We start from the raw sequence: 288,358 nt of genomic DNA on the forward strand, positions 1-288,358 counted from the left end.
ATCCCATCATCTTCCGCTTATCCGGGGGTCGGGTCGCGGGGGCAGCAACCTAAGCAGGGAGGCCCAGACTTCCCTCTCCCCGGCCACTTCCACTAGCTCTTCCTGGGGGACCCCGAGGCGTTCCCAGGCCAGCCAAGATGCATAGTCCCTCCAGCGTGTCCTGGGTCTTCCCCGGGGCCTCTTCCCAGTGGGACGTGCCCAGAACACCTCACCAGGGAGGCGTCCAGGATGCATCCTTATCAGATGCCCGAGCCACCTCAACTGGCCCCTCTCGACGCGGAGGAGCAGCGGTTCTACTCTGAGCCCCTCCCGGATGACCGAGCTTCTCACCCTATCTCTAAGGGAGAGCCCGGGCACCCTGCGGAGAAAACTCATTTTGGCCGCTTGTATTCGCGATCTCGTTCTTTCGGTCACTACCCACAGTTCGTGACCATAGGTGAGGGTAGGAACGTAGATCGACTGGAAAATAGAGAGCTTCGCCTTTCGACTCAGCTCCTTCTTCACCACGACGGACCGATGCAGAGCCCGCATCACTGCGGACGCCGCACCGTTCCGCCTGTCGATCTCACGCTCCATCCGTCCCTCACTCGTGAACAAGACCCCAAGATACTTGAACTCCTCCGCTTGGGACAAGATCTCCTCCCCGACCCGGAGATTGCACTCCACCCTTTTCCGGTCGATAACCATGGCCTCAGATTTGGAGGTGCTGATTCCCATCCCAGCCGCTTTGCATTCGGTTGCGAACCGCTCCAGTGAGAGCTGAAGGTCACGGCCCGATGAAGCCAACAGGACCACATCATCTGCAAAAAGCAGAGACCCGATCCTGAGGTCACCGAACCGGACCCGCTCAACGCCCTGGCTGCGCCTAGAAATTCTGTCCATATAAGTTATGAACAAAATCGGTGACAAAGGGCAGCCCTGGCGGAGTCCAACCCTCACCGGGAATAAGTTCGACTTACTACCGGCAATGTGGACCAAACTCTGGCACCGGTCGTACAGGGACCGAACAGCCCCGATCAGGGAGTCCGGTACCCCGTACTCCCGGAGCACCCCCCACATGAGCCCCCGAGGGACACGGTCGAACGCCTTTTCCAAATCCACAAAACATGTGTAGACTGGTTGGGCGAACTCCCATGCACCCTCCAGAACCCTGCCGAGGGTATAGAGCTGGTCCACAGTTCCACGGCCAGGACGAAAACCACATTGCTCCTCCTGAATCCAAGGTTCGACAATCCGACGGACCCTCCTCTCCAGAACCCCTGAATAGACTTTCCCAGGGAGGCTGAGGAGTGTGATCCCCCTAAAGTTGGAGCACACCCTCCGGTCCCCCTTTTGAAAGAGGGGAACCACCACCCCGGTCTGCCAGTCCAGAGGCACTGTCCCCGATGTCCACGCGATGTTGCAGAGTCGTGTCAACCAAGACAGCCCTACAACATCCAGAGCCTTAAGGAACTCCGGGCAGACCTCATCCACCCCAGGGGCCCTGCCACCGCGGAGCTTTTTAACCACCTCGGCGACCTCAGCCCCAGAGATAGAAGGGCCCCCCCCCAATGTCCCCAGACTCTGCCTCCACGTCGGAACGCGTGTTGGTGGGATTAAGGAGGTCTTCAAAGTATTCCTTCCACCGATCCAGGACGTCCCCCATCGAGGTCAGCAGCGCACCATCCCCACCATATACAGCGTTGACAGTACACTGCTTCCCCCTCCTGAGTCGCCGGATGGTGGTCCAGAACCTTTTCGAAGCCGTTCGGAAGTCATTCTCCATGGCCTCGCCGAACTCCTCCCACGCTCAGGTTTTTGCCTCCGCGACCGCCAAAGCCGCATTCCGCTTGGCCTGCCGGTACACATCAGCTGCCTCTGGAGTCCTACCAGCCAACAAAGTCCGATAGGCCTCCTTCTTCAGCTTGACGGCTTCCCTCACCTCCGGCGGACTTTTAATATACACCTCGAAAAAAAATACAGAGATCCAGGCCTCTGTGTCCTCAAGGTGAATACAGCCATGATAACAATGGACGCGTCCTGGCATTCGAACGGCATTATGACATCAGACCAGAACATTTTTGGCTGCCGGACCGTTTTTGGCATGACAGCACTGTTATATGAGGTGGGTAGGGGGGATGTTCCTTGTAGGATGGGTATATAATTATATATAACCTCCGGCGATGGGTGGGAAGAACCCAGGGACATGGGTAACATAGATTTTAAGTCACGTACAAGAGGCTGGAACATATTCCTAGTGACACTGCGAGTGTAGTGGGTTTATATTGGTCCAACAACCAAAACTATGCCCCTAGATCTAAAGGAAAAGGTGTAAGCTGGACAGTGTATTAATAACAACCAGTGTGCGAAATACCGGGGGGGCTCGACCCCCCCCCCTCCCCCGATAAACCCATGAGCCCCCCTGAAAGCCTCAAAAGCAACATTTGAAGGGGGTCTAAAAACAAATCGAAATAAATAAATATGGTCACTAAAATGTTTTTAAGCTCACCATGTCCAGTATTCATAAATCAAAACATTTATTCACCATTTTTTTTGCCAAGCGGAGCCAGCCAGTCCTGTGCACCAAACAGAAACGTTGAGAAGTCAATGGCTAGCAAGCGAAAGCTAACCAGAGTGTATCATTCACATACTTTGGGTTCACATCCAAAAAGGTGGCACTCAGAGATGGAGAGGCACCGAATGACAATGCTGTTGCAGCTAGCACAGTGGGCCCACTACCAGAACAGAGGATCCTCTCCCACCCAGTGAGTCCCCAGAAGAAACGAGGCCGAGTGCTCCGAAGACTCAGCAGGTGCTGAGGTAACGTTAGCTGCCACTGCTGCTAGCACAAGTAACTTGCCGGCTGGTTGGTCAACGAAGCAGGTGGGCGCATGGAAAGACCGCCCTGTCTCCGATAGGCTATACCTGGCATTTATTCAGTTAATTGCTCTTGTAAGTGCGCCAGATTGGTGCCAATCATTAGATGTGTTCGACTTCATGCAGCACCGGCGGCGCCGACAGCCGGCTGCCTTGAAGTTGAGAATGCCATTGGCTGCTTCATGTCAGCCGGGTTGCAGGTGGCTGCGGGCGACGCCCGCGCTGCATGAAGTCGAACGCACCTATTGTCATGTCTGCATTGTAATGCACAACTTTGCCTCCTTGTTGCAACGTGCATTCAAACAACTTTAGCCAATGCAACCTCTTATGTCAGTGTTGCTTTACGAATACTAGCCTACTATATACAATAATAGTAGAATACTAGAATAATAGCATATCGGATTATCAAAAATGGTTAAGTGTGTGCATGTGTGTGTTGTCATGTAGGCTATACACTGATGTCTTGGCTTGCATCCATAAAATAGTTACTGTAAGGTTATACCTACTGCCAGTAGCAGACTGACCATCGGTAGCGCCATGTTTATTTTACATAAAGCTCCAAAAACAATTTTGGTCTGGAGAACGATTTGGTGTGAACTTGAAATGCAGCGTTTCTGCAAATGTTGTTGTGTTTTGTGCTAATGCTGCGGTGTTCTCGGCTAATGCTGTTGTGTTCTTGACTAATGCTGTTGTGTTCTCGGCTGATGTTGGTGGTGTGAACCAATGCTGTTGTGTTGTAAGTAGTAGATTGTTTTTTGAAATGTAGCGTTTTTATAAATGTTTCGTTTTTGTTAATGTCGTTGTGTTTTCAACTTTTGTTTGCTTCGCTAATGTTGCTGTGGTGTGCACCCGTGGGCCACCGTAGAACTCCCTACTAGCATCACATCAAACCCAGAATGTGCATGCATTAGCAGGGCACTTTGGTGGCGTATACAGGGCCAGTTCTGGTGGGCCTGGATCAAAGTCCAAGGCCTATTTTTACTTCCAGTCCGTCCCTGCCTACTGCATATTGAGCAAATTTAGATCGGTATTGCGCAACAATCGAGAGATCGGGCCCCCCCGAATATTGACGGGTATTTCGCACACTGATAACAACCTAATATGCTGGAATTTGACTACATGGGTTAAATCTGAGCAAGGATGGTCAAAGTAAAGTTCAATCAAATTTATATTTAATAACATTACAAATGAATTAAATCAATTATAAGGCAAACATGTTAGGTTTGACACTTTACAAGGTTTACAAGGCAAACATGAAGATTTTAAATCTTACCTACTCTGCCATGGTTATTGTAAATCAGAGAGAGAAAGTAAGAGGAGAGCAGTAGAAGATGATTTCATCTCTCCATGGATTAGCACAACCATACCTCTCTGGTATCCTTGCACCCTATCACCCCATAAGGACACTGAGATCCCAAGATGCCGGCTACCTGGTGGTTCCCAAAATTAATTTAAAAAACTGATGGAGGCAGGGCGTTCTCTTCTCTGGAACAGGGCGTTCTCTTCTCTGGAACAAATTACCTGTCTCAATTAAGGACGCTGATACCGTTTTGACATTCAAAGTTAGGTTAAAAACCTTTTTGTTTAGTCAGTTCTACGGCTGCTAAAGTGTGTGTGTGTACTTTTACTGCATACCTGAAGTGTGTGTCTTTCTGTATATGTATCATATATAACTTTTAAATGACAAATAAAGCATTTATATGTCTGCATAGGTATCATATAACTTGAATTTACAAATAAAGTAAACCTGTTACTGTGTATTGTTACTGTTATTGTTTCTGTTGCTAGTTGGAGACGACGAGGGACGGGGCATTTCTCTTCCCTGGTACAAATTTCATGTTTCAACTGAGGGGGGTTGGCGCTGTCTTAGTGTCTAGGGCTGCATCAAATACCCTTTTTGATCTGCTAAATTGCTGCACTAGTCCACACTTGACCCGTTGGGGACCTCGTTCTTCATATTATTGTAACTGTGTGTTCTCCTTGCATTCTCTAATTCCTACTCTCTCTCTCTGCCCTCCGTCCAGTAACTACACAAGCAGTACCAGTTCAGTGCCAGTTGGCACTGAAGTGTTTGTGCATGAAAGCCTCCTCTGTCCCATGTGAAAGAATCCTCTCCAACAGGAGAAATGGACGAAACCATAACCCAGGAAGTTTATTTATTCAAAATAAAAATGCAAAAAAACATTTACAAATGTAAATACATTCATGAAGAATAACAATGAATGTACAATAAAACCTTCATTTTAAATATAAAAACGAAGCATTGTTTTGTATGATGTTTTATAGACAAACTGGTTTGTTAAACTGCAGTGGTTATGCAGAATGCTGCTCCTCCATTCAACCCTTCTCTCCCACTTTTTCCATCCTCAGCTACTTTCTCTGTACCTCCCACCTTCATGTCTTCACCATTGTTCTGTTCTTTCTCATTTTCAGAGTTAGTTTTGGAGGGCAAGAGAGTAGCCTCCTCTTTCTGAGTAGCCCCTGTCTCCCTCTTCACATCTTCGTCGATGTACAACAGTGGTGCCTCGTCCTCCCATCGTTGGGCCTCTACTGACCCAGGTCCTCCTATCCCACCATCAGGCCCTCCCCTCCCTCCGTCAGTCTCATTAGCGATAAACGTGCTGAGAACCACCTCTGTCACATTGGTCTCCCTGTGATTGTCCTCCAGCTTTCCTCCCTCCTCCACACCATCGCATTCCTCTCCTTCTCCGTTCCCCAGGTTCACTGGTCCTGCCCATGCATCCTCCTCTGCCATTTTCTTGCGCTTGGACCTATGCCCATTCTGTAGGTTGGAGCCAAAGTGCTTGGCCCGTTTACGTCTTTTCAAGTTAACGAACAGGCAGAGACACATAACTCCAGCCACAACTATCACACCAACCAGAGTGGTGACAATAATTGACCATAATAAGCTTGGTTTTAAGGGATCTTCAATTAGGACTGAATCCAGCAATGATCTAGAGGTGTCTGTGGTGCTGGGCTTAGAGAACCAGCCTGTAAGCATACGCATCCCAATGGGGGTAGTTGATTCTGTTAACAGTGTAGGGGAGCCCTCTGCGTAAGGAGTGGTGGTTTGAGAAGACCATGCAGTGAGGTAATTAGTCAACGGCTTCTGATAAGTGGTTGGGAGTAGGGAAACCACAGTCAAAACGTCTTGGAGCGTAGTGGGTTCAAGTGGAGTGGTTGTGTCCAATGCAGGGCCCTCTGTTGCAATGTGGGTAGCTTCCGTTGTAATTTTCACTGAAAAAGTTGTGGACACTTTAGAGACTGGCACCAAAATAGTGGTGCTTTTAGCATCAATTGAGCTCACTGGGATAAACACATGGGTGGTGGTTGCTTCCCAATTAGTTTCGTACATTTTCTCATTTGGCACTGTTGTGGTCTTCTCAGGAGTAGGTGCTGCTGTGGTTGATATTGTAGATGCAGGTGATGTCATCACAGGGGGTTCAGTAAGTACCGTTGCTGAGGTAACATCTGACGGTGTAAATGTTGTCCTGTTGTCAAACATCAATGTGATCTTGACCGAAGAGTCTACAGTTATGGGAGCTGTCATGGTGGCACCCATAACTGTGGTGCTTTCAATGTCTTGGGCATGGAGATCAGGTAAAATTAGGAAAAGAATGACCCATTGTGCCATAATGTACAAGGATAGTAAGGGTTCACAAAAGGTCAGAGAGCATAAAGTTCCTTCGAAGTTATGATTTTTTCTTTCGTATTCTCTGTAATACTCTCTCCCTCTCTTCCACTTGGAAGTATGAGAGGGGTATTGTTGGTGAAAATATGTTTTCACTGTGCCTGAACACAAGGGAACTTCAGTGTAAATCCCTTATCTTCTTCTCAGCTCAGTTTCATTCAAGTTATGTATTTGTGAGCAGATTCTTTAGGCCAGAAAACTGCAACCCTTCGCTTCCTCTTTCCCCACCTTTGTTCTTTTCTCATCCCACACTGTGCCGAGCAAGTGATTGCAGTATAAGTTGTTCAAACAGGAATATGACTGAAAGAGAACAGGATGAAGAGGAGAGGGAGACATGAAAGGTTAATCAATGAAAACGATTCCTCACTTTTGTCACTGGCTGGCCTCTTTAAAGGTCACATGACATGCTGTTTTGGATGCTTTTATATAGGCCTTAGTGGTCCCCTAATACTGTATCTGAAGTCTCTTTCCCGAAATTAAGCCTTGGTGCATAATTACAGCCACTACGAGCAGTCCCACAATGAGCTTTCCTCAAGACGCGCTGTTTCTGTGTCTGTAGCTTTAAATGCTAATGAGAAGGAGAGGGGCGGCACCATGCGCTAATGTTTACAATGGATGTATTGTAGCCCCTTTGCTGTAAGATGCCTCGAATTTGCCCATTCTCATCTGATCACCCTGGTTTGCAGAGGTGCACACTCATAGTCATTTCAATGACGGGAAAGGCGGATATCACGCGCGCCATAACACCAACAGCAGAACGGTTATCCAAATAACAAAGAAGTGTACAACACTCGTGTTACAGCATGTGTATTCACACACATACTTGATGCTATCTACCTTTACATTAGCGACAGTAACTCAGCTGTTAGCTGCAGAGCTAATGTTACAGCCACATTGTAAGGGTAGCAAGCTAGGTAACCATATACAGTAAAGCAACAAAATTATATAGCGTTGGTTAACTACTTGTCCGAGGTTTGTAGCTGGACCAAGGAGAGTTAGTACTGATCCAGAATTTAATTTCAGCAAGGCCAGCTTTGTATTGTCCCGAGTTGTGGAAACAGTTGTCGCTGAAATGTTTGGCGCAGACATGCAAAACTTTGGGAAGTTGTGTCGGCGCATTTCCAGCGAAAATAAAATTAAGATACTGGTTGTGCAGAGGCTCGGATGAAGGAATTAAAAAAAGACTCTTTTTTTTTCATTTGTACATCCAAGCACTGAGCAACTGTTATGCTTCGTTCGTTTGCTCGCTCCAGGAAAAACCGATATCACACTCGCCCTTGCACGGTCGTAGCTCAGTTTCTCATGGGCGGGCCAGATTATCTGGACGGGCAAAGCAGAGAGAGGGGAGGTAACCTTCCTCCTTGTGACGTCACAAGGAGGAGATTTTCAAACAGAGCAATTGAGCCTTCATTTTCTCAAAGGCGGAGAAGAACACCCAGGGCTTGGTTTACACCTATCGAAAATGTGACCTTTAAACTATCTGTGTTGTTGTACAGATGCTAAATGCTTATTTGCACCACAAATGTAAGGAAGTAACTACTAGTGCCTATTACTTACAATTACCTTAGATATTTACTAGACATTAAAATGGAACACAAAACCTTCAATTACTTAAGTCTTAAGGTATGGCCTTAACATAATGATCATTTAAGAATGAAGGCAGTGAAAGACCACGTGAAGTGAAAATCGTACTCATGGCGCTACCCAAATGTTTTAAAACAGCAACCCAGCTTTCTCCACTTTTCTTCCTATGATTGAATATCCACATCCATCCATCAAAGCCATAAGAATTAATATTCAATTATTTTGAAGTGTCTGCAAAGCTGAAAGACTGTTCACACAATTCACTTACCAGTGTCTTCAAAAGACGAACAGTTAAAGTTTCAAACGTGCTGAAAAGCTTTTTTGTCTCTCTTCTTGGTATCTGTCCCCATTTTTTGTAAGTTGTCTGTCTTCTCAGTCCTGTTTTTGCAACTGCAATACCAAGATAGGTGTGGTTGGGGAGGTGCCAAGTAACTGTGCCTAAATACGTTTGTGCTTATTTCTAGTAGGATGCATGTTTCATGCAAGCTCAGCACATGAATAAATGCGTATGTATGTATGTGCGTCTGTGCTTTTCTAAATGTATTTGTCTATGCTTGTATGTATCTCTGTGTGTGTGTGTGTGTGTTTGTGTGTCTGTTATTGCTACAAAGGGCGGAGGCCATTTGAAAGTGTGAGAATGTGAAGGAAGTCCTTAAATGTCACATGGCAGTTTATTATCTATCACACGTTGTCAATGCGTTTGTAGCCAGTCACCAGTTAGTCAGAATGTTATACTTGTGACATCCAATGTGCCTTTACGGCACTAATCCGCACTGTACATACATATCATTTCTGATCGATTTCTACTCCAAGTCAAGACCATAGGTGCACTTTTGTAGCTGCAGACCTATGACAATGAAAAATTATAAAAATGAACATTCCGGATCAATGGCATATCTATAAATGCCTAAAATGAAGGACACTTTCAGACATCAGAATTGCAATAAATAACGTGTTTAATAGAAACTACTTCATGGTTTAGCAGGTAAACGTTGACTGGAGATCAATATAATTCCTCAGTTATAATTTCTAAGCATAGGTTTGCTAGGTTGTGTCTGGATTTGCTTCAGCAAAGTACAGAACAATTTTAAAAACTCATGAGTTTGTTATCCAGTTGAATTGACTTTAAAATGTTATGTTAAGCCTAACATGTATAGCAGTATGTATTAAGAGATCTTGAAATGATATCAGCTTTATCAGCTTAATGACATTTAATAGCTAGAGGCCAAAAATGGAATGCTATTGAAAGAACTATGTTTAAATTAAGACTAAGATGGCATTTTCAAAGATCATAGAGCAAACACTAGACTTTACTCCTGCAGTCTAAGCATCTAGACTTTGGCGTTATGTTCACTATACAAGCTCCCATGTACACCATACGTATGCCATTTAATTTGACTGCGACTTCCTTTATGTTTGGCTAAAAATAGGTTATGTTTTGTATTGATTTGTATTTCATTCTTATTACAAATTGGTTATTTTACGATTCAGATGGTTACAAGTTACTGGTTCTCTTTGTACGTGTATTACACACACTTGTGTAATAATACACTGAGCAAGAATACACTGGGCTATCAACTGAACATCAACCTAACATATGCTTTTGAACTAGGACCAAGTGGGGCCTCTGAGTCACTATTTAAGTAGGGCTTGCAATGCAATGGGCATGCCATTCTACACCTAGCATCTGGGGGTCAGTTTTGTATACTTTATTACAGGTACTTGTATATGCACATTTCACAGTCGGAGTTAGATTAGTTTATTCCCAGATTCATATCAGTTCCCTTACATGGTGTTCCAGTACAAAACATCAAAAAATAAAACTTCTAATAATATTTACAAGATGGCTTTGGTAATATCTGGTTTCAATGAAGTAGCACACTACAAGAATTCACAAGAAATCTGAACTCTACTCTTTCATTGTCCGTGCAGACACACCACAGTACTGCAGTCTTCTTCATTTTCACAGTGAGTCTATACCTGTGTCTCAGGTAATGCCATCCCATTCACATACCAAAATTCTGTAATGTCATCCAGTGTCACTTTAGGCTGAGCCCAAAAGCCCTCACCCTCTCCCCCTCTCCCATTTTCCTTTTTTCTGCCCTTCTCACTGTCTTTCCCCCTGTTGTCAAATTCCATTGTTGCTCCATTGGCATACCAAAATTCCACTCTCTCCTCCACGGATGACTTCTGGGCCACCCACAAACACCCGCATCTCCACACCTTTAGCAGTTTCTCCTAGTCTACCACTTCCCCTCCGACCCCTCTTCTTCTGGACAGACAAGCACACCGACAGAAAGATAGTCAGACCGAGAAAGACAGCAGCGGTCACTCCGAGGGCCAACAGAACAATAAAACAGATCAGCCTAGAGGATCGAAGAGGTGAGGATGTTCCATTTACATCTTTGCAATTAGGTACAGTACTTTGAGGGGGTAGGATTCCCTTAGCATTTTTGGCTTTCAGAAGCAAAGTCATGTTGTCAGCTCTTCTGTTCTCCTCTGAAACCCTAAGTGTTTCTGTTTGTGTGTTCTGGACAATGTCCCGAAATTTGTATTTTATTTGTGAGTGTGGCTGAGGATGGTTACTTAAATTAAATGAATCCTGATTAGAATGTGTGACGATGCTGCTATATAGCAGTGCATCTGTATTGGTGTCAGGGTCATTATCTTTGTTTAGGTGCTTTACTGCACCATCTAACTGTAACCCATTCACATGAGCACTTACTTTAACATGGTCCTTGAGGTATTGTAATTTGATAGTTGTCCTTTCTGCTCCTGTCATTAGATCTAAAGTGTTTGTAGCTGTCACTATACTGGAGGGTGAGACCCCCTCCATGTTGTTGCTTAACCCAATATCTGTGTCTTTGTTCAGACCTGTCTCTATGTTTGTTGATGTTTTTGTGTTGATCTGTGTCCAGTTGGTATCCTCTGGGATACGATCCACCGCAGGCATACTTCCCAAGTCTGCAGTGGTGTGATGGGCTACTCCTGTTGGAAAAAAGTTAATTTCAATCTCTGATTTTTTTTTCTTTAAAGGTGTGTGTTCATTGCTCGCTAGAACAGTTGAAAAAGCATTGGTTTCGGTTCCTCCAATGTCTTCATGAGTTGTGTCGTCTAAATTGATGTCAGTTGCTAAACTGGTGGCGAACCTCTCTTGAGTACTGAACATGTCCCTCTGGGTATTTAAGTAGTCAGCAGTTGACTGGGATGAGGGTAGATGTTGTTCTGTGTAAGCATAGCTCCCAAGTTCTGATGATTGTGTGGCTTCTGTCTTATTGGGGGTTTCTGAGAAGGGACTAAGAGTGGCAAGGAGGTGTGGAAGGCACAGCAGCAGAACATTCTGAAACATTCTCATTATCTGTCTTTTAAGGGGAAATGGAAAGGCAGAGGAAGAGAGAAATCAAAAGTTAGAACACAAAACAAATGGACACTATCTAAATCCTCAAAATATTTTTTTTACTTATGATGTCAAATGTACAATTGTCCATTTAGAAGTTAAGCATTTACTGTTTGACTGTTTGTATTGTTGTAAGAATGTATCCATAACATGAACAACAAAAGAACACAACACTGATAACAAATCTTCACAATAAACAAAATGAAAAAACATACCTATTGGCCCAATATTGTCATCTCACTGCATCTTCTTCTTTCCCAAGTGATTTCCTCTTTAATGTTATTGGCAAAACCCCCTGTTGCTTCATGGGATACCTCCAACAACCAGCCACATATCACGGTTCTGATGAGGAAGAAGTTTGACTGCAACGTGACACAGTTGGCTGGTAAGGGCAGGATGTGGTTTGTGACACCGCCCTCAACCTCCGCTGCAAATCCTCTGAGGCGTCAGTACGGGCTGCAAAAAAACAACACAACTTCTTGGTGATTCTTTATATTCAAAGATTTGACTGCTGATATGAAGACATGACACTTGGTTGTGATGATGTGACTAGTGTGAAATAAATGTTGGGCCTATGTACAATGAATGTGTTTTAAAAGAAGTTTACAGTTGGATAAAAAGCTTGATACAATGAATGTTGATTCAACTCCATTTGGCAGAGATGCCACCTGCAGTTTTATGACACCTAACTAGGAGACATGAAGTCTAGAGACGTGAAGTCTGGGTGACCTGGGAGAGTATTGTCTTATGTTTGTGTGTTGATTATGTTATGTTGATAACGCTATTATGTTTACGTCATACGTCAAATAAACATTAAAGGGGTGATTGACTGTTTTTTGGGGGTATTTCACACTGTTCCTTAAGGTCTCCGAATAAGGTAGGTAACATTGGTTGGGCTGAAAATTGTGTGCTGTTCTATGCCCCCTGATACATCCAGTGAAATTTTCCTGGGCAAAAACGCTAGGTTTTCTCCTTTTATGGTGTGCTCATGAATATATAGATGAGCTGCGCGCTGATTGGTTGGTCTACAACGAGTGAAGCTGCGAAGCAAAGACGCAACACGGCCAACACTCACTGAAACATCGAAGGCGGAGACTTGAAATAAAAACGTACAAATAAATCTATTGTGTCTACACAACACTGTTTTGAACAGATTGACTAGATATTATTTGAAATGATTACGTTAGTTGTTCGTATTGTTAGTTGTCCACTTCTGTTGTCGAAGCAAACAGGATCGACTTAGGTGGGTAACGTTAGCACTACAGCTTAGCAAACAAACTATCGTGATTCAACTCAGCTTCAGTTAGCTCTAGCTATCTTGTTGAAAAATAGATTTGGACAAACATGCATCTTGAATTGTAGATTTACATGACAACAGGGGTTATTTATTTGAATGAAACACAGTCAGGAACATGAAATAACGTTAGCCCCATTGCCAATAAACTAGGCTAAATCATCACACATTCAACCTATGCTCTTGCATTAGCAAGCTAAACTAGTTTACATGCCTACAGTCTAGGTGTTTTCGCTATCTAGCTGTTCTTGCATTTCTTGCAAATCACCGTTAATAAAAAGCAGATGAGCTAGAGTCTAGTTAACATTGACTAGACGGGCATGGCTGATGTTTGTCTATACCGTAGCGTAGAAGATCTCTGTGCAGTTCAACCCTGGACACATTTGCGCGAACCATTTCACCAAGGACTGTATGTAGCACCTGCCTTTTTCCAGTTCTTTCGAATAGATAATCTAGACAATCTAGACACTTAGCAATAGGCTAGACTGCTATTCGTTTTCTGGCTATTTTTTCGGAAGCTTCCCTTCTAATGCCGACTACAGCTAGTCTAGTCTAGCTACAGTCATTTAAGTAAGGTATGTTGATGTGTTTAGAAACGTATTTAGCATTCTATCTATCCTAGATACAGGAGATGTTAGCATTGCTAATAGGCTAACTGTTAGCGACAAAATCATATTTACAGCTTGCGTTGTGATGAGCAACAGCACCTCTTTTCAGCAACAGCCGCTTAGCAAATCCTTCTTTACATTGTCCAAGGTTATCATTCAAAACTGTCTTTGGTGAAATGGTTCGAGCAAATGAATAATTGAGTGTCAAACTCCACAGGGATCTTCTCATAGAAAAACATCAGCCATGCCCGTCGAGTGTCTGGTTCCTTGGGAAGATTATGAAAAGTGTCAGCATTCCCAGTACAGCCTGGAACACTGCATTTACGAGGGTCAATTTTCAATATACTTTAAAAACATTAAAACTTTCTCCTTTGTTTTCGCGTGGAAGTACACAGAGCAGCGCGTAGCTAAACTAGTGTCTGAGATCCAGGACGAGAACACCAGAGGGCTGGTCTGTATAAATTTTGGGGCGTGACAAAGTTGATGCTATATTTGTGATGTCACAAATACAGCTTTTTCAAAACCGATCGTTTTACAGCTGTAGTTTAAAGTTGTGAGATTTAGATAGGAAAGAGGTGTTAATGGACTTTAAGGTTCACTGTATGTCCATTTTACCCACCGAACTGTCGTTATTCAACTATGACAAGGTAAAATCGGTTTTGCAATCAATGACCCCTTTAACTCTGTACTTCACCCGACTTCAGCTTAAACGATTGATTCTCTCAGAAACTTCCACGACACTAGACAACAGTAGATACCAGTGGCAACTGGTGACTCTAATGTACATTTATATAAATACTTATTTTCAAGTTATGTTATGTCCTTTTGTTCAAATGTAACAAGAATCGAACTAGCAACCTAATACAAACTGACAATATACAACTAAGGTAAGGTAAAACACACAAAATGTATCACTATCTCCTATAACAAACACAACATCTCCCACAACAAACACAAAGAATGAATATAAAAGGGGGCCAGGTAAAGACACATTTTATCACTGCGAGCTTTGGATGTAAATAAACCTTGTGTGTGCATAAAGTGTCACTAGAAGCCAGTCAGTCCAACAAGCTAACTTCTGTTGGTGAATGCAAGTAGCTAGTTATTGCTCGATGAAAACAGGGAAACGTAAATCATAAAAAAGTCCTAAGTCCTAAATGAAATTTAATCTTTTGATGTGTATAAATTTTCATGTGTAATCTAATACTACATTGTATGACTCTCTCTCATCTATTGCTTTACCATCAATTTGTAACACTCACGTAAAATACAGTGGTAGAAAATGTATGAGATTTGGAAAATGAAGTCTCATTAAGTAAATTAAATTGATGTATTGATGTCCTGCCCTTAAGAGGACATTAAGAGCCCATCCTCCTATGCCCTCCACATTCCACCACCACATGGACTGCTCTTTCCCTTCTTGCCTGCCCTGCTGGTGTCGCTGTAGAATTTTTTTATTCAAAGATTCAATTGTGGGTTTTTTTCCATAAAAGAGCGAATATTTGTAACTTAAATTATACTGAAATCTGGTAATGGTTTATTTCAACCAATGACTGTTTTTTATACTTTTATCTCCCTCCTGCCTCTCACAAATAGAGGAGAAGTAACCTCCCCTGCCTCTATGCACCAGCCCCCACTGGTAGATCGTCAAAGCAGTGTTTGAAACCAAGAACTGTAACAGTGGTCTCTCAGTTCAATTGGTTTATCTTTTTATATGTTATATAGGTGTAATACAACATTTCCAACAGTAGAATGCCAACCAAGCTGACATTTATACTATGCTAAATATTTAGATGGACCCTCCCTGGACCCTTTTACAGTGACACCAAAAGTTCATAGTTGTCTGTAAGATCTATACATTTGTTAGGCAAGTGCAGGGATTTAGCCATCAATTTGAGAGAAGTTGTAGGAAAGACATCATACTCAGAGTGTGAAGGATTAAGGAACATAAAATAAAACTGAAAACAGTCAAAAACATATGCATGCATATAATAGATGATGCTTACTGTCAGGAATATTAATCTATCAAGCATTGCACAGTCAGTCGGTGAACAAGTTAAGAAAGCTTTATTGCTTGCGGCCGCAAGGAGACAAAACATCACATCATTGTGCTACAAGTTTGTCTGCTAGCATGTTGTGCTAGCTACCTAAACAGACGCGCTCTTTACAGTCATTGGTTAAAACAAAGGCATGCAAATGTCCCATGGCTCTTCTTTCATTGGCTCCCTTGCATAGACCTGGCGTGTGCGTGTTTACGACATCAACCCTGATTGAAACACAACAACAGGTCCTGATGTCGTAAACGCTTCTTCACATAGGTGTCAAGCAAATGGTCTAACCTTGCGTCTCCACCTATAGTCCGTGTCACACAGTATTAAGGGTCTTGTATGTTTACCCAGAGTTCAGATTTGGGGGTAGCCCTCTCTTTGCACCCAAGGAATACTGAACTAATAATAAAGAATCATTCTTATACAGGATAACAGTTACATCTTCAACTTTTCTAACACTTACTAAATGGTGCCCTCTGGCGATGACTAAATGGCAATGTGCTGTTTCTTTATTTTGTTGTTTCAGAGACACATGAATCAAGTTGTCTGCTTAGCCAGTTTCATGCTGTTAAAGGTGTGTGCTGCATATGAAGAGTTGGCAATTTATCAAATGAAAGAGTTGTGATACAATTCTCTTCTTCCTCTCATTTTGATTACATCTCATCCTCGTAAACATCCTCAACTTATTTTTACTCACACAATTTACATTTACGCAGACGCTCTTATCCAGAGCGACTTACAGTAAGTACAGGGACATTCCCCTGAAGCAAGTAGGGTGAAGTGCCTTGCCCAAGGACACAACGTCATTAGTTTTAAACTTCAACAGAGTACCCGCCTTCAAGGAAGTTAACGCTTGTCAATGGATCGAGCCCAGATGCTGAATACTGTTAGGGGTTGTGACTTCACATTTGAGGCCTGAGGAATTTACATGGGCAGCTGTGGGGGTCACAAGAATCAACAAACTCTCCAATCAAGGAAACACTAAAACTGTTGTGTCCACCGGTGACATCATTGTTTCTTGCATCAACAAGATCAGAAGAGAGTTTTTACTTTCTGTCTTTCAAAGACAAAACAGTAGGTGGGGTTAGAACAATTTTGGAATGACTAGGATCCAAACCATTTGACTCCAACTGCATAGAACTGGCAGTCAGTCACACAGTGTTGTTCTGAGAAGATCTTCACTTGCATCCACATCAATTTAAAACTCTCTTTTAATGCGTTTCACAATTTTACATAATATAATGTTCACTGTATTCAAATGTACTTTCATCAAATGCACATATTAATCCACAGATCTGCCTTCTGTCTTCTCTTTCCCATCTCAGGTTCACTAGTCAGCCAGCTGATCTACCTTACATGAAGCAGATTCCATGTTCTATGTTAGCAGTTTACTGTATTTATTCCTAATACAAATCTGTGTGTATGTGCTGTCATGAGGGAGTGTGCTTATAACTTAAGGAGCAAGCTAAGGGGGTGGGCTATCCATGCAGTAACTGCATCCTCTCTATTGATTGATACAGAAGGCTATGACCATGCCCTATCCCTTGAGACACATTGGTCTGGAGGAAAAACCCACAGGACAATTGCCATTAGACTGTGTAGCAAACCAGGGGAATCAGACCAGCCAATCCGGCACAGAAGGCGTGTTCATAGGCTTAGATTAGGGGAGGTGATAGAGGGTGTCTATCTGCCTGTTGAAATGCTGCAGCCACTTGGCACATGGCACTGGTCACACCTGCAGCCCATCAGGTGATCTGGGGAGTACATAAAGGGAGCCAGCCCAAGGCCACAGGGGGAGAAAAAGGACCAGAGAGACAACCTTGGAGGAGTGTTGTTCAGCAAAGACTGACCTCTCGCTCTGCTTTTAACCCCCACAGGACCACACCCCATGAAGGCCAACAGACCCCGGACGGGAAGAATCCAGATTTTTTCCCACTACCCTTACCCTGAGATCCGTTATTAAAGGACAATTTATGTTAAACGCCAAATGTCTATGAGTCCTATTTCATTGTAAATCGGGCCTTCAAGTCCCCTGGGTTGCTACAACATTTACAGTCAAACAGATCTGTAGAAATTCAAACTGCTTCAAGGACTCTTTTTATGCTTCACCATCAAATCATTTGTATATTTATTGTAATATTTTATGGAGGCAACTCAGTTGTAAAGGTTTGCTGTTAGGAGTGAAAACTGGAGGTTTGGTGAGATGTAAAGTTGTTAGAATCAAGTTTTTTTTGTTTGATCATAATGTGTTGTAGGTGGCTTGTGATTACTGCAGCAGCACTTAATTTTACTGTTTGTCTGGGTTTGTGTGCTCCAACGTCAGTCCAGTATTCCCGTGGAGTGGTGAGTGGACATTAATTACTTTAAAACAAATTGTGTACTTATTTACTTTTCAACCAAATTGTATACTTTACAGCTGTCATGAAGTCATTAATTATCCATCTACACTTATGATCTGTAGGCATTTACCCTTATGCAAGTTACTTGTGCACATACAGGTGGAATCAGCTGGCTTTTTAGACACAATTTACGAGGTGGTGTTTATCTTATTCCACAAGCAGTTTCCCAGGAAATATTGACCTATTCAGCTATGTGTGCATGTATGTGCGTGTTTGTGTGTGAGAGAAATGGAGAGAAAGACCTAAATGGTCAAATAAGTCGTCAAAATAAGTAATAGACTGTCCTGTGAACTTTTGTTGATTTTGTTTGTCTGTGGAGGACTGGTTGAGTCGGTATGGGTACCTTCCACCTCCAGACCCCCGCACAGGAAAGCTCCAGACCAGGGAGGGTATTCAGAGAGCTCTACGACAGATGCAGATGTTTGCTGGGCTAGAGGAGACCGGAACACTTGGTAAATGATAACCATTTTGGGCCAATATTGGGCAAACATTTGTCACACTGTGGTTTAGGTTAATACATCATCTCTCCCATTCATGTCTCTGGTTGTACATCAAATGACCTTCACATAAAGTACAGTTTTTGCAGTGTACAGTATTTTATATGTGTTGGCTATATTAATTTTGAAAGGTGATGTCCATGATGGTGTTGATCATTTAATCAGGTTACACTTTATTTTGCAAGTCTGTTGTAGACCATTAGATGCTAATGCCATCAAGAAGATATGAACAGATTGTCAACTACAGCTCTTCTGATGTTCAACAACTGGTTAGGGTTAGTTAATAGTAATTTAAATCAACCATTTGTTGATAGTTTACTGCGTATCTATTCAGCATTTATAGATAATAGTCATCATCGACTCTCAATCAAATCAAGTAACCTTTTATTGTGTGACAATTCATTTTCTGTGTCTCTTTCTTTGTATCCATGTTAAACTTACTCTTCTTGTCACTCCTCTCTCTTCCAGACAGTTCCACCCTCGCTCTGATGGAGGCCCCTCGCTGCTCTCTGCCTGACATCATCGGCACAGAGCACCTGTTGAAAATGAGGAAAAAGAAGAGTGGAAGGAGATACACTCTGACTGGCCTGAGCTGGCAAAAGATTGACATCTACTGGAGGTTGATTACTGCTTAACTTGATGAAGCTCTTGCATATCTAGAAGATCCTGAGAATAAGAATTGATACTACTGCATATGATGTGTTTGTGGATCAAAATTATGATTATTGATTATAGGGTTTATGCTATTGTGGTGGCTAGCTTTCTAGCGGAACAGGTTGCAAAATAAAGCGCAGGGGAGTCTGGTTCAAGTTCAGATGCAAAGGTTGTTTATTGATCAAGACAGGGAACACATTCGGTTAGGTCTCTCAGCACCAGAGACAGCCTAACCTAATCATGAAAACAGACAGTATTTATAGTTGATAGGCAGTCCCATAATTCGTACCTTGAACCTGCCTGTGTGAATAACTTTTAGTTATCAATCTAAACAGTGTATGTCAGTTCGCCCTATAAAAGATGGTCCTCCGGCTTTCCCAACGGAGAGAGACATGATTGAGACCTAAGCCTGGTGTTGTGTTGTCATTTATTGTCAGAGGTATGGTTTTCTCTCCCAATCTGCAGATTGATAAATACGTATTAAAATACAGAACTCAACTGAACTTAGTCACTCCGTTTATGAAGAGACACACAAAACACTTTCTTCATCAGTCCACACCCAAAAATGTTTAAAAATTAAAAGAAACAAACTGAAAAATAATAAACAGGAATTTCAACAGTCTCAACCTATAGTAAAACACATAAATCGTTATGCATTTAAATGCTAACCTGGTTAGCTACAATTTATAGACTGCTAGTGTATATAACTGAGCCTAGTGGTCCAAATTTGTGTAATGTGACAAGATATCTATTTGATGGTACCTCGGTTCAATGCTACTTGCCCTTGTAGTTTAAGGGTTATGTGGTTTACAAGCTATAATAATAAAATGATACATTTATAAATGCCACTTCAATCCTTATTTCTCACACAGACCAATACACAGTCTAAAATTCCTTAAATGCCTTTATGAGGCTTGTACATAAACCCAGTATCTTATACTTCTTTCTTAAAAACACGTTTTAAATGACCAACACCTCCACTACCCCCCCAAGGTTCCAATAACCTTGTGTATGAGCATAGAGATGTTGTCCAATGTTACAACCTTCCAACAGTCTTAGTTCAAGATCCTGGATTAAAACTCCCCCTGGCTTCAGGCCCTTGTTTTTGGAGGAGAAACCATGAATCATAACACATAATTAACACATAAACAATGTTTTGGAAGGGCAGTCCTTCCACATTTTTACAACATTTTGTTTGTTTCCCCCCCAAAAAGAATTCTTAAAAATTTCAACAAAATAAATCAAAAACTCAACTTATTCTTATCGTAGTGACTTCCCTCCAAGACCGGGTATGGGATGGCCTGGATTTGTTTGTCAGTCGTCATGACCCGCTCTCCTCATCCCTTCCCGGACCCACTCTGACACTGGATACAATTTGGGACAGGAGGATCCCTTTGTGAGCAAAGAGATTTTGGCAGGTTAACGAACCATTTCTCTTAGTGCTTACAACCGCCATGGGGGAGGCGAAGTAGGATACCACTTGAGACTGGAGAATGGCATGTAAAAGCAGACAATGACCCCTTAGGATAACAAGTGTCACTAGCTATTGAAGGATTCAAAAATGTTGTGTCTATTCCAATATGTAATGATGGTATTCAATGACACAAATCTGTGTTCTAGAAAGAGTGGTCTGGAGTCGCAGAGGTCCCATAATATCAGCTTTAATGCAGCAGTTGGAATTCAACAAGTACAGAGCTCTGGGGTTGTCTACGTTTCCCTACCCGCAACAGAGTTTGGGCTGGTTCACGAAGTCCAACTGGCCATCTTTCCCTGCCCCAGCATATTATATACAATGCAATTGAAACACAAGTATCAAAAAGGGTTCAGCTTGTTCTCTCGTGCGTCAGGGAGTTGTTCTTGCCTACGCGTCCCACCTGCTCGGGTGCCATCTCCACCCAGTTTCAAGGTTGTTTCTGAAAATGAAGAGATAGAGACACAAAGAACAGCCTGCTTCCCACACTCAGTGTGAGACCCAATGTTTAAGCCTGAGCACACTTCTAAGTTCATAAGACATAACTTTACTAAGCACAATACATAACTTTACTAAGCACAATATATTCTTTAATCCCTCTTTTGATCTCTGAAAACACCAGAGATCAATCAACATAGCCCGGACCAACCACCGCCTCCTCGTCCTGGTCAGCCAGCCCCAGCAACGGCATTTGGAACCCCGTCTTCGGGTTCTCCACAGCCGAGACAATGATCTGGTTGCACAGGGACCTGATACAAGGGATAGAGCAACAATCATGTTGATATTGATATAGCCCACTCTTAAGTAAAATAGCTGAAACCTTCTTAGTCCAGTACAATTCTAGTATGGTCAAGCAGTATCACTCTTGACCTAGTCGTAACCCTCTTTTCCGGACTCTCACAATCGTAGCAATAGCAAACGGTTCACTGCCCCTCCTGGCCCTTCTCCACCAACTCCTGCAACGTATGACTGGATTCTGGAGCAGCACAACACATGCTCCAGTGGTACCACGTACTTCCTTTCCCCAGCACCCTTATGGTGTGCGAGGTTCTCTCGATGACCTTGAATGGTCCTGTCCATAAATGTACAACAGGCTTCCCCGAACATCTGATGATGTATTGGGGCAGGTGGGGCAGGGTTTTCAAGGGGAAGGGGGGGGGGGGGCAGACCACTCCTAGGTCGGATGAGGCATAGGGGCAGATGGGGCAGGGTCTCCAAGGGGAAGGGGTAGATCATCCAGTGAGAAAGGGGGGGAACAGGGTCTCCAGGGGAATGGGGCCTTAGAACAGGGGTTGTATATCCAAAGGTAGTCAGACCCGCCGGTCTGACTCGTCCTGAAGCAGAAAAGAGTTACAGTCCCAGCATCACCTTATCTCCCATGATCAAGCAGTAACTGAGACAAATGAGATGCGAACAGTCGAACACCAATGATTAAACACAGATATTGAAATCAAGAACCCATTCGAGGATTTAAAGTGGATATTTTCATATAACATATACAAGTTCAAATAAATCCCTCCTTTCACACCCTTTTAGGGTGTGACAACAAACACAAATAAAAAAATATCCCATTACTGATTACACAATGTTGACATACAAATCAACAATAATGATGAGACTATGCAGCATTATGGCCAAGTGGTGAGGACACACTGGACACAGTGGGAAAACCCTAATGATGTTATAGGGGAAAACCCACCGTCACTCCGCAGAGTGGACATTCGACATCCATGTATCCACGGCAGACCTGAACATACTCACAGGCCCCCTTCACCACATACATACAACTTTAGCCAAGCTTTTAGAATTGTAATAAAATAAAATAAATTCAAAAAAAAAAAAGAAAAACCAGAAATTAGACAGGATATTTTAAAGTTTTCATAAGATCCCTCCTTTCATTGATAACTTAAATCATTACCCAATCTCCTCGTTTGACTCCTCCACTCTTTGGTTTACTGCTTCACCTGGAACAGAATTTAGCAGAAGACATCTCTTTTCTCGTGAGCATTAGGTTTAAGTTGTGGAATTATGATCTTCCATAATTCAATTCAAATGTTGTTAATGCATCTGGTACAGGACTGGGAAAGACTTCAATCCATTGTAAACATATCTATAATTACCAGGCAGTATTGACCCTTCAGTTTTCTTATTGTTGAGCAAACACATGTAACAGCATCTAATAAGACAATACATCATCATTTGATATTCAACTCCTATTAGTCATGCCTAGAAATGACAATCTGTTTCTTTGTTCCCTTCTTTAGAAAATCAACTGTTAGTCTAATTTCTTTCCCTACAAAAAACCTTTTCTGTCTTTTAAAACAGTCAAGTTTAAGACCAATATTGTTTTAGATTCTCTATTTTACCAAATCACACCTCTTTTTATCAAAGATATGATAAAAGCAATTTTCATTATGCCAAACCAGAATCCGTACACTGTAAAAAATTGTCCTGTAAAATAACAGTAAAGAGCAGGCAGCAGAGACGCCAGCAGTATACCGTTATTTTTACGGTATACATACGTAAATAATTTTACGGTAGTAGTCTGTAAACAAGAAAAACTGTATATTTCTGTATTTCTATTATTTACAGTAAAGAGCTGGCAGAAAAGACGCCAGTAGTGTACCGTTATTTTTACGGTTTACATACGTAAAATATGTTATGGTAGTAGTATGTAAACCAGAAAAACTGTATATTTCTGTATTCACACTGTTAAATGATTTCAGTCTAATACAGTAAAAACATTAATGCTGCATATTTCTGTGATTATTTGAAAATTACAATAATATTCTGTTAAGGTTGTTACTTTAACTTCTCACAGTTTACTGCAGGCACAATATAATACAATAACTACATTTAGCAGTTTCCTAAAATATCAGTCTTCATTGCAATCAATATTGATTGCAATGAACTTCATTATTCTCAGGGCTATAGACAATTGCTTAAGATATGCATTATTGTGAATGTTATGCAAATTAAGAAATAACAACTTCAGAATCAAATACCTTTATTTCAAAGGCAATGTTACAGTAATATGATGGCCGCTACTTTCACAAAATGTAAACAAAGAAAAATAAACCCTGTTTGATGACGCTGATCCTTCTTACAGGAAGGTAGGAACATGTATATGTAGGCCTACATACATGTATCAAAACATGATACATCATGTATAAAAGTCAATTTAAAAGATTTACATAGGTCATCTGCAATGTATTCTCTGCTGTCTGTAAAAATGTATACTTTCATAATAAAATTGTGGACATGCAGAATTGGCAACATTTGGACAAATTTAAGAACATTTTGAAAATGTGCATTATTACCATTTTGACAATATGCATCAATAACATTAAGATCAACATTAACATTTAGGGATGAAGCTGTAATCCTTTGAGGTAGCCACTGTTCCTCTGTGGCATTATTCCAGTGTTGCCACTGTCAAACAACAACAAACAATCATTATCACAATAATAAATAAACTATATAACCAGGAATGTACAGTATACACTCCAAGGTAATGCGTATAAAGTTAATAATACCAGTTCTCTTGTGGCTTAATGTGGCAATGCCAGACTGTAGGGGAGTCAGATGGCTGAGCGGTTAGGGAATCGAGCTAGTAATCAGAAGGTTGCTGGTCCGATTCCCGGCTGTGCAAACCAAATGACGTTGTGTCCTTGGGCAAGGCACTTCACCCTACTTGCTTCGGGGGAATGTCCCTGTACTTACTGTACTGTAAGTCGCTCTGGATAAGAGCGTCTGCTAAATGACTAAATGTAAATATGAATGTAAAACAAAGAGAGCGAGATTAAAGAGCTCACCGAACTATATGAAGTTCCATTCAATGTCGAGGAGATTCTTCAGCAGCATGGCGACGTGTGTATTTACTGTAGAAGACTTCTTCTGCACCATCACACCTTTTTTCTTGGAGACAACCTTTCCCCTTTTGGCCTTTGTCCCTCTCTCTGGGTTTATCCCAATGAAGCGCCTGAAATCAAAATAGTCTAAGATCAGAGTGGGATTGCAACAACATACCGTTTTGTGTACATTCAATTAATTGCAATTAATTGTTTTTTTGCCTTTCTTCATTGCACAAATCGAGTGGACTTGAATGACATATAGAAGTGACATCAAATGGAATTATAATAAAGCCTATAGTCCAACAAAATACCCAGTCTGTGCATGTGTGTGTGTAGGTGTGTGTGTGTTGTGGCTTGAAATTTACAGTTAATCCCCTTTTATCAAACACATTAATTTAATTGTATATATCCATATAATAATGACAAGGAATGAAGGGGTTTTACCTCTGAATGAATTCCAGAGTGCAGGCTGCCTCATCTTGATACTCAAGGTTGAATATGTAATACATTGCAAACACAGCAGCAAGTCCTGTTGCAAATGTTGGTGTGATGCCTTCAGAAATGACACGGCCCTCAAAGGTGATCATCCAACGTGTAACTGTGTCTTGCCCTGTTGCACCTGAAACTTGTCATAGCAACATGGGAATGATGTTACCTTGTGTAAACATTTGTAAACTCAAGATGAATGGCTGATATGATATATAATGTGTCTATCAATTAATCAAAATGAAATGTATACCAGGCAGTATCAGGCGAGGACTTGCAGGAAGACTGAGAGTTGTCTCCACGTCAGCTGCAGTGGCAGACACCTGTAGGGAACAAATACATTATGGCTTACCATAAGAAGATTTTTAAGAAGAAAAATTCTAATAAGGTCAATAATTAGTAAACACTAGTCAGAGTAACCTAGAGGCGAATGAGGTAGGCTTCTGAACTACAGTCAAACTGCTAAATAGATTTGGCATTATATGTAGTAGTACTCCACTAAACTAGTACATATATTAGGTGTCTGGACACTTACGACTGGTGGAGGCACCCTTTAAAACACAGGGTTAGAAAGAAAAAAGAAAACGTACATCTGTAAGTAGGATCAGCCCGGTTATGTCCTCTCCAAAGTGTGCCATGAGCAGCTGCACTACACGAAGTGCCGTCACATTATCTTTACCATTGGAGAGGATATCCTTGATTTTCTGGTTGGTAGGTTTTGCCCTGAAGTAGTTTGTGATGACACTTCCACATTCTTCCATGTTGAGTTGCAAGCTATGAAGCACATTGACGTCTGTGAGCAAATCAAAATGTGCGTACCTTGGCGTGAAAAGAAAAGGCCATTTGCTTTTCCCATCTTCAATGTCAGGTGGTGGAAGTGTATTTATATGGCGACGTTGTAGAGAGAATGTAAGCTCCATTAGATGTTTAACTTCTGCTCTTTCTGCTCCACCTGCACCCTCCTGTCTGTAGATCTCAGCCAGTCTCTGGCGGTGCTGCTCCACAGTGTTTTCAGTTTCTTCTGGGGGTAGCTCTGGCTGAAATCGTTTACATCCATATGTGTCAGTTGGACCCCTCTTGCCTGTAGAGGATCGGTGGCTTGAGAAGCTTCCGTCACGGTTCACATTTTCAATGCGGTTTTTCACTTGAATCAAAAGTGATGTATAACCTCCACCCAGAAGTGACCCATCTGGTGCAATATCAGCAAAAGTCTTTGGGTACTTCCTGATGATATTTCGAACCACAGTTAGGCACTGTGCACGAGTCGGGTTAGCTTCATACTTTCTCATTTAATCCGCGAGTACTCGTATCATCTGGCATCGCTCCACTGGTTTAGGTCTCTTGCCATCCGCAATTGCAGAACGAATTTCCGGGGGCATTTGTTCCCAAGGGACCTGGAATGTTTCTGGCCATGTTTTCGGTATCAGAGATGTTTGAGGAGAGGAGGGGAGAGGTATGTTGCTTGGCTCGCTGTTTCTTGCCTGGCTTGAACATGATGAAATGGGCGATAGCTGTGGTGAGCTAGAATTAAGCTGAGTGCGTAATGTTGGTGATGAAGTCCCAGACACCGACCAATCAGTACTCAGTGGTGACGAATTTGGAATGACTTGAAAATCCAATGAAACTGTCTCAGTTTCTAAAAAACAAACAAAAAACAAACAAACAAAGAATTAGGGCACATAACCAATAATCAGAGTCACTGCAGACATTTGGCCAAAAGTCTAATTACCTCTCCTTATAGGCATATTTGACAAGTTTAAAGGTGCATTAAGTAGTTTGGGAAAAAATAAATTCCACAACTAAATAAACAAGAGAATATAACAAGAGCACGCCACACTAAATTAACCATACATTACCTAATTTGAATGCATCCAGTAGTTTTCAGCACTGGATAACAGGTAACATATCAGCAATGTCTTCCTGTTGTACATATTTTAAGTCTTCTTTTGACTCCAAGCCGGAGCTCTGAAGTTTAGATATTATTTGCCACTGGGTCTCTTCAGACAGATTTGGCAAGGTCTTGCAGATGATCTCTTTGATTTCTTCACTCATGTTCGCCATCATTCTGGACTAGAGGGAACGAATGGTGAAGAATAATCAGTGGTGTGCCATGGACAGTGTACTCAGGCAAGGCATAGTAATCTAGCAGATTCTCTTGATTGATACAACAGTAGCTTCTCTGCATCAGTGTGAGGCTGTAAACACCCATGTCAGGAATACGCAGGGCATGATACTTTTCAGCAATGAAATATACTGCTGAATCCTTATGAACAAGAACCACTTTGATTTTTCCAGTAACAAGCCCCTCATCATCATCATCAATCACAATGAGCATGTTCTTTCTATATTTTGTCCCCTTCACCGTCACTTCATTGGCTATCAGAGTATTTGTGGACTCAAAATTGTAATGTGCAACTGCTTCTTTGATTATATCATTGTAGTCATCTGAGAAAAACTGTGTACCCCTCTCCACTGAAACACCTGGAGGGAAGAAGGTTCCAGCACTCAAAAAGGCCTGCAGAAGCTGATGTCTCTCTGCAAGTGTAGAACATGGATTCTTAAAGTTGCGCAATTTTCTCAAACACTGCTTAAAATATGTGTGTTTGCTCTCGAATCTTAAAGTCCATAGGCGAATAAGTGGCCCAAACTGGATAATGAGCTCAGGATAGTGACTGACATAATGATGTTTGGGCTTCAGTGGGTTGTCAGGGAACGTTTGCATTCGGCAATGTAAATATTCATCGATCAGAACTCGTAAGTAGGCTGTCTGGCCATTTGAAATTGCAGGTGCACAACTAAGGTCCACAACTTCTCTGAGTTGCAAAACCAACTGCCATACTTTGTTGTCACCTGGATTTTTTACTCTGTCTCCGATCAAAAGGGGCAACATTCTCAGCAAACACCAATTCTGCACAGCATGTCCCCCAAGTTTTACACCCTCTTGATTAACCTCACACGGTTTGTCATTAGCATCCCTACCGAGATACTTGAACAGATTTATTTGTTGAACTCAAGATAGCTAAACATTTTATCCACCTTAACAAGATGGTTAATGTACAGTGCCAGATCAGAGGATACAATGCCTTCAAAAAGATCATGGCCAAGACATGGAGGCAACCCTGGCTGACATATATGAAAGTATTTGAGCGTATTAAACACAGAGTCAAATTTAACACCTCCACTAGATCTAGACTGTCCTTCAATGCTCTGAACATGACCACTGTATGACTGCGCTGTGCGTTTTGTGCCCTGGCTAAGAGGATCTGCATGGAATGTTGCTCTGCTGATATCACAATATCTGCAAAAGTGGAAACTCCTGCTAAAGTTCTCCACAAAGCCTCCTATGTTATGTGAGCCAAGGTTGTCGCTTGCAATGGCACACAAAGTTCCCTTGTAGACCTTTGTGACATAGACCTTTGTGACCTTTGTGACCATAGACCTTTCCATCAGACAGGGTAACACCATTGAGCTCAAGATCTTTAAGGTCATTGACGAGGGTGCCCATAACCAAGTCTTGACCAAAATACTTACAGAGAACAGAAAAGAACAAGTTGCATTTGATCAGTGCTGGATCTGTTGTGTGGCATTAAATCTGCAAGTGTTAGATATACTGCAAGTATCTTATGTTTTTTCTTTCCAGATCCCAGTGGGTTTACCACTTCAAATGCATCCTGATACAGGATCAACCTCAGCGATGAGCTCTCCGTCTGGAAGAGCACATTCTCAGCCATATTTTTGCCATCCCATACATCCATAAGAATATCCTTAGAACCAATACTGGAGTGTACTTGGTTGTATTGTTCCTGCACTGATTGGCAATGGAATAGAGAATTGATTGTCTGTTTAATAGGAACATACTGGGCAAAACACTCTTTGCCGGCCTCATTCTGACCTAGACAGATCTGAACTGGCTCAACATAGTTGAAGCTGTTCTTGAAAACTGTTTTTCTTTTCTGATCAGTTTTCAGTGGCTGAATGTTGCAAGTCCTAAAGAGATCCTCAGTTTTCATGACTTCAATCACATTGTTTGTGTCAGATTCAGAAATCCCAAGTGTAATCAACTTCTCTTTTAGTTTGAAAAGCAAATGTGACTGGCTTATATCATGTTTTTCCTGAAAATCTTCAATAATTGTTTGGATGACAGAGGATGGAAGCAAACACTTTGCTTGCAATTTAAAATAAAAAAGGGCTCGATTTTTAAAGAACTGTGATTCATCTGCAATTTCTGGGTAAATATCTTGTTCATCGCCTGCATCACTGGGAGGATCAATCTGCATATCAGACTGATCTTGTTCACTCTCATGGGAAACACCAGGATTCACAACGGACTCTGCCAAATTTTCCTCAGCACCATTTTTAGGTTTCCGACTCATGGGTGATGTGAATGTTGATAAAACTGTAAAGCTCTTGCTACAGTATCTATAAGGACAAGCGACTGTTTTCCCCTCTCTAATGTGTGTTTTCAAATGAGAGTAAAATGCCATCAAAGTCTCACACCTTGCATTGCATAAATCAACATGACATGTTAGTTCAACACCAGACAAAGTAGGCCTAACTACACGTTTGTTATGTCTGTAAGTGTGACACTTAAACGTTGAAAAGTCTGACTGCAAGCTGGCAGAACACACTTAAAAGTTAAATTAGGTGTATTTTTATGAATTCTCATGTGCCTTACATATGACACTATTGTGGCACAGTTAAGAGAACAGATCTGACAGGGGAACATTTTGTTGTTGCCCAATGGTAAGTTCTTTTTCATAAACAAACATGCATTAGTCTTGATTACGGCGGTTGGCTTCTTTTTAGTGACACCGTATCAGTCTTCAGCAGAAATGTTTAACCTTAACCGACATTTACATTTAGTCATTTAGCAGACGCTCTTATCCAGAGCGACTTACAGTAAATACAGGGACATTCTCCCCCGAGGCAAGTAGGGTGAAGTGCCTTGCCCAAGGACACAACGTCAGTCGGCATGACCGGGAATCGAACTGGCAACCTTCGGATTACTAGCCCGATTCCCTCACCACTTAGCCACCTGACTCCCTATGTTAAGATTGTGAAAGAAAACCCACATGATGCAAAACGGTTTGACAAAGCTTATACTCTTGGGAGTTGACAGAAGTAGGCTGTGTGAGACGCGCAGCGACAAATAAATGAACAAAATGCGTTCCAAAAAAATCCAAAAAAGGCTATATTTTCACACCAATTTTCCGTTTAAACAGAAAAAAATCAATGCCTTGAGGATTCAAGTGTCTCTCTTTAACCGAACTACAATTAGCCTAGCTTAATTTTCTTGTTAAAACATTAAAAGTTGACACTAAACAAAATAAAAATCACCAAAACCATCTCGGTTAGCCGATATTCCAATAATCCTATGGTTTGGTTGAAATAAATCCTTAATCACCGAGCAAGATGTAGGATAATTATTCCATTAGCCCAGCTATTTTCCTGCTGCCCCCAACTGCCGATTACCTGTTAACACGAGTTGTTCCTTGGATGTGGACGTTCAGCTAACGTTAGAGCTAGCTACCAAAATTAAGCAAAAAACACCCAAAAGTAATATTGTTTTGGCTATTACAAATCTAAGCCTCAATGACATGTTCAAATCCCTAGCTATACAAGCTCCTGAGCATCAGTTTGATATAAACTTTCTTGGCAATATAAATATGATTTTAATTACCGTTTAATTTGTAGATCTATGCAAGACCCGATGGATGTTAATGAAGAACACCCGATGATGTGTAGCACTTGTCATCTAAATTGTGCGTCCTCTTCTGGAAAATCTTCTATCCAAATGATGGTTCCTGATGTCTCTCCAGGAGTTGTTGGAAAATTATTTCTGTATATTTTTTAAGAAAAATGACCAAAATCAGTAGCCTAGACTAACAGACTAACGTTGTATCAAACTTGCTCCAAATTCCCCAGTCAACACTCAATTTCCCAAAAATACTGTAGTGTCCTGTAATTTAAAACATCAGCATACTGTTTAGGGCCTCTGTCCTGTTTCTCCAAGTTAAGCAGCCCACAATGCATTGCTAATTACAGAACTAAACTGTTTAATAAGAAAACAGTTTTTTAGTGTTGAAAATTGGCTGTAAAATTACAGCAATTGTTTACAGTGTATGCTTCTTAAATGAAATATAGACCAAATAATGTTCTTAATGTAGCTATTAACCAAACATTTTTCCCAAATATATTTTCTATAAAGGTCAGATAGGTAGAACTTCATAACTCGTTTTGCTGCAGTTCAAAACGAGCCAATTAGCTCAAACCATCATAACCACAATTTATCAGACTTGATGAGTCTTCGCAAATAAATCAGAACTGAATGTTATAATAACCCTCTTCATAATACCATTTATTAATACAACATTATCACAGCCTAACTGTTTATCCCAAACAGTATGCCAGGCTCTGATAAAACTCTCAAATAAAACTTAAAACCAAATTACAATTAAACTCCAAATAAAATTTACATTACAGTACATTTAGTTATTTTCTCTTTCTCATTTTTAACCAAATTACATCTATTACCTTTATCAAAACTCTTAAAAACCATAGATTTGACTATTTTGACTTAAAATGTTATCCCATATACCCTCAAAGTATATTCATAGTTTCCTCTTCAAAACATCAGTGTTTAAACCAATCATTTCTTCACATCCACAAAACGTTCTCATGTTTCATTTCATAACCTTCCATGATCCTCTCTAAACCAATCTTTTATGTAACTTTCCAATTTCTTCCTCATAATTCTTCACATACATTTCCTCAAACCATTCTTTGACCAACACAGCTGGTTAGCGTTTACCGTCTTTTCACTTAATTTTGCTCTAGTATAACTCTTCCAATTGTATTAGAACCAATTTATAAACCAGGGGTTACATTTCTGCATTTTTACCGAATACCATCACACATCACAGTTTTTCTGCCTATAAATACAAGTTCTGGTCGGAAAGGCTTAAAAAAAAAAAAAAATCCCTGTTTGGCTAGGAATTATAACAAATGTTGATCACGCATTTGTTAACCACCAAACTTGGAATTCATCTAAACGAACACATCTATCAGCATTAATACTCACATAATTATGCAGAACTATACCCTCTGGGATCACCTTTGTAAGATCTCAAGTAACGGGACTCTTTTAACCCCCACCTTTCTCCATCTCTTCTCTGGATTTCTTTAACTTCTTGGTCAAAGGAAAAAACACACCACACTCCTCTCTATTTTTATTCAACTCAATCTGACTCCACACAAATAGACAGTGTTCAGGGACTCTAACCCTTGGAGAGGACTCTAACCTCCCTCTTGACAAAGACTGTGTTCAGGGACTCAAACCCTTGGAGAGGACTCTAACCTCCCTCTTGATGTGTTCAGGGACTCTAACCCTTGGAGAGGACTCTAACCTCCCTCTTGACGTGTTCAGGGACTCTAAACCCTTGGAGAGGACTCTAACCTCCCTCCTGACGTGTTCAGGGACTCTAACCCTTGGAGAGGACTCTAACCTCCCTCTTGACGTGTTCAGGGACTCTAACCCTTGGAGAGGACTCTAACCTCTGTAGCAGAGCCAACAGACAAACCACGTACCATCACACCTTTCCCCTACCCCCGACAAGGAGAAAGGGGGTTTTCCCCCTTGTCCTTATCTCCAGAGCAGGAGCTTCAAAGCTTCTGGCCCAGCATGGGGTCAGAAGGTAGACCAAAATGGCCTTACAGTATGGAGACAAAGGATTTTAAGGAAGAACTAACTTTTCTGGATTTACAAACATATTCTCAAGGACTACATGGCTCATGGACACTATTTCAATGACAGTAGTTGATGTGTTATAATGTATGCTTTCCCTTTAATGCTGTGTTGATATAATTTGATGTTTTAATGTAACTTCCTTTCCTGTTATGATAAATCAGTCAATCTTGATATCAAAATGATTCGAATCTACAAACTAAACCATTTATTAATGTTGTATTGTTATATTTTGAAGTATAAGCAATACATGGACATTTGAAATAGCTGAACTCTGAAAAGTTAGCAACCACTTCACACCCATACGTCAATCTCAGGATGGACGCCCAGGTGGGAGTAACTGACCAATCAAAGAGTTCACCTCCAAAAGGATACCCCCTTTCGCAAGGATTATAAAACCTCGACGCACAAGCAATCCTGGCTTTTTCGCAAGGATTCACCGGAAGTGTTCGCGACACATCTGACCTATCCTTCTCAATCAGCAACTCACTGGACCACTAGGAACTTGAACGAAAGATTCCTTTGCTCTAACCGTTTGACAACGACGAACGGAACTTTGACTCTTCTTCTTCAAACTGACAACAGTAACTGCGATATTGCTACATTTCTTACTTGTGAACATTGGCATATTGTGATTTAATTTGTTACGTTTGATTTTAGTTTGCAAATGATTTAACCTAACTTTCGTTAGGATTAGTTAACATTCTCTCCCATTGTTCTCCAGAAGCCTATCTCTCTCTCTCTCCCTTCCCACACGCTCTCAACCTACCATCTTGTACCAACCCTCATCATAGTTTAGGACCTACTGTAGTTCAACTCAACTCACTTTCAACTAACCTATAACTTCTCTGGTATTTGTTCATTATAATTACATTTCCTTAAATAAATCATTGTTTATAATACTCGCGTTATCCCTCACGTTATCTGATCTGCTCTACTTTCATAGAAATCCACTACTTAAGATTAGACTGATTATTACGAAGGCTATTATTCAATAAGGTTTCCTCTGTCCCTTTAACAAATAAGAGGTGGTGCCCCTAAGAACTAAATACTTAATTATAAATTAAGTATTGCTAATCTTAAACGAGCAAACCCCGCTACACCTCCCTCTTGACGTGTTCAGGGACTCTAACCCTTGGAGAGGACTCTAACCTCCCTCTTGACGTGTTCAGGGACTCTAACCCTTGGAGAGGACTCTAACCTTTTTATTGGGGCCCCTTAATTCACATTTCTCATCAGTTATCCCATGTACTGGAAGTACTGCACACAGGATCAGATGATTTGTGGTCATGTGGTCCGGACGGACTGGTCTGTATTTTTTATGGGGATAATCACATTTCATTGTTAGTTGGCCAAGGTGTCTGAGACCCCTACCTACTACTTAAAACATGTTTTCTGGGGGTTTACTTTTAAGGTTTGCCTGTGCCTACTTGCCACATTAAATCTGCTACGGAGCATAGGCCCTCTAGCCCAGGGGTTCTCAAACTTTTTGGGGCCAGGGACCCCTTTACAGGGGAGAACATTTTCCAAGGACCCCACCCCCCACCACCACCACCACCAAAACAAAAAACTTTTAACATTGTATCATTATTAGACTATTGAATGAATTAAACAAAATTGACCAGAAACAGGAGTTGTTACTTATTTATTCATTACATATTCATTTATTACTTTTTTGTATTCATTCATTCAGTTTTCAGCGCATTTAGAGGCATCAAACATTTCAATGGAGGGCCCCACTGTACTGATCCGAATGAGGTCCTCGGTGGTGGATGGATTCAAACTACTCATTATGGGAAATTTAGTTTTTATGTTGTAGCTATTCGCACCGGTGTTCATGTAGGGTCGCAACTGCGCTCTTGGTTTTCAGCATGGCTTGCAGCAGGACAGAAGGGGACTCAGTTGGGGGGTTCATTTTGACGGAAGCATTGTTTAAGTTTCTATTGTTGAACTCGTTTGATATGTGTAGTGTTGGATGTTAGTTTGGTTAGTTTGATTGTTCACACTGAGGGTGAAGGTTAGCTATGTAGATCGCTAGCCAGGCTGTTACAACGCAGGACAGATTCAGTAGGTTAACACAGGACGCAGCCTATGAGGTTTATCCGAGTCGCGATTATTAGGTGTTGAAATCTCAGAAAAAATGTTTCCCGTTGCAAATAATGGTTTGAGCATTTTCGGGTTCTATCATTTCTTTTCACGTAACTGACAGCTGCAATAGGTTAAAAACATAACTCGCTCGCACCCGTGCGCCCAAGTACTTTTCCATGCACACATATATTTAAATGGGCACACTGTAGAGCCCTGCCTGTGCTCTTAAATGGACACAATATGCTTATTTTATTGGTGCAAATGGTCACCCACCTGTAGATTATTATATATTTTTTCACTTTTTAATGATACAGCACAATTCTACAATTTAATAATTATTTCGCGGACCCCCTGGCTATGGCTCGCGGACCCCTAGGGGTCCGGGGACCCCACTTTGAGAACCACTGCTCTAGACACCTCGCTCCTATCCATATTAAGGTCACTGCTGTACATCCCATCTCCTAAAACATCTCTTGTTTTCCCACTCACCTCGTGGGGAGTCAGATGGCTGAGTGGTTAGGGAATCGGGCTAGTAATCAGAAGGTTGCTAGTTCGATTCCCGGCTATGCAAACCAAATGACGTTGTGTCCTTGGGCAAGGCACTTCACCCTACTTGCCTCGGGGAGAATGTCCCTGTACTTACTGTAAGTCGCTCTGGATAAGAGCGTCTGGTAAATGACTAAATGTAAAGTAATGTGACCCTCTCCCAGAGAGAGGTTCTGCGGCGTTAGGGTGGGACCTGCCAGGGGCGCCTTGTCCTTCCTCGGCCCCCCTTTTCTGAGAGGCTGCTCAGGTGCTGACGCCGTCAGTTTTACTGGCGGGGTTGGTGTCGGTTTGGGAACCTCGGTTTCCAGCCCCCCGCTCTGACCGTGTCTGGCACGACCTGGACTGGTTCACATTCTCCATCCTGGAATTGGATACACGCCAGGAACAGGATAGCTTCGGTGACCAGGGGAAACGCTAATTCGTTAGATGATCTTGGTGCATTAGTTTGCACTCTATCATCATAGTGGAGGTGAGTTTATAGAAACCGGGACAGGGAGATAGGTATGCAGCAATAACAACTTAGCCCTTGGGTCTTCAGTTTAGTCATAGTTTTTGTGAACCTTTCATCAGAGACAATGTGGTGGGTGTAGTATATACATCACCCATCCCTGCTTTGTTCTGCCAACCGCCAGTCGGTTTTCCATGCCCTGACAGTGGTAGCTGGGAGTTTGTTAGCTCAGAGCCAAATAGAACATTGTTAATGTCATCAACAAACCCTTGGTTCTATCACCTTAACCACGAGGCATATTCGTTAACAATTACTTTGGTTTCACATTTCAAATGACAAAATTGCTGTGCATCCTTCTCTCCCCCAATGTCTCCCTGCGTTTCACTCACTCACCCCTCCCTTCCGCCCACAGTTGGAATGCAACCAGGGAAGGGATTGTTGTCATTTGGCAGTTGAGTTTCTTCAGTTGATCCCTCTCTCGGGAGCAGGTTTGAGTGACTCTTTCGCCGTTGTCCAGGATGGCTTGGTAAGACTTCCAAGCCCTGGACCTTGTCCTTGGTCCTAAGCAATGACCTTGACGTCTGGGGTTCGAGCAGGGAGCTCTCATTCTCAGGCCCAGTCCTAGGACTGAGATTTAAACAACGTCATTTGTGTGCTTTGCTTTAGGACAGCACTGTCCTGTACTGTAACAGGGAGATCAGAGCCAATAGGTGTGACCAAGTCTGATCCGGGATTTTTAACAGTGATTCCAGATGAAACCACATGATTGACTCTTCAAACTGTACTGCGGTCACAGTCGCTCGTGTCCCTGTGCACAGTTTCTACGCGGAGTGTTCCACTTTCTCCGGTAGATTTTAAGAAGATGCGGCCACCAGGCTGGATACTGGTTGTTTCTCCGAGGCTCCTCCTTCTCCTCTCTCCTCCTTCTCCTCCTGCATAAATCTTCCTTGGTGTATCCTAGACACCATGTACTCATACAAAACATCTTCAACAAAAGCTTTTTGGCTCCTGTCCACCACAGAAAATCCTTCAAAACCACTGGATTCCTGAAACAAGATCCGTCCACTGACAGAGTTAGTTCAGTCCTTTCAATAGCTATGTTTCAAATTGGTTCTTAATCTTTACCTGTTCAAATGTCTTGAGCTTCACAATCATGGGGATAACCCCATGCGGCCAAAAAATAGTGTTAGCTGGATTTTACAGTGGTGGATACAGGTATTTCACTTAAGAGCATAACTAATCAAAATGTTAATTGTTATGCAAAACTTTCCATCGTTCAACAAAACCGGCCTCTGGTTGTGTATGTGTTCCTACCTGGGGTCACATAGTGAGGGTGATGCATGTCATGCCTAAGGTGCATCGTAACTAACCCTTGATAGCAGGATGGCAACACTAACTCAACCTGTGGCCGGGCCCACAAATAGTGTGCTCTAGGTTGCTGTCCACAGCCCGTAGTCACTGGGGCTCCGTCTGGGCCTTCATTTTCGGTGGGCATTCACGTTTGAAGTGTCCTGGTTCTCCACATCCCCAGCAAACCCTTTCTTTTCCGTATCTTTGCTGGGTTGGGTTTCCATGCTATCCCCTGGCTCCTCCCCCCACCCTTTGGCCTCCTCTCCCCTCTCCGTACTGGGGCAGCGGATTTGCATAGCGAGTTGGGGGATCGTGTGAGGCAGGGGGCAGGTTAGGGGTTGTTTTTCTTTCTCGCATTTCTTGCGAGATCTTCTTTCTACCTCTGCCACAACCCCCTCAAGCCCCCTCCTTCCCAGCAGATACATGTTTCTGTCATCACGCCCCCCTGGGAGCTTGGTGCACAGCTTATGGAGGATCTGCTTAACGGATATAGAACCGCTGACAAAAGAGGTTATTGGGTGTGCTCAAGCCTTCGAGCCATAGCCAGGGGGTCCGCAAAATAATTTGCCATAAATTATAAAATTGTAGAATTGTGCTGTATCATTAAAAAGTGAAAAAAAAATATATAATCTACAGGTGGGAGAACAAAATAACCTTTGTTCTCTCACATATATATTATTGTTTTCCTGTTTATCTTTATTATTGTGAGAATGCTGAACAGCATTCTCACTATTGTTTTTCCAACTTCTTAGTTCTTCCGCCGTTTTTTGTCCTTTAACCCTCACGCTCTCCTTAGCTGAACGAGTGCTTTCAAAGCTGGGAAAGAAATATGTGACTCCAGTTAGCAGCAACGTAGAATCATGAGGGTAGGCTCATTTGAAAGGCCTGATCTAGGCATTGACGTGTAAGGCCATGCCGACTGGCGCACGTGCATTTCCGCGACGCAGCTAGCGAGACAAAACTGCAAACAGAGCTACCGAAATGGGGATCTTATTTTCGGGTCTAGAAAACCACTCTGCCCTGTGCGCCCTAGTCAAACTTGAATTACAAAAGTGTCCCCAATTGAATCCCCCGTTCGGGCGCATTACTGTGAATTTCAACCCGCACGCTCTCCTTAGCGTCTGTATAGGCAGCAAGTCGTTGTGACCCTGCGGTGGGTCAAAACGACATGGAAACAGCAAGAGAGTGGCATAACAGACTAGGTGCGGTGAGTCTCAACGAACCCAAAGCGGCACGAGAATCACGTAACAGACCACCAGGTAGACAACGGGAGGAATACAAATGTTTCACTTTGGTTATGTTTATTGTATATACAAGTATTCACAACATGATCCAAAGGTAGCACAAGGGTTAAAGTTGACATTGTCAGAATTTAGGACATGTTCAACACCAATACACCACCGTGAGCATGACCACTCTGGGTGACCATATCATACGTAAAGGATCCCATGGAGGTATCCCCATCCTTAGAGGTGAAGACAATTTTGATCTCGGAGCCCAACACTGTAACGGTTTCTGACCATAAGCTGGCTTCGTTTTTTTGGTGTGGGGTTCCGTCGTAGATGACATACGCCGAGGTAGCGACCATCCTTCCGTTGTCTGACACTGTCGCCCAGGGATTGGCACAGTTGATCATGGGAGTCATCATCCTCACCGGCCGAGTGCGGCCGCCGTGACCGGAGGTGTGCGTATCTTTAGCTTTAGGTTCAGACGGAGCTGCCTTCGTGTCGGAAGGCCTTGGAGCCGTCGTATAAACATGGCAACCCGAGGGTCCGACATCGATATTCAGGTCCAGTGAGCCCACGTCCATGATGCTGATGGTCCCCCCGACCACAAGCCCACACTCGTCGGCAGGAGTGAACGATATGGCCTTTGGCTGATCAAAGTTGCTCATACTGCGGCTAGATGTCTCAGCTGACTTGATTTTAAACATCAATGGATGGATACATGCCAAGCACAAAGCTTTATACACCATGCATGCAAATGACCCCTCCCTCATGCTAGAGTTCACTTTACTCAGTTGACAACTCAGACTCACAACTGACAACTCAGGGAGGGCATGTGGGGCAGTATACATGCGAACAGGCTCTGCAGACATACTTCTTACACCTGCGACAAACGGTGGTCGTTTTACTGTCCTTCTTCACCAGGCAGACTTGACATCTCTTCCTCTTACTGACACAAGAGGTGACCGGTGGTGAGGAGGACGGTCCTGCCGATGAGGCGGCTGCTGCGGCTTCGGGGGCTTCGTCGTCCTCGTCGTCAGCCTCTTCAGGTTGCCGTTGAGGAGGTGGATCGTGACAGCTGGTCATCCGGAGACCTCTCACAACCACCGCCGCCGTGTGGGGGACACATTGTCTTCTTTCGATCAGCGGATTCACGAGTGCCCTTCCAAGCTGCTCGAGGAAAAAACGCCTCTTGTTGCGCTTGCCAGGCATCCAGTTGGGGTTGATCTCTCTCCATATCACAAAGGCGTTGTAGGAGGAGACGTCAATCATATTGTCGAAGATGACGAGGGGCCAGCGGGCAGTCTTCCTTTTACAGCTGTAGTAAGTGACGACCTTATCCAGATTGTCCACACCTCCTTTGTGGCGGTTGTAATCTAGGATGATGGTCGGTTTCCCGTCATCTCTGTCGCTGATTTTGGCGTATGTGTGGCGTGTGCTCATGAGTAAAACATTCTTGTTTTTCTTGGCGAGGTAGGAAACTAGAGTGGTGGTGGGCGTGAAGGCAAACTGCGACGACAGCACCCGTCGCCTGTTTGTCGCTAGAAGCTCAGACGGGAGCTCGGACCTGTTCTTTCGGACCGTGCCAACCATGGTCATGTTTCTCGTCGTCATGAGCTCTGGTCCGAGTTCGTAAGTGGTGAAGAAGTTGTCACACGTGACATTGCGATCCTTCAGGCCCTCTGTCATATCGAGCACGACGCGCATCCCCTGGTTCTTCTCCGGGGCTCCGTCGCTCAACTTCCCGGTGTACACTTGCATCTTCCAAGCGTAGCTTGATTTTGCATCGCACGCGACCCACGACTTGATCCCATACTTTGCCGGTTTGCTCGGCATGTACTGCCTGAAAGGACACCGTCCTCTGAACGCGACCAGTTGTTCATCCACGGTCACTTCGGGCCCTGGGTCGTAGAGGCGGGGTAATCTCTCTACCCACATATCCCAGACCTCTCGTATCGCCGCCAACTTGTCCGTGGCGCGTCTCGCCGCTCGTGTCCCACGGTCGTCAAATCGAAGCGTTGACGAGTAAGTGTAAAAGAGTTTGAGCGGCATCGTAGCGCGGAAAATCACTCTGCCGCTTTGCGCATCCCATAGACTAGCGGCCGCTTCGCCTCGGGACTTGTACACCCCCGCCAGGATTAGCAGCCCTATGTAGGCGCGTAGGTCAGTGGCGTCCATGGATTTCCACTCCTCTCCGCGTTTCAGATAGCCAATGCGATTTGTCTTGTCCAAGATCACTCTTTCGATTTGTGGCGTGACAAAGAGTAAAAACGTGGAGACCATGTCATGAGCGTGGGAAACGGCGTAAGCTGTGGGTCCGGGGGGCGCTGCGGAGGCGGCTGCGGAGGCGGCTGCGGCGGAGTCCCATACGGAACCGAAGACCATTGGATTTTGCAGTTTTTTCGCACGAAAGTATCTGGGACTTGGTCCTCGTGAGGATCACTGTTGGCTTTGTCTTCTTCGGGCGCCGACAGGTTGCGGCGTTCTGCGTTGCGCTCTTCTCCGCCTTCTTCTTCTGACACATTCTCTGCGTTGCGCTCTTCGTCGCCTTCTTCTTCTTCTTCTGACACATTCTCTGCATGGCGCTCTTCCGCGTCTTCTTCTTCTGACACATCCTCTGCCTCCTCTTCATTTTCTCCAACCGAGAGACGAGGAAGTGTAGTCCTCCTACCAAGACTTGTATGGGCTCTGGGGGGTGAATGTGAGAGATATTAAACTCCACTGAAGGGAGAAGTGTACTCAGCTCCGCTCAGCAGAGACGACAGAGACCCAGGCTCCGCTCAATCATGTCCTACTATGAGGTATGCGGCAAGGTCTTATTCAGCTTTGTTGTTGTATTTACGTATCTATGATTTGTAGGTGTACATTGAAGGTCATTTTACAACTGCTCCCCAATGGAAGGTCCCACAGTCACAATGTGGCAGGTCTGTCTAGTTCTTTGGAGTCTTTGAAATCTATCTTTAGATAAAGTATATTTATAAAAAGGATAAAGGATCATTATAGTCTGGAAAGTTGGTCTCAGTAAATAGAAAGATGATTGTGCAACTTAAAAAATATACGTTTGGTCAAGAATCTTTTCAGTTCAGTTCAGAACAGTCATCATGTCATCCTTTTTTATCAAGGCAAGTTATGGTGGCTTATGGTGAAACTGCTTAGTCTCTCTCACTTCATCTACTAGTGTCTTTCTATGTATCTCATGACTGTTGCCGTCTCTCTGTCTCTCCCTCCCTACAGCATATTGTGTTTGACTATGACATAAACGACACTGGTTCTGGCGACTTGGGGCTGGCCCTGGAGGATCCGTGTGACCTGGATCAAGTTATAACCCCTGACCTCCAGAGAGTGTTCCTCCCTGTGGTCTACGGCTTCATCTTTGTCCTGGGCATCACTGGGAACGGCCTGGTGTTGATGGTGCTTGGCTGCCAGCGCAGGTGAGAATAAAGAAGACGATGACAAAGATGTTATATTAGTTTAGTCCTTTAGTAAGTTTAGTTAGTTACTTTGTACATTTTAATCTTTTGAAAAAGAAAGAACGAAAGATCCGTACATTCGTTTATTGTATGCACCTTCCTGTCACAGTAAATTCCTTGTTTGTGTTACAACACATTACATGGCGGATAAAACACATTCTGATTCTGATGTAGAAGATGACACACAGAGTGGTTTTATCTGATTGTCCCCAGGTCAAAATTGAGTCTGACAGACCGCTACCGGCTGCACCTCTCTGCTGCCGATCTTCTCTTTGTGCTGACGCTCCCGTTCTGGGCAGCGGATGCCGCACTGACGGACTGGCGTTTCGGATTAGGCACCTGTGTGGCCGTGCACGTCATCTACACGGTGAACCTGTATGGGAGTGTGCTCATCCTGGCCTTCATCAGTCTGGACCGCTACCTAGCCGTGGTCAAAGCAACAGACGCGCACACCTCACGCACGAGACAGCTACTGGCACGGAGACTGGTGTTTGCAGGTGAGCTAGTACGTCTCTAGCCTCATCCCTTATCTCTCTCTCTCTCACGACGTGCCCATGCCTCAGATGTATGTACAGGGGTACATCTTCACTTGTATTCTCCATCTCTTGATCTAACCACCGAATCTCCTCTTTGTCTCCCCTCACCCCCTCTCCTTTTCCAGGAGCCTGGTCGCCTGCGGCTCTCTTGGCAGTGTCAGACATAGTGTTTGCCAGGACTTGGGAAGCAGGAGATGGGATGATTGTGTGCCAGAGCATATACCAGCTGACAACACTCCTCTCTGGGTGTTCCACCTGCAGCTGGTGGGCTTGCTGGTACCGGGCCTAGTTTTGCTGGCGTGTTACTTTGTCATCGTGTCCTGGCTGACCCGCAGCGGGCCTCTGCAGGGGCAGAGACAGAAGCGCAGAGCTGTCAGGACCACTGTGGCGTTGATCCTCTGCTTCTTCCTGTGTTGGCTCCCGTATGGTGCTGGCATCACTGTGGATGCCCTCATGCGCCTACAGGTCCTTCCCAGGGGCTGCAGTCTGGAGGTGGTGCTGAGTGTGTGGCTGGCAGTGGCTGAACACATGGCATTTGCCCACTGCTGTCTAAACCCGCTGCTGTAAGCCTTCCTGGGGGCGGACTTCAAGAGGTCCGCCAGACAGGAGGACTCAACACTCGGTCGCCTCATCTCCAGTCTGACGAGTCCACATCCTAGACGCCCAGGAACCTCTACTACCACAGAGTCTGAGTCATTTAGTCTACACTCCAGCTAACAGAATATGGGTGTGGATGTAGGTGTGGGTTGGATGAGGGTGTAAATGCTTTGTCCTATATATGAGAAGAGGGTAGTCTGCTGATCCATGACTTTGTCCCTTGTCTGAAAGATAAACTTTTCTGTAAATAGGGTTTGTGGGTCACTGATGTTGTTGTTTTTAAGTTTGTTTATATACAATAACATTTTGAAATGAAATGTTCTCACTTTTTGTCTTACTCTTCCTGTCTCAGAGTTGTCAGTGTGTGTGTGTTAGTTTTAATTATTTTGGAGGTGTTCACCCCTCCCTCCCTCCCTCCCAGTTAGTGCTGGTAGTCTTGGATGTGTCTATATCACTGTCATCATCATCACACACCAACTATGACTCAACTTTGACTCATGATGGTTCTAAACAAACGCATGTCAAAAGCACTGAAACATTATATTGAGAATGAAACTAGGTTTCAGACTAGTGGCTTGGACCAGGTGTATGCTTCCTCCTCCTTATTTTAGAATATACAAGGAGCAAAACACATTATTACAATGCCACATTAGTGCATGGAGGTCACAAGGACCCGGAGATAGCGCGAGGGTGATGTAATAGACAACATAGCTGTGGGTCAAAACAACCCCGATACCGCGCGAAGGATAGAGAAAATGTTTCACCTGCATACTTTCACCGATTCCTACAATTTTTGTATCAAAACGTTCAGCTCTTTCAGGAGATGTGTGCTATGACTTTTCTAATTTCTCACTTTTATACTTTTTTATGTATTAAGGTTTTTGTGCAAATTATTCTCCCATTAACCTCTGTTGTCAATATCGCCAATAAAAAGTAAATACTCTTCAGTTACAAAGCATTTGTTTGTAGCTAGGTAACGAATATTATGTCTGGAAAAACGTAGCTAGCTATGTGACCTGGTTTCGCCGTATGATGACAGTCGTAGCGTCACTAGAATGGAGGCTAGATTATGTACACTTTAAGCTCAATGTAGCAACATACCTTGTTTGGCCAATTTGGTTGATTGTGGAAAAAAAGTCGAACCGTTTTTAGTTATGGAGAGCCATCGCGCTAGCTTGATAAGAGAGAATAACAGAAATGTAGCTAGAATCCACACCTCAAACAAGTTAACCTAGACGCAAAACTGTACGTCCAATACAAAAAATAATGATATTTTCCGTGACCCAAGACTCTGCCGAAACCAGAGATATCCTTTATATGTCTGTGCGGTCAGAAATACAACTCTTGGCAGTTTCGAAAACGTGTACCCAATTCTGCTTTTATGGTGCGTGTCTGTTTGGTTGCCACGGTGATGGCGCAGCTGTGATGGCTAACGAGCTAGGCAGAGAGAAAAACGAACATTTACCTAGCATCCACACCTCAAACAAGTTGACCTAGACGCAAAACTCCGCTTCAAACTCTGCTTCAAACCCCCAAAACTCTGCTTCAAACCCCCACAAACTTTTTTCTACCTTCTCCACCCTTCTTAACCCACCTCCCCCACCCCCTCCCTCCACCCTGACAGCAGACGACTTCTCCTCCTCCTTTGAGAAAAAAGTCGCCGACATTAGCAGTCGGTTCCCTAAACCCACCTTTCCTACCCTCTCACCCTCCATGACGGACCCAACTAAATGTCTAAACTATTTTTCTCCCCTGTCTGAGGCAGAGATCTCTGACCTCATTCTCTCTCATCGCCCCACCTCCTGTCCCCTTGATCCTATCCCCTCCCCTCTCTTTCAAACCATCTCCCCCTCCATCATAACTTTTCTTCTCCATGTCCTAAACTCCTCTCTTACCTCCGGCACCTTCCCCTCTGCCTTCAAACAGGCTAGAGTTACCCCTCTACTCAAAAAACCCTCCCTTAACCCTGCCGTCCTCCAGAACTACAGACCGGTATCACTGTTACCCTTCTTTTCAAAAACAATTGAACGTGCTGTATCTAACCAACTGTCAAACTTTCTCTCTCAGAACAACCTGCTTGACCCCAACCAATCGGGCTTCAAGACTGGCCACTCCACAGAGACTGCCCTCCTTTCAGTCACCACTGCCCTCCAGTCTGCCAGAGCGGCTTCCAGGTCATCTGTCATCATTCTGCTGGACCTTTCTGCAGCGTTTGATACGGTTAACCACCAGATCCTGCTCTCCAGACTTTCTGAGATGGGCATCACTGGCACTGCACTCCAGTGGATCTCATCCTACCTGTCGGGAAGATCCTACCAGGTCTCCTGGGGAGGCAAACTGTCAGGCCCTCGCCAGCTCTCCACTGGTGTCCCACAGGGCTCCGTCCTTGGACCCCTCCTCTTCTCTCTGTACACCACCTCACTTGGACCAATCATCACCTCCCATGGCTTCTCCTACCACTGCTACGCTGACGACACGCAGCTGTACCTGTCGTTCCCCCCGACCGATCCGGGGATCTCAGCTAGGATTGAGGCCTGCCTCACAGACATCTCCGCCTGGATGACCGAGCACCACCTCCAGCTGAACCTCGCCAAAACAGAACTTCTCATCATCCCGGCTAAACCCTCCATCTCCCACGATCTCTCAATCACCCAGGGATCTGCGACGGTGACCCCTTCATCCTCTGCCAGGAACCTTGGGGTTACCATGGACGACGAGCTCTCCCTCACGGCCCACATTGCTGCAGTCTCCCGGTCGTGTAGATTCACCCTCTACAACATCCGTAAGATCAGGAGATACCTGTCTGAGCACTCCACCCAGCTACTTGTCCAAGCACTTGTCCTCTCCAAGTTGGACTATTGCAACTCGCTGCTCGCTGGTCTCCCAGCATGTGCAACCCGCCCTCTTCAGAGGATTCAGAACGCAGCGGCCCGCCTGGTCTACAATCTACCCAGACGCTCCCATGTTACCTCGCTCCTCATCTCTCTCCACTGGCTACCTATCATGGCCCGTATCAGATTCAAGACCCTGGTACTGACCTTCCGAGCAGTGAACGGGACTTCACCCGTCTACATCAAGTCTCTCCTGCAGCCTTACACCCCCACCCGTCACCTACGGTCTTCTTCAGACAACCGCCTGGTGGTCCCACCGCTCAAGACCGCCCGGTCCCAACACAAGCTCTTCTCCTGTCTGGCCCCCCAGTGGTGGAATCAACTCCCCACCTCCATCAGAGACACTGACTGTCTCTCCACCTTCAAGAAAAGGCTCAAGACGCACTTGTTCTGGGAGTACAACGGTACTTAGGAATGGTTCGCTTGACCCAATGTTAGTTTCCTCAAGGATCACAATGACTCTTGCTTAGAGACTTGTTGCTCTTGTGGTTAGTGGTAACTGATTTAAAATTTTTGTACTCGCTGTGATATATTGTTTTTATTATTGTTGCTTGTTTTTTCCACAGGTACACTTGCACTTATAGCGGTTCATGCTGTTTAATTGTAACTTGTTTAACTACATGCTCTTATGGTTCTTCCCTTTGGCACTTACTTTGGTTGTTCACAATGTGTGCTTCATGTTTTGGCTACTCGCAATGTTTTTGTGGCTATCTTGTTGTTATGATCAGTGACCTATGCACTTTGTAAAGCTCTCTCTTGGAAATCGCTTTGGATAAAAGCGTCTGCTAAATGAATAAATGTAAAATGTAAATGTAAAACTACACGTCCAATCAATAAAATGAGGATATTTTCCGAGACCCAAGACTCTGCCGAAACCAGAGATGTCCTTAATATTTCTGTGCGGTCAGAAATATGACTCTACGCGGCAGTTTCAAAATCTTGTTCTTTTTGCTTTCTCTGACGATTTTGTCAGAGAAAATTTGCAGAAAATTGACCAATGCAGACCAGATTTGCATTGGTCTCTATGGGGCGAGAGTTGGACTTTGTCTCGCTTTCGTGCGGCTCTGAACAAATGTGTACGTCTGTTGGATTCAACAGACAACTGTCTACGACCAGCACAAAATTAGCTATCTATTGATCCAAAAATGAAGCATGAAGAGCGAAAATTGTGGCAATGCTGGCAAACTAGAAATATTTTTTCAACGACATCTGAAGCTGCCCTCCACTCTAAGCGTTTCAGTCTGCACTCTAGGGTTTCACGTACACACCCATGTAAATCTCAGAAACGGCTTGAAGAAGTCATGAAACATAATCAGTGATATTGAAATAAGTTGAATAGATATCAAAAAGCTGAATTATTTAAAAATTGTTTAGGGTTTTGTCAACATTTTAAAGTTTAAATGGTGGCTCTAGCTGAAATATTGAGGAAGAAGAAGGATTTGGAAGTTGAAGAAGTTTAAAGAAGTTTGAGAGGATTTGAAAGAAAACTCCATTGGAAACCCATGTTAAAAATATTATGAATATTGATTTATTTTAATTCAAGCATAAGAGGTACAAAGCTGAAAAGTCATAGCACCCATGGCCTGAAACTGCAGATTTCTTTGATAGCTGAACGGTTTTAATAGCTGAAGATTTGAAGGCGCTGAAAGGTGCCACGGAAGAAATAGAAGATAAATAATCAAAACTAGAAAGGCATTTCCTGCTGAAAATGCGTTGGAATGCTGAAAGATGAAATTATTTTTCTTAAATTGCAGAAAATACAGAAATGAGAAAATACCCGCAAGCTGAAATGAATGTCAAAAATGTGTGAGTCACACAAAAGAGGCAGTGTGGAAACTGAACTGCATCATCTAACAACGCTAAGAGCTGAAATACAATGCGGGAGAAGCTGAAAGCTGAACTGTTAAACAGAAGAGTCATAAAAAAAATATTATAGTCTTAACAGCTGAAATTATAGTTGGGATAGTAATAGCAGCAGCAGATGTGTGCATTGAGTGCGTTTACTCGGCTTTCTTAGTAGGATTCAATGTGTTGATTGAATGAAACATACAGCAGTAGGACCGATACAGGACGACACGGCGATACTTTGTTGCTGAAGGATGATGGTGCAAGTTTTGTCTGTGGAGCATACAACGATTAATAAAAAGAATCATGTAGACGCGCTTATTGAGTAATCGCATAACTAATTACACATGTAAACGGAGTAATCGTATGGCATAAACCGACAATTGCTAGTAATCGGGTTTCTCATGGTCAAGTAAACGCACTCAGTGGCGTAGTAGAATAAAACAGTTCCATTAGCAATAGTAGTACAAGAGATATTAGCAGCACCTGCAGAGTCACCTCTTGTAAATTGTATTAGGTTGAAATACTATCAAACTATGTCTTGTGACTCCACCAATCAGCTAATACAAATCACCTGTGTGAGAGACTGAGTGGTGCGTGTCTGTCGTTGCCACGGTGATGGTGCAGCTATGATTGCTAACGCGCTGAGGGCAGAGAATAACAGAAATGTAGCTAGAATCCACACCTCAAACAAGTTAACCTAGACGCAAAACTATACGTCCAATCCAAGAAAACTTCATTGGAAACCCATGTTAAAAATATTATTAATATTGATTTATATTAATTCAAGCATAAGAGGTACAAAGCTGAAAAGTCATAGCAGGAATGGCCTGAAACTGCTGAATTGTTTAATAGCTGAACGGTTTTAATAGCTGAAGATTTGAAGGCGCTGAAACGTGCCACGGAAGAAATTGAATAAGAAGAATAAGAAGAATATGAAGAAGTTGAATAAAGATTCAAAGAACAATACTTGGAATGCTGAAGCAGCATTCCAACAATAAAGAGAAACAGGAAAACAATAGTGTGAGATTGTTTTCCTGAGTTATTGTGAGAATGCTTAACAGCATTCTCACAATAATATATATATGAGAGAACAAAGGTTGTGCCCTTGCCGAAGGCAAAGCACACCCAATTATAGCTAGGTATTAAAGAATGTATGATACATTACAGCACAATTCTAGAACTGTAATCACCAGCTGCATCACGGGCACCACACTATCTATAATCCCAGTTATTAATATGTGTGGCATCTTAATCACCGAATGCATCACAGGCACTGTGCACGAGTGAATACAACAACAGGAACAATGTTCGTACGACTTTATGAAGGATGCATGTCTTAAAGTTATGTAATGTGCTTATTAAAGTTATGTCTTATGAAACTTAGAAGTGTGCTCAGGCTTAAACATTGGGTCTCACACTCAGTGTGGGAAGCAGGCTGTTCTTTGTGTCTCTAGCTCTTCATTTTTAGAAGCAATCTTGAAACTGGGTGGAGATGGCACCCAAGCAGGTGGGACACGTAGGCAAGAACAACTCTCTGATGCACGAGAGAACAAGCTCAACCCTTTTTCATCGTTGTGTTTTAATTGCACTGTATAATATATGCTGGGGCAGGGAAAGATAGCCAGTTGGACTTCGTGAACCAGCCCAAACTCTGTTGCGGGTAGGGAAACTTAGACAACCCCAAAGCTCTGTACTTGTTGATTTCCAACTGCTGCATTAAAGCTGATATTATCGGACCTCTGCGACTCCAGACCACTCTTTCTAGAACACAGATTTGTGTAATTGAATACCATCATTACATATTGGAATAGACACAAAGATTCTGAGTCCTTCAGTATATGGTAGCAAAATGGTGTTCACTTCACTTATGTACTGAACCAGACTATTTAATTTACTGTAATATAATCCTAAACCTAAACCGCTGCAACGATACAGCGACGCATCACACAAGCTTGAGTTCAAATACATTATGTGACTGCTCACCAAAAGAACGAAGGGGAACCCACCTGTCTAGCAGATTAAGAAATTTTCGTAGGTAGTCCTACCTTGCGAAAAGTAGCCTCAACTTTCCTAGACTTTTAGCTACATGCTGAGGGCTCGTGACCAAAAGACTAACTTGAGTAACAAGTTACTTTTTGGAACAAGGAACTAGTAACGGATTCATTCAATTAAATAAGTAACGCGTTAAGTTACTCGTTACCTAACAAAAGTAGTCTGACTACTGTAGCGCGTTACACCCAACACTGGCTTGATTTTGGATATGCAGCGTCAGTGCCATACTCCTCAAACCCTTTTGGATGAATGACTCCTGTGGAAACATTCTGCGTCTACTTCCAGGAACTGAAATAGAATCAACCCCAGACTTTTGTAGGTTTTTAAGGGCCAAAACTAAATATATAAATACTTATAATTATATAATTGAATTCTTAAATACATGACTAAATATATAATTATACAATACAATGGCTAACAAAATTTGTAGTTATGTAATTTAATGCCTCATTGACATAAAACATTAACAAATTACAAATTAAATGAGACATTAAATATGTAAATATTATTATATATTTTGTATACAGTATATATTTACATATTCATTTGTTCACATTTCTTTATTTATACTTTCATTTATCCAGTGTAACTTGCTGCAGCAATTAATCTGTCAACTTTATCCATCAAAAGTTAGGGGGCGGGTAAAAGCCTCTGATTGGTTAATAATAGTTGCAATACTATCTCTGCGAGGAATAGAGTCTCAAATGTCTATCAGTCAAGGCTGATATCACATGGCTGGGTGTAGAGCTGGGATTAGCATATACGTCCTTGCATATCCTTCCTGGTTGTGCTAGCTGTATTATGCTAGCTAGTTTAGTTTTGACTAGCAACATACTGTGGCATACATGCTTGTCCACAAATGCCCTAGTAATCGCATAGAATAAGGTTATTTTCTCTTGCTAGGGGGCCTGTTAATCTGGCCCGCATTGCCCGTTATCCCACAATGCGAATTTCATCTCGATTCACTGTCAGTGGATCGGGACCCACTGGCCAGAGGCAAAAGCAGTAGATTGAAGTTCATCCACCAACCAGAGGCCTTTAACCTGCCCCCTGACTTTTGATGGCTGAAGTTGACAGCTTTATTTTCCTGCAGAAAGTTACACTAGGGATAAATGAAAGTCAGGTGGCTGAGCGGTTAGGGAATCGGGCTAGTAATCTGAAGGTTGCTGGGTCGATTCCCGGCCGTGCAAAATGACGTTGTGTCCTTGGGCAAGGCACTTCACCCTACTTGCCTCGGGAGGAATGTCCCTGTACTTACTGTAAGTCGCTCTGGATAAGAGAGTCTGCTAAATGTAAAGTATAAATAAATGAATGCATAAATAAATGAATGCATAAATAAATGAATGACTAAATAAATAAACACCAATGTGTGTGTATGTATTAACATATACAATTTATATATTTAATGTCTCGTTTAAATTGGGATTGATTTATGGTGTCAATTAAGCATTCAATTATATAATTAATAATTAATTTAAGCATTCAATTATTTAAATATTTATATATTTAGTTTTGACCCTTAAAAACTGTTTCATGCTCTGAATGTCATCTTAATGAATGTTTGTGCCAAGGAACCCCAAGTTGTTTGGACAGGATCACATTTACAAGGTGTTGCTTCATTCACCGCTTTCTCCTCCTTTGACATGAGCGTCTCCAACAGCTTCCTATCTCTTCTTGAGACATTTAAAGAGATCTAGATCTAACTTTGTCAACAACTTTTAATCAGTGGTTCCACTGACACCATGACGATGATGATAGTGATGATGAGGGCAGTAATGGTGTTAGTTAAAATGATGAAGGGCAAGATGTGAGTTGTGCATTGGACCTTCCACAGCTTAGTCAAAAACACGGGTTGTTCCTAGGCAACAGGGTCCATTGTATGGTCCTTGTAAGGCTCGGAGCGATGGCGAGACAAAGGGTCGATCAGGCCCTACCTTCAAAGATCCCCCCACCCCCCAAAAGCAGCTAAAAATAACTGAGGAGGGAGAAGGTTGTGCACAAATGGGTGTATGTGTCGTGGGGGGAGGGTAGAGCGAGAGAGATATCTCAGGGGAGAGATATTGCTACAGAGAGATTTAGCAATGAAAAATAGGAATGAGAGACAGTGGTTGTTGAAAGAGGAGAGACTAAAGAGATAGAGTGCCTCCATTTCCAAATGAAGGACTGCTGGAGGATGGGGTCCCAGAAACACTGGCCGATCCCCTCTGTGTTGTCTAGGAACCCCGACTGCACACTCGCAGACACACACAATCCAAGGACAACCCTCACTATTAATAGGAAGTGTTGCCACCTGTTACTGTAGAAATGGGACATTCTGAAAAAAAAAAGACATTATTATGTTCCCTCTTCATTGTCATTTACCTAAAAGTATTTGAAACACATTAGAATTATTATGTACTTACAGTACTATTCTTCTGCAACATTTGCTTAATGTATTTTATGACATCGCAAATCAGCCACCTGATTTTTCAGTGCACTTAACTACAAGCCTGGAAACCAGACAAATATGCAAGCTCATGTTTCCATTGGTCTGGCGAATTACACCCCAAACCCAAAAATTAGATGCGAGGTCTGAGAAAGGAAGGTGCATTTTGGGCGTGTATTGCCTGTAGATTACAAAATGTGTGGTCTTATCTCTCAGCCACTAACATACAGTTCATTTACGCACCAACATAAACCACGTTCCAAAGTATTATGCAAATACTTAACTTTGTTTTTCAATTAAACTCATGGATGGTATTGTGTCTCAGGGTTCTTTGGATCACTTAAATCAATCTCAGACACCTGTGATTATTAGTTTGCTAGGTGAGCCCAATTAAAGGAAAACTACTTAAGATGGATGTTCCACATTATTAAGCAGGCAACAGGTTTCAAGCAATATGGGAAAGAATTTTTTTCTGCTGCCGAAAAGTGTCAAATAGTGCAATGCCTTGGACAAGGTGAAAACATCAGATATTTCACAAAAACTTAGGCGTGATCATCGTACTGTGAAGAGATTTGTGGCTGATTCAGAGCACAGACGGGTACGCGCAGATAAAGGCATAAGGAGGAAGGTTTCTGCGAGACAAATTCATTGGATTAAGACAGCAGTGGCTAAAATGCCATTACAAAGAAGCAAACAGGTATTTGAAGCTGCTGGTGCCTCTGGAGCCCCATAAACCTCAAGGTGTAGGATCCTCCAGAGGCTTGCAGTTGTGCATAAACCTACTATTCGGCCACCCCTAACCAATGCTCACAAGCAGAAAAGGTTGCAGTTATTGATGAGTGCCGTGCAACCCTGGATGGTCCAGATGGATGAAGTAGTGGATGGTTGGTGTCCATGTCCCAACAAGGCGGCGACGTCTGCAAGGAGGTGGCGGAGTTATGTTTTGGGCTAGAATCATGGGGAGAGAGATGGTGGGTCCCTGAAGGTGTGAAAATTACATTGGCATTCTTCCATGGTACAAAAATAAGAACATGCAGATGCATGACAATGTACCATGTCATGTTGCAAAGAATACCTCTGTGTCATTGGCTGCTATGGGCATAAAAGGAGAGAAACTCATGGTGTCGCCACCATCATCCCCTGACCTCAATCCTATTGAGCACCTTTGGAGCATCCTCAAGCAATATATCTATGAGGGTGGGAGACAGTTTGCATCAAAACAGCAGCTCTGGGAGGCTATTCTGACATCCTGCAAAGAAATTCAAGCAGAAACTCTCCAAAAACTCAGAAGTTCAATGGAGAAGAATTGTGAAGGTGATATCAAAGAAGGGGTCCTATGTTAACATATAACTTGCCCTGTTAAGGTGTTTTTGATTTCAGTAAATATAACCTAATGCTGCAAATTCAACAAATTACAATTTTCAGTTCGGTACAACCTATAAAATGTTTTGAAACTGTTTGGAACAGTGCATTTTGAGTTTTTTATTTTTGAAAAGAATACTGTTATCATTGGGATGTTTTTATTAAATAAATTCGAATTATACCCAAGGCAAACAGGTTTCAGGCGAAGGATCAGACAAAGAGTGGCTCAAAAACTACCATGAAGAAAAATAACAATGGTTCTTAGTTGCCCCTGCCCGGAAGCGGGTCACCGGGGCCCCCCCCTGGAGCCAGGCCCGGGGGTGGGGCTCGATGGCGAGCGCCTGGTGGCCGGGCCTTTTCCCATGGGGCCCGGTCGGGCACAGCCCGAAGAGACAACGTGGGACCCCCTTCCAGTGGGCTCACCATCCGCAGGAGGGGTCATGGGGGTCGGGTGCAGTGCGAGACGGGCGGCGGCCGAAGGCGGGGGCCTTGGCGGTCCGATCCTCGGCTGCAGAAGCTAGCTCTAGGGACGTGGAACGTCACCTCGCTGGCGGGAAAAGAGCCGGAGCTGGTGCGCGAGGTAGAGAAGTTCCGGCTAGATATAGTCGGCCTCGCCTCGACGCACAGCATCGGCTCCGGAACCAGTCTCCTTGAGAGGGGCTGGACTCTCTTCCACTCTGGATTTGCCCTCGGTGAGAGGCGTCGAGCTGGGGTGGGAATACTTGTTTCCCCTCGGTTCGGCGCCTGTACGTTGGGGTTCACCCCGGTGGACGAGAGGGTAGCCTCCCTCCGCCTTCGGGTGGGGGGACGGGTCCTCATTGTTGTTTGTGCTTATGCACCAAATGGCAGTGCAGAGTACCCACCCTTTTTGGAGTCTCTGGGAGGGGTGCTGGAAAGCGCTCCTCCCGGAGATTCCCTCGTCCTCCTGGGGGACTTCAATGCTCATGTGGGCAATGACAGTGAGACCTGGAGGGGCGTGATTGGGAGGAACGGCCCCCCCAATCTGAACCCGAGCGGTGTTTTGTTGTTGGACTTCTGTGCTAGACACGGCTTGTCCATAACGAACACCATGTTCAAGCATAAGGGTGTTCATATGTGCACTTGGCACCAGGACACCCGAGGTCTCAGTTCGATGATAGACTTTGTAGTCGTGTCGTCGGATCTGAGGCCGAATGTCTTGGACACTCGGGTGAGGAGAGGGGCGGAGCTGTCAACTGATCACCACCTGGTGGTGAGTTGGCTACGATGGTGGGGGAAGACGCCGGTCAGGCCTGGCAGGCCCAAACGTAATGTGAGGGTCTGCTGGGAACGGCTGGCAGAATCCCCTGTCAGAAGGAGCTTCAACTCCCACCTCCGGGAGAGCTTCGACCATGTCTCGGGGGAGGCCGGGGACATTGAGTCCGAATGGGCCATGTTCCGGGCCTCCATTGTTGAGGCGGCTGACCGGAGCTGCGGACGCAAGGCGGTCGGTGCATGTCGCAGCGGTAACCCTCGGACTCGGTGGTGGACGCCGGAGGTGAGGGAAGCCGTCAAGCTGAAGAAGGAGGCCTATCGGACTTTGTTGGCTGGTAGGACTCCAGAGGCAGCTGATGTGTACCGGCAGGCCAAGCGGAATGCGGCTTTGGCGGTCGCGGAGGCAAAAACCCGGGCGTGGGAGGAGTTCGGCGAGGCCATGGAGAATGACTTCCGAACGGCTTCGAAAAGGTTCTGGACCACCATCCGGCGACTCAGGAGGGGGAAGCAGTGCACTGTCAACGCTGTATATGGTGGGGATGGTGCGCTGCTGACCTCGATGGGGGACGTCCTGGATCGGTGGAAGGAATACTTTGAAGACCTCCTTAATCCCACCAACACGCGTTCCGACGTGGAGGCAGAGTCTGGGGACATTGGGGGGGGCCCTTCTATCTCTGGGGCTGAGGTCGCCGAGGTGGTTGAAAAGCTCCGCGGTGGCAAGGCCCCTGGGGTGGATGAGGTCCGCCCGGAGTTCCTTAAGGCTCTGGATGTTGTAGGGCTGTCTTGGTTGGCACGACTCTGCAACATCGCGTGGACATCAGGGAAAGTGCCTCTGGACTGGCAGACCGGGGTGGTGGTTCCCCTCTTTAAAAAGGGGGACCGGAGGGTGTGCTCCAACTTTAGGGGGATCACACTCCTCAGCCTCCCTGGGAAAGTCTATTCAGGGGTGCTGGAGAGGAGGGTCCGTCGGATTGTCGAACCTTGGATTCAGGAGGAGCAATGTGGTTTTCGTCCTGGCAGTGGAACTGTGGACCAGCTCTATACCCTCGGCAGGGTTCTGGAGGGTGCATGGGAGTTCGCCCACCCAGTCTACACATGTTTTGTGGATTTGGAAAAGGCGTTCGACCGTGTCCCTCGGGGGCTCATGTGGGGGGTGCTCCGGGAGTACGGGGTACCAGACTCCCTGATCGGGGCTGTTCGGTCCCTGTACGACCGGTGCCAGAGTTTGGTCCACATTGCCGGTAGTAAGTCGAACTTATTCCCGGTGAGGGTTGGACTCCGCCAGGGCTGCCCTTTGTCACCAATTCTGTTCATAACTTATACGGACAGAATTTCTAGGCGCAGCCAGGGCGTTGAGGGGGTCCGGTTTGGGGACCTCAGGATCGGGTCGCTGCTTTTTGCGGATGATGTGGTCCTGTTGGCTTCATCGGGCCGTGACCTCCAGCTCTCACTGGAGCAGTTCGCAACCGAATGCGAAGCGGCTGGGATGGGAATCAGCACCTCCAAATCTGAGGCCATGGTTATCGACCGGAAAAAGGTGGAGTGCAATCTCCGGGTCGGGGAGGAGATCTTGTCCCAAGCGGAGGAGTTCAAGTATCTCGGGGTCTTGTTCACGAGTGAGGGAAGGATGGAGCGCGAGATCGACAGGCGGATCGGTGCGGCGTCCGCAGTGATGCGAGCTCTGCATCGGTCCGTTATGGTGAAGAAGGAGCTGAGTCGAAAGGCGAAGCTCTCTATTTACCAGTCGATCTACGTTCCTACCCTCACCTATGGTCACGAACTGTGGGTAGTGACCGAAAAAACGAGATCGCGAATACAAGCGGCCGAAATGAGTTTTCTCCGCAGGGTGTCCGGGCTCTCCCTTAGAGATAGGGTGAGAAGCTCGGTCATCCGGGAGGGGCTCAGAGTAGAACCGCTGCTCCTCCGCGTCGAGAGGGGCCAGTTGAGGTGGCTCGGGCATCTGATAAGGATGCCTCCTGGACGCCTCCCTGGTGAGGTGTTCTGGGCACGTCCCACTGGGAAGAGGCCCCGGGGAAGACCCAGGACACGCTGGAGGGACTATGTCTCTCGGCTGGCCTGGGAACGCCTCGGGGTCCCCCAGGAAGAGCTGGTGGAAGTGGCCGGGGAGAGGAAAGTCTGGGCCTCCCTGCTTAGGTTGCTGCCCCCGCGACCCGACCCCCGGACAAGCGGAAGATGATGGATGAATGGATGGATTATACACTAACAGTTGATGACTTAACCCTTGTGCTGCCTTCGGGTCACATGACCCAAAGGTTCATAACGAACCATCGTTGTGTTTACCCAATTTTACCCAATACAAAAACAAATTAAAATAATTTTCTTTTAACCTTTGCAATGTGGGGGGTCTGAGACAGCCCAACGGTTAAAAGAAAATGCTTCACTTTGTCTTTGTATGCGGTAAATCTGTCGCAATACGACGGTGGGTCACAATGACTGATGGGTCAGAATGACCCGAAGATAACACAAGGGTTAAATTGTACTTACTGTCATTTGCATCGACTACTTAGGAAAATCAGAGAAAGATATCATTTGCATAATAATTTGGAACGCATTGTATTTTAGACATTTTTATTTATTTATTAGGGTTCCTCCGGTAGGAGGGAACCTATTGTTATTATTGGTATTCTTATTATTATTTTTCCTCTCCTTGTGCCTCAATATCTCAAAAAGTCCCTGGTCATAAATTTTCTAATTTGGCACATTGATACTACATCCGAGTGGGTACCCCCACACCAAATATGGGACACCTTCGACTGTAGGGGGCGCCACAGGCCACGCCCTAAAGTCCGATTTTCTAAGTGATGGCATTTCCACCCCATTGCTCCAATTCTTCTGAAACTTGGTGTACATGCCTCATTTCCCATGGGGAACAAAAAAGCCTCAAGGACCCATAAGGTCCGCCATGATGTATTTTCCTGTACAGTGATAATTTGGGAAAACCTTCGAAATTCCTCTTCTCTTGAACCAAAGCTCCAATTGAATTGAAATGTTGAACAGATATGTATCATGGATGTATCTAAAAACTTAACTTAAGACAGTTGAATCAAATACAAAATGGCTGAAAGGGGTGTACTTATGTAAATGTCCACATTGCCTCAATATGTTTGTGTCACTAAATCAAATGTCATTTTGAATGATGGTTGTTCAAACCTAATAGGGTTCAACATGACATCACTCTGAAGTACCATAAACAATTTCACCTTGGTATGTCAAAATATGATTGAATTAGAGCTGTTTCAACCTTGGCTGAATCTAACAACGCTTACCACAGGAGAAACAGCTTACTTTTTCAGACAGTAACTGAACATGACAATATTCAACACTGAGAATAGCTCAATGGGCTGGGACAAAGTATAAGATCGTAGGTTCGAATCCAGCCACAGTGTTTAAGCCTGTCTTAAATTTGAATATCTGTTTAGTTAAACAGGATGACATCGTTCTGAAGAACCATGCGCAATTTCACCTTGATATGTCAAAAGATCATTGAATTACAGATGTTTGAACTTTGGCCGAATCAAAAAATCCATGCTACAGGAAAAACGGCTTCTTTTTTTTGTACAGTAACTGACCATGTATTGTCATCCTTGAGGGTAGCTCAATGGGTTGAAACAGTGTCCTACAAAGTGCAAGGTCACAGGTTCAAATCCAGGCAGTCTATTGGCCTGTCATAATTTTGATTACTTGTTTAGTTAAACAGGCAGACATCATTCTGAAATACCATGCGCAATTTCATGCACCTTGAAATGTCAACTGTTTCTTAACCTTTGTCCCAAATCTGACCAAAAACTAATACTCATATCACGCAGTCGAAGCACAGCTAGATAATCAGCGTCAGCACCCTTGGGTACCCAGCATGCAGTGCGGCATGTCAAAAAACGCAAAGACTTGTGGAAAATAGTTTGGTTACAACAGCCGTGCGAGGGATTTCAGTTGTTGTGTTCGTTCAGTTAGATGTTTGTAATGTTATTGTTGGTTAGTTAATATAATGTTGTTGGTCACCCTGATTGTGCATGTTGTGTAGTTTAATGGGACCAGAGAGTCGGCTGCTGTACTGTCACAGGCTATTCTCGCAAGGAGCTGAACATGAGCTCTGCTCTAGCCCAGTTGCCCACATGACTATTGTTAGTTGTGCATTGACTGACAGCCTGGAAAGAGATCAACTCAAGAAGAGTTTCAATATCCTATACAAAGTTAATACTCAGCCCTTACTAATCATAAAATCTCAGCAGTTGGTGTGTAGCAGAGAGGCTAGAGAGACTGACTTGTAACCTTATGCTCATGAGTTCAAATCCCTGTTCAGCCTATTGTTGTTGGCCAAACATTAAGTAGTTTTGCTCTCTTGTTGTAAGTATTGATCTTCTACAGTGTACATGTTTATAATATTTTGCCATTTTGCGGTGGAACCCGCATCGCTGCTTGCAGCTATATTTATAACTATTATTATAACTTTTATTATAATTTTTCTCTGAGATGTATGATAGCACTCATCAACTTTGAGAAAAAGAGAACAGGGACAGTGCCTCAGTTTCACTTATTTATTTTTTGCCATCAAACAAAGCATGCTAATGTCTTGGTCTTGTCAGTTGAAGGCAAACTAGGCTGAAAGGTTATCATGCTCAGCCGATTATACTTAAACTTTAGCATACTTTGTTTGATGGCCGAAAATAAATTAGTGAAAGTGAGGCTCTGTTCCTGTGATTTTTTTCCCTCAGAAGGTGGTTTGTGCTATCATACATCTTTGGAGAGCTTCGTTCTGGGAAGGCTCATCCAACTCCTCCACTGCAATATTGTTTCCTTTTAGACTCAGTGATCAGACATGTAGAATAAGATATGTCATAATTTTCTGGACTCTACTTTCAGTAGCTGCTTGTTTTGGCTATGGCTTGGGCTCTGTCTGCTAATACATGTTTAAAGGTTGATTTACTGACATATGGTCACGTTTCAGTCAGTGTTGTTACTTATCTGCATTCTGTCAGTTACATCATTGCTGTACCCTATCACTGATTTGAGTGCATGTTGCTTGTGTGTGTGTCTGCAGCTAAGTGTATGAACACAATGCTCGGGATGTGTCTTGGCTCAATCAGAGAAGATCAGCTGTGTGTATTGCAGGACCACCTACCAGAAATAGAGCTAAAGACAACACAGAGCTTAGCACCATTCCACCCCAACACCTGTCACACACACCTGCCTGGCATACAGTCCTCGCACAGACATACACACAAACCTTGAAATGCTTGAAGCGTTCCCACTGCCTACAAGGCCACATAAATGCCTCATATTTACAAATATGTATACACAAGCTAATGGATCTTATTTTAAACTTAACTACTACATTTTTCCAGGGGGCACCAGTGGGGGTGTGTGTCCACAGTTTCACTGTGTGTGTTTGTGTGTGTGTGTGTGTGTGTGTGTGTGTGTGTGTGTGTGTGTGTGTGTGTGTGTGTGTGTGTGTGTGAGAAAATGAATTAACCCTTGTGCTGCCTTCGGGTCACATGACCCAAAGGTTCACAACAAACCATCGTTGTGTTTACCCAATTTTACCCAATACAAATAAAAAGCATTTTCTTTTAACCTTCGCGATGTGGGGGGTCTGAGACAGCCTGATGGTAAAAAGAAAATGCTTTACTTTGTTTTTGTATGCGGTAAGCTGTCGCAATACGACGGTGGGTCACAATGACTAATGGATCAATATGACCCGAAGATAACACAAGGGTTAAAGAATGTGAAGCCTGTTTGTTATCAGTGTCATCTAAACAAACACATCATTTATACCCATCTGAACCCAATGCAAACATTGTGCAGCCGTTTAGATCTCCCTTCTCTCTGGTCCTTTCTTGTTGTCCTACTCCCTCCGTTTTCATTCATCTGTCACCCTGTCATCAGCGTGCTCTCTTCAACCTGATCATTCCGTCCCTGACCGGCACTACCCTAATGTAGCAGAGAACCCAGGAAAGTAGACAGTGGGTTAAATTTATCAGTAAAATTCCAGAATGTGTGTTCTGTAATCTTGCAGCACTAACATCACTCTGGGATTCAGCATGTGACACCATGTTTGTCAGCGTTGGAGAAACTTGATAGTCACATTTTATAGTAAAACAGGCTTGCAAACGTGTGTTGAAGCTAATTTGATGCCATGGATTGTTGTGTTCTTCAAAGTTTTACATCAAAAAATATTAAACTAGATCAGTGTTTCTCAACTGGTGGGTCACAAGCTGGTGTCGAGAGGGTCGCGGACATGTGCTTCGGTTCCGTCAAACAGCATCTCAATACCTAGAGAGCATTCAATAAACTATGAATTCTCCTCAGGGGACCTAGGCTACCATCCTTACGCCCTGAAACAACAGCAGGAGGAGACTCAGAAGCATCACTCCTGATGATCAAAATCATCAATAATGCGCCCTCATACACACACACAAATACATTGTACATGCAGACATGTGCAGACACACACTATCAATCATTAATTCATCAAGACAAATTCACAGGGATTGTCATTTCATCCTCTCCTTTACTAAAAGGTATCTGGGAAAGGGTTAGGTTAGGGAGTGTAAAAGAGCCTCACTGTAGTAAAGCTATACATCTGTTGACATAGCAGTTTCATTTGAAGACTAAACTGGTATGCTAACAGGCTCTTGTCACTTGAGTTTTGTCGAGGTTGATGATAGCCCAGTTTATCTGGGATTACATTCCTGACTCCACCAACCAATTAGGTTGCAGTTAGGTTACAGTAAATGTGTTCATTTGTAAAATATCCCTTCAAGTATATAAGATTGGAGTCAAACACGTCTCATCTTGTAGCACAAAGGAAACCTCTGGTCCCTTCTGGATTCTATTAAAATCATTTGTATGAGAAACGGCTGCTTGTTGCATTAAGATGATGTGCAGATGTTAAACTCAAGATATGACAGGACATATCAAAGATGAGCATGGTAAGAGAAAAGGGGGACAGAGAACTTGTAGACGCACGTAATGTGAATTGAAATAACACTTCTGTGTGTTATACTGCATGAAATACAGCTCTATCTTGCAGGCGCTCTTTAAAATAAATAATTTAAATTACTTCAAACTATTCTTTCTGGGCTCAAGGAAGGACAATTACATAATTTGCTTATCACCTTGCGCATCGCCTAAGGCTAACAGGCAGTACACTTTAGAAACCCGGGACAGGCTTCTTCAACACAATCGTGATTGGGTTTGGATTGACACACCTTCACCAAATTGATCATTTATTTCTTTAATTTCATGAAAGTCGAAAGTCCATTTTCAATTGCTTGGATACAATACACATACACCTTAGATCATTTTTTCATTGAACTATAATCATCTGTTCAAAATGATACAACTAAACATCAAAGTATCGCCATTTTTTATTCAATTCACATAGGGGGGCGCTCGAGAGCAGCGACATGTGAACACGCTTTTTCTGTGAGCTCTGCATGAAAATGACAATTTCGGTAACCCAACAGTCAACTAAAGTGTATGCCTAACATCTTATGTTGTAGTAGCTGCAGTCTTTTTTCCCCTTTTTATTTCCTTTTTTCCCCTCCTTTCTCTTTCTATAACGTCTGCATCCATGTCCGGCAAACCAAGGCCTAAGCCAACGGCTAAAACCTCGGACATTCCTGTGGCGGGGCCATCCACAGATATGCTGGCCGTCGCTACTATAAATGGAAGCCATCAAAGCCTCCGAACAAACGGTCATGGCCAAAATAGAAGACACGGTGACTACACTGTCGACAGACCTGCACGCAAAGATAGAGAACCTCTCCAAAGAGCAGCGTGGAGAAATAGCCATAGTTCGCTCCGATACACGGGAAGCTCTGGAGACTGGTAATCAGGAGCTCAAGCTACAGGCTTCATCATTACGTAGCCTGGAAGACGGCGCTAACCACCACTCCGACCGGGTCGTTGAACTAGAGTCACAGCTCCCTTTGTTGTCCTTCCAAGTCAAGCAGCTAACATCCAAGACGGAAGATCTAGAGTCAAGGCAACGCAGAGATAACTGTCGCATTATCGGTGTGGACGAACGCCTCGGGGATAGTCGCATGGAAAGAAACCTAAACAGGGGGATTCCCCCGCGACCGATCGTTGTTAAGTTTCACTACTTTACAGAAAAGATAAACGTCCTGAGGAAAGCATCAAGCCAGCGCCCCACTCTGCATAACAACAAACCGATCTTCATCTATCCAGACTACACTGCTGCCGTGAAGCAACGTTCTGCTGCCTTCAAAGAAGCAAGAGAGCTGTTGAGACACTGCCCTCACACCCGGTTTGGTATTCTGTTCCCTGCGACATTGAAAATCACTGCCTCGAATGGAGAACAGAGATCATTTGTCTGCCCTGCTGAAGCTAAGCAGTACATTATCGAACACTTACAAACCAAGGATGCAGGTAACTGAGGGACTGTAAACCTCACACCCCCATACTTGTTATGAATCCCATACAATGTCATGTACAACCAGTCTACCTCTTAAGTTGAACGGCAACCTAAAGGGCTTTATATGCTACTCCGACTCCGTTTATGGATGGGCGGGCGGACACGATACTCTTTCGTTTATGGTTCTCCGTAGGCTGTGGTGCTGAAAACAATTCACCGTCAGAAGAGTAGGTGGCGCAATGGTAATGATGTCGTTAGCGGACCATTCACAGCCAAGGGGGTATCCGTAACTATCCGAAATTAGGACGGATAGTTTAATTCAGGAGGGTCACGTCGAGCTCTCTGGGGCTCTCGGAGGGCTCTCGGAGAGGGCGTTCCACCTAGACTAAGGCGTTCCCATGTGTCAGTTTTTTGGAAAACGGAGTACCCTAAATCGACCTTAAGACGTGACAGTTTTGAATGTGTGCATTACCCATGATGTCAGTAGTTATTCAGACAGGGGGTTTACTTGTTATCAGAGTACAATGGACAATAATTAATGTGCAGACTGACTGTTCCTTCTTTTCACCCCTCTCCAGTTCCACTTAAACTCCATTTTCTTTATAATTTATTTTATATATTTAATTTACCTTCCTTCTTTGATTTACGAAACATTATCGGATTGATAGTGTTGGAAAGTGTAGAGTAGGGAACTAGGAAACTAGTTCTATTCTATTTATTCCTTCAGTTCTTGTTTGTGTATGCAGCTATGTAAAGTAACTAACTCGGAATTCTCAATCTTAGAGGACAGTGTATCTCTGTACACTGTTCTCTTCATGCATAGTTCTTGTGCGGTTTAGATAGACACCAAGTGCTCTTGTTCGATGGTATGCTCGACAGGCAATAGAGCAACCTACATGGGTGGGCTACTGGCCCTTAAGGAAGGGTGCCAAGAGTTTTTTGTTAACTGCTTTTCAACTTTTCAGAGTTGTATTTTACGTTTGTTTGTACTTTACGTTCGTATTGTTAGATCCAACTACTTTTTTCGAGGGCTTGCGGACATGACATATCTTTACAAATCTGATATAACATGACATCACAGAAACAGATACATAGAGGCTCTGGCTCTGTCTCCTTCATCTCCTGGAACATTAGAGGTATGGACAATGCAGTTGAACGCATTAACTGCATTGGACTTTATGGGAATCACATAAAGCTTACATTAGAGGTCAGATAATTTAATATGTGGCACATAAGAATAAAGAATGCAAAAACCGTTTAGAAATTGAGCAGTCTATAATATATATAATATACAGGTAACCAGCTCATTTTAAACACTTAAGAAGGCTAACTTTGATAATTTACTAGAACGCACCAAAAAGGATCTGGAAAGGTGGTCTGGCCTTCCCATTTCACTGGCAGGCCGTTAACGCCCTCAAGATGACGGTACTACCTAGATTCCTGTATTTGTTTGTGACAATTCCTGTCTGGCTCCCGAAATACTTCTTTATCAAATTGGATAAGTATATCTCATTGTTTATATGGAATAACTCCTCGCCTCAAATGAAGAAAATGTATCTGGAAAGAACTAAACCTGAAAGGGGACTGGGTCTCCCAAATTTTCTGCATTATTGTTGGGCATCAAACATTTCCAAACTGGCATACTGGGTGGTGGCATTCTCTGACAAAAACGGGCCTGCCTGGGCTATGATGGAACTTTCATCACACACTGATATCCACTATTTCTCTATTGACAGCTCCCTTGTCGATGCAGACCAGTAGTAAGACTTTTTTTCTAACCCTGTTGTTTCTAATTCCATTAGAATCTGGGTACAATTCCGTAAACATTTTACCTTTGACCAGATAAATAGCTTTTCTCCTCTGTCCCTCAACCATCTTTTCACACCCTCACAGATAGATCAGAATTTCGCTGGCTGGCATCGGCACGGACTAGTTTTCTTCGCTGATTTATTTGATGAGAACTCTTTTCCGTCCTTCGAAGCCCTAGCTAGAAATCATAATATCCCAAGATCACTTTTTCAGATATCTCCAAGCCTGCAGTTTTGCCTCCAAACATTTCCCTACCTACCCCAAGCCGCCAAATACAGACTCAGCATATGACCTATTAAATCTGAATCCATGGAACAGGGGTCTGATCTCTAAGGCGTTAATGTAATACACAACATTAATCCTCCAACACACACTAAAATATGTGAAGCCTGGGAAAGGGACCCGGAAATTGTAATCCTGGATGATGTCTGGGCTAAATGCATATCCAACATGTAAGACGTGGACTGATACAATTCAAGGTATTTCACAGAGTTCATTACTCCAATGACAGGTTAGCTAAAATATACCCATCAATTCACCCTACCTGTCCCAGATTTGGAAACTCTGTGTCACTGGGTCACATGTTCTGGTCGTGTCCCTCCCTAGTTGATTTCTGGTCCCCCATATTTGATTGCCTTGCATCTCTATGCAACACATCCCTCAAACCCAATTGAGAACAAGACTATGCACGCCAAGCTCAGCTGGACCCTGAATGCAGCTGGTTGGGAATGTTGTCTGCCAGAAACATAAACCTAAACATAAAACGTTCTGTTGTTTTTGAACGTAAATGTCATCAGTGTTGCATCCATAGAGTTAATATAACTAGAGGAAGCAACTTTTGTCTTCCAAGATGGCGTGCCCATTCATTTCTATGAAAAGTGCTCAGTGAGGCAAGCGCGAGCGCGAAACTGCGCCATCTTTCCACTTCCGACTTTTCCGGTCTAGTTTTAAACAGTGGCTCTTTTTTTCCCTAGCTCCGAGACCTCGTGCACGCTTGCAACTAGCTGTACACGTCATACTTTGCGACAGCCAGTGGCGAGCATAGATTTATATGGTTGCGAGCGTGTGAGCTAAGGCATTGCAGTGGCAGAATGGGGTACAAGTCCGATAAGAAACAGAGACATGATGCAAACTTTACGTAAATGTATGCTGTCATTGTATAGTATTCCTTTCACTTGGTTGTTAGAAATAGGCTATAGGGCTAAATATAGGGCTATTCTAGATGGAACTCATCACATATGTTGCTTTTTTTCTTGTGATTTGAGTATGATTTCCAACGCATTGCATCATATTAAATAAACTGTTAACATGAACACCTAGCTCCGTCGTTGTTCTCGCCAGGCAAAGAAAGCTCAATAGTTATTTTGGTAACAGAAATCTTCCATAATGCAGACTTACCATAGCTTACTGTCAACTCTATTTTCAAACGAAATGCCACGAAATTCACACTGCCTTCAATTTACATATCAGTGTAGAAATGTGGCCTGTGTTTTATATGTTCTACAAAACCAAACGCCTATTAATGGATATAACGTGATCTAACAAGTCTTGGAAATAATGTAATAAATAAAAGCTTGAGAAGTGTGTCTAAAATATACTTTATTTAACATTTGCCTTTGAAAATGGCATATTAACAGAACTAGGCCTATATACAAGATGTTTCCATCAGATATAAGTGGGGGTGAAACAGTCACTGAGGACCTTCATTGTCCCAGAAAAGCAGTCTGGCTTGATGACACGATTAAAAAAAAGAATAATGGGTGTGTTTAACAAAAGCTTCTGAAGGCAAGACTAATCATATTTATATCATTTCTTATTGTGGTTATCAGTTAAAGTATTAATCTTCGTCTTTGCTCCAGATAGACATGTCAACAATCTATGCTCACGCTTAACATAATGTAATATTTGCCATCATGTCATGAACGTAAAAACGTTCTTGACAGAAAAATCAAATCTGTTTTAAAATAACGGGAATAAACTATATTAACAACATTTCATGTATGTGTGACAACCATTTGCTAAACTTGCTACAACAGGGCAGGCAACTCAAGCCATTTCTCCCTGTGCTCATTCAATATGGCTCATTCAGCTCCAGGTAAATCGGCAATCGGCCAATGTGAACTTTTGTGCTCGTGCCCTCCAGGTAAATCGGCTATCGGCCAATGTGAACTTTTGTGCTCGTGCCCTGTATCCGCGAGCACATTTGCAGGCAACTTTTGACGTAAGCAAATAAATGGGGTGCTAGTTTACCCATTTCGGATTGGTTTCAAATTTAGAAAAAATCAGGAAAAATTATTTTATGAAAAAGCTAGTAGTATGAGCCAGGTTCGAGAATCGAACAAAAATTATTGGGGGAGATAGTTTTGTAAATGTTGACTGGAGTTAATAGAATAAAAACGACCTGAAGAGCCGGAAGTCTAACAACAAATGCAATACCCGAGGGGCGTTTCAGCCCTATGCCTGGCAAGTGTGAGAGCGCCGAATTGCGTAGAGGCCAAGAGCGGTATTGCAGACAGATTTCAATTATAGCTCTCAACATATAGAAAGACATTTTTGGAGCTGTGAATTTAGTTAAAAAATGTTTTACTATGAACTGAACTAGTTCATGTAGAAAGTGAACTTTCCCAACACTGTCATTACCTAGCATATTGATTACTTCGTAAACTGAAGCCATGTTCATTTTAATACCAAGTTTATTTGTATACAGTAGACTAACTTTTTACAGCAGTGAGAGTAGGATGTATGTATGTCCACACAAAAGTTGTATTATAAATGTTTGCATGCATGTCTGCTTATGACAAGGTAAATACAGTTAAATTACCCCAAAATGTCCAGTTTATTCCTGTTAATTCCCGTATATTCCCGTTAATTCCCGTGGAAAGTTTCCAACTTTGAATATTCCTGGAATTTTGCAACCCTACTCTTAATGCATAGTTTTATAGAAACTGACAAACAATAGTTCAAGTTTAGAACATGAACGTTTCAGTATAACGAGATCCATTGACACCATGCTCAATTGATGCAAGCATGGTTTCAGACCCATCCACAATTTACAGCTTTGTTCTTGCCACCATACTCTTCCTTCCTCAACCCTATTGAGGATCCTTCTCCACATGGAGGTGGAAGGTGTATGATAGGCACCCTTATGAACAAGTTACCCTTCTCCAGGCCATGGATGAGGCATGCAATTACATCACAGCAGACCAGTGTCAGGCCTGGATTTGCCATGCCCGGAGATTCTTTCAGAGATTTTTGTCAAATTGTGTGTGCCTTGCCTTGGGCAAGGCACTTCACCCTACTTGCCTCGGAGGGAATTTCCCTGTACTTACTGTAAGTCGCTCTGGATAAGAGCGTCTGCTAAATGACTAAATGTAAATGTCAAATGAAAACATCCATTGCGATGTGGATGAAAACTTGTGGCCAAATCCACAAGACAGGGTTGATGGAAGTGAGTAATCAATCCTTTGTTTTGCTTTGTTTGTTTTTTGAGCAAGGTGAGGAACACTGTCGCCACTACTAGTTAACCCCGTATCAATGCCCATGGCGTCACTAATTTTGATCCCCAAAACACACACACATGCGAAGAGGGTATACTACAAAAGCTTTATTAAGTTCATTTAAAATACACTGCCCAACTGTTACTGTAGCTGCCGACAGAGGCAACTCTCATATTTAGATTTATTTATTAGAGAATATTTCACTTCATAATATGCATTTGGGTTAAAAGGTCAATACATATTTAAATGTTCAGCATAATCTTTTGAATAAATAAGTAATATATTTTCTGTTAATACATGTCAATTCATTTCCTGTTATTTCGCTAAAACCATAGAAAAGGGGGGAACCTATTTTTCTTTCTGCTTGGGAATTATTTAATTGTTGCGGTCAGGATGGTCTTACCAGTGCACTACAATCAGAAGGGCCACACGAGGTGCTGTGCTGGTGGTATATCTGTGGGAGTTACGCATATAAGAAGTGCAAATAAGTTGTCTATTTTAAGAAGAATAAGAAGTTGTAACGCTCCAAGTTTATTCCTCTTGAGTCAGAGAGGCCAATGAGTTCTGACGGCATTGTTCTCAAAAAGTCCACTAGAACGTAAGTGGCGTACCACTAAATTTGAAGGTTTTCCGCCTGGCCTGGAAGGACAACCTAATGGAGTATAAGCAAGTCCTCATCAGGTCCAGATCAGAATACTTCTCGAAGTTGATTAGTAAGAACCAGCACAACACTAAGTTCCTATTTGATACAGTTGCAAAACTCACTAAGAAAAGTACACACGGTGTTAGTACAGATCTCTCTCCAAATGACTTCCTAGACTTTTTTGACCAAAAAAATCTATGCAATAAGGGACAAACTACAGGCTAGCCCTGGAGGAATAGCCATTAACACTGAATTTTCCTCTATACCAAGCATGCTGCATGTTGAGGCTCTCACTCACTTTAACCCTATTTCTATGGAAGCGTTCATATTTGCCATTTCTCTCAATTTTTTGAAAAAGCTGTGGAACAACAGCTCACTGAGCACCTCTCCTTAAATAAGCTTTATGAACCTCTCCAGTCTGGATTTCGTCTTCACCACAGTACTGAAACTGCATTAGCCAAGCTAGTCAATGATCTACTATTAGCATCTGACGCGGGCTCTATCTCGGTCCTGGTTCTCCTAGACCTAAGTGCAGCTTTTGACACTGTGGATCATTAGATTCTCCTGGAACGTATGGAGAACTATGTTGGGATTTCTGGTACTTCACTTCAGTGGTTTAGATCGTATCTATCTGACAGATCACAATTTGTCCACTATGATGGCTGCTCATCCAGGAAGTCCACTGTAAAATACGGAGTACCACAGGGTTCAGTTCTAGGCCCTCTGTTATTCTCGCTTTATATGCTGCCTTTAGGAAACATAATTAGAAGCTCTGGGGTAAATTTTCACTGTTATGCAGATGATACTCAGCTATATATGTCTATAAAGCCTGGAGAATTACCACACACTATGGAAAAAGAGCTAATAGTGTCTTACTGAGTGTACTTCGTGACTGCCATCTGACTGTAAGTAACCAGAGTTTGTTTCATTCATTTGTGTTTTGCTAAAACTTTGCCTCAAGGACAGAGGGTAAGGGTATAGCAGCTAAATTGGTCAATAGGTAGCTAGCTAATTGTAACTTGTTTAACTACATGCTCTTATGGTTCTTCCCTTTGGCACTTACTTTGGTTGTTCACAATGTGTGCTTCATGTTTCATGCTTCATGTTTTGGCTACTCGCAATGTTTTGTGGCTATCTCGTTGTTATGATCAGTGACCTATGCACTTTGTAAAGCTCTCTCTTGGAAGTCGCTTTGGATAAAAACGTCTGCTAAATGAATAAATGTAATGTAAAAATGTGTTCCTGGGTTAAGAACTTGGATGACAGCAAATTTCCTTCTTTTCAATTCGGATAAAACAGAGATTCAAATTTTTGGTCCTAAAAAATACAGAAATAATTTATCCAATCTGACCTTAGACATAGATGGCGTCAAAGTCTCTCAAAGCCAGCTGGTAAAAAATCTAGGAGTTACAATGGCCCCAGACCTTTCGTTTGAGTACCATATAAAGCAAATTACCGGAACTGTATTTTTCCATCTACGTAATATTGCCAAAATACGAAAATTCCTCTCAAAGGATGATGCTGAAAAACTAATACATGCATTTGTTATATCCCGACTGGACTACTGCAATGTGTTGTTCTCTGGCCTCCCAATTACCTACTTAAAATGTTTTACAGCGGGTGCAAAATGCTGCTGCTAGACTATTGACTAGAACCAGAAAGTTCGATCACATAACATCTACTCTCGTCTCTTTACACTGGCTCCCTATCCAAGCCAGAGCTGATTTCAAAGTTCTATTACTAACCTACAAATCTCTGCATGGATTGGCACCACCTTACCTCTCTGGTCTCCTTGCACCCTATCGCAAGGACACTTAGATCTCAAGATGCCGGCTATCTGGTGGTTCCCAAACTGCTGGAGGCAGGGCGTTCTCATATAGAGCACCTTTTCTCTGGAACAAATTACCTGTCTCAATTAAGGAGGCTGATATTGTTTCGACATTCAAAATTAGGTTAAAAACGTTCTTGTTTAGTCAATTCTATGACTGTTAAATGCAAGTGTGTGTCTGTACTTTCTATGTAAACCTGGGGTGTGTGTTTGTCTGTGTGTATCACATGTAACTTTTACATGTAACATCTATATTTTACAAATAAAGTAAACCTGTTACTGTATATTGCTATTGTTATAGTTTCCGTTACTAGTTGGTGACAACGGGGGACGGGGCTTTCTCACCCTTATTATATAAATCTAACTTATTTTAGAATTCTCTCCCCTGGAACAGAGTTCATGTTCCAACTGAGGGGGGCCCGCGCTGTCTTAGTGTCTAGGGCTGCATCAAATACCCTTTTTTGCTCTGCCAAATTGCTGCACTAGTCCACACTTGACCGGTGGGGATCTCATTCTAAATATGACTGTAACTGTTAGCTGCTCCTGGCATTCTCTAATCCCTGCTCTCCCCTCTCTGTCCCCCCTCCACACATCCCCTGTGGTGTGGGGGGTTTGAGCCGTCAGCACCTGCCTGGTCGTCGGTCTGCCAACGCTGGACCTGGTCGCCAACAGGAAACCAGTCTCCTTGACGGGCAACAGCGAGTTCCCCAGTCCCTTCCTACATCTACCAAGTCGAACAATGGATTTTGGTGTTTCAAAACCCACTTCCTTGCTGTATGACTATGTTAAGCCTGTGTTCTGCTCCTCTCTTTCACTAACCGTCTCTGGAGGAGGGGATCCCTCACTGAATTGCTCCTCCCAAGGTTTCTTCCATTTTTTCTCCTGTAGTGAGTTTTTCTGGGAGTTTTTCCTTGTCTTCCCTGAGGGTTTAGGTTGGTTGGGGGGCAGTTCTATGGGTGTATGTGAAGCCCTCTGTGACATGCTTGCGTGTAAAAAGGGCTATACAAATAAACAATTAAAAGCTACAAGGTTAGCATGTACAAGACATGTTGAAGACTCGTGTCCAATAAATGTCTGTTAAAAACCAAGAACGACATCAGCCTTTGATTCAACTCAAGGGGAGTAACAGTACTGTCCATTACTACCAGTGGTGTATCGTTATTGTACTTAAGTAGTTTTTTTGGATATCTGTACTTTACCATTTATATTTCTGTTGACTTTCACTTTTCTACATTTTGCAAAGAACTGATACTTTGACTCTGATACATTTCCCCTGAAACTGTGGTGGGGACTGTGGTGGAACACAGACTGCAAGCAAGCAGGTTTGGCGAATCAGTGGTCCTAGCTTGCAAGTTGAATCATTGGTTAATCATGTTAATGCGCAATTGCAACAAAGTGCTCTCAAATCTGTGGTTTGTTAGCCTGACGTTGTCATACTCATAATTCTAGTCAGAATATGAGTCTGATACCGCTCCATTGGGCTGTGAGTATGGGGCGTGTTTCAACCGAACCCTGAAAAAAAATGCCTCTTCGCTCAATTGGATAGACCTACAACCAATCAGAGCAACATAGTATTTTAACTTTTACCGAATCCCGTAGGAAAGACGGCAAAAACATTTTCCATCGACAAATGCCTTGATCGCGTTTCTGTGTCCCTCTTTCAAAATTAATGCGCTGTCGATGTCTTCTAAACAGAATCGATGGTAGAATGTACACATCTCAGCTCTCCAGCGGCAGCCATGTTTGTTGAAAACGAATTCAACCCAAGCGCTCTTTGGTGACGTGGTTGATTACGTTACTGTTGATCATCTGTCCGTCATCGTATAAAGCCCGCCCTGACAATTTGATTGGTCCGAACACCTCTTGTTCGGACATAGTTTTTCCCCAACCAAATTATTTTGTGGGCGGGGCTAAATTCGGCTGGCACCCAGGCTAGCGGTTTGTTGATTCCCAGTGATGCCCAGGATGCTAGCTAGCGAGCGACTACATGAGTAAAATTCCACTCTACGATGACATGATTTCATGATGGAAGCAGAAATGGAAGCACCTGATACTCCCGCAACAAACGACGGTGGTGACGAAGACCAACACCTGTGGCCATATTTGCGAGAAATGTTTTCTAATGTTGGAGGGAAAGATTCTTCATACCGGATGAAGTGCCTCTTATGCCTACCCAAAGCTACTGAAATATTGGCATTCAAAAACTCCCCATCCAGCCTCAGGAAACACATTGAGGTAAATTAAGATTAATCCCATGAGCCGCAACGTTTTATTTAACCAGGCAGAATCATTTAAGAACAAATTTTTATGTACAAAGATGGCCTCCACGTTAATGTTTAGTTATCATAATTAGCATAACTTGTCCTTGGTCATGGTGGCCACAGCATTTAAAAGAATAAAAACTTCATAATTCTCAATTCTGACCCTTTGCTTTTTTATCAACAGCATTTACTTGTACTTTCAATACTTAAGCACATTTAATATCAGAAAATTACTTTTGATACTTAAGTACATTTAATATCAGAAAATTACTTTTGATACTCAAGTACAGTAAATATCAGATCATTTACTCAAGTAGTATTATAATAGACCTTCACTTTTACTGGAGTCATTTTCCAGTAAGGTATCTTTAATTGTACTCAAGTATCAGTGGTGTATAAAGTACCACATGGCCATTACTTAATACACCACTGATTACGACTGTGCACACTCCCCACCCGAATGGCACAACTAGGGCCAAGCAGCTCCCTCCCCTCTGACCCAGGAGTGAAGTCCACTGCACACTAAAAACGTCACACGTAATATATTGTAAGTCACCCAACTGAATGGCACACACGCACGTTTAAAACAACCAACCCACAAGCACCTACAACGCAGGGAGCAAGATTACACCGTTATGGTACTTGGTGGTCCGAGGTCTGGGATGTTGCAGGGACTGGCCCAGAGAGAGTGGCTCACCCCCACATGCAGACAACGAACGAGTTGGAGCAGTTGACGAACAAACAGATAATAAGCAGTCCGTTCGGTCAGCAGCGGCCGACCGAAATTAATGTCACAATGTCACTACGGGCCCGCTATCAGAGCTCACCCAACTTGCCGACCGTCCGAAATGTCAATCCATTATTGGTGCTTCTGGTTACATACGTCCTCCCGTTCGTGCGCATAACAGTTTTGGTTTTACTGTACGACTCTCTGGCTCTCTCCAATATCGAAAGCATGTGATCCAAACGTCCCTTGACCTGGCTTTCCAATATCGAAAGCACGTAATCCAAACGTCCCTTATCGAATGTACCTGGTCGACCGGTCGCGGTCTCATCCCTCCGTGTTTCCTTCTCCCCTCTTGCCGACATCTAATGACTGTTTCGAGTTTTGTATCTACAGTTTTGAAAAAGGACATCAAGATTCTGAAATTAGTGTCAAAGTGATGGTAAAAAACTGTAAATGTCACTGGGTCATCTTGAGCTTTGAATGACCACGGCTGCTTTGCTGCACCTCGATGGGTCAAAGGTCAGTAGTTGAATTAGAGCCGCCCAACTCACAGGGAGAGAGGGATGGATGTAAAAGAAAAAACGTACAGAGAGAGAGGGATGGGTGGAGGAGAAAAAGACTTACAGAAAGAAATGGACAGATGGAGGTGGGAAAAATGCATAGTGAATTTTTGAGAATAGAGCTCTTTGCAATGGAAAGTTAAACTGTTCAGCATTGGACCTCAGTTTTGTTTGTTTGCTGTTAGGGACTGTCTTAATATGAGTCTAAAACATGTTATACATGTTGTATATGTATAATGTAAGTATACTGTATACGCAAACCTGAATAGACACACTCACATATTATAAATCTTATGTATTGAGTGTGGTGTGTTCCTTTCTGAGTCTCTTTCTGAAATCTCAATTCAGGCCCCCCCCCACCCACTGCCCGATCTCTTTCGGTTATTCTCTCCTGTTATTTCTCTGTCACCTTTCCTCACACTTTTTCTGTCTTTGTCTCTCCTACTACCCATCCCTCTCTTGTTTCAGGCAGCAGTTCAGTACAAATTCCCAAACAGGGCTTGGGTGAACTCTGCTTACATGTTGTCCAAGCTTCTTCTTCTCTCCAGCTTATCTGTCTCTTGCTCTCTATTTTGTCTGGCTCTGGCTCTCACTTTCACTCCAGCTTCACTCTTGATCCCCTTCCATCTATCTGTATGATGCCTGTATGTGTGAGGGGGGTGCTTATGTAGAGCTGAGTCTTCGTGTGAGGACTTCGCCATATGATGCTCTGTCCCCTACCAGAGCACACATGAATGACATATCGTTCAGAGACCACACTCCCAATCCCTATTCTACTGATCAGGCATGTATGTTCCAAATGCAGCCTCACTGAGTATACCCCTCTACAGTTGTTGTTCAATGCCTCCACAATAGCGACAACCCCACCCACTCCCTCCACACAAGCGACCACCCCAACCTCCCTAATCTCTCCGCCCTTCTGCCCATCTTTGCCTCCCCCCTTAGCCAATAGGGTCCAGGGCACATGGTAAGCACCAATGGGACAGTTTTCCCATCTGTATAAAACTTTTCAGGGGCCTTTGCCAGGTTACACTTTCTGTCAGTCCTGCACTCCAGTTTGCCAGAGAGGAAAGAGCTAGCACAGTGGGCAGAGAAAGAGCTAGAGAGAGAAAGAAGGGGCTTGTCATCTTCAGTTCCAATCCCACACTTCCTCTACAAAGTGGTGGGTAATCATTTCTCCATGCAGTTTTCTACAGTCACATGGTCACCTGGAAAAATCTACAGATTACTGAAGTCTGGCGACCCTGTAGGTAAAGACGTGGTATTTATGTTCTGTCTTTTGTTTCCTCTTCTCTGAAGCCTCTTCTGTTCACCAAGGATGGAGAACGCACACATGAAAGAGCCAGATGAGGTTCTAGAATACTTTGGAGTGTGCGAGAACACCGGCCTCACACCTGAGCAGTTCAAGAAGAACCTGGCCAAATATGGCCCTAACGGTGAGGCAAAACTATTGTTGGATGGACAAATTGAAAGACCATGGGATGTATGAGAGGATGTTGATAGGGTATTCGGATCAGAGGATGAGAAGGGGAATATGTGTAGGGGCATGAGTGGGACAAAAATAAAAAAGAGCAAGAGAGAGAGGAAGAGAAAGACAGAGACGACCAGGAAGCATAGTGGAAAATAAATCTGATTAGATGGTTTTCTTATGATTGGCTGTTGTCTGACCACTACTTTAGTGCCTGAAATCTGTTGAACTTGACATCCTGCTGGTGCACGGGTCAACATGGTTTTTATTCCAAGGTCATAAGTGCCAGTGATGCTGGAGAGGCTTATGATTTTTGCAGTTTGAGAATTTAATAAAAGCATCACTGAAAAAGCATGAAGGCAGAGATTTATTTGTGAAACACTTTGAATTAAATGTTTCATGTAAATGTTATAACTGAACTAGAATTGAATTCAGTGTGTCACTACATGTTCAACTCCAACTGGATGTAACAGTAGAGTAGACAGAACACAACTCACTTTGTGTGTCAGATGGCAGCAGGATCAGATATAATATATAAATACACATATAATTGAACCTCCAAGTGAAGGTCAGTCTGAAGTCTAAAAAAATGAATACATGTAAAATGAAGGACATAATGTTCATGTTAATTTCATCTTAGTTGTACAGTAATATGTCGGTCCACAAGAAATGCATCAAAGTTAACAAGGTTGGGCCGTGCAAATAAAAAGTGAGCAAGGAATAATTTAGTTATTGCTTTCTAGGACTACAGTATGCTGGTTAGTCTGAAATTAGGACAATTGGTATCTGATACAAAGACTGTTTGATTCATTTAGAATTATTAAAATGATTTCCATACTGCGCCATTTTTAAACCTGGGTAACTACACAATAATTAATATGCCACAGTAATTCCAACATAAACAATTATATGAATACTGTCTATTACATTTTTTATTTTACTATAATTGACCTTCTATCAACCTCAAGCCGTGGAAACCCTGCACCTATTACAAGTGTTTGTTTCTAACCTAAATCCTGTACATTTGAACATGGCTGATATTAGTGTTCATGCATAATTTAAAATTTGAACTCCCTTGGAACATAGGAGCAGTGCCAACCTTTAAGTTGAGCTACTAGTTGCAATGTACTGCTAACAATCTTTTCTATCTTGTATCACTCACAGAGCTGCCAGCAGAGGAGGGTGAGTTCATCTGTTCATCTGTCCACTCTTCTATTTTCTATCACTCTGTTTACTTGCTTACAGCCTGTCAATCACACAATGTCCTTGTCTCGAGTCATCCAGTGACACCTGTCCGCCTACTAACTATATAGTAACTATATAGTATTACCTTGCATTATCTTGCCTACTCACATGTAATAGAAAAGTCATGGACAGAGTACCCAATATCCCTATTTGTGTAATTCGAGAAAAATTATAGACAAGAGAGGTGTCACTTGTAATACAAACATACAGTACATTCATGCACACACAAACACACACACACTCTTTCCACTACTATCTCCACTACACTCCCTTCATTTGTGAAGGGCGTTGCCGTTTTGATCTCAGGTAAAACCATCTGGGAGTTGGTAGTGGAGCAGTTTGAAGATCTGTTGGTTAGGATCCTGCTTCTGGCTGCCTGCATCTCTTTTGTGAGTACAATCTGCACTAGTTGCTACATGAACTTAGTTCATTAAATCATCCCAAACCCATTCAGTTGGTTCTTGATGTCTTAGTTCTGGCTGAGACTAGCTAATTAAAAAAGAAAGTCAGGTACTGAGGTATACTTTTTACACTGAAATGTGTAAGCAGTGTGTATGTCTCTCTCTCTCTCACACACACACCTATTCACAAACACACATTCTCTCTCAAACATGCACACAAACACACGTGCGCACATTCTCACAACCCATACAGTATCGGCCCGCTATGTTCTGCATTTGTTTGGCACTCAAACACTTGTGTTGAGTATTGGGTCAGGTTTCATTTGAATCAATGCTCTCACCCTGACCCATCCAAGGAATCCTTCCACCCCCTATTTTATTTAGCTGTTGTCCTCTGTCTCTCCTCTCTTCCCGTCACCTCTATCTGTGTTCTCTCTCTCTACTTCTCTTTAAAGCTGTTTTGGGGTAGTGAGGGTATACACAAGGTCTTAATCCCCCTCCTCTACAAGCTTTCCTCCATGGCCAGCTGTCATTATGGCCTTAGAAGGGCTGGTGTGTGTGTATGTATGTGTGCATTAGTTTGTGTGTGGGTCTTTGTGCCTGTGTTTGTATGTGTACATGATGGGAGGGGCGCACTTTATTTTAAGACAGTCTCAAGCCAAGCTAAGAGATATTGTATCCTTGGACAAAGGTCAGAGATTGAAGGAACGAGGGAGAAGAACAAAAGAGGGGGGTAGGTATAGGGTTGCACAATGTCATTGTTTGTCGCAAAGACAAATGAGAGGACTCGATTGAGAGACATATATGGTTGTGAAAGGGACTGCATAAAACATGCTTCACAAAGTATTCTTTTGTTTAGACATTTTGTTTTGATTGCAAGACAAGATGTTATTATAGAATTACTGTAAGATTGAACTACATACAATGTCAATTACGAAAAACAAACCTTGACTTGGAGTGCATCTTCTGACTAAACAAAGAAAATGAATAAGATAAGAGATGTTAAAGGGTTTACTGAGAGTAATACGAGAAGTATGTTTGGAGCATTTCTTGAAATGGGATTACGAGGTATAAATTGATAGGTGAGTGGATGTATGAGTTACAGATGGAGAGCTTATGTCTTTGGGTAAGACTGTCCATGCTGTGCTTCAATGAATCAGAACTGATCTGTGTTCATGACAACACTACCCTTTTCTAAATGGAAGTGTTGATAACACGTGACTGAGACACACAAGAACATATACACACTTACACACAGATGCACAGATGGATGTGTACACACAAATACAATCGCACCCATAGGGTGGCTTGGTCATAAGCATTTGTCCTACTTGTCCTATATTGTGGTTGCTTAGAGCTATTGCAAGAGTTAGATCCAAGGTGTTCAGTATCAACATGTAAACCTCCATTCTGTCTCCCTGACTCTGGGTTTTGTTCTTTCTCTCTTTGTCACTCAGGTGCTAGCTTTGTTTGAAGAAGGTGAAGAGACTGTCACTGCATTTGTGGAACCCTTGGTCATCCTTCTCATCCTCATTGCCAACGCTGTGGTTGGAGTGTGGCAGGTCAGTTAGATGACACACACACCATAAATCAATCATGCCCAATGCCCACTTAGGGTCAGAATCTTTGTTCTGTACGACACAGGGCACGGAATGATTGGTATGATGTCAGGGACAGGTGAAAGGTGAAATATTAAGCCCAGGAGTGGTGGGGGTCTGCAGGAGGAGGAGGGCCGGCGGGCCGGCCGGGGCTAAATTGTAGACCCATCTTTTAGGGCCACATTGTGGTCCATGGTAAAAATACAGTGGGCTGATTAGGTTACAAACAATCAAAGGGATGTGTGGGGTGGGAGTGGGGGGCAGGTTTGAGGAGCGTGCTGGTGGGGTGGGGGGATATTGGCCTTGTGGTGGTCATTTGGAAACTATGCATGAGGATTCACACATCGCCCACTAGTATGTGTGTCTGTTGGGGAAAGGTGAGTGGTGTCTATGTGTGCCTGTGTGTCTGTGTGAGAGCTATAAGTGGCAGGAGTGACACTTTACACTTTGGGGGAGGTTGAGGGTGGACAAAACCCCTGGAGATTATTGATTCCCTGTTTATCTGTGACAATTCATGTCTGGAACTGTTCCAAGAGGAAACATTAGTGTTAGATCCATAATCTGTCTGCTTCAATGGCAGATTTGTGTTTAGAAATAGAAACAGATTAAATGGTACCAAAGAGAAGCTAAGGTTTTGGTGGGGTTGTTGCCCTGGCAGGAGCGCAATGCAGAGAGCGCCATTGAGGCTCTGAAGGAGTATGAGCCTGAGATGGGGAAGGTTTACCGGGCGGACCGGAAGAGCGTGCAGAGGATCAAGGCCAGAGAGATGGTTCCTGGTGATGTTGTTGAAGTGTCCGGTGAGTTTCCTAGAATAAGGTCCATGAACGTTCCTTGGCAATGGTACCTTCACAATGAACACTTGCACTCTTCCAGTTGATCCTCTTCACAGTTTGCATGTCTACACCATGACTACTTATTGGTCTGCGAGTTCTGCTGTAAGCCAGATGGAGAGGGATTGACCTGGCTCTTAGGAGAGGACGTATGACAACTCTCCTGCCAATGACATCCATTTACATATATTACATATTTCTAGGTGACATAGGGCCTCCTTTTTGTTCCAAAGGCAGTGGGTTATGCTTAGATGCTTAATCATGGCTCAGTGTAACGGGAATCCCCTAATTAAGAACCAATAGAATTGTAATAACAACCCTTTCTGTCCATTGGTTGGTTGAATGAGTTTCCTCTAACTCAGTGGCCCATGACACAGTAAGCACAGCCGTCTGTGTGTGACAGAGACAGAGGGAGAGAGAGACACACAGAGAGGAGGAGAAAGGGATATATCAGTTTGTAGTCATTTTGTGTGTGTGACTATGTTGAAAATAGAAAGACTTATAGGAAGTGATTAATACGGAGCCCCTGAAGGGACCTGTGAAAAAAAGGACACTATCTCGAGAAAAGTTTCTCGTCCGGACGCAGTTTCCGGTGTGTGGATAGTATTACCTATAGCTTCATTGCCTTCATGCAAGACACTTGTATCGTTTACATGTCTGCTACTGTTTTATTATTGACTTGTAGCCTATTTATATAAATGTTATAGGCCTAACACTGGCAAGCATTGTCAGATTTGGTTTAAAGTTCAAACAGCTGTAATTTAGTCCTATTTGAATATGGGACATAAAAATGGGACAACGGGATGACTGGGTTTCTGCTGTAAAGAATAGCTTACTCGTAGTGCTTTAAAAAGGTTGTTTGGGTTGCCATAACTTGTCATGGAAGGGAATTTCAAATCATGCCTAGCATCAGTGGCGATTTGTCCTGGCTTAGGTTACTGAAATGAATTTGTGCAACAGGCAAGGGATCCACCTGAACAATCAATATACTTCATTAAAGCTAACTCGGTTGTGAATCTGACACTACCATGCATAGACTCCAAGTAGCTAGCTACTGTGGTAAACCTGTCTTGTTTTGCAGTGGTTTAGACAGTCTCGCTAAACAGATGATCGGAGTGTTGTTATGGGCTCAAATAAACACTCATTGCTATGTTTTACAACCGGAGGATTGATCGGAAGACTAGAAACCGTTTTGTCAGAATAAAAAAATAAAAACTATGCCTCTGACTGGTTTTGAACCTACAATCCTTTGCTTACCAGCACAACATCTCAGCCAATTGAGCCATTCCCAGACATGGATTACACAAAACTGGATAATAAAAACAGCTGTTTCTCCAATGGCGAGCATTGTCCAATTTGGTCGAAGTTCAAACAGCTGTAATTCAGTCATATTTCGACATGTCAAGGTGAAACTTTGCATGGTACTTCAGGGGCATGTCACCTTAAAGCCTATTAAGTTTGAACCATCCTTCAAAAATACATTTGATTTTGTGACACAAACATATTGAGGCAATGTGTACATTTACATAAATACACCCCTTTCAGCCATTTTGTATTTGATTCAATTGTCTTAAGTAACATTTTTAAATACATAAATGATACATATCTGTACAAAATCTCAAGTCAATTCGAGCTTTGGTTCAAGAGAAGAGGCTTTTTTAAGGTTTTCCAAAATGATCACTGTACAGGAAAATCCATCATGGCGGACCTTATGGGTCCTTGAGGCTTTTTTGTTCCTCATGAAAAATGAGGCATGCACACCAAGATTCAGAAGAATTGGAGCAATGGGGTGGGAATGCCATCCCTTTGAAAATTTGACTTTTGGGCGTGGCCTGTGGCGCCCTCTATGGTCTGATGTGGCCCATATTTGGTGTGGGGGTACCCACTTGGATGTAGTATCAATGTGCCAAATTAGAACATTTATGACCAGGGACTTTTTGAGATATTGGGGCGCAAGGAGAAGAAAAATAATAATAAGAATACCAACAATAACAATAGGTTCCCTTCTACCGGAGGAACCTAAATATAGCTGCAAGCAGCGATGCGGGTTCCTCCGCAAAATGGCAAAATATTATAAACATGTACACTGTCGAAGATCGAGAGTTGGACAACAAGAGAGCAAAACTACTTAATGTTTGGCCAACAACAGGCTGAATGGGGATTTGAAATCCTGAGCATAAGGTTACAAGTCAGTCTCTGTATCCTCTCTGCTACACACCAACTGTTGAGATTTTAGGAATAGAAAGGACAGAGTATTGGCTTTGGTCAGCTTTGGGACAAAGGTTAAGAAACGGTTGACATTTCAAGGCGAAATTGCATGAAATTGTGCATGGTATTTCAGAATGATGTCATCCTGTTTAGCTAAACAGATAATCAAAATTATGACAGGCCAAAAGATAATGGCTGGATTCCAACCTACTACCTTATACTTTACAGGTCACCATCCCAGCCCATTGAGCTATTCTCAGTGTTGAATATTGTCATGTTCAGTTACTGTATAAAAAGGTAAGCTGTTTCTCCTGTGGTAAGCGTTGTTAGATTCAGCCAACGTTGAAACTGCTCTAATTCAATCATATGTTGATATACCAAGGTGAAATTGTTTATGGTACTTCAGAGTGATGTCATCTTGAACCCTATTAGGTTTGAAAAACCATCATTCAAAATGACATTTGATTTAGTGACACAAACATATTGAGGCAATGTGGACATTTACATAAGTACACCCCTTTCAGCCATTTTGTATTTGATTCAACTGTCTTAAGTAACGTTTTTAGATACATCCATGATACATATCTGTTCAAAATTTCAAGTCAATTGGAGCTTTGGTTCAAGAGAAGAGGAATTTTGAAGGTTTTCCCAAATTATCACTGTACAGGAAAATCCATCATGGCGGACCTTATGGGTCCTTGAGGCTTTTTTGTTCCCCATGGGAAATGAGGCATGTACACCAAGTTTCAGAAGAATTGGAGCAGTGTGGTGGAAATGCCATCACTTTGAAAATTGGACTTTTGGGCGTGGCCTGTGGCGCCCCTATGGTCCGCTGTGGCCCATATTTGGTGTGGGGGTACCCACTTGGATGTAGTATCAATGTGCCAAATTAGAAAATTTATGACTAGGGACTTTTTGAGATATTGGGGCGCAAGGAGAAGAAAAATTATAATAAATATAGCTGCAAGCAGCGATGCGGGTTCCTCCGCAAAATATTATAAACATGTACACTATCGAAGATCGAGAGTTGGAAAACAAGAGAGCAAAACTACTTCATGTTTGGCCAACAACAGGCTGAATGGGGATTTGAACTCATGAGCATAAGGTTACAAAGCAGTCTCTCTATCCTCTCTGCTACACACCAACTGTTGAGATATAGAACTGTTTCTTTGAATAGAAAGGGCAGAGTATTAGCTTTGGTCAACATTGGGACAAAGGTTAAGAAACAGTTGACATTTCAAGGTGAAATTGCATGAAATTGTGCATGGTATTTCAGAATGATGTCATCCTGTTTAGCTAAACAGATAATCAAAATTATGACAGGCCAAAAGATAATGGCTGGATTCCAACCTACTACCTTATACTTTACAGATCACCATCCCAGCCCATTGAGCTATTCTCAGTGTTGAATATTATCATGTTCAGTTACTGTATAAAAAAGTAAGCTGTTTCTCCTGTGGTAAGCGTTGTTAGATTCAGCCAACGTTGAAACTGCTCTAATTCAATCATATTTTCACATACCAAGGTGAAATTGTTTGTGGTACTTCAGAATGATGTCATCCTGTTGAACTGAACAGATAATCAAAATTATGACAGGCCAAAAGACTATGGCTGGATTCCAACCTACGACCTTATACTTTACAGGTCACCATCCCAGCCCATTGAGATATTCTCAGTGCTGAATATTGTCATGTTCAGTTACTGTATAAAAAATAAGCTGTTTCTCCTGTGGTAAGCATTGTAAGATTCGTCCAAAGTTGAAACTGCTTGTACATTTCCTATAAAAACTGGACAACGGAATGACTGGGTTGCTGCTGTAAAGAATAACTTACTCATAGTTTTTTTTAAAAGGTTGTTAGGAGTGCCATAACTTGTCAAATTTAAAATCATGCCTAGCATCAGTGGGGATGTGTCCTGGCTCAGGTTACTGAAATGAATTTGTGCAACAGGCAAGGGATCCACCTGAACAATTAATTTACTTCATTAGAGATAACCATTAGAGTTATCTCTACCATGCGTAGACTACAAGTAGCTAGCTACTGTGGTGAACCTGGCTTGTTTTGCAGTGGTTTACACAGTCTCGCTAAACAGATGATCGGAGTGTTGTGATGGGCTCAAATAAACACGCATTGCTATGTTTTACAACCGGAGGATTTATCGGGAGACTAGAAACCGTTTGGTCAGAATACAAAATAAAAAACTATGCCTCTGACTGGTATTGAACCTTGATTACCAGCACAACGTCTCAGCCAATTGAGCCATTCCCAGGCATGGAATACACAAAGTTCAATAACTGGATAATTAAAAAAAGCTGTTTCTCCAATGGCGAGCATTGTCAGATTTGGTCCAAGTTCAAACAGCTGTAATTCAGTCATATTTTGACATATCAAGGTGAAACTTTGCATGGTACTTCAGAGGCATGTCACCTTAAAGCTTATTAGGTTTGAACCATCCTTCAAAAATACATTTGATTTAGTGACACAAACATATTGAGGCAATGTGGACATTTACATAAATACACCCCTTTCAGCCATTTTGTACTTGATTCAATTGCCTTAAGTAACGTTTTTAAATACGTCAATGATACATATCTGTACCAAATTTCAAGTCAATTTCACCTTTGGTTCAAGAGAAGAGGAATTTTGAAGGTTTTCCCAAATTATCACAGTACAGGAAAATCCATCATGGCGGACTTTATGGGTCCTTGAGGCTTTTTTGTTCCTCATGAAAAATGAGGCATGCACACCAAGTTTCAGAAGAATTGGAGCAATGGGGTGGAAATGCCATCACTTTGAAAATCTGACTTTTGGGCGTGGCCTGTGGCGCCCCCTATGGTCCGATGTGGCCCATATTTGGTGTGGGGGTACCCACTTGGATGTAGTATCAATGTGCCAAATTAGAAAATTTATGACTAGGGACTTTTTGAGATATTGGGGCGCAAGGAGAAGAATAATAATAAGAAGAATACCAACAATTACAATAGGTTCCCTCCTACCGGAGGAACCTAATAATAAGAATACCAACAATAACGATAGGTTCCCTCCTACCGGAGGAACCTAATAAGAATACCAATAATAACAATAGGTTCCCTCCTACCGGATTAACCCTAATAAATATAGCTGCAAGCAGCGATGCGGGTTCCTCCGCAAAATGGCAAAATATTATAAACATGTACACTGCAGAAGATCGAGAGTTGGACAACAAGGGAGCAAAACTACTTCATGTTTGGCCAACAATAGGCTGAATGGGGATTTGAACTCATGAGCATAAGGTTACAAGTCAGTCTCTCTATCCTCTCTGCTACACACCAACTGTTGAGATTTGGTAAGCTTTTGGACAAAAGTTAAGGAACGGTTGACATTTCGAGGTGAAATTGCATGAAATTGTGCATGGTATTTCAAAATGATGTCATCCTGTTTAACTAAACAGATAATCAAAATTATGACAGGCCAAAAGATAATGGCTGGATTCCAACCAACTACCTTATACTTTATAGGTCACCATGCCAGCCCATTGAGCTATTCTCAGTGTTGAATATTGTCATGTTCAGTTACTGTATAAAAAAGTAAGGTGTTTCTCCTGTGGTAAGCGTTGTTAGATTCAGCCTAAGTTGAAACTGCTTGTACATTTCCTATAAAAACGGGACAACAGGATGACTGGGTTGCTGCTGTAAAGAATAACTTTGTCATCGTTTTTTTAAACAGGTTGTTTGGGGGCCATAACTTGTCATGGAAGGGAATTTTAAATCATGCCTAGCATCAGTGGGAATGTGTCCTGGCTTAGGTTACTGAAATGAATTTGTACAACAGGCAAGGGATCCACCTGAACAATCAATTTACTTCATTAGAGATAACCATTAGAGTTATCTCTACCATGCGTAGACTACAAGTAGCTAGCTACTGTGGTGAACCTGGCTTGTTTTGCAGTGGTTTACACAGTCTCGCTAAACAGATGATCAGAGTGTTGTGATGGGCTCAAATAAACACGCATTGCTATGTTTTTACAACTGGAGGATTGATTGGAAGACTAGAAACCGTTTTGTCAGAATAAAAAATTAACCCTTTCACATGTAGGTTCTAAATTCCTTGACTGGTCCCCCAGAGTGAGTTTTTTATGCACGTGAGTTTGGATCAATCTCAACGTTCCAGAAATTGAATTGCTATACAATTTCAGTATTTCTCGGTTCGCATTTTCCATTGACCTAGTTTGCACCCCGTATTAGTGACGAATACTCCATTCATTGGTTGTTTTGTTTATCCACCTTCTCGTTACGTATTTCTTCCGCTTCAGGGGACTGGCGGTAACCTTCAAAGTAGATATTTTGGCTATTATTCTGGTGACTGAAGTATTTGTATAACTCAAATTATACCACCCATATAGTTTGCACGATACTGAGATGAAAGCATGAACTGTTGTATTTCACGAGGTGATGTTTTTGCCAAACTAGCTAGCTCGTAGTGTAGTAAAGAGTCAATCAACAAGTTAGCTATTGCTAATTTCCTAGGCTATGTTACGTTGTTTGTGTGGTCAGATTAAAACGAATACAAAATAATTCGGATACATCAAGTCAGTCTAATTTGATTGCTATGCATCGTTTTGTTTTCTCTTTGTTTTGTTTTCTCTAGCTGGCTTCCATCTCGTAAACCTTCTGAGTTGGCAACGCAGCCCGTGTTCACAAAATAAGTTACTGGATGGAAGCCAGCTAAACGAAAACAAAAAGATACATTACAATCCTAGTAACACGCTAGACTGACTAGATGCACTTGCATTACTTTGTTATAATCCTACTACACAAACTACGTAACATAGCCAAGTAAATTAGCAACAACTGTTGATCGTCAACCAAATTGAGCTATAGGTGAGACTGTAACATGACTCCCAGACACCTCGACGAAAGGCGATCAAACAAGCTCATGCTGCTTGGATACCTTCAAATCTTTTTGGTTGGCTTCAATTTATCTGGGAAACGTTTCTGGTGAGTTGATTATTTATACCCACAAAATATACACATACCTGTGGCATGATATTGAGACGAAAGCATGACCTGTGGTTGTTTTCCACTATCTGATGTTTTTGCTAGCTAGCTCGTAGTAAAGGGTATTATTCAGGTTACTAGCGATTACTAACTTGCCATGTTTAGTCAAATTAAAGCAAACACAATAATTCAGACATCCATTCTATATTCATGGCTATGTTTTGTGATCTCTTGCTACCATCTACTGTCATTAATTTCCGTGTTGATAGAAAATGTATTCCTCATTTATTGTCAGGCCACAGTTCAAGCAAAAATGAGAGGCAAGTGTAATTTGTTTGGAAAATCTGGGCTAGGGCTAGTTGATGGACGACATGTAGAATAAACCAGACTTTATGCTTATTCAATCTAACAACCTATTGAAATGACAAGACGGCAATGTATGACTAATGTTTCATAGGGTAATGAAACGCACCACTTGTCATACCACTTGATTGCCTGCTGTTGACCGTTTTCTATATATTGAACATCTCCCTTTCTAATTTTACAGGTGAATGTTGGCATGCACAGGCCCCGTTCCAAGAGACAGAAAATGTTGAAAGATGGTTGCACTGCTGTACAAATTGTCCATGTATAGTACATGGCCTTCTCTCAGGTGTCGAGCAAGTAAGGTCAGCACAAAGTGACCATTCCTTGCTGAACATCAACGAGACCATCGAGCACCTAATTCCTTGATGTACCAGCAGCGTGTTTATTCTTTGCAAAGGCTGAAAGCCCATCTCCCATCCCACTTCCTCACCACATTGCATAGAGGGACTATAGAGAGCATCCCGAGGAGCTGCATCATGGCCTGCAGAGGACAGTGAGGACAGCTGAGAAGATATAGTCACAAACATCTATACCAAACGCTGCATCCCCAAAGCCACACACATTGTGGACAAACCCATGCACCCCACACGCTCCTGTACATCATAAGACTCCACTCAATATTTTTGCATATGGCTGCTACCTCAATAACTGATGTCCACATATGGTTTTAGTATGTTATGTTTACATTCAGTTTCTCTTGCACTAGCCTACTTGTTTACATTCAGAGTATCCCCACGTCTAGGTGTCTTGAGGCATTTGTCACAAATTGTATATTGTCTTGTAGGACCAATATTTTTTTACCTAATTCTACGTAGATGTTGTAGTTGTCTAGGGGTTATGTCTAGGTTCTGGAAGAATGTTGTTTTGTTTCATTTTGTACTGTAAGTACAGTATATGATGACAATAAATACCAGTTGACTTGTCATGACAACAGACCCAGAAATCCCAAGTCCTTTATGATCCTGGATGTCCATAGTGGATCTTGTGTAAATGATCATGTCCTAAATATAGCCAACATCACACAACTCAAAACATGCTGTACCTTTTTGCCGATATGTTGACGGAAGCCTTGCCTACCCCTACACAGCTCAAGGTTTTAAATAATTTTGATGTGATCTTTTTTTTTAATAGCTGTGCGCTGAATGTTTGTGCTAATGATTTTCCTTGATATGTAACGTGACAGTGACGAGATTGTACCCTTTCCTGGACATGTACCTGAAATGAGTAAAAAGATACTGTGGTAAAAATTAAGAAACGTGTTGGTGTGGGTTTTTTAACCTTTTCATGTTCCTGTTAAATTTGCCTGAAAACGCCTAAACAGCATACCCAAAGTAAATTGGAAGCTGTTCTTGAACCATTTGGAGTACATGCATGTAAATGATCTCTTTTGAAAGCTGACACTCTGAAGTTATGTCCCCTGTTGTCAGGACCCCTGTCAGTCCTTCTAGTGTTGAGTAATAGAAGCTTGAACACAAGGAAAGTGAAAATTTCTATTTCCGCCTAGATTTTGTTTTGAAAACAGAGGCCTGAATAGGCCTAGAGGTGGTAGGTATTATCTGGAAGACTAAATTGGACCACAGGTTGAAGCCTTACCCAATTCAAATCAAAAGTCAAACATAATACCACAATATATTCATATTTGACACATGTTTTTATAAGAGTACATCCAGGAATTTTCTAAAAGGGTCTTTTGGAGACTCCAAAATGACCCTTTGTAACCAAGGTCAAGGTCAAATAAAAAGGTATTATTTTTCATAATTGTTATCTCTGGCCCATCTCTGGTACTTAGAAATATCATATATAATAGCTAAATCCCTAATTAGTAATACTGAAACACAAAAACTGAAGCATGAACACATTGGAGTGCTTTATCTGATTCCAAGGATTGGCGCACAAAGAACACTGATTCTGTCAACCATATTGCGCAATCGACTGTTATTTCGAAGGCTCCACAGACGCATACAAATGAGGTATTGGCATTTTCAGCTAGCTGTCAGCTACAAGGCTAACGAGCTAATTTCAGAGCCAGTCGAAGCCAGTTCGAGAAATTTGTTTAGAACGAGTGTGGGGGGGGGGCGGGGGGGGGGCAGGACGCACAGACCTAGTTGGCTTTAGAGGGCTGTCAACGGGGCATGGAAGCTCCTATTGGGTCGAACAAGGTGTCAATCAAAAGGGGAGGGTTCAACGGACATTTTGAGACCTTCATTTTGTAAATACTCCGTTGATAAATCGGAGAAAATAACACTTTTATGTGAACAAGTTGTTTCTTCCGTCGGCTAACTTGCATAATGAAACAAAGGATAATGGCTATTCATGAACGTAAAACATTGTATTTGGACGAATTACTTTACATGGTTAGATACTTTGAACCCTTGGGACTTACGCAGATCAAGTTTTGATGGCATGATTTGCACACCTGGACCTATTTGAACAACTTAGGGTGAGTACAACTTTTTTCTTTGGCATTGTTGAAGGAATGTTCACCGGAAAAAGACGTTGACTTTGCTTGCTATTGCGACTTGATCTTGAATTGGTTTATTTCAATGGAAGCACAAGAATCGTAGCTTTCCAACGATGTATAACATGTGTAGCGTCTAAAAAATATATTTTTTAGAATTTAGTGCGTCGTAACTGAGGAAGGGGGAGGCAGCATTTTTGTCTCGCGGGCGAAACAGGAGCGTAAAATATTTATTAAAATAACTTATTACTGTCATTACTGTTCCGATTTTCAAATATTCACACAAGTGAATCCACAGCAAATGGATATGATATATTATCGTAGTGTAGCTGTCGACAAGCTAACTTGGCTATTACCGATAATGTAGGCTGCCATGTTTTTTGTTTTGATCAGTACTCAATGCATTGTGGGTGTCAAAGGGTCAACAAGATAACCTACTCTTCTCACGAGAAAATACTGAGGTGTACGGGGTCAAGTCGTACAGCATCAAAGTTGATCTTTGTTGCCGGAACACAAACAAATCCAAGATGGCCGCATGTAAACGAGACGAGAGACAAGACGAATGTCGGATGTTTTAGATGCATATTTGTGAATGTATATCTATTATTTCAATCTCTGGTTGGTTGTACAATAGTAAAATGTGTTGAAAGTGATAGCCAAGTCAAGGAAAACGGATAATATTATGGTTTACTAGGTGGAGTGAGTAAAGCGTGAGTTATTTTTGGTTAGCTGTTAGCCAACATTAGCTAAACTAAATTGTTTGAACGTTTTCATATGGATAATAAAGGTGTACTTTCGAAAAATATACAGTAAATTGAGACTGATGTTTATAATACACGTAGCCTAATACTGAACTCTTTATTGTTACGTAATAAGCAAAACTGGACGTTCTAAGGACGCGTTCCTGTCACACCGGTGTGACGCTACATGTCAAAGGGTTAGTGGTCCCCTAATACTGTATCAGAAGTCTCTTTCCCGGAATTCAGACTTGGTGCCGAATTACAGCCACTACTAGCAGTCCCACAAGGAGCTTTCCTCAGAACGCGCTGTTTTGGTGTCTGTAGCTTTAAATGCTAATGAGGAGTGGGGGGGGCGGCAACATGCGCTAATGTTTACAATGGATGTATCGCAATGGCTGTAGGCCCGTTGCTGTAAGATGCCTCGAATTTGCCCATTCTCACCTGAAAACCCTGGTTTGCAGAGGTACACACTCAGTCATTTCAATGAGGGGAAAGGTGGATATCGCGCGCGCCATAACACCAACAGCAGAACGGTTATCCAAATAACAAAGAAGTGTACAACACTCACGTTACAGCATGTGTATTCATACACATACTTGATGCTATCTACCTTTACATTAGCGGCAGTAACTCAGCTGTTAGCTGCAGAGCTAATGTTACAGCCACATTCTAAGGGTAGCACGCTAGGTAACCATACAGTAAAGCTACAAAATGATATAGCGTTAGTTAACTTACTTGTCCGAGGTTAGTAGCTGGACGAAGGAGAGTTAGTACTGATCCAGAATTTAATTTCAGCAAGGCCAGTTTTGTATTAGCTCAAGTTGAGGAAACAGTCGTGGCTGAAGTGTTTGGCGCAGACATACAAAACAAATGCGCCTACAACAGAAGTTTAGGCGCATTTCCAGAGAAAATAAAATTAAGACACTGGGTCTTCAGAGGCTCGGATGAAGGAACTGTAAAAAGATTTTTGTTTTCCTTTGTGCATCCAAACTAAGCAAATGTAATGCTTCGTTCGTTTGCAAGCCATGATGTCTCTCGAGGATAAAAACACTTGCACGGTTGTAGCTCAGTTTCTTACGGGCGGGCCAGATTCTCTGGGCGGGCAAAGCAGAGAGAGGGGAGGTAACCTTCCTCCTTGTGACATCACAAGGAGATTTTTAAACAGAGCAATTGAGCCTTCATTTTCTCAAAGGCGGAGAAGAACACCCAGGGCTTGGTTTACACCTATCGAAAATTCTAGCCACTGTGGGACCAAAGGCAGGCTAGAGGAACTCATATTAATGTTAAATAACCTCCTAAAGTGAAGTTTTCATGTCATGTCACCTTTAAGAGGATTGAGAGGATTTGAAAAAAAACTCAATTGGAAAACCATGTTAAAAATATTATGAATATTGATTTATATTAATTCAAGCATAAGAGGTACAAAGCTGAAAAGTCATAGCAGTCATAGCCTGAAAATGCTGATTTTTTGCTGAAGTACATCCTCTGTTGTGCTTTCTTGATGAGGGAGCTGATGTTAAGTTCGCACTTGAGGTCCTGGGAGAGGATAGTGCCCAGGAAGCGGAAGGACTCCACGGTGTTGACGCGGGAGTCACACAGGGTGATGGGGGTGAATGGGGCTGTGTTCTTCCTGAAGTCCACAACCATCTCCACTGTCTTAAGAGCATTGAGTTCTAAGTTGTTCTGGCTGCATCAGGTCACCAGGTTGGCCGCTTCCCACCTATAATCAGACTCTTCTACACCAGACATGAGCCCAATAAGGGTGGTGTTGTCCGCAAACTTCAGGAATTTGACGGATGACTGGAGGTGCAGCTGTTGGTGTACAGGTAGAAGAGCAGAGGAGAAAGGACGCAGCCCTGAGGTGATCCGGTGCTGATGGACCGGGAGTCAGAGACTTGTGTTCCCAGCTTAACGCACTGCTTCCTGTCAGACAGCAAGTCTGTGATCCACCTGCAGGTGGAATCAGGCACGTTCAGCTGGGAGAGCTTGTCCTGAAGCAGGGCGGGGATGATGGTATTGAAGGCAGAGCTGAAGTCCACAAACAGGATCCTGGCATAGGATGCTGGGGAGTCCAGGTGCTGTAGGGTGAAGTGGAGGGCCATGTTAACTGCATCATCCAAAGACCTGTTGGCTCTGTAGGCAAACTGCAGGGGGTCCAGTAGAGGGTCTGTGATGGATTTAAGGTGTGCCAGCACCAGGCGCTCGAAAGACTTCATTACCACAGAGGTCAGGGCACATGGCATGTCTCAAGGGAGGTGTTAAAGATGTAGGTAAACACCGGAGACAGCTGGTCAGCGCAGTGCTTGAGGGTGGCTGGAGAGACAGAGTCCGGCCTAGCTGCTTTGCGGGGATTCTGCCTCTTGAAAATTCTGTTAACTTCACCCTCCTGAATGGAGAGAGTTGTCACTGTAGAGAGGGGGAGGTGGGAGACCTCCTGGGTGGGAAGGGGTAGTTCAGGACTGTCCAATTGTCTTTCATATCTGCAGTAGAACTCATTCAGGTTGTTGGCCAGGCGGGAGTCGTTAGTGGAGTGGGGGGTTCTGGGCTTGTTGTTGGTAATCTGCCTGAGCCCTCTCCAGACAGAAGCAGAGTCGTTTGCAGAGAATTGGTGTTTTAGTCTCTCAGAGTAAAGTCGTTTAGCCTCCCTCACCGCCTTGCTAAACCTGTTCATCGACTCCTTGAAACTGTCTTTGTCCCCGCTCCTAAACGCAGCCTCTTTCACTGATCTCAACCTTCTGAGTTTAGCTGTAAACCAGGGATTGTCATTGTTGTAGCTCACCCTGGTGCGTGTTGGTATACAGCAGTCCTCACAGAAGCTGATGTATGATGTCACAGCCTCTGTAAGCTCATCCAGACTATTGGTAGCAGTCGTGAACATGTCCCAGTCAGTGCAGTCCAAGCACACCCGCAGATCCTCCATAGCTTCACTGGTCCACCGTTTTGATGTCCTCACAGCAGGCTTACAGCGCTTTAGCTTCTGCCTGTATAACCAAGGAATCCGTATTTTCACGCTCCACACTCAGAATCTGGCTGGCGAGCACACGTTGAGCCTCGTTGACGCTAGCCTGCGGAGGCATGTAGACGCCAACCAGAATGAATGATGCAAACTCTCGTCTCATGATACACAAATGTAACGCGATTCACAAATAAATGACCCCATTACATTTGTTTGCAACCTGACAAACACGAGTTACAAATCGGAGAACACGAGTTACATATGTGGGTTGAAAGTCAGGTCTTCGCAGCCAGTGTGTCCCAGGCATTAGAGTGGAGGGGAGCTTCGAAATCTTGTTAAAAAAATATTTCTAGTTTGCCAGCATTGCCACAATTTTCACTCTTCATGCTTCATTTTTGGGACACACTGGCTGCGAAGCGCCTGGATGCGCCTTTCTCTGTGCCGGTCACCAAGCCTTTCTGCTACTCTGAGCTTTCCTTTACGCTGACATGGTACATAAACATGGCATTGGCTATATCCCAGCATTGATCCTTATCTACGTTGTCCTTGTAAAATTGTTGCTGGGGGTCATACAACAACTCCCTGTGCTTTTCAACTTCGAGAATTCATTTGATGCTGATTTTAGAAATCGACTTTGGGGTTCTATCTCGGTATAGGCTTGTCAACCCGTGACAACTCATTTCTCTCAAACAAACAAAACAACTACGGGCATGCTAGCTCAACAGATCATCCGTTTATTATCATTCGTTTTCATCAGGGTAACCACATGTAAAGGCCGTTCGTTACCAACATTGTGTAATTATAAAGTCTACAACTTTACAAATGTTCACCGTAGTCTACAATTAATGGAGTAAAATCTTTACATGTTTTTTTATTAAAATATATCAACTAATATGGTGTATTTCATCATCCTGCAGCCGATTTCGCAAGCGTCTTGCGAAAAAATTCGACTAGCTGCCAAAACGATCGCTGCAGATCGCAGGCGATCGCGGCGCTTCGCAGCCAGTGTGTTCGGTCCCATTTGATAACATGGGCGCCGAAAGAAAAAAGGCAGCTCTTCCAGGCACGTCGCAGCAGATCGCAGCCGATCGCAGGCAGTGTGTCCCAGGCGTAAGCGTTTCAGTCAGCACTCAAGGCTCTCCACGTACATCTCAGAAACGGTTTGAAAAACTCATGAAACATAATCAGTGATATTGAAAAAAGTTGAATAGATATCAAAAAGCTGATTTAAAAAAAATTGTTTAGGGTTTTGTCAACATGTTTTTACTTTAAATGGTGGCTGTAGCTGAAAGATTGAGGAAGAAGAAGGATTTGAAAGTGGAAGAAGTTTAAGAGGATTGACAGGATTTGAAAAACCATTGGAAAACCATGTAAAAAATATTATGAATATTGATTTATATTAATTCAAGCATAAGAGGTACAAAACTGAAAAGATAATCTGAAGCAGCATTCCAACAATAAAGATTCAAAGAACAATACTTGGAATGCTGAACCAGAATTGTGCCTCGCAGCTTCGCTGCTTGGCCCCTAATTAGAGACACGGACAGACCAGTGACGAAAATCTGCTATCAATTTTGGGGGGGAAAGTTATGACACTTTCTCAAGAGCAATTCCTGAGGGGGACACAAAAATGACTGCTGTAACACATATCCTACATTGTAATATGTTAAATGTATATTATTAATATTATTTAAATGTACTTATGTTTACAGTGATTTATTGGGGGGGACAAATCATATTTTTCCCAGGATGTGGGGGGGGTCGTGCCCCCCCAGGATTTCCGCCTATGGGACAGACCACAGGGCTCCGTGATTCCTCGATTCAGCCGGCCACACTTTATTGTCTCCACTGTCTTTGCACACATCTTACTCCTTCACAATCAAAGTCCCCCTTTTCTAATTTCTGCCTAAAATACACAAAATTTAAAAAGCCCACTCAATGAAATAGCTTACAATAGCATGTCTGAAATATCGAGAGGTATAAATGAGTAAATGAGCATTTTACAACCTCTTAGCCTACATCTGGCTGCAATGAATGCCCATATTTTGTACAAAGAGTGCGTGAACGTAACAATAAGCTAAATTAAATGTATTATTGAGCTGTTAGTAGGCCTATCAGAATTGAATAATTGGAATGTTGACATTGTTTAAAGGAACTGCTGAGGAACTGTTGAGACCAAGTGCATTGATTCACTACGCGATCGATCATTAGAAGGGGGGGATGGGATAACGCACCTTTCAAACTAAGCATCAACATGTAGGCTAACATCAAGTAAGAATATAGCCTAGAATTTCCAAACAAATTACACATGGCTCTCATGTTCTAAATAATAAATGAAGAACATTACATGTTTGGCAGTATAACTGGATCTAATTAGACCATTGAATGTTTATGATGTCCCTGTGTGTTTGTACTTTTGACTGGGGACAACAACGCAATCTTGTCAGCCAACTATAAAATGTTGATAATGTCGGGCTACTATAGACCAACTGCAGTCTAACCCGCAACAGGTTTTACATCCTTCAACAAATAAATAACATTTTGTTGAATAATTGAAGTGCTAGACAACAAATGCTCAAATGAAATAATCACAGACCAACAACACAGAAATGAATGACAGATTGACGAAGGCATGTTCAATTTCCGATCGTGCCTTTGCTCCGTGCAAGAAGCGCCATCTAGCAACCATTAGGTGTCAGTAAAAGAGTCCCTGTCTGAAGATGCAGGGATCATTTGACCACTAACTGCGCAATAAGTAACCTATTATTTTCATGTCAATGTTTTCCCAATGTCTCTGACCCCCTCCCCTTTCTCTCATCCCTCTTTTATTCTGCCTGGGGTTTCAGCTTTAATGACACATTTCCACTCAAACCAGTCATGCAGGGTGACAATCTGCCTTTGTCTGTCTTTCCATCTTCTCTGTCTCTTTCTGGTGAAGAGGTGTACTATAGCATTACAGAATTTTCCTTTTCCTTCAAATGCAATTTTTTTTAACACATTAGTGTCATTATCAAACTAGCACTGAATATGTGTGTGCACTTCTAAATTGCAAGCCTACTATTATGCAAATACATTTCATGTGTACCTTCAACCCCAATTCCAAAAGAGTTGGGACGTTGTGTAAAATAAAAAACTGAATACAATGATTTGGAAATCTCACAAAGCCATATGTTAGTCACTATAGAACATAGAAAACATATCCAATTTTTAAACTGATTAAATGTACAATTTTAAGGAGAAAATATGGTCATTTTGAATTTGATGGCAGCTTTAAAACCTGTATATACCTGTCAGCATTGATAGTGCCTTTCCAGATGTGCAAGCTGCCCATTCTTTAGGCCTGCACCCCCCATACCATCAGAAATGCAGGCTTTTTTGTTGAGGAACATTATTCTGAAATGGTTCCTCAATATGTAGATGGATGTTTTTGCAGATTGGTGAACCTCTGACCTTTACTTCTGTAGCGGGGTTTGCTTTTCTTTTTTTTTTTGCGTTTAAGATTAGCACTTAATTCATAATAAAGTATCTAGTTCTTGGGGGTATGAAACAGGCTTGGTTAAAGAAATCCGATCTTCAGCAGACTCGTATCTACAAAAAGCAGTCCTCCCTGACGTTTTTGGTGTAGAATGGAGTGAAATACAACATTGTGAACACTCTCTGCCAGTGAAACACAGAGGTACCGGTAGCTCGCTGTAGTTCCAAAAACCCCACTGCTGCTCGCTGTAGTTCCAAAACCCCACTGCTGTCAACCTGTTTGAATGTTTTTCGACTGGACAGACAGCAGCACCATCTCAAGTCACGGACATTTTCGGTATATTAACACATATCAATTGGTTACTGGTGTGTTGTATCATGTATATGTCTGATACTTTATTAACATTTATGTATATTACATTAACTTATAATACATAACGCAATATAGTGAAGCAGAGCTAGAAATGGCTATAGCTACCATACTGTACCAACTCTACCATACTGTACATACCAAACGGTAGCCTAATGAGGACTATATTGTTCCACTTAACGTTTAACTTTCGACTGTTGAAGTAAATAGGACTTGTTAAAAGTTTTTTTATTCATCAGCCCACTTACAATTTACCACATTAACAACACTTATATTTGTAGTACTTGACGCAAGTTGAATATAACCATTATCACCAGCAAATGCTCAATTTAAGACAAGAAAGGAGTTTGGTAAATAGAACAGAATACACAAGGCAACCAATTGCATTCAATAAAACATTTTATTGTACAATATGTCCAGTGTTCTTCCACTCCTTTTGTTTGTAGTGATCCGGCGATCTTCTGGCTATGATACATGTAGCCTACTCTCTAGCTAGCTACAGTAAGTGTTGCTTACGTTAGATAGCCTACTAGACCTACAGTCTAGCTCTAACTGCATTTAGAATCTAACAAGCTATATCTTACGATAAACTTTAACTTAAGCTGGCTATATAAAATACTACTAATAACAATTGATATGTGGTGGTTGAAATATGAAAAAATGTGGGATTTTCATCAATTTACCAGCTAACTTGCTTTGGACCCCTTAATCTGCAATTCATTGTTGCTAGCTCTACTAACTAGGCTAATAAGAGAAGAGTTAATTTGTATGCCAACAAACACCAATAACTAGAACTAATTTGACAGACTATAAACCAACTGACTTCTGGTTATGATACACGTGCTCTCTAGCTAGCTTCAGTAAAAGTGTTGCTTACGTTAGATACTAGACCTACAGTCTAGCTCTAACTGTATTAAGAATCTAACAAGCTATAATCTTGCGATAAACTTTATCTAAAGCTAGCTATATGAAATACTACTAATAACAATTGATGTGTGGTGGTAGAAATATGAAAAAATGCAGAATTTTCATCAATTTACCAGCTAACTTGCTTCGGAGACACTGAAAATGAATGGGGTTGAACGGTGTAAAATGCAATCTTTTGGAACTATAGGTCGCATGTGAGACGCTTTATTTCCTCATTCCTCGATAACAATGGGAGTCTATGGAAGTGTCGCAACTCTCTTTTTCTATGGCTCTGCACAGTGCTAATGAGAATGTCGGAGTGCAAACAAAGCCGAACTAGCAGAGCTTTGCTATGCACAGGCTACATGCAGGGCGGAACATGTCTTTCATGGGAGCACAACGTGAATATTAGAGCGTTTGAAGCGGAAACATCCCTGTACGAGAGGACACATTCAACTTGCCAGGATGGCCGTTGTTAGCGACACCAGTTGATTAAAACGGGCTATTTGTATGTGTCCTTGTATTTCACGCATAGGCCTACTAGAAACATGTCCACAGACAGCGGTTTGAGAGTAGTACACAACCATTTTAATAACACTCGGACATTCCGACTTCCGAGTAGGAACGCACCTAGTGTTAAACCTTTTTATTAGTTCATGCAAATAATAAATAAATTAACATTATTGCAGTAAAGTGATAATTTGGTTTTCATAGACTAAAGTGATTTAGTATAGATATAACGTCTTATCATGCACCCTTGTTCTGTTTCATATTCATATGACATATAAGTAACATAATGCCCGACGTGGTGTACATTATCACCTGATAATGGACGATGAGGAGGCGTGAACCGTCCGATGCGCAGATATCACCATTATCAGGTGATAATGTACACCTCGAAGGGCATTATCCTGCTTATTCCATGGTCACTTGCCAACTATTTTTTTTACAAACATTAATGTATGTTTAACGTTTTTCAACGTTATACCTGATATTTCTAGTCCACTCAGCTCATAGAACCAACCAACACCGGCTTTCCTTTGGCTGAGCTATTGGCCTGAAAGCTAATGTTATGTTAGCAAGATTCAAAGGCAATAACATTGTGTACGGTTGACAAACAGTAAATATAATTTGACAGTATGTTTGACAAGAAGACTATCTTGCTGGTCAGCTATGTCATTGTCCCCAAATCAATGTCAAGAACTTCACCAACAAAGTGTAGCGGGGTTTGCTCGTTTAAGATTAGCAATACTTAATTTCTAATAAAGTATGTAGTTCTTGGGGGCACCACCTCTTATTTGTTAAAGGGACAGAGGAAACCTTGTTTAACCTTATTGAATAATAGCCTTCGTAATAATTAGTCTAATCTTAAGTAGTGGATTCTATGAAAGTAGGGCAGATCCGATAACGTGAGAGATACGCGAATATTATACACAATGATTTATTTAGGAAAACGTAATTATAATGAACAAATACCAGATAAGTTATGGGTTAGTTTGGCTAGAGTAGTACAGTGGCTAGATTCTAAAGAGAGCGAGCTACACAATGGCTGTGTAGAGCGCGTGTGAAGGGGGGAGGGAGAGAGAGAGTGGGAGAGAGGGAGAGGTAGGCCTTTATAGTAACAATGGACGATCAATTGCAACTGACCTAACGATGGTTAGGTTAAATCATTTGTAAAATACAATCAAACATCAACAATTAAATCACAACATGCCAATATGTCACAAGTAAGAAATATTGCAAATCGCAGTTACTTTTGTCGGTTTGAAGAAAGGAGTCAATGGTTCATTATGTCCAACAAATAGAAAGCGGAATCTCTCGGCAAAGTCCCGGGCGCTCAGTGAATTTGCAGGTTGAGAGGAATAGGTTAGAGAGTGACGCGTTCACCTCAGTTTAATCCTACGAACAAGCGGGGGTGATTGTACGTTTGGGGGTTTTATACTCCAAAGAACAGGGGGGTCCCCGTGAAGGTGACCTCTTTCATTGGTCAGTTACTCCCCATCTGGGCGTCGTCCTGAGATCTTCCCAGGTGTGAAGTGGCTCTTAGCTTTGAGTTCCGTTATTTCAACTCTCCATGGAATGCTTAAACTTCAGAATATAACAATACAACATTCATAAATGGTTTTGTTAGTGTGGTACAATCATTTTGATATCCAGATTGACTGACTTAACTATACCTGAAGGGAAGTTATAATCAAACCTCAATTAAACAACGTTCTAAGTAAATGAGAAAAGTACACCTTATAACACATCAACTACTGTCATTGAAATAGTGTCCATGAGCCATGTAGTCCTTGAGAATATGTTTGTAAATCCACAAAAGAAAGTTCTTCCTTATAAATCCTTTGTCTGATACTGAGGCCATGTGGCCTCTGTTTCTGACCCCATGCTGGGCCAGAAGCTTTGAAGCTTCTCCTCTGGGAGATAAGGACAAAGGGGGAAGACCCTTTCCTTGTCGGGGGTAGGAGAAGGTGTAATGGTACCGTGCTTTGTCTGTTGACTGTGCTACACTTCTGAGAGACTCTGCCTCTCTAAGATACTCTTTTAATACCCAATCATGTTACTGACATGTTTGCAATTAACCTAGTTAGTTGCAAATATTACTCCAGCAAGTAACACTTAATTTTTCCAGCCTTTTATTGCCCACGTTTTTTGAGACTTGTTGCAGCCATAAAATTCAAAATATCCGTATTTCTTACTTAAAATTGATTTCCTGAGTTTAAACAATGTTCAATGATCTATTGAGAATGACGAGTTTATAAGATTTTCAAATCATTGCATTTATATTTACATTTCACAGCATCCCAACTTTTTTGGAATTGGGGTTGTACATGTGGTGTATGCTTGTTTAAGATACATTGAACTGACTTTGTATGTGTGTTTTTTCTTAGTTGGTGACAAAGTCCCTGCAGATATCAGACTTATTTCCATCAAATCTACAACCCTGCGTGTTGACCAGTCCATCCTAACTGGTGAGTGTAATATGACTCTGAAGACAAATTGCATCATATAATAAAAAGAAAATAATAATAGACACATGAAAACAATCCTGTCTCCTTACTCTGTCGTAAATGTATTTCTCTTTCTTTCGGTCTCCTGCTGGATGGAGAATTTTAACATTGTCATATTCTCTATGTCTCTCTCATTTTCCACTTATTCTATCTTCCCCCTCTGTCTCTGTCAATCTCTTTGTCTCTCTCTGCCTTTCAGGTGAGTCTGTCAGTGTGATCAAGCACACTGATGCTGTACCTGACCCCAGGGCTGTCAACCAGGACAAGAAGAACATGCTCTTCTCTGTAAGTGTACCCCTCCATCACTCCTTTCCTCCCTTTCTCATTTACTGTAGACCCCTTTCTTCCTCTCCTTTACAAAAAGTTATTTTCCTTTTTCTCTACTTTCTGTACTTTTTGGATCAAGTTATTCATACTTTATTCTCCATCATTCATATGCTTGAATGCATTTATCTGTATCCAACACTTAATAACTGGGCAACATTTTACATTAAGTTTACATTAAACTACATAGCAATAACTATAGTAACAACATTGTTGGTACGCAGGACTTGTTATTTAATTAAATGGTATTAAGTTGTTCAAACTCCAAGGCATTTGCTGTGAAGAAATGTTTTTCCTACAAGTAAGAAAGTCAAAAATGTCCAATGCACATGAATGAGAAAACTCATTCATTTTTTTTAATAGGTTCTGTCAAAATAATTCTCTTCACCTCCCAATTACTCATGTTCTCTACATCTAGGGCACCAACATTTCTTCTGGAAGGGCTATTGGTGTGGCCGTGGCAACTGGTGTCTCCACAGAGATCGGCAAGATCCGTGACCAGATGGCTGCCACGGAGCAGGAGAAGACCCCCCTGCAGCAGAAACTGGATGAGTTTGGAGAGCAGCTATCCAAGGTCAGACCTTGCATCAGACCAACTGGCTGACTGACTGATTGGCTAGCTAATTGACCTCATGGATGGCAGGCAGGCAGCATCGATGAATGGATGAATGAGTGGGTGGATGCTAAATCACTGTTTAACTGACTGGGGGATGGATTCATTGATTTACTGAAGGATATATACACATGTAGATAACTAGTTCTAAAGACTAAATCAAAAACTAACCCTATCTCACAAAAATAAACCACATTTCCCGTACCTCTCCCAGGTAATTTCCCTAATCTGCGTGGCCGTCTGGATGATCAACATAGGCCACTTCAATGACCCCGTCCACGGAGGATCCTGGATACGTGGCGCCGTCTATTACTTCAAGATTGCCGTAGCACTGGCTGTGGCCGCCATCCCTGAGGGTAAGCCCTCGCTGGTCAAGATGGCCAAACCATTACCACTCTAAAGGGGGTTTACCTAAATCTGTGCCTCAAACTAATACTACTATTAACTGACCCTAACCATTTCTTGAACATCTGCAGAGTTGTAGCTGACATTCTGTTAATGGCAATGTCAAGTCATTATGAATAAATACAAAGTAATGGATCAATCTATGTTAATTGACTTTTCGCGTAAGCCACGCCCACCTTAGTTACCGTTGTTAGTCTGTCAAGCGTTGCTTCTTTGTATAGCGGGTACTACTGTAAACTCCTGTATAAGTGGCATACTGTACCGGTCAGTGTAAGTCATTCCTTTTGGAGTAATACATTTAGCAGACGCTCTTATCCAGAGCGACTGACAGTAAGTACAGGGACATTCCCCCCGAGGCAAGTAGGGTGAAGTGCCTTGCCCAAGGACACAACGTCATTTTTCACTGCCAGGAATCGATCCGGCAACCTTCTGATTAATAGCCGATATCGGATTTGTATGTTCCGTATGGCATTTTGCACCTTAACGACCGAAAGCTTGATGGAGCTAAGGTAGGATTGGTCAAAGCCGTTTTGGGGCGTGGCTTTCGCAATAGGTCAATTCAGAGCAATAGAAAAAATATGTCTCTGGGTCAACTGAGAGCAGACCCCCACCCCTCGGCTTGATGCAACGGCCCCGGTGGATGTTGGTGGTATTGCATTTCTGATGAGGTACCCGACTCGTCCGGTCAATTTTATTCTATTAACTCCAGTCAACATATCCAAAACTATCTCCCCCATAATTTTTGTTATATTCTCGAACCTGGCTCATACTACTAGCTTTTTCGTAGATTTTTTGTTGTTGTTGTTACGTTTGAAACCAATCCGAAAGGGGTAAACTAGCACCCCATTTAGTTGCTTAAGTCAAGAAAAGTTTCCTGGAACTGTGTTCGTGGGTACAAACAGGGCACGGGCACAAAAGGGAAAATTAGCTGAATGAGCACGAGGAGAAAGGGCTTGGTAATCTACAGTTGCCTGCCCTGCTGTAGCCAAATGGTTGCACACATACGACATTTATTTCCGTTATTTTAATATAATTAGTGTTATCGTGGCATGTTAAGGCGTCATTATAGATTGTTGACATGGTCTTCTGTAAATATATATAGGCCTATTTAACTTAGCTTTCTTTGCCGAGCTACAACAACAAAGAAGCCAGATATTCAAGTTCAGTTTCTTTAATCCGACGAAATACTAAAGGAGTCATACTAAACTAAAAACACGAAGCAAAAAGAACAATGTATATGTGGTGAGTCTGAGTTGTATGTGGAACATATGTTCCATCTAGAATAGGCTTATATTACTAAAAACTGAAAGGAATACTATACAGTGATAGTATTGATTTTTTTTTTTAGTTCGTATCATGTATCTGATTCTTAATCAGACTTGTACCCCATTCTGCAAGTTTTCTGACTCTACTGCAATTCCAAGTGCACGAGACTCGGAGCTAGAAGCAAGGCAGGCCACTGTTCTGCGCAAGACCGGACAAGCCGGAACTGGAAAGATGGCGCTGTCCGTTTTGCGCTCTCGCTTGCCTCACTGCGCCACTGAGCACTTTCCATAGCAATGAATGGGGACGCCATCTTTAAAGAGCAGGCTCGTACTGTATATACTGTAAGTCTATGATTGAGAGAGGGCCAAACAGTAGACAGTGATGAGTACATAAATAGTTATCTGTTACTGTCCAGTTTTCCGGAGTTTTACACTTGATGCACTTTCCCCAACTTGAAAAAGGGACTGAAAGGATCTACATGGAGATGTAGTTCACTGGATTTCACTCCAATTGCTGAATAACTGAGTCCCAGGCAGTAGCTACGTTTCCACTTTCTTCCTTTTTATTTCCAGGTTAGCAGCATTTTGGTCAGTTCAACAGCAATATCAACTAGAAAGTGCATTTCCTGTAGAAAATGCGTTGGAATGCTGAAAGCATTTTTTTAAATTGCTGAAAATACAGAAATTAGAATTCACACATTTTTTTAATTCATTTCAGCTTGTGGGTGTCACACAAAAGAGGCAGTGTGGAAACTGAACTGCATCATCTAACAATGCTAAGAGCTGAAATACAATGCGGGAGAAGCTGAAAGCTGAACTTTTAAACTGTAGAAGTAGAATATTAGTTTTAGTAGCTGAAATTATAGTGCTCTTAGGCCGTGTTCACACTTGACTTCTTTTTTCAGAAAAAAGTGCTGCCTTCAGCCTTTTTACATGCAACCAGGGCTCGAAATTGGCACCCGCCAAGCGCCAATGGCATGTAGATTTTGGGGCTGGCGACTAAATTGTGTCCGATGCTCCGCCATTTGGCGAGTGAAATTGCGGAGTACAGCTCCCGACTTCCGTGCCCGTCATGGTTAAAAAAAGCTTGCAACGCCAACACAAACAGTTGTGCGTGCATCTAGGTGGAAGAAAACCGTGAAGATAGCCTTTATAACAGCTAGAGAATGACACGGATAATACAAATACTTAGATTTAAAAAGACAAAAAAGGTCGAGGATGACAGCATTTAAGAGAGAAAGAATTCCCCATTGATCTGTCACATCAGAATTTTGATTTCACGAAAGTCTTGAAATTTGAGTGAGTGCGTCGCCAGATAGACCGCATAGTCTTACTAGGCGGCAGCCATGTCTCTTTCTTGCTGTCACAAAGTTCGTCAATTCTAAAACAATAGTTTTACACCAAAAAAGTCAAGCAGGGCATTTCAAGAGATATGGGAATTCTGCTTTTAGCCAGCTGGTCCGATGCGAAGACCAAACCTCATGGACAAGGACAACACATCTCACATTGAGCAAGAGGAGTAGTAAGCCCCTGGAACCCCCTGAATTAATACATTATTTCAAAAAGTAAAATTGGTTGATTTTGTTTAATCCATTCTGAGAGTGATTTAGAATTATATTAAAATCATAGGTAAAGGTTGTTTATGTCAAACAATTTTAGAGTACGTCTGAAATGCCAGGTTTAATTTTGGCCGGTAAAAAATATTATTGGCTTTTTTCATCTACCAGCCATTTTGGCTGGTAAGCCAAAAGGTTAATTTCGAGCCCTGCATGCAACCCTATGGGGAAAGGAAAAAGGCGGACGCCTTTTAAAAACTTCTAAAAAAGCACTGAGCCCGACGCCTTTTGATTTCAATTTTCTCAACTTTTCAGAAAAGCGCTGGGTGACGTCAAGCTCCTTTTTGACAGCTGACCAATCAGGACGAGGAGAGTAGGTACGAGTGTACCTTCCCTAGTAACCTTCTACCTTAGTTACCAGGCTATGGCTCCTCAATTGCTAAAGCAAGTAATTGCATTTTATTGGCCATAGTAGCTAGCTGTCGATAAGTAACCAACGGAAAATAACAGATAATAATGTATCGCTAGAATGTATGATTCCCATTCAGGTTACAAAAATTCTCGTCAGAAAGGCGCTTGACGTCACCCAGCACTTTTCTGAAAAGGCAGAAGGCGCTCAAAAGGCGCTGAAGGCAGCACTTAAAAAAAAAAAAAGAAGTCAAGTGTGAACACGGCCTTAGTCTTTTAATGAAACGAGTTGACTGAATAGCTCAGTCTAATGACTCCACTAATCAGCTAATACCAATCCAGGGCTGCCAACTTTTCTAAAAACCAGGTCATTTAGTACACTTTAAAGTACACTTAGTGTATTTGAGGTTTACTTTTGAATACTGTAAAGTAGCCTGTGTAGTGCACTTTCAGTTCATGAAGTATACTTCCTAAAGTACCTCGAAGTATACTTTGCAATACTTTCAAGTGCACATTCAATTAATGTAAGTACGTCAAGAAGTAAACTTAATAAATGTCAATTTACTCTGATTTACTAATATATTTAAATGTTTAGGGGCCCTTCACACGCCGCTGATCTTGCGTCACTTGGCGAGAACAGGGGCATTCGCCAAGTAACACCGCAGATCCTTAGCTGAAAGAAGTTAATTATTGTGTGAACACTTTAGATGAAATAATCCAGCTCTTCTTATGAAACGTAACACTCATTTAACTCATGGTTACAATGGTAAACCGGCACAAAAATGACAATTACCACGCAACAAAACACTACATTCTAAGCAGACACATACAAAAAACTAAATTCATGAAGTTACATATTTCGAACAAACGGCAAACTTATCGGCAAATTTTTACATTATTTACCGCCTTGCATCATGGGAATTGACCAGCCAATGAGCCACGCCATCTTCATTTTTTCACGTCCTTATTTCATTCTTCAGTCAGTTTGACAGTATAACCTTCAAATGCACAATGCAACCCTTCTGTCTGCTTCTTTCTCAAGTAGCTTTTTCGTTTTTTCCATTAATACTCCAATTGATGATTATTAGTATAAGAGTATAGGGCTTCAAAATGTTTTTGCAGTAATTAAGGTTACAGCTTCAGTACGAAAAAAGATTCAATGTGCAATGCATAATAGATTTTCCTAGACATGAATTAGAATGAGATGGATCTAAAGAATTTAACCTGTAATGTAAATAAAATATTTTGACTGTTTTTTGCTGTATAATAATAGAAAACGGACATCCTACTCCAGAAGAAATGTATACAATTTTATTTCGAAGCATACTTCTTAAAAGTACATTAAAAGTGAACTAAAAGTGTACTATCCATATTTTAGTACACTTATAGTATACTTCTTTTTTGTAAGGGTCTCGCTGAAAGATTGAGGAAGAAGAAGGACTTGGAAGTTGAAGAAGTTTTAAGAAGTTTGAGAGGATTTGAAAGAAAACTCCATTGGAAAACCATGTAAAAAATATTATGAATATTGATTTATATTAATTCAAGCATGAGAGGTACAAAGCTGAAAAGTCATAGCAGGAATGGCCTGAAACTGCTGAATTTTTGGATAGCTGAACGGTTTTAATAGCTGAAGATTTGAAGGCGCTGAAAGGTGTCACGGAAGAAATAGAATAAGAATAAGAATATGAAGAAGTTGAATAAAGATTCAAAGAACAATACTTGGAATGCTGCTTCAGCATTCCAACAATTAGGTAAAAAACCTTTAGATAAACAGAAACAGACCACACAAGTCCCCAGCAGTACACAGTAACCAACATGTGAAAAATAATTAAATAATTAACTTTACGTTTGAAATAAACCACTGTAGAAAACACTTTGAAAATGTGGTTGAAAGTTTAACAGCTTAAATGTAAAGTGCAAATCGACGTGCAAATTTGTGCAACATTATTTTACAACGGTCAGTATAAAACAAGTCATTTGGCATTTACAAATAACTAAACAATTCCATGCCCACTTAAAACCGGACCCAGTAGCAGACGGTCGCTGCAGTAACTAACTATTTTTAGCACAATAAGCCACGCTACAGGAGCAGCGGCAGACTTTGACGGAGGTAATATTTGAAACATGATTGAACTCGATTGAAAAGTTCCTTCTCTTACCGGCTGCCTCTCTAGACTGTAGATATTTCAGATGTGCACACTCCATACATACAGTAAAAGCTATTCTCAGCGTTTGCTGTGGCGTCTCAGACAACTCCTTCGCACGCGCTTTATACTTGATTAGGCACATACTCGATTAGGCACCTGTTAGCCTCCTCTCTGTTGCACGTGTGTTCCATTGCTGCGTTGCATGTATGACGTTGCGTTTTGTTGATCCACAGTGAGATTGTCACCTCCCTTCTTTCTGTTTTTCTTTTTTTCCCCGTGCATTTTCTTTAAAACCCCAAAGTAAGGTTCAAACTCATCTTTGAATTGACAGTTACAAAGGACAGCACACTTTGAGAGACTGCTGCAAGTGGCTTCAGTGCAAGCAGCAAGCATACAAATAATGTTGCCATAATCAAGGACTGGCCACTCCCTCTCAATCCCTCAGGCCTGCCCGCTGTCATCACCACTTGCCTGGCACTGGGTACCCGCCGTATGGCCAAGAAAAATGCCATTGTGAGAAGCTTGCCCTCCGTCGAGACCCTGGGCTGCACCTCAGTTATTTGCTCAGACAAAACTGGCACACTGACCACCAACCAGATGTGTGTTACCAAGGTGGGTAATAGACACAGGGCAAGGCAGATAGCGGGGATGGGTATAGCTCAGTGATACCTGGAAGTTGCTTTGGTTAAAAGCATTGCAAACTCAGTTTTTCAACCTGGATACAAAGCAGCCACACATACTTTACTATGTAAAACACATTCTACAAAAATTCTACATGGTGTAACCGTTAAATGTCTTTGCAGATGTTCATCATTGACAAAGTTGATGGAGACATTGTCACTCTGGGTCAGTTTGACATCTCCGGCTCAAAGTACACTCCAGAAGGAGAAGTGTGAGTACAACATCACATGTGCACACATGTACACACACACAATCCTAATCAACACCAACTTGTCTTTTTTTCTTTCTGTCAGTACTAAGAATAATAGCTTGGTGAAGTGTGGCCAGTTTGATGGGCTGGTTGAACTGGCTACTATCTGCGCACTGTGCAATGACTCGTCCCTGGACTACAACGAGGTGAGAGATAATTTCTGCAAAAAAAAGATTAATCTTACACACAGTATCATCCTGATATCTACAAACTGTTCACTCGTTAAATTCACACCCCTCACTGGACTACTCTCTCCTCTAGGCTAAGGGTATCTATGAGAAGGTGGGTGAAGCCACTGAGACGGCTCTATCCTGTCTGGTGGAGAAGATGAATGTGTTCAACACTGAGGTGCGTGGCCTGTCAAAGGTGGAGAGGGCCAATGCCTGCTGCAATGTAAGTTCCCTTTAGAAAAACCTGATTAAGAGTAGATTTAAATACCTGCAAACATCTTACCTGTCCTAAACTCACTCACTCCTATATTTCCATCTTCTTCACTAACCTTTCCAGTCATCCTATCTTTCTCTTACACAATATTTCTTCACAATCTTTCCAACACACTATTCCTTCTGATTTGTGTCCCTCCCTCTTTCCCTCCCTCTCTCCTCGTCATCTCAGGTGGTCAAGCAGCTGATGAAGAAGGAGTTCACACTGGAGTTTTCCCGTGACAGGAAATCCATGTCTGTCTTCTGTTCCCCTGCCAAGGCCTCTAAAGCTCCCGTGGGCAACAAGATGTTTGTCAAGGTGAGCCCGCTAGTGTCTACCAAGGCAAACTGAAGTCCAAATATGATGTCCGTATTCCAGATATAGAGCCTAGATATAGGACCTTAAATCTTAAATAATGCTTAAATCCCCAGGCAACCCAGATTTTAGTTCCAGGTACCCCATCCTATTCTCCATCAACACTTATGTTCCATACAAGTCCCCTTTCTTCCTTCTTCAATTCTGCTTACCGTACTTTGTTCAGGGTGCCCCAGAGGGAGTGATTGAACGCTGTGCCTATGTCCGCGTGGGTACCACCCGCGTGCCTCTGACCGGGCCGGTCAAAGACCGCATCATGACCGTGATCAAAGAGTGGGGCACAGGTCGCGACACCCTCCGCTGTCTGGCGCTGGCCACCCGCGACACACCATTGAAGAAAGAGGAGATGAACCTGGAAGACTCCACCAAGTTTGTTGAGTATGAGGTTAGTGATATTTTGATATCAATCAATTTAATTTGATTGCATATTTTTTGCATAGTACAGAATGTTATATGTATAGATATAACAATATTTGGACAGATGAAGGGATAAGAATGTTACATTTGGTCAGTGGAAAAGGTTGCAGCAGAAGACTATTGACCTACAAGCTGTCATTGTCTTACCCGTGGTAGTGCATTATGTGACTGCTATCTCATCACTGCTTACCTGTGTGAAAGCACTTACCCCCCCCCCACCCCCACTCTGTTTCTTGAACCCAGACTGACCTGACCTTTGTGGGGTGCGTGGGGATGCTGGACCCTCCTCGTAAGGAGGTTATGGGCTCCATTGAGCTTTGCAGGGCTGCAGGCATCCGTGTCATCATGATCACTGGTTAGTGTATAACCACAAAACTCTCCCACTCATACACCACCTCTTTTTTTGTCTCTGTTTTCTCACACCCTTTTTTTCCTCTTCTCATCCTGGTTACACTTTCTTTCTCTAACTCTGCTAGGGTTGTGAAGCCATTCAAGTCAAATTCACAGCAAAAAAAACAAGAAGACCTGAATTACACTACTAATAGATAATGAAAATAACTGTTTAATTGCTTTATAACTCGATAACAACCTAAGATAGTAGACTTGCATCTTCAAAAGGCTTGTGAAAATTGAATGAATTGTTTTGAGTAGCACATCTGAATCGATAAGTCAATGTCTTGGTTGTTGGTTAAAACTTGGTTTGAACTTTTTCTTTCAAAAAGGAACTATAGTTAGGTCCATAAATATTTGGACAGTGACAGAATTTTCATAATATTGGCTCTGTACGCCTCCATAATGGATTTGAAATGAAAGAACCGAGATGCGATTGAAGTGCAGACTTTCAGCTTTAATTCAAGGGGTTGAATTTGTTTTTTGTATGAAACGCTCTTCGTTCCTCCTGTATTTTCATCCTTCGTACTAGTTAGTTTTTAGCAGTCCCACACAGCAATAGTTAGCTCAGCTGTACAAGTTACTCACCAGTCCGAGGGTCGGGTCTGAAGCTAAGAGCAAAATACTTTGTCAGTTTTGTTTTCCCTGTATTTGCGCTATTGAGCTAGTATTGTGGTGGGACTCCCTTATGAAAAAGAAGTATATTAAAGTATACTAAAAATGGATAGTACACTTTTAGTTCACTTTTGATATACTCTTAAGAAGTATGCTTAGAAAATTGTTCACTTTTGATATACTTTTAAGAAGTATGCTTACAAAACAGAAAATTGTATACATTTCTTCTGGAGTAGGATGTACGTTTTATTTTATTATACAGCAAAAACAGTCAAAATACTTTTAAAGTACATTACAAGTTACATTTTTTTGGATCCATCTTGTATATTAGAATTATTCATGTCTAGGAAAATCTATTATGCATTGCACATTGAATCTTTTTTGTTACTGAAGATGTAACGTTAATTACTGCCAAAACACTTTGAAGTCCTATACTCTTATACTATACTAATAATTATCAATTGGAGTATTAATGGAAAAAAAGAAAAAGCTACTTGAGAAAGAAGCAGCACAGAAGGTTTTCATTATGCATTTGAAGGTCATTTGACTGTCAAACTGACTGAAGAACGAAATAACGAGGTGAAAAAATGAAGATAGCATGGCTCATTGGCTGGTCAATTCCCATGATGCAAGGTGGTCAATAGTGTTAAAATTTGCTGATAAGTTTGCCGTTTGTTCGAAATACAAATGTAACTTCATGAATTTCATTTTTTTTATGTGTCTGCTTAGAATGTAGTGTTTTGTTGCATTGTCATTGTTGTTCTGGTTTACCATTGTAACCATGAGTTAAATGAATGTTACGTTTGATAAGAAGTTCTGGAGCGTTCTCGTCAAGTGACGCAAGATCGGCGGTGTTTGAGGGGCCCCTAAACATTTAAATATATTAGTAAATCATAGTAAATGGACATTTATTGAGTTTACTTCTAGAAGTACTTACATTAATTGAAAGTGCACTTGAAAGTATTCCAAAGTATACTTTGAGGTACTTTAGGAAGTATACTTTGTGAACTGAAAGTGCACTACACAGGTTACTTTAGAGTATTCAAAGGTAAATTTTGAGGTACTTTACGAATTATACTTCATAAACTAAAAGTGCACTACACAGGCTACTTTACAGTATTAAAAAGTAAACTTCAAATACACTATAAGTGTACTTTAAAGTGTACTAAATGATCTAAAAAGTGGTCCAATTCAGTTTACTTAGTACAAAAATAGTATATAAATAAGTACATTTGTAGTATACTTTAAGTACCATGATAATAGAATACTTTTTATACTTAAGTATACTTGAAGTATACTTCTTTTTCGTAAGGGCTGATAGAATATTAAAGCAATAAACCACGAGAGGGGTATCAAATGATGATCCTAAGTCCTTGCATCCTAAGCAATCGATGTCATTCAATATGAGAACGATTGGAGTGGAGACTGTAGATGACCCATATAGTGATTTCGACAGATATCTAGCACGTCAAGTTTTCTACTGGCTACTTAGTCTAGGAATGAACAAATTAATTTATTGCTAGATAACAGTTCAATTTCAAACACTTCAAACTGTATTTCCAACAAACTTGTTATATTAGGCAGTTTTCCAAAAGTAAACAGTTACGCTTGTTTTTTGGGGCATATGTTCAGTTAAATCCGGAGAGAGCTGGGGCCTGTACTACGAATCAAGATTTGGCGTTAGCGAGGTAACTTCAGGTTCAACCCAGGGTTTTCTGTATCACGACGGTGGATCACTTGTTACCGGGGTTGATCGCCATGGTAACACATGCTGAACGCCTAACCTGGGGCCTGTACTACGAATCAAGATCAACATGCTCTGGATTACTTTCAGTTACCCGGCTACACAAAGCCTAAGGCCGAATCCCAATACTACCCCTTACCCCTACCCCTTACCCCTAGCCCTTAGTTTACCCCTAGCCCTCGAAACTGAGGGGTAAGGGCTACATATCCCTAAGAAATGGGACGCCACTTGGTTACGGGTACGTCATCTAGCACGTATCGATATCTCCAAAGCAAGTAGTGTTAGGCCAAATCCCAATTCTACCCCTTACCCCTACCCCTTACCCCTATCCCTTAGTTTACCCCTAGCCCTTGGCCCTCGAAACTGAGGGGTAAGGGCTACATATCCCTAAGAGAAATGGGACGCCACTTGGTTACGGGTACGTCATCTAGCACAGTGGTTCTCAATCCTGGTCCTCGGGACCCCCTGCCCTGCATGTTAACGACCATTCATTTGAATCAGGTGTGTTGGAGCAGGGAAACATCTAAAACATGCAGGGCAGGGGGTCCCGAGGACCAGGATTGAGAACCACTGATCTAGCACGTATCGATATCTCCAAAGTAAGTAGTGTTATGCACTGATATCATGGCAATTTAGTGCAATGAGAAAACTGCTCTGCCTTTCCCATACAATGTCACTTATCTATCTGTTACGGCCCTGACTAGAACGTCGGTCTCCTTGGCTGTGAACCGCTCCTGGCGTGCGCCTGGCAAATCCGCCGTTATAATAGCAATCCGCCATGGAACAAGCGCTGCTCTTAAAGGGGATGTGAGATGACGCTCTGATTGGTTTATTGCACGTTACGCCCAAACCACACCCATTAATAATGTAGCTACTTCGGACCTACCCATTTTAGATTTGCGCCAGGCGCAAAGTCATTTATCCCGCCGGCAAAATAGCAACCGAGCCGGAGTCCCGCCCACAAAGTTACTTGCGCTTTGCGGTTTGATCGTCAAAATAGGGGGGTTGGCTTCATTGATGATCTTTTGCTTGAATGCAGTCTCCCACCTCTTAAGAAACTTGTTGGATGTTTCAGCATTGAACAGCAGAGCAAAGTCCTGATTTATCTGATGACAAAGCATATTAACAAGATTTGTAAGAGGTTACTTGGGACTTTTTTTTATCCTTTACCACCAAAATGGATAGTGTGCATGTTTTGATAGACTTTAAAAGAATTCAAGCAAATACACATTCATGATTTCTCAGTCTATCACTATGTCTGAAAGGCATGTACGAGCAAGAGTGATAAATATATGAACAAATGACTCAAAGTAGCGCAATTATGTTAACTGGTAACCAAAAGCAGGCATATCTAAAATACACTTAAAACAATCTTTGAAAAGTGGAATAAAAGTTTTATTTACCAATCCTTTTACATCCAAATATCTTGGGAACACTTCAAGGACGTCAGCTGATCGGTCAGGATTATGGACCAGTTCTTGTCTATGCTTAAAAGTTTCCTTCATCTTCTGCATTACTTCAGTTTCATCAGATGTGTGGACAAGGAAAGAACTTGCCTCTCTGCATGCATCTCCTTCAAGTTGTTGCACATCATCTATCCTCCTTTGTCGACTTGGTCCTCCACTTTCAGTCATCTCTAAGCGAACACGTTTTGGGTTTTTCCTCGACAAAGTTTTAAGGCGCCAGGAGATGAACCCCGTTCCCTTTTCCGGATCGTAGAAATGCTCCTGTCAAAAAAGACAAGAGCACACTTCATAAAATTTGAACAAATTATGTCATTATGTTACATAAAATTTATAATAGGGGAGTCAGGTGGCTGAGCGGTGAGGGAATCGGGCTAGTTATCCGAAGGTTGCCAGTTCGATTCCCGGGCAAGACACTTCACCCTACTTGCCTCGGGGGAATGTCCCTGTACTGACTGTAAGTCGCTCTGGATAAGAGCATCTGCTAAAGGACTAAATGTAAATAATAGAAACTTCTATTACATGCCAAAAAAAGGAGCATATAACATGTCAAAGTAGATTGTGTTTCAAGTACATCAATACAAACGATTCTTACATAGCCCTTTGCTGAAAATGGGTCTTTCAGGCTAGGAAAGAGAGAAATAATGCCCAAAGCATAAGTTTCCCGCTGTTTGCGGGTGGGGATCCTCCTGCAATGAAAAAAAATAAAAATAATAATAATTAATATAGTTAATGGTCAACAGTGTTGTTTTCTACATCAATTGACAGCTGTGTTTTTTTATTGCATCTGTGCTTTAAAGTCTTACCCATGAATTTCTGTCATGTGACTGACAACAATATTAACAAGCTGACGTCTGGTGCTGTGCTTTAAAGTTTTTGTTGTCTGGTATTCTTCAAGCACTTCCTCACCTCAAGATTTTTTTTCCAGTGCATCTTGGACAGTCTGATTAAACATTGACCACAATACAGGTGAACACATGAAGAGTAATAAAATGGTGAAATTATAGGGAAAAGTTAACCATAAGGAAAAACATGCATACATACCCGTTTTGCCTTTTCAGCGGCTATGTTAAAACTGTTGCTGACCATTGCCGTTTGATTTTCCACTGTGCTCTGGGTCTCTTCATGGTCAGTTGAAGAGAGTGAAAGAGTGTCAGTGCATGTGCTGGGGGTTGAGGTTCTTGTGGGTGAAAACTCTTGACAGAAAAAAGCAAAACATAATTTTAATGTTTTCTCTAAAGGCATTAAATCAAACAAAATCTGAATGTTCTTCTGAAGCAATCATTTTCCATCACAAATAAAAATTAAAGGATTAGTTTAACAAAAAATTGAAAATGTCATTAATTACTCACCCACATTACTTAATACCTCCCGTTCAGCTTCGGAAAGGCAGATTAAGATATTTCTGATGGAATCAGAGCTTTCTGAACCATCCATAGGCAGCTACATCATTGCAACTTTCAAGGCCCAGTGCGTGCTGCCCTTTACTAATTAGATGGTGTAATGGAAAACCATGGGAGAGATATTGTTGATTAAAGTAGTTATTTTTGCCCAGTGAAAGTATTCTAGTCACTTCATAACATTAAAGTTGAACCACTGGAGTCACACGGACTATTTTAATGTCTTTACTACCTTTCTGTGCCTTGAAAGTGGTAATTACGTTGCTGCACATGATCTCGGATTTCATCAAAAATCTCTTCATTTGTGTTCTGAAGATGAACGAAGGTCTTACGGGTTTGGAACAACATGAGGTTGAGGAATTAATGACATTTTCATTTTTGGGTGAACTAACCTTTAAAAATAAAAATTGCAAAGATAAAGATACACCCTTGTAAGTTCTCATTCTGCTATATCTAGCTGCAGTGATACCAGATCCTTTTGTCCACTTTTTCATCACTGGATCTCAAACTCAAGTTCCCCGTTTTATATATTAACCCAAACAAATCTGTGACAATATTTAATAAACTGCTAAAAACTCATAAGTGAGCACTTAATTGTATCCTGGACTATTTAAGACAATATTTGAATGATTAGCACCTCTCATGTTACTGCCGACTTGTGATGAATCCCTTGTTGTATTAGTGTCTGCTAAAGGTAAATGCGAAACGGCCTTGAGATCCTATCGATGGTCTGTCGTACATGAAAGGAAATAAAGTTAGCACTCGGACAATGTTGAGAAACGTACTACTAATATTATTCTGAATTGTGAGAAATGTAAATGAAACATGAAAATTGGTAAAAACTTAAGTGGTTATCAAATAACTCTCCTCGTGGTCGCGTCTGCCATTAATCAAAAAGGAAATGATGTGCAAGAACCGGAAATCAGATCAACTAATCACTAGTGTCAATTATGTCAACTCGCTGTAATTACGCTGACTCCGATCACTGATTCACTCTGCAATTGTTGATGCCATTCAAATCAACACCAGAATCAACACTTTTTAACTCTGAAACATTAACACCATAAAAACAACTCTAAACTACACTGGATATTTTGCTGTGTACTAGCTTTTTCATAGAATAATTTTTCCTGATTTTTGCTAAGTTTGAAACCAATCCGAAATGGGTAAACTAGCACCCCATTTATTTGCTTACGTCAATAAAAGTTGCCTGCAAATGTGCTCGCGGATACTAACAGGGCACAAGCACAAAAGTTCACATTGGCCGATAGCCGATTTACCTGGAGCTGAAAGAAATGGCTTGAGTTGCCTGCCCTGTTGTAGCAAGTTTAGCAAATGGTTGTCACACATACATGAACTGTTGTTAATATAGTTTATTCCTGTTATTTTAAAACAGATTTGATTTTTCGTAAAAACGTTCATGACATGATGGCAAATATTATATTATGTTAAGCGTGAGCATAGATTGTTGACATGTCTATCTGGAGCAAAGACAAAGATAGTTCTGTTAATATGCCCCTTTTAAAGGCACGTTCAATAGAGTAGACTATATTTTAGACACACTTCTCAATTTATTACATTATTACCAAGTCTTGTTAGATCACGTTATATCCATTAATAGGGGTTTGGTTTTGTAGGTTGAACATATAAAACACAGGCCACATTTCTACACTGATGTTAAAATGAAGGCAGTGTGAATTTCGTGGCATTTCGTTTGAATATAAAGTTGACAGTAAGCTATGGTAAGTCTGCATTATGGAAAATTTCTGTTACAAAAATAACTATTAAGCTTTTTTTGCCTGGCGAGAACAATGACGGAGCTAAGTGTTCATGTTAACAGTTTATTTAATCCGATACAATGCGTTGGAAATCATACTCATATCACAAAGAAAAAAAGCAACATATGTGATGAGTTCCATCTAGAATAGCGCTATATTTAGCCCTATAGCCTATTTCTAAAAACCAAGTGAAAGGAATACTATACAGTGACAACATACATTTCCGTAAAGTTTGCATCATCTGATTCTTATCGGACTTGTACCCCATTCTGCCACTGCAATGCCTTAGCTCACACGCTTGCAACCATATAAATCTATGCTCGCGACTGGTTGTCGCAAAGTATGACGTGTACAGCTAGTTGCAAGCGTGCACGAGGTCTCGGAGCTAGGGGAAAAAAGAGCCATTGTTTAAAGCTAGACCCGAAGAGTCGGAAGTGGAAAGATGGCGCAGTCCGGTATCGTGCTCTCGCTTGCCTCACTGCGCCACTGAGCACTTTTCATAGAAATGACACCATCTTGGAAGACAAAAGTTGCTTCCTCTAGTTATATTAACTCTATGATAGCTAGGCTAACTATAGCTTTACTGCAAGGCAGCTGCAGAAACGCCACAAGCAAAGAGGCCAGGGTGATAACTATTTACTCATTTTACTTTGTGATGTGAAACACAATTGTGAAATGTAATGTACAATATTAGCTGATATTATTAAGGAAGTAGGCCCACATCTACTTTCGGAAACAGTAGTCTATTATTTCACTGAAGCATTGGCATCATGACATTAACCTCTGTTGCCCGGGCAACACATACTACAGTGGTCTATGATGCATATGTTTTCAATCGTTAAAATAAACATCCTCACAAATACATTTTCGTTGTAGGATTTATTATGACATTACATTACCAGTAAACGATTTGTGGGTGAAATGATCATTACCTGTGGTTTCAAACCAGTGTTGCTCACTGCAACGCTGTAGCCCACGCGAGACACTACAAAAACATCTACACAGCTGTAGGACTAGGAAGTCAAACGGCGACAGAACATGTTCGGCACTCCCCTTACTTAAATCAAAAGTCTATCTAACGATTAACCTTAACTTCATTGCCACAGCCTAAACTTTGTCAATCTGTTCATGAAAATAATTAATTTCAGCCTAAACCGTACAACGGAACGTTAAATCCAATTCAACCAACGCAATCGCTACCAAGACGAACACAGCAGTAGTCTACTGTACTGTAGTAGTACAATTTACCGGGGCAGCTTCTCCACACAGGGCTATATCGCACTTTGCGTTGTTACTGACAATGATCGCTACCAGTGAGCTTTTTATGAAAGCGATTTTCCACTAAATAAATGTCAAGCTTATTTACATTTTTGGGGGCATATTTTCAGTTAGCAGATGGTACTGTTTGAATCGCGATTCCATCTTCTACTGCCGGTAACGTCGTAGAATAATCTTCAAAGGGGGTTCTTTATTCATGAATTAATGCAATATGAGTAGGCTAAATGCCTTAAAATATCACGAGAAGGGAAAAACTTAAAAGGACGTTTAAGTCATAGAGATTAGGTCAATTTTTACACCGGTCTGCCAAATTTATTGGGTGTGCTCAAGCCTTCGGCGAGAGCACAACCTTTGTTCTCTCACATATATATTATTATTATTATTGTGAGAATGCTGTTAAGCATTCTCACTATTGTTTTCCTGTTTCTCTTTATTATTATTGTGAGAATGCTGTTAAGCATTCTCACTATTGTTTTCCTGTTTCTCTTTATTGTGAGAATGCTGTTAAGCATTCTCACTATTGTTTTCCTGTTTCTCTTTATTATTATTGTGAGAATGCTGTTAAGCATTCTCACTATTGCTTTTCAACTTCTCAGTTCTTCCGCCGTTTTTTGGCCTTTAACTCGTTCTGCATACTTTAACCGATTCCTACAACTTTTGTATCAAAACGTTCAGCTCCTTCAGGAGATGATGGCTATGACTTTTGGTATTTCTCACTTTTATACTTTTTAAGACATTAAGGTTTTTGTGCAAATTATTCTCCCATTAAAAGTAATGGTAAATCCTTTCAAATCATTAAAAAGCTTCCTCCTCTTTCAAACGTAACTACTTCAGCTTACTTTCAGCTAGAGACACCATTCAACCTTTAAAATGTTCACAAGACATTCAGCTATTCCCAAACGATTCAGCTTTTTCAAATGTTCAGCCAATTTTGAATTATGACAGTTTGAAATACATTAAAATGTTTGCTCCTTCTTGATTTTTATGAACGAGCAGCAAGCAGAGTGGCACACTCTGCTTGCTGCTCTTTTTCTGATATTCAACTAATTTGTCAAACAAATTCCTCTAACGTTCATATAGTTTAACTTACAGAAACAAGTTATACCTTAAAATGTAGGAAAAATTGTCCTCTTTCAGCCAATGTAACTACTAAAGAGCTCACATTTACAGATTTTCAGCTATGAGCCTTGAAGCGAGAGCAGCCTTTCAAATTCTCTCACTAACTTCAATGGAGAGGTGAGTAAAATCAGTCAGAGAAAGCAAGAAGGAACAAGATTTTGAAACTGCCGATAGAGTCGTATTTCTGACCGCACAGACATATAAAGGACATCTCTGGTTTCGGCAGAGTCTTGGGTCTCGGAAAATATCCTTATATTTTGGATTGGACGTATAGTTTTGCGTCTAGGTCAACTTGTTTGAGGTGTGGATGCTAGGTAAATGTTCGTTTTTCTCTCTGCCTAGCTCGTTAGCTATCACAGCTGCGCCATCACCGTGGCAACCAAACAAACAAGCACCAGGAAAGCAAAAGGAACACGTTTTTGAAACTGCAGGTAGAGTCGTATTTCTGACTGCACAGACATATAAAGAATATCTCTGGTTTCGGCAGAGTCTTGGGTCTCGGAAAATATCCTTATATTTTGGATTGGACGTACAGTTTTGCGTCTAGGTTATCTTGTTTGAGGTGTGGATTCTAGCTACATTTCTCTTATTCTCTGCCCTCAGCGCGTTAGCAATCATAGCTGCTCCATCACCATAACGACAGACACGCACCACTCAGTCTCTCACACAGGTGATTGGTACGTTTACTTGACCATGAGAAACACGATTACTAGCAATTGTCGGTTTATGCCAATAATACGATTACTCCGTTTACATGTGTAATTAGTTATGCGATTACTCAATAAACGCGTCTTGTTTTTTATTAATCGTTGTATGCTCCACGGACAAAACTTGCACCATCATCCTTCTGCAACAAAGTGTCGCCGTGTCTTCCTGTATCGGCTCTACTGCTGTATGTTCCATTCCATCAACACATTGAATCCTACTAAGAAAGCCGAGTAAACACACTCAATGGTAGGCTACATCTGCTACTGCTATTACTATCCCAACTATAATTTCATCTGTTAAAACGATAATATTCTTGTTACGACTAGCTAGCCTACTTCTTCTTCTGTTTAACAGTTCAGCTTTCAGCTTCTCCCACATTGTAGGCTATTTTAGCTCTTAGCTTTGTTAAGATGATGCAGTTCAGCTTCCACACTGCCTCTTTTGTGTGACTCACACATTTTTGAAATTCAATTAAGCTTGCGGGTATTTTCTAATTTCTCACTTTTATACTTTTTAAAATATTAAGGTTTTTGTGCAAATTATTCTCCCTTTAAAAGTAATGGTAAATCCTTTCAAATCATTGTTGGAATGCTGCTCCAGCCCCTTTCAAAAATACCTTTCGGTTGCTTTGAAGCTTCAGCTTATAACTTTCTACTAAATTTTCACTATTTCAGATTTTTTAGCATGGTCAGCTATCCCCATTCAGGTTTTCAGCATTCTCACTGCTGTTTCGCAGGAACAGCCTTTTCTAGTTATTATTATATCAACTTCTTAGTTCTTCCGCCGTTTTTTGGCCTTTAACTCGTTCTGCATACTTTAACCGATTCCTACAACGTTTGTATCAAAACGTTCAGCTCCTTCAGGAGATGATGGCTATGACTTTTGGTATTTCTCACTTTTATACTTTTTAAGACATTAAGGTTTTTGTGCAAATTATTCTCCCATTAAAAGTAATGGTAAATCCTTTCAAATCATTAAAAAGCTTCCTCCTCTTTCAAACGTAACTACTTCAGCTTACTTTCAGCTAGAGACACCATTCAACCTTTAAAATGTTCACAAGACATTCAACTATTCCCAAATGATTCAGCTTTTTCAAATGTTCAGCCAATTTTGAATTATGACAGTTTGAAATACATTAAAATGTTTGCTCCTTCTTGATTTTTATGAATGAGCAGCAAACTCTGCTGGCTGTTCTTTTTCTGATATTCAACTAATTTGTCAAACAAATTCCTCTAACGTTCATATAGTTTAACTTACAGAAACAAGTTATACCTTAAAATGTAGGAAAAATTGTCCTCTTTCAGCCAATGTAACTACTAAAGAGCTCACATTTACAGATTTTCAGCTATGAGCCTTGAAGCGAGAGCAGCCTTTCAAATTCTCTCACTAACTTCAATGGAGAGGTGAGTAAAATCAGTCAGAGAAAGCAAGAAGGAACAAGATTTTGAAACTGCCGATAGAGTCGTATTTCTGACCGCACAGACATATAAAGGACATCTCTGGTTTCGGCAGAGTCTTGGGTCTCGGAAAATATCCTTATATTTTGGATTGGACGTATAGTTTTGCGTCTAGGTCAACTTGTTTGAGGTGTGGATGCTAGGTAAATGTTCGTTTTTCTCTCTGCCTAGCTCGTTAGCTATCACAGCTGCGCCGTCACCGTGGCAACCAAACAAACAAGCACCAGGAAAGCAAAAGGAACACGTTTTTGAAACTGCAGGTAGAGTCGTATTTCTGACTGCACAGACATATAAAGAATATCTCTGGTTTCGGCAGAGTCTTGGGTCTCGGAAAATATCCTTATATTTTGGATTGGACGTACAGTTTTGCGTCTAGGTTATCTTGTTTGAGGTGTGGATTCTAGCTACATTTCTCTTATTCTCTTCCCTCAGCGCGTTAGCAATCATAGCTGCACCATCACCGTAACGACAGACACGCACCACTCAGTCTCTCACACAGGTGATTGGTACGTTTACTTGACCATGAGAAACACGATTACTAGCAATTGTCGGTTTATGCCAATAATACGATTACTCCGTTTACATGTGTAATTAGTTATGCGATTACTCAATAAACGCGTCTACATGATTCTTTTTTATTAATCGTTGTATGCTCCACGGACAAAACTTGCACCATCATCCTTCTGCAACAAAGTGTCGCCGTGTCTTCCTGTATCGGCTCTACTGCTGTATGTTTCATTCCATCAACACATTGAATCCTACTAAGAAAGCCGAGTAAACGCACTCAATGGTAGGCTACATCTGCTACTGCTATTACTATCCCAACTATAATTTCAGCCGTTAAAACGATAATATTCTTGTTCCGACTAGCTAGCCTACTTCTTCTGTTTAACAGTTCAGCTTTCAGCTTCTCCCGCATTGTAGGCTATTTTAGCTCTTAGCTTTGTTAAGATGATGCAGATGATGCAGTTCAGCTTCCACACTGCCTCTTTTGTGTCACTCACACATTTTTGAAATTCATTTCAGCTTGCGGGTATTTTCTCATTTCTCAGTTTTATACTTTTTAAAATATAAAGGTTTTTGTGCAAATTATTCTCCCTTTAAAAGTAATGGTAAATCCTTTCAAATCATTGTTGGAATGCTGCTCCAGCCCCTTTCAAAAATACCTTTCGGTTGCTTTGAAGCTTCAGCTTATAACTTTCTACTAAATTTTCACTATTTCAGATTTTTTAGCATGGTCAGCTATCCCCATTCAGGTTTTCAGCATTCTCACTGCTGTTTCGCAGGAACAGCCTTTTCTAGTTATTATTCTTTTTGCCCCCCTAAAACTCAGTCAATATTTGGCCTACATACACAACGGCGGTGTCAAAAGGTTCGTCTTGGTAGCGATTGCGTTGCTTCTATTGGAATTTACGTTCCGTTGCATGGTTTGGGCTTAAGTTAAGTTTTTGTGGCGAAAAGTGAAGCTAACGGTGGCTAATTTGCTAGCCACAGTCACTGACGTTACTAACGTCACTACGTCACTAACGTCCCGAAAACACGCGTGACTACCTGTAGCAGAACATTCGTTTCGCATCTGTTAACTTGGGGGATAGCTAGGCTAACTATAGCTTTACTGCAAGGCAGCTGCAGGAACGCCACAAGCAAAGAGGCCAGGGTGATAACTATTTACTCATTTTACTTTGTGATATGACACACAATTGTGATGTGTAATGTACAATATTAGCTGATATTATTAAGGAAGTAAGCCCACATCTACTTTCGGAAACGGTAGTCTACTATTTCACTGAAATATTAGCATCATGACATTAGCCTCTGTTGCCCGGGCAACACATACTACAGTGGTCTATGATGTATCTGTTTTCAATCGTTAAAATAAACATTCCTCACATATACATTTTCGTTGTAGGATTTATTATGACATTAGATTACAAGTAAACGATTTGTGGGTGAAATTATCATTACCTGTGGTTTCAATCCAGTGTATCACTGCAACGCTGTAGCCTACGCGAGACACACGACAAAAACATCTAACATACACAGCTGTTTAGGAAGTCAAACGGCGACAAAACATGTTCGGCACTCCCCTTACTTAAATCAAAAGTCTATCTAACTACTAACCTGAACTTCATTGCCACAGCCTAAACGTTGTCAATCTGTTCATGAAAATAATTAATTTCAGCCTAAACCGTACAACGGAACGTTTAATCGAATTCAACCAACGTAATCGCTACCGAGACGAACACAGCAGTAGTCTAGTACTGTACCGTAGCAGTAGAATTTACCGGGGCAGCTTCTCCACACAGGGCTATATCGCATTTTGCGTTGTTACCTTACAATGATCGCTACCAGTGAGCTTTTTATGAATGAGCGATTTTCCACTAAATAAATGTCAAGCTTATTTACGTTTTGGGGGGCATATTTTCAGTTAGCAGATGGTACTGTTTGAATCGCGATTCCATCTTCTACTGCCGGGTAACGTCGTAGAATAATCTTCAAAGGGGGTTCTTTATTAATGAATGAATGCAATGAGTAGGCTAAATGCATGAAAATATCACGAGAAGGGAAAAACTTAAAAGGACGTTTAAGTCATAGAGATTAGGTCAATTTGTACAGCGGTCTGCCAAATTTATTCGTTTTGATTCAACGATGAGGCTGCCTCTTGCAGGGGAAATGAGAAGACATCCATTTCATTCTACACTTCACTCGTATTTTCAGTTGTAAATGAGCAGCAAAAAGAAATGCTTTTAAATCTATGTAATCGTTATAAATCGTCAGGTGGCTGAGTGGTGAGGGAAGCGGGCTAGTAATCTGAAGGTTGCCAGTTCGATTCCCGGCCGTGCCAAATGACGTTGTGTCCTTGGGCAAGGCACTTCACCCTACATGCCTCAGGGGGAATGTCCCTGTACGTCCAGAGCGTCTGCTAAATGACTAAAATGTAAATGTAAAATGTATAAATAATAAGTATGCATTTTTATATAAAATACAGAAATATCAGTTGTAAAAATGTCATAAAAAAACGGACCCCTGTCCAACCGACGCAAGCAAGCACACCCTACAATTTCCCCAGAAATTGTACCCTCTCTAGTTCGTTTTGATTCAACGATGAGGCTGCCTCTTGCAGGGGAAATGAGAAGACATCTATTTCATTCTACACTTCACTCGTATTTTCAGTTGTAAATGAGCAGCAAAAAAAAATCTTTTAAATCTATGTAATCTTTATAAATAATAAGTATGCATTTTTATATAAAATATGCAGAAATATCAGTTGTAAAAATGTCATTCAAAAACGGACCCCTGTGCAACCGACGCAAGCAAGCACACCCTACAATTTCCCTAGAAATTGTACCCTCTCTAGTTTTAGTTGCAACCCTGGCAGTGGAAAACGATCGTGGGAGCAAATACATTTAAAATATAAAAACATAATTCAAAAAAGTAGCAGTAGGCAATACTTGCACATATTTTAAGGCCAACAAGTACAAGGCTGAATTGCCTGCGTCACTCCCTTTTGTAGGATATTGGTATACAAAGGGCCTATAGAACAATGAAATTGCTTGCAGCCATCAGGAAGAAAAATTAGGCAAAGAAAACTGGGGAGGCCCTCCTCCACAGGACTTCACTGAGGAGCTGGCCCTCTCCAGCTATCAGGGTCGCCCCATGATGGAAGGAGTGGAAGGGGGCATTTCTTCAGACCCTGGTGGCAGCAGCTCAGAAACACAGGCATTTGTATGTTTCAAGTAATCTATATGACCATGTTCATTCAACAATTATTTATGAATATTGTAGGAGTGAAATGTATTACTGTTCTCTGCAGTGACAGGAAATACGGTGGTGTTGCTGCCACCACCCACTGTCGTCCCACTGTGCCATACAGAGGTAACAGTAGGTGCGTTCGACATGGACTGCGGCTGCATGAAACGACCGGCGAGAGTAGCCGCTTGCAGTCGGGGAGGAGTTGAAAACAGCTCTGTGAAGTCGGACATTCCATCTTCTTGTGGTGTGCTGCGATGACGTCAGTCATGGCCGATCAAGCGCTGTTTGCTTACTTTACTTTATTTATAATTACACTTCGTCTTTCCGTTAGTGAAGAGGCGGACTAAAACCCTTTCTTCAACAAATTTTAAATTCAATTAAACTGTTTGGTCCGGATTTGAGCGTTGGCGATAGTGAAGGTGTCAGAATAATTACAAAACACGCGTCAAAGTTGTCGTGTGTGAGTCTGGCCAATCATGAAATAGCTGTGTCGTCATTAGAACCCGTGCAGTTGCTCTTGAGAAAATGCGCTCGGCTACACAGCCGGCAGTTCTCGAATCGATCTCACGGTACTTTGATGGCTACGTCACAGTGACCTAGCCTCGGCGCCGTCTCAAGTCGGACAAAAAATCTAACCAGAATTCACTGTTTCAAGTCAGCCGCCTGCAGCCGGCTGCAGCTCTGCATGAAGTCAGTCCATGTCAAACGCACCTAGTGAAACTAATAGTCATACGCCAGTATGTATGCCATATGTGGTTGCTGAATATTGATCAAATATGCCATTTAATTTCTCAAGTGGAGGTCCTAGATGATCAGGAAACTGTGTTTGCCTGCTCAGAGAGCATTTTGGGGATACACTTTTGAGTTTTATGTACCACTTGCAACACAGATGATGAGAGTGTGTGAACGTGTGGCTGTGATTGAAGTGTCTGTAATGACTTGCTAATGGTGGTGGTCTGAACATGAGACACAAGTCCTTAAAGTGCTCATTTCAAATATGACTCAATTGATTAAATTGCTATGGTGTTAAACTCACCAGGAAGAGGAACTTCTTCCTCCCCCTGAGCCTAGGGCCTCCACTTCAAGGCTATGACAAAGACACAAGCAATGAACCTTGAAACACAGTAGTCAAATGGACACCTTCAACTTTCTCCAAGTGTGCCTTGCAAAGGGACAATGTTCTTTATTTGTTTCAGGTTGGAGCAGACAATGTGAGGGCCCTGTATAAAAGAACCCTGGAGCTCGATATAGAGTATAAGAGGCTCGATATAGAGTATAAGAGGCTTTTAACCCTTGTGCTGCCTTCGGGTCACATGACCCAAAGGTTCATAACGAACCACAGTTGTGTTTACCCAATTTTACCCAATACAAAAACAAATAAAAATAATTTTCTTTTAACCTTCACAATGTGGGGAGGGGGGTCTGAGACAGCCCGACGGTTAAAAGAAAATGCTTCACTTTGATTTTGTATGCGGTAAAGTTGTCGCAATACGACGGTGGGTCACAATGACTGATGGGTCAGAATGACCCGAAGATAACACAAGGGTTAATTAAAAAAACAAGGCTGGATTTTCTGTGTTCCTAGGGAAGGGAGAACACATGAGGATGTATTTGTTAAACTTTTTTCTACGTTTTGGTCTTTTTATACCTTTTTGTTGTGCATTTTGAGTCTTTTGTGGGGGTTTTCACCATTTCTTTCAATGTCCTATTTATTCTTTTTGAAAAATGCTATAAAAGTGAATGAAACATCCAAATTCAATGAAAGTGAAATTGGGTGTGCTTTGCCTTTGGCAAGGGCACAACCTTTGTTCTCTCACATATATATTATTATTATTATTATTATTATTTTGCCCCCCTAAAACTCAGTCAATATTTGGCCTACATAGACAACGTAGGTGTCAAAAGTTTCGTCTTGGTAGCGATTGAGTTGCTTTTATTGGAATTTACGTTCCGTTGCATGGTTTAGGCTCAAGTTAAGTTTTTGTGGCGAAAAGTGAAGCTAACGGTGGCTAATTTGCTAGCCACAGTCACTGACGTTACTAACGTCACTACGTCACTAATGTCACGAAAACACGCGTGACTACCTTTGGCAGAACATTCGTTTCGCATCTGTTAACTTGGGGGATAGCTAGGCTAACTATAGCTTTACTGCAAGGCAGCTGCAGAAACGCCACAAGCAAAGAGGCCAGGGTGATAACTATTTACTCATTTTACTTTGTGATATGACACACAATTGTGATGTGTAATGTACAGTATAAGCTGATTTTATTAAGGAAGTACATCTACTTTCGGAAACAGTAGTCTACTATTTCACTGAAGTATTAGCATCATGACATTAGCCTGTGTTGCCCGGGAAACACATACTACAGTGGTCTATGATGTAGCGTTATCTGTTTTCAATCGTTAAAATAAACATTCCTCACATATACATTTTCGTTGTAGGATTTATTCTGACATTAGTAAACGATTTGTTGGTGAAATTACCATTACCTGTGGTTTCAAACCAGTGTAGCTCACTGCAACGCTGTTGCTTACGCGAGACACACTACAAAAACATCTACACTACACAGCTGTTTAGGAAGTCAAACGGCGACAGAACATGTTCGGCACTCCCCTTACTTAAATCAAAAGTCTATCTAACTACTAACCTGAACTTCATTGCCACAGCCTAAACGTCAATCTGTTCATGAAAATAATTAATTTCACCTTACACCGTACAACGGAACGTTAAATCCAATTCAACCAACGCAATCGCTACCAAGACGAACACAGCAGTAGTCTAGTACTGTACCGTAGTAGTACAATTTACCGGGGCAGCTTCTCCACACAGGGCTATATCGCATTTTGCGTTGTTACTGACAATGATCGCTACCAGTGAGCTTTTTATGAATGAGCGATTTTCCACTAAATAAATGTCAAGCTTATTTACGTTTTGGGGGGCATATTTTCAGTTAGCAGATGGTACTGTTTGAATCGCGATTCCATCTTCTACTGCCGGTAACGTCGTAGAATAATCTTCAAAGGGGGTTCTTTATTAATGAATGAATGCAATGAGTAGGCTAAATGCATGAAAATATCACGAGAAGGGAAAAACTTAAAAGGACGTTTAAGTCATAGAGATTAGGTCAATTTGTACACCGGTCTGCCAAATTTATTCGTTTTGATTCAATGATGAGGCTGCCTCTTGCAGGGGAAATGAGAAGACATCCATTTCATTCTACACTTCACTCGTATTTTCTGTTGTAAATGAGCAGCAAAAAAAAAATGCTTTTAAATCTATGTCATCTTTATAAATAATAAGTATGCATTTTTATATAAAATACAGAAATATCAGTTGTAAAAATTTCATTAAAAAACGGACCCCTGTGCAACCGACGCAAGCAAGCACACCCTACAATTTCCCCAGAAATTGTACCCTCTCTAGTTATCATTTATTTAACTTGTGGAGAGCATTGTATGGTACCATACACATTGTTCTTTTTGGTTTGAAATGTTTTGGTTGAAAGAAACACACATTTATTATATGGAAATGATTAGAAAATGGCTCAAAGCAACCCAAGGACAACAGAATGGGTTAAGGGGAGACACGCCAGTGAATAGGGATAACATATCAACATGAAACCTCCCCAGTTGATAACTAATATTAGGTCAAATATTGTTTTCATTACTAGTTTCCTGTAAATGTAATGTTTAAATGAGCAAATTATGCATTAAGTTGTAAAATATGATATAATTTGCATACATTTCCAGAACGGAAATCAGAACATTGTATGAAGACAGAATGAAAATCCTTGTTTCATTTTGTCAACATATTAGAGTCCAAAGTTTTTACAAAGGACACTTTGGATATCTCTTTTTCATCACTCCATTGATCAGAATATGGTGGCAACAGCCATTGAAGAAAATCCTTTGCAAATTGCGCGGGAGACCGTGTTCTTGCTCAGGTTCTCCGCATCACCCACAAAGTACCCGTAGCGAAATAACGAAACGCTATGCATATAGTATGTGTATAGTACGTTACTTTTCCTGTTGAATGTTAATAACGTTAACTCGTGAATGCTTTGGGAAAGCAACAACAAAGATGACCGTGGTAAAGTTAGTTTGAAGTTCGATATTCAACATGACGGCCAGTAGGCTATTGTGTTATTTTAACTGGTGTTTAGCACCGCTACGACCGGCCGCTTAAGCAATGCTTTTGGCTGCCTAAAGCGTATGTTTAGGGACCATCAACAAATTACAAATTTCAAAAGTCAATAGCTTTTCAACAACATGAACTAGGAGCGTCAAAATAATGTTAAACTGTTGAAGATGTATGCATTCATGCTGCACAGCCTTTTGCCACAGGGTACCACCCCTCAAAATCTCCTGCCACCCTCTTGCCACCCCATGAATATGTTTCTAGATCCGCCCCTGATCACAATGTCAGCTAATATACTGCCAGAGTGACAACGTTGTTTGAATGAGCTTGTTTCAAAGGGGTCTAATTATTAATGAAATGCAATATGAGTAAATGTTTAAAAATAACAGTAGAAAGGGAATATTAAGTCATAATATAGTTTAGGACCATTTTACACAGGATTGCCCCATTTTTCTTAGTTCTGATGCAACTGTTTCAACTAGGCTTTGTAAGGCTCCCACAGCACCATTAGCCTACTTCGTACACTAAGTAAAATAAGAGAAACCTGTTTCATTCTACACTTTCACCCTTTGTATTTTGAAGAGTAAATAAGCAGTAACAAATGTATGTTGTATGCAATATTCGATAGTAAGTATGCGAAAACAAAACCTACCATTAATAGTTTTGGAGGTGATATGGTAAAATTCCCCAGCTGCAGCGGCCGCAAGAACACCTCACAATTTCTCCAGAAATTGTACCCTCTCTAGTTTTTAAAACTTTGTCGAGAATCCTTTGGAGGCAATGACTGCTGTTTTTTGCAGTCATTGCCCCCTCCTCCCCCAGTTACTACGCACTAAATGTTAATAAATATATATTTTAGACTACTACACATGTTATACATCATTGGAAAGCTACGATTCTTGATTCTGTTTAGATATGTAAACCATTGAGTCACAACAACAAGTTTAGTCAACGTCTTTGTCCAGTCACCACTTTGTAAACAACACCAAAGCCAAACGTCTCTACTTACCCTCAAAGGTTCAGTGTCGTCCAGGGGCCTGTACTACGAATCAAGATTTGGCGTTAGCGAGGTAACTTCAGGTTCAACCCAGGGTTTTCTGTACTACGACGGAGGATCACTTGTTACCGGGGTAGATCGCCATGGTAACACATGCTGAACGGCTAACCTGGTCGGGAGCAGGTTAAGTTGGAGATCAGAGATCAACCGGTATAAAAGCCCCGCCCACTAACTCATTCTTGAGGATAATGCCGTCACCGTTCATAGAAGACCCTGTGGAGCTTGGTGCGCGGATAGTGACAGGTGCGCTCAGAAGAGCCAGAACATTTAGAGACCGACAAAACCCTTTTGCATTCCCTCATGAGTATCTTTATGAAAGATATAGATTCTCAGCAGAGGGAATTACGTATCTTTGCCAGCTTCTTGAGCCGTATGTTGCCAATGCGACACATCGAAGCCGTGCGCTCACAGTCCCACAGACTATATATACCGTTTCGTTATTTCGCTACCTACTTTTATAGTGTGGGTGATGCGGAGAACCTGAGCAAGAACACAGTCTGCCGCACAATTTGCTAATGATTTTCTTCAATGGCTGTTGCCACCATATTCTGATTAGTGGAGTGATGAAAACGAGATATCCAAAGTGCCCTTTGTAAAAACTTTGGACTCTAATATGTTGACAAAATGAAACAAGGATTTTCATTTCATCATTTGCCCATTTAAACATACATTTACAGGAAACTAGTAATGAAAACAATATTTGACCTAATATTAGTTAGCAACTGGGGAGGTTTCATGTTGATATGTTATCCCTATTCACTGGGGTGTCTCCCCTTAACCCATTCTGTTGTCCTTGGGTTGCTTTGAGCCTTTTTCTAATCATTTCCATATCAGAAATGTGTGTTTCTTTCAACCAAAACATTTAAAACCAAAAAGAACAATGTGTATGGTACCATACAATGCTCTTCCCAAGTTAAATAAATGATCATTTCACTACTTTCATTGAATTTGGATGTTTCATTCACTTTTATAGCATTTTTCAAAAAGAATAAATAGGACATTGAAAGAAAGAAATGGTGAAAACCGCCACAAAAGAATCAAAATGCACAACAAAAAAGCCACAAAAAGGTATAAAAAGACCAAAACGTCGAAAAAAGTTTAACAAATACATCCTTATGTGTTCTCCCTTCCCTAGGAACACAGAAAAGCCAGCCTTGTTTTTTTAATTAAAAGCCTCTTATACTCTATATCGAGCCTCTTATACTCTGTCGAGCTCCAGGGTTCTTTTATACAGGGCCCTCACATTGTCTGCTCCAACCTGAAACAAATAAAGAACACTGTCCCTTTGCAAGGCACACTTGGAGAAAGTTGAAGGTGTCCATTTGACTACAGTGTTTCAAGGTTCATTGCTTATAATTTGTGTCTTTGTCTTGGCCTTGAAGTAGAGGCCCTAGGCTCAGGGGGAGGAAGACTTTCCTCTTCCTGCTGAGTTTAACACCATAGCAATTTAATCAATTGAGTCATATTTTAAATGAGCACTGTAAGGACTTGTGTCTCATGTTCAGACCACCACCATTAGCAAGTCATTACAGACACTTCAATCACAGCCACACGTTCACACACTCACACCATCTGTGTTGCAAGTGGTAAATTAAACTCAAAAGTCTACCCCCAAAATGCTCTCTGAGCTGGCAGACACAGTTTCCTGATCATCTGTACCTCCACTTGAGAAAGTAAATGGCATATTTGATCAATATTCAGCAACCACATATGGCATACATACTGGCGTATGACTATTAGTTTCACTGTTACCTCTGTATGGCACAGTGGGACAACAGTGGGTGGTGGCAGCAACACCACTGTATTTCCTGTCACTGCAGAGAACAGTAATACATTTCACTCCTACAATATCATAAATAATTGTTGAATGAACATGGTCACATAGATTTTGGATTCTAGATTTTCACATAGATACTTGAAACATACATATGCTTGGGTTTCCGAGCTGCTGCCACCAGGGTCTGAAGAAATGCCCCCTTCCACTGCTTCCATCATGGGGCGACCCTGATAGCTGGAGAGGGCCAGCTCCTCAGCAGGAGTGAAGTCCTGTGGAGGAGGGCCCCCCCAGTTTTCTTTGCCTTATTTTTCTTCCTGTTGGCTGCAAGCAATTTCATTGTTCTATAGGCCCTTTGTAGCTATACCAATATCCTACAAAAGAGACTGACTCAGGCAATTCAGCCTTGTACTTGTTGGCCTTAAAATATGTGCAAGTATTGCATACTGCTACTTACCGTTTTGAATTATGATTTTCTATTTATTTTTTATTTGCTCCCACGATCGTTTGCCACTGCCAGGGTTGCAACTAAAATAATACAGCAACAAAAGTTTAACGTTATGGAATGCACACGTGTAATTATGGTCACATCTTGTGCCTGGGGCACAAGATATCAATAAGTCATGTAGCTTACGCATTTACAGCGTCTGCTATTTTCTGCCAGCTTGGCAGCAGCGACTTTGTTGATTTTTGTCTGTATTATATGTCTGTATTCCTGATATGTTTGTATTACAATATTTCACGCAGGAGGAGTAGACAAAGTTTGGAAGATTATTGTCGGCTACTCCTGCGTGAAATATGCGGCTCTTGTTTTGTCCATGTTTGCGATTGGACATACGGTGCAAACACCGCCCTTTTATGTGAACGCGCACGTCTCTAGATTGGAAAGATCTGGGTTGAGTTAGAGAGTTGATAACCGCCGTCGTGATACCACTTATCGTGATTGCGATTGTTACGCTTCGCGTAGCCGGGTAACTGAAAGTTATCCAGAGCATGTTGATCTTGATTCGTAGTACAGGCCCCAGGTATGCAAACAACACATCACAACTTGATATGCGTACATTCCCAAGGGTTCAAAGTACCTAACCATGTAAGGTAATACAATGTTTTACATTCATGAATAGCCATTATCCTTTGTTTCATTATGCAAGTTAGCCGACAGAAGAAACAACTTGTTCACATAAAAGTGTTCTTTTCTCCGGTTAGCAACGGAGTATTTACGATATGAAGGCATCAAAATGTCCGTTGAACCCTCCCCTTTCGACTGAAACATTGTTTGACCCAATAGGAGCTTCCATGCCCCGTTGACAGCCCTCTAAAGCCAACTAGGTCTGTGCGTCCTGCCCCCCCCCCCCACACACACACACACTTGTTCTAAACAAATTTCTCGAACTGTCCTTGACGGGCTCTGAAATTAGCTCGCTAGCCTTGTAGCTGAGAGCTAGCTGAAAATGCTAATACCTCATTTGTATGTCTCTGTGGAGCCTTCAAAATAAAAGTCGATTGCGCAATATGGTTGACAGAATCAGTGTTCTTTGTGCGCCAATCCTGGGAATCAGATAAAGCACTCTTTATCTGGCCCTTTCCGTAATCATGATACCCCCCAAGAAATGTTCGATGCACCCCTAGTCAAAGAAGGCTGCATCCGTGCCAGCTAACATCACAAACCTCACCAAAGAGAAGCACCACAACAACAACAAAAGAGAAGCAGTTCCAGCCATCACATTAGGGGTGAGTTCATTAAATGTTTGACCAAATATAGCAGGCACATTTTTAAGTTGATAATTCTGTACGGCCCCCGAATGATTTTATAAATATCCAAATGGCCCTTGGCAGAAAAAAGGTTCCCCACCCCTGCTGTAAAGGGAAGCACCATCCAATCAACTTTGCTGATGTTGGCTGAATCTGTGCAGACAATATATCCCTATAAACTTAAAAAAACACTGAATGCTTGTCTTCTGTCACATCATCAATAAACACTAGTGTCCCACTGCAAATGGAAACCATGACACTGCCTCCACCATGTTTTACAGATGATGTGGTATGCTTTGGAGCCGTTTCAAGCCTTCTCCATACTTTTTTCTTCCCATCATTCTGGTACAGGGATATCTTAGTTTCATCTGTCCAAAGAATGCTGTTCCAGAACTGGTTTGGCATTTTTAGATGTTTTAGTCTTATCTGGCCTTTCTATTCTTGAGACTTATTTACATTTATTCTTTTAGCAGTCGCTCTTATCCAGAGCGACTTACAGTAAAAACGGGGACATTCCTCCTGAGGCAAGTAGGGTGTGGGGCCTTGCCCAAGGACACAACGTCATTCGACACAGCCAGGAATCAAACTGGCAACCTTCAGATTAATAGCCTGATTCCCTAACCACTCAGCCATCTGATCCCACTGATGAATAGTTTGCACCTTGTGAAGTTTTCTCTTTGTGGTAATGATATGCCTACCTCCTGGAGAGTGATATTCACTTGGTTGGATGTTGAGAAGGGGTTTTTCTTCACAATGAAAAGGTTTCCTGTGATCATCCACCACTGTTGTCTTCTTGGACATCCAGGCCCTTTTTTTATGCCAAACTCACCAGTGCAATCATTTTTCACAGAATGTACCAAACTGTTGCTTGGCCACTCGTAATGTTCCTGCTATCGCTCTGATGGATTTTCTTTTATTTTCAGCCTAATGATGACCTGTTTCACTTGCATTTAGAGCTCTTTCGACTTATACATTGCTTATAAATTCAAATACCACACATCTGTAATCAATCAACTGGTCAAGAAACAGCTTTTGAGTCAATTGTCTAATTACTTTTGGATGTGAATACCCTCAAATTGTAGCATAGATACTGCACTTTAAGCCCATATTCATTATTTAACTGTAACTTGAATATATTTTGTTTTGTCATTTACCAGACAGCCAAAATAACAAAATGTGTGCCAGTGTTCAAATATTTATGGACCTAACTGTATTTTGTTATTATTTAATGGTTTAGGTTCAATCCATTCATGTTCCACTAATGAGACTGGACAGTTGATGCAATAGTGTGATAAGATCCGGTCTCCCTCACTTCCCAGGTGACAACAAGGGCACAGCTGTGGCCATCTGTCGTCGTATTGGCATCTTCACAGAGGAGGAAGATGTGACTGGCCGTGCCTTCACCGGACGCGAGTTTGATGACCTGTCCCCATATGAACAGAAGAACGCCGTCCGCAGAGCCTGCTGTTATGCCCGTGTGGAGCCATCCCACAAGTCTAAGATTGTAGAGTTCCTCCAAGGCTTTGACGAGATTACTGCCATGGTGAGACAAGGGTTAGGGTTAGATGCACAGTTACATATGAACAAGATAAACAAAGGGCAATATTTAAAAGTAATTTAAATATTTTTGTATTTATTTATACATTTGTTTAGAACAATGTGGCAATGTGAGTTTTTTAAGTTTCAGTGACTTTAAGACTGTGCCCAGAGTTTTCACCTAAACTCACCATTCTTCCCCCTCCAGACGGGTGATGGTGTGAACGATGCCCCTGCTCTGAAGAAGGCTGAGATTGGCATCGCCATGGGCTCTGGCACTGCCGTTGCCAAGTCAGCCTCTGAGATGGTCCTGGCTGACGACAACTTCTCCTCCATCGTAGCTGCTGTTGAGGAGGGCAGGGCCATCTACAACAACATGAAGCAGTTTATCCGCTACCTCATCTCCTCCAACGTGGGTGAAGTCGTCTGGTGAGTGGTCATGTAGAAAGTGAAATACGACTGTGACAACTGTGGGAACAGGGGCGTCGTTAGACCCTTTTTACTGGGGCACGTGCCCCAGTATAAATCTGCTTTGCCCAAGTAAAATCACAAGTTTTAGTTTTAACAATTTACTTTTTAAGAAAAATTTGAACGCAGTATCCCAATCAACGCTTGTGAAATCAAACAAACCGATGCCCGCAGAATTCCATGTCAGCGTGCTGACACACAGCATGCACACAGAAGTCCAGGTGTCGGACTCGGCAAACAAGTCAGAATTGAGGTAGGCTAAGAAAACATTACAAAACGAAAGAAAGTTTCTACAATATAGGCCTACCGATCATCTTATTTTGACTACAACATATAATCCATATAACATGAAGCTCAAAAAACTGTATTTGCGCTCAAATGAATGCGAAGTAAATGCGCGCTCGCATTAACTATTGATGTCCCTGCCATAGCTGATATCAAAATTGCGTCCTTGAACTGTTGTATAGAGGGTTAAGCAAGGCAAGTTTATATAGCTAGTAGTGCATTGTGTGCAGCAAGCTTGGAAGAAAAAAAATTGATATAAATAGGGGCCTGTGCCCTAGGCACACAGGGGCTTTATGTCTAACATCGCCCCTGTGTGAGACCGCACAACAACACACAAAAAAAGATTTATGAGATGGACATACCCATGACCAAGACCAAGTGACTGATGATGACGTAGCCATACAGTGACCTTGACACGGCATGAATAAAGAACAATAGATAAATAAAGAACAATAAAAACACACCAACAAGCCGAATTAGCGCTGCAACACCAGTCAGACTATTATGCGACCAAGACACAACCATGTTGTCAACCACGTTGACTGCAAGACAAGAAACAATGCATTGAAACTCCTTGCAACCAAACACAATATACCATGATATAGACTACAGAAAACACACGAGAATCCATGTATTATTCGTTCTTTCATTATTCAGTTAAGAAACCAAAATCTGAAAATGAAAAAAAGATGAGGTTACTAATTACCAAAAGCTAATAACAGTTTGTTTTTCGTACTTTTGATTTTAATACTTAAGTCCAAAAAATGAAGAAAGAAAACTGGCAATGGGCCAGATTTGTAGGATTCCTCCGTCAGAAGGAAACCTATAGTAATTGTTGGTATTATTAGGATTCCTCCGTCAGGAGGAAACCTATTGTTATTAGGGTTCCTCCGGTAGGATGACCCTATTGTTATTGTTGGCTTTTTTCATTATTATGTTTTTCCTCTGGGAGTCAATGGCAGCCCCTAGACCAGTAGCGTAAAAAGTTGTGAAATTTGGTTGGTTGAAACTGCAGGGCATTAGTAACTTCCATACCAAACATGGGCCACATGAGAAAATAGGTGGTGCTACAGGCCATGCCCCAATTTGCCAATTTTCAAAGTGATGCCATTGGCAGCCCGAAGGTTCCCAAATTCTGATATTTAGCGTATATGCCTTATTTCTCATGAGGAACAAAAAAGCCTCAAGAACCTATGACGGCCGCCATATTGTATTTTTCTGTACAATAAAGATTTGTCCAAAACGACAAATTATTCTCATGAACTGTAGCTCCGATTGACTTTAAATACGAAAATGATTTGTAAGACATACGTCTTTGCATAGGGTGATAAGCAATGAGTAATATATTACAAAATGTAATTATTAACATGATGATTTGCACCTGTGGCACATATTTCATGTGTCCATAAATAAGTGCCACATTGCCATAGGGACTTGATCTGTTCCACACACAAGGAAGACACTACAACATGTTACCATGTGCAAAGGCAACTTAATATCTCCAAAAATGATTAAATTAAAGGAAATCTAATTTATCGCTAACGCTAAAATAATGTTTTACACATCCGCCGGTCAAAAACTGAAACTCTGATTCAATCACAAGTTCATATGAAGACTCTTGACAATGTTAAGTACACAAAACTGAGAAAGGTGGAATGTAAGATGAAAATTAAATTTATTGTGAATATTTGAAATATGCATGCTTGGCTAATTGCTCGTTTTTTTTTCCAATGAAATGTCTCCCTGGCTCCTCCCGCGCGAGCTTGGTGAGACGCAGACACATCCAAGGTTTTTTGGGTGGGCTGAGCATGCCCCCACCCTCACTCCTTGGTTTTTACAGGAGGCCCTTGTGGATCTTGGTGTTATCGCATTTCCGATTTTGTATGCAATGGTAAAAAGTTGTTCAAGTTCTGAAACATGGAAAATATAGGCCATGAGTAACTACCACACCACAAATGGCCCACCATTGCCCATAGGTGGCGCTACAGGCCACGCCCCAATTGTCAATTTTCAAAGTGATGGCATTTTCACCCCATCCGTCTAAAATGTCTAAAACTTGCTATACATGTCTTATTTATCTGTTAATATAAAGCGACTTCCAAGAGAGAGCTTTACAAAGTGCATAGGTCACTGATCATAACAACAAGATAGCCACAAAAACATTGCGAGTAGCCAAAACATGAAGCACACATTGTGAACAACCAAAGTAAGTGCCAAAGGGAAGAATCATAAGAGCATGTAGTTAAACAAGTTACAATTAAACAACATGAACCGCTATAAGTGCAAGTGTACCTGTGGAATAAAAAAAATAAAAAAATTAATTACCACAGTAACTTTCTCACTTCTTATGCTTCTAAACTCCATCAAAACAATCATTCACACGTCTGAAACCGGAAGCTTTCAAGGGCCAAACGTAACAAACAAAAATTCTAGAATTTTCATCAAAAAAGGTCTATAGGAATCCTATACAATTTCACAGTTTTACACATTGCTGGTAACATTTAGCCTAGGTCCGTGTATCATCCGATCATTCAATTATTTTTTGCATTGCTTTCAGCTCGAAACGGGAAATATAATAAACAAGGAAACCAAAACGATATAATGGGTCGAATTTACGTTGTTTTTATTTTTCTTGTGGGGGTGAAACAGTCACTGAGGACCTTCATTGTCCCACAAAAGCAGTCTGGCTTGATGACACGATAAAAAAATAAAATAATGGGTGTGTTTAACAAAAGCTTCTGAAGGCAAGACTAATCATATTTATATAATTTCTTATTGTGGTTATCAGTTAAAGTATTAATCTTCGTTTTTGCTCCAGATAGACATGTCAACAATCTATGCTCAAGCTTAACATAATGTAATATTTGCCATCATGTCATGAACGTAAAAACGTTCTTGACAGAAAAATCAAATCTGTTTTAAAATAACGGGAATAAACTATATTAACAACATTTCATGTATGTGCGACAACCATTTGCTAAACTTGCTACAACAGGGCAGGCAACTCAAGCCATTTCTCCCTGTGCTCATTCAATATGGTTCATTCAGCTCCAGGTAAATTGGCTATCGGCCAATGTGAACTTTTGTGCTTGTGCCCTGTTAGTATCCGCGAGCACATTTGCAGGCAACTTTTATTGACGTAAGCAAATAAATGGGGTGCTAGTTTACCCATTTCGGATTGGTTTCAAATTTAGCAAAAATCAGGAAAAATTATTTTAGGAAAAAGCTAGTAGTATGAGCCAGGTTCGAGAATCGAACAAAAATTATTGGGGGAGATAGTTTTGTAAATGTTGACTGGAGTTAATAGAATAAAAACTACCGGAAGAGCCGGAAGTCTAACAAGAAATGCAATACCACCTACATCCACCGGGGCCGTTGCTTCAAGCCGAGGGGCGAGGGGTGGGGGCTTGGGTTCTGACATCCGAAATGGACAAATCGATATTACGAGCCTATTTTGCATATTTTGCATATATCAGCATAAAGGATATGGAATAATAAAAACATAGATTAATGGCTCGTTATACCATTTGTGTTATATGGTTATTTCATTTTTTTTTAAACCCCGAAACAACCAAAAACAAGCCGTTATACTTAAATGTGTGTTCGACTTACTAAAGTGACAAAACGATATTACGGCGATATTTTGCGTTTGTCAACACGGGTTGCAAAATAGAAAAACCAATGGCCACAAGGTACACGGACCCAACAGGATTGACATTGTTTTACATTTATTATTTATTCATTTAGCAGACGCTTTTATCCAAAGCGACTTCCAAGAGAGAGCTTTACAAAGTGCATAGGTCACTGATCATAACAACAAGATAGCCACAAAAACATTGCGAGTAGCCAAAACATGAAGCACACATTGTGAACAACCAAAGTAAGTGCCAAAGGGAAGAACCATAAGAGCATGTAGTTAAACAAGTTACAATTAAACAACATGAACCGCTATAAGTGCAAGTGTACCTGTGGAATAAAAAAATAATAATAATTACCACAGTAACTTTCTCACTTCTTATGCTTCTAAACTCCATCAAAACAATCATTCACACGTCTGAAACCGGAAGCTTTCAAGGGCCAAACGTAACAAACAAAAATTCTAGAATTTTCATCAAAAAAGGTCTATAGGAATCCTATACAAATTCAAAGTTTTACACATTGCCGGTAACATTTAGCCTAGGTCCGTGTATCATCCGATCATTCAATCATTTTTTGCATTGCTTTCAGCTCGAAACGGGAAATATAATAAACAAGGAAACCAAAACGATATAATGGGTCGAATTTACGTAGTTTTTATTTTTCTCTATTTGTTTTCCCATTTCCCACGGTGCCACCAATTCTACAATTCTTACAAACGCTAAACAGCGCCCCCAGTCGATTGCATTTACATTTCACAACGTGTTGCATTTACATTCCACAACGTGTCGTGTTGCAGTGCTTCATTAATTGTGTTATCTGTCAAACTCGCCCATCAAAGTCAGTGGGTGGGGCTAGCGCAAATCTAGTCTGATCCATTGTTGAGGCAGCTGACCGGAGCTGCGGACGCAAGGCAAGCTGTTTCAGCTCACCAGTCGTAACAACAGTCCTAGCTTTAACCGCCAGAAACTCTACAAAGTAATCAAAATGTGAGTATCATCCCCTGATCCCTCATATTATGAATAATATATACTATGTTACAATGCTACACACGCACATGAGCCATATTTTGGATGCAATCGACTGGGGGCGCTGTTTAGCGTTTGTAAATGGACCATGAAATACTTAAATAGTGAAATAATTGTGTATGTAAAAAAAATATATGTATTGTATATGTATTTTACATAAAATTAATTGGTATTTTAATGAATTCATGACACATTTAAGAACATATTTATGTATATAATTCCTATTTTAATTAATAAATGACACATTTAAGTAATTATTTAATGGTGTATTTATTTAATTCATTGTGGCACTTTTAGTCCTCCATATGTTACCTGTTCCACGCATTGACATATATAAAACGCGGTTGGAGATTATCCACTGCGCATGCGCAAAACAGAATTGATGGCACTGTGGGAAATGGGAAAACAAATAAAGAAAAATAAAAACAACATAAATTCGACCCATTATTTCGTTTTGGTTTCCTTGTTTATTATATTTCCCGTTTCGAGCTGAAAGCAATGCAACAAACGTCAGTTTTAAATTTTTTGTACATACAGAAAAACAGAATATTGATTCGTTATTTCGTTTTTGGTTTGCCAGATTAAATGGAATAATTGAATGATCGGATGATACACGGACCAGCCTACAATCTTTCTATATCACAGTAGCCAAGACTATGTCACGGTCTGTAGCTATCTAGCTAATAGGCTATACATTGTGAATTTGGTCTCTATGTTGCAATTGAGTAATGTCGTTGTGTTTGAAGAAGCAGATAGTCTACGAATTAAGTCAATAATTATTGAAGTAAAGGAGCTTTTTTTTTTTTTTTTTTTTTTTTTTACATTTACATCAACGGCCTAGTTTGTGTTTTTGTGCAATACCGCAAACTTCATGTCCTCAACAGTAGGTGGCGCAGCACCTTTTTCAACATCTGGAAAAGCCTGACTGAATTACAGATGAACTTTAACCAAATCTGACAATGACTGCCATTGGAGAAACGGCTTATTTTCTGATACAAAATCTGAACAGTCCAATGTCTAAGTCTGTGAATGGATTAGTAAGATGAGACATAATGCTGATGTGCAAAGGGTTGTAGGTTCTAATCTAGTCAGAGTTATGTATCATTTTTGGGGGATTCTGACAGAATTTACTGTTTTTAAAGTCTTCTGGTTAATCCCAGTGTAACTATCTATTATGTCAATTTTACAACATTTTGCCAGTTTGAGGGAGGAATCTGCCATTGCTGCTTGCAGCTATATTAACATTTTGTTTTTGTTGTGACGCAGAAGTTATTGACTTTTATTTATTTTTGATATTGACTTGTTTATGTGTTGCACTTCTAACGTCTCGTTAGCTGGATTCAGTTTTACTAACCTCAAGGAAGAATAATGGAGAGCTTTATATTGTTCAGAAGAACTTGAAGTGTAGCTTTAAAGGAAGACGAGGTGGAAAGCGTGGTCTCTGCATGTGTCATGCCCAAGACCGTAGCTAAGGAGTCAACATTGGAGTCAGTCAACATTGGAGTCAGTCAACATTGGAGTCAGTCAACATTGGAGTCAGTCAACATTGGACGGGACCAAATGTTCCGGGGTGTCTGGGAACATTTGGTTTTTGCATTTGAAAACAAATTTCTTCGCATTCTGAAAAAATCGCTAACACGGGATGAAAATATGTTATTTATTCTTAAATTGCCAGATATTGCGGCCGAGGTTTCTTCCTCTTGTCCTATCTTCTCCTCTCCTTCCCTATCTTTTCCTCTCCTCTGGATGAATGTGTTGCGAATTAACTGTCCAGATATCCTAAATTAGAGTGGAATATGAGACTAGAAAGTGTCACGGACACAGCCGTGCCCCCCTGTTGTTTTTGGTTTTGCCCTGTCCTAGTGTTTCCCTGTCAATGTCTTCACCTGTGTCTCGATCTTGTTAGCGTCATTGTTTCGTTTGGTTCTGTGTATTTAGGTTTCTGTTTTGTGTCCAGTCTTTGTACTACCTGTCCGTGTGAGTACCCTAGCTGTTTTCCCGTTTTCAGTAATAAACCCTTTGTTTCCGACATGGCTGCGTACTCTCGTGCATTTGGGTCCTACCCCTCCTCACACCCTGACAGAATGACAAGACCTCAAATAGACCCAGCGGAGAGTTTTCGCAACCCTTTAATAGGGACAAGACTTGCCTTTGGTGGACCCCGAAGCCTGCAGCTGAAGGCCCACCCCAAGTCCTGCCTCCAGCCCCGGCCCGAACCCTGACTCCAGCCTCGGTCCTGCCCTGGGCCCCTGCCTCGGTCCTGCCCTGGGCCCCTGACTCGTTCCTGCCCTGTGCCCCAGCCTCGTTCCTGCCCTGTGCCCCAGCCTTGTTCCTTCCCTGTGCCCCAGCCTCGTTCCTTCCCTGTGCCCCTGCCTCCTCCGCCCGAGGACTCCTGGCCGCCGCCTCCTCCGCCCGAGGACTCCTGGCCGCCTCCTCCTGCGCCCGAGGACTTCTGGCCGCCTCCTCCGCCCGAGGACTTCTGGCCCGCGCTCCCATGCGCCCCCGTGCCCGCGCTCCCATGCGCCCCCGTGCCCGTGCTCCCAGCAATGTGGGCTGTCAGAGAGAGCTCGTCATCCATGGTCACCCCGAGGTTCCTGGCAGAGGATGAAGGGGTCACCGTCGCCGATCCCAGGGTGATTGAGAGATCGTGGGAGATGGAGGGTTTGGCCGGGATGATGAGGAGTTCTGTTTTGGCGAGGTTTGGCGAGGTTTCCCTGTCAATGTCTTCACCTGTGTCTCGTTCTTGTTAGCGTCATTGTGTCGTTTGATTCTGTGTATTTAGGTTTCTGTTTTGTGTCCAGTCTTTGTACTACCTGTCCGTGTGAGTACCCTAGCTGTTTTCCCGTTTTCTGTAATAAACCCTTTGTTTCCGACATGGCTGCGTACTCTTGTGCATTTGGGTCCTACCCCTCCTCACACCCTGACAGAAAGACTAGACTAACTTTTATTATTTCGGCAATGTATATTGCAGTTACGGTCTTTGTCTTGCCAGTTCATATAACTCTTTAATTAAATCAAAGTATGGTTCCAGTGCAGGCATGGTGTCGATACCAAATTACTCACTGAATGGTTGGTGAATTTGCTGCAAGCTTGTCAAGTGCAACACACAAAGAAGTCAATACCTTCCTGGACACAAAAACGAAATTTCTAAATCTTAAAGAAATTTTAAAGTTCAACATCTGGCACGTTTTTCTATTTTGTTTGTTGGTTTTGGATTCTGATTTTAGTTTTGGATTCCGATTTTTGTTTCTCACTTATAAATAAATAAATAAAGAATGAATGATACATGGATTCAAGAGCAATATGACTTTATTTCACTGTGACAGAAGTGTTGATTACAGTATTTGATACAACCCTCCCTCCCTCCCTCCCTCAGTATCTTCCTGACGGCCGCCCTGGGTCTGCCTGAGGCCTTGATCCCCGTCCAGCTGCTCTGGGTTAACCTAGTCACCGATGGTCTGCCCGCCACTGCCCTGGGCTTCAACCCGCCAGACCTGGACATCATGGGCAAGGCCCCCCGTTCCCCCAAGGAGCCCCTAATCTCCGGCTGGCTCTTCTTCAGATACCTGGCCATTGGAGGTATGTTGATTAACGACTGCTATTTGAGTACCTTTTCCACCAGAAAGGAGTATGTGTTAGTTTTGAGTTGGGACATGTGGAACCTAACCTAAACACCACAATCTTAATCCTGACTCAATGACACTGTGTTGAACCTATGAGCCCAATTCTGGATCTCATTCCAACACAAACACGTTTTCCATCAGCAAAGTGATTCCAACACATTCCAACAGATTTAGAACCTCTTACAAAAAACGTGAAGGAAATTCATCGAAGAGTGGATAGGAGAGTAAATGTAACATACAAGAATGGCTTGTAACTTCCTTTGTTTCCTCTCATGTCTCAATTAGGCTATGTTGGTGCTGCAACCGTGGCTGCTGCTGCCTGGTGGTTCCTGTACTGTGAAGAAGGCCCCATGGTGTCCTTCTACCACCTGGTGAGGATCTGGCCAAGTCCAATACTCTACACATGCATCATGCCTTTCTCCTTGTATCTCACATTGATGGAAATGTATTACCTAATTTAGACTATTCTACTCTATTTTCTTTAGATTAAGGAGTTTGCAGTTTGAAAGAAATTAAACTGTAGATAATCTATGACATTGGAACTGTTTCTGCTCATGAATTTAAGGGAAACATTTGGATTGTTGGAAACATTTTGTAGTTTGTATGATATGGTTATGTCAATTTTAACTATCAAACTATTGATCATTTAACTATTATTTAGCCTTCTACTAAATAACTCATTTTCTGTGACTTGTTTTGTGTAACTAAATAGCTATCTCTTCGATTGCCTGTCTCAGTCCCACTTCATGCAGTGCAGTGAGGAAAATGAGGATTTTGCAGGTGTTCGCTGTGAGGTGTTTGAGGCTGCTCCTCCAATGACCATGGCCCTGTCTGTGCTCGTTACAATTGAGATGTGTAATGCCCTCAACAGGTGAGTGGAAAGCAATGAAAATGGGTATTGCACTTCAAGGCTGTAATCATAACATATATTGGGGGGGGGGGAGACATCACCCAATATTCAAATTTGGTCTAAATGTCCCCCCCCAATAGATTGATATAAAAATTTAAATACAATATAAATGTGCTAGTCTACGACAGGAAACCACGCTGTCCGAAATTATCATTAAAAAATTATATTCATATATATCATATTCATAACTAAATAAAAAAATTGCCATTTTATAACTACTAGTATTACTGATACCGGTGTTTTGTACGGGAGATGTAAGCTTGCACTGGTTGGTAAGGATGAGATGAGAGTGCGCGAAGAACGAGGGGGAGAGAGCACGAAGAGAGAGGGGAGAGAGCACGAAGAGAGAGGAGGTAGAGAGCGCGAGTGTCGAGCTACATATTCCTATAAAAGAGTGATAAAGTTTAGCAATAGTGTGGACCAGGGGCCTCAAGTATAAAGGATTGCGCAGCTTTCATACCAGAAGATGGCGTACGGCCAAAACTTGAAAAGTACCTACGCAAAGAAATATTCACATGTATGAAACCGGTCGTACGCCAGGTCCTGCGCCCCTTTCCTTTATAAATCACAATCAACCGCACGTGAACGAGCCACTGACCCTGCCTTGCCTCCTCCCATAAATGAATATGCAGATGGCCTATAAATGCGCTCCTGAGGTCATTTCTTTGTCTGAATTAAAATGGCTAAACACGCAAAAAAGAAAAATTTCACAGACTGTGAGATCGAGGTTCTAATAACAGAGGTGGATGCGAGAAAATGTGTCCTTTTTGTCGGCCTGTCATCAGGTATTAGCAACAAAAGAAAGTCGGCAGAGTGGAAAACTGTCACTATTTGAGCCCTTTGTTGTTTTTAACCTTTAACACTTTGAGATTTAGCTAAATGTAAAGTGCATTACAAATAGAATCATTATTGGGTGTGCTTTGCCTTCGGCAAGGGCACAACCTTTGTTCTCTCACATATATATTTATTTATTGTGAGATAAATGATAAATGCTGTTCAGCATTCTCACTATTGTTTTTCAACTTCTTAGTTCTTCCACCGTTTTTTGGCCTTTAACTAGTCCTGCATACTTTCACCGATTCCTACAATTTTTGTATCAAAACGTTCAGCTCCTTCAGGAGATGTTGGCTATGGCTTTTGGTATTTCTCACTTTTATACTTTTTAAGACATTAAGGTTTTTGTGCAAATTATTCTCCCATTAAAAGTAATGGTAAATCCTTTCAAATCATTAAAAAGCTTCCTCCTCTTTCAAACGTAACTACTTCAGCATACTTTCAGCTAGAGACACAATTCAACTTTTAAAATGTTCACAAGACATTCAGCTATTCCCAAATGATTCAGCTTTTTCAAATATTCAGCCAATTTTGAATTATGACAGTTTGAAATACATTAAAATGTTTGCTCCTTGATTTTTATGAATGAGCAGCAAACTCTGCTGGCTGTTCTTTTTCTGATATTCAACTAAATTGTCAAACTAATTCCTCTAACGTTCATATAGTTTAACTTACAGAAACAAGTTATACCTTAAAATGTAGGAATAATTGTCCTCTTTCAGCCAATGTAACTACTAAAGAGCTCACATTTACAGATTTTCAGCTATGAGCCTTGAAGCGAGAGCAGCCTTTCAAATTCTCTCACTAACTTCAATGGAGAGGTGGGTAAAATCCGTCAGAGAAAGCAAGAAGGAAGACGATTTCGAAACTGCCGGTAGAGACATATTTCTGACCGCACAGACATATAAAGGACATCTCTAGTTTCGGCAGAGTCTTGGGTCTCGGAAAATATCCTAATTTTATTGATTGGACGTGTAGTTTTGCGTCTAGGTCAACTTGTTTGAGGTGTGGATTAAGTTCATAACTTTAATAAGCACAATGCATAACTTTAATAAGCACAATATATTCTTTAGGATGCTAGGTAAATGTTCGTTTTTCTCTCTGCCTAGCTTGTTAGCTATCACAGCTGCGCCATCACCGTGGCAACCAAACAGACGCACCATGAAAGCAGAATTGGGTACACGTTTTTGAAACTGCCGGTAGAGTTGTATTTCTGACCGCACAGACATATAAAGGATATCTCTGGTTTCGGCAGAGTCTTGGGTCTCGGAAAATATCCTTATTTTTTGGATTGGACGTACAGTTTTGCGTCTAGGTTAACTTGTATGAGGTGTGGATTCTAGCTACATTTCTGTTATTCTCTCTTATAATCGAGCTAGCGCGATGGCTCTCCATAACTAAAAACGTTTCGACTTCTTTTCCACAATCGACCAAACAAGGTATGTACATTGAGCTTAAAGTGTACATAATCTAGCTAGATCGTTTTTATTTTAGCAAGTTTCACAGAAATCTGCAAAAATCGAGGCTCAAGACTGTCATAGCTGACCGTCACGAACAGCCAAACCGGGGCTGGGATAAGTGTTTGCTGCAGCTGGCGTTAATCCTACGAACAAACGCTTCATAACTGGAAAGTTTTTACTTTTAATTGACGATATTGAACACAGATGTTAAGTAAAGTGTCTTTACTCTAAATATCTTCTCCGTTTTCAATTTGAAGCAGTAAATCTAACACAGTAGGAATTCTCCCACGACATCCGCTCGCTCTGCTTTGACTAACAAATATGTTCTCAGTCCACCATACATTAGACGAGCTAATTTTCGAGCACTTTAGATGCAAGATACAGGCCATGTTAAAGTTGACATATATATATATATATATATATAATTGTGTGGGCAATGTAGAACAGCAGACAGATTTGAAATATGATCTTTTGTTATGGCCATTCTAGTGACACTACGACTGTCATCATACTGCGAAACCAGGGGCCTGTACTACGAATCAAGATTTGCCGTTAGCGAGGTAACTTCAGGTTCAACCCAGGGTTTTCTGTACTACGACGGTGGATCACTTGTTACCGGGGTAGGTCGCCATGGTAACACGTGCTGAACGGCTAACCTGGTCGGGAGCAGGTTAAGTTGGAGATCAGAGATCAACCGGTATAAAAGTCCCTCCCACTAACTCATTCTTGAGGATAATGCCGTCACCGTTCATAGAAGATCCTGTGGAGCTTGGTGCGCGGATAGTGAGAGCTGCGCTCAGAAGAGCAAGAACATTTAGAGACCGACAAAACCCTTTCGCATTCCCTCATGAGTATCTTTATGAAAGATATAGATTCTCAGCAGAGGGAATTACATGTCTTTTCCAGCTTCTTGAGCCGTATGTTGCCAATGCGACACATCGAAGCCGTGCGCTCACAGTCCCACTATATATAGCGTTTCGTTATTTCGCTACCTACTTTTATAGTGTGGGTGATGCGGAGAACCTGAGCAAGAACACGGTCTGCCGCGCAATTTGCAAAGGATTTTCTTCAATGGCTGTTACCACCATATTCTGATTAATGGAGTGATGAAAAAGAGATATCCAAAGTGCCCTTTGTAAAAACTTTGGACTCTAATATGTTGACAAAATGAAACAAGGATTTTCATTTCATCATTTGCTCATTTAAACATACATTTACAGGAAACTAGTAATGAAAACAATATTTGACCTAATATTAGTTAGCAACTGGGGATGTTATCCCTATTCACTGGGGTGTCTCCCCTTAACCCATTCTGTTGTCCTTGGGTTGCTTTGAGCCTTTTTCTAATCATTTCCATATCAGAAATGTGTGTTTCTTTCAACCAAAACATTTCAAACCAAAAAGAACAATGTGTATGGTACCATACAATGCTCTTCCCAAGTTAAATAAATGATAATTTCACTACTTTCATTGAATTTGGATGTTTCATTCACTTTTATAGCATTTTTCAAAAAGAATAAATAGGACATTGAAAGAAAGAAATGGTGAAAACCCCCACAAAAGAATCAAAATGCACAACAAAAAAGCCACAAAAAGGTATAAAAAGTTTAACAAATACATCCTTATGTGTTCTCCCTTCCCTAGGAACACAGAAAAGCCAGCCTTGTTTTTTTAATTAAAAGCCTCTTATACTCTATATCGAGCCTCTTATACTCTGTCGAGCTCCAGGGTTCTTTTATACAAGGCCCTCACATTGTCTGCTCCAACCTGAAACAAATAAAGAACACTGTCCCTTTGCAAGGCACACTTGGAGAAAGTTGAAGGTGTCCATTTGACTACAGTGTTTCAAGGTTCATTGCTTATAATTTGTGTCTTTGTCTTGGCCTTGAAGTAGAGGCCCTAGGCTCAGGGGGAGGAAGACGTTCCTCTTCCTGCTGAGTTTAACACCATAGCAATTTAATCAATTGAGTCATATTTTAAATGAGCACTGTAAGGACTTGTGTCTCATGTTCAGACCACCACCATTAGCAAGTCATTACAGACACTTCAATCACAGCCACACGTTCACACACTCACACCATCTGTGTTGCAAGTGGTAAATTAAACTCAAAAGTCTACCCCCAAAATGCTCTCTGAGCTGGCAGACACAGTTTCCTGATCATCTGTACCTCCACTTGAGAAAGTAAATGGCATATTTGATCAATATTCAGCAACCACATATGGCATACATACTGGCGTATGACTATTAGTTTCACTGTTACCTCTGTATGGCACAGTGGGACAACAGTGGGTGGTGGCAGCAACACCACTGTATTTCCTGTCACTGCAGAGAACAGTAATACATTTCACTCCTACAATATCATAAATAATTGGTGAATGAACATGGTCACATAGATTTTTGATTCTAGATTTTTCACATAGATACTTGAAACATACATATGCTTGGGTTTCCGAGCTGCTGCCACCACGGTCTAAAGAAATGCCCCCTTCCACTGCTTCCATCATGGGGCGACCCTGATAGCTGGAGAGGGCCAGCTCCTCAGCAGGAGTGAAGTCCAGTGGAGGAGGGCCCCCCCAGTTTTCTTTGCCTTATTTTTCTTCCTGTTGGCTGCAAGCAATTTCATTGTTCTATAGGCCCTTTGTAGCTATACCAATATCCTACAAAAGGGACTGACTCAGGCAATTCAACCTTGTACTTGTTGGCCTTAAAATATGTGCAAGTATTGCCTACTGCTACTTACCGTTTTGAATTATGGTTTTCTATTTATTTTTTATTTGCTCCCACGATCGTTTGCCACTGCCAGGGTTGCAACTAAAATAATACAGCAACAAAAGTTTAACGTTATGGAATGCACACGTGTAATTATGGTCACATCTTGTGCCTGGGGCACAAGATATCAATAAGTCATGTAGCTTACGCATTTACAGCGTCTGCTATTTTCTGCCAGCTTGGCAGCAGCGACTTTGTTGATTTTTGTCTGTATTATATGTCTGTATTCCTGATATGTTTGTATTACAATATTTCACGCAGGAGGAGTAGACAAAGTTTGGAAGATTATTGTCGGCTCCTCCTGCGTGAAATGTGCGGCTCTTGTTTTGTCCATGTTTGCGATTGGACATACGGTGCAAACACCTTCGGCTACAGATGGACGACAATCACGATGCATGCATTATTCACGCCTACGGTGTTAGGCGTAGATCTGCTGGTTAGATGTAGCATGATCTTATTTACTACCCACAATAGTTCAACTTTTTTTGCACCAGCATTTTAATCAGTTAGCTCCAGGTCCTCTCTAAAATACATTTCAGACCTTTTGAAACCTGAGCAAATGACTTTCTACTAAATTTTCAAATTCTTCTGAATTATTTCTCTTTTTGCATTATTCTTCTCTTTTCTGTAGTTTTATGCCTTCGTCCAGCTCCTGCCCCTTTCAAAAATAACTTTCGGGCGCTTTGAAGCTTCAGCTTATAACTTTCTCCTAAATTTTCACTAAATTTTTTAGCATGGTCAGCTATCCCCATTCAGGTTTTCAGCATTCTCACTGCTGTTTCGCAGGAACAGCTTTTTCTAGTTTATTGTTTATTTTCGCCCCCCTAAGGATCAGTCAATATTTGTACTACATAGACAACGGCGGTGTCAAAAGGTTCGTCTTGGTCTCGATTGCGTTGGTTGTATTTTTATTTACGTTCCATTGGATGGTTTAAGTAGAAATTGCGTTTTTGTGGTGAAAAGTGAAGCTAACGGTGGCTAATTTGCTAGCCACAGTCGCTGACGTTACTAACGTCACTACGTCACGAAAACACGTGTGACTACCTGTAGCAGAACATACGTTTCGCATCTGTTAACTTGGGGGATAGCTAGGCTAACTATAGCTTTACTGCAAGGCAGCTGCAGAAACGCCACAAGCAAAGAGGCCAGGGTGATAGCTATTTACTCATTTTACTTTGTGATGTGAAACACAATTGTGAAATGTAATGTACAATATTAGCTGATATTATTAAGGAAGTAGGCCGACATCTACTTTCGGAAACGGTAGTCTACTATTTCACTGAAGCATTAGCATCATGACATTAGCCTCTGTTGCCCGGGCAACACATACTACAGTGGTCTATGATGCATCTGTTTTCAATCATTAAAATAAACATTCCTCACAAATACATTTTCGTTGTAGGATTTATTATGACATTAGATTACAAGTAAACGATTTGTGGGTGAAATTATCATTACGGTTTCAAACCAGTGTAGCTCACTGCAACGCTGTAGCCTACGCGAGACACTACAAAAACATCTACACAGCTGTTTAGGAAGTCAAACGGCGACAGAACATGTTCGGCACTCCCCTTACTTAAATCAAAAGTCTATCTAACTACTAAGCTGAACTTCATTGCCACAGCCTAAACTTTGTCAATCTGTTCATGAAAATAATTAATTTCAGCCTAAACCGTACAACGGAACGTTAAATCGAATTCAACCAACGCAATCGCTACCAAGACGAACACAGCAGTAGTCTAGTACTGTACTGTAGTAGTACAATTTACCGGGGCAGCTTCTCCACACAGGGCTATATCGCATTTTGCGTTGTTACTGACAATGATCGCTACCAGTGAGCTTTTTATGAATGAGCGATTTTACACTAAATAAATGTCAAGCTTATTTACGTTTTTGGGGGAATATTTTCAGTTAGCAGATGGTACTGTTTGAATCGCGATTCCATCTTCTACTGCCGGTAACGTCGTAGAATAATATTCAAAGGGGGTTCTTTATTAATGAATGAATGCAATATGAGTAGGCTAAATGCCTGAAAATATCACGAGAAGGGAAAAACTCAAAAGGACGTTTAAGTCATAGAGATTAGGTCAATTTTTACACCGGTCTGCCAAATGTATTAGTTTTGATTCAGCTATGAGGCTGCCTCTTGCAGGGGAAATGAGAAGACATCTATTTCATTCTACACTTCACTCGTATTTTGAGTTGTAAATGAGCAGCAAAAAAATATGCTTTTAAATCTATGTAATCTTTATAAATAATAAGTATGCATTTTTATATAAAATATACAGAAATATCAGTTGTAAAAATGTCATTAAAAAATGGACCCCTGTGCAACCGACGCAAGCAAGCACACCCTACAATTTCCCCAGAAATTGTACCCACTCTAGTTATTATTATAGGGCCGTAAATGCTGTGGGTTCGGAGACCCGGGTTCATGGCAAAAATTGGTCCGATCTAGAAAAATATTCATGGGGTGGCAGGAGATTTTGAGGGGTGGCATCCCGTGGCAAATGTGCGTGAGATCAAAATGAAAAAACTAAAGGCTGTGCAACATGTATGCATAGTCAGTGAACACTGAAATGAATTTGAGGATTATAGGTCACATGACCAAAAAGCTATTGAAGTTTGAAGATTTATTTTGAATCAAATATTTTTTAATAACCTGAGATGAAAATGAACAAAATAAAGGCTTTGCAGCATGAATGCATACATCTTCAACAGTTTAACATTATTTTGGCGCTCCTAGTTCATGTTGTTGAAAAGCTATTGACTTTTGAAATGTGTAATTTGTTGACGGTCCCTAAACGTACGCGTTGTTTAGGCAGCCAAAAGCATTGGCTATGCGGCCGGTCGTAGCAGTGCTAAACACCGGTTAAAATAACACAATACTGGGCGTCCGAATATCTGTTGAATATCGAACTTCAAACTAACTTTACCACAGTCACTCTTTGTTGTTGCTTTGTTGCCCAAAGAATTCACGAGTTAATGTTATTACATTTAGTCATTTAGCAGACGCTCTTATCCAGAGCGACTTATTAACCTCAATTCAACAGGAAAAGTAACATTGCAACTCCGTATAGCCCTGCACTTTTGTAATTATTCTTAGTCATTAATAGATAATTGCTTAACACCTCATTCCTCCGGTGTGGTCTGCTGTCCGTGCCAACGATTTCTTCCTTGAGTTGAAGCCTTCTATGGTCAGTTTGCGCCTTCCTTGTGTTCAAATGAAAGCAACTTCGGTGGCGGTGTGGGGAGGGTGGATGGAGTCGTTTTCGTGCTGCATTTACTTGCATTCGGATATTAGAAATTCGCTCTCGCAAATGTCCGATGAGCCACAACTTTTCTTTGTTTTCAAAGCTGCCAACTGGGGTGGCAGCTGGGGTGGCAAGGCTATTTTTAGGGTGGCATTTGCCACCCCATGCCACCCCGGTAGATCCGCCCCTGGTCCGATGTAAAACTTGAAATTAAGAAACGAGTGGTGGCGCATCGTAACAGCATGATTTCCTGATTATTAAGTGGTGGCGGATTAAACAGTAGCCTATATAGAGTTAGCATTTCCCGTTTGGGTTTTGGCATTTTGATGTGATCATCCACATTAATGAAAAAAAAAAGAAAAAAAAAAATGAAAATGTGATTTGAATTGTCAACGTCATAGATGTACGACAGTAACTGTAGTGGAAACTTTATTTTGTAATGTTTGGTGAGTTTCGGCACTTTTCAGTTAGAATTTGCCATGTTATACAGAGCCAGACAAGACTTCTGACATTCTCACGTCTGCTCAAAAGTTTCCGTGACGGCCCGCACATTTTCACGTCAAGTAAATCTTTATACATCACACCGTGCGTGAAAACCAGCGTACGCAAGCTTTTTGTGCGTACGCAACGTTTATACATGAGGCCCCTGGACTTGTCTTCATATTACAATGCATAGATTTCTGTTTATATGATTATAGTGGTACTCTCTTAATCCCTAATCTCTGCCATTACATACAATGAAACAAGAAAAGCTCCATAATAAAAAACAGAGCTATGTAAAAAATACACTTTTTTTTTTTATTAATAAAAATTGTAAATTAGTGTTACTCATTAGTAAACTTTTTTTTGTTTTCAGGGGGGGACCCTCAGACTCCCCAGCAGATTTCATCCCCCCCAATGTTGACTCCATGGCTACGGCCTTGGTGCACTTAAATTAAGCCTCTATTATCCAACACTTGAACAAAATCAGGTGTTCCTAACAGATGTTAACTTTATTTCATTGACTGTGTACTGTGCACAATGACAAGAACGTTTAATCTAATAATTGATAATGGTTCTTTATACAAGTACTCAACCATTTTTACCACATTGTAAATTTATTCCTATTGTTTCTTAAATCATTGACAACCAAACCTAACTATTTAAGAATGTTATCATGAAGGAAGTTAATCTCAGGATGAATCCCAACTCGTACAGTTGCATTGTCAGTTTAACCTTAGACTTTGAAGTGTAACAGTGGCCATGCAAAATCACAAATCCAATCCACAATCACTCCACGTAATGTATTGAATTTTATGTTTTATAATCTAAGATCCCAACACATTTCGTACCCCTTGTCCTGTATACACACCCAAAAATATAGACATGCATTCAGTGTGACACGAACAAACGCCTCACTCTGCCACAGACATGATCGCATATTCACCTCCTCATTGGCCCACCCCACAGCTTGTCTGAGAATCAGTCCCTGGTTCGGATGCCCCCCTGGAGCAACCTGTGGCTGGTGGGAGCCATGACTCTGTCCATGTCCCTGCACTTCATGATAATCTACGTGGACCCGCTGCCCGTGAGTCCACCCCTCCACCACTGTCCGCCTTAACCTTAAAACACCTATTCATCTTGAATGCTACCATTTGACAATTTCTAAAAATTTTGGGAGACTATATCATACTCAAAACTGTAGGTAAATTATAATTGTAATGTAAATGTTGTAGTTTTTTGCAATGCAATATCATTCATGTACATTGAGTGTCAAATTATAAAGTCACTCAAGATCTTAAATACGTGCTTCTAGCAATGATGAGGTAGCAAGAAGCCTGGAAGATTTGGAAGCAGGTGAATATTTAGAACTAGCAGTCAGTGGCACTCTGCATTAGGTTAAATGGCATCACGGAGGATATGTCCAAGAATGCAGATGAGATGTCTCTATGAATCGAGGGTTTAGCACAGTAATTTAGTTATCTTCCTTTGCAACATGTCTCTATTTTCCCTTAATGTACGCAATGATTAAGTCAATATGTGAAGTATGTTTACAGAGTTGAACAGGTCTCTGTTTTTTGCTTCAGATGATCTTCAAGCTGACCCATTTGACTGTGGACCAATGGATCGTGGTGCTCAAGCTCTCCTTCCCTGTCATCCTAATTGATGAGGTTCTGAAGTTTGTGTCTCGCACATACCTGGAGGGTAAGGACAACACAAACCAATACCAAATCCAGACACATCTATATAACTATATACACTATCAAATGTTGGAAATGGAAAGGATTTTTTTTAACCTAAAACATGCAAGCACAAACACAGCTGGGTAATTTCCTTTACATTTGGATTAATAACCCGCTTTCTATGTATTAATAATAACAACACATAATCATTGACCATTGTCTTGGGTTTCTCTCTCTTTTCCTGCTTATTGGTAAAAACCTTGATGATGCCAACTCTAGTTGATTGTTTGCTGGACTGGAATGCTGGACTTTTTGGTGATTTCTGTTTTTCAGTGTCTATTACTATTGGATTCATGTCAGACTGCAAGCTCCCTGTCTGTCACTTACTACTGTTGAAGTTTAGTTTCTGGAATTATCACTTCCTGTGAAGTACTAGTTTTTCCCTGGAGACAGTGTACAGCTGGTGACAAAACAGAATGTATTAAGTCTGTAGGCCTATACATGTGAATGTTACTCAGTCTCCACGACTGCATATCATTTGTCAGATTATTGCAGCTATAAATGGTCGTCCGAGACAATATATTTTGAACTACAATATTATATACCTTAAATGGTATGATTAAGTGAAAAATCCATACATAAAACAAAAAAATACTAGTGTCAATTATTAATCCATTTGAAATGCATTTTTGTTGCATTTCCCCTTCACAGAAAGAGATGATAATCTAGTGTCCAAGAAGTGGAACTGAGAGAAAGAGTGGAGGAAACTACATGGAGTGGTGGATCATTACACAGAACGAGTTGTTACTCATAGAAAAGACAACCATGAACAAAACCAACAGAAAAAAGAGAAAAAAACATCTTCCTGTGTATGTATTCAAATGTAATTAATAGATTGACATTGACAGTTGTTCAAACTATGATAACTATTCTTTAAAAATAAAAACATGTATTAAAGAAAACACGACGGTGAAGTGTCCTTTTTGGGTGCTAATATGGTATGGAAAATGTGTTAAATGTGGTAAGAAGTCTTAAACTCTCCAGCCTTTCAGTACACACATTGACAAAAAAGCCACAGCCCAAGTTTTTGCATGTTTATTCTTATATATTATGACATACATGAACAAAAGAAAATACCAAATACAACTATACATTCATGGTTTTCACATTTCTCATCCGTAGTTTGTAGACATTTTACAGTACAGAAGAAGGAATTATATAAAGTAGGAATGACATCAAGCCCCGGGATTAGTGACCAATAGATTGGAGTGATTGGAAATGAGTAATTAGTGTTACGGAACTGAAGCAAAACATGTAACTATTAAATCACTTAACCCTTGTGCTGCCTTCGGGTCACATGACCCAAAGGTCCACAACGAACCATCGTTGTGTTTACCCAATTTTACCCAATACAAAAACAAATTAGCATTTTCTTTTAACCTTCGCAATGTGGGGGGTCTGAGACAGCCCGACGGTTAAAAGAAAATTCCTCACTTTGTTTTTGTATGCGGTAAAGTTGTCGCAATACGACGGTGGGTCACAATGACTGATGGGTCAATATGACCCGAAGATAACACAAGGGTTAAGTCAATTGTTCATTGTGTCATGGAAGGATACATTGTTAGATGATAATTCATACTGGTTTTCTGGTAAAGCAGCACCCCATAATGCATACTTACATAATGACAAATTCTCCTTCAGTTGTTTAATAATAGTTAAATGTCTGCAGACCTTTATATAGATAGATAACTTTATTAGTATAGTATTATAATGATAAGTAGTTATCGAGAAGGCAAGTGTATGCATTGTAGACCTACAAGGAGAAGTGAAACACAAATCTGTATGAAATTGTTGTGCTTCTGATGGTAAATGTGGAGTGCTTCATACAAATACTTAAAAAGGTTACTAAAGACCTTTCAACCTAAGCCTGCCCCTTTATATTTTCCAAAAAAGAAATTCTGGTTGTGGGTGTCTGTGAAATCAAACTGAAAGGTCAAACGATGTTGATGATTTCTTTCTGGTGCAATGTTTGCAAATCCTACTGCTTCCTCTCTCCAGTTGCATTCCATTCTCAGAAAGCATTCTGGCAGGAAGTGAGATGTGCACAGATACATGTCCTGTTCTGGCTGCCAAATCAATTTACATACCATGATTGTTATGTCATAGCATGATGCTCCTGCATTTAAAGGTTAGCCTATACCTCAAGGAATTTGACATATCACAGTATTGTCTGAAGTACCCTCCCCTGAGACTTGACACTCCCCCCTCCCTGTAATAGGTTGAGTACCTCGACAAGGCACAGAAACGTCACAAACTTAAAAGTTTTTAACTACTAAGGGCAAAAAAATCTTGAATTTATCAATAATCAGAATTAAAACTTTTACAAAGATTTGTCAGTATCAAGACCAGGATTCATGAGTTTAGCCATGAGGGAGTATTAAACCATTAGGGGTTTCCTACAAAAAGAGGTTTGATGTTTAGTTACACTTAAGGTGACTTTAAGGAGTTATTTTAAGAAATATTAAGTTTGGTCCATAAACCTATTTTAAAACGATTAAAAAGTTCCCATTGTTTTAAGATAACTACTCCAAGTCACAAAACAAGTAGTGGCAGCAGTAGAAATATTCACTAGTTGTCACTCATTTCCAATAGTAAAAATTACGTGTGTGGCCTAGCTAGTAATTGGTCACCCTTGGAATACTTTTTCTGTTGCTTTGGTTCTGTAGAGCCACTTTAATAGCCTCACATAGCATCTGTAGGTGAAGCTCCATCCTCAGAAAGACCCTCTCCCAATATCTGCCTAACTTGGTCCAGAGTTTCTGCCTGACGAATTAACTCCAACTTCACCTGCAAAAGATGGGTAAAATGGAACAAAATACAACAAGACAATACACTTCTCTTACTTTACATTTCTGTTAAAGTATAGGACAAATCACATCATACTATATTACGGTTATCTATATCTACACACACACACACAGTATATCTGACATGCTCTGGTGAAAAGGGGCCGTTGTTGTTCTGTATTAATTTATTTACAGTTCTTTATCTTGCATATTACAAAAGTTAGTGTTGAAGAAGTCACTCAATTTAATAAATAACCTGTTTAGGATCACTAAATACTCATAATTTGTTCTTGTTTACCTAAACTTCCAGTTGAGTTTTGGGCGCGTCATGCGAGATGTGATATGATTTGCATCCCGGTGCAGCCGGCTACTTTTAGCGCAGATAGGGGGTCAATGGTCCACTAATGATCGCTAGATGGCGCTTCTTGCACGCAGCCAACCAAGGCAAGGTCGGAAACTGAAGTGGCCTTCGTCAATCTGTCATTCATTTCCATGTTGATAGTCGGTGACTATTCATTAGAATGATTGTTGTCTAGCCCTTCAATCATTCAGCAAAATGTAATTTATTATAAAGGATTTCACGCATGTTGAGGGTTAGACTGCAGTTTGTCTATAAATGCGTAGCCCGCCATTATGAAAATTCTATTGTCGGCTGACAATGATCACGTCGTTGTCCCGAGTCAAAAGTATAAACACACAGGAACATCATAAACATCCAATGGTCTGATATATCCAGTAATCCTGGTAAAAAAAATGTATTGTTCATCAATTCATTTACACGGTCCAAGTAGGGCTATTTCAAATATAAGAGACAAGTGGTGGCGGCAAAAAACTGGTGATTTTCGTTGTTTGTATTCTTCCCCTGATAGCTAAATTGGACATGTCTGTTGATTCGATAGCGATTGCTGCCCTTGCTCACGTTTGTATTTTAGGTGCATTATTATGCTGAAGTAGTTTTAATTAATAAATAGTCGGTTTATTGTTATTATTTGCTACAGAATGCTTAGCCTATCAAGATCAAATGAAGCAGACAGTGTACATGCTTCAGAGTGGCCTACCTTAGGCCCTGTTTACACAAAGGAAAAACGCATATATTTTCATGCGGTTTGGCCTTTCATTTACACGAAAACGGAGGTTTTATCACGGAAAACGATCATTTCTAAAAACTGACAGCCAAAGTGGAGATTTCTGAAAACTCAGTTTTTGTGCTGGCGTGTGCACTAGGTTAAACAGAGTTTTAGGTTCTCAAACGTCACAGTATGCGACTAAAAATGCATCACGTCATGTGAGCGTCCTGTTTGTAGTAATGTAATGGGGTCATTTATTTGTGAATCGCGTTACATTTGTGAATCACGAAATACATTTGTGCAAAGCGTTACATTTATTTGTGAATCATCCAAACAAATGAACCTCACGCCATATTTAGGGAGGCAGGTGGCTGAGCGGTTAGGGAACTGGACTAGTAATCCAAAGGTTGCTGGTTCGATTCCCGGCCATGCAAAATTACGTTGTGTCCTTGGGAAAGGCACTTCACCCTACTTGCCTCAGGCGGAATGTCCCTGTACTTACTGTAAGTCGCTCTGGATAAGAGCGTCTGCTAAATGACTAAATGTAAATTTACTAGTGAAAGGAAAAGGAAGTTGATCGTGTTATTCGTAGTTGTTGTTGATTTTGAGAATTCTGATTGGTTTGCATGGCTTTATCCTTCTCGTTACATTGCCGCCTACAGGTTTGGCATAGTTATGATAGCGCTCGGGGGCGTATTTATGCGGGTTAATGTAAACAGAAACATTTTTGAAAATGATATTGTGTGTACAACGTTATTTTTTTAAACGGAGGGGCAGAAATATTTGTTTCTGTAAATACCCGGCTATGTGTAAACGTGGCCTGAATCAATAGGCTAGGCTACTGACCATTTACAATAAGTTGTTACATCAATTATTAATTGGCAGCATTTATGCCATTTAGAACATACTTTATGAGTGTAAGGTGTCTTTAAGTAGCCTAATTTTATTGCTTTAGGGGAAATAGGACGAAAATGTGTGCAATATTACATTAGCTATTAGACTATTACATTCACCTGGGGGGGCGGGGGGGGGGGGGGGGGGGGTTCGGACAGACCTGCCCCCACTGCTAGAGGAAACACTGAACTTGTTTGGAAATTCTCAAATTTCTTCTGAAATTCATCCTTTTATTTATTACTGTAACATTGGGACTCCAAGTCCCAGTGTGGATCTCGGGTTACGTATGAGCGGACAGACCTGCCCCCACTGCTAAAAAAAAATCCTAGAGGAAACGCTGAACTGAAACACAAGGGTTGATCAAATTTTTTTATTAACAGCCAAAATGACAATGATTCTACCAACAGGCAATTTACACTTAAACGTTTCTCCTATGCTATTTAGCTAGTGACTGTTTTAAAAAGCACCAAAATGAGACCCCCAAATAACTGTAGCTTAATATATTTGTCGTTTTGGAACTCACGTTTTCTAATATGCTTGCTTGTCATGCTCTTTATGATACAGTAGGGTAGGCCTGACATAAGCTACGTATTTCACCATCCTACCAGCTGGCTAGCCAGATAGCTTATTCGCTAACCTGTTTTATGTACTCAGCGTGTAGGTGTCTGCCACTGAGGTGGTTGGCGAGGTTAGAAGTAAGTCTTGTACAACAAGGGAGGAAATACTGTTTTGTAGCAACATTCAACATTTAGTCATTTAGCAGACGCTCTTATCCAGAGCGACTTACATTAACTACAGGGACATTCCCCCCGATGCAAGTAGGGTGAAGTGCTTTGCCCAAGGACACAACGTAATTTTGCACGGCCGGGAATCGAACCGGCAACCTAACCGGCAACCTTCTGATTAATAGCCTGATTCCCTAACCTAGGGTGACCAGACGTCCTCTTTTACCCGGACATGTCCTCTTTTCGAGACCAACATTTTTGGTCCGGATTGCAAAATTGTCCGGGATTTTTCCTCGTCGGATAGTTGTGTTTCTCTGGGTCTTTCACAAACTATTACGCCCTTACAAGTTTTGGAAAGGGTATCTCCCTTACGTTCCACCTTCTTGCGCAAGCTCTGACTGTAGAGAGAACTATAATTTTGTTAGTTAGTTAGTTTGATAGTGCGGCATGCAATACACGACAAGCACCAGCACCCCCCCCCCCCCCCCCCCCCCCCCCCACGCGACGAAGTGTCCTCTTCTTACAAACTCAAATCTGGTCACCCTACCTAACCGCTCAGCCATCACGTTATCATTATGGGTTATTGTGTGTAGAATTATGAGGAAGAAATTTAATATATTTTTGAATACGGCTGTAACATTACAACATGTGAAAAAAGTGAAGCACTGTGAATACTTTCCAGGTGCACTGTAACTTGAACATAAAGTAGAGTTAAGTAGCCAACTAGTATAAAATAACATGATGCAGTGTGTCGGTTTTCCTCCTATCCTTCCCAGTTTTTTGAGTCACCAGCCGCACACAGGTGGACATGTGTGTGTGTGTGTCTATATATATATATGGACACACACTGAACAGTAGAACTGTAAACAAATAAGATAACCAACCATATTCATTGGTGCAGTTTCAGCTAGGCTCAATTAGGCTGCAGGTCTCAACGTATCAACATTTAGCAGGAAAGGGGCACCTGTAGTGACTGTGAGAGATGAACAAAGTCCCTCTGCACCGTCTGGCTGGTGTCCACCTGTGTGCGGAGGCTGATGACCTGACTACGCAGCTCCAGACACTGCTGGTGCATGGCCGTCTAAGGGAGAGTAAACAGAGAAGGTGGGGGAGAGAGGTAGAGGGAATGAGAGGTGAAGGGGCAAAAAAAGAGAAAAGGAGAAAGAAGTAGAGAGGTAGAGGGAATGAGACGTGAAGGGGCAAAAAGAGAGAAAAGAAGAGAATAAGAGTGGTGAAAGCGATGTTCAAAGAGAGAAGGGAAGGAAAGGAAAGAAAACATTGTTCAATCACTCCAAGCCACTGCTAATTCCACAGTTAAGAAAAATAGGCACCATGAACTGATATTTAGTTATTTAAGTTACACTACAGTTTGTTTCTCTACAACACAACCAACTACCCCAGCAGGATCTCCGACAACAGCTAAAGCATAGGTGTTTTAGCCCGAAAGCTGTTCAGTGCTACCTTGTCATTGCTGAGGGCTTTGCTGTCTCCCTGCAGGTGTGAAAGCGCCACCTGGAGGCCCTGCAGCTCGGTGCGGCAAGCCTGGAGTTCCACCTGCAGCCTCTCCTTCTGGTACTGGATGTGCTCCGTCTCCGTCTTTAGGCTGGACAGCTGCACTGGAGGGTTCAAACATGACAACGAGAGGGCCAATTCTAAGGCAACCTTTCAAAGAATACTCATATTTTACCCTTTTTTATATATAAAAAAAAACACCTCAATCCCTACACAATCAAACAAAAGGATTAAGCTAACTTAACAAGCATTGTGGACAAACCCCAGTTAGTTTAACAGATAGTCAGTGGAACAGTAAAAGCAGAAGCGGCAGTGCTTTCATGGACATTTCTTACAAGGTGCCCAAAGAGGCTTATCAAATGTATTTAAATAAAGTTAATTTCAAATTGACTTGGTCAATTCAACTTCAGACTTCCAAAAACAAAAAACTCACCTTCTAAAACTTCTATTGAAGGAATAGCAGGGAGGAGAGAAAGAGAGAAGACAATACATTTTAACAATTATCAAGTACAGGCTATCAAAATGGAGAACCGAGAAGGCGAAGGAAAGATGAGAACCAACCACTCTCCTCTGCCCTCGTGTCCAGCTGCTCTTTTAGGTTTACAATCTCAATGCGCAAACGTTCCTCACAGTGTGCCCCCTGAAGAGACACATAAATCATGCATTTATCAAAACAAAATACAGTGAGATTATTTTTTTGATCCCCTGCTGATTTTGTACGTTTGCCCACTGACAAAGAAATGATCAGTCTATAAGTTTAATGGTAGGTTTATTTGAACAGTGAGAGACAGAATAACAACAAAATCCAGAAAAACACCCTGGGTCAAAATTGTTATAAATTGATTTGCATTTTAATGAGTGAAATAAGTATTTGACCCCTCTGCAAAACATGACTTACTACTTGGTGGCAAAACCCTTGTTGGCAATCACAGAGGTCAGACGTTTCTTGTAGTTGGCCACCAGGTTTGCACACATCTCAGGAGGGATTTTGTCCCATTTCTCTTTGCATATCTTCTACAAGTCATTAAGGTTTTGAGGCTGACGTTTGGCAACTCGAACCTTCAGCTCCTCCACAGATTTTCTATGGGATTAAGGTCTGGAGACTGGCTAGGCCACTCCAGGACCTTAATGTGCTTCTTCTTGAGCCACTCCTTTGTTGCCTTGGCTTTGTGTTTTGGGTCATTGTCTTGCTGGAATACCCATCCACGCCCCTTTTCAATGCCCTGGCTGAGGGAAGGAGGTTCTCACCCAAGATTTGACGGTACATGGCCCCGTCCATCATCCCTTTGATGCGGTCAAGTTGTCCTGTCCCCTTAACAGAAACACCCCCAAAGAATAATGTTTCCACCTCCATGTTTGACAGTGGGGATGGAGTTCTTGGGGTCATAGGCAGCATTCCTCCTCCTCCAAACACGGCGAGTTCAGTTGATGCCAAAGAGCTTGATTTTGGTCTCATCTGACCACAACACTTTCACCCAGTTCTCCTCTGAATCATTCAGATGTTCATTGGCAAACTTAAGACGGGTCTCTAAATGTGCTTTCTTGAGCAGGGGGACCTTATTTTTTTATTTTAATTACATTTATTTGACAGGGACAATGCAGATAAACATAGCTGTAGAGCAAAGTTTGCAGCCGATGTAATGCACATAGAGATTATAGCAAGTTCTAATTTTCAACTCACGTCCCTGGATGGGCCTTTCTACAAGTACAAAAGTTCAAACATTTACAAATGGGTACAGTTTTGGTTTGTTTTCAGCCATGCCTTAAGCTTAGAGGTGAACATTTTAAACTCAGAAATGTTCTTAATCTCTGTGGGCAGTGAGTTCCACAGTTTACAAGCCCTGTAAGAAAAGGCTGACAGAAAGGCTAAGCCTCTTGTCACTCTACTGCTATTTGGTCTCTGAGTAAATGTACTCAGGGGTTCAGGAGCCAAATTATTGGTACACTTAAATAACAGTTTGAGAAATGTATTTATTTTGAATGAGCCACTGACTAACCTCAGCCATGCATGCAGACAAAACCTCTGCAGCCTGCTCCGGTGTCTTGGCAGGTGCATAAAAAACGGCATCATCTGCGTAAAGTTGGCAGCGGACACCAGGACAGATCAAAGGGAAGTCATTTATAAAGAGACGAAACAGCATTGGTCCCAATATAGAACCCTGAGGTATGCCCATACGAGTGTTTAATTAGGATTTGTCTCTGGCCACTTTAACACTGTTCCCTCCCCTGAAGAAATGAGGCAAACCAACCCACTGCCTCAGGGGAGATGTTAAACAGTGACATTTTGGATAAAAGTAGGTGGTGACTGACCGTTTCAAAGGCTTTTTTAAGATCAAGAAATAATGCTTCTACCACCTCACCCCTATCCAAGGACTTCTTTAAATTTTCTATGAAGCAGCAGTTTGCTATTTCGGTTGAGTGCCTTGATTTAAAACCAAACTGCTGTGGGTGGAGGAGCTGGTTGACCTCCAAGTGGTCAGTCAGCTGTATTGCTACGACTTTATCCATCACTTTGGATAGTACGGGTAAAATTGATATTGGCCGGTAGTTGCACATAGAATCTTGACTTCCTGATTTAAATATTGGCACAATTACTGCTTTTTTTCCCAGCTTGAGGGAAATGTACAATTTCTTATGGACAAATTGACAAGGTGTGTGAGAGGTTTAGCAAGTACTCTACTGTATTGTTTGAGAAAACAACAATTTATATTAAAGATATAATTTGATTTGGAATTTGAATTTTTTTGAATAATCTGTATGACTTCTGTCTCATTAACCTCTTCTATACAAAATGAATCAGCAAAAGGCATTAGACATGGTTCATTCCCACCTACAATTTCTTGAAAATCTCTTATTAATTCTTCTACTGATTGTACAAAATAAGTATTAAATCCGTTAGCCATAGTTGCACTGTTATTAGTCCTCTTGCCATTTACGATGAGTTCTCGAATTCCTTTAGTCTTGGTTGTTTTATTAGTTAGTGCATTTAAATGTTTCCAAAGGGAATTACTATTGCCCTTTGCATTGCCTATAAGATTAGTATAATATGAAGCTTGTGCTTTTCTCAATTCCACTTTCCACTTTTCCACTGTACCACTTTATTTCTTAAACATTTAAAGGCTAAATGATCATTGTTATGTTTTGAATGTAAAGATTTCTTCAAGGCCAAATCTCGCTTCTTCATAAGTTTTACTTTAGTTTTTATTTCATTATTTATCCATGAAAGAGTACCACCTTTTTGTTTACACTTTATTTGTTTCGTAAACTTGTCCACTAATTTAGTGATAGCTGTCATCATAAAATTACAGCATTCATCCACGTCCTCCGTGGCAATAATCTGCTCCCAACTGAGATTCTTTAGTTCTCTTTCAAACTATAGAGTTTTAGATTTAGGGATGACTAACTTTATATCATTGTCAGTGTTACATGATTTGCCAAAGTATTCTAGTCTTTTTTAGTCAGTTTTCTAACAGTCAAAGTCATGTTGTGATCTGATAGCCCTGTTATTGGGTGTGCTTTGCCTTCGGCAAGGGCACAACCTTTGTTCTCTCACATATATTATTTCTTTTTGCCCCCCTAAAACTCAGTTAATATTTGGCCTACATACACAACCTAGGTGTCAAAAGTTTCGTCTTGGTAGCCATTGAGTTGCTTCTATTGGGATTTACGTTCCGTTGCATGGTTTAGGCTCAAGTTAAGTTTTTGTGGCGAAAAGTGAAGCTAACGGTGGCTAATTTGCTAGCCACAGTCACTGACGTTACTAACGTCACTACGTCACTAACGTCACGAAAACACGCGTGACTACCTTTGGCAGAACATTAGTTTTGCATCTGTTAACTTGGGGGATAGCTAGGCTAACTATAGCTTTACTGCAAGGCAGCTGCAGAAACGCCACAAGCAAAGAGGCCAGGGTGATAACTATTTACTCATTTTACTTTGTGATATGACACACAATTGTGATGTGTAATGTACAATATAAGCTGATATTATTAAGGAAGTACATCTACTTTCGGAAACAGTAGTCTACTATTTCACTGAAGTATTAGCATCATGACATTAGCCTGTGTTGCCCGGACAACACATACTACAGTGGTCTATGATCTGTTTTCAATCGTTAAAATAAACATTCCTCACATATACATTTTCGTTGTAGGATTTATTATGACATTAGATTACAAGTAAACGATTTGTGGGTGAAATTATCATTACCTGTGGTTTCAATCCAGTGTTGCTCACTGCAACGCTGTAGCCTACGCGAGACACTACAAAAACATCTACACAGCTGTTTAGGAAGTCAAACGGCGACAGAACATGTTCGGCACTCCCCTTACTTAAATCAAAAGTCTATCTAACTACTAACCTGAACTTCATTGCCACAGCCTAAACTTTGTCAATCTGTTCATGAAAATGATTAATTTCAGCCTAAACCGTACAACGGAACGTTAAATCCAATTCAACCAACGCAATCGCTACCAAGACGAACACAGCAGTAGTGTACCGTAGTTGGATTTTATCAACTTTATGTAAATGAGGAGCGTGAAAACGCTAGCGTTGGCCAATCGGGTTGGTTTCTTGTTTCTTGTAACATAGCAACCGTTGGTCATGATAAACATTTCTAGGTTTCACAATTTCAAGATGGAGAAACTTTTCGTATGTGTCTGCACACCCAGTTCTGTTCAGAACAAAGTTACTAATGTGACAAGCCTGAATTTAAAGATTACATTAAACTAATAATGCATGGTGCATGGTTGCCGATGTCGTCATTGTTCCTAGTGTGTTTTTATAGCCTACTTTTAAATTCAGTCTCGTCACATTATGTGACTGTTCTGTGCCACTGCTAGCTCGCTAGCCCAGCCTACAAACCACTGGTTGAGTGACCGGTGGCGTAACATGTATTCTACTGTAATCTTGCACTAGTAAAATCTTGCACTTACATAAATGTTGTGTAAAAGTGGTATTTTGATTGATATTGTGAGTACATGAACCCAAATCTGCACGCTTGGCCATGACTACAACAGTGACCTTAGAGAACTACAACTCTGTATTAACTTGTCTTGACTTAGTAACCAAATCTCACGCCAAGGTTTTTGGAAAAGTTGGCAGCCCTGCATATTGGTTGGTATATTACTATGAAGCCAAGATTCAGTTAAGCAGAGGAAGTCCAAGTTCGAATCCATGAGGAGAGCAGCAATCTGATCCTTTTTGGGGATCAAACTGCGAATGTTCAATTGTCCCCCCAAATCCCTTTCGGTTTGCACATCGGTTCCCACAGCACCCGGGCATGATTAACAGTTTCAAAAAAGAGATATTGCTTTTGTTTTTGTGTACAGAAGCGGTGTACTCCTCCACGTATCGCTGCTGCTCCGGTAGTTCCTGGCTCTGTACCAACAACTGCTCCGACCACTGCGCTGCTCCACCGATGTCAGGCCTCACCTGCACCACAGAATTAGCCTGTTGTTGTTCAGACGTGGTCGGTCCGGGGTTAAGATGTCCCCAGCTAACAGCATGACAGCTAACAGTAGCGCTTTGGATGCATGTTCTCAGCCCTGCCTTGAAGCTGGTCTGTTGGCAATCCCATTCTTCCTATTCTTGCTTTTACTCCAGGATGATGACCATATAGAGTACAACGTATTGTGTCCATGTCCAAACAAGTAGAGTTTAACATGATCAGCTTTTGGCAAGCTGGCAAAAGTACCCTTATGCGGTGAAAAATGATAAGTCCAAACACACATCATCAATAAAATAATTTGTAAAATACAGAGAGCACGAGTGGAGCCCAACAAACCACACCTGCCCTCGGCAGCCATTTGCCCATGGTGATGGTCCGCACCATGGAGCAGCGCTGCAGGGTTTCAGTCCTTCACGGCGTAGTGCGTTTCCAATTGTTTTCTTTGTGACCATGGTCCCAGCTGCCTTGCAATCTTGACAAGATCCTCCTGTGTAGTTGTGGGCTGATTCCTCACCGTTCTCATGATCATTGCAACTTCACAAGGTGAGATCTTGCATGGAGCCCCAGACCGAGGGAGATCTTTTGTGTTTCTTCCATTTGCGAATAATTGCACAAACTTTTGTCACCTTCTCACCAAGTTGCTTGGCGATGGTCTTGTAGCCCATTCCAGCCTTGTGTCGGTCTACAATCTTGTCTCTGACATCCTTGGACAGCTCTTTGGTTTTGGCCATGGTGGAGAGATTGGAATATGATTTATTGATTGATTGCTTCTGGGGACAGGTGTATTTTATACAGGTAACAAACTGTGATTAGGAGCACTCCCTTTAAGAGTGTGCTCCTAATCTCAGCTCTTTACCTGTATAAAAGACAGCTGGGAGCCAGAAATATTTCTGATTGAGAGGGGGTCAAATACTTATTTCACTCATTAAAATGCAAATCAATTCATAAAAATGTTGACATGCATTTTCTGGATTTTGTTGTTGTTATTCTGTCTCTCACTGTTCAAATAACCCTACCATTAAAACTATAGACTGATCATTTCTTTGTCAGTGAGCAAACGTACAAAATCAGCATATTTTTTCACTCAATTTCAACCGCTTATTTAAAACAGGAGACTTGATTCATGTGGACTTACAACAAGTGAGCACTGACGGATGATAAACATGGGAGCCACACACTGTAAAGATACCTGTAAAGCTGGACTAAAAGATGTGTTGGTGTCTCCTCCTTCATCTGTCTCCACTGTTTCCTGTCCCTTCAGCCTGGACAGCTCCATACACATTCGCCTCTGAGAGAGAGACAACGCTGACTGGGAAAACACACACACAAAATAACATTGAAAAGCCCTATCTGAACAGACACATATGCATCAATACAGAAAGCAAAATGTTCTCCTCAACACACATTTACATTACATTTAGTCATTTAGCAGACGCTCTTATCCAGAGCGACTTACAGTAAGTACAGGAACATTCTCCCCCGAGGCAAGTAGGGTGACTTGTCCAAGCACACAACGTCATTTTGCACGGCCAGGAATCGAACTTGCAACCTTCAGATTACTAGCCCGCTTCCCTAACCGCTCAGCCACCTGACTCCCTCCCACATTTACATTTGAAATATACACTCACTGGACACTTTATTAGGTACACCTTGCTAGTACCAGGTTGGACCACCTTTTGCCTTCAGAACTGCCTTAATTCTTTGTGGCATACTTTCAACAAGGTGTTGGAAACATTCCTCCGAGATTTCGGTCCATATTGACATGTTGGCATCACACAGTTGCTGCAGATTTGTCGGCTGCACATCCATTATCCAAATCCCTGTTCCACCACATCCCAAAGGTGCTCGATTGAGATCTGGTGACTGTGGAGGCCATTGGAGTACAGTGAACTCATTGTCATGTTCAAGAAACCAGTTTGAGATGATTTGAGCTTTGTGACATGGTGCATTATCCTGCTGGAAGTAGCCATCAGAAGATGGGTACACTGTGGTCATAAAGGGATGGACATGGTCAGCAACAATACTCAGGTAGGCTGTTGCGTTTAAACGATGCTCAATTAGTACTAAGGGGCCCAAAGTGTGCCAAAAAAATATCCCCCACACCATTACACCATCACCCTGAACCATTGATACAAGGCAGGATGGATCCATGCTTTCATGTTGTTTACGCCAAATTCTGACCCTACCATCTGAATGTTGCAGCTGAAATTGAGACTCATTAGACCAGGCAACGTTTTTCCAATCTTCTATTGTCCAATTTTGGCGAGCCTGTGCGAATTGTAGCCTCGGTTTCCTGTTCTTAGCACAGGAGTGGCACCCTTCTGCTGCTGTAGACCATCTGCTACAAGGTTCGACGTGTTGTGTGTTCAGAGATGGTATTCCGCATACCTTGGTTGTAACAAGTTATTTGAGTTACTGTTGCCTTTCTATCATCTTGAACCAGTCTGCCCATTCTCCTCTGACATCAACAAGGTATTTTCGTCCACACAACTGTTGCTCACTAGGATTTTTTCTCTTTTTCTGACCATTCTCTGCAAACCCTAGAGATGGCTCAGACCAGCCCGTCTGGCACCAACAACCATGCCATGTTCACAGTCACTTAAATACCCTTTCTTCCCCATTCTGATGCTCTGTTTGAACTTCAGCAAGTTGTCTTGACCACGTCTAGCGTCACTGTGTCCAATCCCGACCGGCTTTTAGCTAACATTCTGATAAAATGCCACTTCAAATATTGATAAAAATGATCGTATCACGTTTTCAGCTTATTTACAGATTTCACGTTAAGCTTTAACTTCTTACATTTCGAGCTAAATATTGTTAAAAAATTAGTTAGCTTAGCCTTTACTAGAGCCGGTAAAGAGACGCTGGCGCCGGTAAATTAGCCATGCGCTACACTTGTCCAAACCCGACCGCACTTCTATCCTCGTAGTAAACACTCGCCGCTGCTGTTTTTCCGGGGATATTAACTTGATCCAGGGTCACCAAACTGACCATCAATGCTGTCAACATATCCGGGGACGTAGTTATGTCCTCCACAATAACATATCACGCTTCAACATCTCCAAACTATGCGATAAAATCTCAATTTGACTGTATACCACCACCTGCTGGATGTTTTGTTGAACTCTTCTCATGTCAGTCCCTTGCAAAACATACAAAAAATGTTATCCAAAGAACACTGATGCTTACCGCATGTGTACAGAACACATGATCGTGTATTTTCATTGGCTAGTGTTGTGGAAAAAACATCACACTGCTGTAATTATGAAGATGGAGAAATGATTATGGATTATATGATTGAAAATGAACCTCTTAATCACCTTTATTACTTTTATATGCTATATTAGTGAAAACCAGATGCAAAGCTGTTGACTGATTAGTATTACCACTAAAACATAGAAGAAATAGAGGCCAAATGTGGAAGACCAGATAGAGTTTGAGTGCAAGAGAGAAGTGTGTGTAGGCCTCTCCCATGAGGGACTACAAAGCCCAGATATTGAGAACTACAAGCGCCTGATATCAGGGGACAGATGTATGTCCTTAAACTCAGTGTCCCTGTGCAGCTGGGCGGCAAGGCCTCACGAGGGCCCCGGAAGGGGAAGGTAGAGGAAAAATACTGGCAATGTAAATTTTGTGTCAATTGACCAACCGGGTGTGAATGCATCTGTGACCAGATATAATGTACCAATGATAAAATATCATAAAATAATGGAGAGTAAATATATAAGCAAATGTCCGGAGAAAAATTCCAGTCAGACTCCGGGGTCTACTCACGTTTGTTGGAATCAATCTTTTGTGATGGATTCGAATAAACACTTCGCATCATACTTTGCTGCCGTTTCCTTGCTGTTTTACATTTTTATATTGGTTAAAAATCCCCTGGTCCGCCAGCCAGGAGGACCAGGGGATCCCAGTCCCTGTGCGGGGAAGCCCTCGGACAAATGCCCCGGCCACCAAATTTAAAAGGTAAGCTGATTTTTTTCTTTTTAATATCTGCTCAATTATGTGCGTGTCCTGGTCTCTTTTTCCAAAAGAACCAATTTCTTCAGATAAGATTAAATACATTCGTAGAGCACGGAGGCCAAAGTACGGTGCAAACATTTGTATGTACTCTGTGTGTCCTGCCTGTTAAGAAACCATGGTGCGGAAAGACTGAATGATTAATATGTCACGTACAGCTATAATTTGCTGGTTGCTTACTTGCTTAACATTCGATATCATCTTAATCTGGATCGCCATAGCAGCAAAACACAGAAATTAGGTTTAGGTTAAATAAATTTAGCTGTGCGCTTGACCTGGAGAGTCTGACCATACAACGGTTAAAGCGCACTATTGTTAGACACAGGAGGTTCAGACAGGGCACGTATGGACGTCCGTGTGTAGAAAGTAGATTAGTATATAGCCGCTATCATTAGTTTAGTTCCCGGACAGGGGGTAAGGTACTTCGTGTACGGTAGCAGTATACGAAGTAAAAGTTGGCATATTCTCTTTGTAAAAAGGGAATGGTAGTATATTCTCCTGGTAAAAAGAGAAGGGTAGAACCGCCTTTACCAGCATCTCTGGTAAAAGCGATAGAGAACATCAGTGGCCAGAATTATTGCATGTAAATTCGCCTATGTATCCAAATAAGCAGATATTAGATAAAAGTCACATAAGTGACTATATGTACACACACATATATATATATATATATTACTGTATATCTTGGTAAATAGAGAGAAACGAAGGAGTTCTGGCGAGACAGCCCAGCGCGTCCCGTTTAGGGCTCTCGCTAGAAGCGTTGCTGGACGGACATTGTCCGTTTCTCTTAGTGGTTAAAAATTGAAAGGAACAGACTCATCTAATTGGTTTAAAAAACAACATTCAAACATTCAAAAACAAACTAACATTCCCCCGATTGTCCCTTAAGGACTTAGTATTAGTGTGGCATTATTCAAATCGTTGAATAACTGCAAACGAAAAAACTTGTGCAATTTTATTTGTCACTAAAAGAGTGAAAAAAGTGTAAAAAACCATAAGCTGAGCATCTTATTTTCGGACATAGTCTAGGCAAAATATTTCCAGGCTGCTCCACATGAGAATGTTTTAACTATAAAACGGAGAAAAATAGGCTGACATATTTCTCCAACTTATAACGTTTAAATAACATCCCCGACCCGCAAAATAGTAATTTTGATCACAAGCCGCCCCGTAAATGGAAATAGTTTTCCCTTTAACCCAAGAAATTACATTTTAGAGCGAAACAGCCTGTAAACCTCTGTGAAAATCAAGCACAACCGAGTCCGTAGGAACACCACGGAGTACTGCGACCAGCAGACAGATTGGGGTGGTCGGAAAGCGAGAGTTTTGGAAAAAAACTAGTTTGAGCGAGCCGGAGGGAGAGCTCATTTTCAAAGCTTCATGAGTTCTTTGGGTCTGTGACTGATCATATCATCTGAATCACGGACATTTGTATATGACTAGAAGCAAGGAGCTAGAAGAACCTGTGGTCAAACACAACCAGAAACGTTGGAAGTTCGATTGTCTGTGTCATTGTAACTGACTAGGTACACTAGGTACACACTCCCTCCCTCCCTCTCACTCACACACACACTCACCCCAACGCCCTCCCCTTCACCCATTCACACCCCTCTCACTCACACACACCTCCACACACACACACACACACACACACACACACACAACACACATACTTCTCACAGACACACACACACCTCCCTCACACCACCACCCCACCACACGCACACACCCCTACACACACCTTCCCCACACCAACCTTTCCCCACATACTCACTATACACAAACACGCACATACACACAGTCACTCACCACACACACTCACACTCCCTCTCTATGGCTCTGTACCTCTCGTTGTTTTCACTGAAGTTGTGTCTGATTTATTGGGCTGCAATAGATAGGAGAACAAGAGCATTTCATAACGAGCTGGGAGGAGAGGCATCAGGCCTGTGTAACACTAACAGCAATCCGAAATCAGAGGAACAGGACAAGGATTTGTGCAAAGTATTGTTTATAAACTAAAGCAAAAAGATTATTCTTAAACACATCAAATACCCGAGAAGATCCAGTTGAAGTCGGTGTGTCACTCTAATGAATTGACATACTAGATAAGTGATTCAATTCCACCCACACCTATTCTAGCATTGATTGAAACAAACACACACACATATTTATAAATTGATTTATAAACCAACACAGACGCTCAGCTGAAAAACTCAAAGCTTGGCAGATCACCAAATCATTGATAGAGCCCCAAAATAAGTTACTGTTAATTTTATTGGTGATCGATTTCCAAGCTGATTGTTTCTGTTTGTTTGTGTTGATATTATTAGATTTCCCCGTGAGCACGCTTCTATTCTGAGTAAACAACTCTAGAAGTTTTCTAATTTCTCTATCAGTAAAATGTATTTTCCTTTTCTTTCTTTTTTTAAATCCATGGCTTGTTTTGAAGGGAGATAGGCTAGCTAAGTGCGCTTTGGATAGGCTCTTAAATGTGTTGCTTGGCAACGATCGACGCTTTCGCATTTTCACAAGGACGCGCATCTTAAAACCAGGCGTAGCTACGACCGTGGTCTGTCAAGCTTGGTGCACTCTGTGTAAATTCAAATCACAAAGTCGAACGTAACTAAGACCGACGTAGGAGTTAAGACCAACGGCTCCTGATGACTAAATTGCGAAACCGCTGTGACAAAATGTCCACACCCAGACCAACATCTGAAGTCAGACCAAACGTGGACCCCCACAGCGCATGGCAAAAGCTCAGCAGCAGAGGGGCCGTGCACTTAAGTCATACAACAGCAGCACTGGGTGAGAGATGGAGGAAGACTGGGGAGCAAAGCAGGTGGAGAAATGAGACTGGGAGTGCCTGGAACGCAAACAACACCACACAGAGACTGTTTATGCTGATGGTGATTAAGGCAATGCTTCAAGATGTACAAAAGTGTCTAGACGGTGCGGTAGGCCTGATGACAATGGACTGGCCATTGCTCTCAGGACACATAGTCCATCATGTCAATAACTGCAGAAAAGAAAAACAGGAAGCGGAGGCCCAGGTTCCCGAGAACCCGACACCCCAGGCCCCAGTGATGTTCCAGCCACCACCCCAACCTCCTGCTCTACCAGGACCCATGCAGGCAGCACCAGTCAACCCCCCAGATACCACCCTGCCACCAATCCAAGTGCATGGTGGCCCCTCAGATGACAACTATCAATCCTGGAAGGGAAGAGGTGGACCTATGCAACGTGGAGGGAGACCCCGTGGGGGAAAAGGACGAGGCCCACCCCCACAGCAGGACAGACAAGTGCAGTCCAACCCCAATCTGACTGACAATCAGCAAACATGGAGGTGCTGGGGATGTGGACAACAAGGACATATAAGAAGAAATTGTCCGACAAATCCGTATGTGGCGCCAGCTGCAGATTGGCAATAGAGGTGGTCAGAAAAGCCTGAGGGGGAAAATATGTCACAAATAATCTCACTACCACAAAAAAAATGTTTAAAGAAAAATGGGAAGAGTCTCCCCCTCTCAAGTTCATCCATCCGGACTGTAGGCTTTTCTGGGAAAAGTGAGACCCCTTACGGAGCCACTCACAATGCAAATTGAAGGAAAAACTATTATGGCACCTCTACTGTATTCAGCACACACTCCAATCAATCTGCTGGGAAGAGACATTCTTTGTATATTAAAAGCCAATATCGAATGTACCCAAAGTGGCTTGCGGGTGGAGTTCCAAGAAAATCCCACAGCAAACCAGATCATGCCAGTAATGGTAGAAAATACACTACAGAATGTCCTAAGTTCACTAACAAATGCAACAGCAGAAGACGATCATTGCCTGACGCCACCGCTGGCGTACTGGCTACAATTGGTCCCACACGAATCTTCACTAATCCAATTATGGGGAGAATGGGAGCCGTGGGTCCAAGCGTTAGTAGGGAAACCTAAATCGCAACTCATGCCGCTCCACTGTACTCTTCTGTACGACGAACATCAAAGCCACATGGAGTATGCTGACTGTTGGATAGAGATGATCAATAAAAAACAGTACTCTATCATCAGCCAGGATATCTTTGTAGGCCAGAGTTACAAGAATGGTATCAAGTCCAGGACTCTGTCCCCCACATAACACTGATGACAACAGAAGGACATAGAACTAGAGAGCTAGGACCAATGGCTAAGGCAGCTTTACAGATATTAGAATGGAGGCCCACAAATAATAAGAACACACACATATCCCCTGACTCACTCTTTTATAGAATTTCAGCTAAAAATTACAACGTAGGGATAGCAGAAACAGTGATACTTAATATACAAACATCAACCAAACAATGCTTACTTTCAGAACATGAAGATTTGTTAAGACAGGTGCCCCCAACATTATGGTCAAAACACAAGACAGACGTAGGTTACATAATCAGCAGAGCCCATACACATACACGTGAAGGAGGGAGTAAGATTACCCTACCAGAGACAATACCCACTCCGACAGCACGCCATAGACGGGATTAAACCCACCATTACAGGTCTAGTGAATGCAGGAGTTTTGATAGAAACTAAGAGCTCCTGTAATACACCCATCTTTCCAATAAAAAAGCCACACTAATGATTATCAATTGGTGCATGATCTGCGGGCAATTAACTCCATTGTGAACGTTCCAAAGGCAGTCGTTCCCGATCCACATACATTACTTTCTAACATTCCCCCAGGTACCAAATGGTACACTGTCATTGATCTGTGCTCTGCTTTTTTCTCAGTCCCCCTAAGCCCTGATTCACAGTACCTGTTTGCTTTCACTTTTGAAGGCAGACAATTGACCTACACTCGGTTACCCCAGGGATTCCTGGACAGCCCCGCGGTGTTTAATCGGGTGTTGGCCCAAGACCTGCAGAATCTGCATGTTGCCAGCACCGTAGTCCAATATGTAGATGCCATTCTAGTATGCAGTAGTTCAAAGGAGCAGTGTGAAAGAGACTCTGTCACGGTGTTAAAACAGCTGGCAGAGGGAGGTCATAATGTCAGCAAAGACAAGTTACAGTTTTGTCAGACAACAGTAGATTATCTGGGAAGGCGGCTTAGTGGGGATACGAGATAGGTAGCTTTGTCACAGATAGAAGCCATAGTCAACGCTCTAAAGCCTCAGACAGTGGGACAGATGCTTACCTTGTTGGGAATGGCGGGATACAGCAGACCATGGATTTGTGATTATGCCCTCAAATCAGCACCTTTGCGAGCCCTTACTAGGGCTGCAGGGCAGACAATGCTGCTACATTGCAGTGGACCGAAGAGGCGGAGGGAGCTTTTTCAGCTCTCAAAAGTGACGCCTCCGCCCTTGGCAATCCCGATTACTCAAAACCATTTCATCTATATGTCATCATCATCTAACGATCTGGATATGCTACTGCTGTATTGTTACAGGACACGCCCATGGGGAAACAACCTTAGCCTATTACAGTACATAACTAGATAGAGGCAGGACTGCCACCCTGCTATCAGGGACTGGCAGCCGCTGCTTTTGTTTTCAAACAAGCATCATCAATGACGATGGGACACCCAGTAACTTTCTACACATCCCATCAACTATACGCCTTACTCACAAACCCACATTTTGTCTTAACACAGGCCGGAAGACCTGATTACGAGGTCATACTGTCTGCACCAGAACTAACCATTCAAGGGTGTGGCACGGTGAACCTGGCAACTACCACACACCTGTGTTCATGTAACTGATGTATTTGCTATTAGGAATGCGCATGGTGGTCACCATTGCGCCAGGGGGATAATTATATGTCACCTTTAGGTCGTATGGGGGACACCATATTTAGAAGCCACAGTTGATAGTGTACTTTGCACATTATGATGTTTCTCAGTTCAGTTTCTGCTCCCATTTCACACAGTCCAACACCTGACGGACCATTTGGGCATCTTATAGACCAGTGCTTCTCAATATTTTTTCAATAATGTACCCCCTATAAAAAATTTCTCAGCCAAGTATCCCTTGACTGGCCCCAAACATGTTTGATAAAAAACTATATAAATAATATATATATACATATGTAAATCATGGTCAGGGTGAATACTCAATTCTGATTGGCTGCAGGGGTGGTGGACACCTACTAAGTACCTCCAGAGAAACTGTTCACCGTTCCAAATTATTGTGCTGGCTACATAGTATGAGCCTGTTAAGTGTCTGAAATAAGGTGCCTTGCCCAAGGACGCAGCGTCATTTGGCACGGCCGGGAGTCGAGCCGACAAACTTCTGATTGGTGGCCCGACTCACTAGCCGCTCAGCCATCCAGGGGCGGATCTAGAAAAATATTCATGGGGTGGCAAGAGGGTGGCAGGAGATTTTGAGGGGTGGTATCCCGTGGCAAATGTGTGTGAGATCAAAATGAAAAAACTAAAGGCAGTGCAACATGTATGCATAGTCAGTGAACACTGAAATTAATTTGAGTATTATAGGTCACATGACCAAAAAGCTATTGAAGTTTGAAGATTTATTTTGAATCAAATATTTTTTAATAACCTGAGATGAAAATGAACAAAATAAAGGCTTTGCAGCATGAATGCATACATCTTCAACAGTTTAACATTATTTTGACGCTCCTAGTTCATGTTGTTTAAAAGCTATTGACTTTTGAAATGTGTACTTTGTTGACGGTCCCTAAACGTACTCGTTGTTTAGGCAGCCAAAAGCATTGGCTAAGCGACCGGTCGTAGCAGTGCTAAACACCGGTTAAAATAACACAATACTGGGCGTCCAAATATCTGTTGAATATCAATATTCATAATATTCAAACTAACTTTACCACAGTCATCTTTGTTGTTGCTTTGTTGCCCAAATTATTCACGAGTTAATGTTATTAACCTCAATTCAACAGGAAAAGTAACATTGCAACTTCGTATAGCCCTGCACTTTTGTAATTATTCTTAGTCATTAATAGATAATTGCTTAACACCTCATTCCTCCGGTGTGGTCTGCTGTCCGTGCCTACGATTTCTTCCTTGAGTTGAAGCCTTCTATGGTCAGTTTGCGCCTTCCTTGTGTTCAAATGAAAGCAACTTCGGTGGCGGTGTGGGGAGGGTGGATGGAGTTGTTTTTTCGTGCTGCATTTACTTGCATTCGGATATTAGAAATTCGCTCTCGCAAATGTCCGATGAGCCACAACTTTTCTTTGTTTTCAAAGCTGCCAACTGGGGTGGCAGCCGGTAGATCCGCCCCTGCAGCCATCTGACCCAATCTCTACCGCAGTGTACCCCCATTTGAGAATCACTGCTATAGACTGTGTAGACAAGATGCCACAACGTATAGGAAGACTGAGATACATATTGGTACTAAGTGATCTGTCGGTTCAGTAGGGAGGCAGTGCCAACTGCAGATCCAGATTCCCAGATTCAGTAGCAACATTTTCTGTGTAGAGGTCTTTCCAAGACTTGGGATCACAATGGACCGCATTTTGTGGCCGAAACATTTAAATTGGCATTCAAACTGTTAACAATCAGACAAAGGTCTGGCTGTGTTTATCATCCACAGTCACAAGGGACAGTCGAGAGAGCAACGGTACCTTGTAAATCAAGGTAACAAAGATCATGGCTGATGGTAAGTTAAACTGGGTAGGCCTACAGACCTTACCGCCGGCACTAATGGTAATGCGCCCGAGTACCAACCGCCTGAATACCAACCGCCTGAATACTAACCACCTGAGTACTAACCACCTGACATTTCTACACTGCATGAGATGGCTACTGGAAGACTTCTACCAGTTCCTTATTTAAGAAGACCCATTGAGGGTCCTCCCCTCAATGGGACTGGAGAGGGAGATGGTGTTTCAACAGGCGAAAGGTGCCACAAAGGAAAAGGACGCAGAGATTCCAGAGAACCTGCAGACGGTTGCTCCTGGAGATTGGGTCTACGTAAAGGTGACAATCCCAATTGGCTGAATGACCAACAACCCAGACCGCCGGCAGAGACCCATCTCCACCAGCCCGACTGGTTCAAGCCCGGTGTGGCCACCATCGTTCAGTTCACCAGGACCATCACACAGAATCCAGTGGCTCGATGACCCAGGAACCACCAGCCTACGATCCAATGACCAACCATAACCTCCAGGAGTCCAGAGCATGGAAGTCGAAGCAGAGCTGCTCACCGGACCCTGAACCGCTGAGACCACACGGCGGATTGGAGACGTTTCACTGGCTAAGTTTAAGAGCCTCCAGAGACGAGTGTCTAAGAAGATATCACAACGTTTCAATACTGCATTAGGAGGACACGCACTTCCAGGGAGGAGGCGTCGTTACAAGGAAAAAGAGCGTCAGCGAGATGAGATGATGGCACTTCAACACCAGAAAAAGGTGCTGACTTGCAAGAATGAGAGGTTGAGTATGACGTTGGATAACTTGCAGCGGCGTTGGAGTGAATATCAATCAGTGCACCCAATGGTTCCACCTGCACAAGCTTATTATGAGTACGAGTGATTGTATTCCTAAAGAGAAGCCTTGGCTGTGGAGGATGTCATCCGACCACTTGGTCTGTCCCACCCTGGACAATTCTGTTCCCTAATTGCATATACTGCCCACTCTTGGACGCCCCTCCTTGAAGAACCAGCCCCTTCCCCAGAACCTCATCACACATCCCCTTCCCCAGAATCTCATCACACATCCCCTTATCCCTGAACATCATCACACATTCCCTTATCCCTGAACATCATCAGACATTCATCTGCATCATCCAGTATTAGTCACAATGTTTCACACTCACGCACCGTTATTATGAATTGCATGGAGCGCTGCCCCACTGTCTCAATTCATTCAAATTCAAATATATGTCATCTCCATGTTCTTGTTCCCCTGTTTTGTTTTGTTGTCACCATATTGTATTGTCTTGTTTTGTTATCATTGCAGCATTTTTTGTATTAATGTCATTGTTTGTTTTGTTTGTCGTGTATACTGTTCAGAGATGCCCTTTAAGTTTAGGCCTTCAGCAAAAGGATGCAAGGTTATGAGGATGTGTAAAAGTGTTATTGTTAACTGCAACTTACTTCTGCAGGGTACAGTAACGATACAAGACCCTGTTGCTCACAAGCCCATCATAGGACCAACAGACCTTGTGTGAGAGATATTAGCTGTCATGATGAAACGTAACGAACACTTATGCTAATGAAACGGACCAATTTTAATATAAGTATTAGAACGTCAGTGCTGAGCTACTCAATGTGGATGGTGGATGAACCGTCACCCCAAACCCTTTTACTTAACACCCCGCTATGTGTTGCAATAAGCAGATAGCTTAATCAAGTATTGGAAAGTAGGAAAGTCACCACGGTTGAGCTTTGCACATGATGACATGTATATATAAGATGGAAATTAACAATACCCTGTTCTGTATTTGTGATGGTTCTACTGTTACAATGCATACTTGGGAAGAGTACGATTTAGTTGCCTAAGGTGTTTTTGAAAGTTTTGTATTCTATCAGCATTTGTGTTTTTCCAGTGTTGTTTCTATTGAATAATTACAGTAGTGTTTCCAGTATGGGTTGTGTTGGGACTGTTGTGGAAAAAACATCACACTGCTGTTATTATGAGGATGGAGAAATGATTATGGATTATATGATTGAAAATGAACCTCTTAATCACCTTTATTACTTTGATATGGTATATTACTGAAAACCAGATTCAAAGCTGTTGACTGATTAGTATTACCACTAAAACATAGAAAAAATAGAGGCCAAATGTGGAAGACCAGATAGATACAGTTTGAGTGCAAGAGAGAAGTATGTGTGTAGGCCTCTCCCATGAGGGACTACAAAGCCCAGATATTGAGAACTACAAGCGCCTGATATCAGGGGACAGATGTATGTCCTTAAACTCAGTGTCCCTGTGCAGCTGGGCGGCAAGGCCTCACGAGGGCCCCGGAAGGGGAAGGTAGAGGAAAAATACTGGCAATGTAAATTTTGTGTCAATTGACCAACCGGGTGTGAATGCATCTGTGACCAGATATAATGTACCAATGATAAAATATCATAAAATAATGGAGAGTAAATATATAAGCAAATGTCCAGAGAAAAATTCCAGTCTGATCTCGAGACCACACAAGTTTGTTGGAATCAATCCTTTGTGTTAGATTCGAATAAACACTTTGCATCATACTTTGCTGCCGTTTCCGTGCTGTTTTAAAACTTGGATATTGGGTAAAAACTTAGATTATTAATCCACGACACTAGACAAAGTAGTGTTAAACTAGCGTTGAAATACACTCATATGCTCAAACCATATAGTAGCAGTACGATGTCAACACAGACACACTTGTCAGAGTAAAGATCGTCGCCCAAGCGTCGCCCGAGTGTCGCCGAGTGGTCTTTCGGCCAAAGTAACTTTCTTATATTATTTAGACATGTAAACGTCCATATATGTTCATGAAATTTGACACGTAGATTGTTTGGTATGCTTAAAATAATACTACTTACACTTTGCTGGCGATTGCAAAAGAAAATGCTGGCAAAAAGACCGGAAACTGAGTGTCCAAACCCCGTTCGGATTTGGACAATAGGAGCTTACGGCAGTCGGGATTGGACACAGTGACGTTACATGCTTTAATGCATTGAGTTGCTGCCATGTGATTGGCTGATTAGCTATTTGTGTTAACAAGCAATTGAACAGGCATACCTAATAAAGTGGCCGGTGAGTGTAAATGAAATGTTCGCTTGCTACTCACCAGACGGCTCTGTACGGCATTCTGTGATTGGCTAAAAGATTTCTGCAACTCCAGGAGCAGGCCTTCGGAGGTCTGAACCTGAAACTGGAGAACTGAAACCTGCAAACACACACACACCTTGGTTTTGAAGAAATGTCCTCATTCATATCTGAGGGGCCAATATCTTTAATAAATGTGTGTTTATGTGTGAGTTAATTTCACCTGCTTCTGTGTCTCAGCTGTCTGAGTTTCTAGTTCTCTCTCCAACTGCTCCCTCTCCTCTCTCAGTCGACTCAGCTCTCCCTGTTGCTCCACCACCTGTCATCCAAGAGAGAGCACAAGCCTACATCAGACCCAATGTGAACAGCAGGACCTAGTGTGAAGAAAGTCATGTCAGTGTAAAAATCAGTGTAGTGTAAAAACGGGTTAAGTTTTTGCTTCTCTGAGTCCATTAAACTTTCCCCTTCTCCGTTCACTTCCTTGGAGTGGCTGGTGCTGTAGTCTGACGCATGTGTTTAATAAGATGATGAAACTGGTTATTTCTTTTCCTCCTGATGAGTGTATTTATTGCACGAATGAAACAAACATAAAACTGTTATTTAACTTAAAGAGGAGTCCGTTCTAAACTATAGTTCTTTGTTCTGTCTTAACGCGGGAGGCATAACACGCCTCGTCTCACGTTACCCGCCGACACGGTCAATGACTGTTTTTGCGTACACCTGCCACACCCCCGGCCTGGGTCACTGCACCATCTTAAATAGGCGATACAGGAGTTTCCTATAGGTGCACACTAACACATTCACACTAACAGAACATAAATAATGATAACACAAAGTGAACTTAAATCTTTATCGCTATATCTAGAGCTCCTATAATAAACCAAAAATAAGCAACAATAAATGAATGGCTCCTACAGTCAGTGAGGTCATGAGGTAAAACCTTTAGTGTTATGTGTGGGAGTAGGGCTGGGCGATATATTATTTGACAATAGAAAAACGTCGATCATTTATATCGTCAAATCCCACTCATTACGGCAATATTTACGAATATATGAAGCAAAGTGAAAGGGAGTGATTGGTTAATATTAACAGTCAATAAAATAATTTCACTTAATCTAAAGATGAAGTTGAATTGGTTATGTACGTTGGATAGAACTTTGGACCGGTCACTGTATCAGCTCACAGCAGGCTCATACTGTGCAGTAATTAGCGAGCGTTTTGTCGAGAAATTAAAACGGGTCGCACCACAACAATTCTTTGCACTCGTACAAATGCTCCTGTAAGGAGTTGGAAAGATGTGAGGTCGGCAAACTTATCCCCTTTGGCACACAACTTTGTGTGTCGTTTATTCAAGTAGGCCTACAAAGACAAAAAACGTAGCTTGCTACCCACAATGTAGCCAAAAACTCACTGCGCCCTTAAAGGTGCAGTGTCCACTTGAACCTGTCCAGTGAATTATGTACAAGTAGTCCATAAGGCTCCCAAATATATTTTGAGGTCGCACAGAGGGAGCATATGCAAACAAAATGGTCATAGTTTTGAGCCTTGAAAAGTCAGAAAAATCAAATATGAGTACTTTTATTTGTTGTTTATAATGAAAAATACAATGAGAAAAATATAGCTGCAAGCAGCAATGGGGTGACCAAGCAGGTCAGATGTCAGGCGGCTCTGCTGCCCTTTTTCGATTGGCTGTACCGGACAAACGGTTTTGAAAATCTAAAATCATTTTGATAGAGTGAGGTGAGGTTTGATAGTATAAACAGATAACCAGTGAGATGACAGGCTTGTTGGCTTTGGCTTTTTTTCTGTGTAAAAATATAAGCCGTTTTTCCCGTGGCAAGCAGTTGTTAGATTTGGTCAAGTTTAAACAGCTGTAATTCAGTCCTATTTCAAGTGATTGTGGTCTGAAGATAATCTGTGCCAAATTTGGTGAATATTTGATATTCACAAAAAAGTTGTATTCATTCATTTAAAATTCAATCCTATTTTGACATGTCAAGGTGATTGTGGTCTGAAGATAATCTGTGCCAAATTTGGTGAATATTTGATATTCACCAAAAAAAAATTATTCATTCATTCAAAATGGCAGCCGCATCAATTCAGCTGGTATCACAATTAAACATGCGTCAGACACGGGATCGCCCCCTAGCGGTTAGATGACAACATTTTGTGGACCTCTTTGGAACAGGGTCCCGAGCACCTGTACCAAGTTTGATGTCAATTCAGCAAATATTTCCTGAGATATCTCACTTCCTGTTTTGGCGGCTTCATCGCCGACTTTGATCAGCTTTACCGGAAAACCTGTTTTGAAAATCAAAAACCATGTGAAAACTTTTGTGAGGCTTGATCTGAAGATAATTGGTGCAAAATGTTTGCTTATTGCAGCGCCAACTAGAGGTGAAATGGCATGACCCATTGGACCTCTTTAGAACAGGGTCCCTACTCCTTATATCAAATTTGGTGTCAATGCAGTAAAGAGGTGCTGAGATATGACTTCACTTCTTTTATGGTGGCTTGGTTGACGACTTTGATTGGCTGTTCCAGTCAAAAGGTTTAGAAAATCAAAACGCCATGTGATGTCTTTTGTGAGGCTTGGTCTGAAGATGATCTGTGCCAAATTTGGTGAAGATTGGACAAACTTTATAGGAGAGGTAGCGAAAAATTGTTATAGTCATTCAAAATGGCGGCTACATCAATTCTGCTGGTATCACAAGTTAACATGTGTCAGACACAGGATCTACTAAGATATCACGAGACAAAGGAATCACTTAAATAAGACAAACAAATCAACAATTATTGGTCAACACACAATCCTGCCTATTGTAGTGCTCCATAGAGGTCAAAAGCCACTACCTGTCTCAGACCTCTTAATAAGAGAGTCCTGAGTCCATACACCAAGTTTGGAGTCATTGCATCAAAGATTGGCTAAGATATGACCTCACTTCCCTTTTTCCGGATCAGTTGCTCAATATGATTGGCTGTAACTAACAAACGGTTGCGAAAATCAAAACGCCATGTGATGACTTTTGTGAGGCTTGGTCTGATGATGATCTGTGCCAAATTTGGTGAAGATTGGACAAACTTTATAGGAGAGTTAGCAAAAAAGCGTTATAGTCATTCATTGTCTGTATGTTGTTTTGTAATCTATGGCCCTAGTAAGTGTCCGAAATAAAGTTTATGATGATGATGATGAATCAAAAAGGCGGCCACATCAATTTGATTGGCTGTAACTAACAAGCGATTTTGAAAATCAAAAATCCATATGATAGGCTTGGTCTGAAGATCATCTGTGGCAATTTTGAAGAAGATTTGACAAAAATTGTAGGGGGAGTTGCCAAAAAACACTTTTCCTTAACATTCAAAATGGCGGAGAATCTATATAACTAGGTATGACGTCATAGAGTGCGTTGGACTCGTCTTGATCCAGGGAATACAACGATACCTCATTTTCGAAAATGAGGCATGTGGTTCAAAAGTAACGTGTGTAAACACACCTTCAAATTTGATCCATTGGTGGCACTAGAGGGTTTCATGGAGACATGAAACTTGGTGAAATTGATGAGGGGACTGGCCCCAGAGTGTGCCAAATTTCACAACTTCTGACAATACGGTTCTAGGGGCTGCCATAGACTCCCATGGAAGAAGATGTGTAATAATAATGACTAGAGAGGGTACAATTTCTGGGGAAATTGTAGGGTGTGCTTGCTTGCGTCGGTTGCACAGGGGTCCGTTTTTTTAATGACATTTTTACAACTGATATTTCTGTATATTTGATATAAAAATGCATACTTATTATTTATAAAGATTACATAGATTTAAAAACATATTTTTTTTGCTACTCATTTACAACTCAAAATACGAGTGAATTGTAGAATGAAATAGATGCCTTCTCATTTCCCCTGCAAGATGCAGCCTCATAGCTGAATCAAAACGAATAAATTTGGCAGACCGGTGTAAAAATTGACCTGATCTCTATGACTTAAACGTCCTTAGAAGTTTTTCCCTTCTCGTGATATTTTCAGGCATTTAGCCTACTCATATTCATTCATTAATAAAGAACCCCCTTTGAAGATTATTCTACGACGTTACCGGCAGTAGAAGATGGAATCGCGATTCAAACAGTACCATCTGCTAACTGAAAATATGCCCCCAAAAACGTAAATAAGCTTGACATTTATTTCGTGGAAAATCGCTCATTCATAAAAAGCTCACTGGTAGCGATCATTGTCAGTAACAACGCAAAATGCGATATAGCCCTGTGTGGAGAAGCTGCCCCGGTAACAGAGGTGTCAAGTAACGAAGTACAAATACTTCGTTACCTTACTTAAGTACAAATTTTGGGTATCTATACTTTACTGAAGTAATTATTTTTCAGCCGACTTTCTACTTCTACTCCTTACATTTTCACGCAAGTATCTGTACTTTCTACTCCATACATTTTAAAAATAGCCTCGTTAATCCAATTTCAGTTCGGCTTGTTTTCATTCCGGCTGGTCATCGTTCAAAAAAACACACACACAAAAAAAATCCGGATTGAGTAAATTTGATTGTGGTTGGATGAGAAGTATAAACATATACCATTCCGACACCCTATTGGTTTATACGTGATCCATCACCTGCACATGACACAAATCACGTCAAACTCCAGCAAGGAAATAGCAGACGTATGTAACGTCACTGTGTCCAATCCCGACCGCTGTAAACTACTATTGTCCAAACCCGAACGGGGTTTGGACACTCAGTTTCCGGTCTTTTTGCCAGCATTTTCTTTTGCTATTGACAGCAAAGTGTAAGTAGTATTATTTTAGGCATACCAAACAATCTACGTGTAAAATTTCATGAACATATATGGACGTTTACATGTCTAAATAATATAGGAAAGTTACTTTGGCCGAAAGACCACTTGGCGACACTCGGGCGACGATCTTTACTCTGACAAGTGTGTCTGTGTTGTCATCGTACTGCTATTATGGGTTAGCATATGAGTGTATTTCAATGCTATCTTAACACTACTTTGTCTTGCCAATGAAAATACACGATCATGTGTGACGTGATCTGTAGTCGAGGGGAGGAAGGGACAGGGGCTAGCAAACTTTGAGAAGAGTTCAACAAAACATCCAGCAGGTGGTGGTATACAGTCAAATTGAGATTTTATCGCATAGTTTGGAGATGCTGAAGCGTGATATCTTATTGTGGAGGACATAACTACGTCCCCGGATATGTTGACAGCATTGATGGTCAGTTTGGTGACTGGATCAAGTTAATATCCCCAGAAAAACAGCAGCGGCCAGTGTTTAGAAGTGCGGTCGGGTTTGGACAAGGGTAGCGCACGGCTAATTTACCGGCGCCAGCGTCTTTTGACCGGCTCTAGTAAAGGCTAAGCGAACTCTAAATTTTTAAACAATATTTAGCTCGAAAGGTAAGAAGTTAATGCTTAACGTGAAATCAGTAAATCAGCTGAAAACGTGATACGATTATTTTTATCAATATTTGAAGTGGCATTTTATCAGAATGTTAGCTAAAAACCGGTCGGGATTGGACACAGTGACGCTAGCCTACGAAGATGTCCGTGGCAGAGACTCAAGAGAACTCGAGCAAAATCTCCAAACCAAGCACCAGCGAGGAGGTTGGTAGCTAGGAAGATTAGCCAACCCTTCTACATCCCTGGCCGTACCTGGAAGAATTTTTCGGCATGTTTGGATGCAAAAACAACTCCTTTCGAATGCGCTGCAAGCTCTGCGCATCCAAGTAGGCTACCACAAGCTAATGGCTTTCACAAACTTGCCGTCTAATTTGAATAAAGGCTATTGATAACATGCCTCTGAATATTGACTTTTTGCAGCATTACAATACTTATAGGCAACTAGTCATCATATCTTCCGCTCCATGAAACACATGTTAATGCTTAGTAGTAGGCTACACATATAATGTATTTGCATTGTACTAAAATGCGTTCATTTTCAATGGGAATAAACAGGTGCAGCCCACATTTTTCAACATTAACATTTCAATATAACAAGTCATTATGGCCTTTGGAAAAATGTTTTTTGGGGGGAGGTGGGGTCGTGCATTATACACCCCTGTGCCTAAGCTTTTGTCCATTTTTTACCCTTACTACTTTTACACTTTAAGTAGTTTTGAAACCAGTACTTTTATACTATTACTTGAGTAAAATGCTTGAATTGATACTTCAACAACTACAGAAGTATTTTTAAACCCTAGTATCTATACTTCTACTTAAGTAATGAATGTGAATACTTTTGACACCTCTGCCCGGTAAATTGTACTACTACAGTACAGTACTAGACTACTGCTGTGTTTGTCTTGGTAGCGATTGCGTTGGTTGAATTCGATTAAACGTTCCGTTGTAAGGTTTAGGCTGAAATTTATTATTTTCATGAACAGATTGACAAAGTTTAGGCTGTGGCAATGAAGTTCAGGTTAGTAGTCAGACAGTTTCACCTATTGAAAGACTTTTGATTTAAGTAAGGGGAGTGCCGAACATGTTCTGTCGCCGTTTGACTTCCTAAACAGCTGTGTAGATGTTTTTGTACTGTGTCTCGCGTAGGCTACAGCGTTGCAGTGAGCAACACTGGTTTGAAACCACAGGTAATGATAATTTCACCAACAAATCGTTTACTTGTAATGTAATGCCATAATATATCCTACAACGAAAATGTATTTGTGAGGAATGTTTATTTTAACGATTGAAAACAGATGCATCATAGACCACTGTAATATGTGTTGCCCGGGCAACAGAGGCTAATGTCATGATGCTAATGCTTCAGTGAAATAGTAGACTACCGTTTCCGAAAGTAGATGTGGGCCTACTTCATTAATAATATCAGCTAATATTGTACATTACATTATATATGAAGAATATTAAGAATTTCTTTTCATCTCATTAGCAACTATAATAAGTGTATTAGTCAGCTCACATTCTCTCTTGTAAATCGGAAACCAAGGAATAAAAACCGGAGATTTTCATATTTTATTTAAACAACGTTGCGGAGGTGGATTTATTGGACTGTGTTGCTGGGTTTTCAATGGACATTGCAAATGGGATTAGCTGCTTGGAATAATGTTAGATAGTTACAGCGTAAGCCATTGCATATCTCAAGACTTCAAACCTCTACAGGCTTTGTGAGGCTTGGTCTGAAGATAATATCTGCCGAATTTGGTGAAGATTGGACAACATTTGTAGGAGTGGAGAAAACATGTTTTTTCTGTCATTCAAAATGGCGGCCGCATCAATTCGGCTGTTATCACAAATTATCATGTGTCACACACGGGATCTCCCAAGATATCATGAGACAAAGGAATCACTTACAGTTTTTCTCAATTGTTTACACACAAATACTGGTACTTGAGACACAATGACCACAACATGTAACTCATGCACCAACCCCATGAACCAATTCTGCTAAACTACAAGCACAATTCCTGCTTTACACTAAAACACACTTTTTTCAAAACACTACACACAATTCTCTGCATTTGGCACAATTTTCATGAAGAAAATCTTTTGTTTTCACAAGGAACACACTGCCATTCAAATACCCACACTGACTCATCGCATGGACAAACACCTGTCACACAGTTTCACAATTAGCAATCAGAGCTTTAGCATAAAAGGGCAACAGGTGACCTCTTCTGTTTTTGAGCAATGGATGCAAACATTGGAAACAGAGACAGAGAAGTGAGAGTAAGAGGAGGAGGACGGGAGGACGAGGATGGCCAAGGACCATAATCTCTGATGAGATCCGAGCCGCTTTGGTTGACCATGTAGTCAACCATGGGCTAACAATGAGGGAGGCTGGGCAAAGAGTACAGCCAAATTTGAGCAGGTACACTAACATCCATCATCCGGACTTTCCGAAATGAAAATAGGTAAAAATTATATCTGCAGTAGGCCTACTGCAGATCAATACAGTACTCAATGAGTACAGTAGTACAGTATTGCCTGTGGACTGTTCTGTAGGACTGTAAAAATGAAGTATGTTTCAAGTAATTGGAAAATGTATTCCTACTTTGTATTCCTACACAGTATTTACAGTATTTTACTATTTGTTCAATCTATGCGTCGTTGCCAACGTGTGCTGACATGGTGACGTAGCTATCACTGATTACCCTTCGTTAACTAAAGGCACTTTTTGCCACAAAAACGTTGTAACCTCCTAAACCGTGCAACGGAACGTAAATAAAAATACAAGCAACGCAATCGAGACCAAGACGAACATTTTGACACAGGCATTGTCTATGTAGTCCAAATATTGACCGATCCTTAGGGGGGAGAAAATAAACAATAAAAATAAATATATATGTGAGAGAACAATGGTTGTGCTCGCCGAAGGCGTGAGCACACCCAATAAGAAAAGGTAGAAACAAAAGTGGCTTCGCGGCTTGGCCACCAATAATAATAATAAGAAGAAAAGGTAGAAACACTTAAGTGGCTTCGCCGCTTCGGGGCTTGGCCACCAATAATAAATATAGCTGCAAGCAGCAATGGCGGATTCTTCCAAACATTGCGAACCAATGGAATACCAAATCTGAAATGCAATACCATCAAGATCCACAAGGGCCTTCACTTCAAGCCAAGGAATGAGTGGGGGCTTGGTCAGCCCACAATTGCCTGAAATGTTGTGTATGCGTCTCGCCAAGCTTGCGCGTGTGTCAAGGGAAAGGCTGAGTGTGTGAGAATGTGGAGCGTGCGCGCTGAGGAGCAGAGGGAGACATTACATTGGAAATTTCCTTAGCAATTAGCCAAGCATGCATGTTTCAAATATTCACCAAAAATCTACTTTTCATCTCATAGTCAACTTTTTCTCAGATTTGTGTACTAAACATTCTCAAGAGTCTTCATATGAACTTGTGATTGAATCAAAGTATCAGTTTTTGACCGGCAAATGTTAAAAGCATTATTTTAGCGTTAGCGATAAATTCGATTTGCTTTATATCAACCATTTTTGGAGATGAAATAGCATTTGCACATGGTAACATGTTGTAGTGTCTTCCTTGTGACACACCAAGTTACGTGTTGATATCTCAAAGATTTGCTGAGATATGACCAAACTTCCTGTTTGGTTGCTTTGTTGCCAATTTTGATTGGCTGTACCGGACAAACGTTATTGAAAATAAAAAACCTTTTGATAACTACAGTGAGGGTTGCTCTGACGATGATGTGTGCCAATTCTGGGGAAGATTGGAAAAAAATTGTAGGAGAAGAAGCGAAAAGTGTTTCCTTAAAATTCAAAATGGCGGAAAATCTATATAACCGGAAATTGACGTCATAGGGCGTGTTGAACTAGTCTTGATCCAGGGAATCCAACGGTACCTAATGTTTGAAAATCGGTCATACGGTTCAAAAGTTACGTGTGTAAACACAAGTCCAACTTTGACCAGTTGGTGGCGCTAGAGTGCTCCAATGGGTGACATGAAAATTGGTGAATATAAAGAGGGGACTGTGCTTAATGAGTGTGCCAAATTTCACAACTTTTTACCATATGGTTCTAGGGGCTGCCATACTCCAATGGCGGAATAAGATGATTAATAATAATAATAAAAAAAAGGTAGAAACACTTAAGTGGCTTCGCCGCTTCGCGGCTTGGCCACCAATAATAACTAGAGAGGGTACAATTTCTGGGGAAATTGTAGGGTGTGCTTGCTTGCAGATGGGTCCGTTCATTAACTGCTATTTTTACAACTGCTATTTCTGTATATTTTATATAAAAATGTCTACTTATTATTTATGAATATCGCATAGATTTAAAAGCATAGCCTACATTTGTTGCTGCTCATGTACAATTAAAAATACAAATATAGCTGCAAGCAGCAATGGAGGGGCCAAGCGATCCACAGCAGGACATGGCCTCCATAGCACTTGTGCAGCAATGAAGTCACAACAACCTGTTGCACTCATGCAACACACCAAGTTTGGTTGAAATATCTGTTTGCGTTCAAGAGTACTGAGAGTTCAAAGTTATTTTTCTGGTATAACACTGCAGGCCTCCTCTGCTCCTTATGGGAACGATGGAACCCAAGTTTGGTGACAATCGGACAAATGGTTGCTGAGATATGCTCTTGTGTCTCGTTTGGCGGCTTCGCCACCGCTTTTGATTGGCTCTACCGAAGAAACGGTTTTGGAATTTGAAAATCCATCTGATACCTTTTGTGAAGCTTGGTCTGAAGATCATCTGTGCCAAATTTGGTAAACCTTGGACAGAAATTGAGGCGTGCAAAAGGTTTTTACCCTTTTCCATGAAATCCAAAATGGTGGCCGCGTCAATTCAGTTATTATGAAAACTTATCAATGGTCAGGCTTGATATCTCACAAGACATCAAGAGACAAAGAAATTACTTTATTAAGGTAAACACTTCAACAGTTATTAGCCAAAACACGTTTATGCTTCCGGCCACGCCCCCTTTTAGTCACATGACACCATTTTTGGAGGACATCCTTAGAATAAGGTTCCGAGTAGGCTAACTTTGGTGTCACTGCCTCAAAGAACTGCTGAGATATGACTTCAATTCCTGTTTGGCGGCTTTTCTGCTGAATTTGATTGGCTGTACCGGACAAACGGTTGTGAGGATCAAAATTATTTTCTATAACTGTTGTGAGGCTTGGTCTGAAGAGCATATCTGGTAATTCTGAAGAAGATTTTACAAAAATTGTAGGAGGAGTAGGCTTTCAAAGGTTTTTGATAAAACCGGAAATGGCAGAAAATCTATATAATCGGAAATTGACACCATAGTGTGCATTGAACTCGGCTTGATCCACGGAATCCAACGGTACCTCATTTTTGACAATCGGACATGCGCTTCAAAAGTTACTTGTGTAAACGCAACTCAAACTTTGACCCGTTGGTGGCGTGCCCAAGTATGAAACATGAAACTTTGTAAAATGGACCAGGGGACTGTCCCCAATGAGTTTTCCAAATTTCACAACTTTCGACCAAGCGCTTCTGGGGGCTGCCATAGACACCCATGGCGGAAGAATAATAATAAATATAGCTGCAAGCAGCAATGAAGGGGCCAAGCAGCATTCGATATGGAAATTCAGTAGCTAAAGAAGCACTGCAAAAATGTTAATAAAAATTCGCTTTTTTAACCTTTTCATGTTCCTGTTAAATTTGCCTGAAAACGCCTAAACAGCATACCCAAAGTAAATTGGAAGCTGTTCTTGAACCATTTGGAGTACATGCATGTAAATGATCTCTTTTGAAAGCTGACACTCTGAAGTTATGTCCCCTGTTGTCAGGACCCCTGTCAGTCCTTCTAGTGTTGAGTAATAGAAGCTTGAACACAAGGAAAGTGAAAATTTCTATTTCCGCCTAGATTTTGTTTTGAAAACAGAGGCCTGAATAGGCCTAGAGGTGGTAGGTATTATCTGGAAGACTAAATTGGACCACAGGTTGAAGCCTTACCCAATTCAAATCAAAAGTCAAACATAATACCACAATATATTCATATTTGACACATGTTTTTATAAGAGTACATCCAGGAATTTTCTAAAAGGGTCTTTTGGAGACTCCAAAATGACCCTTTGTAACCAAGGTCAAGGTCAAATAAAAAGGTATTTTTTTCATAATTGTTATCTCTGGCCCATCTCTGGTACTTAGAAATATCATATATAATAGCTAAATCCCTAATTAGTAATACTGAAACACAAAAACTGAAGCATGAACACATTGGAGTGCTTTATCTGATTCCAAGGATTGGCGCACAAAGAACACTGATTCTGTCAACCATATTGCGCAATCGACTGTTATTTTGAAGGCTCCACAGACGCATACAAATGAGGTATTGGCATTTTCAGCTAGCTGTCAGCTACAAGGCTAACGAGCTAATTTCAGAGCCAGTCGAAGCCAGTTCGAGAAATTTGTTTAGAACGAGTGTGGGGGGGGGGGGGCGGGGGGGGGCAGGACGCACAGACCTAGTTGGCTTTAGAGGGCTGTCAACGGGGCATGGAAGCTCCTATTGGGTCGAACAAGGTGTCAATCAAAAGGGGAGGGTTCAACGGACATTTTGAGACCTTCATTTTGTAAATACTCCGTTGATAAATCGGAGAAAATAACACTTTTATGTGAACAAGTTGTTTCTTCCGTCGGCTAACTTGCATAATGAAACAAAGGATAATGGCTATTCATGAACGTAAAACATTGTATTTGGACGAATTACTTTACATGGTTAGATACTTTGAACCCTTGGGACTTACGCAGATCAAGTTTTGATGGCATGATTTGCACACCTGGACCTATTTGAACAACTTAGGGTGAGTACAACTTTTTTCTTTGGCATTGTTGAAGGAATGTTCACCGGAAAAAGACGTTGACTTTGCTTGCTATTGCGACTTGATCTTGAATTGGTTTATTTCAATGGAAGCACAAGAATCGTAGCTTTCCAACGATGTATAACATGTGTAGCGTCTAAAAAATATATTTTTTAGAATTTAGTGCGTCGTAACTGAGGAAGGGGGAGGCAGCATTTTTGTCTCGCGGGCGAAACAGGAGCGTAAACAGGTTAAAATCGCAATTTACTTTTCGGCAACGCGGTGGCGCTACCCCGAAACTTTTGATTACCTTCACAGTGTTGCGCAAAAGACGTATACCGAGTTTTGTAACGATAAGCCGATGCGTTTGGTAAATATGTCATTTTGAGACCAAATGCGCTGGCTAGATGTAGCAGCGTTATATCTACAAAGCACAATAAATCTGCTTCTTCTTGACTATAAATCCCCTGACAATGAAACGTTATCGTTACCATTATGATTAAACAGCTAGACAGCTACTGTGGTGTACCTGGCTTCGCTAAACAGATAATCTGGTATCAAGACTTGCTTGATGCCTGGGGCTGGATTCGATACTACGACCTTGTGTTTCAAAGGAGCCCGTCTTGTCCCAGTGAGCTATTCTCGCTGCTGGAAAATGCTGTGTTCGGTTACTTTATTAAAAAAAGGAAGCCGTTTCTCCCGTGGCGAGCGCTGTCAGATTTGACCCAGGACAAACAGCTGTAATTCAGTCATATTTTGACATATCAAGGTGATTGTGGGAGGAATATGATTAGATGACATGCTCGCGATGACATTTCCAAAGTTTCGTCTCCATACGGTAAACCGTCGCAGAGTCAAGGCCTCACGTCTGTTTTGGCGTGCTCTTTGTCAAAATCGTTTGCGCGTTATTCGTGAACAGTTTGACTTATCGATAAAATTCTAAAGATTTTTTAGTCGGCATGGTCTGAAGATGATCTGTTACGATTTTCATGAAAATCAGAGCAACGGCCTAGGAGGAGTTTGAAAAAGTTGCCATTTCTTAAAATACAAATGACGGAAAAGCCTTCAGGACGACAATGACGTCACAGGGTTCAGTCGAATCGTCTGCGTCTAAGGAATCCAATGATACCTCAATTAAGAAAAACGGTCTTACGGTTCAAAAGTTATGGGCGTAAACACACCTCCAACTTTGATCCCTTGGTGGCGCTATAGTGCTTCAGTGGTCAACATAAAACTTAGCGACAATAATCAGGAGACCGTTCCCAATCAGCGTGCCAAAATTAAAAACTTTTCACCAATCGGTTCTATGGGCTGCCATAGACTCCTAGTCCTAAGTATAAATAAAAATCTCCTGAGAATGAAACTTTATCGTTACCATTATGAATATACTGCCAGACAGCTACTGTGGCATACTTGGCTTCGCTAAACAGATAATCCGGTAACACGACATGCTTGATGACTGTGGCTGGATTCGATCCTAGGACCTTATGTTTCAAAGGAGCCCGTCTTGTCCCAGAGAGCTATTCTCGCCGCTGGGAAACACTGTGTTCGGTTACTTTATTAAAAAATGAAGCTGTTTCTCCCGAGACGATCTTTGTCAGATTTGACTCAAGTATAAACATTTACATTTAGTCATTTAGCAGACGCTCTTATCCAGAGCGACTTACAGTAAGTACAGGGACATACCCCCGAGGCAAGTGGGGTGAAGTGCCTTGCCCAAGGACACAACGTCAGTTGGCATGACCGGGAATCGAACTGGCAATCTTCGGATTACTAGCCCGTGGCGCTACCCTGAAACGTTTTGATTACCTTCATGGCGTTGCGCAAAAGATGTATACCGAGTTTTGTAATGATAAGCCGATGCGTTCGGTAAATATTTAATTTTGAGACAACATTCTAAATTGCCGACGTCCAAAATGGCCGACGTGGGAAACGGAATATTTTACGACTTTGCGTGCCGCAAAGAATCCAATCTTGTGATTTGGGGTCAAACCGTTCAGAATTTATGATGCAAGAAATCCGATGTGCTGGCAAGATGTAGCAGCGTTATATCTACAAATCACAATAAATCTGACTCTTCTTGAGTATAAATCCCCTGAGAATGAAAGGTGATCGTTACCATTATGATTATACTGCTAGACAGCTACTGTGCCGTACCTGGCTTCACTAAACAGATAATCCGGTATCACAACATGCTTGATGACTGTGGCTGGATTCGATCCTACGAAATTGCGTTTCAAAGGAGCCCGTGTCATCCCAGTAAGCTATTCTCGCTGCTGGGAATTGCTGTGTTCAGTTACTTTATAAAAAAAAGTAAGCCGTTTCTCCCGTGGCGAGTGTTGTCAGATTTGACCCAAGTATAAACATCTGTAATTCAGTCATATTTTGACATATCAAGGTGATTGTGGTAGGAAGATGATTAGATGACATGCTCGTGATCAAATTTCCAAAGTTTCGTCTCCATGCGGTAAACCGTCGCAGAGTCAAGGCCTCACGTCTGCTTTGGCGTGCTCTTTGTCAAAATTGTTTGCGCGTTATTCGTGAACGGTTTGACTTATCAATGAAATTCTAAAGATTTTTTGTCTGCATGGTCTGAAGAAGATCTGTTACAATTTTCATGAAAATCGGAGCAACGGCCTAGGAGGAGTTCGAAAAAGTTGGCTTTTCAGAAAATACAAATGACGGAAAAACCTTCAGGACGACAATGACGCCATAGGGTTCAGTCGAATCGTCTGCATCTAAAGAATCTAATGATACCTCATTTAAGAAAAACGGTCTAACGGTTCAAAAGTTATGGGCGTAAACACACTTCTAAATTTGACCCCTTGGTGGCGCTATAGTGCTTCAGTGGTCAACATGAAACTTGGTGACAATAATCAGGAGACCGTTCCCAATCAGTGTGCCAAATTTCAAAACTTCGCACCAATTGGTTCTATGGGCTGCCATAGACTCCTAGTCGTAAGTGTTTACGCTCCTGTTTCGCCCGCGAGACAAAAATGCTGCCTCCCCCTTCCTCAGTTACGACGCACTAAATTCTAAAAAATATATTTTTTAGACGCTACACATGTTATACATCGTTGGAAAGCTACGATTCTTGTGCTTCCATTGAAATAAACCAATTCAAGATCAAGTCGCAATAGCAAGCAAAGTCAACGTCTTTTTCCGGTGAACATTCCTTCAACAATGCCAAAGAAAAAAGTTGTACTCACCCTAAGTTGTTCAAATAGGTCCAGGTGTGCAAATCATGCCATCAAAACTTGATCTGCGTAAGTCCCAAGGGTTCAAAGTATCTAACCATGTAAAGTAATTCGTCCAAATACAATGTTTTACGTTCATGAATAGCCATTATCCTTTGTTTCATTATGCAAGTTAGCCGACGGAAGAAACAACTTGTTCACATAAAAGTGTTATTTTCTCCGATTTATCAACGGAGTATTTACAAAATGAAGGTCTCAAAATGTCCGTTGAACCCTCCCCTTTTGATTGACACCTTGTTCGACCCAATAGGAGCTTCCATGCCCCGTTGACAGCCCTCTAAAGCCAACTAGGTCTGTGCGTCCTGCCCCCCCCACCCCCCGCCCCCCCCCCCCCCACACTCGTTCTAAACAAATTTCTCGAACTGGCTTCGACTGGCTCTGAAATTAGCTCGTTAGCCTTGTAGCTGACAGCTAGCTGAAAATGCCAATACCTCATTTGTATGCGTCTGTGGAGCCTTCAAAATAACAGTCGATTGCGCAATATGGTTGACAGAATCAGTGTTCTTTGTGCGCCAATCCTTGGAATCAGATAAAGCACTCCAATGTGTTCATGCTTCAGTTTTTGTGTTTCAGTATTACTAATTAGGGATTTAGCTATTATATATGATATTTCTAAGTACCAGAGATGGGCCAGAGATAACAATTATGAAAAATAATACCTTTTTATTTGACCTTGACCTTGGTTACAAAGGGTCATTTTGGAGTCTCCAAAAGACCCTTTTAGAAAATTCCTGGATGTACTCTTATAAAAACATGTGTCAAATATGAATATATTGTGGTATTATGTTTGACTTTTGATTTGAATTGGGTAAGGCTTCAACCTGTGGTCCAATTTAGTCTTCCAGATAATACCTACCACCTCTAGGCCTCTTCAGGCCTCTGTTTTCAAAACAAAATCTAGGCGGAAATAGAAATTTTCACTTTCCTTGTGTTCAAGCTTCTATTACTCAACACTAGAAGGACTGACAGGGGTCCTGACAACAGGGGACATAACTTCAGAGTGTCAGCTTTCAAAAGAGATCATTTACATGCATGTACTCCAAATGGTTCAAGAACAGCTTCCAATTTACTTTGGGTATGCTGTTTAGGCGTTTTCAGGCAAATTTAACAGGAACATGAAAAGGATAATAATAATAATAATTAAAAAACGAACAATTCCAATAGGTGCCACAGCAGCTTCGCTACTGCTTGGCCCCTAATAATAATAATAAAACTAACAAAAACAATAGGTGCCCTAGCAGCTTCGCTGCTTGCCCCCTAATATTAATAAAACTAACAAAAACAATAGGTGCCCTAGCAGCTTCGCTGCTTGGCCCCTAAAAAGGTAGAAACACTTCAGGTGTTAACTAGCCTCTCCATGCAGGGTTTTTCCTGGGTCAAAATGGGTCTTCGGTGCTCCAAAAAAAAAAAAATGTGCTTAGCCTATCAAGTTCAAATGAAGCAGGCAGTGTACATGCTTCAGAGTGGCCTACCTTAATCGATAGGCTATATAGGCATTCCCCCCCCCCCCCCCTAACTAAACCTATAATTTGGAACAGGTTAATGTAATAGTCTAATAGCTAATGTAATATTGCACATATTTTCGTCCTACTTCCCCTAAAGCAATAAAGTTAGGCTACTTAAAGACACCTTACACTCATAAAGTATGTTCTAAATGGCATAAATGCTGCCAATTAATAATTGACGTAACAACTTATTGTAAATGGTCAGTAGCCTATATAGCCTATCGATTAAGGTAGGCCACTCTGAAGCATGTACACTGCCTGCTTCATTTCATCTTGATAGGCTAAGCATTCTGTAGCAAATAATAACAATAAACCCACTTTTTATTCATTAAAACTACTTCAGCATAATAATGCTCCTAAAATACAAACCTAAACAAGGGCAGCAATCACTATCGAATCAACAGACAATTTAGCTAGCAGGGGAAGAATACAAACAACGAAAATCACCAGTTAACTTGATTTATATTTGATTTATATTTATAGACTTATACAATAACAGGCTTAAATGAACTGACAACATAAGTTATACGACTTACAGTTCTCAAGGACGCACTCACGCAATCTCAACTGCGGTGTGAAGCGTGTGTCCGTGCAATTCTCCGACACGCACTCTAACAATCACTGCTGATAGACGGCCTAAAATTTTGTACAGCCTGATTTTTGATACCGTGGCGGCAGAAATGTAGCCATAGATGAAACACTGCACTATATATTATCATTCCAGGTTAAGAATACCAATGGAGGCTGCGTTGGAAATCGTAAATCAAACTTTTGTCAGCATTTTGAGTGGAAATTTCATTTGCATTTTTACAGGTGTATTCGGCACGTCGGGCTGGCCCTCGCAGTGGAACGACAGTTTAGTGGCCACTCTGTCAATTCGCGCACCTCACAGTTGCGTATTGATCAGACAAGAAGACGTTTATCAACTCGATTACTATTATTCAAAACAGAACGAGGGTTCGGCTGTAGCCTACTTGAAACATACTATTGAGAACATATTCGCTGACATGCATTGCACGCGTGATGAACACAGCTTTTTTCTTTTCTTCATCGCAGACTTTTTGCCTTTGGCGCTCGGGATATGTCATTGGCGCACGGGAAAACGGCTTTGGCATGCACTAAATTTTCTCTATGCAGGAAAAACCCTGCCATGTGGTCATTAGGAAACCTATTGTTTTTGTTAGTATTCTTATTATTAGGGTTCCTCCGGTAGGAGGGAACCTACTGTTTTTGTTAGTATTCTTATTTGGGTTCCTCCGGTAGGAGGGAACCTATTGTTTGTTAGTATTATTATTATTATTTTTCTCGGCTAAATGGCCCAATAGCTTAAAAAGTCCTGGACCCGATTTTTTCCAATTTGGCCCAATGATACAACAGATGGCTAGTGGCCCATGTACGCCCATAGGTGGCGCTATAAAACACGCCCAAAGTCTACGTGATTACCCCAGCGCCCCATTAGTCCAAAATGCCTGTAAATTGGTAGACATGCTTTATTTCTCATGGGGAACAAAAAAGCCTCAAGGACCCATATTGTCCGACTTATGAATTTTCTTGTACTGTACAACCTTCAAAAACTTTCTCTTCATGAACCATAGATCCAATCGACTTGAAATGTGTTACAGATGTGTAGAATACATCTTTATACAGGGTGACATGGAATAAGAAATTCAATACAAAATGGCTGAAAGGGGTGTATTTATGTAAATGTTCTGACTGATGGTTTTTCAAACCTAATAGGGTTCAAGATGACATCACTCTGAAGTACAATAAACAATTTCACCTTGGTATGTCAATATATGATTGAATTGCTCCACAGCGCACGTGCTCCAAATTCTCAGACTCATCCTGCCACTTGACACTAGGGTGAACACCTGTCGCGCTTTGCGTTGTGTCGCACAGCATTTTCACCCCATGTCCCGCACGTTGCACATTGAAAATGCTGTGCGATACAGCGCAAAGCGGGACAGGTGGTCACCCGTACTTGACACACGCGCGAGCTTGGTGAGACGCACACATATCCTTTCTGGAAATTGTGTGCTGACCAAGCCCCACCCTTGGTTTTTAGCCCGTTTCATTTCGCTTCCAATCTCAGCTCGCCTTTACGAATATAAATTATTTTTCAGCGGCCATTGTTGTTTTCAACTGGAATCGCTTGATGTGTTGGAGGCAGCCACGTTCGATAAGTCCTATTTTTACACATTTTAGGATATAATCAATGATTGGGTTCGTGAAAGTACACCACTCTTAAATTATGGTGAAGGTTTTAGCACTTTTAGACCTTTAGATCGTGAGTCTGAAGTGATGGAAAACCGAACTCGAAAAGTAGCTACTGTAGCTTTAGCTTTTTTCCTCTGTTTTTAATTAGTGAATCATTTTGCATCTCGGCGAATTGTTCATCAAAAAGGTCGAGGAGGGCAGCCTTTAGGAGAAAAAGCAATTCCCCACAGACCTGTCGGCTCAGAATTTTGATTTGGGGCGTGAAAGTCTTTGTAATAAGCCTATGCGCCAGGGAGACCGCATATACATTTACATTTAGTCATTTAGCAGACGCTCTTATCCAGAGCATATAGGCTTAGGCGGCAGCCATGTTTTGGTCGCGTCATGTTCATAACATAAGTTCACCATTTTACAGTTAGGTCTACACAAAAAAGGTCGAGGAGGGCAGCCTTTAGGAGATGTGGGAATTGTGCTTTTAGCCAGATGCTCCGATTATTTTTGTGATTTGTGGACTTGCAATTGGAGTGATACTGCGTCCCGGGGGTACATTGTTTTGACGTTAGCCTCAGAGTCAGACTCGGCTCAATTTTACTCCAAAAACGTCAGGGAGGACTGCTTTTTGTAAACATGGGCCTGCTAAAGATAGCCAGTATATCTGATTTTTCAAGGCGAGCCTGTTTCATTCGTCACATGCCCTGAGAAAGCAACCTACGTTAGCCAGGCTAGTTTTGCCAATTTCAGTAAGTCAGGCTATTTAAAGGTCTCTGACAGTCAGAATCACTGTTTACAGGCAAAGGTCGAGCTGGTCTTTTGTCAGATGTGTATATATTGACCAGTTTAGAGCTAAATACTCTTGCCAGAGCCTGGAATCAAACCTGTGTTTTGAGTGACTTTGCATGGGTCTCCATCAGGTCAACACATTTGGATTCAAGTTCAAGTAATGCCACTGCATTTCACAGTCAAAACTGTAGTTTATGTCAAGTGTAGATGGAAAAAGCTTCGTTTTTTCACAACTGAACCGACATGGATCCTTTCTTCACTTTTACAGGTCTGGAGGGTCATGCAGAGGCCTGCTCAACAGAGTTCAATAGAGGATGTTGAGAGCAACAACAGAGAATGCTGAGAGCATCACAGACCCCTTGCTGGACTATCCCTCTCTAGCTGGACAGCTTCATTCAGCTGGCCGGCCTGCCTGCCTGCCTGCCAGCCCTCCAGAGACAGACAGTCACCCCACAGACACAGTAGCTCTGCAGACTGCCTTTTTGAGGACATTGATGAAAAAGGACAAACCAGCATTTTTTACTTTGATGAAAGTCTAAATGTTTAATCCTTTCCATGTCCCAGTATGCCAAGCTGCTGACTTTGTGTCTTAAGTGATGAAACCAGTTCAAGTGATAGACTTTTGACCTGAATCCAATGATTATTCATCTGAATAAAAACCACTCAAGAGAAGTACTGCTTCTTTATTAATAGTATTTATGTATATATAATTGCGCAGCTCCCCCTGTCAATGATCTAGCACCTCCTCAGCACCTGTATTAAAAATTATCTGGCGCGGTCCCTGCCCAGGGTTGATTGTAACTGGTGTTGGAAAACACATGTAGTAGGGCAGAATAGAGGGACTGGGCAAAGGGTGCTGGTGTGGAAAGTCCCAAAAACTGTGCAGAATGGGCAGAAAATATTAGATGACATTGTATCGCGGCCCAATTGGGTCCTAGGATATTTACAATTGTAGTAGGCCATTAGATCTGTTTTAACCCTTGTGCTGCCTTCGGGTCACATGACCCAAAGGCTTATAACGAACCATCGTTGTGTTTACCCAATTTTACCCAATACAAAAACAAATAAAAATAATTTTCTTTTAACCTTTGCAATGTGGGGGGTCTGAGACAGCCCAACGGTTAAATGACAATGCTTCACTTTGTTTTTGTATGCGGTAAATTTGTCACAATAGGACGGTGGGTCACAATGACTGATGGGTCAGAATGACCCGAAGATAACACAAGGGTTAAAAGTTCAGAGGTGTAATTTGTTGGATATGAAGCCCCCACCCTCCACTCCAGAGACAGTTGGTGACAGAGAGGTGCAGACATTAAGTTAAACATAGTCACGCGTTAAGAGTAGAGTAAAAAATACAGATCCCCCCCTTTCTGAATAAAGTTCGACTGATCTGATTTGTTGATTTCTGTTGCTCTGAAAACCAGTTTAGCCAAGCTAGCTAACATTGTTTTTAGCTAGCTTTCATTACGATTCAATAGCTAACAAAACATTAGTAAAAATAGCTTGCTAATCGAGCAAAACTTGTTAATGCAGGAGACTCAGAGACCTTAGCGCGTCACTAGCATCTCGTCATATCACGCAGTCGGAGCACAGCTAAATAATCAGCTGTCAGTGCTCTCGAGTACCCAGCATGCAGTGCGGCATGTCAAAAAACGCAAAGACTAGTGGAAAATAGTTCGGTTACAACGGCCATGCGAGGGATTTCAGTTGTTGTCTTCGTTCAGTTAGATGTTTGTAATGTTATTGTTTGTTAGTTAATATAATCTTGTTGGTCACCCTGAGTGTGCACGTCGTGTAGTTTAATGGGAACAGAGAGTCGGCTACGTTACTATCAGAGGCTACACTCGCAGGGAGCTGGATGTGGGCTGTACATGGGCTGTACCCTAGCCAGTTGCATATGAGGCTATTCTTGAGATCTACTCAAGAAGAAAGTGAATATCCGTGGTTTTCAAGCCATCTTTGAGAAAGTTAGAAATCTATGTTGCGGTTGATATGTATTGATTGTGGGAAGTAATTTTTGGACTACATCTAAACCTCATGTGGCTGCTGCAGCATTTCTGCTTTGGCATGACCTGCGCTGGGACCGAGGGAAACATCATGGATGGAGATAGTGTGCGGGCAGATGTGTCTTTATATAGGGTGAAATGGCAAGAGAAATGCAATACAAAATGTCTGAAAGGGGTGTATCTATGTAAGTGTCCACATTGCCTCAATATCTTTGTGTCAATAAATCAAATATAATTTTGACTGATGGTTTTTCAAACCTTATTGGCTTCAAGATGACATCATTCTGATGTACCATGCGCAATTTTATGCAATTTTACCTTGAAATGTCAACCGTTTCTTAACCTTTGTCCCAAAGCTGACCAAAGCTCATACTCTGCCCTTTCTACTCATACAATCTCAACAGTTGGTGTGTAGCAGAGGATAGAGAGGATAGAGAGACTGACTTGTGACCTTATGCTCATGAGTTCAAATCCCCATTCAGCCTATTGTTTTGCTCTCTTGTTGTCCAACTCTCCATCTTCAACAGTGTACATGTTTATAATATTTTGCCATTTTGCGGAGGAACCCGCATCGCTGCTTGCAGCTATATTTATTATTTTTCCTCTTCTCCGTTAAATGGCTCAATAGCTCAAAAAGTTCTCGACCCGATTTTTTCAAGTTTGGCCCAATGATACAACAGGTCACTCACTACTCCCAGACGGCTAGTGGCCCACGTACACCCATAGGTGGCGCTATAAGCCATGCCCAAAGTCTACGTGATTTCCCCAGCGCCCCATTACTCCAAAATGCCTTAAAATTGGTATACATGCCTTATTTCTCATGGGGAACAAAAAAGCCTCAAGAACCCATAAGGTCCGCCCTGATAGATTTTGCTGTACTGTCCAAATTTGGTACAACCTTTAAAACCCTTCTCCTCATGAACCATAGATCCCATCGACTTGAAATTTGTTACAGATGTGTAGAATATATGTCTTTATATAGGGTGACATGAAATAAGAAATGCAATACAAAATGGCTGAAAGGGGTGTATTTATGTAAATGTCCACATAGCCTCAATATCTTTGTGTCAATAAATCAAATCTAATTTTGACTAATGGTTTTTCAAACCTAATAGGGTTCAAGATGACATCACTCTGAAGTACCATAAACAATTTCACCTTGGTATGTCAATATATGATTGAATTACAGCTGTTTAAAGGGGTGATTGACCGGGTTTTTGGGGTATTTCACACTGTTCCTTAAGGTCTCCGAATAGGGTATGTAACATTGGTTGGGTTGAAAATGGCCCGGTTGCTGTTCTATGCCCCGATAGATCCTCAGAAATGTTCCTGGGAAAAAACACTAGCTTTTTGTCCTTTTATGGTATGCTCATTAATATTTAGATGAGCTGCGCGCTGATTGGTTGGTTTTCAACGAGTGAAGCTGGGGAGCAAAAACGCAACACGCCCAACAGCACTCACTGAAACACCGAAGGTGGAGACCTGTGTGAAGTTGGCCCCCCACCCAACGCAAAACATCGTCAAAATAGTCTCAATCGTTTGTGCTCCGTTTGTGCTGGTTTGTGCCGTTAACATTTTCGTTTGTGCTGCTATCATTTTTTAGATATTAAAGAATGTTTCATAGGTCATCCTGTGGTCACTCAGCCCCCCCACATATTCCGAATGAACCCAAAATAGTCTCAATAGTTTGTGCTTCGTTTGTGCTGGTTTGTGCCGTAAACATTTTTGTTTGTGCTGCAGCGGTATTTTTTATATTAGACATTTAATTATGGCTGATGACGTCACCAGCCCCCCCACTTGCTCCAAACTGATTGTAAATAGTCGCAATCGTTTGTGCTACGTTTGTGCTGGTTTGTGCTGTTCAAAGAAATATTTGTGCTACTATAGTTAAGTTATTATTAAAACTTTATTGTGCCCACTTGTTATGTAACCAGCCCCCCGTCAACGTCCAAATCTCATCAAAATGGTCTCTATCGTTTGTGCTACGTTTGTGCTGGTTTGTGCTGTTCAAATAATTGATTGTTCTAGGCCTACTTGTTACTGTAAGATAGCCAATGCTACCTGCCTATGCGTCTGTGTGAAGTCAGCATAACTTCTGTATGAAGTCAGCTGCCCCTGCAGTGCTTTTCAGTTAGGGGCCTTAATCATTTCCAACATGACCCTGGGCTGGGCATGAAAACCAAAGGATTATATGTATTGGGAAATGTGATAAGAGAAGTGAAGAGGCAATTTCTCACGTTGACAACACAACTGCGTGTGCCATTTATTAATCAACCAACAAAGTGCAAAAATAGCATAAAATCAGATTGTGTGTGGAAATAAATACCGTTCTTACTTTGTCATTGGGACTTTGACATCATCTGTTCTTACCGGACAATCGGTGGCGATTGGCACCTATTAACTCAACAGATAGATCCTTTTGTGATTCATTCATTCACATATCCCCTTATTTTATAACTTCACAATAGGTTATATCAATGGGCTACTTTAAAAAACATTTACTAATTTGTAATAACTTATAAACCATAGTAGCACAAATATTTATTTGAACAGCGCAAACCAGCACAAACGTAGCACAAAGGATAGAGACCATTTTGATGAGATTTGGATGTTGACGGGGGCTGGTTACATAAAAAGTGGGCAAAATAAAGTTTTAATAATAACTTAAAAACTATAGTAGCACAAATATTTCTTTGAACAGCACAAACCAGCACAAACGTAGCACAAATGATTGAGACTATTTTTATGAGATTTGGACGTTGACGGGGGGCTGAGTGACGTCATGTGTGAAAAATAAAACAGTAATATCTTTAAAACAATAATAACACAAACATTTCTTTTGACAGCACAAACCAGCACAAACGTAGCACAAACGATTGCGACTATTTACAATCAGTTTGGAGCAAGTGGGGGGGCTGGTGACGTCATCGGCCATAATTAAATGTCTAATATAAAAAATACCGCTGCAGCACAAACAAAAATGTTAACGGCACAAACCAGCACAAACGGAGCACAAACGATTGAGACTATTTTGACAATGTTTTGCGTTGGGTGGTGGGCCAACTTCACACAGGTAAGGTGGAGACTTGAAATAAAAACGTGCAAATAAATCTATTGTGTCTACACAACAGTTTTCAACAGATTGACTAGATATCATTTGAAATGCTAACGTTAGTTGTTTCCACTTCTGTTGTCGAAGCAAACTGGATTGATTTAGGTGGGCAAAACGTTACAGCTTATAGCAACCAAACTATATTGTGATTCAACTCAGCTTCAGTTAGCTAGCTCTAGACATCTTGCTGAAAAATAACCTGACAAAGATCTGGACAAACATGCATCGTGAATTGTAGATTTACATAACAACGCAGGTTATTTATTTGAATGAAACAGTCAGGAACATGAAACAACGTTAGCCCCATTGCCAATAAACTAGGCTAAATCATCACACATTCTACCTATGCTCTTGCGTTAGCAAGCTAAACTAGTTTAAAGATCCTGTAACGTAAATTCCATGTTTTGCTTTTAAGTACATATATACGTATGAAATGAGTTCCTGAAAGCATGTGCAAAGCGGTAAAACTTTGTCACACTGAAATGTGGAGTTAAACCGAAGAACAGTTTCTCTTCCGTTTTCAGATCAGGTTTTCATGGGCGGAGCCAAAAAATGCCCTATCTACGTCATTTCGCCCTATCTACGTCAGATCACTGAATGGCTCCTCCTGCTGTACTGTTATTGTAGCCTACATCAGCTAGCTAGCTAGCTTCTGGATGTCTCCCACCACCCGCAACTGCATCTTCCCTGGATGCAAGAACTCCAGCTGCGCTGCAACGCCATTTAAGTTCCCTATTGATAATGAAAGGAAAAATAGGTGGATAGATTTTGTGAAGAGCCACGCTCATGGAAAGCTTCGGATAAACTCCAACAGATGCCTCTGCACTGACCATTTCACAGCGGACAGTTTTAACATGGACCAGAGACAGATGGGGTTCACCAACACATGGCTTCTCTTGCAGCGCGGAACCGTACCGAGCATCGCCCCTCCGGCCGTTCATCCTCCGGTCGCACCTGGACCATCCACCGCCGCCAGCAGTTCATCACTCAGTTCTGTGTGCTTGTTATAATTATACTAGATAACTTTTCCAGAGGTATCTCTGCAAACCGCTAAATTGATATTAGGTTACTCGGTGTAGAATGATGGTATTTTGGTGAAATGGTAGCTAATGTGTTAGAAGTAGCCTAGTTGGAGAGCTCACTGTTGTCTCTGGTGTCCATTTTTACTGTTACAGCTCACGGGAACATTTCATTTATATGAATCTGTATGTTTCACTCATTGAACAAATAAATTGTAATTCTATACGGTTTTGTTCGGCTTGACATAGCGTCCATTATCTGGGTCGGAGGTAGGCACTAGGCAGCGAGGGGCGGAGCTTCAGCTCCTTCAGGCGACACGCCTCCCCAGTCTCAAGCAGAGAAGACTGCTGATTTTTTCACAATTTCAAAGCCTAATTTAACATACTTGTCGGTGTTATTTTTTCATTCGAATTTGGATGGGTAGTTAATAACACATTATTCTATGGTGTGGCGAACTTAAAACTCGTTTCCATGTCCACTTTACAGGATCTTTAAATGCCTGCAGTCTAGGTGTTTTCGCTATCTAGCTGTTCTTGCATTCCTTGCAAATCAGCGTTAATAAAAAGCAGATGAGCTAGAGTCTAGCTAACATTGACTAGACGGGCATGGCTGATGTTTGTCTATACCGTAGCGTAGAAGATCCCTGTGCAGTTCGACCCTCGACACATTTGCGCAAACCATTTCACCAAGGACGGTTTTGAAAACCTGAGACAATGTAGCTAAAGCAGGATTTGCTATGAAGCTGTTGCTGAAAAGAGGTGCGTTCCGACCTTACGTTCATCACAACCGCAAGCTGTAGTATGATTTTGTCGGTAACAGTTATTAGCAATGCTAACGTATCCTGTATCTAGCACCTGCCTTTCTCCAGTTCTTTCAAATAGATAATCTAGACAGGCGTTAGCAATAGGCCAGACTGCTATTTGTTTTCTGGCTATTTTTTCGGAAGCTTCCCTTCTAATGCCGACTACAGCTAGTCTAGCTAGAGTCATTTGCTAAGTAAAGTATGTTGAAGTGTTTAGAAACGTATTTAGCATTCTACCTATGCTAGATACAGGAGACGTTAGCATTGCCAATACCTGTTACCTACAAAATCATACTGTAGCCTACTTACAGCTTGCGGTTGCGATGAGCGTACGGTCGGAACAGCACATCTTTTCAGGTTCAGCTTCTTAGCAAATCCTGCTTGAAATTGTCCAAGGTTGTCAAAACTGTCTTGGGTGAAATGTTCAGAGCAAATGAATAATTGAGTGTCGAACTTCGCTGGGATCTTTTCATAGACAAACAGCAGCCATGCCTGTCGAATGTTTGGCTCCTTGGGAAGACTGAGTGTTAGCCTTCCCTGTACAGCCTGGAACACAGCATTTACGACCGTGGTCCATTTTCAATATATTTGTTATACTTCAAAACGTTATTCTTTGTAATTGCTTAGAAGTAGCCGACACAGAGCAGCACGCAGCTAAACTAGCATCGGATACGCTACCTCGGACTGGGCAAGAACACCAGTGAGTGGGCTGGTCTGGAAGTACATCTTGGGGCGTGACAAAGATACAGACCAGAGCCAAAAAAGGCGGTCCCCGGACTGACGTCAGTCCGGTGGCTTTGTTGAAAAGCTAGTGTTTTACAGCCAAATTTTTTCATTTTGAGATTTGCATAGGAAAGAGGTGTCAATGGACTTTGAGGTTCACTGTATGTTCATTTTACCCACCGAACTGTCGTTATTCAACTATGACAAGGTAAAATCGGTTTTGCAATCAATCACCCCTTTAAACTTTGGCCAAATCTAAACGCTTACCACAGGAGAAACAGCTTACTTTTTTATTCAGTAACTGACCATGACAATATTCAACACTGAGAATGGCTCAATGGGTTGAAACAGTGTGATGTAAAGTGCAAGGTCACAGGTTCGAATCCAGCAACTGCCTTTGGGCCTGGGCCTGTCATAATTTTGATTATCTGTTTAGTTAAACAGGATAACATCATTTAAAATACCATACGCAATTTAACCTTGATATGTCAACATATGATTGAATTACAGCTGCTTAAACTTTTGCCAAATCTAACAAGGCTGGCCACAGGAGAAACAGCTTACTTTTTTATACAGTAACTGACAAGAGTTCCCAACATTGAGTATAGCTCAATCGTCTAAGACAATGCACTGCAATGAGCAAGGTCACAGGTTCATATCCAGTCACAGTCTTTTGGCCTGTCAGAATTTTGATTATCCGTTTAGTTAAACAGGATGACATCATTCTGAAGTACCATGCGCAATTTCATGCAATTTCACCTTGAAATGTCAACCGTTTCTTAACCTTTGTCCCAAAGCTGACCAAAGCTAATACTGTGCCCTTTCTATTCATAGAATCTCAAAAGTTGGTGTGTAGCAGAGAGGATAGAGAGACTGAGTTGTAACCTCATGCTCATGAGTTCAAATCCCCAGTCAGCCTATTGTTGTTGGCCAAACATGAAGTAGTTTTGCTCTCTTGTTGTCCGACTCTCGATCTTCTACAGCAGTGTTTCCGCTAGGATTTTTTTTAGCAGTGGGGGCAGGTCTGTCCGAAAAACGTATGAAACGGAACTGTCTGCTTAATTTGATCTTGACATATAGGGTAAGCATTCTGTGGCAAATAATAACAATAAACCCACTATTAATTACATTATCTTAATGCAGTGTAACTACTTCAGCATAATAAGGCACCTAAAATACAAACGTGGGTTTGTATTTTAGGGCAAGGGCGTTCAGCAATCGCTATCAAATCAACAGCCAAGTGCAATTTAGCAGGTGAAGAATACAAACAACGAAAATCACGCAAGAACTATAGAGTAATACAATAACAGGCTTAAATGAACTGACAACAGAAGTTATACGGCTTAAAATTCTCAAGGACGCCCACACGCGATCTCAACTGGCTAGTTATCCTCCGGACAGCGGCAGTCTCTTTTTTCTTTCTCTCCCTTTAACGCCGAGTGGCGCACGTGCCCGCTCGCGGTGTGAAGCGCGTGTCCGTGCTATTCTCCGACATGCACTCTGCTGATAGACGGCATTTTGTACGGCCCTATTTCTGATACCATGGCGGCAGAAATGTTGCCGTGGCGGGCCGCCACAGCCAAATCAACATAGAGGAAACGCTGTACAGTGTACATGTTTATAATATTTTGCCATTTTGCGGAGGAACCCGCATCACTGCTTGAAGCTATATTTTCTTTACAAAATGCTCCCCAATTAGCCTAGTCCACAGCATGTGCTTGCTGTGAGCTGATAGTGACCGGTCTACCATTCTATCCAACGTTAGTTAAACTTCATCTTTACGTTCTTAACTATAATGCAGATTTTAGAGTGGTTAAAATTAGCCGTCAATCACTTAATGTCACTCCGCGCTCCGTTGTCACGAGACACAGAGCTAACTAGTGCTCAAAATTTGAAGAGCTGAAAAGACAATATGAATATTTTAGGTGGATGCTCCTAAATTCATGCTGGTGCTCCTAACTTTTTAAAGTTGGGAGCACCAGTGCAGGGTTTTTCCTGCATAGAGAAAATTTTGGCACGCGCCAAAGCCGTTTTCCCGAGCGCCAATGACAAATCCCGAGCGCCAAAGGCAAAAAAGTCCACGATGAAGAAAAAAAAAAAAAAAAAAAAAAAGTTGTGTTCATCACACGTGCAATACATGTCAGCGAATATGTTCTCAATAGTATGTTTAAAGTAGGCTACAGCCGAACGCTCGTTCTGTTTTGATCAATAGTAATTGAGTTGATAAGCGTGTCTTCTTGTCTGATCAATACGCAACTGTGAGGTGCGCGAATTGACTTTTTTTTTGCAAAGTTTGCAGCGAGCCTTGTACCTGGAGCTGGGTACCGCTTGTAAACAACACTGGACATCGCTGTGATCTAGCCATGTCTCGTTGAAAGTACACTTTCCCATTTTCCACACGTAGCCGTACTTTAACAAACTGTGAGGAGACGCAGACGTATCGTTCCGCTGCGAGAGCCAGCCCGACGTGCACGAATACACCTGTACAAATGCAAATGAAATTTCCACTCAAAATGCTGACAAAAGTTTGATTTACGATTTCCAACGCAGCTTCCATTGGTATTCGTAACCTGGAATGATAATATATAGTGCAGTGTTTCCTCTATGGCTAAATTTCTACCGCCACGGTATCAGAAATCAGGCTGTACAAAATCTTAGGCCGTCTATCAGCAGTGATTGTTAGAGTGCATGTCGGAGAATTGCACGGACACGCGCTTCACACCACAGTTGAGATTGCATGGGTGCGTCCTTGAGAACTGTAAGTCGTATAACTTATGTTATACGGCTTAAATGACCTGTTGTCAGGTCATTTAAGCCTGTTATTGTATAAGTCTATAGTTCTTGCAAATTGAAATCAAGTTAACTGGTGATTTTCGTTGTTTGTATTCTTCCCCTGCTAGATAAATTGTCTGTTGATTCGACAGCGATTGCTGCCCTTGCTCAGGTTTGTATTTTAGGTGCATTATTATGCTGAAGTAGTTTTAATTAATAAGTGGGTTTATTGTTATTATTTGCTACAGAATGCTTAGCCCATCAAGATCAAATGAAGCAGGCAGTGTACATGCTTCAGAGTGGCCTACCTTAATCGATAGGCTCGGCTACTGACCATTTACAATAAGTTGTTATGTCAACTAGAGAGGGTACAATTTCTGGGGAAATTGTAGGGTGTGCTTGCTTGCATCGGTTGCACAGGGGTCCGTTTTTGAATGTCATTTTTACAACTGATATTTCTGTATATTTTATATAAAAATGCATACTTATTATTTATAAAGATTACATAGATTTAAAAGCATATATTTGTTGCTGCTCATTTACAACTCAAAATACGAGTGAAGTGTAGAATGAAATAGATGTCTTCTCATTTCCCCTGCAAGAGGCAGCCTCATAGCTGAATCAAAACGAATAAATTTGGCAGAGCGGTGTAAAAATTGACCTAATCTCTATGACTTAAACGTCCTTTTAAGTTTTCCCTTCTCGTGATATTTTCAGGCATTTAGCCTACTCATATTGCATTCATTCATTAATAAAGAACCCCCTTTGAAGATTATTCTACGACGTTACCGGCAGTAGAAGATGGAATCGCGATTCAAACAGTACCATCTGCTAACTGAAAATATGCCCCCAAAAACGTAAATAAGCTTGACATTTATTTAGTGGAAAATCGCTCATTCATAAAAAGCTCACTGGTAGCGATCATTCATTGTCAGTAACGCAAAATGCGATATAGCCCTGTGTGGAGAAGCTGCCCCGGTAAATTCTACTACGGTACAGTACTAGACTACTGCTGTGTTCGTCTTGGTAGCGATTGCGTTGGTTGAATTCGATTCAACGTTCCGTTGTACGGTTTAGGCTGAAATTAATTATTTTCATGAACAGATTGACAACGTTTAGGCTGTGGCAATGAAGTTCAGGTTAGTAGTTAGATAGACTTTTGATTTAAGTAAGGGGAGTGCCGAACATTTTCTGTCGCCGTTTGACTTCCTAAACAGCTGTGTACTGTAGATGTTTTTGTAGTGTGTCTCGCGTAAGCTACAGCGTTGCAGTGAGCTACACTGGTTTGAAACCACAGGTAATGGTAATTTCACCAACAAATCGTTTACTAATGTCAGAATAAATCCTACAACGAAAATGTATATGTGAGGAATGTTTATTTTAACGATTGAAAACAGATACATCATAGACCACTGTAGTATGTGTTGCCCGGGCAACACAGGCTAATGTCATGATGCTAATACTTCAGTGAAATAGTAGACTACTGTTTCCGAAAGTAGATGTACTTCCTTAATAATATCAGCTTATATTGTACATTACACATCACAATTGTGTGTCATATCACAAAGTAAAATGAGTAAATAGTTATCACCCTGGCCTCTTTGCTTGTGGCGTTTCTGCAGCTGCCTTGCAGTAAAGCTATAGTTAGCCTAGCTATCCCCCAAGTTAACAGATGCGAAACGAATGTTCTGCCAAGGGTAGTCACGCGTGTTTTCGTGACGTTAGTAACGTCAGTGACTGTGGCTAGCAAATTAGCCACCGTTAGCTTCACTTTTCGCCACAAAAACTTAACTTAAGCCCAAACCATGCAACGGAACGTAAATTCCAATAGAAGCAACTCAATCGCTACCAAGACGAAACTTTTGACACCTACGTTGTCTATGTAGGCCAAATATTGACTGAGTTTTAGGGGGGCAAAAAGAATAATAAGAATAATAATATATATGTGAGAGAACAAAGGTTGTGCTCTCGCCGAAGGCTTGAGCACACCCAATTATTAATTGGCAGCATTTATGCCATTTAGAACATACTTTATGAGTGTAAGGTGTCTTTAAGTACCCTAACTTTATTGCTTTAGGGGAAATAGGACGAAAATATGTGCAATATTACATTAGCTATTAGACAATTACATTAACCTGTTCCGAAATATAGGTTTAGTTTCGGCGGTGGGGGGGGGGGGGGGCAGACAAATACTGATTAGAAAAAATAATATATGTACTTTTTTTTTTTTGAGCACCGAAAACCCATTTTGACCCAGGAAAAACCCTGCAGTGCTACCAGGTAAAAAGGTTCATTTCAAGCGCTGTCTATGGGGGAGTGTGTCCAGCATTCAAGGCCTCTTTGTAAATTCTGTGGAAGTGTATAAGGATTTCAGGCTATTCAGGTTTATTTACCTGCGCGTTCAGTGCATCCCAGTCACTGTGTGTTACCAGCCGGTGACCTGGGGGTGGTAAGTAGATTGCCTCGGGCACGAGTGTTCCCGTGGAGACCAGAGATGCAGTATCGTCCTGAGGGGGCGGGCGCCTGGGCAGAGAGGGTGTGTCCAGCGAGAAGGAGGAGAGAGAGGCACTGTCGCAGTGCTGGGAGAAATAGCCTTCCATTAGGAGCCCTGTCCCTTCAGACTCAAGTTCTGCTGAAAGGCTGTATGGTCTGTCACTCTGAATTCTGTCTTCTGGTTCTTGGAAGCTATTGGTGGGTGATTCTGTCTGTCTCTCTGATGCGCAGGTTCCTGCATTTCCCCTACCCTTCTTTACACTGCTCTGTAAAACAGAAAGAGAGCAGGCCAAAAGAACATCAAATATAAAAGGAGAAAGTATTAGCAAAATTACATGTGCATGTGTATATGCGTACATATATAATGATTTGGAAGTATCACACTTTCGGAACTCATAAACAAACACACCTTATCTGTGGTTCCACCATTTTTCCTCCACTGGGCACGCTCAGACTGCAGTGTAGATATTCTGGCCTCATACTGTGACGCTGTCTCTAATAACAGGAGCAAGTTTCAATGGTTGATACTTTTTGGAGACATCTTCTGTTGACCACAGTAAAACTCTCTCAGACAAATACCTCTGAGAGCCTCCTGGAGAGACTGGATCTCCTGGTCACACTGTCTCTGTAGCTCACTCAGCTCCTCCTGTTTGCTCAGCTCACAGATTGTCGCCACACCCTGCCAGTGCTCCAGTTGAGCTCTGCAATCGGCTAATTGGGCCTGCAGGCTCTCCACTGTGTCTGAAAACAAGTCTTTCTGATTTTGCTTTCAATATAAATATATATAACCTTTCATTTTAGGTGATGACATTTTATTTGCAAGGTGACCATTATACCACAGTTAGAAAGTAAAACCAAATGTCACTGTGAGTGAGACCAGGTTTAGGGAAGTCTTCAGACTGGGAGTGCCATGTCAGCGTTAAATTGTCCTCAACAACTGCCAACAAATTACTCATTGCTGTAACACAAGTGCACTATAGTATGTCTACGATAAACTGGCAGGCTTCTCATTGTATAGCACCTTCAACCACCTGTTGGTCAAACTTTTCAGTTTTGGATTTTTAAGAAGAGACAAATCGTAACAACTGGCATGAACCCCGTGACATAGCTAACAGTTTGGAGTCAATCTAGGGCTAAAATCTAGCTGGGTTGTCTGTGAGGATGCATCTACGGCGAGTTAGCTAGCTTCAATCATGTTACGTGTTTCCCCTCAAAAATTAATAATACCTGACACTGATTGCTTCACATCTAACTAATATCATTTTGATATTCACTGTCATTTAAAAAAATGAGAGTATTATTTTTTTTAATGACAGTCGTGAAGGAAAGCCGGCAGATAAAAAACTTGTTGCATGGAGCAAGCTAAGACGAGAGTAATAGCTTTTGTCTAGCGCTAGCGATCTGATGTACTGTAGGCTACTTACCAATGTCTTCATTTTGAGATGTTGCTTTCTCTGACAAATCCATTGAACACAAATCATTTGTTTTCAAGGAGTTTGATAACTAATTAAATTGTATCTTTGCAAACCAGTTTCAGGCAAATAATATCTCCAGGTCAACTTCAGGAAACAACTTCCCCGGTATGAACCAACGGATATTACGTAAACATCCTCTCGAAATGCCTTTTCTGGTCAAATAAAACAGGATGTTAACCACCCAGCTAGCAAAATTACGTCCCCGAAAGTTATCAGGACGTCTCAAGGGAACGTCCCCATGATGTCTTTTTTGTTTGTCTTTTTTCTGTCTGGACGTCCCCGGGATGTCCATGTAACGTCCTCATAACATTTAGCATAGGTTGCAGAGGTTATGCTGGGGACTTTCACATGCCAAATGCAGGATCAATTTCTCAACCTTAATTTATAGTCTCATTTATGCATTTAATGGATATTTTTTGTATACAAAGTATATAATGCATATTTTCTGGTAAAATTGAGCCTATAGTGCCAAACTAAACTGAATGTGTTTACTTAAACTCAACAAATTTAATTTAACTTCTTTATTTAAATAAACTTAAAGTATAACAGGCTTCTACTAAGTATTGTGTATTGTAGCTTATTATGTATAAGCTTAAATAAGAAAATAAACAATTTATAGTATAAACAAACACTTTATTAAAATTGATTTAGAAATCCTGAATTAATGTACTTATATTTTGACTGTGTCTACTCCTCCTCATCCTCCTCCTCCTATTCCTCCACCTCATCCTCCTCCTATTTCTTCCCCTCATCCTCCTCCCCCTCATCCTCCTATTCCTCCCCCTCCTCCTATTCCTCCTCCTCCCCCTCCACCAGTTCTTCCGGAATCAACACCTGCAACAATTAGCTACAGTTATTACTTATTTGATGCAATTATTTGATCCCCCTTCAGGGAGAAGCAACACCCCTCTGCTTCATGTCAGGGTGCTGTTCGACCTGTCGGGGCTTATTTCCCGATAATGACCGGCGTTCTATACATTATCCCTTACTTAGACAACAGAGCAATTTTACCTGCTTTTACCTAGTGAAAATTAGAATGTTTCTGCAATTAACATGAATGTTCTCTTATTGACTCTCATAGCCTACTTAAATGTTGTACATAACGCAATTAATAACGGATTTCCATATTCTGCTTAATCTATCAACTGTTGCATCAACATTAACACAATCAAAACAAAATCGGTCGCATGGCAAAATGCATTAAAATGTTGCTATACGTTTGCACCAATCCACCCCCTTCAATTAACTGATCCACGTATGTATGGATAAGTGTATATAATGTGTATATACCTGGTTAGTTGATCTGCGGTGGGGAGCATGTTTCAGCGTAATCGCAATGGCCTCCTCCACCTTCTGGCAGTCCACACTGGAAAAGGAACGGCTGCAGGCACTTAAACAAAAATATTAATATGACTGAACTAGTAATGGTGGGACAAGTGTTGAGCAATCTCCATTACCGCCCAAGGAGGTTATGTTTTCAGTGTGGTTTGTTTGTTTGTTTGTCTGTATTTGTCAGCAGAGTTATGGAAAAACTATAATACAGTGTGTTATATAAAGCACTGTAGCCTACAGTGAATGTTTAGTATACAAAAGTGTACAGTGAAACAATGGCACAAAATGTACCGCTCAACAGTATCAACCACCCCCCCACTGAAATGGGGAGGTCATAACGTTAAGTGGTCATGAAGAAAAAAAAATGCAGATAAAAGTGAGGAAAGTGCACCACTTGAATGTGCTGCAATATATTTTTGGTTGAAGGCTATATTATATACGTGTGTGTGTGTGTGAGATTTATCTTATGTATCACCACATCATAAATTAATAAATGATTGAAAGGGTCTCATCCCCTTTCTCCCCTTCAAACTAAAGCTCTTCCATAAATCATTAGTCCCGATTTTTCTTACGATTCTTCTGACACCATCTCCAATATTGTTGCCTCCAAGAAGGCTCAGGTATTGAATCTAAAGAAAGAAAAAAAATCCTCAAAACCATTTAATTTCAAACAACATAATTGACACATTTAACAAGTTGTACATATTAATGTTCTGTTAAAGAATGTGTCACATCAATATAAAGACAAAAATTAACTTCATTGTAGGTCTATTTGTCTAATCGTAACAGTTTACTGCCACTAAGAAGAGATGGTGTATTGGTGTCTGCTGCTTCAGAATGTCTCATTGGCCGGGACTCCACAGTCTCCATCACTCGGCAAATGGTATTCCTAAACTCCTCCTGCATCCTTAATATTTTGATCATAATTCTCCTCTCAACACCCTCCAGGAAACCGAAAATCTCTGCTGAAACAAGCATAATAATTGACATTACAATCAAGATTCACAAAATGTTTCTTTAGTCTTTGTCATAATCAAAAGGAAGGGATGTCTTTTGTAGCTGGTTCATCTTGATTGCTCCCTAAAACAAAATTGATTCAAAGATCAAGTCATTGAAAATGTAAATGCAGGACTAGACTCGGAACAGGTACAAATATGTTTCTTATATACTAGTGTAATAATTGGACCAATACGCTGTTCCTATTGGTCCAGAAGACGTTCTCAAAAGTTAATAAATCCGTTTATATAGACCTTTTTTGGAACGTAAACAATAACAGATCAGTTTAGAACGCAAGGCCCTGAACTACATCCGGCTAGCGCGTTTCCTATCGCTAGCTACTTTACCACCGAGTTAACATGACTAGCGCATATTACCATCAATTAACTGGCTGTGGATAGCAGCGATACATCGAATAGTGTCCCCTAACCGACCCACTGGATCAGAACGTTATTTATTTTAGGCTATAATTTATTTTAGGCTGATCTGAAATTGATAGCCTACCTAAGGTAGAGCTAGAGCTAATCTATCCCGATGTCTATTGTACCACTATTTCAAATAGTAGCTACATTAGCCTACCAAATAGTACTTGGTAGAGTGCGTTTACAGTCAGTAAAGAGGTTATTGGAGCCTATAAAAGTCTGATGCCTACAACAATTTTTTTAACGGGAGTCAACAAACAATGTAGTAAGACATGACGGCTTAAAAAGACCAAGACCTGGGCCCCGTTCGTCGTAAGGGTTGAAGCTAAGTTAATCAATTGTCCCTTTAGCCCGTTAACATTAGCGAGATGAGTGAGAACAGCAAATATCGGTTCGTCAACGGCTGATCCGCATCCAAATCATGTGGTTAATTTCAATCAGGCTAAATTTATCAGGGAAATTGCACGTGCACGTCCTACTTCAAAAGGCAGGAAAGGTCGATCACCAAAACCGTGATTTTCTAACGGCATGATGGCGGAAAAGACGAAAGAGAGAGCGGTGATAGGCTATTCTCGCCATCCGAGCAAACTATTATAATGAGTCTGTCTCTGCGAAGACAATAAGCAAATTATCATGGCTAAGTCAAACACCGCCGCTGCCAGAGCAAGACAAGCAGCTTGGCAAAAAATTGCCGATAAGCTATAAATGCGAAAGTTTTGGGGAAAAGTATAGGCTCATCTTAAGTGCCTCATTACCCCAATCAGATCACATTTCTTTAAATGTGCCTGCTGGCAGTAGGCTTAATGGAAATTAATAATCGAATGAGATCTTGCAAGCGAAAATAATGATCTCAACTCTTTCGGAATAAGTAGGCTAGATAAAAACAAGGCCAAAGAGTATCTAATTGATACGAATTCATAGACACTTATGAGGATATATGTAGGCTACTGAGCTTATATCATGTACTATATATGTGTATATGCATGTAGGCCTATGTGTAAATCCCTCTTTGATTTCATTGACTGGGACATGGCCAGGGAATATGATGAATTGATTCATCAGCTGGTTAAGCGCCAAGTACACTTTTCTTACAGCAACGCATGCTGCGTTGCTGTAAGAAAAGATAAAAAGCACAGACACAACAGATAAGACAAGACATTTCCTAAAACATAGCGTTATTCACATACAGCAGCATAAGCTCATAATAAAGCATAAAGCTTGCTGCGGCGTGTGATATTTGCAATGTACAGCCCGGGAAGGTCTTGCAAATAATTGAGTCCTTGTCCGCTGAATCGATATCGCTCAAACAAGAACTCATCCGTGTGAAATAAAGGATCTTGGCAATCGCGAAGAACTCTATTGGTATGGAAAGCTAATAGAACTAAAATATAGCTCCTTGGTCAACTGGGTCTCTCAAAAAGGGAGCTGCCATGTTATTTTCCGGGGGTGTGGCAAGCTTATCCAGCTACACTTACGTTAGCCTGCTCTGGAGCAGGTTACTAATTGATATGTTACTATGGTGATTTATCGAAAGTTGCTTCCACGAACCAAAAAGAGGGGCGTTTTTTATCTTAGCCTGAAAATTAGCTCGCTAAACCGCTTAGCAAGCTACGACGAATACCCCCCAGGGGCCTTTTCCATAAAGGCCGCTCAAATAAGTTGGACTTAAAGTCCCAAACCAGACTTGAATTAGCTTAACAAGTCAAGCGGGGCTAAAGTGGTTCCATAAAGGCTAATTTCAGCTCACGCATTCCTACTAATTCAAGTCAGATTTAAGTAGTCAAGCTAATTGCACGTGCACCCTATTCTTAAGCAGCCCGAGAGGTAAAACATGGATCATACAATCCACCACGGCAAAAGCAATGCACACGGCCACGTGACTTCTTCCAGAAAGAACGTTCCCTTTAAGCCGTGTAGTATGACAGCTCCCTCATCCACCGCTTCATCAAAATGAAACGACACGCCATGATTGACGTGAACGATAGGCTACGTAGGTCGAGGTCCTTTTTTAGACCTTTAGTTACGTCGTTGATTAAGAAACAGACACCCTCTAAACACATGTAAATGTACTTTTTTTTTTTACATTGTTTTAAATAAATAGCCTACTATTTTCATTACATTACCCAGTAGCCTAACTTTTTAACATGGTTGTGTCAGGAAAATGGAGGATATAGATGTAGCCTATGGATTTAGGTTTGTTGTGCAATTGTAGACTGTTAACAACGATATAGCTATGATAATTATACTCGGATAATTTAGATTGAGATAGGCCTATGCCTGATGCCTAAACATTTGAAATCACAAACTACTGTAGGCTAGCCATAGGCTACGTTTAACGTGGTGTGTATCAAATCATTGTTCATCATTGTTTAATTCATTAGGCTAAATGTTGTAGCCTATGTAGGCTATTTAAGTTGATTTTCTATCAATGTTGAACATATTGAACTGATGAGAATAAGAAAATTAGAATATCCGTGGTAAATCATCGTTTTCCCGTTGGGTCAGTGTTACAGGAAGGTCTGGTTAAGCACCAAGTCACGCCTGACAGTTAGCCTGCCCCGGACCAGACTAGTTTCGCAGCCTAAGTTGCCATAATAACCGAGTTCGAACTACGTTGAGCTAGCTTTATGGAACCGAATGAACTACAAATGAGTCCGACTAACTGACATAAGTCTGGATTATTCGGTAAACTCGCTTTATGGAACAGGCCTCAGCTGTGATGCCTGCATACTAAAAGCAACGGTCTGGGAGGTGTGCAGCATAGGCTATCTGCTGGTTACTTGTTGAATAACTACTGTGAAATTGTAGTAATTAATAAACGCACCGATAAATGTTCAATATGATCTGCTGTTTTTACATCACCCACCTGTCATTTCTGAACCCAGTGTATGGTCGAGGGTTAAAAAAACAGGTGGATATGAGAGTTAGCCATAGCCTAGAACTACGCATGCAGTGTCAGATCCACAACCGAGTTATCTCTACTGAAGTATATTTATTGTTCAGGTGGATCCTTTGCCTGTTGCGCAAAGTCATTTCAGTATCCTAAGAAAGGACACATCGCCACTGATGCTAGGCATGATTGGAAATTCCCTTCCATGACAAGTTATACACCCCAAACCACCTTTTTAAAGTACTAACCCAGATAGCAAACTTCATTGAAACTACGCTGAATCAACATCCGCTTTCAACGCTAATTTCATTGAAACAACGTCAGACTCTGATGTTGACCAATCATCATTTTGCACCCTTATTTAATATTGAAACAACGTTGAAAAACCAACGCGATTCTAACGGTATTTCCACCAATATTACTATTGACACAACGTTGAAAGATCAACAAGCTATTCTTTACAGCAGCAACCCACTCGTCCCGTTTTTATAGGAAATTTAAACTTGTTGACAACTTGTTCTTCCCTGGGCCCCGGGCCCCGTTCGTCGTAAGGGTTGAAGCTAAGTTAATCAATTGTCCCTTGAGCACGTTAACATTAGCGAGATGAGTGATAACAGCAAATATCGGTTCGTCAACGGCTGATCCGCATTTCAAATCATGTGGTTAATTTCAATCAGGCTAAACTTATCAGGGAAATTGCACGTGCACGTCCTACTTCAAAAGGCAGGAAAGGTCGATCACCAAAACCGTGATTTTCTAACGGTATGATGGCGGAAAAGACGAAAGAGAGAGCGGTGATAGGCTATTCTCGCCATCCGAGCAAACTATTATAATGAGTCTCAAGACAATAAGCATATAATCATGGCTAAGTCAAACACCGCCACCGCTGCCAGAGCAAAACAAGCAGCTTGGGAAAAAATTGCCGATAAGCTAAATGCGAAAGTTTTGGGGAAATGTATAGGCTCATCTTAAGTGCCTCATTACCCCAATCAATCAGATCACATTTCTTTAATTGTGCCTGCTGGTATAGGCTTAATGGAAATTAATAATCGAATGAGATCTTGCTAGCAAAAATAATGATCTCAACTCTTTCAGAATAAGTAGGCTAAATAAAAACAAGGCCAAAGAGTATCTAATTGATACGAATTCATAGACAATTATGGGGATATATGTAGGCTACTGCGCTTATATCATGTACTATATATGTGTATATGCATGTAGGCCTATGTGTAAATCCCTCTTTGATGTCATTGACTGGGACATGGCCAGGGAATATGATGAATTGATTCATCAGCTGGTTAAGCGCCAAGTACACTTTTCTTACAGCAACGCATGCTGCGGCTTTGCCAATGTTTTCTGCATCGCCTATACTGTATAAAATGTAGCCTATAGCCTACCTGACGCAAAAAACCTCAAGGCTATGCAGTCTGAAGCACAGTTAAAGTTTCAAGTAGCTTTATTGTCAATTCTTCACATGTCAAGACATAAAAAGGAATCGATATGACGTTTCCCACTCTCCCACAGTGAAACATATAAAAAGCACAGGCACAACAGATAAGACAAGACATTTCGTAAAACATAGCGTTACATATTCACATACAGCAGCATAAGCTCATAATAAAGCATAAAGCTTGCTGCGGCGTGTGATATTTGCAATGTACGGCCCGAGAAGGTCTTGCAAATAAATGAGTCCATGTCGGCTGAATCGATATCGCTCAAACAAGAACTCATCCGTGTGAAATAAAGGATCTTGGCAATCGCGAAGAACTCTATTGGTATGGAAAGCTAATCGAACTAAATTATAGCTCCTTGGTCAACTGGGTCTCTCAAAAAGGGAGCTGCCATGTTATTTTCTGGGGGTGTGGCAAGCTTATCCAGCTACACTTACGTTAGCCTGCTCTGGAGCAGGTTAGTGCTAATTGATATGTTACTATGGTGATTTATCGAAAGTTGCTTCCACGAACCAAAAAGAGGGGCGTTTTTTATCTTAGCCTGAAAATTAGCTCGCTAAACCGCTTAGCGAGCTACGACGAATACCCCCCAGTGCAAGTGCAGCTGATTGCTCTGACAACATGGCGTCTGCTCCAGATTCGACATGTTTGATTTGGGATCTTCCCACGTATTGTTGTAGTAGAAACCAAATGTTTACTCCTCGACAGGTCAGCAAACGCTTTGTCGCCTCGATTTGTTAAAATGATTTGTTTGTACAAACGTTTTAACAAATCTCGGTTTACAAAGGCGTTTTCAGACCTGTCGAGGAGTAAACATTTGCTGTTTATATGGTGAGAAAAGTAGCTATGTATCTGTATTAAAAGAGGAGGTACCTTGAAAGGCCTCATCAGATCTGGAGGTATGCGCACCGATGATGGAGGATTCACATGGAGTAACTGCAGAACAAATGCAAAGAACATTTTGTGGAAGATAATTAAATTGGAGTTAACCAAAAATATTTAACAATTATTAATAATAACATTATTTGCATATGTTCATTTCATAACTGTGTCATACATTTCACATAAATAGAATGCTGCAGTTACATGGATGCAACATTTCCAACATTCCAAATTTATGTAAAATTAACTGTAAAATTATTAATTAGCTCTGTCACAGATATGATATCCATTTATGTCTTTTTAACCATGGTACCACAGGTTCGGACTCTCAAAATAGTCTGTGAAGTCTTAATCAGTTATTTTATTTGGAAAAAGTCTCCCTGCTGGTGGGTTATAGCTAATTTAGGTCATGTGATGTAGTAGCCTAGCTCTGAATAATTGCCAACAAACTAGTTTTACCAACTAACAAACTAGACTATTACCACGAAAGGTCTATTGGGGATGGAGTTTATCTGCCTGTTGATTCATGCAAGGCGTGTGAAGAGGACAGGACAGTCTAAGTGCATTTGGTTTGATTGAATTCCAGCCATACCTTCCAGTCATCTGCCCTGACAAGGGTGGTAGACTTAGGTGTTGAAGTTTACATTTACATTTAGTCATTTAGCAGACGCTCTTATCCAGAGCGACTTACAGTAAGTACAGGGACATTCCCCCCGAAGCAAGTAGGGTGAAGTGCCTTGCCCAAGGACACAACGTCATTTGGCACAGCTGGGAATAGAACTGGAAACCTTCAGATTACTAGCCCGACTCCCTCACCGCTCAGCCATCTGACTCCAGTTACTGCACAACAAGAAACAGTTGGCAAAGAGAATGTAATTGTTGTTTTGTTTTTCCACCATAGCTACTATTGCATATACTTACACACAGGCCCTCTTTGGAACACTCAAGGTTTGATTTTTTTTTTTTGAATGACTTCATCCTCATCTTCAGGAGACATGTATGATGAAAGAAAACTACCAATAACATGAGTCTTACAATATATTCAACAGAGGACTCATATATAAAGACACTTAATTACCGTTGATTTTTCTAGCGACTCCCATTTCTGTTTCCACCTGAGAGGTGACGTCCCTTTCTTGCCCTCTCCCTGGCCAGGCTGTAGCTGTCTGATAATAGAAAGGTGCAACAATTAGAATCAATCTAATCTTTTATATTGTTTGTGGGAAGAGTTTAGCTGCTTGTCAAACTATACTCGGCACAGTATAGGGAGGACAGAACAGTAAAACAAAGACTTTCAGACAAGAGTTTCAAAGATCCCGTTGACAAGCAACCGCTACACCTGACAGCTCAGAAGAAAGTTAACGACAGTTGAAGCACCGCCACGCAGGTAACATCTATCATAATGACAGAGAAAGAACCATCTGTGTACGACACAAGGTCTCACGTCTCAACGTCATCTAAGAGATCATCAACTAGTGCCGCAGCCATTATGGCTCGCGCTAAGGCGGAAGCAGCAAAAACAAGAGCCTCGTTTGCCAAAAAGGAAATGAAAATAAAGCTAGAGAAAGCTAAAATAGAGGCTACGCTAGACATTTTGAACATTGACAAAGAAGCAGTTGCTGCAGTAGCAGAAGCAGAAACTCTAGAAGCAGTGGCAGAATTCAAAAACGAGAGGCGCAGCTGCAATTCTGATCTTCATTGTTGGATTGCTGCTTCAGCATTCCAAGTATTGTTCTTTGAATCTTTATTCAACTTCTTATTATTATTATTCTTCTATTTCTTCCGCGACACCTTTCAGCGCCTTCAAATCTTCAGCTATTAAAACCGTTCAGCTATCAAATAATTCAGCAGTTTCAGGCTATGACTGCTATATCTTTTCAGCTTTGTACCTCTTATGCTTGAATTAATATAAATCAATATTCAGAATATTTTTTACATGGTTTTCCAATTTAGTTTTCTTTCAAATCCTCTCAATCCTCTTCAACTTCTTCAACTTTCAAATCCTTCTTCTTCCTCAATCCTTCAGCTACAGCCACCATTTAAACTTTAAAATGTTGACAAAACCCTAAACTATTTTTAAAAAAATCAGCTTTTTGATATCTATTCAACTTTTTTTAATATCACTGATTATGTTTCATGAGTTTTTCAAACCGTTTCTGAGATTTACATGGGTGTGTATGTGAGAGCCTAGAGTGCTGACTGAAACGCTTACAGTGTAGGGGAGCTTCGAAATCAGTTTCAAAAAGTATTTCTAGTTTGCCAGCATTGCCACAATTTTCACTCTTCATGTTTCATTTTTGGATCAATAGATAGCTAATTTTGTGCTGGTCGTAGACAGTTGTCTGTGGAATCCAACAGACGTACACATTTGTTCAGAGCCCCACGAAAGCGAGACAAAGTCCAACTCTCGCCCCATAGAGACCAATGCAAATCTGGTGACACATTTCTCAGAGAAAGCAGAAGTAACGCCTGGGACACACTGCATGCGATCGGCTGCGATCTGCTGCGACGCGCCTGGAAGCGCCTCCTTTTTTCTTTCGTCGCCCATGTTATCAAATGGGACCGACCACACTGGCTGCGAAGCGCTGCGATTGCCTGCGATCGCCTGCGATCTGCAGCGATCGTTTCGGCAGCTGGTCTAATTTTTTCGCGAGACGCTTGCGAAATCGGCTGCAGGATGATGAAATACACCATATTAGTTGATATATTTGAATAAAAAAACATGTTATTAAGATTTTACTCCATTAATTGTAGACAACGGTGAACATTTGTAAAGTTGTAGACTTTATAATTACACAATGTTGGTAACGAACGTCCTTTACATGTGGTTACCCTGATAAAAACGAATGAAAATAAACGTATTGATCCGTTGAGCTAGCATGCCCGTAGTTGTTTTGTTTGTTTGAGAGAAACGAGTTGTCACGCGTTGCACACAACACACACGCAGACATAGCCTACCGAGAGAGAACCCCCAAGTCGATTTCTAAAATCAGCATCAAATGAATTCTCGAAGTTGAAAAGCACAGGGAGTTGTTGTATGTCAGCAACAATTTTACAAGGACAACGTAGATAAGGATCAATGCTGGGATATAGCCAATGCCATGTTTATGTACCATGTCAGCGTAAAGGAAAGCTCAGAGTAGCTGAAAGGCTTGGTGACCGGCACAGAGAAATGCGCGTCTGGTGTGAACAGCTTTTGCTCAGTCGTAGCCGATCGTAGCCGATCGTGGCGCTGCGCGGCGCGTCCAGGCGCTTCGCAGCCAGTGTGTCCCAGGCGTTAGACGTTTTTGAAACTGCCAGTAGAGTCGTATTCCTGACCGCACAGACATATAAAGGATATCTCTGGTTTAGGCAAGTCTTGGGTCTTGGAAAATATCCTTATTTTTTGGATTGGACGTATAGTTTTGCGTCTAGGTTAACTTTTTTGAGGTGTGGATTCTAGCTACATTTCTGTTATTCGCTCTGCCCTCAGCGCGTTAGCAATCATAGCTGCACCATCACCGTGGCAACCAAACAGACATGCGCCACTCAGTCTCTTACACAGGTGATTGGTATTAGCTTATTAGTGGAGACACAAGACAAGCTATTCAGTCAACTAGTCTCATTAACAGACTAAGAGCACCTACTAATTCTGTAGATGCTGCTAATATCTCTTTTACTAACTACTATTGCTAATGGAAATGTTTTGTTCTACTACGCCACTAGGGATGGGTATCGAGAACCGGTTCTTGTTTAGAACCGGTTAGAATCCTTAACGATTCTTTGTGCCTTTAAACAATTAAAATGCTAAGTTTAATAATGGATTAAAAATCGATATGCTCAGTTTAATAATGGGACACACGAACGTCTGTCCGAATAAACTATAAAAGTTCGCGCATAGACAGACTGCAGCAAACATGGCAACTAGGAAGAAGCGTTCTAAAGTTTGGTTGTATTTCACACGACAAAATGACAACAACGCCACTTGTAACGCGTGTAAAAAGTCTATTTCGTTGAAGGGAGGAAATACTACAAATATGAAGAAGCATTTGAACACACAGCATGGAATGAAGTTACTGGAACGTCATGTGTTCGATGCATGCAGCAGCGCAGCTAACGTTTGCGCTTCATCTCTAACTATCTAAGGTAGAGCTAAACTGCTCAAAAGTGATCACAACCACTTGTTACTGTGTGAAGCAATTTGCCTTTATTGTGTGTAGTCGATCTAGTTATCTTCTGTCCTGTCGTTTGAAGCATACATTTTAGCTCCGGCATTCGTCTCCCATTAGTATTGATCTTATTGATCATTTCACGTTATCGGGGTGGCGTGTGTTATCAGCAAACGTTCGCGTGTCGCATTATTAACCCTTGTGCTGCCTTCGGGTCACATGACCCAAAGGTTCATAACGAATCATTGTTGTGTTTACCCAATTTTACCCAATACAAAAACAACTAAAAATAATTTTCTTTTAACCTTTGCAATGTAGGGGGTCTGAGAAAGCCCAACGGTTAAAAGAAAATGCTTTACTTTGTTTCTGTATGTGGTAAAGTTGTCGCAATACGACGGTGGGTCACAATGACTGATGGGTCAGAATGTCCCGAAGATAACACAAGGGTTAAACTGAGCATATCGATTTTTAATCCATTATTAAACTTAGCATTTTAATTGTTTAACCTTTTAATAGTCCTGTTAAATGTGCCTGAAAACGCATAAACAACATACCCAAAGTACATTGAAAGCTGTTGTTGAACCATTTGGAGTACATGCATGTAAATGGTCTCTTTTGAAAGGTGACACAAGTTATTTCCCCTGTTGTTAGGACCCCTGTAAGTCCTACTGGTGTTGAGTAATAGAAGCTTGAACACAAGGAAACTGAAAGTTTCTATCTCCGACTAGATTTTGTTGAGGCCTGAAGAGGCCTAGAGGTGGTAGGTATTAGCTCATTTCAGAGACAGTCAAAGCCAGTTTGAGAAATTAGTTTAGAAGGAGTGTGTGTGTGGGGGGGTGCAGGACGCACAGACCTATGGCTGTAAAGGGGAACATCGATGAGAATCGATAAGGAATCGAATCGTTAAGCAGGAATTGATAAGGAGTCGGAATCGTTAAAATCTTATCAGTACGCATCCCTATACGCCACTGAGTGCGTTCACTTGACCATGAGAAACCCGATTACTAGCAATTGTCGGTTTATGCCAATAATACGATTACTCCGTTTACATGTGTAATTAGTTATGCGATTACTCAATAAACGCGTCTACATGATTCTTTTTATTAATCATTGTATGCTCCACGGACAAAACTTGCACCATCATCCTTCTGCAACAAGGTGTCGCCGTGTCTTCCTGTATCGGCCCTACTGCTGTATGTTTTATTCAATCAACACATTGAATCCTACTAAGAAAGCCGAGTAAACACACTCAATAATAGGCTACATCTGCCACTGCTATTACTATCCCAACTATAATTTCAGCTGTTAAAGCTATAATATTCTTGTTACGACTAGCTAGCCTACTTCTTCTGTTTAACAGTTCAGCTTTCAGCTTCTCCCGTATTGTAGGCTTGATTGTAGGCAAAGCTCTTGTTAGATGATGCAGTTCAGTTTCCACACTGTCTCTTGAAATTCAACTATTTGGGTGTGCTTTGCCTTCGGCAAGGGCACAACCTTTGTTCTCTCACATATATATTTGTGAGAATGCTGTTCAGCATTCTCACTATTGTTTTTCGAACTTCTTAGTTCTTCCGCCGTTTTTTGTCCTTTAACTAGTCCTGCATACTTTCACCGATTCCTACAATTTTTGTATCAAAACGTTCAGCTCCTTCAAGAGATGTGTGCTATGTCTTTTGGTATTTCTCACTTTTATACTTTTTAAGATATTAAGGTTTTTGTGCAAATTATTCTCCCATTAAAAGTAATGGTAAATCCTTTAAAATCATTAAAAAGCTTCCTCCTCTTTCAAACGTAACTACTTCAGCATACTTTCAGCTAAAGACACCATTCAACCTTTAAAATGTTCACAAGACATTCAGCTATTCCCAAATGATTCAGCTTTTTATTCATATAATATTCAGCCAATTTTGAATTATGACAGTTTCAAATACATTAAAATGTTTGCTCCTTCTTGATTTTTATGAATGAGCAGCAAGCAGAGTGGCACACTCTGCTGCCTGCTCTTTTTCTGATATTCAACTAAATTGTCAAACACATTCCTCTAACTTTCATACAGTTTAACTTACAGAAACAAGTTATACCTTAAAATGTAGGAAAAAGTGTCCTCTTTCAGCCAATGTAACTACTAAAGAGCTCACATTTACAGCTTTTCAGCTATGAGCCTTGAAGCAAGAGCAGCCTTTCAAATTCTCTCACTAACTTCAATGGAGAGGTGGGTAAAATCCGTCAGAGAAAGCAAGAAGGAAGACGATTTCGAAACTGCCGGTAGAGACATATTTCTGACCACACAGACATATAAAGGACATCTCTAGTTACGGCAGAGTCTTGGGTCTCGGAAAATATCCTCATTTTATTGATTGGACGTGTAGTTTTGCGTCTAGGTCAACTTGTTTGAGGTGTGGATGCTAGGTAAATGTTCGTTTTTCTCTCTGCCTAGCTCGTTAGCTATCACAGCTGCGCCATCACCGTGGCAACCAAACAGACACACACCATGAAAGCAGAATTGGGTACACGTTTTTGAAACTGCCGGTAGAGTTGTATTTCTGACCGCACAGACATACAAAGGATATCTCTGGTTTCGGCAGAGTCTTGGGTCTCGGAAAATATCCTTATTTTTTGGATTGGACGTACAGTTTTGCGTCTAGGTTAACTTGTTTGAGGTGTGGATTCTAGCTACATTTCTGTTATACTCTCTTATGATCGAGCTAGCGCGATGGCTCTCCATAACTAAAAACGGTTCGACTTGTTTTCCACAATCGACCAAATTGGCCAAACAAGGTATGTACATTGACCTTAAAGTGTACATAATCTAGCTAGATCGTTTTTATTTTAGCAAGTTTCACAGAAATCTGCAAAAATTAAGGCTCAAGACTGTCATAGCTGACCGTTGTTGTGTCCCTACTGGTTTCCGAACTAACTGGTTTCCCAGCGGTGCGTGCACCTATCAGTCTGCCTCTATCACCAGATTCGTCACAAATTCACAAACATATTACTGGCTATTTTCAAGTCGGATCTCATATTTGCTGCGGCGAATATGAAAGTATAAGCTACGTACGCACTACATTACCATTCACGACAAAATAAATGGAGACAAAATATAACATTTGCAGGCTCGCATGAAGTGGGATTCGATCGCACTAGAGCAAAACAAGTAATACACCAAAGGCCATTGCTTTACACCGCGAGCTAATCTAACTCATGAGAATTAATCAAATCAGTTACGTACTTAGTAACCACCTTGGCCTTCAGGTAACATCTTGATTTGGCTTCTTCTGGAACAACTGGTTACCAGACACTACCCGAATGTAGGCTACTAATCACGTATTTGGGGTTTGTTCCGAGGCAATAGCCGTATTTACCCCGACATCAAAGCTCCTTCTGACACCACATATTAAAAATTCATACTAAGAACGTCGCTGCTATCCCAGACACTACGATCAAAATACGCGTAACACAACATGGAAACATTCGTTTCCTATGCGATTTCGTGTGTTTGCTGCAGCTGGCGTTAATCCTACAACAAACGCTTCGTATACAGGCCATGTTAGAGTTGATATCAACTCTAACATGGCCTGTATCTTGTATCGAAACATTTGTGTGGGCAATGTAGAACAGCAGACAGATTTGAAATATGATCTTTTGTTATGGCCATTCTAGTGACACTAGGACTGTCATCATACGGCGAAACCAGGTCAGATAGCTAGCTACATTTTTCAAGACATAATATTCGTTACCTAGCTACAAACAAATGCTTCGTAACTGAAGAGTATTTACTTTTTATTGGCGATATTGACAACAGACGTTAAGGAACTTGTCTTTAATCAAAATATGGTCTCCGTTTTCAATTTGAAGCAGTAGATATGGCTTACTGTAAAGTCTCCCATTGCATCCTCTCTCTAGCTTCGCTTCGGCTACAGAGGGACGACATTCACGATGCATGCATTATTCACGCCTTACGGTGTTAATACAGTCTGTAAAAATAGCCTACCACTTTGACACACTTGCAAGATGAATTATTTCTCTTTTTGCATTTTTCTTCTCTTTTCTGTAGTTGTATGCTTTTGTACAGCTCCAGCCCCTTTCAAAAATACCTTTCGAGCGCTTTGAAGCTTCAGCTTATAACTTTCTACTAAATTTTCACTATTTTCAGCTTTTTTAGCATGGTCAGCTATCCCCATTCAGGTTTTCAGCATTCTCACTGCTGTTTCGCAGGAACAGCCTTTTCTAGTTAATATTCTTGTTTATTTTCGCGCCCCTAAAACTCAGTCAATATTTGGCCTACATAGACAACCTAGGTGTCAAAAGTTTCGTCTTGGTAGCGATTGAGTTGCTTCTATTGGGATTTACGTTCCGTTGCACGGTTTAAGTAGAAATTAAGTTTTTGTGGCGAAAGTGAAGCTAACGGTGGCTAACTTGCTAGCCACAGTCAATGACGCTACTTACGTCAATAACGTCACGAAAACTCGCGTGACTACCTCTAGCAGAACATTAGTTTAGCAGCTCGTTAGCAGAACATTAGTTTAGCAGCTCGTTAACTTCTGGGAGATAGCTAAGCTAACTGCTTTACTGCAAGGCAGCTGCAGAAACGCCACAAGCAAAGAGGCCAGGGTGATAACTATTGAAGGACTGTAATTGTTTTGTGTCTATTCCAATATGTAATGATAGTATTCAATGACACAAATCTGTGTTCTAGAAAGAGTGGTCTGGAGTCGCAAAGGTCCGATAATATCAGCTTTAATGCAGCAGTTGGAAATCAACAAGTACAGAGCTCTGGGGTTGTCTAAGTTTCCCTACCCGCAACAGAGTTTGGGCTGGTTCACGAAGTCCAACTCCCTATCCCTCCCCAGCATATATTTATACAGTGCAATTAAAACAGAAAGATGAAAAGAGGGTTGAGCTTGTTCTCTCGTGCATCAGGGAGTTGTTCTTGCCTACGCGTCCCACCTGCTCGGGTGCTATCTCCACCCGGTTTCAAGGTTGTTTCTGAAAATGAAGAGATAGAGACACAAAGAACAGCCTGCTTCCCACACCCTGTGTGAGACACCATGTTTAAGCCTGAGCACACTTCTAAGTTTCATAAGACATAACTTTAATAAGCACAATATATTCTTTACTATTCACTAATTTTACTTTGTGATATGACACACAATTGTGATGTGTAATGTACAATATAAGCTGATATTATTAAGGAAGTACATCTACTTTCGGAAACAGTAGTCTACTGTTTCACTTAACTAAGTAGTAGCATCATGACATAGCCTCTGTTGCCCGGGCAACACATACTACAGTGGTCTATGATGCATCTGTTTTCAATCGTTAAAATAAACATTCCTCACAAATACATTTTCGTTGTAGGATTTATTATGACATTAGATTACAAGTAAACGATTTGTGGGTGAAATTATCATTACCTGTGGTTTCAAACCAGTGTAGCTCACTGCAACGCTGTAGCCTACGCGAGACACTACAAAAACATCTACACAGCTGTTTAGGAAGTCAAACGGCGACAGAACATGTTCGGCACTCCCCTTACTTAAGCTTATTTACGTTTTGGGGGGCATATTTTCAGTTAGCAGATGGTACTGTTTGAATCGCGATTCCATCTTCTACTGTCGGTAACGTCGTAGAATAATCTTCAAAGGGGGTTCTTTATTAATGAATGAATGCAATGAGTAGGCTAAATGCCTGAAAATATCACGATAATGGAAAAACTTAAAAGGACGTTTAAGTCATAGAGATTAGGTCAATTTTTACACCGGTCTGCCAAATGTATTCGTTTTGATTCAACGATGAGGCTGCATCTTGCAGGGGAAATGAGAAGACATCTATTTCATTATACACTTCACTCGTATTTTCAGTTGTAAATGAGCAGCAAAAAAAAAATGCTTTTAAATCTATGTAATCTTTATAAATAATAAGTATGTATTTTTATATAAAATATACAGAAATATCAGTTTTAAAAATGTCATTCAAAAACGGACCCCTGTGCAACCGACGCAAGCAAGCACACCCTACAATTTCCCCAGAAATTGTACCCTCTCTAGTTCTTCGATTGCTTCACAACGTTCAAACCCGCAACGTTCTACCGCATTGTATTTAAGCACTTAGCTTTGTTAGATGATGCAGTTCAGCTTCCACACTCCCTCTTTTGTGTGAATCACACATTTTTAAAATTAATTTCAGCTTGCGGGTATTTTCTAAATTCTGTATTTTCTGCCATTTAAAAAAATAATTTCAGCATTCCAACGCATTTTCAGCAGGAAATGCATTTTCTAGTTTTAAACCTCATGATTCAATGCAATGCATCTCATCTTATGTGCAATGCCTCCCTAAATCAAATACCCAGTCCATCCCAAAAATAGAATCCATCTTCGATAAAGGGCTCATACAAGACACATCCTCCGACCCACCTCTTGTAAAGACACCATAACTTCACACCTTACCCTATGGAACAATACTCCAATCACCCCTTCACAAGTTGACGACATTCACATGCACAAATCTGCAAATATGCCAGTACTCCATACCACAGCATCCCTGCATGCTGTAGACGAATGACGAGAAGGTGATAGCGAAAATAGGCACGCATCCAATGGACAATACCATTCAGCTAACTCTCAGTGTCACCATGAATGGTCATGTCATTCACAAGAAAGGCAGGGCATGAGAGACTTTTTTAGGTTCTTTGCGAGACGTGAGTTAGTCTCTACGGGCCTCCTTGCTTCGACGCTTGCCCTGAGAGTTACAGAGCTTGGCGATCTTCATTTCTAAATGCCATTAGGGGGCTAGATCTGTCACCTTCAGAAGAAATGGACCTACTTGGAAAGTGGCTCGGAGCTGAGTCTTCTAATCACGTGAAACGGATAAGAGCAGTTAACGTAAACCAACCAGAAAAAGGCCTTAGAATGGTATGGAATAGGCTTGCAGGGCTCGACAATAACGATGGCCCGATGGCCCGGGGCCAGTAAAAAGTAACGTCGAGTTTTTGAAAAATAAAATTGCATTGTAAAACTTAACATCCTACATATGTTTTTCCATCTGCTAAATGCATAAACAACTTTCCATCTCGTGGTGCACACCGTTGGTCAATCGAGAGTTGCTACAGTAGTGAGTGACGAGTGGTTGTCAAATTCTAATCTCGATACATTGTTTCAACAACTGGCGCCAGACTGGCGCGAAACACTGAAGTGAAGATCAGAAGATGGCATCAAAAGAGACCTACGAGCTGAAATGCAAGCGACTTTTTATACCCCAGTGGAAAAACAGAATTTACCTGGGTTGATTTTGATGGAACTATGATGCACTGTGTCATATGTCGTATGTTCCCGTCTAAGGCAGACAAAAGTGGTTCATTTTACACCGGCACCGACAATTTTAGAAAGCAATCACTGACCAGCCATGCTAGTAGCAGACAGCACCTGGTTTGCATGTCAGCTAAGAGGTTAGTTGACAAGCCATCTTCTGGGCCACTGACCATGCTGGTCAGAAATTTAAATGTAGATGCCCATCGTATTATTGCACGACTGATAACAACAGCATATCACATCATGAAGACGGACCAGCCGTTCGCCTCGTTCCCCCGGGCTATTGAACTTCAGCAGAAAAATGGTGTGGACTTGGGGACTCAATATCATACTGATGTGGCGTGTCGCAGGTAAGTAGCTAGCTTCTTCTATTGATTATTTTTTAGGATGGGCAGATAATGGTTAAAACATTTAGCTAATTTGCTAGATGTTATGTTATAGTCAACGTTCTCTGTGTTCGTGTAGGTGTATGACTTAACCCTTGTGTTATCTTTGGGTCATTCTGACCCATCAGTCATTGTGACCCACCGTCGTATTGCGACAGATTTACCGCATACAAAGACAAAGTGAAGCATTTTCTTTTAACCGTTGGGCTGTCTCAGACCCCCCACATTGCAACGGTTAAAAGAAAATTATTTTAATTTGTTTTTGTATTGGGTAAAATTGGGTAAACACAACGATGGTTCCGCTCGTTTCCGCTTCTCACTTCCGTACACATCTGCAGCGCTAGGTGATGCAAAGAACTTATATTGACAGAGAAGTTCAAGCATTTTATAAATTATATTACTCTCTACATTAGGCTAAGTGTGACAGGTAAGAATAAAGTGATGAGTTTATATAACGTTATAATAGCCTAACGTTAGACCGTTTCCCAGGAGGTAACCTAACGCTAGCTCTACACATTACAACGTTAGCCTACAGTACATACACAAATAAGTTATCAATGAAATATATGAACTCATCAAATTAATTTAAGAAGCTCATTTTAATTTACTGTCATATCCATATAAATCATTATTCTGGTTTCTATGGCTAGGACCTGCAGTTCCTAGACGGAATTAAGTTTACTAGCCTACTACTAGACAAAAAAACGTTAAAGTTAGCTGGTGCATAAGATCACGCAAAAATTTACATGTCAGGGTCTTTGGGAAAGCGATGAAAGGCATAAATACTGTCACATTGGTAGTTGTTGCAGTTGATTGCCGAACACTGCGTTCTTTGAGTCCACTTGGACTTCGTTGTCATATTCGTTGTCTCTTTCTGTGTAACTGTTATAACTAGCTAGTATGTAACTTTGTTACTATTAGTCCAGGCAAAGTAGCGTTTTACGACAGACTAAATTTTTTTTTTTTGCAGCTTAGATCATTTCTATGAGGTATCCAGAACAACATACTAAAAGTCCTAAGAAATCCTAGTTGAGGAAATATGTTAAATTCTCATCAATCCGAGATGTGTGCCAATAAGGCCAGGCAACATTACACCCCAATAGGGCTATTTTTTTCCTTTACTCCTATCAAAATGAAACTTTACACACTGAAACTACCCATGACAAGTAAATTTTTTTGTATTACAAGTTCTTTAAAAATAAATGTTAATATGCAAATGAGCTATACACGAATCGAATATGCCCAAAATACACCCAAATAGGCTTAATTATTTCCTTTACTCCTACCACAATAAAACTTAACATAGTAAAAGTATACATGAAAAGTAACTTTTTTGTATTACAAGTTTCTTTTGAAATTAATTTGAATATGCACATGAGCTCCACACTTATTGAATATGCTCTAATTTGAATAGGCAGAAACACCATTCATATGACAAATATATCGGCCCAATCTTCATCCAATCATCCTTCTGCCAATGACCTGATGGTCATTATTGGCATAAATCTCCCATCCAAAACATGCCACCCCCAGTCTTTTGGTCCATACGTTCACGTCCCCCTTTCCACTCCATCATTTGGTAAAAGACCCGAAGACTATGGAACTTTGCAGCTGTTGACGTTGGAGGGATAGTTACATTTATGCATTTAGCAGACGCTTTTATCCAAAGCGACTTCCAAGAGAGAGCTTTACAAAAGTGCATAGGTCACTGATCATAACAACGAGATAGCCCCAAACATTGCGGATAGCCAAAACATGAAGCATACATTGTGAAAAACCAAATAAGTCCCAGAGGGAAGAACCATGAGAGCATGTTTAGACAAGTTACAATTAAACAACATGAACTTCAGAAGTGCAAGAGTGTACCTGTATAAAAAGCAAGCAACAATAATATAATTCACAGCGAGTACAATAACTTTAAGTCAGTTACAACTAACCAACAAGAGCAACAAGTCTCTCAATAAAAGTCATTGTGATCCTGGAGGAAACTAACATCAGGTCCAGCCAATCATTCCCAAGTACCGGAACTAGTGCGTCTTGAGCCTTTTCTTGAACGTGGGGAGACAGTCAGTGTCTCTGATGGAGGTGGGGAATTGATTCCACCATTGGGGGGCCAGACAGGAGAAGAGCTTGTGTTGGGACCGGGCACTCTTGAGCGGTGGGACCACCAGACGGTTGTCAGAAGAAGACCGTAGTTGGCGGTGTAAGGCTGGAGGAGAGACTTGTTGTAGTCGGGTGCTGTCCCATTTACCGCTCGGAAAATAAACTGAGTCTCCACTATATTATGCTGCACCTCAAAATGCTTCTGACCTTAGATCACAATACTTTCTTTTAGCAATTTACAATTTTTATTTCTGCATACATAGCCTAACTCTTACATACATATACAGTACATTTGCCTCAACCCTTACTGTAGTTCTGGGCTTGTGCTATTGTTGTTCAGTTTCTGTGCAGGCATGAACAGGGGGGACAACCTGGATATTGAGCTCTGAGTAATGAGCTGTTTGAAGGAGCAGTGCAGCAGTGTCATTACACACTGCTGTGCCAGCTTTGCACGAACACTGACTGGAGGTCATGACGACAGGTTCTGAATCACGTAGCACTATCTGTGTAAAATACACAAAGAGACAATTAGACAAACATTGATACTGATGTATCCTTTGAAGTGTTTTTGAAGTGAATTTTGCTACTATTCAGATACCGCTGAATTAAGAATTGGCCTATTAAAGTTGCTGGGGTAAGTTTGTTGACAAGGGGTTTCCTACAAGTCTATTACAATACGAGGTGAGGTATACCATACCAAATATGTTGCAATAGAAAGATTTACTGTCAATCCACTTTGCCCCAATTACCTTACTTCTCCACTAACAGGTAGACTATAGCCATTTATCAAGTGTCTCAGAAGAATGTTTACATAGTCGAGAACATGCTCATGGTCAAATGAAAGCAGTTGTAATGTACGCATGATGAACGTATGCTATGCTGCAGTCATTGAACTGGAACAGACTGCAAAATTGAACAGAATACCCAAACCCATCCCTAAACATTAGCCTACTCTCAAGCTGTGTGGTTTTTTATTCTTCTGCATGGACCTGTGACAAGCTGCTCTGACACTGATAGTACCGGTCAACCTGTCTTTGTTTGAAACTGGTGGACAAGAAAATACAGCATTCATCTATTCAGTTTATCATTATTTATCATTTATCATTATTCTAACAATATTTTAGAAATCTGAAACACCTGCCATAACAGCAGTCTACATTAGACCTACAGTCGACACATTAAACCTACAGTCAGATGGATTACATAACGGTTGACCAGCATAAACACACAGGACATCGTAGTAATTATACTGTTGGTACTATAACCCCATCGCTAAAATGCAGTCTTCGTTTGACTGTTTTAATCGTCTGCGAGCAAAAATAAAAGACTAAACTACTGATAGCATACAAGTATAAACTAACTACTGATAGTTAGCTAGGCTAACACTATCGCTATATCCGATGCCATTAGCAAAAGCTACATATATTACATACCTTTATAATTATGAATAAATGAGGAGGCGTAAAACTTAAATACCTTGTCTAACAGAGTACTCGGAGCTCTGGACGTCCGTTTGGCAATACGGTGTACATCGGAAATTGTAATTAAGGGTAGCTCCTGTAAACACCGAAGGTGGCCATTACTACGCTGTGTTTACCTCAGTAGCGGACGGCCGGAAGTAGTTACATCTGTTTTGTAGAACCCGGAAGAATGTTGCGCATAACCCCTATTCATTTAAATAAGGCTGCTGTTAATAAAGGCCTCAATATCACATTCTCAATTGCCCATTGTCCCTGCATGATTATTTTTAATAATATGTTATTTTGTTAGAGTGAAAAGTCAACTCTTGGAGTCTGTGATAGAGAGCCTCACAACCAGATTCAAGGACTTAGAGACACACAAGATCCTTCAAGCGGCTGCAAAGTTGGTGGATCCCAGAGAGTGGCCAAGAGACGAGGCTGAGCTGGCCAGCTATGGTGTAGAACATCTCAGAGTCGTGACAGACCACTTTGCCGGTATCTTGGATATTGTGGGCTGCGACAGGCGTCAGGCACGGTACCAGGAGTGGCCCAATGCAAAAGTTCTAATCAAACAGCTGCCCCAGGCCCAACAGAGCACTGCTTGGACAGACTTCATGGCTGACCCAGACAGAGTGGAGAACTTACCCAATCTACTGATGGTAGTTGAACTCATCCTGGTGCTCCCTATGTCAACAGCTGCATGTGAACGAGGATTCAGCGCGATGAAGAGAATCAAAACTGATTGGAGAAGCAGCCTTTCAGTAGAAATGCTGTGGAAGCTTTTGTATGTTAGCATTGAGGGACCAGAGGTTGCACAGTTTCAGCCAGACAGAGTTGTGCAGAGATGGCTGTCAGCAGGGGAGAGAGCATGTCATGTTTGAGGATATAAAAGTAAATCGTTTTTCTGATTATTAAATTTTTATTTTTTATAACTAGAAATGTGATTTAATTTTTGTTATTTTTACATCCAGGATGGATATAAACAAATGGTGTTTAATAAATGGATGGTTAAACAATGTTAACAGAGTGTGGTTTTGTTGTAACGATGATAAATTAGAAATTTTGAAGGGGGGCCAGTAAAAATGGTCTTGGGGCCAGTAAGTTTCAAACCCACTGGCCAGTGGAATTTTTTTTAAAATGTTGAGCCCTGGGCTTGAGGAGTGTTACGGTTCTCCCGAGGTCATCGAAAGTGCTCTATTCAAAAGACTTGACATCTTCCCAAAAATCTCCAATAAGGATTACCCCAAACTGAGAGAGCTTGGTGACATACTGATGGAGCTTCTCACTGCCAAGACTTAAGGAGATCTCTCTGGTCTCACCTTCTTAGACACGTGTAGAGGTATTGCCCCCATAGTCCTAAAGATACCATACAATCTCCAGGAGAAGTGGATCTATCAGGACTCAAAGTACAAGCAGCAGTACAATGGGCCTCATTCACCAAATGTTCTTAAGAACAAATCTGTTCTTAAACCCCACATACACGGTTTTCACGAAGATTCTGGCATTCACCAATGTTTTCTTATTTGGGATTTGTTCTTATGTAAGAACAGAATTTACGCACACCCAAGAGCATTCTTACACACAATTGAGAGCTGACATGTTTGCGCAAAATAAGTAGTTATACCGTTTTCGCCCGTTCTAATTTAAAATATAATATTTCTCTCATTTATAATTTTGCAACTAATTATTTTAATTATTTTACACATAATTATATGTTTGTTTGTTTTAATAAATACACACTACACTTACACTTCTGCTCATTTGTAAAGCACTTTGAATTGCCATTGTGTGTGAATTGTGCTAGGCCTATATAAATAAACTAACCTTGCTTTGTCTTCAATTCACATCAATTATGTTAACGGGGAACCTTGCCATCCAATAATAAGTGACTTATCATGGTATTTATAGGCCCAAAGTAGGCCTATTCCGCACACTAGGACTACACCACACAATTGCGTATTTATTGCTGCTACAACATTTTACAGATCGTGCCCCTGAGAAGGGAACGCATCTTCCGTGACCATACCGATTTATTTGCAGAGAGTGACGAGTACCTTTTGGGACGCTTTAGGCTACCAAGAGCAGTCCTCATGGATATTTGTAACAGTCATCTGTCTTCCATCTTTGAAATATGTTTCTTTGCCTCAGATGTCAGATCAAACCATTTCTTTTTCACTTCTTCCGTTAAGTGTCCTTCTCCAGATACAGCGTTCACTGCATGAGTAATTGCATTCTATGCATCAGTTTTATTTACTGCTTTGTATCCACCGCTGACGCTACTAAATATGATGTGTCGTTTGTCGCTAACTTCTTGCAGCAGTACCTCCACTTCAGAATTACTAAAGTTTGGATTTGAGGCCTCCACCGGCTTTACCACATCTTTTCGACATTTCTCTGAGTGTGCACATGGCCCTGCCATCTCATGTGCTTTCATGGGAATTAACGGGGCGTTTACCTATGCTAAATAGGAGCAACGGGACGCGAGTTTTCAATTTACGACATATTGGGATTCATCATTCTAAGACCACACCTGCGAACAATTATGCGGTTTAGGAACACGTCATGAATCACATGTAGACTTTTCTTAGGAACTTTCTTAAGAACAAATGTGAGAAGATATTGGTGAATGAGGCCCAATGTCCCTTTTCCCCTTTTCTCTTTTTTGGGGGACTTTGTCTGCCATGAAGCAAGAACCAGGAACGACCCTATAGCTTTGACCTCACCATGTCTACCGTAGGCCCCCCTAAACCAGAAAAGCCTCCCCCAAAGCATAACAATCAGAGAACATCCATTTAAGTCCATAAAACCTATGTGTCCCCCAGTGGGTCGATCCACCCATCAAACACCCCAGCCAACACTGTTGTGGAAAAATTCTAGTGGCACTGTGTAGATTTGAATAGTCAAGAGAAGGTGCTAGCCACAGATCGTTCGCAAGAGTGATGAAGAACAACCCTAAAACCCTGCCTTATATAAACTTAGAACAAATGGTTCTTCTGATGGTCAATCCATCAATGTAGCAAACTCTGTGATTGGTCAGCACTGCTCAGTGACAGTTTGACTCCATACCAAGTGTCCCACAGTTCTTTGATGTGGCATCTCTCCCCAAACCAGTAGATACTAAAGCCACAGGAGTTCACCAGTCAAATGGTCATCTGTCCTTTGTGTGGACATCTTCAAACAAGTATTTAATTAACACCACCCATGCAACAGGAAGGGTCAGAGCAGCTTGATCAGTTCATCTATCTTAAACTGCTCCCTCAGATCACAATAACAATACAATTCATCCTCCCCAGGTGTCATAAACTGCAAATGGCATCTCTACCAAATGGAGTTGATTCAACATTCATTGTATCAAGCTTCAACTTTAAAACACACACATTATAACTGTATTCCAAATTTCCACCACAACACAAATGGAATACAGAGAACAAACAATGTTAGACAGTGCCCGCTGCATAAGAAACCTCACTCTGTGGCTTTCGGATGAAGCCTCTGGAGGCGCCAAACTTTCTTAAGGGAAAATAGCATCTGTTTCAGGTGCTGTGCATTATCAACGATCTCACAAAGAACTGTAAGATGGATGTACAATGCACAGAGTGTAATAGTGAAGGGCACACCACAACTCTCCACCCTGGACCATCCCCTTGGATTCCTACAGGCCATGCAACAGAGCATGGCAGGGAGAAAGACGACAGTTTGTTAGCTGACGTTACGTCAAAATGCACTCAGGTCTGCAGCAGAGGCCTCAGTGGCAAGTCATGTTCAAAGATCTGCCTTGTGAAGGTGTTTCCAGCTGGCAGCAAAGACGTCTTTTAAAAGACGAAAAAATACGTATTTTTTCTGTCTTTTAACAGGAAGGAGAGGTGAAAAACACGAACAGCGCCTGCTGTCTACCTGTTTGAATGGTTTTCGACGGGACAGACAGCAGCACCATCTCGATACATAATATCAATTGGTTACTGGTGTGTTCCATCATGTATATGTCTCATACTTTTTTTTTACATTTATGTATTACATGATTAACCTATAACAATAGGCAGCCATATTGTGAAGCAGAGCTAAATGGCTATGCGTACTGTAGCCTAATGAGGACTATTTTTCTACTGAACATTTAACTTTCGACTGTTGAAGTAAATGGGACTTGTTAAACACGTTTTTTATTCATCAGCCCACTTACAAGTTACCACGTTAACAACATGTGTTATGTTCTGTGTACTTATATGTTATGCCAGGTTGCTTTGCGTCTTGTCCTAAGAATTTCAGTGCCCAGTCGGACCCTGTGTTGTTCTGTGCATCTGACAATAAAAGACTTGAACTTGAACATTTATAGTACTTGATGCAAGTTGAATCTAATCTAGATCGCAATCACACCAGCAACTACTCAATTTAAGACAAGAAAGGAGTTTGGTAAATAGAACAGAATATACAAGGCAACCAATTGCATTCATTAAAACATTTTATTATACAATATTTCCAGTGAGAGGGTCAAGTTTGTTTTTAGTGAGTGGACCTGAAATTCCTGCCGAGCATTGAGAGCTAGCTGGACGATAGGACCCCTTAATCTGCAATTCATTGTTGCTAGCTCTAATCACTAACTAGGCTAATAAGAGATAACTAACTTTTTATGCCAACGAACACCAATAACTAGAACTAATTTGACAAACGTGACTTCAAGTGCTTATACTCATCCTGATGTTGTTATTGGTTGACAACATATCAACGATCACGTATGCCTTGCATCAAAATCATTCTTAAAAATAGCGAAAGTATCTTCGAGGGACTTTTCAAAATAGGCGCTCTCCTTCCTGTTAAAAGACAGACAGTCCATCTTTCCAATCAGGAGGGTCCGTCCTCTGCTAGATAGGCCCTACCTTTTCCGTCAGAAGTTACAGTTTTTCTCAAATGCTAAAACACAAAAGCCAAATGACCAGTTGTCTAAACACATTTACTAAATCTAGCCATCATTTTCCAATATCATAAACACATTTCACATGAAGACACAATTCACAAAACACAATCCTCCGTTCTCATAAATCTTAACACATTTTTCCTTGTTAAAACACAAGTTGCAAAAGAACTCTGCTCATATTCTCAAATGAAAGCTCATGTGATACAAAATGCTTGCCACAGTCAGCAATATTTGAACACAATGAACACACCTGGCGTCATTCATTACACACAACGACTCAAAATTGAAGACACCTGCTGCTAATGCTGTGACCACATGTATAAAAGCAAGTTCAGAGTGCACAGTTTGCTGAAGATTCCAAACAAACACAATGGATGAAGGCAGAGTTAGGGGAAGAGGAGTTTGAGTCAGAGGAGGGAGAAGAGCTGGCCATGGAAGAAGAGGAGGAGGCCAACAAGGGAGAGGAGGCCAACAAGGGAGAGGAGGAGACCAACAAGGGAGAGAAGGCCAACAAGGGAGAGGAGAAGGTCCAGGAGGGAGAGCAAGACAACCTCGCACCATCATTACGGACGAGATGCGAGCAACAGTCATTGACCATGTCATTGTCCATGGCATGACAATGGCTGAAGCAGGACTAAGAGTCCGTCCAAACCTGAGTAGGTTCACCGTGGCCACCATTATCAGGGCATTCAGACAACACAACAGGTATTGTACTCTATTGCTTTCTTTGTCACAATACAATTTTACAAGCCTGTGAAAGTAGTCTATTGGTTTCAAATCAGTTGTTACTTTATTGTAAAACATGTCAATTAACAACACGTTTCTTTCTTTAGAGTTGAAAGAATGCCACATGTAGGTGGGAGGGTTGCCATATTTACAGCGGCACAAGAAACCCTCATTGTGGATATGGTTTGTGAGAACAACCTCATCAGACTCTGGGAGATCAGAGACAAAGTCATTGCCGATAATGTCAACTTTGAGAGCATTGATGATGTCAGCTTGGCCACAATAGACCGAGTTCTCCGGCGCCAAAAGATGCGGATGAAACGGGTCTATAGGGTTCCCTTTGAGCGCAACTCTGCGCGACACAAAGACCTATGTTACGAGTGTGCAAGTAAGTATACATCCATGTTCACAGTACAGTTAGTGGACATACTGTGTTGCTCAGTGGCCTACATTACTTCTGGACAATACTGTGCTACCTGATTGACTGTTCTGAACACCTGTGCACTTTCACATTTTCACAGAGGATATTACAGTTGGACGCGATGGCCAGACCTCATGAGTACCTCTTCCTGGATGAGGCTGGCTTCAACCTGCAGAAACGAAGGCAAAGAGGCCGTAACATCATTGGCCAAAGAGCCATCACTGAGGTTCCTGGCCAACGGGGGGGTAATATTACTCTTTGTGCGGCCATGGGTTTGGAGGGGCTTGTCCACCGGCATGCTGTCCTTGGGTCTTACAACACCCAACGTCTCCTCACCTTCCTACGGGAGCTAAAAGACATCCTCCTGGACCGCCAACAACACCATCCTGGGCCCGCGCATCACATTTATGTGATCATTTGGGACAATGTACGCTTCCACAGAACAAACCAAATCAGAGAGTGGTTCACCACCAACAGTAACCACTTTTTAAACTGTCTGCCACTCTACTCCCCTTTCCTGAACCCTATAGAGGAGTTCTTCTCATCATGGAGATGGAAGGTTTATGACAGACAACCATACACTAGAGAGAACCTCCTAAGGGCAATGGAGCTGGCCTGTGTTGACATCCCAGTGGAGGCCTTCCAAGGATGGATGCGCCATTCCAGGGCGTTTTTCCCGCGGTGCCTGGCAAGAGACAATATAGCTTGCGATGTGGATGAGGTGATGTGGCCCGATGCAGCTCAGCGACATGATGCCGCACAGTGATTGTGGTGTGAATAAAGTAAATAAAACTTCACACCCTGATCATCGAACTTGCTCACGTTTGTTGGAATCTCTGTTGCCTTGGATTCTAATAAACACTTTGCATCAAACTCTGCTGAAGTTCCAGTGCTGTTTTGAATTGGTTGAATTCAAACGTTGAAAACGTAGAATATTATTCTTCGACAATGGGAAAATAAATAATAATAAAGAAATATATGTGAGAGAACAATGGTTGTGCACACCGGAGGCTTAAGCACACCCAATAATACTATCCCTTTCCGTAATCATGATACCCCCCAGAAATGTTCACTGCACCCTCAGTCAAAGCAGGCTGCATCCGGCCCTGATGCGCACTGCTCTTGCATCGGTCAACCTAGCGCAACCAGCGGTTGTGGGCCATGTGCGTGGCCTGGGATATTTGCATATTCATAGAATCCATAATCTGTCAATGAGGAAGAAACAGTAGATGTGCTTCCAGCCACTGAGTTTTTAAAGTGTCAGGAACATCTATCAAGCATTGCACAGTCAGTCGGTGAACAAGTTTAAGAAAGCTTTATTGCTTGCGGCCGGCCCACGAGGAGACAAAAACATCACACGCCATTGTGCTACAAAGTTTGTCTGCTAGCATGTTGTGCTAGCTAGCTATTTAAACAGACCCGCTCTTGACAGTCATTGGTTAAAACAAAGGCATGCAAATGTCCCATGGCTCTTCTTCATTGGATCCATTGCATAGACCTGGCGCGCGTTTGAGTGTGTGCGTGTTTGAGTGTGTGCGTGTCTGTGCTCTCTGACCCCTCTAAGCTTGACCATCTCTTTTATGGCCTCTCCAGTAAGATAGTGATCAAACCCAGGTCCCCTTATTTACGTAAGCCTAGTGTTACCCAGAGTTCAGATTTGGGGGTAGGCCTCTCTGCACACAAGGAATACTGAACACAGAATCATTCTTATACAGGATAACAGTTACATCTTCAATTTTTCCAACATAAAAGATCCCATGACATGCTGTTTTTGGATGCTTTTATACAGGCCTTAGTGGTTCCCTAATACTGTATCAGAGTATAACAGAATGTAACAGAATGGGTTTTATTCGCCATGAAAGTTTGCAGGAATTTGCTTTGGCAGGAAGGTGCAAACTAGCGTGGTCCTAACCAGACTCTCGTACATTGCATTTGTACAGAGAGTCTGGCCTCGCTCCATTGACAAGCGTTGACTTCCTTGTAGGCGGGTACTCTGTTGAAGTTTAAAACTATTGGATCTGCCCAGAGCCACTCTGATCTGCCATAACCAATCGCTAGCGTTCGCCTTAGCCAATTCCTTCACCACTACTGTAACAGAGCTATCTGCCGTAGCTGGAAAATCAAACTGTTCCCGAACCCCGTGGGGAGGAGGGCCACAACATCATGGCCACCAACAAAACTCAGCAAAACTTGTTCTTGCTCCGGCTTTAGCTGTTGGATATTCGGCAGCGTTGCCACAACGGACCGAATGGCTTTGCTCGTATCTTTCTCCGCCACCATTATGGAACTACAACACAAACTAGCGCACGACATCAACGTCATCGTTCTCAGCCACTCCCTCTGTTCGCTGATTCGCCGGTAGAAAATCAACCTGAAAAATCTGACTTACGTACCTCATGGTCAGACCTATGTACAGAAGCAAAAATAAAATTGAGCGGAAGTACGTAGGAGGGCAGAGCCAGGCTAGGTGCAAACATTAAACATATAGGAATCTAAAATTTAAATATGAGGACTAACTATACTAAGGGTACATAACTAGCAATACTAAGTGGAATTAGAATTAAAATAAACTATACAATAAAATATAAAATATAATATAAGTTGCAGTAATTTACTATATAAAAAATACAAATATTACAAAAAATACAAATAGTACAAGATTGTGTAGTGCAGTGCAAAAAGCAGTGTGTTTTAAGGACATTAAGTCATGAAGTCAGTGTGAACCCTTGGCCTTGTTGAAGAGGCCAACAGCGGAAGGGAAGAAACTGTTTTTGTGGCGTGTGGTATTGGTCCTGATGGACCGCAGCCTTCTGCCGGAGGCGAGTGACTGAAACAGGGAGTGACCAGGGTGGGAGGAGTCGGCCACAATCTCAAACAGGATCCTGGCATAGGATGCTGGGGAGTCCAGGTGCTGTAGGGTGAAGTGGAGGGCCATGTTAACTGCATCGTCCACAGACCTGTTGGCTCTGTAGGCAAACTGCAGGGGATCCAGTAGAGGGTCTGTGATGGATTTGAGGTGTGCCAGCACTATGCGCTCGAAAGACTTCATTACCACAGAGGTCAGGGCGACGGGTCTGTAGTCATTATGTCCTGTTGGCCTTGGCTTTTTGGGCACAGGGATGATGGTGAAGGACTTGAGACAGGCTGGCACATGGCATGTCTCAAGGGAGGTGTTAAAGATGTAGGTAAACACCGGAGACAGCTGGTCAGCGCAGTGCTTGAGGGTGGCTGGAGTCCGGCCCAGCTGCTTTGCGGGGATTCTGCCTCTTGAAAAGTCTGTTAACTTCACCCTCCTGAATGGAGAGAGTCGTCACTGTAGAGTGGGGGAGGGGGGAGGCCTCCTGGGTGGGAAGGGGTAGTTCAGGACTGTCCAATTGTCTTTCAAATCTGCAGTAGAACTCATTCAGGTCGTTGGCCAGGCGGCAGGGCTGCGTTTGTGCAATGGGCAGGAGGGGCTGCTGCCCCGGGCCCCTGCCTAGTTTATGGGGCAGTCGAATGACCCATAAAACATGTTGTACATCCTCAGAAGAGGGTTACGAGTACACGCAACAAGTTTGGTGTGAATCCATCAAAGATTTGCTGAGATACGACCCAACTTCCTGTTTGCTGGCTTAACGGCACATTTTGATTGGCCGTACCGGGCAAACGGTTTTGAAAATCCAAAAAACATATGATGGCTTTTGTGAGGCTTGGTCTGAAGATGATCTCTGCCAAATTTGGTGAAGATTGGAAAACATTTGTAGGAGTACAGAAAAAACTTTTTTTTCAGTAATTCAAAATGGCGGCCGCATCAATTCGGCTGTTATCACAAGTTATCATGTGTCACACACGGGATGTCCCAAGATATCATGAGACAAAGGAATCACTTAATAAAGGCAAACGAATCAACAGTTATTGGCCCAAACACATTTTTGCATCCTGCGGCCACGCCCAGTGATCACATGACACCAAATTGTTTGGACATCCTCAGATGAGGGTTCCGAGTCATCATACCAAGTTTGGTGTTGATTTCTCAAGGATTGGCTGAGATATGACCCAACTTCCTGTTTGGTGTCTTTGCTGCCGATTTTGATTGGCTGTACCGGACAAACGGTTTTGAAAATCAAAAATCTTTGGATAACTTCTGTGAGGGTTGCTCTGACGACGATGTGTGCCAATTCTGGGGAAGATTAAAGAAGAATTGTAGGAGGAGTAGGCTTTCAAAGGTTTTCGATAAAACCGGAAATGGCGGAAAATCTATATAACCGGAAAATGACGTCATAGGGTGTGTTGAACTCGTCTTGACCCAGGGAATCCAATGGTACCTCATTTTTGAAAATCGGTCATACGGTTCAAAAGTTACGTGTGTAAACACATGTCCAACTTTGACCAGTTGGTGGCGCTAGAGTGCTCCAATGAGAGACATAAAACTTGGTGAATATAAAGAGGGGACTGTGCTTAATGTGTGCCAAAATTCACAACTTTTTACCATATGGTTCTAGGGGATGCCATAGACTCCAATGGCAGAAGAAGTGTAATAATAAATATAGCTGCAAGCAGCAATGGCGGATTCCTCCTAACATTGCGAACCATTGAAAAATGTATATTCTTCAAAAATTGTCACTGTATAGAAACATCCATGCTGTAGACTTACCAATGGGATACCAAATCTGAAATGCTATACCATCAAGATCCACAAGGGCTTTTATTTCAAGCCAAGGAGTGAAGGGAGGGGGCTTGGTGAGCCTACCCATTCCAGAAAGCCTTGTATCTTTGTGTATGAGGGCGTGGCCTGTAGCGTCACTTATGGGTGATATTGGGCCATTTGTGGTGTGGTAGTTACTCTTGGCCTATACTATCAATGTTTCAGGATTTTGAGAACTTTTTACCATTGCATACAAAATCGGAAATGCAATACCATCAAGATCCACATGGGCCTTTGCTAAAGATCAAGCAATGAGTGGGGGCTTGGTCAGCCCACAATTGCCTGAAATGTTGTGTATGCGTCTCGCCAAGCTTGCGTGTGTGTCAAGGGAAAGGCTGAGTGTGTGAGAATGTGGAGCACGCGCTGAGGAGCAGGGGAGACATTTCATTGGAAATTCCCTTAACAATTAGCCAAGCATGCATTTTTCAAATATTCACCAAAATTCAACTTTTCATCTTACAGTCAACTTTTTCTGAGATTTGTGTACTAAACATTCTCAAGAGTCTTCATGAAATTCTGATTGAATCAGAGTTTTTTGACTGGCGGATGTGTAAAGCATTATTTTAGCGTTAGAAATAAATTAGATTTCCTTTATTTCAATCATTTTTTAAGATATTAATTTGCCTTCTCACATGGGAACATGATGTAGTGTCTTTCACGTGACACACCAAGTTTGGTGTTGATAGTTCAAAGATTTGCTGAGATTTGATCCAACTTCCTGTTTGGTTGCTTTGTTGACGATTTTGATTGGCTGTACCGGACAAACGGTTTTGAAATTCTAAAATCTGTTGAAGAGTTCAGTGAGGGTTGCTCTGACGATGATACCTGCCAATTCTGGGGAAGATTGGACAAAAATTGTAGGAGAAGTAGCGAAAAAACGTGTTTCCTAAATCTTTATTTTACAAAAAAATCCAATATGGCGGCCGTTATAGGTTATTGAGGCTTTTTTGTTCCTCATGAGAAATAAGGCATATCTAATGAATTTCAGAATTTTGGGATGCGAATGGCATCACTTTGTAAATGGACAATTTGGGCTTGGCCGTAGCGCCACCTATGGATAATGGTGCGTCATTTGTGGTGTGGTAGTTACTCCTGGCCTATACTATCAATGTTTCAGGATTTTGAGAACTTTTTCTAAAATGCATTACCATCAAGATCCACAAGGGCCTTCACTTCAAGCCAAGGAATGAGTGGGGGCTTGGTCAGCCCACAATTGCCTGAAATGTTGTGTATGCGTCTCGCCAAGCCCGCGTGTGTGTCAAGGGAAAGGCTGAGTGTGTGAGAGTGTGGAGCACGCGCGCGCTGAAGAGCAGGGGAGACATTTCATTGGAAATTTCGTTAGCAATTAGCCAAGCATGCATGTTTCAAATATTCACCACAAATCGACTTTTCATGTTACAGTCAACTATTCCTCAGATTTGTGTACTAAAAATTCTCAAGAGTCTTCATATGAACTTGTGATTGAATCAAAGTATCAATTTTTGACCGGCGGATGTGTAAAGCATTATTTTAACGTTAGCGATAAATTCGATTTGCTTTATATCAACCATTTTTGGAGATATGAAATAGCCTTTGCACATGGTAACATGTTGTAGTGTCTTCCTTGTGACATACCAAGTTACGTGTTGATATCTCAAAGATTTGCTGAGATTTGACCCAACTTCCTGTTTGGTTGCTTTTTTGCTGATTTTGATTGGCTGTGCCGGACAAACGGTTTAGAAAATCAAAACGCCATGGGATAACTTTTGTGAGGCTTGGTCTGAAGATCATCTCTGGTCATTTTGAAGAAGATTTGACAAAAATTGTAGGAGGAGTAGAGAAAAAACGTTTTTCAATTAATTCAAAATGGCGGCCGCATCAATTCGGCTTTTATCACAAGTTATCATGTGTCACACACGGGATGTCCCAAGATATCATGAGACAAAGGAATCACTTAATAAAGGCAAACAAATCAATAGTTATTGGCCAAAACACATTTTTGCTTCCTGCGGCCACGGCCAGTAATCACATGACTCCAAATTGTGTAGACATCCTCAGAAGAGGGTTCCGAGTCATCATACCAAGTTTGGCGTTGATATCTCAAAGATTTGCTGAGATATGACTTCACTTCTTGTTTGGCGGCTTTTCTGCTGAATTTGATTGGCTGTACCGAACAAACGGTTGTGAGAATCAAAATTCTTTTCGATAACTTTTGTGAGGCTTGGTCTGAAGATCATCATTGGTAATTTTAAAGAAGATCTGACCAAAATTGTAGGAGGAGTAGGCTTTCAAAGGTTTTTGATAAAACCGGAAATGGCAGAAAATCTATATAACCGGAAATTGACGTCATAGGGTGCGTTGAACTCGTCTTGATCCAGGGAATCCAATGGTACCTCATTTTTGAAAATCAGTCATACGGTTCAAAAGTTGCGTGTGTAAACACAAGTCCAACTTTGACCCATTGGTGGCGCTAGAGTGGTCTAATAGGATACATGAAACTTGGTGTAGGTATAGAAGGAACTGTCCTTAATGAGTGTGCCAAATTTCTCAAAAAGTTATCCAAGGGTTCTAGGGGCTGCCATTGACTCCCATGGAACTAGAATAATAATAAATATAGCTGCAGGCAGCAATGGCGGGTTCCTCCTCAGCATTGCAAACCATTACAAAATTGACATGACACAGACATGTATTTCATACATGTACACAACATTTCAATACAATTGGATCAATGGCTGATTTGAAGTCATTTTTTGAAATTCTTCACAAATTGTCACTGTAGAGAAATATCCATGCTGCCGACATTATGGGTTCTTGAGACTTCTTTGTTCCCCATTGGCAATAAGGCATGCGTACCAACTTTTAGACATTTTGGACTGACAGGGTTAAAATGCCACCCTTTTGAAAGTGACAACTTTGAAGCGTGTTCTGTCAGGCCACCTGTGCTCTGGTCAGGCCCATCATGCAGAGATCCATTCTTTAAAAGCTTTGATTACAACAATAACTTTATGAAAGTCAGAATACACTTTAGTAAAGGACGTGTGTAGTTTATGTACTACTACTGCTTGCTCTGCCCACACACTTTCCCCATCCATGCTGTTTCCCTCTTTGCCAGTGCGGGTGGTGCGGTGGCCGCATGAGGTTTAGGTGTAGTCCAAAAGTTGCCTCCCACAATCAAAACATATTAACCGCAACATTGTTTTCAAACTTTCTCAAAGATGGCTTGAAAACCACAGATATTGACTCTCTTCTTGAGTAGATCTCTTTCCAGAATCTCAGTCAATCCAGAATCAAGATTAGCCTCATAGGCAATTGGTCTGGTCTAGGGCACAGCCCACGTTCAGCTCCTTGCAAGTATAGCCTGTGATAGTAAAATGGCCGACTCTCTGTTCCCATTAAACTACACAGCATGCACACTCAAGGTGACCAACAAGATTATATTAACTAACAAACAATGGCCGGGTTTCCCAGATTCGTTAAGAAGCTCTTAACGCTAAGAGCTTCTTAAGAGCGTTCTAAGAACGCTCTAGAACGCTCTTAGAACGCTCCTAAGAAGCTCTTAGCGTTAAGAGCTTCTTAACGAATCTGGGAAACCCGGCCAATAACATTACAAACATCTAACTGAACGAACACAACAACTGAAATCCCTTGCGTAGCTGTTGTTTTTTTAACATGCCGCACTGCATGCTGGGTACCCAAGAGCGCTGACGCTGATTATCTAGCTGTGCTCCGACTGCGTGATATGACGAGATGCTAGTGGTGCGCTGAGGTCTCAGAGTCTCCTGCCCGAGTTCAAGTTCTGCCCGATTAGCAAGCTATTTTTACTAATGTTTTGTTAGCAATTGAATGGTAATGCAAGCTAGCTAAAAACAATGTTAGTTAGCTTGGCTAAACTGGTTTTCATAGCAACAGAAATCAACAAATCAGATCAGTCGAACTTTATTCAGAAATGGGGGGATGGCGGGAACATTAAAGGTGTAGGTACAGTAAAAGTGAAATGGAACGCGTCTTTCTGCCTTGAAGCTGCGTGCGCATCAACAAGACCCCATCTATATGTAAAGATAACATCCAAGCTAACAATTTCGCCAAATCTGACTGCAGCATTGTATACCATATGTACCGTGTTATGGTTGTTTGAGTTAAACAACTTGCTAAATGAATTAAATGTCAAATCCAACTATAAATGTATAAAAGAGAGTTCCAATCAAATCTGAATTTGTTTTAAACCTAGAGGTTTAAAAGGTTACCTTTGCCTAAACTGACATGCACCAACTCAGTTTCAACAGCCATTTACACATTTAGTCTCTATTTGTTACTCTATTCTTAAGGCATGTTTAACTTAATGTCTGCACCTCTCTGTCACCAACTGTCTCTGCAGTGGGGGCTTCACAGGGTGTCTACAGGTATAAACAAGTTAAATGTAAGACCTTTTAATACCACTTCCAAATGAAATTAAAGACCAAACTTACGATGGAAATACAAATCAAAAGTGGAAATATACAGTCATCTTTCCAAGTAAACACTGATGTCTGTTCAATATGAACAGTATGGTAAAATGACAATAATCGGTTGAGTTTAAGAACATTGACTAAATGTGTGTAATGCGGAAGGATAACACAAAAATGTAATTGCTGTCCTAAATTATACTTATTATTACACTAGGGTGGAAATGGTGGAGCAGAAACTAACAATTCCATGAATCCCATGGAAACAAAGGCAAATGTGTGAGATGTACTGATGTGGAGCACAAATGCTCCAAGAAGCAGTACTTCTCTTGAGTGGTTTTTATTCAGATGAATAATCATTGGATTCAGGTCAAAAGTCTATCACTTGAACTAGTTTCATCACTTAAGACACAAAGTCAGCAGCTTGGCATACTGGCACATGGAAAGGATTAAACATTTAGACTTTCATCAAAGTAATGCTGGCTTGTCCTTTTTCATCAATGTCCTCAAAAAAGCAGGCTGCAGAGCTACTGTGTCTGTGGGGTGACTGTCTCTGGAGGGCTGGCAGGCAGGGGAAAGCAGGGCCTGCAGGCAGGCAGGCAGGCAGGCAGGCCAGCTGGATCAAGCTGTTCTGGGGTCAGGGCTGAAGAGAAGCTGTCCAGCTAGAGAGGGGTAGTCCAGCAAGGGGTCTGTGTGGATCTCACCATCCTCGAGTCTGTTGCATCCTCTGTTGAACTCTGTTGAGCAGGCCTCTGCATGACCCTCCAGACCTGTCAAAGTGAAGAAAGGGTCCATGTCAGTTGTGAAAAATGAAGCTTTTCCCATCTACACTTGATACAGACTTCAGTTTTGACTGTGAAATGCAGTGTCATTACTTGAACTTGAATCCAAATGTGTTGACGTCATGGAGACCCATGCAGTCACTCAAAACACAGGTTCGATTCCAGGCTCTGGCAAGAGTATTTACCTCTAAACTGGTCAATATATACACATCTGACAAAAGACCAGCTCGACCTTTGCTTGTAAACAGTGATTCTGACTGTAAGAGACCTTTAAATAGCCTGACTTACCGAAATTGGCAAAACTAGCCTGGCTAACGTAGGTCGCTTTCTCAGGGCATATGACGAATGAAACAGGCTCGCCTTGAAAAAGTCTCCCTGCCGCATAGGCTTATTACAAAGACTTTCACGCCAAAAATCACCATTATGAGCCGACAGGTCTGTGGGGAATTGCTTTTTCTCCTAAAGGCTGCTCTCCTCGACCTTTTTGATGAACAATTCGCCGAGATGCAAAATGACTCACTAATTAAAAACACAGAGGAAAAAAGCTAGAGCTACAGTAGCTACTTTTCGAGTTTGGTTTTCCGTCACTTCAGAATCACGATCTATAAGGTCTAAAAGTGCTAAACCTTCACCATAATTCAAGAGTAGTGTACTTTCACAAACCCAATCATTAATTCTAGCTTAAAATGTGTAAAACCAGGACTTACCGAAAGTGGCTGCCTCCAACACGGCTTTCACGGGAGACGACTTTCACGGGACACGGGAAACAACAATGGCCGCCGAAAAATAATTTGTATTCGTAACAGCGAGCTGCGATTGGAAGCGAAATGAAACAGGGGCTAAAAAACGAGGGTGGGGGCTTGGTCAGCACACATTTTCAAGAAAGCATGCGTGTGTCAAGGGGCTCTGGCCCCTTGTGTGTGAGAGAATGTGGAGCACGCGCGCACAGGAGCAAAGGGAGAGAGGATTTGGGGAAACAGCCCTAGAAATTAGCCAAGCATGCATGTTTCAAATATTCACTAAAAATCGAGTTTTCATGTTACAGTCAACTTTTTCTCAGATTTGTGTACTCAACATTCTCAAGAGTCTTCATATGAACTAGTGATTGAATCAGAGTATCAGTTTTTGGCCGGCGGATGTGTAAAGCATTATTTTAGCATTAGCAATAAATTCAATTTGCTTTATATCAATCATTTTTAGAGGTATGAAGTTGCCTTTGCACATGGTAACATGTTGTAGTGTCTTCCACGTGACATACCAAGTTTGGTGTTGATATCTCAAAGATTTGCTGAGATTTGACCAAACGTCCTGTTTGGTTGCTTTGTTGCAGATTTTGATTGGCTCTACCGGACAAACGGTTTTGAAAATCAGAAATCCCTACGATAACTTTTGTGAGGCTCAGTCTGGATATCATCTATGGCAATTTTGAAGAAAATTCGACCAAAAATGTAGGAGGAGTAGGGAAAAAACGCGTTTCCTTAATCTTTATTGTACAGACAAATCCAATATGGTGGCCGTTATAGCTTCTTGAGGCTTTTTTATTCCTCATGAGAAATAAGGCATATGTAATGAATTTCAGAATTTTGGGACTTATGGCCTGCAAATGGCATCAATTTGAAAATTGACATATTGGGGCGTGGCCTGTAGCGCCACCTATTGTCTCACATGGCCCATGTTTGGTATGGTAGTTACTAATGGTCTGCAGTTTCAACATGCCAAATTTCACAACTTTTTACGGTACTGGTCTAGGGGCTGCCATTGACTCCCATGGGTAAAACATAATAATACCACCAATAACAATAGGGTTCTCCTACCGGAGGAACCCTAAATATAGCTGCAGGCAGCAATGGCGGGTTCCTCCTCAGCATTGCAAACCATTACAAAATTGACATGACACAGACATGTATTTCATACATGTACACAACATTTCAATACAATTGGATCAATGGCTGATTTGAAGTCATTTTTTGAAATTCTTCACAAATTGTCACTGTAGAGAAATATCCATGCTGCCGACATTATGGGTTCTTGAGACTTCTTTGTTCCCCATTGGCAATAAGGCATGCGTACCAACTTTTAGACATTTTGGACTGACAGGGTTAAAATGCCACCCTTTTGAAAGTGACAACTTTGAAGCGTGTTCTGTCAGGCCACCTGTGCTCTGGTCAGGCCCATCATGCAGAGATCCATTCTTTAAAAGCTTTGATTACAACAATAACTTTATGAAAGTCAGAATACACTTTAGTAAAGGACGTGTGTAGTTTATGTACTACTACTGCTTGCTCTGCCCACACACTTTCCCCATCCATGCTGTTTCCCTCTTTGCCAGTGCGGGTGGTGCGGTGGCCGCATGAGGTTTAGGTGTAGTCCAAAAGTTGCCTCCCACAATCAAAACATATTAACCGCAACATTGTTTTCAAACTTTCTCAAAGATGGCTTGAAAACCACAGATATTGACTCTCTTCTTGAGTAGATCTCTTTCCAGAATCTCAGTCAATCCAGAATCAAGATTAGCCTCATAGGCAATTGGTCTGGTCTAGGGCACAGCCCACGTTCAGCTCCTTGCAAGTATAGCCTGTGATAGTAAAATGGCCGACTCTCTGTTCCCATTAAACTACACAGCATGCACACTCAAGGTGACCAACAAGATTATATTAACTAACAAACAATGGCCGGGTTTCCCAGATTCGTTAAGAAGCTCTTAACGCTAAGAGCTTCTTAAGAGCGTTCTAAGAACGCTCTAGAACGCTCTTAGAACGCTCCTAAGAAGCTCTTAGCGTTAAGAGCTTCTTAACGAATCTGGGAAACCCGGCCAATAACATTACAAACATCTAACTGAACGAACACAACAACTGAAATCCCTTGCGTAGCTGTTGTTTTTTTAACATGCCGCACTGCATGCTGGGTACCCAAGAGCGCTGACGCTGATTATCTAGCTGTGCTCCGACTGCGTGATATGACGAGATGCTAGTGGTGCGCTGAGGTCTCAGAGTCTCCTGCCCGAGTTCAAGTTCTGCCCGATTAGCAAGCTATTTTTACTAATGTTTTGTTAGCAATTGAATGGTAATGCAAGCTAGCTAAAAACAATGTTAGTTAGCTTGGCTAAACTGGTTTTCATAGCAACAGAAATCAACAAATCAGATCAGTCGAACTTTATTCAGAAATGGGGGGATGGCGGGAACATTAAAGGTGTAGGTACAGTAAAAGTGAAATGGAACGCGTCTTTCTGCCTTGAAGCTGCGTGCGCATCAACAAGACCCCATCTATATGTAAAGATAACATCCAAGCTAACAATTTCGCCAAATCTGACTGCAGCATTGTATACCATATGTACCGTGTTATGGTTGTTTGAGTTAAACAACTTGCTAAATGAATTAAATGTCAAATCCAACTATAAATGTATAAAAGAGAGTTCCAATCAAATCTGAATTTGTTTTAAACCTAGAGGTTTAAAAGGTTACCTTTGCCTAAACTGACATGCACCAACTCAGTTTCAACAGCCATTTAAACATTTAGTCTCTATTTGTTACTCTATTCTTAACCCTTGTGTTATCTTCGGGTCATTCTGACCCATCAGTCATTGTGACCCACCGTCGTATTGCGACAGATTTACCGCATACAAAGACAAAGTGAAGCATTTTCTTTTAACCGTTGGGCTGTCTCAGACCCCCCACATTGCAAAGGTTAAAAGAAAATTATTTTAATTTGTTTTTGTATTGGGTAAAATTGGGTAAACACAACGATGGTTCGTTATGAACCTTTGGGTCATGTGACCCGAAGGCAGCACGAGGGTTAAGGCATGTTTAACTTAATGTCTGCACCTCTCTGTCACCAACTGTCTCTGCAGTGGGGGCTTCACAGGGTGTCTACAGGTATAAACAAGTTAAATGTAAGACCTTTTAATACCACTTCCAAATGAAATTAAAGACCAAACTTACGATGGAAATACAAATCAAAAGTGGAAATATACAGTCATCTTTCCAAGTAAACACTGATGTCTGTTCAATATGAACAGTATGGTAAAATGACAATAATCGGTTGAGTTTAAGAACATTGACTAAATGTGTGTAATGCGGAAGGATAACACAAAAATGTAATTGCTGTCCTAAATTATACTTATTATTACACTAGGGTGGAAATGGTGGAGCAGAAACTAACAATTCCATGAATCCCATGGAAACAAAGGCAAATGTGTGAGATGTACTGATGTGGAGCACAAATGCTCCAAGAAGCAGTACTTCTCTTGAGTGGTTTTTATTCAGATGAATAATCATTGGATTCAGGTCAAAAGTCTATCACTTGAACTAGTTTCATCACTTAAGACACAAAGTCAGCAGCTTGGCATACTGGCACATGGAAAGGATTAAACATTTAGACTTTCATCAAAGTAATGCTGGCTTGTCCTTTTTCATCAATGTCCTCAAAAAAGCAGGCTGCAGAGCTACTGTGTCTGTGGGGTGACTGTCTCTGGAGGGCTGGCAGGCAGGGGCAAGCAGGGCCTGCAGGCAGGCAGGCAGGCAGGCCAGCTGGATCAAGCTGTTCTGGGGTCAGGGCTGAAGAGAAGCTGTCCAGCTAGAGAGGGGTAGTCCAGCAAGGGGTCTGTGTGGATCTCACCATCCTCGAGTCTGTTGCATCCTCTGTTGAACTCTGTTGAGCAGGCCTCTGCATGACCCTCCAGACCTGTCAAAGTGAAGAAAGGGTCCATGTCAGTTGTGAAAAATGAAGCTTTTCCCATCTACACTTGATACAGACTTCAGTTTTGACTGTGAAATGCAGTGTCATTACTTGAACTTGAATCCAAATGTGTTGACGTCATGGAGACCCATGCAGTCACTCAAAACACAGGTTCGATTCCAGGCTCTGGCAAGAGTATTTACCTCTAAACTGGTCAATATATACACATCTGACAAAAGACCAGCTCGACCTTTGCTTGTAAACAGTGATTCTGACTGTAAGAGACCTTTAAATAGCCTGACTTACCGAAATTGGCAAAACTAGCCTGGCTAACGTAGGTCGCTTTCTCAGGGCATATGACGAATGAAACAGGCTCGCCTTGAAAAAGTCTCCCTGCCGCATAGGCTTATTACAAAGACTTTCACGCCAAAAATCACCATTATGAGCCGACAGGTCTGTGGGGAATTGCTTTTTCTCCTAAAGGCTGCTCTCCTCGACCTTTTTGATGAACAATTCGCCGAGATGCAAAATGACTCACTAATTAAAAACACAGAGGAAAAAAGCTAGAGCTACAGTAGCTACTTTTCGAGTTTGGTTTTCCGTCACTTCAGAATCACGATCTATAAGGTCTAAAAGTGCTAAACCTTCACCATAATTCAAGAGTAGTGTACTTTCACAAACCCAATCATTAATTCTAGCTTAAAATGTGTAAAACCAGGACTTACCGAAAGTGGCTGCCTCCAACACGGCTTTCACGGGAGACGACTTTCACGGGACACGGGAAACAACAATGGCCGCCGAAAAATAATTTGTATTCGTAACAGCGAGCTGCGATTGGAAGCGAAATGAAACAGGGGCTAAAAAACGAGGGTGGGGGCTTGGTCAGCACACATTTTCAAGAAAGCATGCGTGTGTCAAGGGGCTCTGGCCCCTTGTGTGTGAGAGAATGTGGAGCACGCGCGCACAGGAGCAAAGGGAGAGAGGATTTGGGGAAACAGCCCTAGAAATTAGCCAAGCATGCATGTTTCAAATATTCACTAAAAATCGAGTTTTCATGTTACAGTCAACTTTTTCTCAGATTTGTGTACTCAACATTCTCAAGAGTCTTCATATGAACTAGTGATTGAATCAGAGTATCAGTTTTTGGCCGGCGGATGTGTAAAGCATTATTTTAGCATTAGCAATAAATTCAATTTGCTTTATATCAATCATTTTTAGAGGTATGAAGTTGCCTTTGCACATGGTAACATGTTGTAGTGTCTTCCACGTGACATACCAAGTTTGGTGTTGATATCTCAAAGATTTGCTGAGATTTGACCAAACGTCCTGTTTGGTTGCTTTGTTGCAGATTTTGATTGGCTCTACCGGACAAACGGTTTTGAAAATCAGAAATCCCTACGATAACTTTTGTGAGGCTCAGTCTGGATATCATCTATGGCAATTTTGAAGAAAATTCGACCAAAAATGTAGGAGGAGTAGGGAAAAAACGCGTTTCCTTAATCTTTATTGTACAGACAAATCCAATATGGTGGCCGTTATAGCTTCTTGAGGCTTTTTTATTCCTCATGAGAAATAAGGCATATGTAATGAATTTCAGAATTTTGGGACTTATGGCCTGCAAATGGCATCAATTTGAAAATTGACATATTGGGGCGTGGCCTGTAGCGCCACCTATTGTCTCACATGGCCCATGTTTGGTATGGTAGTTACTAATGGTCTGCAGTTTCAACATGCCAAATTTCACAACTTTTTACGGTACTGGTCTAGGGGCTGCCATTGACTCCCATGGGTAAAAAATAATAATACCACCAATAACAATAGGGTTCTCCTACCGGAGGAACCCTAAATATAGCTGCAGGCAGCAATGGCGGGTTCCTCCTCAGCATTGCAAACCATTACAAAATTGACATGACACAGACATGTATTTCATACATGTACACAACATTTCAATACAATTGGATCAATGGCTGATTTGAAGTCATTTTTTGAAATTCTTCACAAATTGTCACTGTAGAGAAATATCCATGCTGCCGACATTATGGGTTCTTGAGACTTCTTTGTTCCCCATTGGCAATAAGGCATGCGTACCAACTTTTAGACATTTTGGACTGACAGGGTTAAAATGCCACCCTTTTGAAAGTGACAACTTTGAAGCGTGTTCTGTCAGGCCACCTGTGCTCTGGTCAGGCCCATCATGCAGAGATCCATTCTTTAAAAGCTTTGATTACAACAATAACTTTATGAAAGTCAGAATACACTTTAGTAAAGGACGTGTGTAGTTTATGTACTACTACTGCTTGCTCTGCCCACACACTTTCCCCATCCATGCTGTTTCCCTCTTTGCCAGTGCGGGTGGTGCGGTGGCCGCATGAGGTTTAGGTGTAGTCCAAAAGTTGCCTCCCACAATCAAAACATATTAACCGCAACATTGTTTTCAAACTTTCTCAAAGATGGCTTGAAAACCACAGATATTGACTCTCTTCTTGAGTAGATCTCTCCAGAATCTCAGTCAATCCAGAATCAAGATTAGCCTCATAGGCAATTGGTCTGGTCTAGGGCACAGCCCACGTTGAGCTCCTTGCAAGTATAGCCTGTGATAGTAAAATGGCCGACTCTCTGTTCCCATTAAACTACACAGCATGCACACTCAAGGTGACCAACAAGATTATATTAACTAACAAACAATGGCCGGGTTTCCCAGATTCGTTAAGAAGCTCTTAACGCTAAGAGCTTCTTAAGAGCGTTCTAAGAACGCTCTAGAACGCTCTTAGAACGCTCCTAAGAAGCTCTTAGCGTTAAGAGCTTCTTAACGAATCTGGGAAACCCGGCCAATAACATTACAAACATCTAACTGAACGAACACAACAACTGAAATCCCTTGCGTAGCTGTTGTTTTTTTAACATGCCGCACTGCATGCTGGGTACCCAAGAGCGCTGACGCTGATTATCTAGCTGTGCTCCGACTGCGTGATATGACGAGATGCTAGTGGTGCGCTGAGGTCTCAGAGTCTCCTGCCCGAGTTCAAGTTCTGCCCGATTAGCAAGCTATTTTTACTAATGTTTTGTTAGCAATTGAATGGTAATGCAAGCTAGCTAAAAACAATGTTAGTTAGCTTGGCTAAACTGGTTTTCATAGCAACAGAAATCAACAAATCAGATCAGTCGAACTTTATTCAGAAATGGGGGGATGGCGGGAACATTAAAGGTGTAGGTACAGTAAAAGTGAAATGGAACGCGTCTTTCTGCCTTGAAGCTGCGTGCGCATCAACAAGACCCCATCTATATGTAAAGATAACATCCAAGCTAACAATTTCGCCAAATCTGACTGCAGCATTGTATACCATATGTACCGTGTTATGGTTGTTTGAGTTAAACAACTTGCTAAATGAATTAAATGTCAAATCCAACTATAAATGTATAAAAGAGAGTTCCAATCAAATCTGAATTTGTTTTAAACCTAGAGGTTTAAAAGGTTACCTTTGCCTAAACTGACATGCACCAACTCAGTTTCAACAGCCATTTACACATTTAGTCTCTATTTGTTACTCTATTCTTAAGGCATGTTTAACTTAATGTCTGCACCTCTCTGTCACCAACTGTCTCTGCAGTGGGGGCTTCACAGGGTGTCTACAGGTATAAACAAGTTAAATGTAAGACCTTTTAATACCACTTCCAAATGAAATTAAAGACCAAACTTACGATGGAAATACAAATCAAAAGTGGAAATATACAGTCATCTTTCCAAGTAAACACTGATGTCTGTTCAATATGAACAGTATGGTAAAATGACAATAATCGGTTGAGTTTAAGAACATTGACTAAATGTGTGTAATGCGGAAGGATAACACAAAAATGTAATTGCTGTCCTAAATTATACTTATTATTACACTAGGGTGGAAATGGTGGAGCAGAAACTAACAATTCCATGAATCCCATGGAAACAAAGGCAAATGTGTGAGATGTACTGATGTGGAGCACAAATGCTCCAAGAAGCAGTACTTCTCTTGAGTGGTTTTTATTCAGATGAATAATCATTGGATTCAGGTCAAAAGTCTATCACTTGAACTAGTTTCATCACTTAAGACACAAAGTCAGCAGCTTGGCATACTGGCACATGGAAAGGATTAAACATTTAGACTTTCATCAAAGTAATGCTGGCTTGTCCTTTTTCATCAATGTCCTCAAAAAAGCAGGCTGCAGAGCTACTGTGTCTGTGGGGTGACTGTCTCTGGAGGGCTGGCAGGCAGGGGCAAGCAGGGCCTGCAGGCAGGCAGGCAGGCAGGCAGGCAGGCCAGCTGGATCAAGCTGTTCTGGGGTCAGGGCTGAAGAGAAGCTGTCCAGCTAGAGAGGGGTAGTCCAGCAAGGGGTCTGTGTGGATCTCACCATCCTCGAGTCTGTTGCATCCTCTGTTGAACTCTGTTGAGCAGGCCTCTGCATGACCCTCCAGACCTGTCAAAGTGAAGAAAGGGTCCATGTCAGTTGTGAAAAATGAAGCTTTTCCCATCTACACTTGATACAGACTTCAGTTTTGACTGTGAAATGCAGTGTCATTACTTGAACTTGAATCCAAATGTGTTGACGTCATGGAGACCCATGCAGTCACTCAAAACACAGGTTCGATTCCAGGCTCTGGCAAGAGTATTTACCTCTAAACTGGTCAATATATACACATCTGACAAAAGACCAGCTCGACCTTTGCTTGTAAACAGTGATTCTGACTGTAAGAGACCTTTAAATAGCCTGACTTACCGAAATTGGCAAAACTAGCCTGGCTAACGTAGGTCGCTTTCTCAGGGCATATGACGAATGAAACAGGCTCGCCTTGAAAAAGTCTCCCTGCCGCATAGGCTTATTACAAAGACTTTCACGCCAAAAATCACCATTATGAGCCGACAGGTCTGTGGGGAATTGCTTTTTCTCCTAAAGGCTGCTCTCCTCGACCTTTTTGATGAACAATTCGCCGAGATGCAAAATGACTCACTAATTAAAAACACAGAGGAAAAAAGCTAGAGCTACAGTAGCTACTTTTCGAGTTTGGTTTTCCGTCACTTCAGAATCACGATCTATAAGGTCTAAAAGTGCTAAACCTTCACCATAATTCAAGAGTAGTGTACTTTCACAAACCCAATCATTAATTCTATCTTAAAATGTGTAAAACCAGGACTTACCGAAAGTGGCTGCCTCCAACACGGCTTTCACGGGAGACGACTTTCACGGGACACGGGAAACAACAATGGCCGCCGAAAAATAATTTGTATTCGTAACAGCGAGCTGCGATTGGAAGCGAAATGAAACAGGGGCTAAAAAACGAGGGTGGGGGCTTGGTCAGCACACATTTTCAAGAAAGCATGCGTGTGTCAAGGGGCTCTGGCCCCTTGTGTGTGAGAGAATGTGGAGCACGCGCGCACAGGAGCAAAGGGAGAGAGGATTTGGGGAAACAGCCCTAGAAATTAGCCAAGCATGCATGTTTCAAATATTCACTAAAAATCGAGTTTTCATGTTACAGTCAACTTTTTCTCAGATTTGTGTACTCAACATTCTCAAGAGTCTTCATATGAACTAGTGATTGAATCAGAGTATCAGTTTTTGGCCGGCGGATGTGTAAAGCATTATTTTAGCATTAGCAATAAATTCAATTTGCTTTATATCAATCATTTTTAGAGGTATGAAGTTGCCTTTGCACATGGTAACATGTTGTAGTGTCTTCCACGTGACATACCAAGTTTGGTGTTGATATCTCAAAGATTTGCTGAGATTTGACCAAACGTCCTGTTTGGTTGCTTTGTTGCAGATTTTGATTGGCTCTACCGGACAAACGGTTTTGAAAATCAGAAATCCCTACGATAACTTTTGTGAGGCTCAGTCTGGATATCATCTATGGCAATTTTGAAGAAAATTCGACCAAAAATGTAGGAGGAGTAGGGAAAAAACGCGTTTCCTTAATCTTTATTGTACAGAAAAATCCAATATGGCGGCCGTTATAGCTTCTTGAGGCTTTTTTATTCCTCATGAGAAATAAGGCATATGTAATGAATTTCAGAATTTTGGGACTTATGGCCTGCAAATGGCATCAATTTGAAAATTGACATATTGGGGCGTGGCCTGTAGCGCCACCTATTGTCTCACACGGCCCATGTTTGGTATGGTAGTTACTAATGGTCTGCATTTTCAACATGCCAAATTTCACAACTTTTTACGGTACTGGTCTAGGGGCTGCCATTGACTCCCATGGGTAAAAAATAATAATACCACCAATAACAATAGGGTTCTCCTACCGGAGGAACCCTAAATAGGGTTCTCCTACCGGAGGAACCCTAATAAGAAAAGGTAGAAACACTTAAGTGGCTTCGCCGCTTCGCGGCTTGGCCACCAAATATAGCTGCAAGCAGCAATGAGGTGGCCAAGCAGTCAAATGACCCATAAAACATTTTAGACATCCTCAGAAGAGGGTAACGAGTACACGCAGCAAGTTTGGTGCGAATCCATCAAAGATTTGCTGAGATACAACCCAACTTCCTGTTTGCTGGCTTAACGGCACATTTTGATTGGCCGTACCGGGCAAACGGTTTTGAAAATCCAAAAAACATATGATGGCTTTTGTGAGGCTTGGTCTGAAGATGATCTCTGCCAAATTTGGTGAAGATTGGAAAACATTTGTAGGAGGAGTACAGAAAAAACTTTTTTCAGTAATTCAAAATGGCGGCTGCATCAATTCGGCTGTTATCACAAGTTATCATGTGTCACACACGGGATGTCCCAAGATATCATGAGACAAAGGAATCACTTAATAAAGGCAAACGAATCAACAGTTATTGGCCAAAACACATTTTTGCATCCTGCGGCCACGCCCAGTGATCACATGACACCAAATTGTTTGGACATCCTCAGATGAGGGTTCCGAGTCATCATACCAAGTTTGGTGTTGATTTCTCAAGGATTGGCTGAGATATGACCCAACTTCCTGTTTGGTGTCTTTGCTGCCGATTTTGATTGGCTGTACCGGACAAACGGTTTTGAAAATCAAAAATCTTTGGATAACTTCTGTGAGGGTTGCTCTGACGATGATGTGTGCCAATTCTGGGGAAGATTAAAGAAAAATTGTAGGAGGAGTAGGCTTTCAAAGGTTTTCGATAAAACCGGAAATGGCGGAAAATCTATATAACCGGAAATTGACGACATAGGGTGTGTTGAACTCGTCTTGACCCAGGGAATCCAATGGTACCTCATTTTTGAAAATCGGTCATACGGTTCAAAAGTTACGTGTGTAAACACAAGTCCAACTTTGACCAGTTGGTGGCGCTAGAGTGCTTCAATGGGAGACATGAAACTTGGTGAATATAAAGAGGGGACTGTGCTTAATGAGTGTGCCAAAATTCACAACTTTTTACCATACGGTTCTAGGGGCTGCCATAGACTCCAATGGCAGAAGAAGTGTAATAATAAATATAGCTGCAGGCAGCAATGGCGGGTTCCTCCTCAGCATTGCAAACCATTACAAAATTGACATGACACAGACATGTATTTCATACATGTACACAACATTTCAAGACAATTGGATCAATGGCTGATTTGAAGTCATTTTTTGAAATTCTTCACAAATTGTCACTGTAGAGAAATATCCATGCTGCCGACATTATGGGTTCTTGAGACTTATTTGTTCCCCATTGGCAATAAGGCATGCGTACCAACTTTTAGACATGTTGGACTGACAGGGTTAAAATGCCACCCTTTTGAAAGTGACAACTTTGAAGCGTGTTGTGTCAGGCCACCTGTGCTCTGGTCAGGCCCATCATGCAGAGATCCATTCTTTAAAAGCTTTGATTACAACAATAACTTTATGAAAGTGAGGATACACTTCACTAAAGGAAGTGTGTAGGTTATGTACTACTACTGCTTGCTCTGCCCACACACTTTCCCCATCCATGCTGTTTCCCTCTATCCCAGCGCAGGTCATGCCAAGGCATAAATGCGGCAGCCGTATGAGTATTAGAAGTAGCCCAAAAAACATACCATACACAGTCACACTGTTTTCAAAACTGAAACTGGTTAGAAGACCATGGCTATTAGAACTCTACCTGAATTGAGCTCTCTCTAGAGTCTCAGTCAAACAACTGTCAAGAGTCATGTAGGGAACTGGACCAAGGTATAGCTAATGTCCAGCTGTTAGCAAGTGTACCTTGTGATGGTACAGCAGCTTAACAATACTTTGTCATGGTCAGACTCTCTGATCCCATTAAACTACACAACATGCACAATCAGGGTGACCAACAGTATTAACTTAAGTAAAAAACAATAACATTACACACATTTAAGTGAACGAACACAACAACTGAAATCCCTTGCACAGCTGTTGTAACCAAACTATTTTCCACAGCTATTTGCGTTTTTGGTGTGCACTGCATGCTGGGTACCCAAGGGCGCTGACGCTACAATATTTATTATCTAGCTGTCTTCCGGCTGTGTAATATGACGAGATGCTAGCGATGCAAACATGAAAGCTTGTCTCGGGGGGTCATGCATGTGATCTCACTACAAGCTTTTGATTACACGTGAGGACTGTTAGCAAAGTATTTCTATTCGTGTTTTGTTAGTGATTGAATGGTAATGTCAGCTAGCTAAAAACAATGTTAGTTAGCTTGGCTAAAATGGTTTTCATAGCAACAGATATCAACAAATCAGATCAATCTAACTTTATTCAGAAGGGGGGGGGGGGGGGGGTGGGAACATATAAACTAGAGGTGAAATGGTAGGCATTGTTCTGCCTTGAAGCTGCATGCGCATCCTCATTGTTTGTAACCACCAACCCATCTATATGTAAAGATAACATCCAAGCTAGCAATTTCGCCAAATTTGACTGCAGATTTTTTACACCATATGTACTTCGTTATGGTTTTTGAGTCAAACAACTTGCTAAATGATTAAATGTCTGTTAAATGTCAAATCCAACTTTAAATGTATAAAAGAGAGAATTAAACCTAGAGGTTTAAAAGGCTACGTTTGTCTAAACTGACATGCACAAACTCAGAGCACTGAGTTTCAACATCCATGTACACATTTTGTCTCTATTTTTTACTCTACTCTTTAACGCATGACTATGTTTAACTTAATGTCAGCACCTCTCTGTCATCAATTGTCTCTGGAGTGGGGGATGGGGGCTTCTTATCCAACAAATTACATCCCTGAACTTTTAAAACATATCAATGGCCTACTACAATTGTAAACATCCTTTGGCCTTCCCATGCTGGGAAGAAAACTACAGTTTTTCTTTGATTAAACGTTGACCTTGAATAAACGCTGCACCAAAAATGAACATTGTGTAATAAATGGCACCTTCGATTAAACGCCTCCCCACAAAAATCAGAAAACGGTTATTTAATTGGTTAAATTAAAACACAGTATTTATTACACAAGTAATTTACAAGTGTAGCATACTATTATCCCATGAAACACTGGCAGGCACAAGTGTCTTTCTTGCTACAGATTTATTTGAAGCTTTTTCTCCAAATCCACCGTTAAAACTAAACTCACGCTGTAATGAGAAAATAAAGACCACTTTAGCTTAATATGAACATGCAATGACATGCGCAGCATGTAAATAACATTCACCAAAGTCAAATACAGACACAAAACAACATACTTTGTTGGCTGCATGCTGTAGCCTACACAAGGGAATAGAGGTTTCCTTAGATTGCTAACAACCTCTATAACAACCTTAAACTTATCACTTAGAGTGAATGTGCATAAAGCTCCAGGACCTGACAACATCCCTGGCTGTGTTCTCAAGGCCTGTGCTCCTGAACTGGCAGAGGTGTTCACTGACATCTTTAACCTCTCCCTGTCGCAGTCTGTCGTCCCCAATAGGTTCAAGGGAGCCACCATCATCCCAGTCTCTAAGAAACCATCAGTGAGCTGTCTCAATGATTACCGCCCTGTTGCCCTGTTGTGATGAAATGCTTTGAGACGTTAGTCAAAGACCACATTACATTCTGCCTGTCACCTGCATTAGACCCACTCCAGTTTGCATATAGGCCGAACAGGTCTACAGATGATGTTGTAGCTTTGGCCTTGAACACTGCTCTCTTTCACTTGGATCAGAACAACATATACGTGCGGATGCTCTTCATCGACTTCAGCTCCGTTTTCAACACCATAGTACCATCCAGGCTCATCATGAAACTACAGGACCGGAACATCAGTCCTTCCATGTGCAGCTGGATAGGACACAGGCAGTACGGCTAGGTAACATCACCCCACCAGTCTAACACTCAGCACTGGTGCCCCACAGAGTTGTGTGTTAAGCCCACTGTTGTACTCTCTGTTCACCTATGGTTGTGCAGCCACAAACAACTCCAACACTATCATTATGTTTGCTGATGACACCACCATTATCGGCTGCATCAAGAATGGTGATGAGTCTGCCTACAGAGCAGAGGTGGCAACAATGACATCCTGGTGTCAGCATAACAACCTGTTGCTTAATGTAGCAAAAACCAAGGAGTTGATAGTGGACTACAGGCGGCTGCAGGGAGAACATGCACCCATTCACATCGAGGGCACAGCTGTGGAGAGTCAAAAGTTTCAGATTTTTTGGTATCAACATCAGTGAGGATCTGAGCTGGACCACCATATTGGTGTGGTTACAAGGACAGCGAAACAGAGGCTCTTTTTTCAGCGGCGACTGTGGAAATTTGGCATGGACTGCACTATACTGACCAATTTTTACCGGTGCACCATTGTGAGCATACTGACTGGTGGCATTACAACATGGTTTGGCAACAGCACTGCCCAGGACAGGAAGACACTACAAAGAGTGGTCAAATCTGCACAGCGTATTACAAGGACTGCATTACCATCCATTCAGGACCTTTACAGCCAGCGGTGCAGGAGAAAGGCCAAGTGGATCATTTCTGACCCTAGTCATCCCTGCCACAGTCTTTTCTCCCTCCTGCCTTCTGGAAGGCGATACAAGAGTATAAGGTCCTGTACCATCAGATACAGGGATAGTTTTCTCACACATGCCATAAGGATGCTGAACTGTCCTTGAAATATCTTTTTGCACTACAATTTTTCTTATTTTTTCTACCCTTTTTCTCCATCCTTTAGTATTGAATTTTTTTATTCTGCAAGTTGAACGGACATTGAGCACAAAGAATTTCATTACTTATAAATGCTGTTTATGAGTATATGATAATAAACTTGAACTTGAAACTTTTATCAGAGCTTTAAATTGTCTGTGCTTCGCTTGCTGTTAGGTTGTCGACACTCTCACTCATGAGCGTCCCAAAAAGCCTTCAAAATAAAGTCACGTAATAATTCTGAATACAATTATATAATTCTAAATTAAGACATTGCTTGAAAAAAAATTATACATTATTATAATGCAATTGCGACAATTGCATTCAGGCCTATAGATAGTTATACACATTGTATACAATATGGCGAGGTAGCTGACTTAACCATTCCTGAATGTGCTTTTCATCAACACCAAGTTTGCGTGCTATAGATCTGTTGCTGGTGGTGAGTGCTTTCTGCACAGGTTTCTGTTTGAAAGCTAAAGTGTAAGAATGTTACGGCATGCTGCGTCAGATTTGTACACAAAGTAGAGACACGCGCGGCATACATTTTACACTGGGCTTTTGTTTGACTTCCTTGTCTATTCTGTGTTTGTCTATGGCTGCACTGCAGCTACAATTCACTGAATCTCTCTTACCAATTAAACGTTGCCCTTGAATGAACGCCACCCTCGAATAAACGCTGCACCACTAACTGCTCTATTAAAAGGGTTCACTATGAAGCAAACCATTCTAACAAAATAATAACATTTACAATGATTTCAACAAGAAGTCTCTCTGACTTGACAACTCTCTAAACAAGCAACTTTCCAAAGCAATCTCTGAAACAGCTGACCAGTGTGGTAATTTTATGTTGACAACTAAACCGCTGATTGGAAGTGCGCGGCTGATTGCCAATCACGAGATAGGGAGACTGATAGCCAACCGCCAACAAACGCTGACTAGACCATACCTGCATGCAGCGAATAGAAAGAAAGAGGGGAGAAAAGAAAAAACACACAACCACAACTATACAGACTGAATTAGGACATTTTAAACATGGGTCCGTAACAAAGACGTTGTTAAAAATGCTCATTCACATTCATTTTTCTCAATTAATCTTATCACTTAAACACACTGGTTTAGCATTTTTTCCCACAAGGAAGTCTAACCTCAACAGTGGATCCTTGGTCCCTGGATCTCTTGCTGGAACATGGCATCTAAAAAACATAGAAAAACCATCAAAAACTATGAAATGTAACATACCACACTACTGCTTAACAATTTCATAGTCTTACATTATCATAACTTCATACTCAACAGTTCTAGTATACAGACCTTTAAGAAAATATTGAAATGGTTAGGATTCTCAAAACACCAATCTCTGTACTTAAAAAAATATTTAGACATCCATTATTTACCTTTATTCAATTTACACTGTCTACATTCAAATTTAAGTCTGTAAAATGTAAACATAGAGAAACGGACTCGACTATAAATACAAATTAAGACCAATTGAGAACAATTTATCTTGCAAATGGTTTTTACTTTAAATTCATGTTTCACCAAAAGAATCATCACAGTTTAACACAAATAACCAAACCTTACTGTTAAAATACTGCCAAGCCACTGACTCACATTAGAAAATTAAAACAAATAAACATAGCCTAGAAGATGTACCTGTAGGTCAATTACATAATCAAGAGCATGGAGTAGGAATGGATGGATGACAAAATACCCCGCCGAGCCCAATCCATTAAATATTTCCTACCCATAAGTTAATTTCCTGAAATGCAATAATTCACCAACATTTTGACAATTTCATGCTCCAAACTTTGTGGGAACAGTTTGGAGATGGCCCCTTCCTGTTCTAACATGACTGTGCAACAGTGCACAAAGCAAGGCCCATAAACACATGGATGAGCGAGATTGGTGTGGACGAACTTGAGTGGCCTGCACACAGTCCTGACCTCAACCCAATACAACACCTTTGGGATGAATTAGAGCAGGGACTGCGAGCCAAACCTTCTTGTTCCACATCAATGTTGGACCTCACAAATGCACTTCTAGAAGAATGGTAAAACATTTCCATAAACCTCTTAAACCTTGTGGAAAGCCTTCCTAGACGAGTTGAAACTATTATAGCTACAAAGGGTGGTCCGACATCATATCCTATGGTTTAAGAATGAGATGTCACTCACGTTCATGAGCGTGTAAAGGCAACCGAGCGAATACTTTGGCAATTTAGTGTATAAAATTGATACAAATATAAAATGTTATCAAGAGATAGGAAATCGTGCAGCATGGTACAAAATGCCGATTACAAACGTATTGTAGGTCTATAGGCTTTCAATGGAACTCCTAAACGATCAAACCATGAACCCAAACAAAGCTAGCAAGCAAAACAACCATGGTACCATTGCTACTTGCTTATGCTAGGTAGCTCTAACTGTGCAGCAAACTAGGCTACCTAGCTACAGTTTCAAAAGAATAACTTACGATGTGAAGACCGTCAGAAAAACTTGGAACGAACAAACAAAATTACATCAACAATGACATGTAGCTAAAGATAGAATAACCCAACCGTAGGTACGTACAGTACATAAATTTGAAACGCCGTCCACAAAAGCAAAAACTAGCCTTAAGGGTTATAGCTTGCTCGGCATTTGTTTGACCTCCTTGTCTATTTGTTTGTGTATGGCCGCACTGCAACTACAATTCACTGAATCTGTCTTACTAATTAAACGTTGCCTTCGAATAGACGCCGCACCACAAATGATCATTGTGTAATACACGCTGCAGTGTTTAATCGAAAGACACATTTGGAACTCACCGTACTAATTTAAATTACATCAACAATGACATGTAAAAATAGAACAACCCAACCGCATAGTTACGCACAGTATACAAATTTCAAACGCGTCTCACAGAAGCAAGTATAATGTTAAAGATTTTACGACTTGCTAGCCTGTAATACTGTCTGTACAAAGAGATATCCTTAGCTCAGCTAGCCTAGATAGATTAGCTGCTATCCTGTTTACGACAGTATAAAAGTCTTCAAGTTATCATACGAATACAAACGCTAAAATACATGTTTTGTACTGCCATTGTAGGATCTTATTACTCACTGTCAAATGTAACAATGAAAATCTCTGAGGGCTGCAGGAGTTCTCCAACGATAAAATAAAATGGTCGTCTTCTTGTGCGTGTACCAAGCTCGCGCGTGTGTCAAGGGGCTCTAGCCCCTTGTGTGTGTGAGAATGTGGAGCACGCGCGCACAGGAGCAAAGGGAGAGAGGATTTGGGGAAACAGCCCTAGAAATTAGCCAAGCATGCATGTTTCAAATATTCACTAAAAATCGAGTTTTCATGTTACAGTCAACTTTTTCTCAGATTTGTGTACTCAACATTCTCAAGAGTCTTCATATGAACTAGTGATTGAATCAGAGTATAGTTTTTTGGCCGGCGGATGTGTAAAGCATTATTTTAGCATTAGCAATAAATTCAATTTGCTTTATATCAATCATTTTTAGAGGTATGAAGTTGCCTTTACACATGGTAACATGTTGTAGTGTCTTCCACGTGACATACCAAGTTTGGTGTTGATATCTCAAAGATTTGCTGAGATTTGACCAAACGTCCTGTTTGGTTGCTTTGTTGCAGATTTTGATTGGCTCTACCGGACAAACGGTTTTGAAAATCAGAAATCCCTACGATAACTTTTGTGAGGCTCAGTCTGGATATCATCTATGGCAATTTTGAAGAAAATTCGACCAAAAATGTAGGAGGAGTAGGGAAAAAACGCGTTTCCTTAATCTTTATTGTACAGACAAATTCAATATGGCGGCCGTTATAGCTTCTTGAGGCTTTTTTATTCCTCATGAGAAATAAGGCATATGTAATGAATTTCAGAATTTTGGGACTTATGGCCTGCAAATGGCATCAATTTGAAAATTGACATATTGGGGCGTGGCCTGTAGCGCCACCTATTGTCTCACATGGCCCATGTTTGGTATGGTAGTTACTAATGGTCTGCAGTTTCAACATGCCAAATTTCAAAACTTTTTACGGTACTGGTCTAGGGGCTGCCATTGACTCCCATGGGTAAAACATAATAATAATACCACCAATAACAATAGGGTTCTCCTACCGGAGGAACCCTAATAAGAAAAGGTAGAAACACTTAAGTGGCTTCGCCGCTTCGCGGCTTGGCCACCAATAAGAAAAGGTAGAAACACTTAAGTGGCTTCGCCGCTTCGCGGCTTGGCCACCAAATATAGCTGCAAGCAGCAATGAGGTGGCCAAGCAGTCGAATGACCCATAAAACATGTTGTACATCCTCAGAAGAGGGTTACGAGTACACGCAACAAGTTTGGTGTGAATCCATCAAAGATTTGCTGAGATACGACCCAACTTCCTGTTTGCTGGCTTAACGGCACATTTTGATTGGCCATACCGGGCAAACGGTTTTGAAAATCCCAAAAAAATATGATGGCTTTTGTGAGGCCTGGTCTGAAGATGATCTCTGCCAAATTTGGTGAAGATTGGAAAACATTTGTAGGAGGAGTACAGAAAAAACGTTTTTTTCAGTAATTCAAAATGGCGGCCGCATCAATTCGGCTGTTATCACAAGTTATCATGTGTCACACACGGGATGTCCCAAGATATTATGAGACAAAGGAATCACTTAATAAAGGCAAACGAATCAACAGTTATTTGCCAAAACACATTTTTGCATCCTGCGGCCACGCCCAGTGATCATATGACACCAAATTGTTTGGACATCCTCAGATGAGGGTTCCGAGTCATCATACCAAGTTTGGTGTTGATTTCTCAAGGATTGGCTGAGATATGACCCAACTTCCTGTTTGGTGTCTTTGCTGCCGATTTTGATTGGCTCTACCGGACAAACGGTTTTGAAAATCAAAAATATTTGGATAACTTCTGTGAGGGTTGCTCTGACGATGATGTGTGCCAATTCTGGAGAAGATTAAAGAAAAATTGTAGGAGGAGTAGGCTTTCAAAGGTTTTCGATAAAACCGGAAATGGCGGAAAATCTATAAAACCGGAAATTGACGTCATAGGGTGTGTTGAACTCGTCTTGACCCAGGGAATCCAATGGTACCTCATTTTTGAAAATCGGTCATACGGTTCAAAAGTTACGTGTGTAAACACAAGTCCAACTTTGACCCGTTGGTGGCGCTAGAGTGCTCCAATGGGAGACATGAAACTTGGTGAATATAAAGAGGGGACTGTGCTTAATGAGTGTGCCAAATTTCACAACTTTTTACTATACGGTTCTAGGGGCTGCCATAGACTCCAATGGCAGAAGAAGTGTAATAATAAATATAGCTGCAAGCAGCAATGAGGTGGCCAAGCAATCGAATGACCCATAAAACATGTTGTACATCCTCAGAAGAGGGTTACGAGTACACACAACAAGTTTGGTGCGAATCCATCAAAGATTTGCTGAGATACGACCCAACTTCCTGTTTGCTGGCTTAATGGCACATTTTGATTGGCCGTACCGGGCAAACGGTTTTGAAAATCCAAAAATCATATGATGGCTTTTGTGAGGCTTGGTCTGAAGATGATCTCTGCCAAATTTGGTGAAGATTGGAAAACATTTGTAGGAGGAGTACAGAAAAAACGTTTTTTCAGTAATTCAAAATGGCGGCCGCATCAATTCGGCTGTTATCACAAGTTATCATGTGTCACACACGGGATGTCCCAAGATATCATGAGACAAAGGAATCACTTAATAAAGGCAAACGAATCAACAGTTATTGGCCAAAACACATTTTTGCATCCTGCGGCCACGCCCAGTGATCACATGACACCAAATTGTTTGGACATCCTCAAATGAGGTTTCCGAGTCATCATACCAAGTTTGGTGTTGATTTCTCAAGGATTGGCTGAGATATGACCCAACTTCCTGTTTGGTGTCTTTGCTGCCGATTTTGATTGGCTGTACCGGACAAACGGTTTTGAAAATCAAAAATATTTGGATAACTTCTGTGAGGGTTGCTCTGACGATGATGTGTTCCAATTCTGGGGAAGATTGAAGAAAAATTGTAGGAGGAGTAGGCTTTCAAAGGTTTTTGCTAAAACCGGAAATGGCGGAAAATCTATATAACCGGAAATTGACGTCATAGGGTGTGTTGAACTCGTCTCGATCCAGGGAATCCAACGGTACCTCATTTTTGAAAATCGGTCATACGGTTCAAAAGTTACGTGTGTAAACACAAGTCCAACTTTGACCCGTTGGTGGCGCTAGAGTGCTCCAATAAGAGACATGAAACTTGGTGAATATAAAGAGGGGACTGTGCTTAATGAGTGTGCCAAAATTCACCACTTTTTACCATATGGTTCTAGGGGCTGCCATAGACTCCAATGGCAGAAGAAGTGTAATAATAATAAGAAAAGGTAGAAACACTTAAGTGGCTTCGCCGCTTCGCGGCTTGGCCACCAATAATAAATATAGCTGCAAGCAGCAAGCAGGCCCTTGGAGGGGCCAAGCAGTCCAGAGCAGGACATGGCCTCCATAGCACTTGTGCAACAATTAAGTCACAACAACCTGTTGCACTCATGCAACACACCAAGTTTGGTTGAAATATATGTTTGCGTTCAAGAGTACTGAGAGTTCAAAGTTATTTTTCTGGTATAACACTGCAGGCCTCTTCTGCTCCTCATGGGAACGATGGAACCCACGTTTGGTGACAATTGCGCAAATGGTTGCTGACATATGCTCTTGCGCCTCGTTTGGCGGCTTCGCCAACGCTTTTGATCGTCTCTACCGAACAAACGTTTTTGAAAATTGAAAATTAATCTGATCGCTTTTGTGAAACTGGGTCTAAAGATCATCTTTGCCAAATGTGGTAAACATTGGACAAAAATTGGGGCGTGCAAAAGGTTTTTACACTTTTCCATGAAATCCAAAATGGCGGCCGCGTCAAATCGGTTATTATGAAAAGTTATTAATAGTCAGGCTTGATATCTCACAAGACATCAACAGACAAAGAAATTACTTTATTAAGGTAAACACTTCAACAGTTATTAGCCAAAACACGTTTATGCTTCCGGCCACGCCCCCTTTTACTCACATGACACAATCTTTAGAGGACATCCTCAGAATAAGTTTCCGAGGCGGACTACCAAATTTAGTTTCACTGCCTCAAACAACTGCTGAGATATGACTTCACTTCCTGTTTGGTGGCTTTTCTGCTGATTTGGATTGGCTGTCACGGACAAACGGTTGTGGGTATCAAAATGCTCTACCATAACTTTTGTGCGGCTTGGTCTGAAGAGCATAACTGGTAATTTTGAAGAAGATTTGACAAAGATTGTAGGAGGAGTAGGCTTTCAAAGGTTTTTGATAAAACCGGAAATAGCGGAAAATCTATAAACCGGAAATTGCCGCCATGGTGTGCATTGAATTCGGCTTGATCCAGGGAATCCAATGGTACCTCATTTTTGAAAATGGGTCATACGGTTTAAAAGTTGCGTGTGTAAACACTACTCCAACTTTGACCCATTGGTGGCGCTAGAGTGCCCAAGTATGGGACATGAACATTTGTGAATTGGACCAGGGGACTGTCCCCAATGAGTGTGCCAAATTTCACAACTTTCGACCAAGTGCTTCTAGGGCCTGCCGTAGACACCCAGTCTTAAGAAGTATAATAATAATAATAAATATAGCTGCAGGCAGCAATGGCGGGTTCCTCCTCAGCATTGCAAACCATTACAAAATTGACATGACACAGACATGTATTTCATACATGTACACAACATTTCAATACAATTGGATCAATGGCTGATTTGAAGTCATTTTTTGAAATTCTTCACAAATTGTCACTGTAGAGAAATATCCATGCTGCCGACATTATGGGTTCTTGAGACTTCTTTGTTCCCCATTGGCAATAAGGCATGCGTACCAACTTTTAGACATGTTGGACTGACAGGGTTAAAATTCCACCCTTTTGAAAGTGACAACTTTGAAGCGTGTTCTGTCAGGCCACCTGTGCTCTGGTCAGGCCCATCATGCAGAGATCCATTCTTTAAAAGCTTTGATTACAACAATAACTTTATGAAAGTCAGAATACACTTTAGTAAAGGACGTGTGTAGTTTATGTACTACTACTGCTTGCTCTGCCCACACACTTTCCCCATCCATGCTGTTTCCCTCTTTGCCAGTGCGGGTGGTGCGGTGGCCGCATGAGGTTTAGGTGTAGTCCAAAAGTTGCCTCCCACAATCAAAACATATTAACCGCAACATTGTTTTCAAACTTTCTCAAAGATGGCTTGAAAACCACAGATATTGACTCTCTTCTTGAGTAGATCTCTTTCCAGAATCTCAGTCAATCCAGAATCAAGATTAGCCTCATAGGCAATTGGTCTGGTCTAGGGCACAGCCCACGTTCAGCTCCTTGCAAGTATAGCCTGTGATAGTAAAATGGCCGACTCTCTGTTCCCATTAAACTACACAGCATGCACACTCAAGGTGACCAACAAGATTATATTAACTAACAAACAATGGCCGGGTTTCCCAGATTCGTTAAGAAGCTCTTAACGCTAAGAGCTTCTTAAGAGCGTTCTAAGAACGCTCTAGAACGCTCTTAGAACGCTCCTAAGAAGCTCTTAGCGTTAAGAGCTTCTTAACGAATCTGGGAAACCCGGCCAATAACATTACAAACATCTAACTGAACGAACACAACAACTGAAATCCCTTGCGTAGCTGTTGTTTTTTTAACATGCCGCACTGCATGCTGGGTACCCAAGAGCGCTGACGCTGATTATCTAGCTGTGCTCCGACTGCGTGATATGACGAGATGCTAGTGGTGCGCTGAGGTCTCAGAGTCTCCTGCCCGAGTTCAAGTTCTGCCCGATTAGCAAGCTATTTTTACTAATGTTTTGTTAGCAATTGAATGGTAATGCAAGCTAGCTAAAAACAATGTTAGTTAGCTTGGCTAAACTGGTTTTCATAGCAACAGAAATCAACAAATCAGATCAGTCGAACTTTTTTCAGAAATGGGGGGATGGCGGGAACATTAAAGGTGTAGGTACAGTAAAAGTGAAATGGAACGCGTCTTTCTGCCTTGAAGCTGCGTGCGCATCAACAAGACCCCATCTATATGTAAAGATAACATCCAAGCTAACAATTTCGCCAAATCTGACTGCAGCATTGTATACCATATGTACCGTGTTATGGTTGTTTGAGTTAAACAACTTGCTAAATGAATTAAATGTCAAATCCAACTATAAATGTATAAAAGAGAGTTCCAATCAAATCTGAATTTGTTTTAAACCTAGAGGTTTAAAAGGTTACCTTTGCCTAAACTGACATGCACCAACTCAGTTTCAACAGCCATTTACACATTTAGTCTCTATTTGTTACTCTATTCTTAAGGCATGTTTAACTTAATGTCTGCACCTCTCTGTCACCAACTGTCTCTGCAGTGGGGGCTTCACAGGGTGTCTACAGGTATAAACAAGTTAAATGTAAGACCTTTTAATACCACTTCCAAATGAAATTAAAGACCAAACTTACGATGGAAATACAAATCAAAAGTGGAAATATACAGTCATCTTCCCAAGTAAACACTGATGTCTGTTCAATATGAACAGTATGGTAAAATGACAATAATCGGTTGAGTTTAAGAACATTGACTAAATGTGTGTAATGCGGAAGGATAACACAAAAATGTAATTGCTGTCCTAAATTATACTTATTATTACACTAGGGTGGAAATGGTGGAGCAGAAACTAACAATTCCATGAATCCCATGGAAACAAAGGCAAATGTGTGAGATGTACTGATGTGGAGCACAAATGCTCCAAGAAGCAGTACTTCTCTTGAGTGGTTTTTATTCAGATGAATAATCATTGGATTCAGGTCAAAAGTCTATCACTTGAACTAGTTTCATCACTTAAGACACAAAGTCAGCAGCTTGGCATACTGGCACATGGAAAGGATTAAACATTTAGACTTTCATCAAAGTAATGCTGGCTTGTCCTTTTTCATCAATGTCCTCAAAAAAGCAGGCTGCAGAGCTACTGTGTCTGTGGGGTGACTGTCTCTGGAGGGCTGGCAGGCAGGGGCAAGCAGGGCCTGCAGGCAGGCAGGCAGGCAGGCCAGCTGGATCAAGCTGTTCTGGGGTCAGGGCTGAAGAGAAGCTGTCCAGCTAGAGAGGGGTAGTCCAGCAAGGGGTCTGTGTGGATCTCACCATCCTCGAGTCTGTTGCATCCTCTGTTGAACTCTGTTGAGCAGGCCTCTGCATGACCCTCCAGACCTGTCAAAGTGAAGAAAGGGTCCATGTCAGTTGTGAAAAATGAAGCTTTTCCCATCTACACTTGATACAGACTTCAGTTTTGACTGTGAAATGCAGTGTCATTACTTGAACTTGAATCCAAATGTGTTGACGTCATGGAGACCCATGCAGTCACTCAAAACACAGGTTCGATTCCAGGCTCTGGCAAGAGTATTTACCTCTAAACTGGTCAATATATACACATCTGACAAAAGACCAGCTCGACCTTTGCTTGTAAACAGTGATTCTGACTGTAAGAGACCTTTAAATAGCCTGACTTACCGAAATTGGCAAAACTAGCCTGGCTAACGTAGGTCGCTTTCTCAGGGCATATGACGAATGAAACAGGCTCGCCTTGAAAAAGTCTCCCTGCCGCATAGGCTTATTACAAAGACTTTCACGCCAAAAATCACCATTATGAGCCGACAGGTCTGTGGGGAATTGCTTTTTCTCCTAAAGGCTGCTCTCCTCGACCTTTTTGATGAACAATTCGCCGAGATGCAAAATGACTCACTAATTAAAAACACAGAGGAAAAAAGCTAGAGCTACAGTAGCTACTTTTCGAGTTTGGTTTTCCGTCACTTCAGAATCACGATCTATAAGGTCTAAAAGTGCTAAACCTTCACCATAATTTAAGAGTAGTGTACTTTCACAAACCCAATCATTAATTCTAGCTTAAAATGTGTAAAACCAGGACTTACCGAAAGTGGCTGCCTCCAACACGGCTTTCACGGGAGACGACTTTCACGGGACACGGGAAACAACAATGGCCGCCGAAAAATAATTTGTATTCGTAACAGCGAGCTGCGATTGGAAGCGAAATGAAACAGGGGCTAAAAAACGAGGGTGGGGGCTTGGTCAGCACACATTTTCAAGAAAGCATGCGTGTGTCAAGGGGCTCTGGCCCCTTGTGTGTGAGAGAATGTGGAGCACGCGCGCACAGGAGCAAAGGGAGAGAGGATTTGGGGAAACAGCCCTAGAAATTAGCCAAGCATGCATGTTTCAAATATTCACTAAAAATCGAGTTTTCATGTTACAGTCAACTTTTTCTCAGATTTGTGTACTCAACATTCTCAAGAGTCTTCATATGAACTAGTGATTGAATCAGAGTATCAGTTTTTGGCCGGCGGATGTGTAAAGCATTATTTTAGCATTAGCAATAAATTCAATTTGCTTTATATCAATCATTTTTAGAGGTATGAAGTTGCCTTTGCACATGGTAACATGTTGTAGTGTCTTCCACGTGACATACCAAGTTTGGTGTTGATATCTCAAAGATTTGCTGAGATTTGACCAAACGTCCTGTTTGGTTGCTTTGTTGCAGATTTTGATTGGCTCTACCGGACAAACGGTTTTGAAAATCAGAAATCCCTACGATAACTTTTGTGAGGCTCAGTCTGGATATCATCTATGGCAATTTTGAAGAAAATTCGACCAAAAATGTAGGAGGAGTAGGGAAAAAACGCGTTTCCTTAATCTTTATTGTACAGAAAAATCCAATATGGCGGCCGTTATAGCTTCTTGAGGCTTTTTTATTCCTCATGAGAAATAAGGCATATGTAATGAATTTCAGAATTTTGGGACTTATGGCCTGCAAATGGCATCAATTTGAAAATTGACATATTGGGGCGTGGCCTGTAGCGCCACCTATTGTCTCACACGGCCCATGTTTGGTATGGTAGTTACTAATGGTCTGCATTTTCAACATGCCAAATTTCACAACTTTTTACGGTACTGGTCTAGGGGCTGCCATTGACTCCCATGGGTAAAAAATAATAATACCACCAATAACAATAGGGTTCTCCTACCGGAGGAACCCTAAATAGGGTTCTCCTACCGGAGGAACCCTAATAAGAAAAGGTAGAAACACTTAAGTGGCTTCGCCGCTTCGCGGCTTGGCCACCAAATATAGCTGCAAGCAGCAATGAGGTGGCCAAGCAGTCAAATGACCCATAAAACATTTTAGACATCCTCAGAAGAGGGTAACGAGTACACGCAGCAAGTTTGGTGCGAATCCATCAAAGATTTGCTGAGATACGACCCAACTTCCTGTTTGCTGGCTTAACGGCACATTTTGATTGGCCGTACCGGGCAAACGGTTTTGAAAATCCAAAAAACATATGATGGCTTTTGTGAGGCTTGGTCTGAAGATGATCTCTGCCAAATTTGGTGAAGATTGGAAAACATTTGTAGGAGGAGTACAGAAAAAACTTTTTTCAGTAATTCAAAATGGCGGCTGCATCAATTCGGCTGTTATCACAAGTTATCATGTGTCACACACGGGATGTCCCAAGATATCATGAGACAAAGGAATCACTTAATAAAGGCAAACGAATCAACAGTTATTGGCCAAAACACATTTTTGCATCCTGCGGCCACGCCCAGTGATCACATGACACCAAATTGTTTGGACATCCTCAGATGAGGGTTCCGAGTCATCATACCAAGTTTGGTGTTGATTTCTCAAGGATTGGCTGAGATATGACCCAACTTCCTGTTTGGTGTCTTTGCTGCCGATTTTGATTGGCTGTACCGGACAAACGGTTTTGAAAATCAAAAATCTTTGGATAACTTCTGTGAGGGTTGCTCTGACGATGATGTGTGCCAATTCTGGGGAAGATTAAAGAAAAATTGTAGGAGGAGTAGGCTTTCAAAGGTTTTCGATAAAACCGGAAATGGCGTAAAATCTATATAACCGGAAATTGACGACATAGGGTGTGTTGAACTCGTCTTGACCCAGGGAATCCAATGGTACCTCATTTTTGAAAATCGGTCATACGGTTCAAAAGTTACGTGTGTAAACACAAGTCCAACTTTGACCAGTTGGTGGCGCTAGAGTGCTTCAATGGGAGACATGAAACTTGGTGAATATAAAGAGGGGACTGTGCTTAATGAGTGTGCCAAAATTCACAACTTTTTACCATACGGTTCTAGGGGCTGCCATAGACTCCAATGGCAGAAGAAGTGTAATAATAAATATAGCTGCAGGCAGCAATGGCGGGTTCCTCCTCAGCATTGCAAACCATTACAAAATTGACATGACACAGACATGTATTTCATACATGTACACAACATTTCAAGACAATTGGATCAATGGCTGATTTGAAGTCATTTTTTGAAATTCTTCACAAATTGTCACTGTAGAGAAATATCCATGCTGCCGACATTATGGGTTCTTGAGACTTATTTGTTCCCCATTGGCAATAAGGCATGCGTACCAACTTTTAGACATGTTGGACTGACAGGGTTAAAATGCCACCCTTTTGAAAGTGACAACTTTGAAGCGTGTTGTGTCAGGCCACCTGTGCTCTGGTCAGGCCCATCATGCAGAGATCCATTCTTTAAAAGCTTTGATTACAACAATAACTTTATGAAAGTGAGGATACACTTCACTAAAGGAAGTGTGTAGGTTATGTACTACTACTGCTTGCTCTGCCCACACACTTTCCCCATCCATGCTGTTTCCCTCTATCCCAGCGCAGGTCATGCCAAGGCATAAATGCGGCAGCCGTATGAGTATTAGAAGTAGCCCAAAAAACATACCATACACAGTCACACTGTTTTCAAAACTGAAACTGGTTAGAAGACCATGGCTATTAGAACTCTACCTGAATTGAGCTCTCTCTAGAGTCTCAGTCAAACAACTGTCAAGAGTCATGTAGGGAACTGGACCAAGGTATAGCTAATGTCCAGCTGTTAGCAAGTGTACCTTGTGATGGTACAGCAGCTTAACAATACTTTGTCATGGTCAGACTCTCTGATCCCATTAAACTACACAACATGCACAATCAGGGTGACCAACAGTAGGGGGGGACTGAGGACTGTTAGCAAAGTATTTCTATTCGTGTTTTGTTAGTGATTGAATGGTAATGTCAGCTAGCTAAAAACAATGTTAGTTAGGTTGGCTAAAATGGTTTTCATAGCAACAGATATCAACAAATCAGATCAATCTAACTTTATTCAGAAGGGGGGGGGGGGGTGGGAACATATAAACTAGAGGTGAAATGGTAGGCATTGTTCTGCCTTGAAGCTGCGTGCGCATCCTCATTGTTTGTAACCACCAACCCATCTATATGTAAAGATAACATCCAAGCTAGCAATTTCGCCAAATTTGACTGCAGATTTTTTACACCATATGTACTTCGTTATGGTTTTTGAGTCAAACAACTTGCTAAATGATTAAATGTCTGTTAAATGTCAAATCCAACTTTAAATGTATAAAAGAGAGAATCAAACCTAGAGGTTTAAAAGGCTACGTTTGTCTAAACTGACATGCACAAACTCAGAGCACTGAGTTTCAACATCCATGTACACATTTTGTCTCTATTTTTTACTCTACTCTTTAACGCATGACTATGTTTAACTTAATGTCAGCACCTCTCTGTCATCAATTGTCTCTGGAGTGGGGGATGGGGGCTTCTTATCCAACAAATTACATCCCTGAACTTTTAAAACATATCAATGGCCTACTACAATTGTAAACATCCTTTGGCCTTCCCATGCTGGGAAGAAAACTACAGTTTTTCTTTGATTAAACGTTGACCTTGAATAAACGCTGCACCAAAAATGAACATTGTGTAATAAATGGCACCTTCGATTAAACGCCTCCCCACAAAAATCAGAAAACGGTTATTTAATTGGTTAAATTAAAACACAGTATTTATTACACAAGTAATTTACAAGTGTAGCATACTATTATCCCATGAAACACTGGCAGGCACAAGTGTCTTTCTTGCTACAG

General features: G+C 41.5%; 3 protein-coding genes, 1 long non-coding RNA gene and 1 pseudogene across 4 annotated transcripts; 2 read left to right on the forward strand and 3 right to left on the reverse strand.

Annotated features, from left to right (window-relative positions):
* Positions 1-9,874: 9,874 nt before the first annotated feature.
* Positions 9,875-11,983, reverse strand: LOC134014353 (uncharacterized). Its single transcript, XR_009929038.1, has 2 exons — positions 11,744-11,983; positions 9,875-11,119 (listed from the first exon to the last, which is right to left on the reverse strand). It is a non-coding gene; the product is annotated as an uncharacterized LOC134014353 (long non-coding RNA).
* An 11,549-nt stretch (positions 11,984-23,532) lies between these two features.
* On the reverse strand, positions 23,533-26,264 carry LOC134033919 (uncharacterized). The gene is made up of 5 exons (XM_062478206.1): positions 25,430-26,264; positions 25,093-25,162; positions 24,798-24,978; positions 24,315-24,481; positions 23,533-23,931 (listed from the first exon to the last, which is right to left on the reverse strand). Exons 1-4 carry the CDS (start codon positions 26,126-26,128, stop codon positions 24,319-24,321), a joined length of 1,113 nt encoding a protein of 370 aa, XP_062334190.1. The 5' UTR covers positions 26,129-26,264; the 3' UTR covers positions 23,533-23,931; positions 24,315-24,318.
* A 14,763-nt stretch (positions 26,265-41,027) lies between these two features.
* Positions 41,028-43,493, forward strand: LOC134033929 (C-X-C chemokine receptor type 4-like; annotated as a pseudogene).
* Positions 43,494-75,431: 31,938 nt separating this feature from the next.
* On the forward strand, positions 75,432-157,536 carry atp2a1 (ATPase sarcoplasmic/endoplasmic reticulum Ca2+ transporting 1). Its single transcript, XM_062453990.1, has 25 exons — positions 75,432-75,540; positions 75,678-75,814; positions 77,011-77,028; positions 77,398-77,480; positions 78,950-79,054; positions 79,749-79,887; positions 101,265-101,345; positions 101,584-101,669; positions 102,127-102,282; positions 102,536-102,677; positions 108,548-108,714; positions 108,906-108,994; positions 109,077-109,179; positions 109,295-109,426; positions 109,649-109,774; positions 109,998-110,216; positions 110,492-110,603; positions 135,994-136,217; positions 136,419-136,639; positions 145,004-145,206; positions 145,536-145,621; positions 145,988-146,121; positions 155,928-156,045; positions 156,545-156,662; positions 157,352-157,536. The coding sequence occupies exons 2-25, from the start codon at positions 75,697-75,699 to the stop codon at positions 157,387-157,389; spliced, it is 3,018 nt and encodes a 1,005-aa protein (XP_062309974.1). The 5' UTR covers positions 75,432-75,540; positions 75,678-75,696; the 3' UTR covers positions 157,390-157,536.
* Positions 157,537-157,719: 183 nt separating this feature from the next.
* On the reverse strand, positions 157,720-218,549 carry rabep2 (rabaptin, RAB GTPase binding effector protein 2). The gene is made up of 12 exons (XM_062453992.1): positions 218,219-218,549; positions 217,374-217,535; positions 217,204-217,289; positions 216,695-217,060; positions 184,063-184,158; positions 183,862-183,960; positions 170,323-170,442; positions 164,246-164,324; positions 164,118-164,129; positions 163,634-163,788; positions 163,137-163,253; positions 157,720-159,487 (listed from the first exon to the last, which is right to left on the reverse strand). Exons 1-12 carry the CDS (start codon positions 218,259-218,261, stop codon positions 159,383-159,385), a joined length of 1,440 nt encoding a protein of 479 aa, XP_062309976.1. The 5' UTR covers positions 218,262-218,549; the 3' UTR covers positions 157,720-159,382.
* Between the last annotated feature and the right edge of the window lie 69,809 nt (positions 218,550-288,358).

This window comes from Osmerus eperlanus, chromosome 2 (assembly GCF_963692335.1).
Source record: "Osmerus eperlanus chromosome 2, fOsmEpe2.1, whole genome shotgun sequence".
NCBI classification, from domain to species: domain Eukaryota; kingdom Metazoa; phylum Chordata; class Actinopteri; order Osmeriformes; family Osmeridae; genus Osmerus; species Osmerus eperlanus.

What these genes read in the sequence shown, in the direction of transcription:
- LOC134033919 (XM_062478206.1), bottom strand. Translation starts at nt 26,128, where the DNA reads ATGAGAAAGTATGAAGCTAACCCGACTCGTGCACAGTGCCTAACTGTG. An exon ending in TCCTCGCCTGATACTGCCTG is followed by an intron (nt 24,979 to 25,092) that starts GTATACATTTCA and finishes TGCTATGACAAG; the next exon opens with TTTCAGGTGCAACAGGGCAA. An exon ending in ACTCTGGAATTCATTCAGAG is followed by an intron (nt 24,482 to 24,797) that starts GTAAAACCCCTT and finishes TTTTGATTTCAG; the next exon opens with GCGCTTCATTGGGATAAACC.
- atp2a1 (XM_062453990.1), top strand. Translation starts at nt 75,697, where the DNA reads ATGGAGAACGCACACATGAAAGAGCCAGATGAGGTTCTAGAATACTTT. An exon ending in CGTCCCTGGACTACAACGAG is followed by an intron (nt 109,180 to 109,294) that starts GTGAGAGATAAT and finishes TCTCTCCTCTAG; the next exon opens with GCTAAGGGTATCTATGAGAA. An exon ending in TGGTGTCCTTCTACCACCTG is followed by an intron (nt 145,622 to 145,987) that starts GTGAGGATCTGG and finishes TGCCTGTCTCAG; the next exon opens with TCCCACTTCATGCAGTGCAG.
- rabep2 (XM_062453992.1), bottom strand. Translation starts at nt 218,261, where the DNA reads ATGGATTTGTCAGAGAAAGCAACATCTCAAAATGAAGACATTG. An exon ending in GGGATGCACTGAACGCGCAG is followed by an intron (nt 184,159 to 216,694) that starts GTAAATAAACCT and finishes CTTGGATGACAG; the next exon opens with GTGGTGGAGCAACAGGGAGA. An exon ending in AAGCCCTCAGCAATGACAAG is followed by an intron (nt 163,254 to 163,633) that starts GTAGCACTGAAC and finishes ACTCTCCCTTAG; the next exon opens with ACGGCCATGCACCAGCAGTG.